This window comes from Bubalus bubalis, chromosome 2 (genome assembly GCF_019923935.1).
Source record: "Bubalus bubalis isolate 160015118507 breed Murrah chromosome 2, NDDB_SH_1, whole genome shotgun sequence".
NCBI classification, from domain to species: Eukaryota; Metazoa; Chordata; class Mammalia; order Artiodactyla; family Bovidae; genus Bubalus; species Bubalus bubalis.
In genome coordinates, this window is record NC_059158.1 from 44996676 (window position 1) to 45214446 (window position 217771).

Below are 217771 nucleotides of genomic sequence, written 5' to 3' on the forward strand. Positions count from 1 at the left end.
CGTGCCCTCAGTCGCTCTTTCAGTCCTCAGTCCGACTCTTTGCAATGCCATGGACAGCAGCCCTCTAGGCTCCTCTGTCCGTGGAATTTTCCAGGGAAGAATACTGGAGTGGGTTGCTATTTCCTACTCCAGGGGATCTTCTCGACCTACAGATTGAATCCGCATCTCTGGCATCTCCTGCATTGGCAGGCGGATTTTTTTTTTCCACCACAGTGCCAGCTGGGACTAGCACTTACCAAAATACTATTATTGTGTGTATTGTCATTTCTTTTTTCATCTTCTAGTCCCTGAAGTTCTGATTGTTTTTATAGACACTCAGCCCCTTTCTGGGTTCTCTTTTTTCCTTAGGAAACCTGGGCCTGAGCCCATTTTACAGGAACATCTCCACCACTTTGCATTCTCTGCCTTCTGGACACACGGTGGGTTGCTAAATGGAGTGGGTGCCAGGAGAGCTCAGCTGCGAGTCCAGGTTGTCAGTGGGGCATCAACATTAATACAGGATGTCGAGGCTGCTACTGATTGAGAACAGCAGCTTTGAAGTCAGATGACAGGTTTCAGGCCTGACTGTGATCTCTGACCATCTACAAGGCCTTAAACAACAGAATCCCTAGTCTGTGCCTCAGTCTGCTCACCTGCAGCCAGGCTGTAGCCTGGGCTGCGATGGCGCTCCGCTGGTGCCCCACCAGGTGGCGCTCTTCCCCACCTCTGCTCTGTTTCCCCGGGGGATCCCAAGCCCCCTTGGGAAGCACCCAGAGGTCGGTTGGCACATCCGTCTCCCAGGAGGGCACACGTCAGGTCAGACTTGTGCAAATGCGGCTCTCAGGAAGCTGCTGGGACTCGTGGGGCATGGAGTGAGTGTGTGATTGTTGCCTGTAATTCTTCCTGACCTGGCAAGAATCTCACTTTTATCTCCTCTTCTTCCTGTCGAAATCCCCTCAAGCTGAGCTGATGAGTACAGATTACTCGCACCCTCCACCCCCCACCCACCCATTTGCCAAGCATGTCCACGCAATTTCCTACCTTTGTGCCCCTGCCGATCTCTGCCAGGGCCTGACTGTGCAGGACTCAATCCCTGTTCTGGCTCAAATGCCTTCAAGACACGCTGTGCCTCACCCCCGCCAAACACAGGAACTGGTCTCCTTCAGGAGCGTCCACATTCCTGTGTGTGTATCTTTGGACACTTCCTCACTTCCCACCTGTATTATAACTGCGCGTTCTATTTCCCATGTTGTTTGGGAAGTTCCATGGGGGAAATGTCCAGTGTTGGACTCATCCGATGCCCCCACAATTACCTGCCCACGGAGGCGGTTCAACAAAGACTTCATGAATGAGGCGTGGTGTGTTGATAGACGGTTGATGTCCACGTGCTGGTTGAAAGGATGATACCAGTTTACGGATTTGCTTGTAACCAGCTCTTCTGGAGGTGTTTGGCCATCTGAGTAAGGATTGGGCCTTTTGTAAAGTGCTGCTCAGCTCGGGGGAGGGATGAGGAGTAAATTCACCTCTAATCTTGCTTTTGGACCACTGCTACTTATAGTTATACTTATAGTTCATGACGACACCGTCTAAAAAAGTTCTCGGGGGTAGCCCTGTGTGGATAGTGGGTGCTAGGGTTAGGTGGGGTGTTAAGAAGGGAAAGGGTGGAATTCTCACCCTCTGCCGGCCTGCCAGGAAAAAGAGGAAGCATCTTCCACCCTGGCGTCTTTGATTCCCCTCTCACATTAGGACACACAGGAGGAATTATGTTTATGACTTAGTGATAAACGCAGTGAACCTGCATTGGGTGTCCCGGCACTGCCCCATGCTTTGGGGGACCCCAAGGACTGGAGGCAGGGTCTCTGCCCAGAATATATTGTTCAAATTTCCATGGGAAGCAAGATCAAAGCTATACCATCCACAGCAAGGAGGCACACAGGTTGGTTCATGATCTGACAACTTTCTGCCCCAAAACCATTCATGAGTTGAAAGTAGTTTGATGTAATTTGAGATCACATTACATGAGCCAGATTCCCCGGCCTGAGTTCCTCTCCGGGAAGAAGGAAGGTTCCTTTAAGGCAGCCCAGGGGTAAAAATAGCTTGCTGTGGACTTTGAGTTACCCTCTTAGGAAGCAGACTTGGATGGCTCCCTGCCCTTTTGGACCCCAGGCCTGCCCTGTCCTTGTCTCCCTCATCTCAGAAGCTCGAACAGGACCCTGCTGGTGGTGGCCACTGGAGGGAGGTGTGAGACTCTCCTCGGGTCCCGGGGAGTGGGCTGGGCTGCTGGCGGAGCAGGGAGAGGTTTGGGTGACCCCACGCCCAGCAGGTGGGGCTGGGCCCTCCTTTCCCCTGAGTGTCCATTTAACCCATGCTGTTTCAGATTTGTTTACAAAGCCTGTGACTCAGAAATGAAAGGAAAGGCAATTTCACATTTTTAATGTCCCTTAACCCACTGGTTATGGCTTGATTCTTGCCCTACTTGTCTGTTTTCCCAGCAGCTTGCTGCTTTAGGAGGTTGGGAAGATGAGCTCAAGTCATTTAGAGTACTCAGCACTTCTACTTCTTTGACCCTTTATCCCAGATTCCCAAGGATTAACAGAATCCTTAGGCAAGTTATTAGCACATCAGTGCCTTGGTTTCCTCATCCGTAAAATGAGAGGATTGTGTGAGATAATACCCATACAATACTTAGAGTAGTGCCTGATGCATGGCAAGCACTCAGTGAATGTTGGGCTTCCCTGGTGACTCAGCTGGTAAAGAATCTGCCTGCAATGTGGGAGACCTGAGTTCGATCCCTGGGTTGGGACGATTCCCTGGAGAACGGAAAGGCTACCCACCCCAGTATTCTGGCCTGAAGAATTCCAGGGACTGTATAGTCCATGGGGTCACAGAGAGTCAGACACACAACTGAGCGACTTTCAATAAATGTTAGCTGTTACCAGCTGTCCTTCTTTGGCCTTCTATAACACTCAGATTCTTTCACGGGGCAGGTATTACCTCATGCTGTATCTGTTTGAGTTCTCTCTATATCTTCTGTCGTATTGATAGCATAAACATATCTTGTGACCAATATCAGGCCTTATATGTAATATGCTCTACATAAATACCGATTGAATAAAAATAAAGTACTTGGGTGAAAGTACTTTAATAATAAATAATAATAATAAATTATAAATAAAAATAATAAATAATATAAATTATTTATTTAAATTATAAATTAAAATAAATAAATAATAATAAAGTCCTGCAGGGTGAAAGTGCAGAGCATCATGCAAAAATATTGTGTTTTGTATAAGATTCATCATTTAGTACTGTCTCAGCCTAGTGATGCCTTGAGAGCAGAAACCGCATTCTAATTTTTTCTGATTACAACCCAGCATGTGGCATAAATGCATTCCTCACTTTGATTAAGCCGTTAATACTATGTGATGACTGATCCTAAGAAAGCAAGTTGTGATAGTAAAACTGTTACAAATGAAGCCTCTTCCTGATGTTACACCTGCGTGTTTACTGCGAGTGTCCCTCGATGTCGCGCCGGCTGGTTTGGAAGAGAGGACCCTGCCCAGAGCTGTATTCAGAGCGGCTTGGGGACCGTCTTGGTGTTCTTGAACTTGTATAAGTTTTTTTGGTCACAGATGAACAGACATCAACTCTTGCAGCTGCTCCAGTCGCTCTGTCCAAAGGAAAGCCACTCTCAAAATAGAATCAATGGGAACAAATGGCCTGCCTGATAGACTATTTTGAGGAGGAGGTTGGAGAATCCAAATTTGAAATACTGTTATTAAGGAGGATGAGAAGGATGTAGAATTTGGAGAAGTTTGGGGGTGTGATATTTTTTAAAAAAATGTTCAGTTGGCCAAGTCCATGGATATGTGCCACCCTAAGAGACCAAACATATAGAGTTTCAATATTGGATACAACCCAATGTTTAAAGTTTTACATGTTTCCTACAAAAAGCAAAGTCCTCTGTATCTTAGGGACACAATTTCAAGTTTTCAGAGTAAAACTCTGGCCTTTAAAATGGTGTTGGGGCTGCAGACATCCCCGTTAGAGAATATTTAACTCCTTCACCGCTGGGACTCCTTAGCACAAAAGACAGACCCAGATTCAGCCGGATCGCTGCCCTGGACTCCATCCACGACCTCACAGCCCAAAGCCCGGCTCAGGCTTCCCCCTCCCCATGGGATCCTAATTTTTCCTTCCCTCTCAGTAAGTTAGGGATGATCCAAATGAGGGGTCAGCAAATCAAACAGCAGCACCAGATCCAGTTGTGTGGACTCATGTCCTATGTGGCACCCAGAGGACTGTGCCCAGAACCATTGCTAAGTTTCTTGTGCGTGTTCTTACATGCTTTTAGTAATAATAAATAATTATAGATGTAATCATAATGTTTATACAGTTATACCCTTTGCCCTTTCACGCATAGGTATTTTCACCCATAATACGTTCACTACCTCTTTTTAAGAATAATTTTGTCTATTTATTTGTTTATGGCTGTCTGGGGTCCTCTGCGCTGCACAGGCTTCCCCTAGTTGCGGTGAGCAGGGGCCACTTTTCGTCCTGGTGCCGGCCTCTCACTGCAGAGGCTTCTCTTGTTGCAGAGCACGGGCTCTAGGTGCCTGGGCGTCAGGAGTTCCGGCACACGGGCTCAGTACTCAAAGCTCGAATGTGGGGCTGAGACGCTGATGCTGAGTGACCCAAATGTTTGTACAGCTAAGACCCTGGCAAAATAGATTTGTCCTTCCCCCGCTCCTGCCACCCCGGGGGCAGTCCTGGAAAAACAAGGGACAGGTTGGACAAAGGAGGGTGCCAAGTTGCCAAAGGGCCTGAGAGAGATCAAGAGACTTAGCTGGGGAAGATTTGAGAGAAAGTCCATTAACAATAATATGTAGTTAGTAATAGCTAGTACTCTCACAGGATTGTTATCATGGCCTGGAGTCTAAGAACCCTGCAAATACTAACTTGTTCTGTCCTCACAACAACTCTACGAGGTTGGGGCTATGAGTATCCCAAGTAATAAGAGAGAGAGAGAAAAAAAGAGAGAGAGAGAAGTGTTGGAGAATGGAGAGAGGGAAGAGAGTAAAGCGAAGGGAAGGGAAGGGAAGGGAAGGGAAGGGAAAGTAGAGTGTATCTGTTAACCTCAAACTCTAATTTATCCCTGCCTTGCCCTTTCTGCTTTGGTAACAATAAGTTTTTTTTCCCATGTCTATGAGTCTATTTCTGTTTTGTAAATAATTTCCTTTTAGATTCCACACGTAAGTGATATCATATGATATTTGTCTTTCTCTTTCTGGTTTACTTCATTTAGTGTGATAATCTCTAGATCCATCCACGTTTCTGCAAATGGCATCATTTCATTCTTTCTAGTAGAAAGAATGGCTGAGTAGTCTTCCATTGTATTTATGTACCACATTTTCTTTATCCATTCATCTGTCGATGGACATTTAGGTTGTTTATGCCCTGGGTATTGTGAATAGTGCTGCCATGAACACATCTTTTGAATTATGGTTTTGTTATATACATATATACCCAGAACTGGGATTGAAGGATCATATGTTAGCCCTGTTTTTAGTGTTTTTTTCCTTCCTTTTTATTGCTGAGTTGCATTCCATGGTATGAATATACCAGTTTGTTTAACTATTCACCTGTTGAAAGAAATCTGGGTTTTTTTTTTTCCAATTTTGAGCTATTTCAAAGAAAGCTGCTGTAAACCGTCATTTACAGTTTTTTGTGTGAATGTAAGTTTTCATTTTTTTTTTTTCCTGTAACAGTTGCCCAGGAATTCAAGTGCTGGATCATTTAGTAGTTGATGTTGACTTTAAAAAAAAAAAAAAAGTCAAATATTTTCAGAGTGGCATAGCCATTTTTTCCTTCCCATCAACCATTCACAGTAACTAGTTTATCTCTCTCCTTGCCAGCATTTGGTGTTGTCTTCATTTTTCATTTTAGCCATTTTGATGTGTGTTTAGTGATGTTTTGTGGTTTTGTTTTTTAATTGAAGGATAATTCCTTTACAGAGTTTTGTGGTTTTCTGTCAGACATCACCAAGAATCAGCCATGGGTACACCCATGTCCCCTCCCTCCTGAACCTCCCCCCCATCTCCCTCCCCATCCCACCCTTCTAGATTGTCACAGGGCCCTGTTTGAGTTCCCTGAGTCGTAGAGCAGATTCCCACTGGCCATGTATTTTACATATGCTGTTGTAAGTTTCCATGTTACTTTCTCCATACATCTCACCCTCTCCCTCCTCCCCTGTTTTTAGCTTTTTTAAGGAACCTCCATACTGTTCTCCCTAGTGGCTGCACCAGCTTACATTCGGAGTGGGCTTCGTCTTGATTCCAGTGGCGGTGTTGGAGCCTGGAGGCTTTGCTGAAACCTTCTAGCACTTTCTGCTATTACATCAACTGATCCATGGAAGTGTTTCATTGGATTCTGCTCTTAGCTTCTGCTTGATTCAGTGAAAAATCCAGGATAAAGTGTCTTGTGTGAAGTTTCTTGATTTTGTGGGTAATGTGATGCTGTAATATATGTGTGATATATGAGATTATATTTGAAATGCTTCAAAGGTCTTGCCTTTCTCAGGAAAGGAGTGTTGGCCTTTTATGCCAGGGATTTCTTGCCCATTTTTATCCCCTTGTTTTTCAGTTCTCCTTATCATCTTGGCTTTGGTTCTGTGGTTATTTTAAGACCACTGTTGTGACTGAGCTTCTCAGTGAACTTGACCCAGCACCTTCCAGTCCCAGAGACCTCCCAAGGGACAGGGGAGTGAGAAAAGGGCTGGACGAGCTGGAAAGAGGGAATGAGAAGGCCAAGTGTTGGAAATGCCACCCTCCTAAAACCATCCACTCGGTGGCAAATTCCAGCAAACAACTTTCCAGGTGTTGCTGAATTTCCAAGATATTAATGCAATCCCTAAGGGCAAAAATCTTAAAAAGAAACCAGAAACCAGTATGGGAAAAGGGCAGTCCTGGGAACCCACACAGAGAGGCTCTGCTGTGTGTGCCTCTTAGACACGAGTCATCACAGACCATGGCTATAAACAGAGAAATGTCGGTAATTGGAAATGTGGAAGTCTCTTTGGCTCAGACAAGGCTTCCGCCCCTAGGATGTGAATGATTTGTGCCACAAATAACAGCAGCTTCCTCTGACACAGCGGTGGAGGAATTCCATGGAGAAGGGAAATGCATTCATTGCCACGTCTCACCCGGTTTGGTCATTTGTCCTGTCTTAGAAAGCCTAACTGCAAGTCCGCCATGCGAAACAAAGTACAAAGACCAGAGCATCACCTCTGGCCCCACCTTATTTTGCACACACCCTCCCCTGCATCTGCACGAGCAGCCTGTGAAAATCCGGGGTCCTTGTTCTACACCCCTTCCTCAGCCTCCTCTGTCAGGCTCCTTTCATCCTTTCTATGTAAGATGTAATACTCTGTGTAATACTCTATTGACTGTAGTATTTATTTGTTTGGTATGTCATGTCATTCCAACTGTTGATATTTTTATGAGAAATAGTAATTTGTTCCTAGATTAGAGTTGCATTGATTGAGTTGCCTGCCACTTTTTCTCACTCCATAAACCATGTTGTTTTTAATGTACGATATCACAGAATGTGAGGTGTTTATTTTGGGGGTTACATCATGAATGGATGTAAGAGGTTGGACCAGAAGGAAGGCTGAACACTGAAGAATCAATGCTTTTGAACTGTGATGTGGGGAAAGACTCCTGAGAGTCTCTTGGACAGCAAGGAGGTCAAATCAGTCAAAAAGGAAATCAACCCTGAATATTCATTGGAAAGACTGATGCTGAAGCTGAAGCTCCAACACTTTGGCCACCTGATGCGAAGAGCAGACTGGTTGGAAAAGACCCTGATGCTGGGAAAGATTGAAGGCAGGAGGAGAAGGGGACGACAGAGGATGAGATGGTTGGATGGCATCACCAACTCGATGGACATGAGTTTGAGCAAGCTCCGGGAGCTAGTAAAGGACAGGGAAGCCTGGCGTGCTGCAGTCCATGGGGTCGCAAAGAGTCTCACACGATGTACGGACTGAAGAACAGCAACAAATTGGTGAATACACTGGGCGGACAGCTCGGAAATACCCAGCTCCCTCTGGCGGGCTCTGGCGCCTGGCGCTTCAGCGCTTCTCTGCCCCGCCCTCTAGTCCCGCAGGGGTGTTGGCGCGGGGCTGCCCCGCTCTGCACCAGGCTGCCAGGGACGCATTTTCTACTGTTTCTCAATTTTCCCTTCCAGTCCTGAGAGTTCTTGCTCAAGTTTTTGTTTCTTGCCAGAAGAGAGTCAGCTTTAATGGAAACATTGGTCTTGGGCCCTACTTGGAGTAAAAGTGCTTAAAAAACGTAGAACATCAGGCTGAAAAGAACATGCCCATTTGTAGTAACCAGGATGGGATCCAGGCCCCTCGACGAGAGCCTCCGATTCAGCACCGTGGGGGCCGATGGCGGGCTGTCGGGGAGCCGTAGCCAGGCCGGGGTGCCCCTCTTCACCACCCGGATGTCATTCCCAGCTGTCAGGAGGGAGGTAGCCTTTCTGTTCTATTCAGGTTCTCAACAGGTTGGGAGGCTGGGCCCATCCGCATGCAGAGGATGGTGTGCATTACTCCGCCCACCGACTCCAATACTTCTCTCTCCAGGAAACACCCTCGCAGACACCCGGAGACGCCCTCACAGACACCCGGGAACACCCTCACACACCCAGAAACACACAGACACCCGGGAACGCCCTCACGGACACCCGAAAGTAATGTTTAACCAGCTTATATGAGGAAACAGCAACCCACTCCAGTGTTCTTGCCTGGAGAATCCCAAGGACAGAGGAGCCTGGCGGGCTACCGTCCACGGGGTCGCGACAGTCGGACACGACTGAGTTACTAAGCCATGAACATCTCGGCGTGCAGTCAAGCTGCTAAGTTAATTAACCATCACAGGGAAAATTTTTTTCACTGAAGAAGTAACAGGACAAAATAAGTAGTGTGTTAGCGTGATAAAGAGAGGAAGTGAATGGTGGCTAAAGGAAAACTTGTCAGTCTTGAACATGGTCTACGATGAAGAATTCTCAGTTGCTAACGATTACTACCCGTATTTTGTAAACCTAGTAGGGCGGCCAACCAAAGACCCCAAGAAGCCAAGAAGGCGCTTTGGAGATGCTGTGTCTCCGTCTGTGGCTCAGAGGTGAGCCCCCAGGAAAAGGCAGGGAGGGGCTCGGAATAACCTGAAGGAGGCGCCAAAGAGGGACCAAAGGGAGCAGTTGTCGGATGCCCATCTGAGGGGGATTCTGGAAATTAAAAGGTGACTCGTAAGAACGACAAAGTAAGTATTTTGCCACACTTTCTACCCTCCGTGTATTAGTTTTTATGTTTATACTACTTTCTATGTGAAAACAGATTTTACCTACAAACCATTTCAGGTGTTGAAGGTGCAAGTAAAGGTTACATAGAAGCTTTAGTGCATCCCTGGTGCTTAGAGAAGCAAGGGGGATGGCCCGTGTCCTGAATTGGAATTTTGTGTTTTTCCTACGAAATCTCACCTGCGCATATAACTCGAGGCCACGCTGACTTCACATTAGAATCACCTGGAGACTCTTCAGAAGGTTAAGTTGGAGTGGGGGAGGGGCAGCGGCTTTTTCAGACCCTCCCCAGGTGAGCTGAAGGTTCTGGGGGCCATGATAGGAACACTGTGTGGGCACTTAGCGCTGCTGCACCTGGGGGGGAAGCATGGGGATGAGGTGGATATTTCGCAGAGGTGGAGACATGTTCCCACACGGCTCCTCTGAGGAAACCTCCCCAGGTACCAGCCAGCAGCCCTGTCATCCCCTGGGGACGGCACACAGTCTAGAGATGATATTCAAGCGCCTTATCTCAGGCCAGTGGGATTATACTGTTGTTTTCTTCCTAGATTGTTTGTAAGCCCAAACCTGAAATCTAGAAAAGTTTATGGTCAAAAAAAACACCCAACGGGTTCGGTTTTGTTTTGTTTGTGCTCACTATTGGCTTTTTCTCATTGATATTTTGCACTTTGGTTTTGGTTTTCTGTCATGTATCGTTACACTGAAAGCATGTTGTCAAAGAGCCATCTCTGTTACTGCCTGGGTTTTCTCCTTCACCGGGTGATTTCTGATCTGGTCTCTGAGCCTCAGCACACTGAGCCTTGTGGACACACTGCCTGCTCGCCCCCACCCCTCATCTGACTTACACCCCTCTGGCCCCAGCTCACGTTGCCTTTAGGACGTTGCCTGATGAACTCATCTGTTGGCCTCGCTGCGGAGACCTTAATACACCTGTGGCAGGAAGTGGCCAAGAGATGCTGGTCTGCACAGTCTGCACATGCATGCAAAGGGCTGAAATATTTTAATGAATGAAATTTGTCAAAGGCAAGAACCTTATCTTCGTTATGCAATATTGAATTTCAAAGCGTTCAGCTAGTGCTTGCCCGGGCCGCCGCGCCGCCCCTCGCCTTAAGCGGTGACTCTCATAGAGCGGCGTTATTTAAGGGATGGAGAGTGAGTTCTGTGTCTAAGGTCTGCCGGGCTTCCGAGAGGACACTTAACACGAAGTGGTCTGCGTTGCCCTCTAGTGGTCGCCGCGTCGCAGAACACCTCCCAAGAATACCTTCATGAATTCTTACTCTGTAGTAGTAGAGGACGGAGAAGGCAATGGCACCGCACTCCAGTACTCTTGCCTGGAAAATCCCATTGGTGGAGGAGCCTGGTAGGCTGCAGTCCATGGGGTAGCTAAGAGTCGGACAGGACTTGGCGGCTGAACAACAACAGAAGTCGTAGTAACGGTCATGATAGTAATGAGATGGTTAGATAGCATCTCCATCTCAGTGGACATGAATTTGAGCAAACTCTGGGAGATAGTGGAGAACAGAGGAGCCTGGCCTGCTGCAGTCCATGGAGTTGCAGAGAGTCAGACACAACTTAGCGATGCTGACTGAACAAGCAGGAAGAGTCGTTATCATCGCCACCGTCATCTCTCCATAATGGTAGTGGAATGCCAGCCTGTGCAGCAGCCTGGTATGACATACCCGATGGCTCTCCCTGCCTTCTTTTGCTGTTTTCTGTGAGAGGTGAAGCACCCATGGTCAACAGTCTGTAGGCATACTCCGCAGGAGATTTTGTGTTTAAGAACACTCCTCGCCTCAACACTCTGCAGGTGCAAGCAGCATCCCACAGGCCACTTGAAATGTTTTCTGTCTTTCGAATCCCAGATATTTTCCCATACAGTTTAGGAGTGACTGCAGATTGGGTTTGGCAAGACTCCTTTAGGCTGAATATTCAAATGAAATTCTATCATAAAACTTCAACATAGCCCAGTAGAGCTGAACCACTATGAACAATTTCATCGGGCTTCAGTAAGTTAAAGAAAGTTATTTTGCAGACTTCCCTGGTGGTCCAGTGGTTAAGAATCCACCTGCCAATGCAGAGGACACAGGTTCGATCCTTGGTCCAGGAAGATTCCACGTGCCTCAGGGCAACTAAGCCTGAGCACCGCAATGACTTAAGCCTGTGTGCCCTAGAATCCATCCTCTACAAGTGAAGATACTGTAGAATGAAGTCTGCACCACAGCTAGGGAGTAGCTCCCACTCGTGGCAACTAGAAAAAGCCCACATGCTGCAATGAAGACCCAGTACAGCCAAAAATAAAATAAATAAATACATAAATAAAAGGACCACAATGTTACAATAAGAAAGAAAGCTACTTTTTATTAAATTATAGTTGATTTAGAGTATTGTGTGTGTTAGTTTTGGGTGTACAAGGTGATTTGGTCATACATATGTATATATTGTTTTTCCTGATTCTTTCTCGTTACACTTTACTACAAGAAATTGAATGTAGTTCTCTGTTCTATACAGTAAAACTTTGTTGTTTATCTCAGAAAGTACTTTAGTTTTTTGAGTTTGGGTGGTGGTGGTGTGAGGACTTTTTGTTTGTTAAGTTTTTGTGTTTAATTGTGACAACAGAAAGCGGTTGTGAGGATTTGGGGAAGAAATACAGAATATTCCTGAAGCCAGTTGGTTTATAAAACCGACCACACAAAATCTGTTGATGAAGAAAACAAGACATTCTGATTCCTATCTGACCGTTTTTAGATTGGGGCATGGGGATGATTAGGGACAGTGCAGGAAATAACACAGTGTCCACAGAGAGAGTGTCCCTTGCCTGTGACCAGTGCCGTGCCCTACAGATTGCTGCAAACACTCTCTCCAAGTTGCAGGCACAGTTTTGAGTCCCCACAGTGTGGTTCATGATGCAATTTGTAGTCTCAGTTTCTTTTACAAAATTATGATGTTTAAAGCATCGTGTAATTAGGTCAGAGGAAAACAGTGTTTATTCTATGAGCTGAGCAGAGGCTGCACTTCTGAGTTCTCATTAACCCAGTGGTTGATTTGCTACTGCCAAGAGTTTGCTGACAATGAAGGCATGAGAGCAGGCCGACAGGTAATGATTGCAAAGGAGTTCTTCTTTTTATGTTTCACTCTCTTAATTTTAGTGTTGATTACTTAGAACTTTTACAGACTGTTCGAAGAAACCCAGTATTCCTGCATAGAATGGATAGATCACCTTATTTTTGTTGTTGTTAATATTTAATATTTTATTTTTTGGGGGTTTTAAATTTTTTAGATTTGTTTTTAATTGGAGGAAAATTGCTTTACAATGTTGTGTTGGTTTCTGCCATACAACAATGCAAATCAGCCATAATTATACATATATCACCTCCCTCTTGAACCTCTTCCCCCTCCCCCGATCCCACTCCTCTAGGTCATCCTAGAGCACCAAGCGGGGCTCCCTGTATTATACAGCAACTTCTGACCAGCTATCTGTTTTATGCATAATAGTGTACATATGTTGATGCTGCTTTCTCCCTTCGTCCCACTCTTTCCTTCCCCCACTGTGTCCACAATTCTGTTCTCTAGATGAATGGATAAAGAAGATGTGATACATAAATACAATGGAATATTACTCAGCCATTAAAAAAGAATGAATTTGAGTCAGTTCTAGTGAGGTGGATGAACCTAGAACCTGTTACACAGAGTAAAGTAAGTCAGAGCGAGAAAAACAAATATTGTACATTAACACATATATATGGAATCTAGAAAAACAGTATTGATGAACCTATTTGCAGAGAAGGAATGGAGACCCAGATGTAGAGAAGGGGCTTCCTTATAGCCGCAGCTCAGGGGCAGATGCTGACGGCTTCAGACCCTGATCCTGTCTGAGAACGTGCATAAGAATGAACTGGATTCACACCTCAAACCCCCTTGGAAGAAAATAGAGATGTTCTTCCCCCCAAATATGTACAGTGTGGCACCTGGAAGAATGCAGGTATTCACAGATGAGAGTATTAAACCATGCGTTTTGGACGAGACAACAAGGCTTAAGAGAGACTGCTCTGATTTCAGTGCTGGATGACTACCGACCTCAGCACCCCAGGGGACCAGAGTCACTGGTGTCTTGGGAAGCCTTTGATCACCTTCTGCTTTCTTTTTGTAGAATTGATCAAAATGCTAATTGTGAAGAAAATCTCCTTGGGAAGCTGTAGGGCTCAACTCAGTTCTAGGCCCAGGGAGATTAAAATGTTATGACGGTTATGAAGTTCCTTCCTGGCAAAGCTCCAGAATCCTGTGAAAAGTATCAGAGGAGAGTAATTAATGCAAAAAGAGGGCTTCACCTTGTACCTCAAAGTCAAAGGATGTGTTGTTCAGTCACTCAGTCATGTCCGACTCTTTGTGACCCCATGGACTGCAGCACGCCAGGCCTCCCTGTCCTTTACTAGCTCCCAGAGTTTGCTCAAACTCATGTCCATTGAGTCAGTGATGCCATCCAACCATCTCATCCTCTGTCACCCCCTTCTCCTCCTGCCCTCAATATTTCCCAGCATCAGGGTCTTTTCCAATGAGTCAGGCTCTTCACATCAGGTGGCCAAAGTATTGGAGCTTCAGTTTCACTATCAGTCCTTCCAATAAATATTCAAGGTTGATTTCCTTTAGGACTGACTGGTTTGATCTCCTTGCAGTTCCCCCTTAATATTAGGGGGGGACTAATATTAGTCCCCCAAGGGACTCTCAAGAGTCTTCTCCAGCACTACAGTGGAAGATGGAGTAGAACATTAACTGTAGTCACTCCAGTGTGACAGAAATGCTACATATTCCTGCCACCTCAAGTCCCCACTCTGTTCTTGCTAACACACACACACACCCTAACATCCTTTAGTCTTTCTAGCAGAGTGTTTCCTTGCTGATGGTGCTCTATGTGGGAGGCAGGTTAAAGAGAGGAAGCCTTGTCTAAGTGGAGGCTGTGTTTCAGAACTTGAATCTTTCACCCCAGGCGTACGTACCTGGGTAGAGCATGACCCCCACCTCAATGGTAAATCAGTTTAGCTGTGAACCCAAACAAAAGCTCTCATCCTCAGCACCTCTGCCTCTTTCTGTCTGCAGGTGTCCCTCCTCTCCCTGCAACACCCTGACTCCTTCCTTCCCTTTGAGACAAGCTGGGACCTCAAAGCACCCTTTTCTGCAGTGCTTGTACCTGGACACACCTGTCCTCGAGCAACAAAATACAAAGAAACTGTATGGGACTGAAAATGCTAGCCTGCACATTTGGGGCAAATTCTAGACCCAAAAGATACAAAGAAACCAAAAACACCAACTACCACTTTTTTCCAACTACCACTTTTGAGGGCAGTGGGTACGGAGCAAAAGCAGGGTACTGCGCATGTCCCCTACATACTCCACCACCTAAGGGGTGGGCAAACCACCTAAGCCAGCCCTCTGGCGAGACCTCTGGACACACCCCTACCCTCGGCCCATATAAGGAACAAGCTTGTCCCCCCTCAGGAAGCAAGCACGGGAACATGTTGCTTGTTCTCCACCCCTGCCCCCTGCTGCTGCTCCCCAGTAAAAGCCTTGCCTGACTTTCCTGTGTGGCCTCTAGTCAATTTCTATTGATGAATGAGGCCGAGAAATCTGGTCAGTAACACCTTGACTGCCAGTCCTGACCATCCTCCTGGTGAAGGGCGCTGACTTCGGGGGCATGTTCCTCCTCTGTCTCCTTCCTTATTGCTTGACTGATAAGAAACAGCCTGAGAAAACCCCACGTGGATAACAGAGACATGAATCCGAGAGACTCCTTTTTTTTTTTCTTTACAATATTGTATTGGTTTTGCCATACATCAACATGAATCTGCCATGGGTATACATGTGCTCCCCATCCTGAACCCCCTCCCACCTCCCTCCCCATACCATCCCTCTGGGTCATCCCAGTGCACCAGCCCCAAGCTTCCTGTATCCTGCATCAAACCTGGACTGGCGATTCATTTCTTATATGATATTATACATGTTTCAATGCCATTCCCCCAAATAATCCCCCCCTCTCCCTCTCCCACAGAGTCCTGAAGACTGTTCTATACATCTGTGTCTCTTTTGCCATCTCGCATACAGGGTTATCGTTACCATCTTTCTAAATTCCATATATATGTGTTAGTATACTGTATTGGTGTTTTTCTTTCTGGCTTACTTCACTCTGTATATAGGCTCCAGTTTCATCCACCTCATTAGAACTGATTCAAATGTATTCTTTTTAATGGCTGAGTAATACTCCATCGTGTATATGTACCACAGCTTTCTTATCCATTCGTCTGCTGATGGACATCTAGGTTGCTTCCATGTCCTGGCTATTATAAACAGTCCTTCTAATACAGCTGTCTGCTGCCCTTCAGAGCATCTCAAAAGACCCCTCCCTTTCTGCCCAGACTTTAATCTTGTTGTGAGACTGGAAGGCCAGGTGTGATGTTTCCCAGGTGGAGCTGTGGGTGTTGAGGTTGAAGATCCGCACTGAGGTTTCCCCAGGTAGGACTGTGGAACGAATACTCGGTGTCTTCCATCACCTTTTAGTTTCTTACCTGCTTTCCTCTCTTCCCTCCGTTCCTCTCTTTCCTGGTATATTCGGTGCAGAAACTTCCAGCCCTCCCACCTGCCCTTGCTTCAGCTGATCACCAGTAGGCATGGAGGTGCACTGCATTTAACAAGGGGTCTCCATTTATGGTCCATATAGTCCAAGACCCGTGTAGTCAAAGCTATGGTTTTTCCAGTGGTCATGTATGGATGTGAGAGTTGGATCAGAAAGAAGGCTGAGCACTGAAGAATTGATGCTTTTGAAATGTGGTGTTGGAGAAGACTCGAGAAACCCTTGGACTGCAAGGAGATCAAACCAGTCAATCCTAAATGAAATCAACCCTGAGTATTCATCAGAAGGACTGATGCTGAAACTGAAGCTCCAATACTTTGGCCACCTGATGCGAAGAGCCAGCTCATTGGAAAGGATCCTGATGCTGATGAAAAAGATAGAAGGCAGGAGGGGGAGCAGACGACAGAGGATGAGATGGTTGGATGGCATCATTGACTCAATGGACATGAGTTTGAGTAAACTCCAGGAGATACTGAAGGTCATGGAAGCCTGGTGTGCTGCAGTCCAAGGGCTCACAAAGAGTTGGACATGACTTAGCAACTGAACAATAACTTCATTCCTGGTGGTAACAAGTTGGTGGGCAGGGATGCTCTCTATTCCCTGGGATCATGTGTCTGTGGAGGCTGCCCTGGGTGGATACAGTCAAGTTCTTCTTGGAAGAGTCAAGTTGCTCCGAGAGCCTGTTCTAGAACTCTGCTCCATCGCCAGCATCACCTGAAAAGTTACCGACAGAAGATGGACGATAGTCACCCACTTGAATTTCTCTGGTCAAATTTGATTTTTCATCTCAGAGGGATTTCTTCTTGCTTTAATGCAGCAGCTACTGTTTTCATGGGATACAACATTTTTCAGATGCGACATTTTTTTCAAATCAAGGCTGAGCCTGCAAAGATCTCGGTTTTCATCCTTGGCGGCTATGCGGCCTCAAGTAAGCTGCATCCATTCATTCTACGAACATAGGAGCCTGCAGGCCCTGGGATGCAGTGGTGAGGAGCACACAGAACACGGCCCCCAGTATAGGCCACGGCAATTTGCTCTACAGTCTCAGTACAGGACCAAGGGCAGACAGGAAGCAACTCCTGGGTCTGCTGGAGGAGGAGCCCTTTCACAAGACACGTGGCCATCAGCTCTAGTGCCGTGACACACCTTGTTAGCTGCTCCTTGAGACCACAAGCTTCTCGAGAGCACCTGTTTGAAAACTGTACATTTCTCCTGATGGCGATAGTTACAGTCTGATCACTCATAGGTGACTTTCAAAGTCTGAAGTTAACAAATATCTCTGCCTCCCCTGAGAGATTTTAGAACACTCTCAGCCAGCAGTCTTGTTGGAACTCCATCATATTTTTATAAGTACAAATCAATCATCGTAATTATGTCGGTTTATACAATCAAGACCTATTTAGAATTTTCTAAGTATTTAGTAACTTTGCTTACTACACCTTTATGCATCTTACTCCTTCCTTCTGAGTTCAAATTTTTTCTTCCTGAAGTAGTAGGGCCTGTTAGGAGTACATTATCATCATCATCATCATTATTTTAATGGTAGTTTAGTTGGGCACAGGGTTTCAGGTTGGTGGCTATATTATCTCAGCCCATTGAAGATGGGAGTACGCTGTCTTCTGACCTACAGTGTTGCTGTTGAGAATTCTTACATGAATCTTTCCATTGTGCTCTTGTGTCAGCTGACTTTTCCCTCTGCTTGGTACGGTCTTGGTCTTCACTATTCTGCTGCTCACTACAGGCTGTTTTTGATTTACTTTTATTTGTCCTGATCAAGGCTTCTTTTTTGTTGTTGAAGAGTAGTTTATTTACCATGCTGTGCTAGCTTCAGGTGTACAGCAAAGTGATTCTCAGTTGTGTGTATATATAGCAAGAAAATCGGACAGCTGGAGGGGACCTTGGCGAGAAACGTATTTATTTGTTTGTCCAGCCAGCCAGCCAGTTACCTGATGTATGTTTACTAAAATGACACAGAAACTGCTGAGGATACAGTTGCTCCTCTTATAAAGCTTATCTTCAGATAGGAAGCGGCACACAATGAACAGAAAACATGTGATTAAGTAAAATAGTTGCAGATGGTGATAAAGGCTGCAGAGAAATAGAGCTGGAGAGGCATCTTCTATAAAGAAGCAACAGCGAGGGACTTCCCTGGCCGTCCAATGAGCACGACTCTGCCTTTCTAGTGCAGGGAGCTCAGGTGCGATCCCATCTGGGAACTAAGATCCCAGCAGCTGCGTGCAGCCAAAACGGGGGGGAGGGGAGAAGCAGCAATGTGCTGACCCTAAACCGTGAAAAGCCACCAGTTATAAGAAGAGCCAGGGCAGGAAGACAGTCTGCAGTCCAACCGGCGGAGGGAACCCTAGTGAGAAACCACAGCAGATGGATTCCAGAACCCAGATCCCAGCTGTGCCGGAGCTGATCCTACCGAGGCTCTGATCCTACCGCTTCTATTCTCCAATTCCCAGCCTCTCACATGCGGCTAATCCCCACGCCAGCTGTCCTGCTCAGCCCCGTCTTTAGACAAGCTGTCATCTCCCACATCAAATAACGCTGAGCGCCCACACGAGCCACACCGTCACCTGCAGCACGCGCTCCCCCGGCTGTCTCGGGTGCCGGGGCCCACACGAGCCACACCGTCACCTGCAGCACGCGCTCCCCGGTTGTCTCGGGTGCCGGGGCCCCTGGCTCCAGACCCTCAGAGCTGCTGCCATGAATGCCTCTGTGAGCTCTTGCACCTGTTATTTGTATGTTTCAGTGTGTGTTCACTTGGATAACCACTAATTATGTCCTGGTGTAATAAATATTAAATTTGCTATTGTGGTTTTCGCAACAAAGAAAGTGCTTGATATGTTAATAGAAAAAGCCCTAGCTTTCCTTGTAAAGCTCCCACCCACTTTTGTTACATACAGAGCTCTACAGCTCTGCTTCAAGTTAGCAACAAGAATATATACACATACAGAGGTATATATGCATTTATATGACAGTCCTAAAAGAAAGAAAAGGACTGTTTGGAATTTTACTGTCTTCTCGTTCATATGATATTACTGATTGATAACTACATATTCCTTATACTTTGAAGCTATTGTTTACTTGATTTCACCTTATTTTCATAATAATCACATAAGGTAAATAGTTTATTTCTCTTCTTTTACAATAATTTGAAAACTTTGTCCAAAATGGGAACAGATTTGTCCATGATGGTACAATACAAAATATTACTGAGAATAAAATTAAAATATTTGATCACTCTCTGCACTAAGTGAAGAGCATTCACAGTTACACCTTCATTTGTATTAATTATATATTTTAAATAACTGTAATCTCCAACCATTAGTAGGAAGACTGAGGTGCATAAGAATTCTTTTAAAATAAACATTCATTGACCAAGATTCACTCATTATTGAATACAATATCAAAATTAAAATTTCAGTTTTTATATGTAAGATATGATTTTATGTTCTTTACCTTGTTTTTTTGAAGGCCTTTTGATAGGAAGTCAGGGTCTTCTATGAATTCTGGAATGAGATATATTTCTGAGACATTAATCAAGTTACATGGAGTTACATTCATTAACCCTTTGTAGAGCAACTGAGAAGAGATGATGGAAACATTCAGCTTAGACATAGAAACACCCCATGGGAGGAACATCCCAGCACGGTCCCGGGTCCCCAGTCTTAATTTCATCTTAGCTTCAGTGCTGCAAACGGAATGTTAGGATTTGTACCATCAGCACTTGTCACGTGACTTTTCTCAGCAACGATGTTGCCTCGGTGTCCCACTCCTGCCCATCCAGTCCATCCAGTGATGCCCTTTGGGACGAGTTAGAACACAAACCAGGAATTGAACAGCTTTCTGATGCAGCTGTGTTGCATCTCAGGTTTTGTTTTACTTGGTCCGGTTAAGTGTCTTCACTTGACAGCAAGGCTGTTCCTTCAGGCCTATAAAATGGATCAGGCAGGAAAATAATTGTGCAAATCACATGCATATGATTTCTAACCATGCCTTCAAAAGTTAAGCTTTGGGAGGGAAAAAAAGAGACTTATCTAGGACCTTGTGGATACTAGATAAGTCTGTATAGGACTCTACAAGTTAATCTTCACTAAAGGATACAAATAGAATGAGCAGACAAAAATTAGTAAACGTGAGGATTTAAACAACATGATTAACAAATTTGACATAATTGATGTATACATATTAGAAAGTGAACTGAACAACTGCAGACTGCACATTTTTTTTCAAGTACGTGTAGAACATTATCAAAAATTTGACCATATACTTGGCAATAAAGGAAGTCTTAGCAAACATCAAAAGCAAATAGTGCAGAGATGGTTCTCAGGCCATAATGCAGTGAAGCTGGTAATAAATATACCAATACAAAAATATAGCAATGTGAAAATCCTACAATTTTAGAAATTAATACCATATTGCTAAATAATCCAGTGGATCAAATGAAAAATCACCATATGAATTTTAATATATTTTTAATTGAACATATTGAAAATATGAGGTACAAAAATTTGTAGGCTGCATTCAAAGCAATGCTTCAAGGGAAATTTATAGGCTTAAATGCATTTACTAGAGAAGTAGAAAAACTGAATGACCCAAGTATCCATTTCAAGAAGTAGAAATACCACAGAAAACTCAAGGCAAGTAGAGAAGGTAAATAATAAACCACAAAGTACAAAACAGACAACAAACTTACAATGAGGATCATTTGATCTAAAAATTCTATGTAAAAAAAAAAAGGACAAATTGACAAACACTTGGCCAGTCTGATCCTGGTAACTCAGATGGTAAAGAATCCGTCCGCAATGCAGGAGACCTAGGTTCGATCCCTGCGTTGGGAAGATTCCCTGGAGAAGGAAAAAGCTACCCATTCCAGTATTCTGGCCTGGAGAATTCCATGGAATCGAAAAGAGTCGAACACGACTAGTGACTTTCACTTGGCCAGTCTGATCAAGAAAAGAGGTGGAGGAAATGTGTACATAATGTCAGGGATGAACAGAGTCATTGAAAAGGTCGTAGAATGTCCATGTGAATAATTTTATGCCAATAATTTTGAAAATTTAGATACGGATAAAACCCCAGTGTACCTAAATGGACACAGTAAAAAATAGGATTAAAATCTAGATCTGGGGACTTCCCTGCTGGTCCAGTGGTTAAGAATCCTCCTCGCAGTGCAGGGCACATGGGTTCGATATCTGGCCGGGAAACTAAGATTTCACATGCCAAGGAGAAACTAAGCCTGAGAGCCTCAAATCCTGAGTCCACTCACCACAGAGGCTGCCTGCTTCAATGGAAAGTTCCCACGCCAAAAAGAAAGATCCCTTATGAGGCAACAAAGTTATGTGTGGTGCAACTAAGACTCCGCACGGCCAAACAAATAAGTAAATAAAAATTAAAAATCTGGATCAAAGGAATTGAGCCTCTGTCATCAAACTCTTTCCTACCCTAGATGCTTCTCTAGTGAGTTCTACCAAATATTTTAAAAAGTAATAACATCAGTCTTACACAAACTTTTCCAGAGAATAGCAAAAGAAAGACTTTTTATGAGACCCACATAAGCTTGATACCCAAACCTGACAATCAGATACAAAGAAAGAAGTTACAGGGTGCTCTTGTTACCAAAAGAGTGTCTAGGGTTCGGCTGCTCGCCGCTTAAAAGCCAAAAGGTTGGTGGAAAGTTTGCTTTATATCAAATGCTGGCAACTGGGGGCGGAGGGGGCAGGGGGCCGGTTGACGGACATCTGTCCAAAGGCCAACCGCCCTCCCCCGACAAACAGGGGGTGAGAGCTTTTACAGACAGAGTGTGTTGGGGGCGGGGGGGCTACATGCAGACACAGTACAGTCGTCTCTAACAGTCATCTTCAAATTAGTCATCAGTGGTCTGACCACCATCATCTTGGTTGATTTAGGTAGAGTTAATCTGCAGTTCCAGGGTCCATTTTTTCCCCACTTCTTTGCAGTCAATTCTCGGAATTTTGGCAGCTCAAGCCCTGGGTACGGTCTGGCCGTCATGCAGTTAACTTCTCCACCTGGTGTTTTGGTGTCTATAAGACAGCTCACAGAGATGGCTCAGAGCATTATCCACAGCCCTTGAGAAAGAGCTAAAGGTCCTTGACTATGCTTAGTGGCTGTATTATTATTATTTAGTTTCCTTTGACTGCTTTCCTTTGTTTCAGCATTTCTCACTTCTCTGATTAAACTTATTTTTTTGACTCAAGTTTTTCGCAGACAAAAGGCAGAGGGCATGGTGCAGGGTGGGGGATGGGGGGCAAGGACCTGCTCCGTCTCACTCTCTCTTGTCAAAGTAGTGAAAGTGAAAGTCACTCCATCATGTCTGACTCTTTGTGACCTTATAGACGGTGGCCCGCCAGGCTCCTCTGTGCATGGGATTCTACAGTCAGGAATACTGGAGTGGGTAGCCATTCCCTTCTCCAGGGGATCTTCCTGACCCAAGAATTGAACCTAGGTCTCCTGCATGGCGGGCAGATTCTTTACCACTGAGCCACCAGGGAAGCCCTTTAGGATTAGAAAAAGAGAAATAAATCTGTAATTATTTATATATAATATAATTTCATGTGCAGAAAAAGCAAAGATATCTGCAGATAAACTATTAGAATTAATAGGAGAATTGAACAAGTTCACTGCATAGATGGTCAGTAAACAAAATCATGTAGTTTATTTCTGTGCATAACTAATACTATTGATATTTATCAACATAAACACAAAAAGCGTATGTCTAAGAACCAAACCAAAAATACTCTGCAAGATCTTGATGCAGAAAATTACAAAACATGGTGGGGAGAAATGGAAGAACCTCTGATAAAGGAGCAACTGAGCACGTTCATGAAGTAAATTCATATTATAAAGATGCTTTGTTACCACTCCAAAAAGTAATGGCTGAAATCAGCAACAATCAATCGACTCCATAGATGGCCAGATTCAGTGGACAGCTCTGCTGGTCTCCTTGGGGTCCCCCCTGCGGCTGCAGTTGGATGGGGACTGGGACAGTTTCATTTACTGACGCCTTGATGGACGTGAGTCTGAGTGAACTCCAGGAGTTGGTGATGGACAGGGAGGCCTGGCGTGCTGCGATTCATGGGGTTGCAAAGAGTCGGACATGACTGAGTGACTGAACTGAACTGAACTGAGGGACAGCTGGGCCACTGGGCTTCACGCTTTCTTACTTGTGATCCAGGGCTTTTCCCTCCCCACCTGGCTTTTCCATGTGATCGCCCCAGTGGAGCATCTGAAATTCTTACACAGCAGCTCAGGGATCCCCAAAGTACAGAGAGGAGGCTGCTTGGCCTTGTTAAGGCTTGTGTGCAGAACTGCCGTGATGTTACCTCTCCAGTGTTCTAATAGTGAAAACAAGACACCAGATTAAGTGTAGGAGGACACTGGCCCCTGGGGGCCTGAAATCCAGGCGGTCAGGCTGACCAGGGTGTGTTTAGACACCAGTGCACTCTCAAGGGGAGCCCTCTCACGGGCTTCAAGGACTCACACCCCTCACAAGCAAAATGCACATACACCCACTCCTCTCTTCACTTCCAAAGCCTCATCCCATGACACAGTTCTTAAAAAATCGTGTGGGTCTGATGTATCAAACGACACACTGACTCCCTTGGGTTCCATTTGTATAACCTACAAAGGGGCTTCCCTGGTGGCTCAGACGGTCAAGAATCTGCCTGCAATGCAGGAGACCTGGGTTCGCTCCCTGGGTCGGGAAGTTCCCTTAGAGAAGGGAATGGCTACCCTCTCTTGTGTTCTGGCCTGGAAATCCCATGAACAGAGGAACCTGGTGAAATACAGTCCATGGGGTCGCAAAGAGTCAGACATGCCTGAGCGACTAACACTTTCACTTCACTTCACTATGGGGAGAGAAACTGATGGCATCCTATCTCTTGGCCCGGTGGCCCCCTCCTTCTCCTGTATCTCCACCTCAGATCCTCTGAGTACCACCTGTGTCTTCATCTTATTAGCACCAGAAAAATCACAGGATGATCAGATCGGGATGCCAGATACAGAAGTCAAGTGAGAACGGCTGCACTGAAGTGTGTTAGTGGTGATGACTGAATGGCTGTCCCAAACCCAGAATACCAGGTAAGATGCATGTACAAGAAAGCCTGCCTGAGCCCTGATTTGCTATAAGTAGCACTTGCTGTTTCTCATCAAGTCACAACCAGCTATTCTTAGGCTTTTCCTCATCCAGACCAGTTCTACCTGTTAGAATGCTTTACCTCCTAGAACTTGTTAAGGAAATATTTTTCCCACAATGGCCAACTGAGAAAATCTCCCTTGTTCAAGTCACACAAATGGCAACCTAATAGACAGATTTCAAGTGTTAATTTGAAATTAATGATACCGATATTATTTCACAGTATCAATGCTATTAGGAAAGATTTTAAAGTTTGATAATGCAACTGTGGGCTTCCCCGATGGCTCAGTGGGTAAAGAATCCGCCTGCAATGCAAGAGACAGAGGAGACGTGGGTTCAATCCCTGGGTCAGGAAGATCCCCTGGAGGAGGAAATGGCAACCCACTCCAGTATTCTTGCTTGGGAAATCCCGTGGATGGAGGAGCCTGGCACTGTCCAAAGAATCACAGAGTCAGGCAGGACTGAGTGACGAAGCACACACAGTGCAGCTGTGGGAAAAGGAGACCCTCATACACTGCATGTGAGGCTGACCGTGCTGGAGTGTAAATGCCCAAAGAGCTAAAGAGCACCTATTCATCTCTTCTGGGTGGAATGTGTGTGTGTGTACAACTCTGTGTGACCCCATGGACTGTAGCCCACCAGGCTCCTCTGTTCATGGAATTTGCTAGGCAAGAACACTGGAGTGGGTTGCCTTTCCTCCTCCAGGGGATCTTTCTAACCCAGAGATCGAACCCACGTCTCCTGGATCTCCTGCATTGGCAGGTGGGTTTTTTGTTTTTGTTTTTGTTTTTTTAACCATTGTGCCACCTGGGAAGCCCTCTGGATGGAAACTGCAGACATTCTGAAATGCTATCATGAGAATCCAATGTTTCCCTTTTGAATTTCCATCCTATTGAGGATCAACATATTTATAAGGATAAAGCAAAAAAATTCATAAAATGTAGGAGAAGGCAAGGGTGGGATGCTTTGAGACAATAGCCTTGAAAGTGAAATAGATCGCCAGTCCAGGTTCAATGCATGAGACAGGGTGCTCAGGGCTGGTGTACTGGGATGACCCAGAGGGATGGGAGGGGGAGGGAGGTGGGAGGTGGGGTTCAGGATGGGGAACACATATACACCCGTGGCAGATTCATATCAATGTGTGGCAAAAACCACTACAATATTGTATAGTAATTAGCCTCCAATTAAAACAAATTTTAAAATAAATAAATAAAATTCATAAAACAAATGAAATATAACAATAGACCTACAAAATATAAGCCTGAATAATTTTTTATTATTAGATTCCATAGATGTAAAAGTCTCAGTTGAATAACTTTTGAAGTTTCTAAGTGCTTATTCTGCACTTCTGCAGTTCCTGGCCATGAAATGCTAACAGTCTGCAGTTCTCAGTTTGAGGAACTGTGCCATTAGTAACTGAACCCCACGACCATGAGGAGATGCATTTAAAGAAGAAAATAAACATTAGGGGAAATGTTCATAGGGAAAAATAAACATTATAGTCATACAATGAAATACAATATAGCAGTTAAATGTTTCTATCCACATATTAACATGGATAAATCTTGAAATCAAAACATGGAGATAAAAAAACTGTCAACTGAATCTTTCTTGTATATTATCACTTATAGGCAGACCTCATTTTAATGCGTTTTATTGTGTTTTACAGATACTGCATTTTTTACAGATTGAAGGTTTGTGGTAACCTGCCTCACACAAGTCAGTCGGATCCAGTTTTTCAACATTTGCTCAGTTTATATTTCTGTCACATTTCAGTAATTTTCACAATATTTCAAACTTTTTTTGTTATAATTGTGTGTTAAAGTGATCTGTGATCAGTGGTCTTTTTTTTTTTTTTTGTGGCTTAAACATTTATTTATTTATTTATTTTTAATTTTATTTTATTTTTAAACTTTACATAACTGTATTAGTTTTGCCAAATATCAAAATGAATCTTTTATGTTGTTACTGTGATTGTTTTGGAGTTCTGTGAACCGTGCTCGTGTAAGAAGGCAAACTTAAACAGTGAATGTCGTGTGTGTTCTGCCTGTTCCACCCGACTAGCTGCTCCCCCTGCTTTCTCCTAGGGCCCTCCTGTTCCCTGAGACACAACAGTATTGGAAATACATCAGTTAATAACTCTACAATGGCCTCCAAGTGTTTGAATAAAAGGAAGAGTCGTATGTCTCTCACTGTAAATCAAAAGCTAGGAATAATTAAGCTTAGTGAGGAAGGCATGTTGAAAGCCAAGTTAGGCTAAAAGCGAGGCCTCTTGCGCCAAACTGTTAGCCAAGTCATGAATGCAAAGGAAAAGTTCTTGAAGGAAATTAAAAGTGCTGCTCCAGTGAACACATGAATGATAAGAAAGTGAGATAACCTTATTGCTGATATGGAGAAAATGTTAATCTCTGGGTAGAAAGTCAAACCAGGCACAACATGCCCTTAAGTCCTAACTCCCTTCAATTCTATGAAGGTTAAGAGAGGTGAGGCAGCTGCAGAAGAAAAATCTGAAGCTGGCAGAGTTTGGATCATGACTTTTAGGGAAAGAAACCACCTCCCTAACAGAAGTGCAAGGGGAAGCAGCGAGTGCTAACGTAGAAGCTGCACCAGTTAATCCAGAAGATTTAGCTAAGATAACTCATGAAGGTGGCCACACGAAACAGATTTTCCATATGGACAACACAGCCTTTTACTGGAAGAAGATGCCATGTGGAACTTGCACAGATGGAGAGGAGAAGTCAATGTCTGGCTTCAAAACTTTGAAGGGCAGGCTGATTCTCTTGTTAGGGGCTAAGGCAGCTAATGACTTGAAGTTGAAGCCAGTGCTCGCTCACCATTCCCCAAATCCTAGGACCTTTATGCTAAATCAGGGCTTCCCTGGTGACCCAGAGGTAAAGAATCTGCCTGCCAATCCAGGAGACATGAGTTTGGTCTCTGGTCTTGGAGGATCCCACACGCCTCGAAGCAAGTAAGCCCACTGCTGGGCCTGTGTTCCAGAGCAAGGGGGCAGCAACCACAGACGCCCTCACATCCCAGAGGCCCTGCTCCGCAGCAAGAGAAGACACTGCGATGAGAAGCCTGCGCACCCCGCTAGAGAAAAGCCTGTGCAGCGACGAAGACCCACCACTGCCGAAAATAAAACACATGATTTTGAAAAATTGAAAGAAGAATTATGTGACATCTACCCTGCCTGTGCTCTATAAATGGAACAACAAAACCTGGGTGATATTGCATCTTGTTTACAATGCGGTTTCAGGAAAAAAAAAAAAAAAAGCTTTTTATTCAAAATGTTACCGCTCACTGAGAACGCACCTGGCCATCCGAGAGCTCTGATGGAGCTGTGCGAGGAGGCTCATGTTGTTTTCATGCTTGTTAACAGGACATCCACTCGGCAGCCCACGGATCAAGGGGTAATTTCAACTTTCCAGTCTTATGATTTAAGAAATATACTTCATAAGGCTATAGATGCCATAGAAAGTGCTTCCTCTGATGGATCTGAGCAAGGTCAATTGCCCAGAAAGGATTCACCACCTCGGAGGCCATGAAGAACATTTGTGATTCATGGCATGAGGTCAAAATATCAAGGTTACCAGGAGTTTGGAAGAAGCTGATTCCTCAGAAATGGAGCAGGACGCTGTGGTCATTGCTCCCTCACCATATCCTCTGCATGCCTTTTGTCTGTGGAAAACTATAAAGAATAAGTTTTATCAGAGAAGTGAGAAATGCTGAAACAAAGGAAAACAGCCAAAGGAGACTAAATAACAATAATGTAGTCATTAAGCATAGTCCATTCTGAAGGAGATCAGCCCTGGGATTTCTTTGGAAGGAATGATGCTAAGGCTGAAACTCCAGTACTTTGGCCACCTCATGCGAAGAGTTGACTCATTGGAAAAGACTCTGATGCTGGGAGGGATTGGGGGCAGGAGGAGAAGGGGACGACAGAGGATGAGATGGCTGGATGGCATCACTGACTCGATGGACACGAGTCTGAGTGAACTCTGGGAGTTGGTGATGGACAGGGAGGCCTGGCGTGCTGCGATTCATGGGGTCGCAAAGAGTCGAACACGACTGAGCGACTGAACTGAACTGACTGAAGCGTAGTCAAGGAGCTTTAGTTCTTTCTCAAGGGCTGTGGATAATATTCTGAGCCATATCATGTGAGCTGTCTTGTAGATACTAAAACACTAGGTGGAGAAGTTAACTGCATGATGGCCAGACTGTACTTCAGCTGCCACAGTTCTGAGAATTGGCCGCAAAGAAATGGGAACAAGTGCACCCTGGAACTGAAGATTAACTGAACCTAAAACAACCAAGGTGATGCTGGTCAGACCACTGATGACCAATTTGAAGATGACTGTTAGAGACAACTGTGCTGTTTCTGCACATAACCCCCTCTCCCCAATACTTGGTCTATAAAGGCTCCCGCTGTCAGGGGAGGGGGTGAAGTTGGACTTTGGACAGGTGTCCGCCACCCTCCACCCCCAGTTGCCAGCGTCTGAAATAAAGCAAACTTTCCTTTCCACCAACCTGGCCTCTTTGTTGGCTTTTGAGTGGTGAGCAGCCGGACCCCACACTCACCTTTTGGTAGCGCTCATGGATGACCGAACGGTTCAAGACCTCAGTGGAGGAAGCAACTGCAAATGCGGTGGGGAAAGTAGGGAAGCTAGAATTAGAAGTGGAGCCTGAAGATGGGACTGAATTGCTGCAGTCTCAGGACAAAACTGGAACAGATGAAAAGCTGTTTCTTATGAATCAGCACATAGAGTGAGTTTGTGACATAGGACCTACTGTTGGTAAAGATGCTGTGAAGATTGCTGAAATGACAATGTAGGATTTAGAATATTATACAAATATTCTAAATAATTATATAAATATCACCCAAAGTTTACAGGTCACTCTTGGTTTTGTAATTTGATGGGTTTGGGCAAATATATTCATCACGTACTTTTCAAAGTTATATCTTAAAACTAGAATACTCCAGAAACTTAGTAGGGATGATAGGAAAAAAAAAAAAAAAAGAAACAACTGATGCCTTTTGAAAACAAAATCTGTGTCCCAGCCCTTCCTGTACCCATACGAAGCAAAAAAAAAAAAAAAAAAAGCTCTGAAGTCAGGCAGATCTTGGTGTGAGTTCAAGCCCTGTTCTGTGCTGTTAGCTGTATGACCTTTGTCCCAAGGTGACTCTTCTTTAAGTACAGGTCACATATAGCCTCCCTGACGAATGTACGCAATGAGCGTCTAATGTGTTTTTTGGTCACCCTTCTCTAGCTGCTGCTGCTGCTACTAAGTCACTTCAGTTGTGTCCGACTCTGTGCGATCCCATAGACGGCAGCCCACCAGGCTCCGACGTCCCTGGGATTCTCCAAGCAAGAACACTGGAGTGGGTTGCCATTTCCTTCTCCAATGCATGAAAGTGAAAAGTGAAAGTGAAGTCGCTCAGTCGTGTCCGACCCTCAGCGACCCCAAGGACTGCAGCCTTCCAGGCTCCTCCGTCCATGGGATTTTCCAGGCAGGAGTACTGGAGTGGGGTGCCATTGCCTTCTCCATTCTCCAGCTACTGCACAGTTATTTTTAACTCCATGCCTGCTTAGAGCTGATGAGACAGACAAGTTAACAGATGTTTGCAAGTCAGACAAGGGCCAACTGGACCCATCAGAAGTACTCTGAGGTAGCTGCAGAAGCAGTAAGTAAAGATTATACTAGACTGAGTTGCCATGTAACTATCTGGGTTTCAATGTATTCCCTTATAAAGTAATTCTCTGCTTATTATTCTCCTGATTCAGAAGTGAGAGCGAAAAGGAATGAAAGTCTTGGCCTGTCATACAACAGAACCACCAGTAGGAGGTGCGCTGGGCAGAATAATGGCCTGTCAAAGATGTCCATGTCCCTGTGTTATTAGTAAGGTGGGATGAAGATTGCTAACCAACTGCTCTTATTTATTTTTTTGGAACATAATTATTTATTATTTGACTGTGTCGGGTCTTAGTTGCGGCATGCGGGATCTTTAGGTGTGGCATGTTGGAGCTACTTCCCTGATGAAGGATTGAACCCAAGCCCCCTGCATTAGGAGCTCAGAGTCTTAGTCACTGGATCACCAGGGAAGCCCCCAGCTGCCCTTAAAATATGGATCTTATCTTGGACTCTCTAGTTGGTTCTATATAATCACAAGGGAAAAGGGAAGCAGAAGTTCAGAGTCAGAGAAGGTTTTGAAGGTGCTGCTCTGCTGGCTTTGGAGACAGAGGAAGCACACCCCCAGGAAAACGGATGGCCTCCAGAAGCTGCAAAGGTGAGGCAACAGTCTCTCCTGGAGATTCCAGAAGGAACGCAGCCCTGACAGCAGCTCTGTGTTAGCTCATTAGCCCATTTTAGACTTCTCACCTCCAGTGTAAAATGTATAAATGTGTAAAATGTATACATGTAAAATGATAAATGTGTGCTTTTCTAAGGCTTTTTAAAAGTATTTATGTATGTATTTATTTTGGGCTGCACTGGGTCTTGGTTGCCGAGCGTGGGCTTTCTCCAGTTCGGTGGGCGGGCTCCTCACTGCAGCGGCTTCTCTCGTGGTACACAGGCTCAGTTGCCCTGTGGCATGTGGGCTCTTCCTGGACCAGGGATCAAATCCTTGTGTCCTGCATTGGCAGGCGACTTCTTAACCACTGGACCACCAGGAAAGTCAGATGTGTGCTGACTTAAAGCTGCTTTAAGTTTGTAGTAATTTGGTGACAGCGGTGTTGGGGCCCAAGGCAATCTGGCCCCAAATATGCCATGGTGCCATATTGATTAGTTTGAATGAAAGTTACGTAAGAAACAGCTGATACAAGGACACTCTGACCCTCCCCTCCATCTCCCTGAAAATAGGAAATAGGTCTCCCATGTGAAAGTTGCCAGGAAAGCTCTAGAAACAACCTTGTTTCTTCTTTACTAATTTATCACCCAAGCCCAATTCTGTTTAGATTCTTCACTAATTAATCACCTAAGTCTCAGTTTCTTCATCCTCTCCATTCCTCACAAATGTGTTGTTTCTTTGTCTAAAGAATCTAAAAGCTGACTGCCTTGGTTACTTCTTAGGTCTGTTCTATAAGAATTGTATGGTTTTTTTTCCTCCTATTATTCTGTCTTGGGTCAATTTATTGATTAGATTATACAACAGAATTCAAGAAGGATGGGAGGAAATTGTCCCTCTCGAAACATGAAAGAATCCCCCTCTCTTTCAGCAAAGACAGGCACAATAAAGGACAGAAATGGTATGGACCTGACAGAAGCAGAAGATAAGAAGAGGTGGCAAGAATACACAGGAGAACTATACAAAAACGATCATAATGACCCAGATAACCACGATGGTGTGATCACTCACCTAGAGCCAGACATCCTGGAGTGTGAAGTCAAGTGGGCCTTAGGAAGTGTCACTATGAACAAAGCTAGTGGAGGTGATGGAATTGCAGTTGAGCTATTTCAAATCCTAAAAGACGATGCTGCGAAAGTGCTGCACTCAATATGCCAGCAAATTTGGAAAACTCAGCAGTGGCCACAGGACTGGAAAAGGTCAGTCTTCATTCCAATCCCAAAGAAAGGTAATGCCAAAGAATGTTCAAACTACCACACAATTGCATTCATTTCACATGCTGCTGCTGCTGCTAAGTCGCTTCGGTCGTGTTTGACTCTGTGCGACCCCAGAGACTGTAGCCCACCATGCTCCCCCGTCCCTGAGATTCACATGCTAGCAAAGTAATACTCAAAATTCTCCAAGCTAGGCTTCAACAGTACATGAACTGAGAACTTCCGGATGTTCAAGCTAGATTTAGAAATGACAGAGGAACCAGAGATCAAATTGCCAACATTCGTTGGATCATAGAAAAAACAAGAGAGTTCCAGAAAAACATCTACTTCTACTTCATTGACTATGCTAACTATGTAGATCATAACAAACTGGAAACTTCTTCAAGAGATGGGAATACCAGACTACCTTACCTGCCTCCTGAGAAATCTGTATGCAGGTCACAGAGCAACAGTTAGAACCGGATATGGGAAAACAGACTGGTTCCAAATTGGGAAATGAATACATCAAGGCTGTATATTGTCACCCTGCTTATTTAACTATATACAGAGTATATCATGAGAAATGCTGGGCTGGATGAAGCACAAGCTGGAATCAAGATTGCCTGGAGAAATATCAATAACCTCAGATATGCAGATGATGCTACCCTTATGGCAGAAAGTGAAGAACTAAAGAGCCTCTTGATGAAAATGAAAGAGGAGAATGAAAAAGTTAGCTTAAAACTCAACATTCAAAAAACTAATGGCATCTGGTCCCATCACTTTGTGGCAACAATGGCAGACTTCATTTTCTTGGGCTCCAAAATCACAGCAGATGGTGACTACAGCCATGAAATTAAATGACACTTGCTCCTTGGAAGAAAAGTTATGACAAACCTAGACAGCATATTAGAAAGCAGAGACATTAATTTGCCAACAAAGGTCCTTATAGTCAAAGCTATGGTTTTTCCAGTGGTCATGTATGGATGTGAGAGTTGGATCATAAAGAAGGCTGAGCACCGAAGAATTGATACTTTTGAACTGTGGTGTTGGAGAAGACTCTTGAGAGTCCCTTAGACTGCAAGGAGATCAAACCAGTCAATCATAAAGGACCTCTGTCCTGAATATTCAATGGAAGGACTGATGCTTAAGCTGAAGGTCCAATACTTTGGCCACCTGATGCGAAGAATTGACTCATTAGAAAAGACCCTGATGCTGGGAAAGACTGAGGGCAGGAGAAGGGGATGACAGAGGATGAGATGGTTGGATGGCATCACTGACTCAATGGACATGAGTCTGAGTAAGCTCCAGGAGGACAGGGAAGCCTGGCGTGCTGCAGTCCATGGGGCCGCAAAGAGCTGGACACGACTGAGTGACTGAACAACAACAGCAACAGTGGAAATAGGAAACTAATCCAATCCCTGAAGCATGAAGGATGGATTCCTTTGGAAAGCAGCATAGAACGTGAGTCTTACTTTTCCTCTTTTAAGAGTCACTGTCCATCAAACCGGAGACACTGGGTTCAAATGGCCCCTCGTGGTTGATCTGGGCTGAGATGCAGCCATAGGAGGCCTTTCATTAAACCTCTTCTAGCTCGATGTAGCTCTGGCAGCCACAGGGCTGTGCTCATCACTATGCGCTAGTGGCCCTGGTCTATTCCATGACAAATGCTGATCACGGGTCCCTCAGAACGTGCCTGACTTCTCCCCTCAGGACTCTTCTTGGAGACCAGATACTGTGCATGAATGTTGCTTGATCTTTCTTGATCTTTGTTTTAGATGTTTAGGTTTACCTGGTAAACTTGACTCATCTCTCAGGATGTAGAGCCAAGGTCTTCTCTTATGGTAAATTGAGTTTGGAGCCCCAGTTTCTTTACTCCCCTGTAGAGCATCCACACCGACACCATGGAAAAGTGGAGTGTACTGCCCAGTCCCTTGACTTTGGACGTGGCAACCTTGCTCGCTTTGGCCACCGGAATTTTAGTGACCGCAGTGAGAGGCGAGACTTACTGTTTTTGCACTGTTGAGCTCTTTTGCTCTTTAGAGACCCACTCTGAGAACAAATTCAGATCTAAGGAAGACAAGAGCCATGTGGAGTGCATGCAAACCCAATCAGCAGCGTAGAGCTGAACCCAGAGCTTGCAGTCAAGTTCAGCCCAGCGGGTTGGCCATTGTTCGGTAGACCATGAGCCTGAGGACTATTGTTTTAACTCACTGTGTCTTTGAGCCATGAGCTGCAACATTACTGTGGCCATAGCTGGTTGCTACTCCTCCCACAGGAAAGCTTTGCCAACTCCTCTCCCTTGATGGATGGAACTGACCACTCTGCTTGGTGCCCACCATACAGTCTTACTGGGGCAGATGTTCACATCTGTCTCCCCAGCTGGACTTAAATTTCCCTGATGGCAGGTCCCAGGTATCGACTTTGCATCTGTGACCTCTGAGCTGCTCAGAATATAGTCAGCCCCGATACATTTTTTTTTTTTAACAAAAAGAAACGATTAACCAAATGAATGGATACAAGGAACACAATGGATTCCAAGTCTGTGACCTTCAAGTAGCGACAGCGAGGAGAGGAAGAAGTCATAGGTTTCTGGGCCACTGCAAATATCATCTAGTTCCTCAGGGGCCCAGCGTTGTTGGTCAACCGAAGAATTCATATTCTTTAATGAAATCTTCCAATAGCATAAATGCTAATGTAATCCATGAAGCAAAGATATTTATTTCGAAGTCATGGCAAAGGTACAGCTGCTAGCAATCATGTAGGCCTTTCTTCAAATGATGTACTCAAAAAGAACAATGCAACTCATATAAGGAATGAAAAGTTTTGACAGGAAAAAGAGGCCCTCCTACTCCAAAATATTGGGAACTGTTGTTCTAAATGATTCCTTTTTAAGACGCCATCAAGAATTCAGCTCTTGCTTGTTGACTTGTGGTTCATGGAGCAGGGACTTTGTGTGACTGTCTGACTTATTCTCTTCTGAATCTCTGGGTCACTGCCTGTTTACATGACCAGGGCAGGGCTACTGTGAGACTTCAAGATGCCTCAAAGGAAATTATAAGCTTTCATTCTCTCTCCACCCTTCCTGTCACAAAAGCTGTCACATCGCGGCATCTTCTAGCTCAGTCTTGGGTTTGCAATTACAGTTGTTGCCATAAGAATGCTTCCAAGAGAGGCTTATTCAATAGGAAGAAACTCACATACACAAAAGAAAGACTGCCAGTACGGGAGTAATGATCGAACACCATCGTTTAAAACAATGATCGAATACGATCGTTTAAAACAAGAGAACTATATACGCTGAATGTGGCTGGGAGTGCCTTAAGCCATCTTGCCTTCTTGTCTGAAAGATACTTAGCAGCAGAGAGGTTTCTGTGCAACATTTCCCTTCTGTGTTAAAGCCCTTTCTTTCTCTTGAAATTTGTTTATTTTCTTTCATTCTAATTCTTTTAAAGGTTGACATGTCTAATCTATGGGTGAAACATAAGACAGAAATACTGAGGGACTTCCCTTGTGGTCCAATGGTTAAGACTGTGCTTCCGTTGCAGGAGGCATGTACTCCATCCCCGGACACGGAACTAAGATCACGCAGGCCTCATGGTGCAGCCAAGAAAAGTACTGAAGGATCCAAAGGCATGTTCTGGGGCCTGAGAATGGAGGTTGGGGAGGGGGAAGCAATAAACCAACAGTGACTTCGCTTAGAATCTTTATCTGCTCACTGGTGACTTTCAATGTCTTAACTTAAGCCATGACACAACCATAGCTCTCTGGAGCTGGTGGAACTAATAAGAGACATGTGAAAGAATGTTAGATAAATATTTGTTGATGAACATATGAATGACAGCCTCCGCCTAACCCCTCACTCTGGTGTTTCCTAATCATCCTCCTTGTAATCCTGCAGCAATGACCCGCTTGCTATTCCAAAAAACATCACATGCTTCCTCTTGCTGTAATTTCTGGCTTCCTTATCATCCTAGGCAGCCCACCATTGCCCAGGCAGTCCCTCCTCAACTTCCAAGTTATAACTCAGGCTCTGTGCTGGGGCAGTACTTCCTGTGTGTATCATGACACAGGACTCAGCTTGTTGCAGTTTTCCCAGCTCAAGTGCAGGAATCATGTATTTTAGATACTAATTTATTTGGCTGTGCCGGGTCTTAGTTGCAGCACACAGGGTCTTTAGTTGTGGCATGTGGGACCCAGTTCCCTGACCAGGGGTCGAACCTGGGCCCCCTGCGCTGGGAGTGTGGAGTCTTAGCCACTGGACCAGCAGAGAAGTCCTAGGAACCATGTATTGTAATCACTGTCACTAAGCAACTGACTTGGTGCCAGACACATCACAGGTATTCAGTAAGTGATCTCGAAACAACCTTTATGTTATTTGAGTCTTCCAGTGCCTTCCAAGCCAAACTATAAATTACCTCCAGGTAGGATGATCGCCTCTATGACGCTCTTCTTATGTGTCTTCTATTCCTGGCTTGTGGCAGTCCCTCACTCTGTCCCAACAGTGATCAAGCCGGGAGAGGAGGAACACCCGGTTCTGGGCGCTGGGTTAGGAGTAAGAAGGTAAGACCATTGGGAAGCTTTTAGTTGGAGATGACGTCATCAGATTACCTGTGGGAAAGAAACCTTAGAGTTTAGAGAGAGCACCATTTAGAAGTAGACAAAGAGTCATGGGGACAGTCCAGAAAAAGTGACTGCAGATTATTTCAATTTTTAACTAGGATCACAGCTCTGGGAATAGAGTTGGGGATCTATATTTTGTATTTCAGAGATGGCATTTGGATTTGGCAGATGATTAATAAATGGTGCAAAAGATGGAGGGAATCTAGGATGACTCCAGGGTCATTTGCTTGGGCAGATTGTGTATCCTTCTACACAGTGGGGAGTATAGTGGAAGAGGTCCACCAGCAGAAGGGAGAAGGGCCCTGAATTCACTATTGCTTTGATTGCAAATGTGGGTCCTGTGGATCGACTGGAAGATAGGTACCCACTAGCAGACGGGGGTTTTGGAGCTCAGCAGGGTGATCTGGATTGAAGATGCAGATTTCAGAGTCATTAGCAAGCTTTGACCAAGAATATTGTATAGAGCAGAGGTTCTGGGGGTCTGAGTTTACACAGGAATTTCCCCACCTGAAAATGTTTAGTTTTAGGTAACCTACAGAATGTGCCTTCAGGTACTTCCCTGGAGGTACAGTGGCTAAGAATCCACCTGCCAATGCAGGGGACATGGGTTCGATCCCTGGTCCAGGAAGATCCCACATGCCATGGGGCAACTTAGCCTTTGGGCCACAACTGCTGAGCCTGAGCACCTAGAGCGCGTGGTCCACAACAAGAGAAGCCACTGCAAAGAGAAGCCCTAAAACCGCAACTAGAGAGTAGCCCCCGCTCGCCGCAACTAGAGAAAGCTCACACACAGCAGCTAAGACCCAGTCAAACGCCCCACAACACAAACAAACAAAAACCCCCAAGACCCCACACCTTTCATTGCTAGGTACAGGCAGGAGCAGTTTTGAGGAAGTAAGACTTACTGAGAGCATAGAATCCCAGCCCCCCTGGAGGTGGCTGTGTGTGATCTGAAAAGCTCCCCATGTGTGTCTGATATCACCTCCCATCTCGTGAGCCTCTGTGGAATCTGCTTCCAGAACCCTGGTTACATCCATTTACAGATTTGACTTTCCTGTAGATTCTGGAGAGCCGGAACTTTGTTTTGTTCAAAGTATATCCCTAGGACTCGGCACAGGGTCTGACACATAGGTGTTCAAGTGTTTTATGAGTCAAATGATCTCATTTACTGTTGACTTCATGGGATGTTGTTTGTCACTGACATTTTAGATGTGAGAAAAGGAAGTCCCACAAGATGAAGTATCTTGGTCATGTCACACAGTTATTAATAATAAGTGACTCCACAAATACTCTGCCGCAACGTCAGTCCAGGCTCTTCCCCTGTAGACACGGCCTCTGCTCATTCCTGACCAGCCTCCAGCATCAAAAGGAAGGATGGGAGATTGGCGGCAACATGGATGGACCTAGAGATGATCCTACTAAGTGAAGTCAGAAACAGAAAGACAAATACACGATATATATGTGGAATCTAAAATATGACACAAATGAACTTGTCTATGAAACAGACTCACAGAAAAAGACCAGACTTGTGGTTGCCAAGGGAGGGGAGATGGGGGAGGGACAGAGTAGGAGTTTGGGATAAGCAGATACAAGCTACTACCCACAGGATGGATAAACAACAAGGGCCTACTGTACAGCACAGGGAACCATATTCAACAGCCTGTGATAAATCAGAGTGAAAAGAAATGGAAAAGAATATATATATATATATATATATATATATATATATATGGGGCTTCCTGGATGGCTCAGTGGTAAAGAATGTGCCTGCCGATGCAGGAGATGCAGGTTTGATCCCTGGGTCAGGAAGCTCCCCTGGAGAAGGAAATGGCCACACACTCCAGTAATCTTGCCTGGAAAATCCCATGGATAGAGGAGCCTGGTGGACTACAGTACATGGTGTTGCAAAAGAGTTCAACATGACTTAGTGACTAAGCAACAACAGTGTGTGTGTGTGTGTGTGTGTGTGTGCGTGCTCCATTCTGTCCGACTCTTTGCGGCCCCATGGACTGCAGCCTGCCAGGCTCCTCTACCCGTGGGATTGTTCCAGCAAGAACACTGGAGTGTGTTGCCATTTCCTCCTCCAGGGGATCTTCCTGACCCGGGACCAAATCCATGTCTCTTGCATCTCCTGCTTTGGCAAGTGGACTCTTTCCCACTGCGCCACCTGGGAAGCCAAATATATAAAATGGAGTCACTTTGGTGTACAGCAGAAATGGATACAACATGGTAAATCAGCTATACTTTAAAAAAGTATTTATTTACTTACTGGCTGTGCTGGGTCTTCTTTGTCGCGCGAGGGCTGTCTCTAATCGCGGTGCTTGGGCTTCTCCCTGTGGTGGCTTCTCTCGTCGAGGAGCACAGGCTCTCGGGGGTGCGGGCTTCAGCAGCTGCGGGCCTCGGGCTCTAGAACACAGGCTCAGTAGCTGTGGCTCATGAGTCCAGCTGCTCCTCAGCAGGTGGAACCTTCCCAGATCAGAGATTGAACCCAAGTCCCAGGTACTGGCAGGGGATTCTTAACCACTGGACCACCAGAGAAGTCCAACTATACTTTAATAAAACAATTTTTTTAAGAAGGTGGGATAGGCACTTCTCTGGCAGTCCAGTGGTTAGCACTCTGTGCTTTCACTGCAGAGGGCGTAGGTTTGATCCCTGGTCAGGGAACTAAGATCCTGCAAACCATGCCTAAAACAAACAAAAACAAAAATTAAAAAAAATTAAAAAGTCTAAATAGGAGGCTAGTTTAGCAACTGACTGCAGCTCTCCTGGAAGATTTTGCTAAGGGAAATACAAGGTGCGCTCTAAGATTCATGCAATTTAGCTGGTCTCTATTAATAGATTTCTTAAAATATCAATGAAAAAATAGGAAGATGGGGTTATTTCATTTTGGACTCAGGGTTGGATGCAAAAATAGGAGAAATGAGTAACTGAAGAAGTGCGTGTCATCATTCTTGATAAGCCTCACCCTTTTCATCTGATCAAACAGGGAGTTTGTTTTCACATGTTTCTTGTATGAATAATACGATTTTTCAAACAGGAAAGTAAAACTTGTGCTGTTCTTTAAGACTCTATTCAATATCTTGTAATAACCTATATTGGAAAAGACTCTGAAAAAGAACTCACACACACACACACACACACACACATACCTGAATCATTGTATAAATAAATATATATATTATATATAGGTGTACATCAAAGTGATGTACACCTGAATCATGGTAAATCAACTCTTCTTTCAGTTTAAAAAAAAAACAACTAAACTCTATTGAACAAAAAAAGAAAAAAAGAAAGTTGACAGATATACGGTTGTTTAAAAAAGAACTCTCTAACTGAAACACTGATAGGTGAATGCTGGATCTGGGCAACCCGCTTCAGTGTTCTTGCCTGGAGAATCCCAGGGACGGGGGAGTCGGGTGGGCTGCCGTCTATGGGGTCGCACAGAGTCGGACACGACTGAAGTGACTTAGCAGCAGCAGCAGTAACTCCGCATGTAAAGAATCTGCTTGCAACGCAGGAGACAAAGCAGACTTGGGTTTGATCCCTGGGTTGCGAAGATCCCCTGGAGGAGAAAATGGCAACGCACTGCAGTATTCTTGCCTGAAACATCCCATGGGCTGAAAAGCATGGCAGGTAGTCCAAAATATTGCAGAGAGCTGGACAGTCCTGAGCATGAACCTGATGGAATGTTGGGTTTAGGACAGAAAATAGAGACGAAGGAAAAAGAGAAAAGCATTGAGAAGGGTGGTGGGGGCTAGAGAGGAATTTTGTGATTGAAAAATAGAGGGGGCCGTAAGGGCACTTGGCTCCTCTGAGTGGAAACTCCTAGTACCTGCCAGAGAGCAGGGGGCAAAGTTGTTCTGAGGCTCAGACCTTCACTGAGCTATGCGTTTGAGATTCTTGGTGGTCTTTCATGAGTGAATAAGCATAAAATTTTACCCTGTCAGAGCTTTCTCTTTTTTATACTCAGTTGCTGTTAATTTGAATTCCTTCCTCCCTGAACAACTTGTTGTTTGGAGTTTTCCAAGGACACATTTTATTAATTTTTTTTCCTCATTATAAAAGCAACACTTGTTCACTGTAGAAAACTCAGTAAATACAGAAAAGGAGAAAGAAGAAAATAAATTAATCGTCCTTCTACTCATGGGGGCTACTTACGCACCTTCCTTGAGCCCTATGACACCTTCTGAAGCTCGCTGGCTGGACTGACGACCTCGGGCCTGGCCTCCACCTCCATCCTCTGTCCTTCCTGCCTCCTCCCCTCCCCATCTCCTTTACTCCTGCCACTCACCCCTAAATCACAAACAGCTCCCCAAAATTAAAAGTGTAAATGTCATTATGAATATTGTACTAACTCAGAAAATTTAGGATGGGGCAGATGCACAGGTAAGGGCATAAACTTGCCCATTAGCTTTGATAGGACAGGAGGCTATGAGCACAAGTCATCTGAAGAAGGAGCTGGGTAAGAACCAGGAAAGAGTTTGTTCTGGGGTTACGAAAAAGCTCACTTTTTCCACCTTTACAGAGTTGGCAGTCCAGACCTTTCTAGAGCAAAGGCTACCTTATTTACTGTGTTCTGTGTCTCAGACAGAACCACAAGGAAATGGCACCCCACTCCACTGTTGTTGCCTGGAGAATCCCAGGGATGGGGAGCCTGGTGGGCTGCCGTCTATGGGGTCGCACAGAGTCGGACACGACTGAAGCGACTTGGCAGCAGTGGCCCAGATGGTAAAGCGTCTGTCTACAATGTGGGAGACCTGGGTTCGATCCCTGGGTCGGGACGTTGCCTGCAGAAGGAAAAGGCAACCCACTCCAGTACTCTTGCCTAGAAAATCCCATGGACGGAGGAGCTTGGTGTCCATGGGGTCGCAAAGAGTCGGACACGACTGAGCGACTTCATTCAGTCACAGCACACAGCACTTGAAAGAACTGACAGTGAAAGTTGCTTTACAGTCCGTGGAATCCTCCAGGCCACAACACTAGAGTGGGTAGTTGTTCCCTTCTCCAGGGGATCTTCTCAACCCAGGGATTGGACTCAGGTCTCCTGCATTGCAGGCAGATTCTTTACCAGCTGAGCCACCAGAGAAGCCCAGGAATACCGGAGTGGGTAGCCTATCCCTTCTCCAGCAGATCTTCCTGACCCAGGACTTACTATGCACCAAACCCTATTAGAAGTGCTGTATGTATACTGGGACTTCCATGGTGGTCCAGTGGTTAGAACTCAGCACTTTCACTACCAGGGCTGTGGTTCAGTCCCTGGTAGAGGAACTAAGATCCTGCAAGCCAAATGGTGTGGCTGGGGAAAAAAAAGCATCTTGTATACATTAAATTCATGGTGCTGTCACTCCATTTTACAGATGAGCATGCTGAGGCACAGAAAGATTAAGTGACCTGCTCAATGTTGAGAAGCTAACGAGAGTCACGTCTGGGGTCTGGACCCTGGCAGTCTGTTCCTAGAACCCCCAGTTTCAAACCGCTATGCCACGCTGCCTCTAAAGTGCTTTCATAGGCTTTAAGTTGTGATTTCCACAGTGTGGGGGGTGAGACAGTTTTAGGTGGTTTTTGGAGAAAGTTTTAAAAATACTATGTCTTTCATGTGTGTTAGGAAAAAAAAAATCTCTTACAAGTGTAATGTTCCAAATATTCTCATGTAAGATGACAAGATTTAAAAGTCAGCTCCAAGTCAGCTACTGTTAATAACAGTACAAATAGTATGAAAAGTTGCAGAAATAATAAAAGTGACATGCTTGTGAAACACTGTTGATGAAAAAATCAAAATAAAAAATCCCACTTCCAACTCGATGAGGCACCTGGGAGAGATTTCCTACCAGTAGAGATTGATTCAAAGGTGGTGGACTGAGGCCTACTGTAAAGCACAGGGAACTGTACTCAACATTGTGGAGTAATCTACATGGGAAAGGATCTGAAAGAGAATGTGTGTGTGCGTGTGTATGTGTGTGTGCATGCTCAGTCACATCCAACTCTTTGCGACTCCATGAACTATAGGACTCCAGGCTCCTCTGTCCGTAGAATTTTCCAGGCAAGAATACTGGACTGGGTTGCCATTTCCTCCTCCTATATATATATATGACTGAATCACTTTGCTGTATGCCTAAAATTAATCAGATCAGATCAGCTCAGTCGCTCAGTCGCATCCGACTCTTTGCGACCCCATGAATCGCAGCACGCCAGGCCTCCCTGTCCATCACCAACTCCTGGAGTTCACTCAGACTCACGTCCATCGAGTCCGTGATGCCATCCAGCCATCTCATCCTCTGTCGTCCCCTTCTCCTCCTGCCCCCAATCCCTCCCAGCATCAGAGTCTTTTCCAATGAGTCAACTCTTCGCATGAGGAGGCCAAAGTACTGGACTTTCACCTTTAGCATCATTCCTTCCAAAGAAATCCCAGGGCTGATCTCCTTCACAGTGGACTGGTTGGATCTCCTTGCAGTCCAAGGGACTCTCAAGAGTCTTCTCCAACACCACAGTTCAAAAGCATCAATTCTTCGGCGCTCAGCCTTCTTCACAGTCTACTTCTCACATCCATACATGACCACAGGAAAAACCAGAGCCTTGACTAGACGAACCTTTGTTGGCAAAGTAATGTCTCTGCTTTTGAATATGCTATCTAGGTTGGTCATAACTTTCCTTCCAAGGAGTAAGCGTCTTTTAATTTCATGGCTGCAGTCACCATCTGTAGTGATTTTGGAGCCCAGAAAAATAAAGTCTGACACTGTTTCCACTGTTTCCCCATCTATTTCCCATGAAGTGGTGGGACCAGATGCCATGATCTTTGTTTTCTGAATGTTGAGCTTTAAGCCAACTTTTTCACTCTCCACTTTCACTTATTAATACAACATTCTAAATCAACTATACTTCACTAGAAAAAGCAAGAAATTAATGATAGTGAGTGAGTGAGTGAGTGAAGTCGCTCAGTCATGTCCAACTCTTTGCGACCCCACGAACTGTAGCCTACCAGGCTTCTCTGTCCATGGGATTTTCCAGGCAAGAATACTGGAGTGGGTTGCCAATTCCTTCTCCAGGAGATCTTCCCGACCCAGGGATTGAACCCAGGTCTCCCGCATTGTAGGTAGACGCCTTACCGTCTGAGCCACCAGGGAAGTCCAAATTAATGATAAAACCCCCCCAAAGGTGGCAGGCTCAAATTCTTGCCCAGAATGGATTCTGTTGGTGCTGTGAGTGAGGCCTCTCTGGGTGAAATTAAAAAAAAAAAAATTATAATCCTAGAAAAAGTTGGCCTAAAACTCAACATTCAGAAACTAAGATCATGGCATCTGGTCCCATCACTTCATGGGAAATAGATGGGGAAACAGTGGAAACGGTGACAGACTTTATTTTCTTGGGCTCCAAAATCACTGCAGATGGTGACTGCAGCCATGAAATTAAAAGACGCTTGCTCCTTGGAAGAAATGTTATGACCAACCTAGACAGCATATTCAAAAGTAGAGACATTACTTTGCCAACAAAGGTCCCTATAGTCAAAGCTATGGTTTTTCCAGTAGTCATGTATGGATGTGAGAGCTGGACTATAAAGAAAGCTGAGTGCCAAAGAATTGATGCTTTTGAACTGTGGTGTTGGAGAAGACTCTTGAGAGTCCTTGGACTGCAAGGAGATCAAACCAGTCAATCTTAAAGGAAATCGGTCCTGAATATTCACTGGAAGGACTGATGCTGAAGCTGAAGGTCCAATACTTTGGCCACCTGATGAAAAGAACTGACTCACTGGAAAAGACCTGATGCTGGGAAAGATTGAAGGTGGGAGGAGAAGGGGATGACAGAGGATGAGATGGTTGGATGGCATCACCGACTCAATGGACATGAGTTTGAGTAAACTCCAGGAGTTGGTGATGGATAGGGAAGCCTAGCGTGCTGCAGTCCATGGCGTCGCAAAGAGTTGGACACAACTGAGCGACTGATCTGAACTGATACTCCTAATAATTTTTAAGATATTATCTGCCTTGAAAAGTTGTCAGCCTGGGTATCACAGGCTGAAGTTCTACCTAAGGAGCGGGTAGGGAACGGATAGTTATTCCATTTCTAATCTTCACTATATTTTTATTGACTCACTGAGAAATATGTTAGAAATATTACAAGATTGTGTACAGTTTTTATAACCAGTGCCTTGGCTGAGGGCTGGTTATGTGAGAGGCATAGACCCTTGGTCACTGAGCTGTACCAGAATCTGGCCACAGAGGGGTCAAGGTCGGGACAGAGTCTTGGCAGCTCCAGTAATCATTTGCAGTGAATAAAATACACATGTATTTTTTAACAATGTGTTTTGTCTGCCCATCCTTGAAACTTGTGCTTCAATGACTTGAATGATGCTGTAATTCTACAAAACTCTTGATTGTACAGACGTTGAAAGAATTTTTTCAAGTTTTTACAAGGTCTTCTTCTTGACAACGCTGGAGGCATTTTCCCCTCTGGTCTCAGTTCCAGACATTTTCATTTAAGCAGACTGTGAATATACCACTTGTTTTCATACAATAAAAGGTAGAGCTGAGTGAGTAGCCACTGTCTCAGCAGCTCTCAAGTCTCAGATACCATGAACGTACAGCTTTTGACTTCTATCTCATCGTTTTCCCACCTATTTTTCATTTGGCTTATGGTCTTCATTCTTTTATTCAAAATTGTGTTTTCTTCCATGGCCTGTATATCTGTATAATCCATTTTACATTTTGTATGGAATAAAACAGAATGTAAATAAGGAAAATTATTATGCCCCAAATACTAAGCGTAAAATAGATTATGACTCAAATCGCCAAAGGCAGGGAAACCATAGAAAGTGTTTTTGTAACTGCCAGTCACCATTAATTTGGCTTTGTGAGCCAGAGCTAATGCGTGAATCTTTTCCAGTTCCACACCCAGGCATGCGTATTCATGGTGTCTTTGACATCCTGCTTCTCCCCCGGTGCTTTATTGCTCAATAACAGAACTAGTTGTCTGGGTGTGGAGCCCATGAAAGCAAGATTTTTTTTTTTTTAATTTCTTTTTTCCTAAAAAGATTGCCTGATCTATTTTAGACAGGGCCTGGGTATTTGTGGTAATAGGCATGATTCTCTTGTTCTGTTATAGTTCAAGGTCATTCTGATCATAGATCTATTTAAAGCTTTTTTTAAAAAGTTTAAGAAATTCACAACACCAGGAAAGAAGTAGGGAAAGCAAAGTGCTAGTCAAAACACTTCTCCGAGACTCATGTGTAAATGCCTAAATAGACATCTTTGCTGTGTCCTTGTCAAACTATTTTTGGTTTAGCCTTTTAATTAAACTGCCACCAGGACCCTTTTAGAATCCCACTCTACTCTCCGATCCATTCTGAAAACGAGGTGAAGTTGCATACGCACTTTAAGATCCCAGTGACTGCTTTAGACTCAAGTTTTATCTACCAGGGACACAGGGAGTTCAAGTGTGTGGGATTCTGGAGGTCTATAAACTGTTGTAAGCAGAGTTTTAAAAAAAAAATTATTTTATTGAAGTACAGTTGATTTACAATGTTGTGCTACTTTCTTCTGTAACAGCAAAGGGACTCAGATATATATTATATATAAATATATGCATTCTTTTCCATTAAGGCTTATCACAGGATACTGAATATAGTTCCCTGTGCGATCCAGTAGGAAAGTGAAGGTTCCTCAGTTAGTTGTGTCTGACTCTTTGCGACCCCAAGGACTATACAGTCCATGGAATTCTCCAGGCCAGAATACTGGAGTGGGTAGCCTTTCCCTTCTCCAGGAGATCTTCCCAACCCAGGGATCAAACCCAGGTCTGCCGCATTGTGGGCGGATTCTTTACCAGCTGAGCCACCAGGGAAGCCCAAGAATACTGGAGTGGGTAGCCGATCCTTTCTCCAGCAGATCTTCCTGACCCAGGAGTCAAACCGGGATCTGCATTGCAGGTGGATTCTTTGCCAACTGAGCTACCAGGGAAGCCCTTGTTATTCACTCCAAGCTCCCAGTCCATCCCTGCCCCTCACCTTGGCAACCACAGCAAGTCTGTTCTCTATGTTTGTGACTCTGTTTCTGTTTTATACGTGTTTACTTGTTTCATACATTGGATTCCACACATAAGTGATGTCATATTATGTTGATATGTCTTTCTCTTTCTGACTGACTTCACTTATCACAGTCATCTTTAGGTCCATCCATGTTGCTGCAAATGGCAAAATTTCATTCTTTTTTATGGCTGAATAATATTCCATTGTGTATAAGTACCATATCTTATTTATTCATTTATCTGTTGATCAGCCATCAGTTTTTTTTGGCTGTGCTGGGTCTTCATCCGCAGTGTGCACACTTTCTCTAGTTGCATGGATTTACTAAGCAGGTAACCAGGAGCCTGTCATTTGCTGTCCTTGGAATGCACCACTCAGTACAACAGGGCCCCTGCTTTGCTCACTCTTTCAATCACCTGGAAACCTTTAAGGTCTGCTCCTGCTTGGCCCCGCCCCCAGACAAACTGATTTAATTGGTCAGGGACAATGGGGATCGACAAGCTCCCCAGGAATTTCTGGGGAGCAAAGCTTAGGAAAGCTTAGGAAATTCAGCAAAGCTTAGGAACCACTGATCTGATAGCTACCACCATTGCCTCTGCATCTTGTAACTTCTGAAAGTGATTAGCAAAGTCAGAATAAAACCTTGGTCTGCCTGAGCCCTGAGCCTACCAGAAGGGAACTGCTGATCTTTCAACTCAAGCACTTTATACCTATTTTCTGTGAGTTTCTTAGAAATGTTTACTACGACCTTACTGTTATATTTTCATACAATAATAAAGGCCCATCTTGATAGTCAGACAAAGCCAGAAGAAATTAGTCATGTAGGGTGACATCAAGTCTATTTTGGTAAGCATTTCATATAATCCTAAATGGTGCAAAGAACAGTTCAAAGTAGTATTAACAACTGCTTTGTAAACAGATAATGAAAGTTCCCTGTTAAGGTATGTAAGATCATAAAAGGGTTCTGGACCAAGTTTTTCAGCATGTGGCAAAAGTTACCCCTGCCCACCACTAACAGGTAATTCTCTGGACACCAGCTGAGTGTCCTACAATTCAACACAATTCTGACACTAGTTACCTGGAGATGGTGTCCCTCCCCACTTCAGACGCCAATCAAACATCCAGCCTTTTGCCTGGCCCACTGGAGATCAAAGGTTCCGATGACCTCAGCTTGTGGGTTCTGTTAATTTGCTCACAGAACTCAGAGAAACGCTTTACGGCCACCCGTTTATTACAAAAGACTGTAACTCAGGAACAGACAGAGGAAGGCAATGCAGAGGGTAAGGTATGTGGGAAAGGGTGTGGGACGCGCATGCTCCCTGAGAAGTTTACCCTCTCCACATTGCCACATGTTCACCAACCAGAAGCTCCCTGGACCCGGTCCTTTGGGGTTTTCATGGAGGCTTCTTAGCACTGGCACAACTGATCAAATCATTGGTCACTGGCGACTGACTCAAGCTTCAGCCCCTCTCCTCTTCCTGGAACTGAAAGGTCCAGCCCTCTAACCGTGTGATTTGTTTTCTTGGCAACCGTATGTGTTTCTGGATAAATTGGCTCGAAATAGAACATCACAGTGATCTAGCCAGACCAGACTGGCAGACTCCTGTTGGGGTTCCAGCTTTTCCTTTATAACCTTGTGACTTGGGAGCAGGATTCAGGGTACACGGAAGGTGGGCACCATCAGCCTCAGCAGGATGAAGGCTGCTCGGGACTCATCGCAGCTGCGGCCTCGGGTCACCCGGGGCAGAACTGCTCACATTCTAGCACGTGAATCACCGGGGGATGTTTTCCGAATGCAGATTCCAACTCAGCAGGTTTGTTTGGGATTTGGCCTGGGATTCTGCATTTCCAACAAATTCCTGGTGATGTCGCAGCCGGTGTACAGACCACACTCAGGATTGAGATAACTTAGCATGAGAGATACTCGGTCCCCTGTTTCGGTGCTCGACAAACATCCTGGTTCTTTCTCTGTCTCTGTGTTTCTCCATGTACCTTTAGCTTTTGTCCCTCCTTCAGTTATTTGTATCTTAAGTACAACTAATTACAAATTTCCACAAGAGAAAAGATTGAATTGATTCATCTCAGAATAGTGGAGATACGGGTTTCCCGGAGGCTTAGATGGTAAAGAATCTGCCTGCAGTGTGGGAGACCTGGGTTCGATCTCTGGGTTGGGAAGATCCCTTGGAGGAGGGCATGGCAACCCACTTTAGTATTCTTGCCTGGAGAATCCCCATGGACAGAGGACCCTGGCGGACTACAGTCCATGGTGTTCCAGACAGTCAGACATGACTGAGCGACTAAGTACAGCACAGTGGAGATACAGGCACTTTAAAAACTATGCTTTCATCCTTTCTCAAAGTTCTTTCATCTTTCATACCTTCTAAATATTCTTTCACACACTAGCATAACTTGTTTTACCAGAAAAAAATTTATCTTCTGCTATTGGAACGAACCACATTATCACTCTGCTGTCTTGTATGCCATGCTGACCAGATTTAAACCCTTCAGAATCCCACAGAGCTGGAGAGGAAAGTACAAACTCAAGAGGCAGGAAGTAGAACCCGTGGCACTAAAGAACACATCCTAAGGACACAGCCAGCATCTTTGGAAGGAATCGCAGAATTCCAGAGGGTCTGGCAAATGGCATCCAAACTTTACGAGCCCTGCTTTCCTGAAAATTTCTAATGTTCTATGTGTCAGGGAGTCTGGTATTGCAGCTCCGCAGGCTCATTCTGGAAGAGGGCAGGAGAGCTTTGTCAGTGTGTGATGGTTTCCGTCCTTAGACAAGCTTGCAGCAATTCCATGTCAGCCATGCACGGTCCCTTGGCACATGAATACAGTTAAAATGCAAGAGAGTCTTTTCTGAGCATGTCCACAGAAGCTCAAGTTGGCCTGTGGATAATTGAAATGCTTAAGCAGATTTTTCGGCAGATTTGTGCTAATTGTTGGCTCAGGACTTCACTGGCTCAAGATGGTATGTTTTACCAGCTTTTTGTATTTTGCACTCAGTAACCCTGGCTCAGACGGTAAAGAACTTGCCAGCAATGCAGAAGACCTGGGTTTGATACCTGGGTCCGGAAGATCCCCTGGAGAAGGGCATGGCAACCCATTGCATTATTCTTTTGTGCAGAGTCCCATGGACAGAGGAGCCTGGTGGGTTACAGAAGAGTCAGACATGACTGAGCAAATAACACACACACACACAGTCAGAGAAACAAGTACCTAACATAACACAGGGGTGGGAGTGGCAGGGCGGGAATCAAAGTTCTTCCCTTCTGGGAAAGCTCTAGGATTTGACTGAAAACTGCTTCATAAAATGGTTTAAAGACTCTGACGCCTCTCAGCAGTTTTGAGCTGAAGGGTAGGCCTGCTCTGGTTGGCTTCTGCCCCTGTTTCTGTTAAAGAAAGGGCTTTCCTGAGCCTGCACTTGCCCTCCCCACTGGTCACTAGCCTTTAACCACAGCTGCATGAGAGCATTATTTTCTGGACTCAGGGGGTCAGGAAATCAGCTGATCCTGCCTCCTGCAGACTCCCATCACCCACCCACCAGATGGCGTCATGGAAAATTGTACATTGACCCTCAAGTTTTCTGCTCGTGGAAAGGACCACCCTGCAGGCTGCCCTTTGAAAGGTTCTGCCAGCCCCGCCGCAGTTTTCTTGCTGGGGGTGCTCAGAGCACACGGAGCTGCTGGTTGCATCTTATGAGCTGCTGAAGGCCTGCGATGGGCAATGACGAGCACCATACCATATTCCCCAGTTAAGTGCAGGAACCATATACATGGCACAGACGTTATCTCATGGCTTAATTTGAGCCCGCTGACGTGTATAGATATTTCTAACTGAACCAAAGACATCGTTTTCCATGTTGGTTTGTTTTGCTGGCATTCCTGCTTCAATCCCCCATCTCTTTAAACACTGGTTGTTCCTCCTGGAAGTCATAAAGACTTTCTGGGGTGGCCTGGGCTGTTTGCTTCCTTTTTCTGTGCTTTATCACAGTGGTTTGTGGAGCAAATTAAGACAGGGAGGAAAGTCAGAGTGCTTCTAGAAAGACAGAGAAGACAATGCCCACACTAGTGGCTGAGCTGGAGAGTGCCTTCAGGAGGATAGAAAGGTCTAATGGGTAACTCTTGGAAAGTTTGCTGATGGTGTGGGACACAAACCCCCTCTGCTGTTTCTTGCACAGAATCTTCATAAAGGATGTGGTTCTGACCGATGGCTTTGTGTGAACAGAAGACACAAGAGTGTGTGAAGATTTGCTGTGTGTGATTTCCAGATTCTGGTGGGTGTGAAGAGAACACAGGTCCCAGGTGCAGGGGCTGGAAGATGGGGGCCCTGGGTGTGTTTGCCCAGGTCACGCACTGCCTGGGAAAGCACTCCTCATGTTAGAGGTGAATGTCACCCCCTAAAACTGTCTCAACCTGCACAGCCATCTGTGGGGCCCCAAATCAAAGGTCAGCTCCTCAATGGGTTTGCTTTTTCAACATCAGCACATTTACAGAGCATCTCCTGTGTATATGGGCTTCCCTAGTGGCTCAGCTCGTAAAGAATCCACCTGGAAAGTGGGAAACCTGGGTTTGATCCCTGGGTTAGGGAGATCCCCTGGAGAAGGGAAAGGCTAGGCACTCCAGTATTCTGGCCTGGAGAATTCCACGGACTGTATAGTCCATGGGGTCGCAAACAGAAAGTTATGACCAACCTAGATAGCATATTCAAAAGCAGAGACATTACTTTGCCAACAAAGGTTCGTCTAGTCAAGGCTATGGTTTTTCCAGTGGTCATGTATGGATGTGAGAGTTGGACTGTGAAGAAGGCTGAGCGCCGAAGAATTGATGCTTTTGAACTGTGGTGTTGGAGAAGACTCTCACGAGTCCCTTGGACTGCAAGGAGATCCAACCAGTCCATTCTGAAGGAGATCAGCCCTGGGATTTCTTTGGAAGGAATGATGCTAAAGCTGAAACTCCAGTACTTTGGCCACCTCATGCAAAGAGTTGACTCATTGGAAAAGACTCTGATGTTGGGAGGGATTGGGGGCAGGAGGAGAAGGGGACGACAGAGGATGAGATGGCTGAATGGCATCACTGACTCAATGGATGTGAGTCTGAGTGAACTCCGGGAGTTGGTGATGGACAGGGAGGCCTGGTGTGCTGCGATTCATGGGGTCGCAAAGAGTCGGACACTACTGAGTGACTGATCTGATCTGATCTGATCTGAGTGACTTTCACTTTCCTGTGTATATGGCTAGAATTTTATTCTTGCCTTGGAATTTCCCATATGTTGTAGGGAAGGTGAAGTGAAACGCAGAGATAAAAATATAACATAGCATATGCTGAGTGTCACATGAGCTGTATAGAAACTCTTCTCAGAAATTCCAGTTCCGTCAGATGTTCTGTGAAGTGTCGCAGAGTGGATTCAGTTGGGAAAACACTCGTGGAGCCCCTGCGTGAGTGTTTCCTTGGAGACTCCCCATGCAGATGAAGACTCTCCTTAGCATATGAAGGCTGGGGGTCTTGCAGCAGTGTAATCTGCAGACCTTTTGTTAACACTGAATTCCCTATTTGTTTGAACCTGGAACCCATTTTTGTATAACACCCATGAAACATTCCAAGAAAATGGTGAGATGCTGTTGTAGGGGACACGCACTGAGGATTTAAGGGTGGAAGAAGTCACCGTGGGCTGGAATCACTGTACTAGGGAAACATTTCAGGGAAGCAAAAGAAAGCAGCTCAGACTCCCAAGATCCACAACAGTCAGGTGAGCAGAGCCAGGCAGAGAAGAGAATGCTCACGAAGCAGGAGAGTAAGGAACACACACACACACACACACACACACAATTCATGTAGACATAGTCACACATGCATGCACATACATATACATAAATGCAGGCACACACATACATATACAGACACACAGGCACACAACATACACACACACACAGACACATGCATACACACACACACATGCACACACCGCTGTACCACAAGAGGTTTCAGTGTCCTGCCTGCAGTAAAGGGAAGTGTTGAGGTTGCTCAGAAGATCCCGTCAGTCTCTGCCATTGTGTCATCTTAGGTCCTGGAATAATCACCTTAGAGGGAACCTTTGAAATAACTAGTCTTAAGGGTGGTAGAACTGCTGTAAACTTAGGCTTCTAAAATGTATTACTCTTAAACACAAATCAACAGGCGAATCATATGACATAATGGCACGAGTTCTTTATTTTTTACACATTTCTTTGGGTAATTTTAAAGTTACCCACGGTGATGAACTGGCAGTGCTTAGTCTATTACACAGAATAAAAGCATTCCCCTCCCTATTCCCCCTTTAATTGGTTTAACTCATTAGGAACCACTTTTGATAACTCTTTAGAAGAATAAGCAAGATTAAGAACTTTATTTCTATCATACCTTTAGGCAAGGCAGAGATTTGTGAGGCTTTTAAAGGTAAGACTAAAACAATGAAATGTTCGTTACCAGAGGGTGTGGAGCAAAGGAAGCCTTTCTACACTGGTGGTGGGAATGTAAATTAGCGCAGCCACAGAGGAAAACAGTATGGAAGTTGCTAGGATTCATTTTGATATTTGGCAAAACTAATACAATTATGTAAAGTTTAAAAAATAAAATTAAATTAAAAAAAAAGAATTTGAAAAATTAAAAAAAAAAAGACAAAAAAAAAAAAAAAGATAAAAATAGAGTTGCCATATGATCCAGCAATCCCATTCCTGACATATATCAAGACAAAACTGTAAGTCGAAAAGATACATGCATCCTGATGTTCATAGCTGCACCATTCATAATAACCAAGCATGGAAACAACCTAAATGTCCATGGACAGATGCACGGATACACAAGATGCGGTATCTTTTTGAGAAATATATATACGATGGAATACTACTCAACCATAGGACAGAATGAAATAATGCCATCTGCAGCAACACGGATGGACCTAGAGATGATCACACTAAGCGAAGTAAGTCAGAAAGAGAAAGACAAGTACCATATGATATCACTTAGATGTGGAATCTAAAATATGACATGAGTGAATGTGAAACAGAAAACAGAAACAGACTCACAGACAGAGAGAACAGACTTGTGGCTGCCAAGGGGCATGTGAGTCGGGGAGGGACGGAGGGGGACTTTGGGATTAGCAGATGCAAACTATTCTATAGAGAACGGATAAACAGCAAGGTCCTAGTGTAGAGTACAGGGAACTCATCAATATCCTGTAATAAGCTATACTGGAAAAGAAAGAAATAAAATGTCAGACACAGATGGCCAACGAACACAGACAAGGGTGCTCAACGCTGCTCATTGTTAGAGAAATGCAAGTCAAAACTACAACGAGTACACAAGTCAGAATGGCCATCATCAAAGCATCTACAAACAACAAATGCTGAAGAGGGTGTGGAGAAAAGGGAATTCTCTTGTATTGTTGGTGGGAGTGTAAATTGATCCAGCCACTATGGAGAACAGTATGGAGATGCCTTTTGAAAAAAAAAAAAAAAAAAAGGAATAAAACTATTATATGACCCAACAATCCCACTACTGGGCATATACCCTGAGAAAACCATAATTCAAAAAGACGCATGTACCCTAAAGCTCACTGCAGCACTGTTTACAATAGCCAGGACACGGGAACAACCTAGATGTCCATCGAGGGATGAATGGATTAAGAGGTTGTGGTACATATACACAAAGGAATATTACTCAGTCATACAAAGGAATGAATCTGAGTCAGTCCTAGTGGGGTGGATGAACCAAGAAGCCTGTTATACACAGTGAAGTAAGTCAGAAAGAGAAAAACAAATGCTGTTTATTAATGCATATATATGGTATCTAGAAAAATGGTCCTGATAAACCTACTCGCGGGTCAGGAATAGAGATGCAGACACAGCAGGGGAAGGAGAGGGTGGGACGAATCGAGAGTGGCATTGACACGTGTACATTACCGTATGTGAAATAGACGGCCAGTGGAAAGTTGTGTATGACACAGGGAGCTCAGCCCAGCGCTCTCTGACAACCTAGAGGGGTGGGTGGCGGGGTGAGGGGGGGTTCAAGAGGCAGGGGACGTATGTATACTTACGGCTGACTCATGCTGTTGTATGGCAGAAACCAACACGACATTGTAAAGCAATTATCCTCCAATTAAAAATAAATTAGAAAATAAAGTGTCAAAAAAGAAACATATTCTATCAAACTGAACACAGCCATATTAATACTTGATCATTTAGAGCAATGATTCTCAACTGGAGACAGTTTTGTCCCCCAGGGGACATCTGGACATAACTGGAGACATTTTTGAACGTCACTACTTGGGAGCTGGGTGTCTTGGCGTCTAGCGGGTGGAGTTAAGGATGCTGGTGAACAGCTTATAATGCACAGGACACCCTCTACTACAAAGAGTTGTCCAACTTAAAGTGGTAATGGTGCTAAGTTGGAAAAACTTGGATTTCAAGATACAGACAGGGTGGTTCAAACCTGTCTTCTAGTTTCTAAAGTGAAATGTTTCACGAGTGTATGAACTGAGTTCTTGTTAAAAGAGGGCAAAAAAATGAAAGTCACTGCACAAAGTTTCTCTGCATTCCGTAGGGACAGAGTTGGTGGCATTCAGCGAATGGTAATGTAGTCACCGCTTCTGACTTTATTTTGGAGCACACAGCTTAATTATACACGACAGCTCCCATGGTGAGAAAAGAAATTGTCGTGATGGAACAAGAAGAAATAACCGCCCCCAAAAGTCCTGGGAAAGTTTTAACAACAAAAGTGGTAGCCAGTGGAAATCGAAGCAATTGACTGTCACCTTGTTCCTAAAACAGCTGAACCCTCCTGGCGGCGACTGCCAACAGCATGCTGTGTCAAAAGGACCTTGTCAAGGAAAGGCTTGTAATTGCCAACAGCTTCCCTGGGCAAGAGAGGGAGAGAAAGAGCTGAAAATTTCCATCGCTCTGTGAATAGCTGAAACACAGAGCACAAAGAGGTAGACATAACAGCTTTTAAGCAAATAGCTGCTGTAGACCCCGCAGATGTTTAATGAGCCTGTGAGAAGACACTTTGCTCCATCCCAGTAGACATAGCTGATTTTCACTAAACCTCACTGACTCAGTGGGCAAAGGTTTCTGAGTGAGACGTCCTATCATTTTTCTTGGTTACCAATAAATACATTGCGGGAGGTACAGCTTTGGAGAATTCTAGTCAGTTAGAAGGGCTTCCCTGGAGAAGGCAATGGCACCCCACTCCAGCACTCTTGCCTGGAGAATCCCATGGACGGAGGAGCCTGGTGGGCTGCAGTCCATGGGGTCGCTAAGGGTCGGACACGACTGAGCGACTTCACTTTCACTTTTCACTTTCCTGCATTGGAGAAGGAAATGGCAACCCACTCCAGTGTTCTTGCCTGGAGAATCCCAGGGACGGGGGAGCCTGGTGGGCTGCCGTCTATGGGGTCGCAGAGAGTCGGACACGACTGAAGCGACTTAGCAGCAGCAGCAGCAGCAGAAGGGCTTCCCAGGTAGCTCAGTGGTAAAGAAATTGCCTGTCAGGGCAGGAGATGCAGGAGACTCAGGTTCGATCCTTGGGTCAGGACGACCCCCCTGGAGGAGGAAATGGCAACCCACTCCAGTATTCTTACCTGGAAAATCTCATGGACAGAGGAGCCTTGTGGGCTACAGTTCCTGGGGTCGCAAAGAGTTGGACACGACTGGGCCATTGAGCACACACTGTCTGTTAGAAATAGAAGGAGGCACAGATGTGAACTGCGGGTACTGTTTACTCTTGCACAGGACAGAAGCAAGAAGATTCAGAACTGTGGAGACGGCATCTGGGATCTCTGGGTCACTGAATGGCAGGTACCTTCCCTTTCTTCCGCCACTGTGAAAACACCCTCAATTCAGTGTGGCTCCAGTGCGCTTCCGGTAGATGATGACAGGTGTTAGGGAAGCTGAGAAACGAAGAACCGTGTCTGCTGGGACAGAGTTTTGGGGAGAAGCACACAGCTGGGGGACACCCTGGAATGGTTTCCAGAAGCTGATTTCCAAGTTTTGAAGGTGAGTGGCCAGGGATCGGGGTACCTAAGTCCCAGCCACCAGCCCAAGTGCAGCTTGGTCTAAATTATAAAAGAAGACCCTTCTGCAAGATGATTTTCTGCTGTCCTCCAGAAAACTGTCATAACAATTATACAATCTACAGTGACTACTTCATCAGACCTCACCCCTCAAGTTGTGCGAAGCACAATCTACAAAATCATAACAAAGCAGCTCTGGTAAAAATAATAGTGGTCACTGAAGGCTGACATTTTAAAATTTCAGTGGTCTTAGTTCATCCCCAGTTATCAAGAGAAAGCTCTTTCTTCTTAGAACCAAGCCAGCTAACAGATCTAGCAGAAAGGGTAGAACCAGAAAAAGCATCATTTTTGCAGCTCCCGTTTAAATAACTGATGCAGGCAAAGATCATCAATGAATGCTAAAACTACTCGGGGAAAGGCCCCTGCGGAAGAGCACTTCCATGGTGCCAAAGTATCACCCTACGGATTATTTGTTTTTATTTTTTTATTTTTTTATTTTTTAAATTTTATTTTATTTTTAAACTTTACATAACTGTATTAGTTTTGCCAAATATCAAAATGAATCAAGAACCAAACACATCTTTTTCTTTTTTCCATTTAACTCTTGCATTATAACTTTACTTATTTATACACTGTATTCAGTTGCTTCCGTACGAATGTATTTCTAAAACACACACACACACACACACACACACACACACACACACACACACAATGCATCTAAAAGAGTGAGTTATAAATAGAAAAAAGTATGAGGCAGGATCAGGGTGGCAGAGTGAAGCCCTGAACTCCCCTCCTCCTGTGGACACAGAGACTACACTCCACAGACAGCAACTCTCTGAGAACGCACGACCCGAAGCCAAACAGCTCTTCCGTAACTAAGGTTATAAGGGGAAAAAAAGCACATAAAGATGGGTGGCAGGGCAGACATGCAGTCTAGTCAGGACCCACACCCCCAGCGAGGGAACTCACAAGCAGGAAGGGAAATCCCAGAGGCAAGGTTTTCCCTCAGGAGCTAGGGGTTCAAGCCCCACATTGAGCCCCCCTACCCTGGGGACCTGAGCCTGCATGATGCCTGGCTTTGAAAGTTGGGGTGTGTACATCTGGGAGAGCAGGGGAGCTGGGAATCTGAGACTCCTCTGTTTTCTTTAGAAATCTTTTTTAAAAATAATTGAAGTATAGTTGATTTATAATGTGTTAATTTCTGCTCTACAGCAAAGGGACTCAGTTATACATTTATTCTTTTTTATATCCTTTCCATTATGATTTATCCCAAGACACTGAATCCTGTGCTATGCACTACGATTTCATTGTTTTTCGATTCTATATATAATAGTTTGCACCTACTAACCCCACACTCCCCCCACCCCTCCACATCCCCCTCCCCCTGGCAGCCACAAGTCTGTGCCCTGTGTTTGTGGAGACTTCCGCTCCGCAGGGCTCACACGCATGCTCTTCGGCTCCAGGTCCCAGTGCAGAGGCAGCGGTGTGAAAAGTACCTGTCCATGTGTGGGAAAGATCCATTGGCCGCTTCTGTTTTTATTAATTTTTATTGGAGTATAGTTGCTTTACAATGTTGTGTTCGTTTCTGCGGCACAGGAAAGTGAATCAGCTATGTGTATGCATACATCCCCTCTTTTTAGATTTCCTTCCCATTTAAATGACCACAGAGCACTGAGGAGAGTTCCTTGTGCTCTACAGTAGATTCGCATTAGTTTTCTATTTTATACATATCAGTAAATATGTCAGTCCCGATCTTCCAACTCACAGCATGCCCCCTTCCCCTCTTGGTATCCATAAATTTGTTCCCTACATTTGTGTCTCTATTTCTGCTTCACAAATAAATTCATCTGTATCACTTTTTCTAGATTCTAGGTATAATCACTGACTGCTTTCAGGGTGAGTGCCAAAGGGGCAAGAATCTTGTGGAACTGTCTCTAGGGAATGGATCACTGATGGGCTCCCCTCTACCTGGCTACCTTGCCGTTTCTGACTCTGGCCAGCTGTCTTGCCAGGACTGGCTGCTCCAGCATTCCCTGTGGACTCCCCCTGGCTGCACCCCTCCACAGAGGTTCCCCCGCACCCCGCACACTCAGAAGGCAGCCTTGGAAGGGACCAATGTCCTGACCACCCTTGTTCAGGCAGCAGGACCCCTTCCTTGGGGTCTTTCCAGCCCCTTTCCCTCCTTTAAAGTCTCCTGTTATCATTTTCAAAATATAGTCATACTTTACGTATGTAGATTTCTTTGCATATTACACGTTGATTGCCTCTCTTGCCTTATTGGAATGTAGGCGCAGCCTTCCTACCCTCATTGAAGCATGATGGTGCTCAATAGGTTTGCGTAGCATTTACTGAATGAAAGAGCCCATTGTGCATTCATGGAAGGGCCCTGGGCCTGATGCTGCTAGGACAATAGAAAAATGGATAAAAGGCAGCCTCTGCTCCTTGCAGACAGAGTCCACCTGCCTCCCTGCCTCTGCTCCCAGCACTGTTCACATCATTATTATCTTGCAAACATAGACCTTTTGTTTTTATTCCCCTTTCCCATTTCTCATATTCTTTTTTTTTTTTCCTTCTTGTCTTTAACTCTCACCCAATTATTCTAGGGAAGTATCTTGTCCTCCCTTAAAAGAAATCACTGTGACTAATGAGCAGAGAAGGTGGTACTGGTAATTACATATTTATTAAGAGAAAGTCAAATTTGAAGAGAAAACAATAATAATAGTATTATCAGTTGGGAACATCTAGTAAATGTTTGCCATATGCCTGATTCACTGCCAGGCAATTTCTCTGCATGGCCTCGTTGAATCAGCACAGATAAGGACACCATGTCAGCAAGAAGTAACCTGTCCTGATCTCAGAGCCAGTGACTGGTCTGAACCAGTGTCGGTCTGATTCCAGAGCCTGAGCCGTCCCGGGGGCAACAGAGGCTGCGCTGTTCCTGCGGGCTGTAACCCTCACAGGGGCTTCCCGCATCCCCGCCCTGCCGCCGCCGTTCACGTTCCTGCAGCGATCAACGCACCCTGACTTCAGCTCTTATCACCTGAAAGGTGAGGCGTGCCTCTGGAAGATTTGCACTCACTCCCCATGTCATTCATTGCAATTAGCGTTGTGGTGGAAGCAGGACCTCCATGTCTGTGTATCTACTCACAGATCAGACTTCAAAACCAGAGTTCCAAGCCAGTGTCTGCTACCTGCTGGTGCGATCGAGGTGGGCAAGTTATTTAACCCTTCTTTTTCAAAGTATTAAAAGAAAACTTCATTGGAGTATAGTTGCTTTACAAAGTTGTGTTAGTTTCCACTGTATAGTAAGGCGAATCAGCTATATATACATATATAGCTTATATATATATATCTTCCCTCATTTTTCGATTTTCTTTCCATATAGGTCACCACAGAGCATTAAGTAGAGTTCCCTGTGCTATATTTTGTATGAAGTCGCTCAGTTGTGTCCGACTCTTTGCAACCCCATGGACAGTAGCCTGTACCAGGCTCCTCCATCCATGGGATTTTCTAGGCAAGAGTGCTGGAGTGGGTTGCCATTTCCTTCTCCAGGGAATCTTCCTGACCCAGGGATCAAACCCAGGTCTCCTGCACCGTAGACAGATGCTTTACCATCTGAGCCACCAGGGAAGTCTATATAGTAGGTTTTTATTAGTCAGCGAAGAGTTGACTCATTGGAAAAGACTCTGATGCTGGGAGGGATTGGGGGCAAGAGGAGAAGGAGACGACAGAGGATGAGATGGCTGGATGGCATCACTGACTTGATGGATGTGAGTCTCAGTAAACTCTGGGAGTTGGTGATGGACAGGGAGGCCTGGCGTGCTGCAATTCATGGGGTCGCAAAGAGTCGGACACCACTGAGCGACTGATCTGATTGTATACATGGTATCAATAGTGTATATACGTCAATCCCAATCTCCTGATTCATCCCCTCCCCATTTTTTAAAATATTTCAGGAATTTTCAGTTTTTTTTTCTTTTCAATCCTCGTCCAGTGATTTTCAAACTTTTTTAGCTTGATCTTGATTTTTTCAAATCTAATATTACTTAATATATTTTATTGTTTAGTTGCTAAGTCACGTTCCACTCTTTTGCAACCCCATGGACTGTAGCTTGCCACTCTCCTCTGTTCATAGGATTTTCCAGGCAAGAATACTGGAGTGGGTTGCCATTTCGTTCTCCACTCCTCCATATTTTTCAAAGTATTTATTGGAGAAGTTTTATTTTTTCATTTAAAATAGATTATATCAATTGTCAAAGGAAGTAAACTTGCTGGATAATTTCTTAGCCTCCTATTTCAATCCTCCTCTGCATACAAAGCCATATGCTAAAAAACTTCCCCAAACATGTGAAGTTGCCACCAATCTTTGATTAACAGAAGTAATGGAACTTGGAAAAGACTCTTTACTGAATGAGCCTAGAATAATTTGTAATCCGTATGAAAATATACTTCAACGCTATTTCACCTCACACACAGAAGCCAATTCTAAGTTCATTGAGAGCTTAAGTAAAGAAGGAAAGGAAAGTGAAGTCACTCTGTCGTGTCCGACTCTTTGCGACCCCTGGTGGACTGTAGCCCACCAGGCTCCTGTGTCCATGGGATTTCCCAGACAAGAGTACTGGAGTGGGTTGCCATTTCCTCCTCCAGGGGATCTTCTTGCAGGGATCGAACCCAGGTCTCCCACATTGCAGGCAGACACTTTATCCTCTAAGCCACCAGGGAGGCCCAAGTAAAGAAGGCAAAATTCAAATTATTCAATCCTTCTGAACCTTAGGTTATGCATGTGTGATATGGGCAGAATGACACCAGGGCTCCAGAGTGTCGTGAGTAACCTCAGGTGTGTCTGTAGGGACAACACGGCTGGGTCACCGTTCACGTCTCTCCTGCCTCGACTCTGACTCTTCCACTCCACCTTGTATAGGATTTCAACTATGCCACGTGTTACCTATTATGCTTTGAATTAGTCATCTGTTACTGTACAACAAATGACTCCAGATTTTGCAGCCTAAGGCAATACACATCTATTGTCTCAAAGTTTCTGCGGGTCAGGGATCTGGGCACAGCTTCCCGGGGGCATTCTGGCTCAGCCCCACCGCAAGGTTACAGTGAAGATGTCAGCCGACCTGCAATCAACTCAAGGGAAGACTCTGCCCCCGAGCTCACTGACGTGGCTGCTGCTGCGCTTCAACAGACCGGCTTCCAGGCTTATTTAAGTGGGTGTCTCTGCAGGGCCGTCTCAGGCCGTAGCGGCTGGCTCCCCCCCAGAGCAAGTCACCCTAAGACAGAAGGAGGCAGGACACCCAAGATGGGAGTCGTGGCTTTTTACAACTGAATCACGTCTCATGAATTTTGCTGCCTTTTGATTCATTAGAAGCAACTCAATCAATCCAGCCAACACTTGAGAGGAGGGAATAACGCCAGAACCTCTGCTGTGTACTGAGATGGGGAGATGGCTGGGGCCCTGTGAGAGTCTGCCTACCACGTGGTTTAGTCCTACAGACCTAGCCCAGGGATTGTGACGTGTCCAGTTGTATTTCATCGCTTTCATAAGAAAGTTAGTCCTGTCTTTCTGTAAGAGACTTGCAAACTATGAAGACAAAAACAAGGCTAAGCAGTGTGACCGGCTGTACCAGAAGAGCTTCGACACACCCCACGAAGAAAACAATAATTATGACTTCTTTTGTGTAATCTTGGAACTTATCACACCATCTGTACCTTTCAATTCCCACTCATCTAATTGTACTTTTCCTTTGAGCTGGTTTGTTTCTTAAAAACCATTTCCCCTTTGGCTGTCTCCTTGGTACATTTTCCACTTCCTCTTCTTTGGTTTACACACACACACACACACACTCCAGCTTCCTTCCTCAGGGAGCCCGGAAGATCAGGTAGGTAGTCATGGTGACATGGAAACATCACTCCCAGCCCACACAGGGAAGGCAGCTTGTTTATTATTCCCAACTAAGGCACCGTGAGCTGCAGCCACCTCCCCAGGGTGGAGTGTTCTGCCCCTGGGTGATCTTGGCTCTTCTCCCCTTGTTGTCCTGCTGGCTTCCCCTTGGCTATGGCATCGCCTAGTTGCATGAGCCTCCCAAGAGGTATGACATAGATCAAATCTGATAGTTGCATCCTTTCAGGTCTTAAAGATAGATTATACTGTATAAATACTAAACTATGTATGATGTAACTAGATAAACATATCATAAATACTAAATCAGAATTATAAATATTAACAATTTACTGTATAAGTAGGAAAACGTACCTTTTATAAAAACACAACCTGCTTGGAGATTAAGAAGGTCAATACAACAGTTTGGCATTTTGTGTTCTTCCATCTCTACGAATTACAGAGAGTCTATTGTATTAGGGACAGCATTTAATTCCTGGGTTGTTGGTGACAGTCACTCACTCTATTAAACTTAACAATTTCTGTTTTTGAAGTATTCTTTCTCAGTAAGGTAGAGAAAAATGAGGAGTCAGATGAACATAGAAGGGACTGTAAGGGGCTATGAACAGGTGATTATTCTGAGGCAAACAGATTTGATGATGACGGTTACCCTGGGAAGAAGAAAAGTAATCATGGAAACAGGAGATGCCCTGACTGTGACTCATGAAAGAGAAACGCTTGCAAACATGAAAACCTGCTAGCATGTTTCTTTATGATGGAGTTTGTGCCGTTTACTTTTGCTAAAAGGTATACTGAGTACAGGACTAGAAAAGGTCAGTTTTCATTCCAATCCTAAAGAAAGGCAATGCCAAAGAATGTTCAAACTACCGCACAATTGCACTCATCTCACACACTAGCAAAGTAATGCTCAAAATTCTCCAAGCCAGGCTTCAACAGTATGTGAATCAAGAACTTCCAGATGTTCAAGCTGGACTTAGAAAAGGCAGAGGAACCAGAGATCAAATTGCCAACATCTGTTGGGTCATTGAAAAAGCAAGAGGGTTACAAAAAAACGTCTACTTTTGCTTTATTGACTATGTCAAAACCTTTGTGTGGATGACAACAAACTGTGGAAAATTCTTCAAGAGATGGGAATGCCAGACTACCTGACCTGCCTCCTGAGAAATCTGTATGCAGGTCAGGAAGCAACAGTTAGAACTGGACATGGAACAACAGACTGGTTCCAAAAAGGAAAAGGAGATGTCAAGGCTGTATATTGTCACCCTGCCTATTTAACTTATATGCGGAGTACATCATGAGAAACGCTGGGCTGGATGAAGCACAAGCTGGAATCAAGATTGCTGGGAGAAATATTAATAACCTCAGATATGCAGATGACACCACCCTTATGGCAGAAAGCAAAGAGGAACTAAAGAGCCTCTTGATGAAAGTGAAAGTGGAGAGTGAAAAAGCTGGCTTAAAACTCAGCATTCAAAAAACAAAGATCATGACATCCAGTCCCACCACTTCATGGCAAATAGATGGGGAGACAATAGAAACAGTGACAGACTATTTTCTTAGGCTCCAAAATCGCTGCAGATGGTGACTGCCACCATGAAATTAAAAGAAACTTTATCCTTGGAAGAAAAGCTATGAACAACCTAGACAGCATGTTAAATAGCAGAGACATTACTTTGCTGACAAAGATCCGTCTAGTCAAAACTATGGCTTTTCCATTAGTCTTGTATCGATGTGAGAGTTGGACCATAAAGAAAGCTGAGCACTGAAGAACTGATGCTTTTGAACTGTGGTTTTCGAAAAGACTTTTGAGAGTCTCTTGGACTCTCAAGGAGATCAAACCAGTTAATCCTAAAGGAATTCAATCCTTAATATTCATTGGAAAGACTGATGCTGAAGCTGAAACTCCAGTACTCTGGCCACCTGATGTGAAGAACTGACTCACTGGAAAAGACCCTGATGCTGGGAAAGATTGAAGGCAGGAAGAGAAGGGGACGACAGAGGATGAGATGGTTAGACGGCATCACCGACTCGATGGACATGAGTTTGAGCAAGGTCTGGGAGTTGGTGATGGACAGGGAGGCCTGGTGTGCTGCAGTCCATTTGTTCGCAAACAGTTGGACATGATGAGTGACTGAACTGAACTGATATCGAGCAGAACATTTTACAGAATAAAAAGAATCATTGTCCTTTTAATAGAAGTTGTCAGAGACCTTACACGCTTTGTCATCCCATCTGCTCTGGGTAGAGATGAGAGACTGAGACCCAGGAGAGGAGGATTTTCTACTGTCTAATGCTATTTTGTTGAAAAGCCGGGACTGACAGTCACTGAATTCCTGATTGAGTGGCTTTTGTTAATAATTTTATTTTATAGTCTAGAAGAGAATTGGTTTAAGTTTTTCTTATAAATGTAAGTTAGTTATTTTCTATATCACTTAAGATGTTAAAAATATGAAATAAGCCCATTATATAGCACAGGGAACCATAGTCAATACCCTTGATAAACCATAATGGAAAAGAATATGAAAAAGAATGTATATATAACAGAATCACCCTGTTGTATAGCAGAAATTAATACAACATTGTAAGTCAATTAGACTTCAATAAAATAAATTTTAAAAATATGAAACAAACTTATCAAGTGAACTTTCCTTATATGTGTATGTGGATTTTAGCAAGTTGTGCTTTCAATGTGAATTTTCCTCAATTCTTGTTATACAGCAGGCCTAAGAGAGATTCAAACTCTCTGGTGCGAGGTGTGTTCTGATGGGCTCAGGACTTGCACAGAGTAATGGCTTCACTGTTAAGCACAGGTGATGAATAATATCATATTCAAGACTAATGCATTAGATGTGTAGCTACAAAACTGTATGAAACAATTTTTGGGTAAGTAAAGTTCAATTTCAGTACATTAAAATAATGATCCATTTAAACCTTGCAGTAAATTGTTTTGGCAAAGCAATAGATTGAGAGAAGGCATCTCCTCAAATTTGCTATAAGATTAGATATTCTCATGCTTGATTTTCTTAGAGATAGTGTTGTCTTCCACAAATTGATTCAGGTTATACCAAGTGATAGATTTATAATAATATCAGTTACTGATATTTCTATCCAAATACTTAAATTTTTATCCCTTTTAAGGTGCTAGTAGAATTAATAAAAATAAACATACTTGCATACAAATTGTTCAATATATTAAGAAAATAAAATTCTTACAAGATAATGCTCTTTAAAAATATTTCCCCCTCATGTTTTGTGGGGGAAAATGGAAAAGAAAAGAATTTTTAGTTGATCCAGTAATGTAAAATACTAAGAATAAATTCCAGTCCATTCTGAAGGAGATCAGCCCTGGGATTTCTTTGGAAGGAATGATGCTAAAGCTGAAACTCCAGTACTTTGGCCACCTCATGCGAAGAGTTGACTCATTGGAAAAGACTCTGATGCTGGGAGGGATTGGGGGCAGGAGGAGAAGGGGACGACAGAGGATGAGATGGCTAGATGGCATCACTGACTCGATGGATGTGAGTCTAAGTGAACTCCGGGAGCTGGTGATGGACAGGGAGGCCTGGCGTGCTGCGATTCAGGAGGTTGCAAAGAGTCGGACACGACTGAGCGACTGAAATGAACTGAACTGAAGAACAAATTAGAATTGAGGAGACCTCTGAATGGTTTATTAAGTAAAGAAATATGATTGAATAAAATCTAAGTGTTATACTTTTAAATATATAAATATTTATAACTTTATACATATATATGACTTATCTTTATTATTTGGTTAGTAATGTAACTGGAAGATGAAAAATAAGCTATCTGTTACTCTTAAACAGTTAATTTGTTTTTGTAGATAGCCTGGAAGTCCACAGTTATCTTTCTTTTCTTTAAGGAAGCTTCATTAGAGATGTCCACTCTCATCACTTTTATTCAACGTAGCTTTAGAAGTCCTACCTACAGCAATCAGAGAAGAAAAAGAAGTAAAGGGAATCCAAATTGGAAAAGAAGAAGTTAAACTGTCACTGTCTGCAGATGATGATACTGTACATGAGTGAGTGAGTGAATTCGCTCAGTCGTGTCTGACTCTTTGCGACCCCATGGAAAGCTCCTCCGTCCATGGGATTTTCCAGGCAAGAATACTGGAGTGGGTTGCCATTTCCTTCTCCAGGAGATCTTCCCGACCCAGGGATCAAACCCAGGTCTCTAGCATTGTAGGCAGACGCTTTGCCGTCTGAGCCACCAGGGAAGCCCTGTATATAGAAGATCCTAAAGATGCTACCAGAAAACTACCAGCACTCATCAGTGGATCTGATGAGTGGATCAGCTGATCAGTGGATCAGCACTCATCAGTGGATCTGGTAAGGGTGCAGGCTACAAAACCAATGCACAGAAGTCTATTGCGCTTCTACACACTAACAATGAAAGATTAGAAAGAGACATTCAAGAAACAATTTCATTTACCATCATATCAAAAAGAATAAAGTACCTAGGAGCTAACCTACCTAAGGAGACAAAAGACCTTATTCTGAAAACTCCAAGATGCTAATGAAAGAAATCGAATAAGACATAAACAGATGAAAAGATATATCATGTTTGTGGATTAGAAGAATCAATATTGTCAAAATGACTGTACTACCCAAGGCAATCTACAGATTCAATGCAATTCCTATCAAATTACCAGTGGCATTTTTCACAGAACTAAAACAAACAAAAATCTCAAAATTTATATGGAGACAAAAAAGAGCTCAAATAACAAAAGGAATCTTGAGACAGAAAAACTGAGCTGGAGGAATCAGGCTCCCTGACTTCAGATTATACTACGAAGCTACAGTCATCAAAACAATATGATACTGGTACAAAAATAGAAATATAGATCAATGGAAAAGGATAGGAAACCCAGAAATAAGCCCATGCACCTATGGACAATTAATCTATGACAAAGGAGGCAAGTCTAATGTTGGAAAGACAGTCTCTTCAACAAATGGTGCTGGGAAAACTGGACAGCCATGTGTAAAAAAATGAAATTAGATCGTTCTCCAACTCCATACACAAAAATAAGCTCAAAATGGATTAAAGACCTAAATGTGAGACCAGACACTATAAAACTCCTACAGGAAAACATAGGCAGAACACTCTCTGACATAAATCACAGCAATATCTTTTTTGATACATCTCCCAGAATAATGGAAATAAAAAAATTCAACAAATATGACCTTCTTAAACTCAAAGGTTTTTTGCATAGCAGAGGAAACAATAAACCAAAAGGCAACTCACAGATTGGGAGAAAATATTTGCAAATGATGTGACTGATGGATTAGTCTCTAAAATGTACAAACAGTTCATGATGCTTAACAGCATCAAAACAAACAAGCCATTCAAAAAATGACCAGGAGACCTAAATGAACATTTCTCCAATGAAGATATACAGGTGGCCAACAGTCACATGAAAAGATGTTCAACATCACTAATTATTAGAGAAATGCAAATTAAAACTACAATGAGATACCATCTCACACAAGTCAGAATGGCTGTCACCAAAAAATCCGCAAACAGTAAATTCTGAAGAGAAGGAAACACTCCTCCACTGTTTGTGGGGATGTAAATTGGCATAGCCACTATGGAGAACAATATGTGTGTGTGCTCACTTGCTAAACTGTGTCCAACTCTTTGAGACCTCTTGGACTGTAGCCCACCAGGTTCCTCTGTTCATGGAATTTTCTAGGCAAGAATACTTGCATGGGTTTCCATTTCTTTCTCCAGGGGATCTTCCCGACCCAGGGATCAAACCCACATCTCTAGTGTCTCCTGCATTGGCAGGCGAATTCTTTACCAATGTGCCACCTCCATAAAAAACTAAAAATAGAGTTACCGTATGAGCCTGGGTGTGCCAGGGTATATATGCCCACTCCTATATATCCAGAGAAAAAGATGATCCAAAAAGATGCAGGCACCGCGATGTTCATTGCAGCGCTATTTACAACAGCCAAGACATGGAAGCAACTTTAATGTCCATCGACAGAGGAATGGATGAAGAAGATGTGGTACACATACACAATGGAATATGACTCAGCCAATTAAAAAGAAAGAAATAATGCCATTTGCAGCAACATAGATGGACCTAGAGCATGTCATACTGAGTGAAGTAAGTCAGACAGAGAAGGAGAAATATTTTATGACATCCCTTATACGTGGAATATAAAAAGAAATGATACAAAGAAACTTACAAGGCTCATAGACTTCGAAAACAAGCTTATAGTTGCCAGGGGAAAGGATGGGAGAAGGGGTGGTTAAGGGAGTTTGGATGGGCATGTATACACTGCAATATTTAAAAAGGTAAACAGAAAGGACCTATTGTATAGCACAAGGAACTATGCTCAATGTTTCGTGGCAGCCTGGATGGGAGGGGAGAATAGATACACGTATATATATATATATGGCTGAATCCCTTCACTGTTCACCTGAAACTATCACAACATTGTTATTTGGCTATACTCCAATACAAAATAAAAAGTTAAAAAAGGTTCATTAGCGTCCCAGTCTTAGATGGCAGCATAGGAATCACCTGAACTTACCTCTTTCCCTGGATGCACTAAATCTATTCCTCTACAAGAAATCCAGAAACCAGTGCGTAATGTCTCTACATTGGGCAGATGAGAAAATACCCATATTGAAATGGGCCTTGGCACACCCTCAATTCCTGGGAGCCACTAAGAACAAAGAAGGCAGTTTGAATGAGCACAAAGACTTGAGAGGAACACACAGCTCAGGCCAGGCTGAGTGATAAGGATAATCTCTCACACAAGGCCACTCTGTCCGGACTGAAAAGTGACTATTTTACCTAAGGCACAGAATTCAGCACAGACAGTCAAAGAAAATGAAGAAAAAGAAGAATATATTTCAAAAGAAGATAGGATAAAACTCCAGCAACAGACCTTAATGAAATATAGATAAGTAATATACCTAATAAGGAATTCAAAATAGCAGTTAGAAATATGCTTACTGAAGTCAAGAAAGCAATGTATGAACAAAGTGAAAATTTCAACAAAGAATATAATGAAGCACACAAAAGAAAGAATGGAGCTGAAGAGAACAACAATTGAACTGAAACATTCAATAGAAGTGTTTAACAGCAGACAAGATAGAGAAAGAAAAAAATCAGAGAAATCAAAGAACTGGCAGTAAAACTCATCTAATCAGAAGAGCAAAAAGAGAAGAAAAGAGTGAAAAGAAAAGATAGCTTAAGGGATTTATGGGGAAACACCAAGTGGACCAATATTCACATGATAGGGGTGCAGGAGGAGAAGAGAGAGAGAAACGAGCAGAAAGCTTACTTGAAAAATCAATGGCTGAAAGCTTCCCTAACGTGGGGATGGAAATAAACATCCATATTAACAAAATGAGGTATAAAAAATCATGAGATCATTTTGACAGATACAGAAAAAGAATGTGACAAAATTCAACATTCATTTATAATAAAATAAACTCAATGAACTGGGTGTAGAGGGCACACAGTTCAGCATAATAAACTCTATATATGAGTTGCTCAGTTGTGTTCAACTCTTTGTGACCCCATGAACTGTAGCCCACCAGGCTCCTCTGTCCGTGGAATTCTCCAGCTAAGAGTACTGGAGTGGGCTGCCATTCCCTCCTCCAGGGGGTCTTCCCTACTCAGGATCAAACCTGAATCTCCTGCACTGCAGGCAGATTCTTTACCATCTGAGCACCAGGGAAGCCCCCTATATGTGATAAGCCCACAGTTAACATAGTATTCAATGGTGAAAAGCTGAAAGATTTCCTCTAAGATCTGGAACAAGACCAAATGCCCACTGTTACCACTTTTATTCAATACAGCATTAGGAGATCTGGCCAGAGCAATTAGGTAAGAATAAAAAGGCCTCCAAATCAGAAAGAAAGATGTAAACCTATCTCTATTTGCAGATGACATGATATTATATAGGTATAAAAACTCCACCCAAAACTGTTAGAACTAATAAAAAATTCAGTAAATTTTCAGGATACAAAGTTAATAGACTACAATCAGTTGTATTTCTATTGATTAACAATAGACTATCAGAAAGAGGGCTTCCCTTGTGGTTCAGCTGGTGGAGAATCCACCTGCAATGTGGGAGACCTGGGTTCAATCCCTGGGTTGGGAAGATACCCTGGAGAAGGGAAAGGCTACCCATTCCAGTATTTGGCCTGAAAAATTCCATGGACTGTATAGTCGATGGGGTCGCAGAGTCAGACACGACTGAGTGACTTTCACTTTCACATCAGAAAGAGGAATTAAGAAAACAATTCCATTTACAATTGCGACGGAAAGAATGAAATACCTAGGAATAAATTTAACCAAGGTAGTGAAAGCTGTACACCAAAAGACATTGATTAAAAAAACTGAATGAGACACAAGTAAATGGAAAGATATTTCATGTTCATGGATTGGAAAAATTATATTGTTAAAATGTCCATACTACCCAAAGCAATCTACAAAGTCAATGCAATTCATATCAAAATTCCAACGAAATTTTTCACAGAAATAGAACAAGCAATCCTAAAATTTGTATGCAACCACCAAAAACTCTGAAAAGTCAAAGCAACTTTGAGAAAGAAGAATGATGCTGAAGGCATGGAGTGTCCTTGTTTCCAACTATATCACAAAGCTATAGTTATCAAAACAGTATAGTACTGGTATAAAAACAGACACATCGATCAATGTAAAAGAATAGAGATCCCAGAAATAAATCCATAAATATCTGGTCAATTGCTTTACAATGGAGCCTAGAATGTACAAGGCGGAGAGGATAGTCTTTTCAGTAAATGGTGCTGGGAAAACCGAACAGCTATATCCCTTTCTTATACCTTACACAAAAATCAAACAGAGAAAGGCGAATACTGCATGGTATCATTTATATGCTGAATCTTTTTTAAAAAATTCAAGCTCATAGAAACAGAATAGAAAGGTGTGGTTTGCCAGGAAGAATAGAGTGAGGTTGATAAAAGGGCACAAAATTTCAGTTATAAGATGAATAATGTTTTAGTATCTAATGTAAAATATGATGTCTATAGTTAATAACACTGTATTGTATAAACAGAATTTGCTAAGAAATTATAACAGAAATCTTCTCATTAAAAATAAGAAAAAGAAGAAAAAGACAAGTATGCTAATTAACTAGATGAAGGAATACTTGTGCATGTGTAATCAAATCACCATTACATACACATTATATATTTTATAATTTTATATGTCCATTATATCTCAATTAAACTAAATTTTTAATAAAAAGCTTTATCAGTAACCTCACAAAGTTTTACTCTGACAGGGCATAAAAGATACTATTTCTCCAATTAAGCTTACATCAATTTTATGGATGGTGCAAACTTCACTGGAGAAACATGACCTTTTCTAGATTTATTTTAGTGAACTGATCAACATACTTTTATTAGCAGCGGTATTTGAATTGCTTGAATCATTAGAAGGGGCACAGTTCTGCTCGTTGATATCTTTTTCTCTTATTTTTTATGCAGTGAGTCTTGGCTTTCAGTGAAGACTTAGTATCCCTGCTACTTTAATTTATACAGTAGGCATTATAGCTATAGGAGTGATATAAGAAAAGAAGGACTTGTAGGACCTTCTTAAGTCCTTTCTGGATCAAGTTGGAAAATAAATGAAGCAAGAAATGAAGCCTCTGTGTTTATCTAAATGACTAAAAATTACATTTCAATCCAGTGAGATGATGTATGTTATGGTTATTTAAACTAAAATGCATTGAGACTTCCCTGGCAGTCCAGTGGTTAAGACTCTGCTTCCATTGCAGGGAGCACAGGTTTAAAGTAAACCAAAAAGCCTTATACAAATGGACATCATTGCCCCAACCTGAGGAAGGGTGCTTGGGAGCCTCCTCTAGGCTTTGCCTGACACATTCTGCTTTTTTTGGAAGAAGGATGTTCTGACACAGAGACAGAAAAAATAAAATGGACTCAGTGGTGGGTGCTATAGTTTTTACTGGGCTCCTCTGGTATATTCTCTTTCATGTTGAAAAACGTTGCAGTCTAACTTCTCCCAATCCAATGATTTACATACTGTTTACCCAAACAGAGTACACACTCTGCAGGCTTTATTTTGGCTGGTGACTGAGAAAAGGATACGGACAGTGACTAATGCCTAATGTGTCATTTTCTGTGGCACAGAAAGCTCTTTCCACTACATTAATCCACAGTTTTCTTGACAGCTTTTTGAGGGTGGCATTTTTCATCTCTTTTGAAGATATAAAGAAAATGAATGCTGGAGTTAGTATGATTCACCCAAGATCTCATCCCTAGTTAGCAGCAGATGCAAAAATTCAAGGCAAAATTATGAGTTCTTTACACCAGCCTACATGACAGACAGTGCTTGGCTCATCTCCACCAAGGCAAAATGTTGTTCAATATTTGTCTCATCGTGAGCACATTTACAACACTGAGAAAAACAGAAGAGCAGAGAAGCTGAACTGCTCATTTGTAACTTCTCTGAATGGAGGAGCAGATTAAAGTCTTCATCATGTGAAATTTTGGACTGCTTACATATACTACAACCTATAAAGCTGGATAAACAGATGATTATGATTAATAACAGAAAATAGTGACTGAGTGGTTACCATTGGACCCACCTTCCCACAAACAATGATAATGTTGGACAAAACATTAAGAAAAAGCTATCTGGGGTTTCACTAGTGGTCCAGTGGTGACCACTTTGAGCTCGCACTGCAAGGGGGCATGGGTTCAATCCCTATTCAGAGAACTAAGATCCCACATGAATAAATAAATAAACATAAACTATAGGGGAAAAAAGCACAAGAAAAGACTATCTGCAGGTACTGGAGGGTGACCAAAACCAAGCGGAAACTGAAGGGGAGTCTACACCAGGAAGGGGAAATAACACTCGGTGAGGTTCTGTTTCATGGTTTTGATAAGTGTAGTCATTATTCTGTACTGCACAGAACAGATAATATTTCTTCTCTATATTAAAACAGCCAAAGTTTAGAGCAGTTTGGTCAGGCTTGGGGTGACCAAAGCAGTTGGGAAGTGAGAGGAGGAGTCTCAGAAGGGATTGAGTGAAGGTCCATCCATCCATCCATTCATCCATCTATCACCTGCTCAGTTGCGTCTGACTCTTTGGAACCCTATGGACTGTAGCCCTATAGGCTCCTCTGTCCATGGGATTGTCCAGGCAAGAACACTGGAGTGGGTTGCCATTTCCTCCTTCAGGGGAACTTCCTGACCCAGGGATTGAAACTGCATCACCTGTGTCTCCTGTATTTCAGGTGGATTCTTCACTGCTTGAGCGGTAAAGGCAGCCCCTGAGTGACAGTGTGTGCTCTCAATTCTGCATCAACTCCTTCCCTATCTCTGGCTGACCTTTCATTATGCATGTGCAGTTCAGTTTCCAAGAATCACAGTTAAGAATAAAATAACTCAACACAAAATTTCAGCTACATCCAGCAGAGAAGATAAGATGCTATAGATTGAGTAGGTATTCCCCTAAATTTATATCTTGAAATGTAATTCCCAATATGATGGTATATGGGAAGTAGAGCAATTGGATGGTCATTAGATCATGAGGGTGGCACTCTCATGAATAGGATTAGGGCCCTTATAAAAGAGACCCCAGAGAGCTCCCCAGGTCTCCTTATACTGTGTGAGAACACAGTGAAAAGATGATCATTTGTGAGCCAGGAAGCAGGTCCTTACCTGACGTCGTATCTACTGGTGCCTTGATCTTGGACTTCCCCACCTCAAGAACTGTGAGAAATACACTTTTTTTGTTTATGAATCACTAAGTATATGGTAGTTTTTTTTTATCCTGAATGGACTAAAACACAAGAGTTTGGAGTTTGATTTCATCCAAGCCGACTGTGTGCTAAAACAGAACAAAATTAGTTCTCTTTGGAGGAATATAACAGAATCCAGAGACACTATCATTCATAAGGTCTAGGATAAAGTTAAAAATTACTAGGCATAAGAAGAGACAGGAAAACGAGACCCACATTTAATAAAAGACTACATTTGTTAAATATTCCCAATAAAATATGAGATGGGGATAGAATATTAATGTACAGGAAATCAACTTTTCTGCTGGCTCAGATGGTAAAGAATCCATATGCAATGCGGGAGACTGGATTCCATCCCTGGGTTGGGAAGAGCCCTTGGAGAAAGGCATGGTAACCCATTCTAGTATTCTTGCCTGGAGAATCCCCATGGACAAAGGAGCCTGATGTGCTACAGTCCATGGGGTCACAAAGAGTCAGACATGACTGAGCTACTAAGCACACACACACAACAGGAAGTCAAAGGGATCTTAGGGTGGTGACTTTAGCGCTGAGACACCACCCTTATGGCAGAAAGTGAAGAGGAACTAAAAAGCCTCTTGATGAAGGTGAAAGAGGAGAGTGAAAAAGTTGGCTTAAAACTCAATATTCAGAAAACGAAGATCATGACATCTGGTCCCATCACTTCATGGGAAATAGATGGGGAAACAGTGGAAACACTGTCAGACTTTATTTTTCTGGGCTCCAAAATCACTGCAGATGGTGGCTACAGCCAATGAAATTAAAAGATGCTTACTCCTTGGAAGGAAAGTTATGTCCAACCTAGATAGCATATTGAAAAGCAGAGACATTACTTTGCCAACAAAGGTCCATCTAGTCAAGGCTATGGTTTTTCCAGTGGTCATGTATGGATGTGAAAGTTGGACTGTGAAGAAGGCTGAGCACCGAAGAATTGATGCTTTTGAACTGTGGTGTTGGAGAAGACTCTCACGAGTCCCTTGGACTGCAAGGAGATCCAACCAGTCCATTCTGAAGGAGATCAGCCCTGGGATTTCTTTGGAAGGAATGATGCTAAAGCTGAAAGTCCAGTACTTGGGCCACCTCATGTGAAGAGTTGACTCATTAGAAAAGACTCTGATGCAGGGAGGGATTGGGGGCAGGAGGAGAAGGGGACGACAGAGGATGAGATGGCTGGGTTGCATCACTGACTCAGTGGACGTGAGTCTGAGTGAACTCCGGGAGTTGGTGATGGACAGGGAGGCCTGGCGTGCTGCGATTCATGGGGTCGCAAAGAGTCGGATACGACTGAACGACTGAACTGAACTGAACTGATAAAGGTGGCTGAATTCTAAACAAATTTATCCCTTAGATTATTCAGGTTCTCAGGCTTCTTGAGGAGAAGGCAATGGCACCCCACTCCAGTACTCTTGCCTGAAAAATCCCATGGACGGAGGAGCCTGGTAGGCTGCAGTCCATGGGGTCGCTAAGAGTCAGACATGACTGAGCGACTTCACTTTCACTTTTCACTTTCATGTATTGGAGAAGGAAATGGCAACCTACTCCAGTGTTCTTGCCTGGAGAATCCCAGGGACACGGGAGCCTGGTGGGCTGACGTTTATGGGGTCACACAGAGTCGGACATGACTGAAGTGACTTAGCAGCAGGCTTCTTGAATGATTTGGATGTCTTTCCCTTACAGTGAAGATGTATAATCTCTAGAAAAGATCCTTAAATTCAAGCTTGGGGGAGCTGAGGTAGGTCTCCCAGAGGGCTCTGTGATTCTTATGCAAATTTCTTCCAGCATTGCATTGCCTGTAAGATTTAATTTCCCTGTTTGATATGCCTTTGCCACCAGTCTTTCTGTCCATATCTCTACTCCAATCTCTGACTGCAGGTAACCAGTGACCTAGGTTGTACTGCAGTATATTAGTTTGCATTGTCTAGAATTTATATGTATATAAAAGGAATCAAACCGTATATAGGCTTTTGTGTATGGTTTTGCTTTTGCTAAACATGCTGTTTCTGAAATTCATCCACATTGTTTCAAGTATTAGTAACATTAGGAAAGTAGTAGAAAAGGAACAAAATTCCTTTTTATTGTTGTTTTTCTATTGTTTCAATGTAGTACACTTTGTGCATTCATTTATCTATTGATGACTATTTGGATGGTTTCTAGTTTGGGCTATTTTTAACAAAATTGGTACCAACACTTGTAAACAAGTCTTTGTATGGAAATAAGTTTCATTTTTTTCATTTCATTTTACCTGGGGGTAGAATGGCTGGATCATCAAGACAGGTATATGCTGATAAAAAACTTAAACAATGTTTTCCAAAAGTGGTTTTTATTATTTTATACCCCTACCAGCAAAGCCTGAGTTCCAGTTGCTCCTTACCTTCAGTAACACTTGAGACTGTCCATCTTTTACTTTTTAGTCATTCTAGTGAAGGGGTGGTGTCTCCCTTTAAAATTCACATGCTCAAAACTCTGAATTCTCATTTGGCCCCATCTTATCAGCTATTGTTTTGGACTTTCACTGTCAATGACAACCATCATCGCCAAAGAAATAATGACAGGGCAACAACACCAGCATTAATGGAGCATTTATTGTTCTTAACAAGATCTGTCTGGAGTACCATCTGGGGAGCATGATAAGTACATTTATAAGTTACCTGTCGCTGTGTAACAAATTACCCCAAATATTAGCAGCTGAAAATAAGAAACATTTGTTTTATACAGTTTCTGAGAGTTAGGAGTCCAGGAGCCGCTTAAAGTGGTCCTGGGTCCAGGTCTATCATGCTGTTGCAGTTAGAGGATTGGCTGATTCTTTAATCATTTGTAGGCGTGACTGAGACAGGAGGGTTGGCTTCCAAGTCTACTGACTCACTTAGCTATGGGCAAGATAGTCGTGTGGGTCTCTATGGGGCTGCACAACATAGCTGCTGGTTTCTCCAAAGTGAGTGATCCAAAATAGATGTTGATTACACAGACCAACTAGTACATAGTGAATATTTATTGACTGAATAGACGTGTACCTGACACTCTGCTAAGCATTTTACTTACATCATCTTATTTAATCCTGATAACAATTTGTGGACCATTGTCCTCATTTGCACTGATAAAACTGAGGCTTATAAAAGTGAAACCTATCTAACTCAACAAAGCTGAAAGTTGGACTTCTCTAGCCCCAAAGGATGTGAAAAGTGGTCACATTGAAAATTAATTGCATTATTCCAAACAAAATTAGATTTCTATGGTTATTTACATTTTAACTCGAGTCAAAACATTTACACAGAAGGAAAGAAATTAGAATTTTTGTCAGTAGGGAAACCCTCAAACTCTTCAGGAAGATAAAGAATTGATTTTCTAATTCTCCGCTTCACAAAGTGTTTTAATATTTTCTCTATTACCACACTAACGTTTCAGATTCTTGGCAGATCTTTGAAAATGAGGAAATTCAAGAATTCTGCCACTGGCTTTCCAAAGATTCAAGGCAATTTGATCATTCAGTCTACCTATAGGGCTATGGTAGTTGTTGGGGTCTACAGAGCAAGTGAAATAGTACCTGTGGTCTAAGAAGTCACAATCTTTTGGAGATTAAGTAAAAATAATCTAATATATGGAAGTGTAAGTGCCATGGAGAGGCACATGGAGAATACTTCTTGAGGTTTGGAGTCTTAAAAAGATCAGCCTCATTTTAAAAACATTTGGTGTTTATGATAATAACCTAGTGTGATAATTCTGGAAATCAACAGAAGATGAAGATGAGGGGGCCAGATCGCCTTTATTTTTATTATTATTTTTAAGCAGTTGGAAAACTTACAAGGCCAGTGACTTGCTTACTTTTTTAGACCTAGGCTCTCAGGCAGGAACCAGTCTCCCCACCAAAGGTGTCACAAAGTGGGTTTCTGGAATTTGAGAATGAAGGAAGGGTGACTAAGGTTCAAAGTCCAGGTAACCTCCCTTGAGAATGCAGAAATCAAGCCAGGGCAAACAAAAGACAAGGTGGACTGGGTAGGGCAGTGGAGTTAAGGGACGGATTGGAATTAGAGTTAAGGTGACAATGCCGGGGTAGAAACAGACAAGGCCATGGAACTTGGACCAGTCCTCACTGACTGGGAAGTGAAAAGCTCTCCTAGCAGAGTTGAAATGATGAAGTTACCCCACTCACCCCACAAAGACTGTGCCATGCACAGCTGGAACCGAGACCACTTACACCTTGCAAAAACTAGTTTCAGATCCAAATTTGCTTTGACCACAGAGCACGCTCAGCGCTCAGACTTCTGCAGACATGTGGATTCCTTGACTTCAGACTCCTTGACTAGCTTCCGCAGTTTGGGGGCGGGAGAGCTTGAGTACTAGAGGTCATAGGTCAAGTTCACTTGAAGGGGGAAGGCGTGAGGACGAAGGGGCGCCCAGATGGGGAGTCAGAGTCGACCCCGAGAAAACAACCCATCAATGTGATTGGTTTTGACCTGGTCAGCAACCTTTTGCCAAGGAGCTGGTGTGGTTATTCGGAGACAGGAAGAGGGGAAGTTCAGGGTGCTGGCCCTAGTCCTCTGATACGAATCAGGGGCAAGGTCATGGTCACCCAGTAGTGAGCCTCCTGGGTCCTCCCAGCTACTCCTTCTGGGGCTGCAATCTACCCTTTGCAAGAGACTAGGTGTTGGTGGAGAAACGCAGGAGCCAGACGGAGGGTGCTACCCGGCGGCCCCCTGCCCTCCTCCCCCGCTATTCCCTCCAGTCCAGGCTGGTCCCCAGGGGCCAACGTCCGGCCGGGCTGCAATGGGCTCAGAAACCCGTCTTTGCCTGCTCGTTTGTGTCTGTGGGCTACCCAAGGGGTGCCATCCCCTCTATGAGGGTCTCGCAGACTCCCTGACGCCTATGTCCTTGGCGGTGTGGTAAAAGGGGTCTCCTTTCACTGCGTGGAGAGACGGTTACCGAGGACGCTACGGCGGCCTGCAGGCGGTGCCCGCGGGCCGGAGGGCAGCCCGCTCACCCGTGGGGCCGCCGGAGCATCGCGGGCGGGGAGGGGGGACGGCAGAAAAGTCGCGCGGCGGCGACACCTCAAACGCGCCCGGAACCTGGAGCTCAGGGGCGCCCAGGGCGCGCAAGGTACGCTCCAGGGCGGCGCCTCCCGACCCCGGAAGGGAAAGCGATTTCGGGGCGAGAGGAGCCGGAGAGCGAGGTACGCGCAGCTACTTCAGAAGTTGTCCCGCCGCCCGCCGCGCCCCCTCCCCGCCTCATCCCCTCAAAGGGGCTTCCCGGACACTCCCCGGGGCCCAGCCCGAGCCGGGGTGCGCACTGCCAGCGTCCGGCTGCCGCGGCGCCGACCCTCGGGTTCCGGGCCACCTGGAAAGCCCCGAGAGGAGTGGCCCCCAGACCCGAGCAGCCCCGCGCGCGGCCCCCACCCCAGCGCGCAGGCGCAGTGGCGAGGCGGCGGCGTGTCGGAAGCGGGGCCCGCGGTGGGCGGGGCCCGTGTGGGCGGGGCGCGTCGGAAGCTGCGGTGGCGCTGGGTGGGAGGGGCTCCCGCCGAGGTGCCTGCGCGCGGCTGCGAGTCCGGAGCCCGGCGCGAGGCGCCAGCGAGCGAGCCCTGGGGCCGACGGGCGCGCGGGTGCGCGGCGGGCGGAGCTCGGCCGCCGGGCGGGCGCGGAGCCCGGGTCTCGGCGGCGCGGGCCCCGGCGGCGGGCGGCGATGTTCCACTGCATCCCGCTGTGGCGGTGCAACCGTCATGTGGAGACCATCGACAGGCGCCACTGCTCGCTGCTCTACGTGCCCGAGGAGGTCTACCGCTACGCCCGCAGCCTGGAGGAGCTGCTGCTGGACGCCAACCAGCTCCGCGAGCTGCCGGAGGTGAGTGCGGCCTCACCTGCGCGCCCTGCCGCCCCGTTCCCTCCTTTCCGCTTCCCCTTCCGTCCCCTTGGCCATCTGGGGGCCTGGCCGCCAGGTCCCGCGGGCACGAAGTCTACCTGCGCTCACCTGCTGCTTCCTCCTCAAAGTTCCTGTTCTTTCTCTACGGAGCGACCTGCTGTGGTCGCCGGAGCGTGTGCGCTTTGTGGAGACGTCCTATGCAGACACGCCGTCTGGATACACATCTAGGGACCAAAGCCCGGCACCTGTGAGCGGGCGAGTGCGGGGCCAGGCGGCCCAGGACGGTGCCCGGCTGGGAGAGCCCGGCCCGGCGTCCGGCTCCCGGGGCCGGTCCCCTCGGCCCCGCCATGCCGCGATCGCCGGCCGGGGCGCGGTTCCCCTCCGGCCCCGGCAGGGCCGGGAGGAGGAGGCGGGCAGCGCGCGGGCTGGCCGTGCTATCTCGGCATCTCCCGAGGAATGTGCTCCCGGCCTCGTCGGGGGGAAGAGCCGTGGCTGGCCGGCCCGCCCGCCCGGGCTCCAGGACCGGCAGCCCGGGGCGGGGCGGGGTTGGCGGGGGCTGCCCCGGCGGAGCTGTGGGCAGGTGCCCGGCTCTGCGTGGACCTGTTGCGTGAAAGGAACCGCGGCGAATGCCAGCAGAGCCTCCGCCGGGCGGGCCAGCCTTGCCGCCGGGCTCCCGGAGCGGCGGCGTTCAGCCTGCTGATTGCTGCCTTTGCAGGGGTTGCATTTACCTCTTCTGAGTTGTTTGCCGTACATTAATCTCCCTACCCGGCCAGACCTGTCGAAGCGACACATGCTGATTGTGCTTTAATGGAGGGTCGCTCGGGGACTGCGAAACTTTTACGCTTCGAGCCTGCCTGGGGAAATTAGCTTGAGAGAGCCCGACGGAGGAAGGTAGCCCAGCATCCAGGGCTCTGCAGGAAGTCGGGGCGCTTGATCTGAAGGTGTGCAGGAAGTGCGGAGGCTGCTGGCAGCGGGGCCAGACCTGAAGGCCCGAGCGTTCTCCTGCTGGACCCTTTGTTAACACAAAGCCGAGACGTGGTCACAAAAACACTCAGCAGTCAAATGTTCTGGCCTGTTAGAATGACCCGATTCGTCCTCCGGCCCGGCAGAGGGTTTTAAACAGAACTGTGTTTTTCCTCAATATTTCAAGTGTTGTTATTATTCCTGGATTAACTTTCCTTGTTCCCCGGTTACAAGTGATTGGATGGTTTGCTCTGTGCAGTTGAGGGGGGATTATCCTCACTAGGATCTTTGCAAAGCTCCCCCCACCCCCCAAGCTTTATTTAGCTTAGAAGCAGAAAAGCCATCCAGTTCCCTCCGGCATTTATTATTTTGCAGGCATTTTCAAACACATGGTTTTATCTGGCCTTTAGCTGCCTTAAATTTGACTTAAAAGTCATGAGCTCACTTACTGCCTTAAGTTGTAATAAATTTTAGGCATTTCTACTGTCAGGAATATCAAATATGTAATTTAATACTTTTCAAGGGCTTCAGAATGAACTTATTAAAGCTTGAGTGAAAAGCTGTTCGACTAGAAATGTTTCAGGGCTCTTTGTGGTGTTTTTGTTTGTTTGTTTTCCTTTGTAGCGCTGGAAGATTTCCTGTGACTGGATTGGCTTTTTACTGCCTTCCACAACGTTTGTGGGTTTTCTGTAATGTTTGGGGATCCAGCTTGGTATGGGAAATTATGGGGTTTGGATGTGCCAGGTATTCCTACTGATTCTAAATGGAAACTTCTCAGAAGCTCAAAATACAGTTGGATCGCCCTCAGTAAATATGGTAAAAAAAGGCTTTTCAAAGGTTATAAGAGGTCTTGCTTATGGATAATTGCTCTTACAGTTCTTAAAATAGTTTTAAAGTTTTCAAGTTGTGTAAAATGTTTCTCCCTGCCTTCTTGTGTGCCTGGGTGTGCGCAAGCCAGACTCCAGCAACAGCCTTGAAAACACCAGTGTTTCATTCACAGTCTTTGAGACCCGAGTGGCTCATTGGTGCTGCTCACCGCTGGCCTGACCTCCCCCAGCCCGTCCCCTTACCCGCCACATCACCAGGGGGCCCCTTTTGCTGACACACCTCCAGGGCCCTCGGGGTGGTGGCCATACCTGTGGTACTTTCTCCCCTCTGCAGTTTGTCTGCAGCCTTGGTCCCCCAGCCCCAACAGCAAAGGTGCACACACAGCTTAGCCTTCGGCATCATGAAAAGCATCTCCTCTCCCTGAAGGTCTGCAACCTCTGGTTTGCTCCAGTCCGCTCGTTTTCCAAAGCGAGACTCAGGATTGAAGTGACCTTCAGGGCTATTCAGCCAGTGAGATCTGATCGCTGTGGCCACCCCCGCCTGCCTCCCCCACCATGCGTCTGCCAACTGAACAGGAAGCTGGCCTCGCCCGCTTCTCACCCCCATCAGACCCTCAGTTATTCAGCCCCTCTGGTTTATTCTTGTCATGAAAGGTTGGTCTCAGTCGAGCCTTTATTGACCCTCCAGGATTTTGCTAGTTGTGGGAGATACAGAGATTAAAGAAAATGTGAGTCCTATGAGCAGTTTGCAGCTTTGTGGGGAGACAGTGACTTTAGTACAAGTGTGGTGGGTGTGGGTGGAGTGGGCACCCCCGTCATCAGAGTCAGCGGTGGTTACTGACCTAATTGCTGACCTCTTCCTGAACCTGCATCGGGGCCTCAGCAGGGGCCACACCCACAGATAGCCTCTCATGGCTGCAGGGGACTCAGTCCTCACCTTCACCCTCCTCACCCTGTCCCCTCCTTTCGCTGGTCCCCTCGCCCAGCCCCATCCCTTCGGGATGTATGTTAACGAGACACCTTGAGGTGCGCCCTTGGGAGCATGAGTTGTGTGTCCAGTGGGTCCTGCTCAGTAAACTCCTGTTCTTCTGTTGAATGAAGGTTGCTGAGTCTGATGCAGATCCTCCTCTGCTTCTTGTCCCTTGTAGCTCATCACTGCTGTGGTCTCTGGCCTTCTCTGATGTAGTCAGAGAACAGTCAGGTCTTCAGAACCGAAGGTCGACCACGTGGTGCAGTGGTTGTGTCTGCCTCTCCTGCTTTCCTCTCAGCGTTCCTGACACCATCAGTTTTCCCCTCGGTGTGCACAGTTCTCGGATGCCTTCAAACGTGTGTTTGCTGTGGTCTCTTTTGACCATCGCAGGGCCTGGCCTACCAGGCAGCAGACACTTGCAGCGAGTGCTATCAAGCCTTTCTGGGTTAAAGAGTTGAGTTTCATCTTGTCCCTTCCTCTTAGAGCTCAGTTGATGGTTCCACGGTTGCCAGATGCCATCTGTCCCCACCCTTCCTTCTCTCTGGCATCCTGCTTTATTCTTTTCCTAGCCCTTAGAGCACTTATCACCCCCTGACTCCAGACTGGGTCCTCACTTACTCATTCTTTGTCTCCTCAACCAGAGCTTAAGCTCCACGTGGGCAGGGGAGTTTCAGTTTGTGGCTGAACTGAGGACAGTGTCTGGGACACCGTGGGCACGCCTGTTGCCTGGATGTGTCCTTACACGCCGTTGCAGGGACACCGTGCTGTTTCTTCACCATCGTGATCGCCCTTCCCATGCCTAGCTTCTCCCGTGCACTGGTCTGTTGGGATTGGAAAAGATGTTCAGAGTCCAGTGTCCTATACTGCCTGCTTTTGTTCTCTGTCTCTTCGAGTGCCGGACAGTTTATTTTTTTTTTTTCCGGGAGGCTTGCAAGATCTTCTCCCTCCCCCTCCGCCCCACCCAAGGCCTTGAACCTGAGCCCCCAACAGTGAAAACGCTGAGTCCTAACCACTGGACCGCCAGGGAGTTCCCCCGTGCTGGACACTTTGTCTTGTCTTTCTGAAGTCATCTTCATGCATCGTAATTTCTGTGAATGTGACTGCAGGCTCTTCAGCTGTGATCTGTTGAGAATAAGTCCGCCTTGTCTTCAGCCTACTGTGTTTGAATGTGCAGTGGCTCCTCTCGCCAGCAGTTCCTTTGCTGGAGGCCGGGCCCATGGTTTGTTCGGGCTCACAGGTTCAGGGACTCAGCCTGCCTCCATCCCTCCTGTCGCTGGGTCCCACCGTTGCCCGGGCGGGTCTGGAAGCAGCAGGGGTGGGGCTGCTGGCGTCAGTTCGGGGCTGTTCTTGCATCACCTGCATTCTCTCCTCAAGCCTTGGCTTCCTCCTGTGTCATGGTGACGTCTGCCTTATAGGGTGGTTTCTGGAATGAAAGAGAGGATGCATGCAGAGCACTTGTAGGTCTGTGATGTTTAAGATTTCTGGATATTATGGTAAGGCACTTTTATTAGGAAACAGTATTTTTTTTCATATAACAAATTTGTAATATCTATACAGTTGTTTTCTTCTTTCACCAAAATATAATATTCTCTTAATTTTTGAGGAAACGATGTCTTTTAAACTGGAGTTTAAAGGCAATTTCCTGGGAATTTGAAACAAATTAAAATTTTAATATCCTTTTAAGTAATAATTAAAGGAATCATAGATTCTGTAAAATGTAGGTGACCTCACAAGTGCGTTGTGCCATGAGGATTTCCTGCTGATGTTCCCGTGTGCACTCTTTCAGTTGTAGCCAAGGGGGAAAGGACAGATGTGGACTTAGTGCAGAAGTTATTTCTTGGGATCAAATGAGGGCTGGGAGTTGATGGATGGGGTTTCAGGGCAGTCCACTAGAGGAGAGCGACAGATGGATGGCTGAGGGGTCCCAGCCTCGTGGTGGGCGGCCATGCAGGGCCCCAGGGAGCCTGCTCCGAGGCGGTGGTGTAGTTCATACATGTGCAGTTGTGCGTGGTACACAGTCGCATCATACATGTGGAGTTCTCTTTTTGTTGCTTTTTTAAAAATCTGATTTTTACATTGTCTCACCTTATAGTTTTATAAGGGCTAAAGCATATAAAGCGTTATATTTGGACAGACTTTAAGTAACATTATCCTGGAGGAGGGCATGGCAACCTATTCCAGTATTCTTGCCTGGAGAATCCCCATGAACAGAGGAACCTGGTGGGCTGCAGTCCACGGGGTCGCAAAGAGTCGGACATGACTGAGCGACTAAGCACAGCACAGCAAGTAACATTACAATGAAAATAATTTAAGGCAAGCCCAGGAGGAAGGGCGTCCAAGAGAGCGCTTGCCCCTTAAAGCTTGACGCGTTTCTCCTTAGGGAGCTGGTTCTCCTGCAGAGAGCCTGTCCTGGTACCCGGCTGAGTACTTAGCTGTCTCCTGACTCTGTTCTGTGTTAGCCCAGCCCCCCCACCTTTCCTCCCTACACCACACCCCCTGCTTTACAGGTGAGGAAACTGAGGCCTGGTGGGGGGATTGTAATTTGCCCTAGGTTGGTGGACACTGGAGGGTCTTTGATTAGAAACATTCAATATCTGCTACTTATTAATAATAATTACTGATATTTGAGTGAGCGCCAAACACTGCATTAAGAGCTCTCTAGAAATTATTCCCTTAGATGGACTCACCACTCACTTTAGCCCTTATAATTCCAGTTTTGCCCGTGCGCAACGAGACGTATTTAAGGAGTCGTCCCTGAGGCTCGTGCAGGGAACCTGGCCACGGTCAGCCGTGGAGCCAGGCCCCGCCTCCAGGCCCCTGTCACTTGCACCGGGGGCGGGGCCTGGCCCTGTTAGAGTTAGGAGGCGGCTCCCTCCGGAGGGGAGGCTTCAGGGGGTGATGCTCACCTTAGAAGGAAGGAGAAGACCCATCACGGTCCCCAGAGCCTGTCCTTCCCCGGTAGCCAGAGCGAGGGGTGCCTGGCTGGTTGAGCAGGACTGGAGCGGGGCCGGGCCGGGTCTGAGCAGGTGGACCTCGGTTCTGGAGAGGTGGTTCCGGAGCGGAGCAGAGGAGGCAGTGAGGCTCGGCGTGGAGGTCTGGCGCCCCGGGGTGGGCTGTGCCCTCAGGGACATTCGGGCGTCTGATCCAGCGCGCTTCCTCCCGCTCCCCTTGCTGTGTCGTGCTGACCGCCCAAGCCCCTCGTCGGTGCTGGGGGTCACAGCCCACAGAACATCCTCCTGCTTGTCGTGGATGTGTTTTCCTCCGTCGTGGGGCATGTTGGCATTGAATTTATCAATTGCTCCCTAAACAGCATACTGGACATTAACTCAGGAGAAAGATGGAAGGCCCAAGATGCTGACTTTCTTTTGGGTTTCAGTGAATGTGGTTATCAAGTTGATAATATTGTAGCCACAGTAACGCTGGAGACCCCGTGGGTTCTTTTTTCCCCAGTGACATGAGCTTTGCTATGCCTGTACCTCACCAGGGAATTCAGTTTCATCCTCCTCTGCTGATGCATTGCAGCACCGAGTCACTGTTCCTGCATTACCATAGGTGTAGAAATACTGATGAACTGTCAGTAGGCAGAAGGTGATTGCTGAGATATTCATCTCTAAATTATAGAAATATTAATACATTTGACTTTTATCACAAACTAATTATTTGCTCATCTTCAATATATCCCATCAAACGCAACACCATTCTTCCCAGGCATCTTCATGAAACATGCACAAGATGAAAAGAATTGGTGCCTTTGCGGACATGCTGTGTATCGACCACACTATCCACACAGAGTCAGTGGATATTCACAGCCACTGGACACAGCAGCAGCATCTCCATTTTTCAAAGCATAGAACAGAAACTTTAAGCAACTCCCCGAATTTATACAGCTGGAAATTGTGGGGCTGGAATTTTCAGTCAACATTGTGAACTTCACAGCTCAGGGACAGGAGAGCAGCAGAACTGGAGGACTGAGTCACAGGAACACTTCGTCACTTCTGCCACTCAGCCCCATCCCCCACCCCAGGTCAAATATCCCCTGGCAGTATCTTCCGACTCTGGTCCAGGGCTTTGTACCTTATTGAGAATGGGCCAGTTTTTGCCCAGGGTAAGTAAAGTCACACACTTGGAGCCAGAGATTAAGATAAAAAATATTTACAGTTATCAGTCAACAAAAATGCCAGAAGAAACAGTTTTATAATTGCAGAAAGCCACTGATGCTTGCAGCATTTCGACTTCCAGAGTCACTTGAACTCTTGCTGAAATCTCTTTTTTTAAAAGCAGCTCAGTTCTTTGAGAAAAAGTAAAGCTGTTCCCTGAACAAACCTGTCCCAGCACTGACCGAGTTGAGTCATGCTGGTAACATGGCAAAATAAGCCCATTTCCACAGCCCCCCTTCCTTCTTCCCAGGGGCTTTTGGGGAGAAGGGGGCACCCCGGTCCCTCCTCATATCTTCCAGGGCGTTATCACCTCTGCCAGAAATTGCGGCTGCTGTAACCATGGTACTTGGGTTCTTGGTGGTATTCAGTCGCTCACTCATGTCTGACTCTTTGCAACCCTATGGACTGTAGCCCACCAGGCTTCTCTGTCCGTGGAACTCTCCAAGCAAGAATATTGGAGTGTGTTGCCATTTTTTTTCTCCAGGGGATCTTCCCAACCCAAGGTACTTGGGATTTCCTCAAAAAGGACCCTTTACACAGGCTTGAATTTTGGGGAGGTGTAAAGGGTAGCTTTTTTTGATGATCCAGCAGATGTTGGCAATTTGATCTCTGGTTCCTCTGCCTTTTCTAAAACCAGCTTGAACATCTGGAAGTTCACGGTTCACGTATTGTTGAAGCCTGGCTTGGAGAATTTTGAGCATTACTTTATTAGCGTGTGAGATGAGTGCAATTGTGTGGTAGTTTGAGCATTCTTTGGCATTGCCTTTCTTTGGGATTGGAATGAAAACTGACCTTTTCCAGTCCTGTGGCCACTGCTGAGTTTTCCAAATTTGCTGGCATATTGAGTGCAGCACTTTCATAGCATCATCTTCCAGGATTTGAAATAGCTCAACTGGAATTCCATCACCTCCACTAGCTTTGTTTGTAGTGATGCTTTCTAAGGCCCACTTGACTTCACATTCCAGGATGTCTGGCTCTAGGTGAGTGATCACACCATCGTGATTATCTGGGTCGTGAAGATCTTTTTTGTACAGTTCTTCTGTGTATTTTTGCCACCTCCTCTTAATATCTTCTGCTTCTGTTAGGTCCATACCATTTCTGTCCCTTATCGAGCCCATCTTTGCATGAAATGTTCCTTTGGTGTCTCTGATTTTCTTGAAGAGATCTCTAGTCTTTCCCATTCTGTTGTTTTCCTCTATTTCTTTGCATTGCTCGCTGAAGAAGGCTTTCTTATCTCTTCTTGCTATTCTTTGGAACTCTGCATTCAGATGCTTATATCTTTCCTTTTCTCCTTTGCTTTTCACTTCTCTTCTTTTCACAGCTATTTGTAAGGCCTCCCCAGACAGCTGTTTTGCTTTTTAGCATTTCTTTTCCATGGGGATGGTCTTGATCCCTGTCTCCTGTACAATGTCATGAACCTCCGTCCATAGTTCATCAGGCACTCTGTCTATCAGATCTAGTCCCTTAAATCTATTTCTCACTTCCACTGTATAATCATAAGGGATTTGATATAGGTCATACCTGAATGGTCTAGTGGTTTTCCCTACTTTCTTCAATTTCAGTCTGAATTTGGCAATAAGGAGTTCATGATCTGAGCCACAGTCAGCTCCTGGTCTTGTTTTTGCTGACTGTGTAGGGCTTATCCATCTTAGGCTTCATGGGAAATAGATGGGGAAACAGTGGAAACAGTGTCAGACTTTATTTTTTGGGCTCCAAAATCACTGCGGATGGTGACTGCAGCCATGAAATTAAAAGACCCTTACTCCTTGGAAGGAAAGTTATGATCAACCTAGATAGCATATTCAAAAGCAGAGACATTACTTTGACAACAAAGGTCCGTCTAGTCAAGGCTATGGTTTTTCCTGTGGTCATGTATAGATGTGAGAGTTGGACTGTGAAGAAGGCTGAGCGCCGAAGAATTGATGCTTTTGAACTGTGATGTTGGAGAAGACTCTTGAGAGTCGCTTGGACTGCAAGGAGATCCAACCAGTCCATTCTGAAGGAGATCAGCCCTGGGATTTCTTTGGAAGGACTGATGCTAAAGCTGAAACTCCAGTACTTTGGCCACCTGATGCGAAGAGTTGACTCATTGGAAAAGACTCTGATGCAGGGAGGGATTGGGGGCAGGAGGAGAAGGGGACGACAGAGGATGAGATGGCTGGATGGCATCACGGACTCGATGGATGTGAGTTTGAGTGAACTCTGGGAGTTGGTGATGGACAGAGAGGCCTGGTGTGCCGCAATTCATGGGGTCGCAAAGAGTCAGACACGACTGAGCGACTGAACTGAACTGAAAGGGTAGCTGATATTTACACAAGAGGGTCAGAAATAACAGTTTCAACAGTTCTCAGCAGTAATGACAAAAATCCCAACCACGGCCCCGCCGAGCCATGGCCAGAGACATTGGGCTTATGAGGGTGTGGATCCAGTGAGGCTGAGGGCTTCTGTGCTCACAGACGTCTGAAGGAATTTTGCCCGTTTCACGGTTTCCCTGGGAACACGGGGCTAGACTTTTGTCTTCCACTTCGTGTGATAGTTATGGGGGCAGTGAGCTCATGGGCCAGATCTCAGTTAACACAAGGAGACACTGCTGGACGTCCATTTACTTTCTCGGGTGTGATTTAGACGACAAGGGTGGTAATTTACCATTGCATGTGGTGTTTCAGCAGATCTGATCATGTGTGTGTATTTGTGTGTGTGTGTGTTTATATGTGTCTTAGTGTAAAATATTCTGAATTTCTAGAAGTCAGATGGGATATGAATTTTTTTCTTGCTTATCACAGTTTAGAAGAATTTCCTTATCTAGGCTGTAACTTCTGGATCCCAAAGAATTTGACTCAGTTGGGAGAGATTTGGTATTTCTGTTTCCAAGAACCACAGGGCATGAATTTGTCATGTAGCAGGCGGAAGGTGTTACGCCTAGTTGCAGTACATTCCAGACTGATTCCTGCAAGTGTGGCTTCTACAGCCTGATGGCTCTCATCACCTGTCTTTCCACAATCCATACCCATTTCTGGGAGACAGATAGTTGGAGGGCCTGTCAGCCGACTTGGGGTGGACATGGGGAGCTTGAGTCAGACGAGCAACAGTGAAGGCTGGAGAGGAGCTGCTGAAACTCTGAGGATGTGACCTGGGCTCTTGACTGCCTGACCTGAAATGGAAGATAGGGAGGCCCCTGAGGCTCGTGCCCTTAGTGCAACCTGCCTGACTTTGACCACGACACGGCCTTGTTTTGTCTGTCTGTTATGTGTTGAATATGTAGAAGAACTCAAAGAATAAAAAATGTGACTTTTCCTTAATTCCTTCCAGGTAATACCAGACATGAACAATTTTATTTATTTTTTTAGTGTATTTATTTATTTAGCCACATCCATGCAACCAGTGAGATCTTAGTTCCCACACCAGGGGTTGAACCTGTGCCCCCTGCAGTGCAAGCTCAGAGTCCTAACCGCTGGACCCCCGGGGAAGCCCCCACATGAACAATTTTAGGTTGTTCTTACTGACTTTTTCTCTTCCCATACCAGCATCCATTTATCATTCTTGAAAAGAGGGCTCCTACATAAATTACTTCTATGTAAATTACTGTATAAATTGCTTCACCCATTGCTTTTTCTGCACTTAACACCCTGCCCTGGACGTCTGCTGTGTCAATATGTGTAGATGTATTTTAGCATCAGTACTGGTGCCCTGGGTTCCCTTGTACTCGATACACCATGATTTATTTATTTCACCATTCTCCTTTTGCTGGACATTTCAGTTGTTCCAGTTTTTTGAAGCACTGATTCATGTTAGATTGAATATCCTTGTCCATATTACTTTGTACACCTGTGCAGACATTTCTTTAAGATAAAGTTCAAGGTGCATAATTGTTAGATGAAAGGATGTATACGTTACGGAGTTCAATAGGTGTTGCTAGGTTGTCAGAGATTATTACTTTAAATTTTTATTTATTTTTAGTTGTGTTGGGTCTTCATTGCTGCTCGGCCTTCTTCTCTAGTTGTCATGAGTGGGCTCTAGGCGTGGGCTTTAGTACGGGTGGCACACAGGCTTAGTTGCCTCTCAGCACCTGGAATCTTCCCCAACCAGGGATTGATCGCTTGTCCCCTGCACTGGCAGGTGGATTCTTATCCTCTGCACCACCAGGGAAGTCCAAGGATTGTTATTTTTGAATACAGGTTGGATTGGAGAAATCTACCCACTTTACAGCTAAAGAAATGCAAGACGAGAGAGGCGAATTGATGGGTCATAGCAGAGTTAACGTGGGCTGTCTTCTCCCACTCCCGACTCCAGGTCCAGTGGTCCTTCTGGGCTGGAAAAATACACAGGGAGATGGATTCTGTCATCTCTGCCCCCTCTCTTCTTGGCTGGGCTCTTTCCCAGAGACTTGGGAGGACCCTTGGTTTTCCATCAGTCAGATGTTTGCTCTGGGTCTTCGAAAGACTGAGGTCTGATGCTTGTTTTCAAGAGCCTACCTACATCTATAGCTGGGCAGAGAGGTTGGCGTCATGGAATTCCAAATGTGAGCTGACTTGGTTTCTGGAGCAGGAGGGCAGGTGGTGAGCAGGGTGTGGGGCCCGGGAAGCCCACATGGGTCCGCACCTCCCTCCGACCCTCCTGTTGGTGTGTTGGTGCTGGCTAGGATGGAAAAGTGTGTAGAGTGGTTAGGAGATACACCTCTTAGCTGTGACGCCTGGGACAAGTTCTTCAGCCTTACCGGACCTCAGTTTGCTCATCTGTACAAAGGGACTAACAGTCCCCACCTCATGTGTGTGAAGATGTAATGGGTTACTATGTATAAAGTGCTGGGAACAGTGTCTGTTCCACAGATAGCACCCAGTCAAACCTGCTGGGTGTTGTCATCATTCGTGGCTATTTTATGGGAGAGGCCCAAACACCTCTGCCCCGTCTTTCTTCGAATCCTGTCTCAGTTCCTGGTGGGAGAGATCTGGTGTGATGGGTGGCTCGGTTCCTGGTGGGAGTGAGCTGATGTAAGGGGTGGCTCCCCGCTGCAGTGGCTGTTCTCTAGCAGAGCGCAGCCTGGCTCTGTCTTCCACCTCATCTCCCGTCTCTTCCCAGCCTGAACTGTGCATTTCGGCAGCCCTTCGCTGCCCTGGGTTACCCGTCATTTCATGGCTTCATTTTTGTGCTCTGTCTCCTGGGAGTTCCTCTTTCTCAGCTTCTTTGTCTGCCTCCCGATTTTCCTCCCATGGGATGCAGTTCAGGAGCTCCTGTTCCCCTGGGCAGCCTTCCCTTCTCTCCTGCCTGGTTTCCAGGGACAGCTGTGTCATTACTTTGACCCCCTTGTAATGACCTCTGTCCTCCACCAAAGCTACACACCTTGTCTTCTTTGCATTCCTGCTGCCCCACAAAGCAGGCTTTTAAGACATATCCGAGCAGGATTCTTGCGGATGTTTTCAGCCCTTTTGGGGAGTGGCTTTGGAAATGGGTTCGTAGATTGAACTTACCGATGGTTACTTCATGAAGAGCTGGGCGTTCTCACAGCCTTGCCTGTATGGGTGGTGTCTGGGTGGTGGCCCTGATCTCACAGTTATACAGCCCTGGACTGGGTGATCGCTCTCACGGGCCCTAGCACTGGCCTCGGGCAGTGTGCATAAGCTCAGTTTCCCGTCTGAGTCATGAAGGGGTGCTGTCCGTCATGTCCAAGGTCTCTCTGCGCTCTGACTCCCCGGATGCTAGTTTTACGGCCTTTTATGACTCCATGCCACAGGCTTAACCTGAGGGGAGTGGGCCCCAGTTGTGCACGTGACCTGTGAGGTTGCTCAGTGAGACTTAGTAGAACCACAAGTCGAGGCTTAATCATTATAATCAAGGATTCGATAATAAGGAGAAGCTGTTCCAAATGCTTACCCTCCTGTGGTCAGTTGTTGATTCCCAGAACCAATTAAGGGAAAAAGATCAGCAGATTTTCTTTGGTTAAAACACATACACACACACCCCCTCCAGCACCCTTTGAACGCCAAATTTTTTCCCCCGTGTCAGTTGCATTCTCCCAGCTTTCAGAAGTGACGTAAGATAGGCCCATTAGCTGAGGCAGTTTGTCTCCTTTTGAAATGAACTCGAGCGGTTCAGAGGAGGTGGCTTGAAACTTCACTCCGGGTTGGTTTGAGCATCCACCCAAGAGAGTGTACTTTGGGAAACTCACGTTGGGGACCTGTTAAGGAATGTCTGTGGGTTAATATCAGACTGAGGTGGCTTTTCGAGGAGTATTTTAGGATCAGAAGCTGCAGCCTTCTGCTTTTCCGCTGTTGTTTGGTCTCCTGACTAGATGCTGGTGTCAGGCTTCCCAGGCAGTGTGGTTCAGGAGTGGGCTTTGGGGGCAGCTTATCTGCTGGGCCCCGGCAGACCCTTCCTCCCACCCCGCTACGCACTCCGCATCTTTATTGAGTGCTGCCTGCGTTCCAGGCTTCGTTCTGCCCAGCAAGGTGGTTGCCTTGCCTTGTCCTAACGGAGCTTCCATTCCAGGTAAGGGAGTCCGCCAGTAAATGGAAGAGCAGATAAGAATTTCAGATAGTGATCAGAGCTATAAAGCAAACAGGGAAATGCCATCAAGTGTGGTGGAGAGGTTTCTGTTTATTCTGAGAAGGCCTCGCCCAGGAGCTGACCTTTGCCCTGGAGTGGGGAGGCAGCCGTGTGCGCGGTGAGGAGATCCTTGCAAAGCTTCTGGATGAGTTTGGGGGGTGTTTGTGGGTGGAAGGAAGGCCAGAGTAGCTCGCGTGTGGGTGGGAGAAATAAAGGTGAAGTTGCTGGTGGAGTTAATGTGTGTTGGGTCTCAGACACCCTGGTGATTTCAGATTCCCCGTCCCCACCCCCCCCCACCCCCCCACCCCCGCCCCCATCCCCAACGCACTGAAAGTATGGCAGATGTAAGCCCATAGAGATCTGGTTTGTGTTTTACAAAGTTTACTCTGCCGGCTGGTGAGAGTTTAATCTCGAGGGAGGAAGGTTCACAGTAGCAGAGACCTGGAGAACCAGTGGGGGCTTGGAGCAGGGTGGTAGCAGTGAGTGACGAGATCTATATTGGGGGTAAAGTCAACAGGACCGCTGATGTGTGAATGCAGGTTTTTGGTTTTATCAGCTGGGGGGCTGGCAGGGCCTTCCCTGGTTTGGGAGGACCGGAAAGGGCGTATAGTGGCATAGGAACTGGTAAATCCTTGAGTTAGGGTGTGGCAAAGTGTTTACGAGACCCTGGACTTAGGCGCAGAAGCCTGGACACCAATAATTATAATAAAGACAGCAGACATTTTTTGAGCAATAGGCCCTGGACTGCACTTAGCCTAAACAGTTCCCATGAGGAACTTGTTCAGTCCTCACAGAGACCTAACTTCCTTTTACATAAATGCACGCATGCTCAGTCATGTCCGACTCTTTGGGACCCCATGAACTGCAGCCCACCAGGCTCCTCTGTCCATGGGATTATCAAGGCAAGAATACTGGAGTGGGTTGCCATTTCCCCTTACAGGGGATCTTCCCAACCCAGGATTGAACACGTGTGTCCCGCATCTCCTACATTGGCAGGGGGATTCTTTGCCACTGGCCCCATCTGGGAAGCTCTTTTATGTAAATAGCTTTATTATACTCCTGCTGACGCCCGGGGCACAGACAGATGACTTACCTGCTCAAGTCACGCAGCTGGTGGACAGCAGAGCTCGGGGGTCAGACCGAGACGGTCTAGCTGGTATCCCTAACCCCCGGACCAACCTTCCTCAGGGTCACACACGCAGAGACTACTTCATGGGCGCCAAAAGCCCCCTGATGGGCCTTGAGTTATGTCTGCTCTGGGTTCTTTTTGCAGTTGTTTAGAAAAAGAGCGCTGAGCTGAAATACCGTTTTAAGAATTAGGTCACCAAATATTAATGTGCTTATTCACGCATAATCTTTCAGAGAAGATTAGTGGTGCCCATTTTGCGGGGCTGCGTTTTTTACCTTCAGGAGAGAAAGTGAGCGCTGGTTTTATGCTAGGAGTGCGCCTGTTATAATTCTGCTCCCAATTACTCAGTTATTATACTATTGATTTCTGTTCTGAAAGCATGATGTCAAGTGATTAGCTTATGAGGCAGTTACTAGCCTTGACTGAAAGGTCAGAATCACAGAGAGGTTCTGATGAACTATACACATTCCAGTACTGCTGCCCATGGATGCCAGTACGATCAGGTCGATAGAAACTGTGCGTCTGATGGGAGATGCGCCTTACCCAGTACCTGTACCCGTGACTCACCTACCTTGATTTTTGACATCTTCATTCTAAAATGGCAAGAGATAGGAGAGGAAAGTGTCACATCATCTCTGTTAACAGTGATTCATGCAAGTTACATGGAGGGCCAGAGAAAGCGCCCCACCCCCCAGTCTTCAGCCCCACCCCTGCCCGCCCCTCTTTACAGCTGACCTTCAAGATGCCTTTGTCAGGCAGATGGAGCAGAGGGTAATTGCTCGTGAGGCTTAGTTCACGTGGTCCTTACAAAATTTCTGTATTCTAGAATGTCTGATTTTGATTTTTGGGCTTAGGTCTAATGCGAGTCTGGCCCAGGAGGTGTGTCTGGCCACATCTGTGGTTTCAGCTCGCTGGTCGTTGCCTCGCATAGGGGCTTTCAGCCCCCCAGAAACAGGAGCGCCTTTGGAATATCCTCAACTGCAAGGAACAAGCGTCTCAGCCTAAGATGCCTTGAATGACAGGGGCCCTTGGGCCTCGTGTGTCTGGAGGCCGGGAGGAAGGTGGTGGCAGGGTTGGTCCAGCAGGTCGGCTCCTCGGTGGGTGGGGCCCGGGGACGGGGTGTGCTCACAGTCACGGGCGGGCCCTGGGCTCTAAGGGCAGCAGGGCAGGCGAGGAGCCGAGCGCTGGGCGCGGTGGGCGTGGGTGCTGTGCTCCGCCAGGTGGAGGGCAGAGATGGCGCCCGCCTATTGGCGCTGGCAGGTGTGATCCTTTGGTGACCTCTCTCTGGTCTAACCCTCTCTCTTTTTTTTTTTTTTTTTAATATTTATTTATTTGCTGCTGTGGGTCTTAGTTGAGGCATGTAGGATCTTGTTCCCCGACCAGGGGTCGAACCCTGCGTTGGGAGCTCGGAGTCTTAGCCAGTGGGGCACTGGGGAGGCCGCTAATCAATGCCTTCTGCCGGAAGCACAGAGACCGTCTGCTCAGAAAACGTCTCTGGCGGGAATGATTTCTGTTTTAAAAAAAAGGAAAGCTTGGACATGTCAGTGTCTTCCCTAGGTTTTCTTCACACTGTGTGTGAGAGATTTGGGAGAGAGGAAAAATACAAGTCAGTAGGATATTATAAAGATTTAATTGCCAAGTAGACCTATTTTCTAAGTTGTTAAATTCAAATGTGCTGGATACTTTCTAGTAGTTTCTGACTGTGGTCTTTCATTGCTAACTTTCTCTGACTTAGTGGTCTCACGTCTTCCGGACCTCCATGCCTCTGTAGGTGCTGTGCACTTTGCTTAGAAACCTCTTCTCCAGGACAGATGCTGCCTCCTCCGAGAAGCCCTCCCAGCTCTGCAGCGACACCCATATCTCCATGCCGCCCCTGCCCCCCAGCCTCCCCCACCCCAGCACTGCTCCACCCACCTCACTCCTGCTGTTCCTCAGGGTTAGACTTGGCCCTGCATCTGTTTGTTTCCCTTGGTTTGCCGTCAGGGACTTGTTTTATGTATCTCTGTCTCAGGCGCTGGGGAACTCAGTGTCTTATTCACAGGAAATGTTCAGAAAACATCTGTTGTGTTGAAAAAAAAATTATTTTATTGGGGTAGCTGAGATATATAAATCCTTGGACGTTTCCTTTGATGCCCCAGTGTGTGAGTGGCTCCAGGGGACCAGCGGTGCTCCGTCCCGCCTCCGCCAAGTTCAGCCTGTGCCCGCTGCCCCTGAAGGGAGTGCAGGCCGCCGGCAGGCCAGGCGTGCTGGCCCTGGACAGGAGGCTGGGGCTGAGTCAGCGCACCACAGTGGTCCGGAGAGGACCCAGCGTGGGCCTGCTCAGGCCTGTCTCTTTGCAGGGGTGTGGATGAGGAGAGAGGTGACCAGGATTGGGGGAGGAGGTCTGCCCACACACTGGACCGCCTGCCCTCACCTTGGAAGGAGGGAAGGAAGCCTCAGCGGCAGTTTTGAAAGTGCCGAGAGCAGCCCTGTGCTGATCGCCTTTGCTGATGCACAGCTAGGCACGTACCTGGGTTGTGCTTGGTCCTCAGGTCAGCCTTAGGTGGGAGGGCTTTTAAAAGCCCCATTTTACAGATGGGAACAGGAGGCTGAGCCCTTGGCTGAGGCCGCCTGCAGGGCAAACAACCTGGTGGGAAGTGCAGGCACTTCAGAGGCCCTGCTTTTCTGCCTGCGCTCGTGTGTCAGAGCAGGCTGGGGGCCTGGAGATCAACACGAGGCTCTGGGGCGTTGAAAACCCACCACGTTGATGAATCAGGCACCGGGCAAGCAGAAGTGAGCGGCCGCATCCGACACCCGAGCCGATGCTGCCTTGGAGGCCGCGGAACTGGTGGCACAGGCTTCCTGAGGGTGGAGCGTGGAGGGCACAGCCCAGCCACGGGTTGCAGGAGAGGGGTCAGGACGCAGGAGCCCCACTGTGGGCGGCAGAGGGAGCCAGCTTCAGGAGGTTGGGCTTTATCTTGTCAGTGGAGGCTTGTCATCGGTGGAGTTGAAATAAACCTGGGCGGAGGGGGGCGTGGGACGGGGGGCTGATCAGACTCATGTGGAGACAGCTCATCCTGGGGGCAGCTTGTGCATGGACTTTCCGAGGAGCGGGACAGGTGACGGGCGGCATATATCAGAGGCAGATAGAGTCAGACTTTGGTGACTGACTGGCCTGGAGGGTCTCGGGGGACAGGGGTCAAGGATCACCGCTGAGTTTTCAGTTTGAGTCACTGGGTCTGGCCTTCAGAATTTGAAGAATGAGGGGGAGGGTGCATGAGGTTAATAAGAGATCAGGCCTGGGGGCTTCAGTTCTGTCAGTAGAGGATGGGGTGGGGCAGGCGGAGAGGAGGTTGTGGGGGGCTCCAGGCATTCTGTGGGGGGGGGGTGCGGGTTCCTGGGGTGGTGCTGGCCTTTCTGCTTCATTTTGTTGGAAGGCTCAGCTCTGTGGACTTGGGATAAGGCAGGGTGCCTAGTCCACCTGCGGGGGAGGCCGCAGGATGAGAAGGGGCGAGGGGCCTGATGGATTCAATCCCTGGGTGGGGAAGATCCCCTGGAGGAGGGCACGGCAACCCGCTGCAGTATTCTTGCCGGAGAAATCCCATGGACAGAGAACTGTAGCATTCACACCACTCAAAATTTTGGGCTTGCCAGGTGGTGCTAGTGGTAAGGACCCAGTCTGCCAGTGCAAGTAGATGTATTAGACAGGGTTCGATCCCTGGGTGGGGAAGATCCTCTAGAGGAGGGCATGGCAGCCCACTGCAGCGTTTTGCCTGGAGAATCCCACGGACAGAGGAGCCTGGTGGGCTGCCGTCCACGGGGTCTCAAGAGTCGGACACAACTGAAGTGACTTGGTACGCATCAGCTTGAGGCCCCTGAGGTTTCCTACGCCCGAGGTTTGCGTTTCCGCAGACGGAGGAGAGGGTTTCCGCCGGGGGTGGGGGAGAAAGTCCTGGAGAAGTGGTGGGTGGAGACCATGGGAGAGGTTGTGGCAGGTCTGGAACAGTGGAGAGTCAGGGGAGTGACAGGAAGTAGCTCTGAGCAGGGTCAGCGTCCCAGGGTGTGACCAGGAGGTGACAGGGACGCCCAGGGCGTGCCGATCACCGGCCTTCTGTCCCCGCAGGATGGAGGGGGTTCAGCCAGAGACAGGCGTGTGGGCAGGAGGGGTGTGCCCCTGCGCCCCCGGGGAGGGAGCCTCCTGCTACTGCCTTACTGAGTGCTGTGTTTTTTTTTTCTTTTTTTTTTTAAATTATTCTTTAGCTGGAAAACAAGAGTTCCCATGTGAAGTTTCCGATTTTTGAGTGCTGACATCTAAGTCAACCATTCTGAAGCCACACTGTGGGTCAGGGGCGCAGGGTGGGTTTGGCTGGGCTCCTGTGGGCTCTGACGTTCCTAGGACTCTGCAGAGGGACTGACCGGAAGCTGGATCCCACTGTCTGGGTGGCATCTCGCCTTCCTGGGCATCTCCTTTGGTTTGGAGGATGGAGGCTCTAAAGATAAAGACCTAACTAGCTAATTAGTTTCTCAGGAGGAGCTAACAGGGGCGATAGTAATCTGAAGCCTTGGCCAGGGTGAACCGGGATCCTGATAACAGCGTGCAGCAGCTCCGCTCCTTTGCTCTGGGCAGAGCGGCCCTCTTCGCCAGCCCTCTTTCTTTTTTCTTGTTCCCAGGTCCTTTCTTGACTTGCTTTCCTCTTTGCTTCTTCACAGCCTTTTCTTTCCTGACTGCGTTTCCCCCATCTCTTTTTTTTTTTTTTTCTGTATTTCCCTTCTTCCCAGTTCATTTTTCTCAGAGTTTGCCTCAGGGTAATTCATTCAGGCTGAGTGTAGACCAATGTTTTTGCGTGTTGCTTCAGTAAACTTTTATATTCCCTTCTCCGAGTTTTCAGATTCTGGGAATGAGCTGTAACGTAGGCACATGTACAACCACAGGCAGCGTTTCCCCTTCAGATTGGTGGGGAGCCTGAACCCTGGGGGGTTTGCTCAAATTTCAGAAACGCTGTCTGCCCTCAGCCACCCTCTCATAGCTTTGACCACCCTTGAGCTGACAGGTCCTTGTCCCTTTGGAGGGACAGTTGACATTTGGGGCAGGCTGGGGAGCAAGTCTGCAGTGTAAGGCGTGGGTCTGTGTGGGAAAGCCCTGCAGCGCTGACCCAGGTCCTCTGCATCGCTGACGTGGGGTGTTCCCGAGGCGGCCCCCCAGGCAGCCCCCGGGGGAGGCACCTAGACATCGGACCCTCGCTGCCTGCTTGGAGTCTGTGCCACTGCCGGCCTCCGTTTTCAGTCTGGCTGTGAAGACTTGGAGTCCAGATACACTGTATTTGTGAAGTAACTAACCGTTAAGTTTTCTCACTTCAAGAGACGTTTTACTTAGACCTTGAGTTCGTCTTTTGGAGAGAAAGGTCCGATTTCTCTTGGCCTTTATGGTACTGCGGTGGGTGGACTCTGAGCCTGTCTTCACGGGCCTTTCGGGCTCTGGAGGCGCTAGGTTGGGAGCCCCCGGGACCTGGGCTCCCTGGGGGGCTGTAAGGAATGCCGTGCACGTGGCCGGCACAGTGGGTTGCTGACCAGCACACGCATGCAAAGCAGGCCCTCGGCTGCACCCCTCCGGGACCTGCTGGGGGCTGGGCTGCCTCCTCTGGCCCGTCCTGGGCAGACTCCTCCTGGTACGGACCTGCTTCTTTACCAGAAGCACCCACAGTTCTCTGAACACCGTGGATTCTGAAGCTGTGTTTCTCGGGATACTGACGTGTGGCGTGGAGCAGGGGGCTTTGGGCGCCCAGGTGAGCGGTGCTGGGGTCCAGTGGCCCTGCCCTGAGGACCGCGGGTGCTGTGGGCTCCGGGGCAGGAGGGACGGGTTCCTGCCCCTTCTCCTCTCCCGGTCCCATGGTCTTACCGAGTGACCTCATGTCTCCCAGCCTCGCCTCTCTGGTCCTTTAAAGGGAGGCTGGCGCCGCCGTCGGGAGGGTGTGGTGAGGAGCACAGTCCCGTCCGCAGGGCGCCTGGCTCAGTCTGGCATGTGCTTCGGTGCTTATTACCTGGGGTTGCAAACCCAGGGTCTCCATCCGTACTCTGAACTTCTTGTCAGAGAGAGCGGATGGCTGACCCCTGGGGCTCTCCTCTGTCCTGGAGCCCCTTCCTCTGTGGGGACCCTGGATGTGGGACCCTCATCCTGTCAACCCTGGCGTTTGGGGCTCAGCCTGTAGGTCTACGTCTGCCCTTGGCTGTTGCCTTTCTCTCACTTCCTGTTTTGCTCTCCTGTAGGGCCTTTCTTCCTGCATCCTTACACGTATGCACACACGTGTATGCACACGTACATGCACGTACACACATGTGCGCACTGCTGAGCTGGTACCGAGGAGCTGTATCTGAGGCCTGGCTTAAGCCCAGCCGGCTTCTCCCAGGTCACTGGAACGAGGTGACAGTTTTCCGAGGCCCTGGCCTGCCGGGGGGCTCTGCAGCCTGCGAGGGCTGACCTCTGCCCACTGGGCCTGCAGGAGCTCAGGGACAAACCCAGGCTCTGTTCTTCCTCCGCACCCATGGACACACGAAGCAGGCTTCACGTACCGGTCTCCACGAAACTTCATCTCAGCCACTGTGAGCTTGAATCTTCCTGGAGGACAGGCAAGCTGGCTTTTACAAAATGTTTTGTTTTTATTGGTTTTTAATGCTAGCCCTGAAAAAGAATGCCTTGGTTTTGGCCCAGGGTGCTGTCAAAACAAAAGCCTTCCCGTATCCAGGATAGAAGCAGGTTTCCGGAGGGCCCAAGTGTGTTGCCACGGTTGAGTCCCCATCTACCCTTTGTGACTTTTCAATAACTCTGTATCCTTCTCGCGCTGATCATTTAAAATTCTAATTGAAAGTGTGGCTTTCATAACGTGAGCTCTTTTGGCAAATGTGTGAAGGTGTGTCTGATGTAATTCCAGTCTCAGAAGCAGTTTTTAAGTAAAAGAGGCTTTAATCTTCAATGCCTTTGATGCTGGGTTGTTCATTAGATATTTTGAGAATGTAAATTATGGGGAACACAGTACCAAAGGGCACTTTTTTTTTTTTCTTCATTTGGTGTATTTCCTCATTCTTGGGTTGGTAATTATATTTGGGATAATTTAGGCTTGGACTAGAAGGCAATGGCAACCCACTCCAGTACTCTTGCCTGGAAAATCCCATGGACGGAGAAGCCTGGCGGGCTGCAGTCCATGGGGTCGCAAAGAGTCGGACACGACTGAGTGACTTCCCTTTCACTTTTCCCTTTCATGCATTGGAGAAGGCAATGGCAACCCACTCCTCTATTCTTGCCTGGAGAATCCCAGGGAAGGGGGAGCTTGGTGGGCTGCCGTCTATGGGGTCGCACAGAGTTGGACACGACTGAAGTGACTTAGGAGTAGCAGGAGCAGGAGGCTTGGACTGCAAAATAGATTTTGGGTCTGCGTTCTCTATTTGTTATGTAGTAATGCTTCTTTGTTCACTACCCGACACAGCATCTAGATGTGTTTTAGGACTGGAACCGCTACTTGTCTCTCTCAACAGGCTCTTGAATCTTAAGCAAAAGAAACACGTGGGGAGAGAGAACTCCCAGAGATGGAAATTCTAAGTGCCCAGTGCCTATAGAAATCAATCAAACACCTTTTTGTGTTCATTTTGAGTCACCAAAAATGAGTTCAGTTCAGTTCAGTCGCTCAGTCGTGTCCGACTATTTGTGACCCTGTGAATCACAGTATGCCAGGTCTCCCTGTCCATCACCAACTCCCAGAGTTCACTCAAACTCATGTGCATCGAGTCGGTGATGCCATCCAGCCAATCTCATCCTCTGTCATCTCCTTCTCCTCGTGCTCCCAATCCTTCCCAGCATCAGTGTCTTTTCCAATGAGTCAACTCTTCGCATGAGGTGGCCAAAGTATTGGAGTTTCAGCCTCAGCATCAGTCCTTCCAATGAACACCCAGGACTGATCTCCCTTAGGAATGACTGGTTGGATCTCCTTGTAGTCCAAGGGACTCGTGAGAGTCTTTTCCAGCACCACAGTTCAAAAGCATCAATTCTTCGGCGCTCAGCCTTCTTCACAGTCCAACTCTCACATCCATACATGACCACAGGAAAAACCATAGCCTTGACTAGATGACCTTTGTTGGCAAAGTAATATCTCTGCTTTTCAATATGCTATCTAGGTTGGTCATAACTTTCCTTCCAAGGAGTAAGCGTCTTTTAATTTCATGGCTGCAGTCACCATCTGCAGTGATTTTGGAGCCCAAGAAAATAAAGTCTGTCACCGTTTCCACTGTTTCCCCATCTATTTCCCATGAAGTGATGGGACCAGATGCCATGATCTTAGTTTCTGAATGTTGAGTTTTAAGCCAACGTTTTCACTCTCCTCTTTTTCTTTCATCAGGAGGCTTTTTAGTTCCTCTTCACTTTCTGCCATAATGTTGGTATCATCTGCCTATTTGGGGTTATTGATATTTCTCCCGGTAGTCTTGATTCCAGCTTGTGCTTAAATCAAAGTAGAGCTAAATTTACAGTTAGTGCTTTTTGAATATGGCTTTATTTCAATAGAATATTTAAATAATAAGTTAAAGTTCCTTATTCAAGTTTTTAATAATTTTCTGGGATTCTTTGTAAACCATTTCTTTGAAAGTCAGGGAAGGCTGATGGACATGTACCTGCCCTTCCTTCCTGTTCTTTCTGATCCATACATCTTGGGAATGCTTTCCTAGGTGTCAAACCATCTGAAACAGTGTGTGAGCTCCCTAAAAACCCAGCTCTCTTCCCCTCTACAAACATTTTATCACATTAGTTTCATGGTAATAGATTAAGACAGAGAAGATAGCTAGAATTTTAATTAGTGCTTGCAATTTTAAGCCAAAAAAATCCAGTTAGGATGATATTTTTGATTCTGGACATTGATTTTGGGGGGGAGTATTTTTTTTTTTTCTGCCTCTGATTACAAATATCACACTGATGCCCTTTTCGGGAACCTTGATAAATTCAAAAATGCTTAACAAGGCAGAAGAAAGTCCCTTGTAATCACATGTAAGGTTCAAAAGATTCGAGTCCCTGACTCCAATGAGAGGTAGTGATTGTGCAGAATTCCACCTCAGGAACTCTGGGGTCATTATTACCCTCCAGCATCTGGTTTTGTGTGCCCCCTGCCCTGCATTGTGAATACCTGCCTTTCTCTTGGACTCAGAGCTCCTGGAAGGGAGGGGCTGCCCTCAGTTTTTGTATCGCAAGGATCTAGAGTAATGGGGGTGCTCCAAAATGGTTAAGTTGAGGGACTTCCCTTGTGGCCCAGTGGTTAAGCATCTGCCTTGCAATGCAGAGGACGTGGGTTCGATCCCTGGTCAGAGAACTAAGAGCTCACATGCCGTGAGACAGCTAAGCCTGCAAGCCGCAACTCCTGAGCCCACGTGCTCCGGAGCCCACGCTCTGCAACAGGAGTGGCTTTCTCTGCTGAACCCCAGTGCAACCAAGAAAAGATTAAGTTGAAATGAAATTCCGTGCGTTTTAAGTTCACACCACTGAATTGGATGCAGCCAGTGCTCTGTGGTCAGGACTGGATGTGTTTTGTTTTTTTTTTGAAATGTCTAGAAATATTTTAGAGAGCATTTTATATTTTGAATAAGTAATGCATGGATGTGATAAAGCACTGAGGCACACCAGAAGCGTGTGTACAGAGAAGAACAGCTGCATCCCTTTCCCAGGTTCTAGGCCTGCACTTCCCTTCCGCAGAGAAAGGACTCTTTTATCACTTTGTGTCTTTCCAGCGGTGGTCTGTGCACATGCAGACACGAATGCTGGTTACCTTTTAAGCAACCTTCCTTTGGGCGGCAGGGCAGGGGTGGACGTGTGAGTGATAGGGCCTTTCTGGAAGCTGCTCTGTACTCTCTGTGAAAACTGGAAGCCCAGCCCAGCAATTCCAGCTCTGGCATTCAGTTTTAAAAATAGAAATACCAGTCTGTCAAGATAGAGATTGAAGAATTTTGTTAATGCATTTTTGCAGTGGCCAAAAGGAGGGAGACAAAAAGGAACAGAAAAAAGAAAAAAAAAGGGAAAAGGAAATACAGTGAAGGCTTGTCAGGGAAGTGATTGAATAGATTGTGATACACTTACAGAGAGGAGGCGGTGCTTTATTAAGTAGTCTGGAGGAACTTTGTTGATGTATTTTTATCTAAGAAAAGAAAGATGCAAAGAAGATTGTCCAGTATCTCCTTTTTACAAAATAATGAGAAACTCCGTGTGTGGCTGTGCGTTTGTCTGTTTATGTATGATGTTATGAGTGTGAAGAAAGACCGGGAAGGGGAGAGTCAAGTCAAAAATGCTTTCTAAATTGAGTTTACTTTTCTTGATTTTTAATAATATGCCTGGAATCTTCCCTGGAATAGGTGTCACGGTCATTGAAGTCATTTGTCAAATCTCCTTCCTTTCACTTCTAGGAAATGGGTACTCAAATCCTCACTTAATCTCATTGCGCAAGTGCGCTTATGTTTCAGGGTCTGAGTCACCCAGGGCAGGAGCTCACTGCTCAGCACGCACGTGGTGGGTCCCACTGTGGCCTGAGTGTCTGGAGGTGCTCAGTGCCCGTGTAATTGCTCTGTAGGACCAGAAGAAATGATGGCTGAGGCCGTGCAAGAGCCAGGGTAGTACAGGGTCTGATGGTCACCGGAGGGTCTTAGCAGCAAGGTGAGTTAGGTGACAGAGTAACTGAGCAGTGACGGTGGCAATTGGAAGGGCGTGTGGAGAAACAGGCAGTTTGGGGGGGTGTCCGCTGGCTTTGCCTCAGCATACCTCTTGGTTGCCCTTCGCATTTATCTGGTTAGCCTTGCTGGGATTAGGAAAGTACGCCAAGACATCGTGTCCCCCCAGGTTCACAGAAGTGCCTACACGCTCCTGAGTGAATGTGCAGTAAGTCCCAGGGAAAGGTCTAAATTGCTGTTATCGGGACCCTAAATAATTAGTCTTGGCTTGAGGAGGTTCCGTATCTGCTCAGACATCTGTAGAGGAGTCTAGAAGCTCCACTCTTGACCAGAGCAGTATAACTGCCAGATGAAAGGGATGCCGGTGGCGGGGCCTCAGCCCCAGAGGGTAGGGCAGCCCACCAGCATCTCTCTGGCTTGCGTGTCCCCTCCCACTTCTGTAGAATCTGGGCTCCAACGAAAACTTTCTCGTTCCTAGATTTTCCCTGTTGTGCTTCTGTAGGAAATGTTACATTTCACCAGGGCTCTTTTAAAAAATGCTGTGTCTGAAGTGAGATTTATCAGCCAGGGCAGAGAAGGGCTCCTCCCGTCGTTTTGGGCAGAACACGCTCATAGATGCAGTCTGAGAGCATAGAATGCATGCATGATTATCGGATTCGTATTGTGCTTAGGGCTTAGTTAACGTGTATAGTTCAGGGCATAAAACGCTTGGTTAACTCCATCTGCAGGTCTTGCTCACGCACCTTACTTCGTTCAGACCATGTCTCCATTATTTTGTGCAGAATTTTAGTTTTTTTTAGAATCAAATGCAAGACTTCACATTTCTTGGGGCTAAATTTACTCTCATTAGATTAGCACATTAGCTCTACTGTGGCTGCCTTTCGGAAGATCTTTTTTCCACTGCTGCTGCTGCTGCTAAGTCGCTTCAGTTGTGTCTGACTCTGTGCGACCCCGTAGACGGAAGCCTACCAGGCTTCCCCGTTCCTGGGATTCTCCAGGCAAGAACACTGGAGTGGGTTGCCATTTCCTTCTCCAATGCATGAAAGTGAAAAGTGAAAGGGAAGTCGCTCAGTCGTGTCTGACTCTTAGCGATCCCATGGACTGCAGCCCACCAGGCTCCTCCATCCATGGGATTTTCCAGGCAGGAGTACTAGAGTGGGGTGCCATTGCCTTCTCCGCTTTTTTCCACTAGATTTTCTTAAAAACTTACTGGCTAGTTTCTGGGGCCCTGAAAATGAAAGAAAAATGTGTCATCAAATGGAAAGGAAGTGGGAGCCAGGAGCTGAATTTAAGAGTTCTGACCTTCAGCAGGTTACTCAGCCCTTGTGAACTTCCGTCTCATATACCATCATTGGTGTGAAATGGAAACCTCTTGCTCCTAGTCCTGTTATAAATAAGGGCACTCTACGCAGGCATCTGGAGTGGAGCTGTGCACACTGTCGGCTCCCTGGGATTAGCATCAGTGTCTGAAACGCACCCGCGGCAGTGCCTCACGGCCGGACACCTGCCTTGTGCCCCCGTTCACTCCTGCAGGTGGGTGACACACCCACGGCCAGCCTTCTCTGAGTTGACCTTGATCGTTCCACCAGTTTCCACTCCCTGTGTTTTCTCTTCATCCCGTCCCTCCTTTCGTTCAGGGCAGCATAAGAAGTATTCCCACATGTCTTGGTGAGCTCCAGATGCTCTGTTTAGGGACTCGGAAAATGATTCAGGATGTAATATTACAGGAAAAAGGCAAGATATTGCAGTGTACAAATTCAGTGAAACTAAACGTTGCAAGGCGAAGTAGCTGTGACCTGAGGTGGCACGCCCAGCCTCAGCACTGACCTCGCGGGCACACGTGGGTGCACTTCTGTATGCCGCTGCGGCGGCCACATGGAGCGGCTCCTTCAGGGCAGGTTGCCTTCTTTGCTTTTTTCCTAGGTGCCAGAGCTTGTTTCCTCTCTGCTGTTCAGAGAGCACTTAAACCTCTGTCACTGGCACCAAGCGCTCTTTGAACAATTGAAAGCAAAAATGATCTTTTCCTTTTCCCCGTGCCTGTTGTAATCTGCAGAGTTGAGCCGTCAGGGCAGAAGGTCATTTGTGTCCTTGCTTTGCACCATTTGAGTCCTGCACCACGCCCCACGCTCCCTGGACCCCGGCCCCGGGTCCCCAGGGGTCTCCCGGGGCCCTGGGTAAACAGCGTCTCCCACATGCTTTCCTCTGTGCACGGGGCCGGGCGTGACTGTCCTGGGCCCTGTAGGCACTTTTCCTTCCTGGGCCCCTTCCTTTATGACTGTGATGGACAAATATAATCCAGGCTTATGTTATTCTTGTATCCATTTTTTTTCCTTTTGATCTTAAATGAAAGTATTTTTGAGGTCCTCAGAGTATCCTGGGGCCTCAGCATTGGTCCTCCTGGGTTGAAAAGCTCAGGGGAGCCCCTGGCACCCTGACCTTGTGCTGACCTTGATTGTTCCAGCAGTTTCCATTCCCCCTGTTTTCCCTTCATTGGTCCAGGGCACCTTAAGAGGTGTTCCCACATCCCTTGGTGAGTTCCAAATGCTCTGTTTAGGGACACAGCTGCTTAGGGACACAACCCCCTGAGGACCACGTGATTTCTGTGGTTGTGCCTGTCCATTTTGTATCCTCAGTTACTCTGAGTCTATTGGATGGTCCCGAAGACCATCTGAGAAATCACCGCCTGCTTTTTCCATCTTCATGCCGCTCTCTGGTCTTTTCCAAGTTGTTGGGCCCTGGTGGCCTTTCTCAGATTCTGTGCAGACCCCTACTCTGTTTTTAAAAACAGTTAACTTATTTTTGGCTGTGCTGGGCCTGCATTGCTGCACAAGGGCTTTCTCTCATTGCAGCACGCGGGCCCCTCATTGCAGTGGCGTCTCGTTGTGGAGTGCGGCCTCTGGGCACGAGGGCATCCGTAGTAGCTGCCTGCAAGCATAACAGCTGCACAGCACGTGGGCTCTTCCTGGAGCAGGGATCAAGCCCCTGTCCCTGGAGTTGACAGGCGGATTCTGGACTGCCAGGGAAGTCCAGCCCCTGCACTTAAATATAGTGATGGAGGGGAACTTTGTCAGTAACTGCTGTGGCCCATTTCAAGCTGACTTTGGAAAGACTCCAAGGTTAATGCTTTGTTTTCTAATACTAGGCTTTTAAAACATTAAGAAAAAAAAACTTTTCTTTTTTTCATGTTGTGAGAGCATTCTGTTCTTTTCCTTTTTGAAGGGAGCCCATCAAACATATTTAGGTTTTTGTCAGTAATTATTTTGAACTAAAACTTGTGAAAGAAATTATAATCACCACACTTGTCATGAGTTGAGAGACTGTTTACTCTTTGTTCTTCCCCTGGCTGTATATTTCTGGGTCCTGTTAGGAACAGCACATCCACTGTGCCAGTGTCAGGTGGCTGGTAAGGAATACGGCTCCTTGACAAGAAGAACATAGCAATTGAGAGAGGAAAATTGCAGAGGAGCCAGGAGGACGCAGGAGCCACAAAGGCTCAGATGCCAGTGAGAGACCAGGGAAAACGGTTTAAACTTGCTTCTTGAGTGTTTAAACCAATGGGTGACCCAAAAATAAAGCCCCACCCCCACCCCACAAAGCCAGTACAAGGACCATTGAGTGAATCCCACCCTTGGAGTGGAGGAGGTCAGGGAGATATAGGACGAAGCTTAGTCTGGCAGTCCTGCTGTGGCCTCATCAGGAAGGTGGCTTTGGCATTCTGGAGCCAGAAACACTGCTGGCATCTCCAGTGTGCTGACAGGTGAGTGGCCTGGAGCAGTGACAGCATGTCTTCCTAGAGGTGGCTGGGAGCGAGCAGCCAGCACGTGGGGGTTGCTGAGCTGCAGCCAGGTCCTGGAGGGTTGGCTCAGGTTTCCGAGGTTCACCTGGGATTAGCCGACGAACGGCCACTCGTCTGTCCCTGGCCACGTACTGAAATCTCACTGGTACTAAATGCCCGCTGACTTCACTTGTCCATCCTAAGGCCTCTCCGAATGTGCTTTTTCGTAATGGGCAGGAAGAATGGCCACACAAAGGATTCATCCTTTTCTCTTCTTGTTCTTGACCTTGCAGACGTGAAATCCACACATGTATTCTTGGGAGATGTGAGTGTGTTCCCTGCAGTGGGGAAGATTGAGCCCCGTTTAGGTGGGAGCCTCCCAAGCACTAGAAAGGGCTTGAGCAGATGCAGTGGTGAGAGGTACGCCAAAGCTCCTTCCAGCTTAGCCGTCCCCACATACAAAGAGATCGGATGCCCGGATGCATCGCCTAAGGTCAGACTCCTAACTCTCCGTGTCCTTGGTCCTTGGGGAGGTCATGGCAGCCTGAAGGCCGTGGCCAGCTTGCTCCTGGTCTGAGGCCTCACAGTGCTTCACCCAGACCTGCATTCTGAAGATAGGGAAGAACAGTTGTATTCTGTTACAAGTGTCCCACTAAAGGGATGTTGCCTGTAAGCTTAAATTCGTAATGGCCCGCCTCTGGCAAACCTGACTCCTGGTGAGTATGAAGCTAAAATATCTTCGTTCAGGTCACAGGCAGGAAGATCTTGACCAGCTCATCTGTGAATGACTGCAGGAAGGAAGAAAGTAACATATGCCCTCTGGAGGCTGATGGGAATCAGGAAATGCTTGACTTGACTCCCTCCCCTTTTGGTAGAAAGGAAGCCTAACTTCTGACTCAGGCGAGATGGTCTTTGGGACATGAGGCCACCATCTTCTCAGTCTGCTGGCTTTCCTAATGCAGTCACGGTTCTTTGTCCCAACAACTCATCTCTTAATCATTGGCCTGTCGTGTGGTCAGTAGTATGAGTTTGGACTCGGTAGCAATTCCCACTCATAGTGCCGTTCTCATCTGTGTGTGTGTGTGTGTGTGTGTGTGTGTGTGTGTGTGCACGCATGCCCACATGCTCAGTCACGTCCGACTCTTTGCGACCCCATGGACTATAGCCCACCGGGCTCCTCTGTCCATGGGATTTCCCAGGCAAGAATACTGGAGTGGGTTGGCATTTCCTTCTCCCGGAGATCTTCCCAACCCAGGGACTGAACCCTTGTTTCCTGTGTCGGCACGCGGTTCTTTACCACCGAGCCACTTGGGAAGCCCCCACTGTTTTCATTTATGAGGTCTGATTTCTGGATTTAAAAACAGAACAGGAGCCTTCGATTAGCATGGAAAGTACTGATAGGAATCAATTAAGATTCCGTATCTTTTTAAAGTTCTTTGTGGCTCCTGAGGGAGGACATGGTCCTTTCGTGGAGAGCTTACCGTTGCTGCCCGCATCCTTGCGCAGAAGCCAGTGCGGATGCTGTCTGGCCAGACTCTTCCTTTATCTCCTTCCTTCCAACTCCCGTGAAGAGTCATGCTATGTTTTTGACATCCGTGTTGATCAGGCTTATTTTCCTCCTCAGTCGCCAGGGGATGTGACATCACGTTCGTTCTTTTTGGCGGCACTGGGTCTTTGGTGCAGCACGTGGGCTTCTGTGCATGGAGTGCAGATGCTAAAGCACGTGGGCTCAGGAGTTGCAGCACGAGGGCTTAGCTACCCCGAGGCTCGTGGGATCTCAGTTTGCCAACCAGGAACTGAGCCCGTGTCTCCTGCATTGGAAGCCGGTTTCTTAGTACTAGACCGCCAGGGAAGTTCCATGACATCATGGTAGACTTGATTTTGGGGTGCTGAATTCTGACCCCAGATAACCTGCTGATGGCTTTGCTGCTTCTTGCAGATGCTGTACTTTTCGCTCAGACGTGTCTGACTTTTTGCGACCCCATGGACTATACAGTCCATGGAATTCTCCAGGTCAGAATACTGGAGTGGGTAGCCTTTCCCTTCTCCAGGGGATCTTCCCAACCCAAGGACTGAACCCAGGTCTCCCTCATTGCAGGTGGATTCTTTACCAACTGAGTCACAAGGGACGCCCCAGGGCTAGTTAATTATAGGCCAAAGAGCAGATCACAAGTTGTTATCTAAGAACCTTGGTATGTTTTGACTGGAAGGAAGAACAAGCCCAAGGGAAGTTGAACTTGCAGAATCTCAGGGTCAGAAAGGTACTTTGTAGATCAACTTCCCATCTAGTCCATCTGATTCCATCCTGAAGCCACACGGAGCAGTCATCTAGCCTGTTTGAGCAGGGAATTCACTGGGTCCCCAGAGGACTCTGCCATGCTTCAGTTCAATTATAGAGGGATGTTTTTCTTTCTTTGCTTAGGCCTTACTGAGCAAGTCTGATTCTTTCACCATGTGACAGGTGATACTCATAAGCCATTTGACAATCCCTGCAAATCTTAACTCCCTTTTGGCTCATCACCATTCTTGCTGTGCTGGTTGCTCTGTCCTGAGCTTTTTGCAGCATCCTGTGAGGTTCCCATTGTTGCCTGGTAACCACACATGGGGAAAGAGCGTGACATTGTCCTTAGACCTTTGATCTGTATGGTTCTGATGTATACTTCATAATGGCAGTAAGTTTCAAATCTTGCATATGTAGTGGGAGAAGATGCACTTAATTTTTTTAAACATTTTAGTATTGTCGATTTACAATGTATTAATTTCTGGTGTACAGCAAAGTGGTTCAGTTATACACACGCATGCATGCATGCTGAGTCGCTCACTCATGTATGAGTCTTTGCAACCCCATGGACTGTAGCACACAAGGCTCCTCTGTCCATGGGATTCTCCAGGCAAGAATACTAGAGTGGGTAGTCATTTCCTTCTCCAGGGGATCTTCTTGACCCAGGGATTGAACCTGGGTCTTCTGCATTGAAGGTAGATTCTTCACCATCTGATCCACCAGGGAAGCCCTCAGTTATACGTGTATATGCATGTTGTTTTTCGTATTCCTTTCCATTCAGGTAAATCACAGGATAGTGATTGGGCATAAAGACTTCTGAGAGGTTGTGGCATTTGGGATGAGCGGCATGTTCCTAGCTGGAGAAAGGTGTTGGAGACAGTGAGGGGGGACCTGGTGCATAGCAGATGGTTCCCTGGGGCTGCAGATGTGGGGACCGAGGTCAGAAAGGCCACTGGGCAGTTGTGGGCAGAGGGTAACTGGATGTCAGACTTGCAGCCCAGGGAGCCTGGGTGTGAGGGGTGGTTTGGATGCCTTACGTACCATGTAGTCCTCCTCGAGTTCAGTGGCACCCCACTCCAGTCCTCTTGCCTGGAGAATCCCATGGACAGAGGAGCCTGGTAGGCTGCAGTCCATGGGGTTGCGAAGCGTTGGACACGACTGAGCGACTTCACTTTTCACTTTCATGCATTGGAGAAGGAAATGGCAACCCACTCCAGTGTTCTTGCCTGGAGAATCCCAGGGATGGGGGAGCCTGGCGGGCTGCCGTCTATGGGGTCGCACAGAGTCGGACACGACTGAAGCGACTTAGCAGCAGCAGCAGCAGTACTGGAGTGGGGTGCCATTGCCTTCTCCCCACCAGGTCCCCAGGCTTCCCCAAAATACTTCCAGCCCTTTCATGTTGGTTTTCATTCACTCTTTTGCTTTATTGTGTTTTGGATTATTTGATGAGTTGGAAATAACTGCTTTTGAATTTACTTGCCTTATTTGGATAGTAGCTCAAGTACTAAGTATACGGGGGGTGACTGGACTTGTTAACAAGCATCTCAAGTCCCTTCTCCAGGTCCTGTAAGCATTTGGTCTCAGCAGTCTATTGATTTATGTGTAATAATGTCTTTTTGTTTGTGGTCTTTCTCTGCTTTTGAAAATAACAGAAGTCTTGGAATGTATGGATGTGGTCCTCATTTAGCACCTAGCTGCATCCTAACAGGATAATCCAAGGGCAGTAATGCTATAGTTGGATCTGTATATCTTACATTTGAGAAGTTTTAGTAGCTTAGGTATATAGGATTTTTTTTTTTTAGTGTATGATTCAATTTATATGAAATGTCCAGAAAAGGCAAATCCATAGAAACAGGAAGCAGATCAGTGGTTTCCAAGGGCTGGAGAAAGGGAGGTTTGGGGAGTTACTGTTTACTGGGTGCAGAGTCTGGTTGGGATAATGAGAAAGTTCTGGAAATAGAAGTGGTGGTTGCACAGCACTGTGAGTACAACCAACACCGCATAACTGTATACTTTAAAACAGTTAAATGGATACATTTATGTTTATCTATCACTACAGTTTTTTTAAAAAAGACCAGAAGGTCACAAAACAAAGTTTAGTTATTGACTTTTGAGTGGTAGATTTACAAAGGTCATGCCTTCTTTCCTCTTTAAAACATGCTGCTGCTTCACGGGGGACATTGCTTATGACCGGCTGCAGTTTATAAAGTACTGCAGCAGTATGTAGTCCTTCTGAGTTTATTGCACTGCAAAGCCTTCTGATGCGAGAGCCCCTCGACCTCTGGGTGGGGGCCCTGCTCGGACGACACCCCGTCCCTGTCAGCGTGCGGCTACCATGCTGGCCGGAGGAAACGATCTGCCTCTAAGCTTCACCCCGGTCAGGAGGGGGTGTTTTGTGGAGGGACAGCAGTGATAATTACAGCTAACATTTGTCACACGTTTCTCCGAGGCCAGCACTGTTCTATATACTTGACCTGCACTTGCTCATACGATTGTCCCTGCAGCTCAGTGAGGGATGGGTGCTGCTATGACCCCTTTTACAGATGGAGATACCGGGGCACAGGGAGGCTAAGCAGCTTGCCTGAGGTCACACAGCCAGCCAGGAGCTTGGGGAGCCGGCTCTGCAGACTTGGGGCCCCACAGTGCTCCTTGACCCTCTGTTTATCATCGAAGACAGGTGGGGACTTTGGACCTGCGTTTGGGCCCTGCCGCTGACGCCTGTGTAAAGGGGCCCAGGTGTGTTGCCGCCCTGTGCTGCACTTGCATGATTTGTGAACTCTTGGTAGCTGCTGGGCTTAGGGTGGTTTTTAAGATCCAGTGAGGCAGTGTTTATAGAGCCCCCAGCCTGCTACCTGGCAACTTAGGGGCATTTCTTATTTAGTTTAGAGTTACTTTTGTGAAAAGTAAAGTTTTGAAGTTCTTGAAATTAGACTTTCAAAATCCACTCTGATCACGTAGCATTTTAATTTTAAATTGCTTGGACCTATGCATACGAGAGGATTGACCTTAAAAGAAATGATCAATGAGTAGCCAGCCAGTAGTCAGCAGTGCTGCGGAAGGTGCTTTCCAGAGAGAAGGTGATGCTGGGTCGGGCTCAGATTCCATTGGTGCAGATAGAATGGATGGATGGTGCTGATGGGACCCCACGGCAGGTGTGAAGGGATGACCTGGTGTCCTTTTATTAGACGCACCTGGGTAAAAAGCTGGACTCCGGGCTGGGAGTTGGAGTCTGGGGAAGTGATAGCACAGAACCTACTGGAACCCCGAAGCTACCACAGAAAATTGCCCCAGGAGCTTACAGGGGGTAGTCCTCACCGTTATACCAGGCCACCTGGGAGCTCTTGCTTGTTTCCAGGGGTCCAGGAGCTGAAGGAAGGCAGCTGCCTCTCCTGCTTCACTCTGGGATACATTCATGAGTTCCCTTTTTCTTGAATGTTCTTTTTGGTCACAGGCTGCAATGGAAGGTTTTCGACTCTGCCAACCCGTGAGGTGATGGCACTGAGTAAACTCTTATCCTGCAGAGATGACTGGTTGGCAGCACGAGCAGGTTGCTAGGACCTCTCTGCAGAGCTTGGTGGCAACAGAAGAACCAAGTCCTTAACTGTTGGGCCGAGTGAATGGAGTGGGTGGTGGTGGTGGGGGGCCTGCGTACCCCCAGCCCCGCTGCATGTCCCGAGGTTGGGCCAGTGCCAGGCACATCGCGTGGCCTCTGACCGAGGTTGCTGGCAAACAGTAGAAATGAAATCTAAAGCATGTTGAAAAGCAGAGCCTGAAGAAGTGGCTGGGAGAGAGCTCTGCCTGCCCTCTCCCCACGCAAAGCGTTTACTTAGATGGAGATCGTGGGGCCGAGTGTTTTCTGGGGTAGGGTGATTCAGAAAGTTTTCAAAATTAGGTCTTGTGTTTGTGGTTCTTCATCTGGATTAACACTGGAATTTAATATCTGTTCAGTTTGTGGCGCTGAAACGCGGGGACGGGCAGGAGCTCCATCGTGTTTTTTCATAACTGTTTGGGAGTTGCTAGGGAATCTGCTCTTGGTTTTTTCCATCTTGCTTCTCACTTAGCTGTCGGGGCAGCCAGTAGGAAGCAGAGTGCATTTAATGTGTGTGAGAAGTTTGAACACGAGAGAGGATCTCCTTTGAACACGCTAGGCCACTCTCACAGGAGCTAGACGCACTTGGGAACCCGAGCCTATCTAGGCGGAGCGAGACGCTTATACTGAAGTTCCTGAATTATGAAATTTTAGTCTTGAATTGTGATTACAGACATGCCAAAGTACATGTTAATAGCTCCTGTGTATTTAGAATATATTAGAAAATGTTTGCAGGGGGTGAGCCCTGCAGCAGCTTGTAAAACGTGGATTCTGGGCGTCTGTCAAATTCACTGGTTCCCCCCACCGCCCCAGAAATCTCTCGATAGTGGCTTACAACAGTGTGATCATCTCCAGTGTTTTTGAGGATAAGAGACAAAGTCCTTTTCTGACCTCTTTACTTATAATTAGTGTACTCTTGCCTGGAAAATCCCATGGATGGAGGAGCCTGGTGGGCTGTAGTCCATGGGGTCACTAAGAGTCGGGCACTACTGAGCGACTTCACTTTGATTTTTCACTTTCATGCATTGGAGAAGGAAATGGCAACCCACTCCAGTGTTGTTGCCTGGAGAATCCCGGGGACAGGGAAGCCTGGTGGGCTGCTGTCTCTGGGGTCGCACAGAGTCAGACACGACTGAAGCGACTTAGCAGCAGCAGCAGCAGCAGCAGCGTGCACTGAAAGTGCCGTTACGTGTCACCTTAGGGGGTTAGGGACCATTCTTCTGTTTTGATTTATTTCCAGTCACATTGACGGACATTTAAAAATTCCTCCGGTGTAATCAAATTTGCTATGCACTTTTTCAGCTCATCTCCTCCTTTGGGCATCCCAACAGCTTCTCTGCCCCAGCCCCCTCAACCCCTTGTCAACATCAGATCAAACACAGGCTCTTCTGCTAACCAGAGACCAAACCAAGGGCTCCCTTTCTCAGCTGAAGGTCAGCATGGCATGAAGGGCACTCAGCAAGTAGTTCCCAGTAGCCCAGGATGTGCTGTGCTGACCTTCACACGTCTTCAGGCTTCAAATCCAAGACATGGTTTTATACTGACATTCATGTGAACAATTATATTTTGCGTCTGTTGTAACAAAAAGTCACACAATGACTGTTTTCACAGTGAAGTATCTCCAAGTAAAAGTTCCCACGTGGAAGGGCTTGGAGTCTTTGTGAGGTTTCTCTAATGGACACTTCCTCCGCCTCGGGACCCAGGCTGGTTTGGGACACCGTGGAGTTGGTGGTGTGATTTCACTGGGACCACTGCTGGATATTCAGGGGAAATGATGCAATACAGTCTGATTCATTCAGATTATATAGAAAAAGACTCACAAATTAGGCCTGTCGTTATTCTAAAGATATCAAGCCACAGAGGTATTGATGAGCTTTGTGGTTAGCAAAAGAGACTCTTCCCCAGAGTTTTGAGTGACTGTGAACTGGTAACTCAGAGTTAATAGTGTGTTATTAATTCTTCAGTGACCGGATTCCTCCAGTTCTTGCTTGCTATCCGGAAAGATCAACCCTTGGCTGGGGTGCTCTCAGTTTATTACTTCAGGAGGTGGAAAACATCAGCGAGTTGGCAGTTGGAAGAATTCTGTTCATCCAGGATGGATGTTCATTAGCGTTGCCTGTATCTTTTCTTAATTGAGCCTGGAAGAACGCAGAGCATTGATCCAATGTTGATATATTTCTTGAGAAAATTTAGCAAGTTTTCCTAATCGTTTTTCTGAATAACCCATTCTTAAGTGGTGTCTCATTGGAAACTGATCTTACTGCTATGGCGTGATTGACCATGAAATAGCCTGATTCTTTTTTTAACCTAAAGAACTGTATCAGGTTGTAGCTAAAGATAAGATATTTATTATCCTTTCACAGTATTTTGAGCCTCACTTATTCCACTTTCCCCCTTGTGTTTTAACTGCTGTTTATGTCAACTCCTGGGCGTGTCCTGAGAGTAAGGACTGTGTCTGTTGACGTATTTTCCTCCACTTCAGAACCCTGTGCGTGGGTTCCGTGTAGTGCCTGCTCCTGTTGTTAGCTTGGAAGAGTTGTATTGAATCCAAGACAAAACATCCCCCAAACAGGATTTTATTCCGCTTGAGTCACGTAATGCCTTCCTGAGTACAATGTGTGAAAAATTCAACCTTATTCAAAATCCTGTGTCAAAATACAAGACCACTTTAATAATCTGAATTGATTATCTGTTTGACTTCTTGTTGGAAGAGCCTTTTTGGTGCGTAAGCTGGTCTTAGTGCCTTCCCTTCAAGTTTTGCTTGAAGTCAGTTCAAGTTTAAAGGAAAATCAACTCTTCCTTCAGATAAATAGGCTTTGGATTTTTATGGTACAAAACATCGGTACCCCACAGCCAAGTGATCCTTATTCATTGAATTAAAATTATTTTTTCTCAGATTTAACTTTTTAAAGTAGTTTTTTCCCCTAAAATTAGTAGTGCATTAAAAAATGGATGGTTTATTTTTGGCTGTGTTGGGTCCTTGTGGCTTCGCGTGCGCTGTCTCTAATTGGGGCGAGCAGAGGCTGCTCCTCATTGTGGAGCTTTTCACGGAGGTGACTTCTCTTGCTGTGGAGCACGCTCCAGGTGCGCCAGCTTCGGTGGTCACAGCACTTGAGCTCAGTAGCTGCGGCTTGCCGGCCCCAGCTCGCAGGCTCAGTAGTTGTGGTCCACAGGCTTCGTTGCTCCTTGGTGCGTGGAGTCTTCCCCGACCAGGGATCGAACCCATGTCCCCTGCGTTGGCAGGCAGATTCTCATCCCGCTGTGCCACCAAGTAAGTCCCAGCATTACTTTTTTAGCATAACAGGCATTATACTGTTTATATACTTTTGCATTTTTTTCATAATCCTAGAACACACGGATTTATCATATTATTAATTACTCTCTAGAAACATTTTTAATGGTCATGCAGTAACTCAGTACTTGACCAGCCTGTGTTTAATCCTTCCCCTTTGCTAGGTTTCAGGTTGACATCTCTTTCTTGCTGTGGTATCTGATCCTCCCATGCTGGGCCTCTCCTGTCCAGTCCACATCTGTCCCTCTTCTCTCTGTGCCACCAGCCTGCCCACCAGTGCCCACGGCTTTCCCTTCACTCAGGTTCTCGGCACAGGAGAACCTCATACTTTCAATGAATGTTTCTCGTCTCCAAACCGTTGCCAATACCTCTCTCATCCTCATCCACAGACTTCTGATCATAGCACCATAAATGAAGCATTCCCAGTTTTATGATTCTCACAGTGAGTCACACCTGAGCTATTTTAATTACTGAGGGTGCACCCTTGAGTGGAGAAGGCAATGGCACCCCACTCCAGTACTCTTGCCTGGAAAATCCCATGGACGGAGGAGCCTGGTGGGCTGCAGTCAATGGGGTCGCTAAGAGTCGGACATGACTGAGCGACTTCACTTTCACTTTTCACTTTCATGCATTGGAGAACGAAATGGCAACCCACTCCAGTGTTCTTGCCTGGAGAATCCCAGGGGTGGGGGAGCCTGGTGGGCTGCCGTCTATGGGGTCGCACCCGTCTATGGGGTCGCACAGAGTCGGACACGACTGAAGCGACTTAGCAGCAGCAGCACCCTTGAGGCATTCGTATCCTCCTTATTGTTCATTCATGACGCCAGCTTGATAATGTAATGAAAGCACCATGAAAATGTGAAAACTTGTTAGCAAATAAGAGAGGGTAAAAATGGTTAGTAGAGACCAGAAACAGAAAAATTGGAAAGAGAAATAGTCCAAGCAGAGCAAACACCTTTGTTGTAAGCGCTCACGTATACATGCCAGCTCTTAGTGGGAAGCTCGTTTGCTTTTCTGAACTTTGATTTGCCTGTGACCCTCTGGGGCCACTCAAGGAGAAGACCATGCATTCTTTTCTTTGTTGCCTGAAGAACGTGGACCTGTGCTGCTCAGTCAGGAACTGATTAAAACATTGTGTTTTAGAACAGGAGACTTTTTTCCCTGTGGTCTGTTCCACTTATTTGTCTTATGGACGAATCAGTGAGCAGGGAAATAGATTTCTCCCGCCTCCCATTATAGAGAGGGCAGCTAGTGTTATTGGAGGGACTGAACCTGTTATGTCATTTCATGTTTATCATCTGTGCAGTGGTCCAGACAGTGGGACGTGGACATCAGCTTCCCATTTTGTGAATCAGCGTTCTAAATTCTTGATTCTCTTTTGAATTTCATCATATGCCTATCTGAAAATCATTTAGAGAGTTCGAATTGCCAGTTGAACAGACAGTGTGGGAAGTCTTTTTTGAAATCTGCCAGGGCTGCCCTGCCACGGGGGATGTTTCCTCCTTTGCCTCCAAAAGTAGACTGAGCTTTTTCTTTATGGACATGTCCCTTTTGCTCTGACGTATTGTAGACTTGTACGAAGGCCGGAGGAGAAGGGGACGACAGGGGACGAGATGGTTGGATGGCATCACCGGCTCGATGGACATGAGTTTGAGCAAGCACTGGGAGTTGGTGATGGACAGGAAGGCCTGGCGTGCTGCAGTCCATGGGGTCGCAAAGAGTCAGACAGGACTGAGCGGCTGAACTGAACTGGTCCCAGTTCTGTGTGCTGGTTTCCTGTCTTTCAGCCTTTCCCCTGGCCTTAGGGTTTATCTGGAGTTAGCCTTCCAGGCCCAGGTGCCTCCAGAAGATACTGTCTTATGTGTCTGGACTTCTTCCCCTTCACACCTGGTCTCTGCGCCTGGACTGCCGTGCGGGCCCCTCAGCGTGTTGTTTTCTTTCCCCACAGCACAGGCAGCACTGGAGTGCGACCTAGCCCTGGTTCCCACTTCCCGGGACTTTGTTTCACTTTGCTCATTAAAATATAGCTTCACAGATGTTTTTTGCCGGTTACCTGAGAATTTATTATCCTGTGATCCTCCAACTTGGGTGTGCCTTGGAATTTTCCTGAAAGAATGTTATTAAGTGGTGGTGGCATCTGGGAGCTGTGCAGTGTTGCCAAAATCTGTTTCCTCATCAGTGAACTGGAGATGAAACCCTTCCCTCACTGGCACGTGTAGCAATGCAATTAAACAAAGTGCTCAGCTGCTCAGCCCTCTGCGACCCCATGGACTGTAGGCCTCCAGGCTCCTCTGTCCATGGGATTCTCTTGGCAGGATACTGGAGTAGGTTACCCTTTCCTCCTCCATGGGATCTTCCTGACCCAGGGATTGAGCCTGCATCTGCTGTGGTTCCTGCATAGGCAGGCAAAGTCTTTACCACTGAGCCACCTGGGAAGCCCAGTGAAATAAAAATGTCCAGGAAAACTCTAATTTGAAAAGATACACGCACCCCCATGGTCACAGCAGCACTTCTTACAATAGCCAAGACACGGAACAACCTAAGTGCCCATCTACAGATGACTGGATAAAGGAGGTGTGGTGCATGTATACAGTGGCATACTACTCAGCCATAAAAACGGAAATAATGCCACTCGATAACAGCATGGACTGACCTAGAGATTACAGAAGTGAAGTCAGACAGAGAAAGAGAGATGGTGTCTCTTATATGTGAAATCTAAGAGAACGAGACAGTTGAACTTGATTTATATAACAAAAACAGACTCACATACACAGAACACAAATTTACAGGTACTAACAGAAAGTAGGGTGGTGAGGAGGCATAGATTAGGAGTTTGGGATTAGCAGATACAAACTACAGAAACTAGATAAACAACAGAGACCTACTGTTTAGCACTGGGAACTATATTCAGAATCTTTTAATAAATAACTATAATGGAAACTAATCCGAAAAAGAACATGAATGTGTGTGTGTAACTGAGTCATTTTGCCGTACATGAGGGATTGACACAACACTGTAAATCAACTGCACTTCCATTAAATAAAAAAGTGTGTATACCTAGCCTCGGTTCAGTTCAGTTCAGTTCAGTCGCTCAGTCGTGTCTGACTCTTTGTGACCCCATGAACCGCAGCACGCCGGGCCTCCTTGTCCATCACCAACTCCTGGAGTCCACCCAAACTCATGTCCATTGAGTCGGTGATGCCATCCAGCCATCCCATCCTCTGTCGTCCCCTTTTCCTCCTGCCCCCTATCCCTCCCAGCATCAGAGTCTTTTCTAATGAGTCACCTCTTCGCATGAGGTGGCCAAAGTACTGGAGTTTCAGCTTTAGCATCATTCCTTCCAAAGAACACCCAGGGCTGATCTCCTTCAGAATGGACTGGTTGGATCTCCTGTTTCCTAGGCAACCGCTAATCTACTTTCTGTAATTTTATTCATTTTTAAGTGCATGCTTGTTATATTGTGGACTAATAGGATTGTTATGTTTTTATGGTACATTGAAGGTATTTTGAAATGCAGTTCTAACGTATTTAGAACTAAAAAGAGCCCTTCGATCATTTAATGCTTTTTTTTTTTTTTTTACAGAAACAGAGAACCAGGGAAGTCAAGTGATTCCCCTGGGGACATTCCCATTCCACACTTCTTTACCAAAACACAGTAGAAAAAGTATCTTGTTAACACTTGTTTCATCAGCAGTTCTTATTTTTGAGTGTTTGCTGAAACCCTTTCAAATTCAAATTCTGGATGTGAGATATGATCCTTTGAATTCTCTGCTTTAGCTAATGGATCTTTTTATTCTTCTGTGAATATTTCTCGAGTCTTTTCCCTTTAACTTTCTCGTGTGTTAAAAGTCATGTCTTAACCAAGGTTTATCCAGTATATTATTACATTTTCTGTTTAGGTTTCCTTTGGAAAAATCGTTACTCTGTGGTGAATCATCGAGTTTTATAGAATAGTCTGTCTGGTTTTTATACGTGGTCTTCTGTGGTACCTCTGAGGCCCCTACCTCATTTTATAGTAGGCCATTTAATCTACCAGATTTCACCCCTTCCAAGCCTCTTTTCAGTGTGATTTTTGCTGCTCTTTCCATCTACCAGTGGAGACTTATTTCCCCATTGCCCTCACTATGGCAGAAGTGACATGGTGCAGATTTCAAGGTTTTGGCTCTGAGAGTCCTCCCGGACTCTCTGCCCCTTTTGAATGCTGGTCCGAGAGCCGCTGGATCATATGGCAAAGGAAAGAGGCCTGTGGAGAGCAGAGGAGCTCCCGCTGGGCGTTGGCACAAGTAGCAAACCATGAGCTGAGGCTGGGGTGGTGGTCTTCTGCCCCTCTGACCCGCTCGCTGAGTGAAGCTGCGTGAGTGAGCTCAAGTGAAAACAGCAGGCCCACAGAAATGTGAGAAATTTCAAGAAATCGTGTTGCTTTTGAGTCACTGAGTTTGAGATGGTTTGTTGTGCAGCAGCGAGCATTCTATATAGATGTTAGCTCTGTAGCAATGTTGAGATGACTACAGAGTACGACCCAAGTGGAGTCCTTAGCTCACTGCTGAGCACAGAGAATCCCACAGTAAATAAAGGGTGACGGTTAATGGCTGCAGCGTGATCATTCTAACGTTATTGTTTTGGTTACTGTTGGCCTTTTTATTTCTCCTCCTCCAGACATAATGTCATTGCTTTTCATTATCATTACCTCTGTCAAGGTGAAGAATTTGATGTCATTGGTCCTAATTGGCATTTTTTCTTTCTGATTAGTCAGTAGTTTAAAACTTTTAAAACTTCTCTTATTGTGAAATAAAACACATATATTAATAGTGCACAAAAGCATAAATATACAGCTCACAACAAATTGTAAAATGAAAACCTGTGACTAGCAGTCAGGTTAGAAGGTTTAGAATTGGCAGGACTCCTGAAGCCCATCTCATGCCCTTCCTGATCATGTTTCCCTCACAACTAGAAGAAGCCGCTAACTTGATTTAATACTGATCACCTCTTTGCCTTTTTTAAAAATAGTTTTTACCACCTCTGTATGCATCTCTAAACAAAGAAGTTTAGTTTTGGTGATTTTTCTACATTATATAAATGGAGTAATATAGTGTGCCTTCTTTTGTGTTTGATTTTATTTGCTGAATATTATTTCTAGATTTCTCTGTACTCCAAGAGCAAGCATTCATTTTCATTGCCATGAAAAATTTCATTGTAAGAATATATTTCTGTCAGATGTACTATTGATGGGTATTTGGGTTATTTACAGTTTTGGGCAATTATGAATAATTCTGTCAAGCACATTCAAATATATAAAATATACTAGAATAATATGTGAATTTTTTTTAAACAAGTATGCAAAGTACATACCTAGAAGAATTTATCTGGGTAATAAAGTCATGATCATTTTTTATAAGTCTCATAGTGAAGAACATGGCCAGGTGATAAAAATGATAGCTACGTAACATGATTATTCTCACCTGGAGATTAGAACCACTGGTTTACAATGTCTTTGCCAAGCTGGTTGACCACAAAGGCAGTTCAGGTCTTTGGGGACAGGGATGTGATGAGACTTAGGTAGGGTGGAAAGGGGTCAGCGTTTAGTTGAGGGGTTGAAAAGTGAAAGTAGTCACTCAGTCGTGTTCAACTCTTTGTGACCCCATGGACTGTAGACTGACAGGCTCCTCTGTCCATGGGATTCTCCAGGCAAGAATACTGGAGTGGGTTGCCATTTCCTTCTCCAGGGGATCTTCCCGATCCAGGGATCGAACCCAGGTCTCCCACATTGCAGGCAGATTGTTTACCACCTGAGCCACCAGGGAAGCACAGCTGAAGGGCTAGAAGATGCCCGGAAGGAAGTCTGTGAGTTCAACTGGTGTCCTGACAGCTCAGAGTCAGACAGCTTTTCAGGAGGTTAATCCCATTCTTTATACTGTCCTCCCCGAGGTGAGTCTGCAACAATGGTTCCTCTTTTCCCCACCTTATGGGGAAGTTTGGGGAGATTGTTGATCCTTGGCCATATAGTGATAGCAAAGGACACAGCTCTTTTAAGACTCAGATTTCCTAAGAAGGGAGAGGAACTAACACTTTATCAAGAGAAGGGAAAAGAATCTCACTAGAAATGGAGAATGGGAAAAAGAAACATTCTGTTCAACCAAATTAAAGACTCTGTATCTACGAAAAACAATGGTGGCTATAAGAAGACTGTGGTGTGGCAAGGCAGGCCAAGGCAATTTGGGTTTCTTTGCATGTAACTGTACAGAATGTGCTCGGTGTGGGCCAGGGCGCTGTAATCAACACGGTGCGGTTGCAGAATGGTGTCTGTGTGCCCTGTCACGCGATCGCCCTGCCCAGGCGCCCTGCCAAGACTGCCGTGCGAATTGTTCCTGTGGGCCCTGGCTCATCCCGGAGAGGGCAGAAGGGTTTATACACTTCTGGAGTTTTCCTCCGTGACTGCCTGCAAGTGCGACACTTGAAGATTTAAGCAGTCTTAGTGATATTGTGTCTCTCTTACAGAATGTAGTTGATTTAAAGCATTTGATTGCCAAATCAGGGTCCCATCAGGATAATGAGGGAAGGGTTGAGGAATCGCTGTCTTCATTGTGGGATGCTGTTGGATAGGGCTGTTTCTCTATCTGGTCTGTCCCCAGTTGAATAAAGTAGTATTTGTGACAGGTCCTTTTTGAGGATGTTTTAACATGCAAAACAACTTAAATTTGCTTGCTTGAAATTAGGATTTAAAGTTAGGATTAGGAATTTCTGTTGAACATTGGGATTTGAAGCTTGTCATTTCCACAGGCATAAAACTAGCTTATTATCCACTGATGATCTAAGTCCCTGGTTGACTTGGTTTCTTGTATTATTTCTGAACGGTCCTCGAATGTATGGATTTGGTGATGGCTTTTGTGCTGTAGCTTTCCTGAAAAACAAAGTGAGCTTTTCATGCCTGAGTAAACACATCGATGCATTATGAAACTGTCAGACTCTTTTGAACAACTGGCATAAGCTCTGTTATTCAAATGTGACTCTTTTGAATGGCTTTTGTGTCAGCTAATGCTTTAGTATAACCCACATAAAGAAATTTCCGAATCTTTCCTTAAGAAATTAAATTTCAGCCCTATGATTGAAGAACTCGAAAGGATTAGTCCTTTTGTTGAGCATGCCCATTATTATATATAGCTAATTGGTAGCATTCATTTGATGAGATTCATAGTTCATATTAAAGTATCTTTTTTGTTAAAAAATAAAATTGTTCATGCATTTTCCTTGTCTCTTGGCGTAACTTTCCCCCCGTGTTCTCTTCTCAACAGGTACATGTGCTTTTCCTTAGTGTACCTGCTATTTTGTCTTCTTTTAAAATTATATTTGCGTCATCAATCTCTTTGAAGTTCTCTGGTGTTTACAGTAATCTTTGGTTGCTTAATATTGAGTTCTTAATACCATGGTAATCATCTCCCTTATTTGATATGCTTTTCATGTCTAGTGATAAGAATGCAGAAACATATTGTGCACCGTAGCTGCTTTTTCTTATTTTCAATTATGTTACGAGAACAGATGCCCAAAAGTATTGTTATGATGTCAGTGGACTTGAAAACTTTTTATGTTTTGTATTGCCCCATTGGTTTCCAAAAGATGATGCCTTCTTTTTGATTATGTAAGTTAAAATCCCTTTTACCAAAGGAAAAAACCGACGAAGCTTATTGAATGTTGGCAGCCTTCACAACTATCATTTGGAGTACCCTGTTGTCTTGGTGGAGATGTTTTCTTTTGTAAATTCAATTTCTATTTTTAGCAAGGTAATATATGCAAATTATTTTTTAAAAATCCCATAAATCTCTTGTCCTCCCCTCCGCCACTCCAGTGTCTTGCTTTTGAGAACCCCCAGCTCTGGGATTTCTGTTAACATTTGCTTCCACATTGCTAAATGGCTTGCTTTTACAGTTTGATTTTTACCCAATACTATTTAGTTGTTTACTGATTTCCTTCTGTGTAAGATGAGTCTTTAGCACTTATGGTTTCTTTCCTATCCTCTCAATATTGACATAATGTAAAATTTGTTTTTAACAATTTATAAATATTAAAATATTATGACTGCATAAATATTGTTCATAATCAAATCTTGTATTTTGACTATATATCTTCTTTTACTCTGTATTTTTTTTTCTGGAATTAATAACTCCTTCCTTTTTTTGCTTGCTTTGTTTTCTCTATTTCATTTTCTAATTTGTCACCAAGTAAATTTCCTGATACTTCCAGACATGTCAGAAAATCCCTCACATGTGTCTTTTTTTTTTTCCAAGCTCTCCTCTGAGAGCCCTGGTATTTTCTTCAGTGTAAACTGGCTGCTCTCGGGACCTGCTGCTTGGCTGCCGTCTTGGAATGCCTTCACTGTTTTAGCCTCTGTCTCCTTCTATTTGGCTGTTTCTCTGGTTTCTGAATCTCAGATCTTCCTCCTTTTAGATTTGCTTCCACATTTTGATGGATTCTTGGGAAAGGTGCAAGGAAGATAACTTTTTTGAGACCATGTGTGTCTGAGAATGTCTTTTATTCATTCATCATACCTGATTGATAGTTTGGCTGGGTATGTGAGTGGGTTGGAAATGTTTTCTTGGAATTTTGAAGGTACTGCTCTGTTGCCTTCTTACTTTCAAGGTTGCTGTTGAGTCCAGTGCCATTTCTGAGTCCCAGTCCTTTGTTATTACCCTCTTCCCCTTCTTTCCACCCTTCGGCATCTGGAAGCTTTTAGAATCATTTTATTTCTGGAGTTATGAACTTTTATAATATTCTTTTGTATTCCTATATGTTTTGTTTCATTTGTGTAATTGGCCACATGGTGGGCCTTTTTAACCTGGAAACTTATACTCTGCAGTCTGTAAGTTTCTGTCTTTGGAATATCTGTTCGTTGGATCTAGTACCTTGCAACCTTATCCTCTAATTTTCCTTTTTTTTTTTTTTTTTTTCTATTCTGTCTTTCCATCTCTTTGTCTTTCTGTTGTCCCTTCTGGGAGATTTCTAGCTTTATTTTTCATCTCTTTTGTTGGATTCTTACCTTGATGCTGCACTAGTTTTTAATTTCTTAGGGTTTATTTCTTCTTCTTTTATGGCTGCTTCACCTTGTCTTATTTATCCATGTCTGAAGAACCTTGGCTTTGTTTAATGAGATTCAGGCACCTGAATTAAAAAAGAGAACTGAAGCTCTGAGTGCCTGAATGGGGCTTATAACCTGGGGCTTCCCTCTTGTATAATTTGTGTCTGTAAGTCTGTTTTCTTGCCGAGAAGCCTGGCTGCAGGGAGAAGGGGGTAGATCTCATGGAGCAGGCTCTGACCCCCTTCCCTGTTTCTGGTTGCGTGCCTCATCCCTGATTTTAGCTGGTTTTACAGTCAGCTCTTCTGGAGGAAATTTCCAGTCCCCTGCTTAGTTGTGCAAGCCAGAGGAGGGGCTATGGGGACTTAATGGTCTTTATATCCAAAGTGAAAGTCGCTCAGTCGTGTCTGACTCTTTATGACCCTGTGGACTATACAGTCCATGGAATTCTCCAGGCCAGAATACTGGGGTGGGTAGCTGTTCCCGTCTCCAGGGGATCTTCCCAACACAGGGATTTAACCCAGGTTTCCCACGTTGCAGGCGGATTCTTTACCAGCTGAGCCACAAAGGAAGCCTGAAAATACTGGAGTGGGTAGCCTGTCCCTTCTCCGGTGGATCTTCCCAACCCAGAAATCGAACCCAGGGTCTCCTACATTGCAGGCAGATTCTTTACCAACTGAGCTCTCGGGGAAGCCCCTTCCTTCAGAGATACCTGTACCTAATCTCCACAGGCTACTCATTCCACAGGCTTAAAGTTCAGCTTTGTTTTGACTCTTTTATTCACTGCCATTTATTCATCTGTTTCCTTGCTTCAAGGATTTTGTCACATGTCTAGTTTGCTTTTCATCCCCTCTCATCTTGAATTGTCTTCATCCCTTTATTTTGTATTTTTATGTCTATGTCCATCTCCCTATAAATTCCTTTAATGCTATTTTAGTACAGTTTTTAAAGGGTGTAGGGCAGAAGGCATTTGCCCTATGTGCCATGTTTAAGGCAAGGATCCAGTGCAGGCTCTTTTTTAGATTGACCAAAAATATTTCCTTTTCTCCTACACACACTTGTGGGATATTTATATATTTTCTGATGCACAGGAATTTCTTTTGAAATGTTTAAGAAATATTTTATTCTAATTTTCAAATATCTTTACTTAACATAGAAGGTTTCATACCAGTTTCTGTAAGTAGAAAATGTGACCACCTACTGGATACTTTAAAGGAGGCATTACTATTCTCACTGAGTTACTTGTTCATTGTGAAAATTTTTTAATTTTGAAATAATTGTTGCTTGTGCACAGAAGCATCTTGAGTACCTCGTTTACCCCAGCAGTTACATTGTCACATGACTATGGTACAATATTAAGATCAGGAAAGTGACATTGGTACAGTCCTTGATAATTTTTAAAAGACATTTAAAAACATTTTATTATTTTATTTTTGGTTGTGCTCGGTCTTTATTTGCTGCGCGGGCTTTTCTCTAGTTGTGGCAAGTGGGGGCTGTTTTCTGGCCGTGGTGCGTGGGCTTCTCATTGTGGCAGCTTCTCTTGTTGCAGAGCGCGGGCTCTAGGGCGCACAGGCTTCAGTAGCTGAAGCACGTGGGCTCAGTACTTGTGGCTCCCGGGCTCTCAAGCACAGGCTCAGTAGTTGTGGAGCATGGGCTCTGTTGCTCCACGGCACGTGGGATCTTCCTGGATCAGGGCTCAAACCCGTGTCTCCTGCAATGGCAGGCAGATTCTTTACCACTGAGCCCCCAGGGAAGACCCTAGAAGACAAACTGTTTTACATTTCATATTGGGCAAAAAGTTTGCATTGCAAATATCTGTGAGACCTACATGAACCTGTTTTGTCTTTCAGCAATTTTTCCAGCTAGTCAAGTTACGAAAGCTTGGACTGAGTGATAACGAGATCCAGCGACTCCCTCCAGAAATAGCCAACTTCATGCAGCTGGTGGAGCTCGACGTGTCCCGGAATGGTAAGAAGAAAATGGTTCCACGTGAACTGTCCATCTGTCTCTTCCGATGCTGATGTTTGCAATTTTGAGTAAATGTGGCTGGATGAATGTTCAGGAAGAAAACTATGTATATGTTTGGGATGACATTACTTCGATTATTGAATAGTTTGCCACAAAACAAATTTTAGGTGCTGATTTTCTCCCAGTCAGTTCACCCTGATTCACAGCGGTGGAGAGGGGCCTGAGAACTCGGCAGCTGTCCCCTCATTTGATGGGAGGAGACACTGAGGGCTGGGAGCGTGGTCACTTGTCCAGACCTCAGGGGGCTGCTGTGGGGGGAGCCCTGCTTGGGGAAGGGCTGGTCTCTCCTGGCGGTGGCCCGGCCCCTCAGCTGCTCCCCTGAGAACCTGCCTTTCTGCTGCAATGAACAGACCTGCCTGCCGTTTCAGGCATTTCTGTCAGTCTCATTTATTTCTGACTGCGCCCTAGGTAGGCCTGCCCACTTGAATTTGTGTGGTGTGTTTGTGAGTTTATTTTGATTTTCAGATTCCACTGTGATGTTGCCTCCTTTTAATGGAACGGCCCAACAGGGTGTTTACATCGTGTTTAACCTTTCACTTTTAAATGGGTACCTGGTTTCACCTTGCGTCTTGTAGCCTTGGAGCATTCCCGGGGTAGACTGGTCCCGTGGCTTGCTGGAACATGTTTGATTAATTACCTCAAGGTAAAGTGGCAGCTCCCAGGGACCCTGTCTTTAGCGGTGGCATTCTGTTCTTGCGAGGACTCTGGTCTAACGTCCTGAGGATAAGCCCACATGTGCTCTGTTTATAACAGCGATAGTCTGCTTCTGCCTCACCTATTGCACACCTGCTTTGTGGTTTGTTTTGCTTTCATACAAAACTCTGTAGGTTCCTTCTCAACGACCCTCAGGTCTGGCTCTTTCAGTGTGGTGTCGTCTGCAGAAGCCCCCAGCTCTGGATATAGTATTTTCCTGTGGGTCCTTGTTATAAGGCAGCAGTGATAATCAGTACTTCATTGAAAATGTGGAGAAGAAAACAAAGCTTTACCCCCCCCCAACTTTTAAATTGCCGCTCCCTCTCAGATCCCGTAATTGGAAACTGTCTTTAGGCCAAGTCATATGCTCTTGTCATAGTGTCTGCTTTTGTTTGTCATGAGAATTATTTCTTCCCTTGAAAGTACTACAGAAAGTGAAAAAATTACTTGGGGGGCTTGTTTGTCTTCTTTGGTTGCAGGGGAGTCGGCTCTCCTCAGGTAAAAGGAATTTGGTGGTGAGAATGGGGTGGAGCTGGTGTTCTGAGCATTGCGCTGGGGCCCACACCCGACACTACGCTAGGGCTTTCGCGGCCTCTCTTCTGTCTGTGGATGGTCTGTTCTTCCCTCCACGCTGACCTGCTATCTCACCACCAGCCTCTTCAGTCTCTATCTGTTGTGGTCTTCTGCCCTTGTGGCGGCATCTGACGGCCATTACTGAGTAAGGCCTGGTTGACCCAGCGCATCTTTCTAAGGCAGCCGTTAGCCCCAGCTCCAGGTCACTGGCTGCCCTAGACACTGGCTGTCCTGCAGCAGGGGTGGGTGGCAGTGCAGAGCACAGTCAGCCTTCCCTTACACTGCTGTGCAGCGGGGGGGACCTCTGGCATCCCCCCTTTCTGAGGTCCGGCATCCTCCCCCCAGCCCCCGGGGTCCGGCATCCCCCCGGTCTGAGGTCCGGCATCGCCCCCGTCTGAGGTCTGGCATCCCTCCGTCTGAGGTCTGGCATCGCCCCCGTCTGAAGTCCGGCATCCCCCTCAAGTCTGAGGTCCGGCATCTCCCCTGTCTGAGGTCCGGCATCTCCCCCGTCTGAGGTCCGGCATCGCCCCCGTCTGAGGTCCGGCATCCCCCCAGTCTGAGGTCCGGCATCTCCCCCATCTGAGGTCCGGCATCTCCCCCGTCTGAGGTCCGGCATCTCCCCCGTCTGAGGTCCGGCATCTCTCCTGTCTGAGGTCCGGCATCGCCCCGTCTGAGGTCCGGCATCGCCCCGTCTGAGGCCTGGCATCCCCCAACGTCTGAGGTCTGGCATCGCCTTGTCTGAGGTCTGGCATCCTGCCCCCGTCTGAGGTCCGGCATCCCCCCCTGTCTGAGGTCCGGCATCCCCCCCTGTCTGAAGTCCGGCATCCCCCCCGTCTGAGGTCCGGCATCCCCCACGTCTGAGGTCCGGCATCCCCCCAGTCTGAGGTCCGGCATCCCCCATGTCTGAGGTCCGGCATCCCCCCCGTCTGAGGTCCGGCATCCCCCACGTCTGAGGTCCGGCATCCCCCCCGTCTGAGGTCCGGCATCCCCCCCGTCTGAAGTCCGGCATCCCCCCCGTCTGAGGTCCAGTTCTCCCCTGCCTGAGGTGCATGTATAGAAACTGCTCTCTCTCGTCTCAGCTGTGCTCTCAACGGTAAAGACTGGATGGCTGTGAACTCTGCAGTGACTTTGAAAAATGACCGCTGAAATCACACAACCCAAAGAAATCAGATAGCCTTTTTGAAATGGGCATTAAGAAGGATAAGAAGCAGGGGTCCAGAAATCCTCGAGAAAGAGGAGACCTATTGGCTTCAATTACTTGGGAGCCGAGGAAAAAACCGAGCTGGAAGGTTGCAGTCCCGTTACTGACTCTCGTGGGAAGACGTGCTCCGTATGAATTCAGCGTTGTCAGGGGCCAGTTGTACTGGTTCCCACGTCAGCTGTGTCTTTTGAAACATTCAGAGGAAGAAAGAAGGGCTACGTGCCTCTCCTCATGTACCCACTTATACCTTCCAGCGTGGATAGGAGGACGTGAGCTGTCACTGAAGCCCAGTCAGGTCCCAGTGTTTGCTTTCCCGGGGAGAACCTTCCCTCCTGCAGGTCTGGACTTTGGTGATGGATCCTGCAGGTCTGCCCCCTTTTTATCAGGCTCTTGTGGAAATGCTGGGGGACTTAACCGCCTGCTTCTCCTATCGGCAGAGGCTTGCTCTGGTGTGTGCACATGTTCGTGTGTACGCACGCACGCACAGTGGGAGGTGGTGGAGGAGGCTTTTTTGTGGTGGTGAAAAAGCTGCACAGATGACAGAGTGGAGAAGGGTCACGGTTTTACCATCACCAACGGGATCTTGGGTCTTGAGCTGTTTCCAGACCAGGCAAATCTGCCCGTGTCTCCTCTCATTTTTTCTGGCTGATCAAATCCCATGAGTGTGAATTTCCTAGGCAGGTCAATCAAAGTGGTAGAGTCTGCAGCCTGAGAGGCCACATGGGGACCCCCACTTTTCGCACATGCGGGCTTTTGTAAGGGTTTGGGGCTTGTGTCTGGGGGCCCGTGTGAAACTCTAGGCTCCTGTAGCCCCCTCAGGGGTGGCCCACCCAGTGATCAGGGTCCTCTGTGTTCCTGAGCTGTCGCATGGCCGTGGCCGGCGCTGACCACTGTCAGGGTAGAACCTTTCCTGGCGTCCTCAGTCCCTGACTGTCCAGAGAGCATCACTGGCCGTGGACGGAGGCACGAGAGAGGGTGGTGTCAGACCCCTGAGGCCCTTTGGATCAGTGCTTGTCAGGCTTGAATGTGCCATGGATTAACCGCAGGGTTTTGTTAAAATGTGGATTCTGATGCAGGCGGTCTGGGGTGGGTCTGGGGGTGCTGCATTGTTCAGAAGCCCCGAAGGGATGCCAGACATACTGAGGGTGGGGTCTTGGCTGTCCCCACTCCCCCCAGCTTTCTCCTAACATCCCCTCAGCAGCTTCCTGTGGCTTTCAGCACAAATTCACTTAGCTTCTGTTGACCCCACACCTTCCCCGTGTGGAAGGTGGGAAACCTTCGGGGTTTAACCTCCTGGCTAAAGGGTGAGATGCTAGAGCTGACTGAACAAGTTGGCTTTGATTCCAGGAGCAAAATGAGCCCTTTCCTGATGTTCCCTTGCTCAAGGGAGGGGACCAGCGCTATAGGTTTCAAGTTAAGGTCTGATGCGGTTTCCTGTGGTGAAGAGCACACTACACTTTCATGCCTGGACTTTATATGTGTTTTCTCTGTTCACCAATTCTTAGTGGTTGGAGGCGAATGCTTTCCGGATATGTGAGAAAAGGCACTATTCCATCTCACTGTCCACGAATCGAGGACAGACTTTCTTAATGCATCATGAATCTTGCCCAGAGGGTTAGCAACTCACATTTTATAGTCCATGCTGTAATTTGACTTACATCACAGTACTGTATCATTATCTATTTAATTCAGTTTTTTCCCCACAAATGTGAGGCCTGTGCCGCCAGCACTGCTCGAGATTATTTTAAGTGGCACTGCAAAACAGCAGTTTTTAATATTGAATCAAAGTGAGGAGTTAAACTATTTCCTTTTCATTAAACATTTTTTTTTTTTTTTACTCCCTTTAGGTTGCTTCCTGTAAAACTTAATAGCTATATTGTATTGATTGTTATATTTATCTTTTATATCTGATGATGATAATAGCTCTCTTCCCTGGTGGCTCAGCTGATAAAGAATCTGCCTGCAATGTGGGATACCTGGGTTTGATCCCTGGGTTGGAAAGATCCCCTGGAGAAGGGAACGGCTACCCACTTCTGTATTCTGACCGGGAGAATTCCAGGGTCTGTATAGTCCATGGGGTCACAAAGAGTTGGACACGACTGAGTGACTTTCACTTTCATTCATGTTAGTGATTTTTAAAAATAAGTCTTACTCAAAAAAGTTAACTTAAAAAAATGAAGTAAATAATAAAGAACACAGGTGCTCCACCAGGATGGCACAAATCATAAAGGTAGAACAGGGGTGGATGAAGTTGAGGAAATGCTGTTATTATTCGCACAGCCAGTGAGGGTTTGAGTTTCTTTCTTTTATGGGGCAAATAATGCTGTGTGTGGAACAAACATGGCCAGAGACCCCACATCCTGGAGAATTACTTTGCAAACTTGAGTGAACAGGAAACTAAAAGGTAGGTTTAATACAAACCCTCACTGGCACCAGGACAGCACTTCACACTTAGCAGAGGGACAGCTGATCCAACGGAGAAGGCAGTGGCAGCCCACTCCTGTGCTCTTGTCTGGAGAATCCCATGGACGGAGGAGCCTGGTGGGCTGCAGTCCATAGGGTCGCACAGAGTCGGACACGACTGACGTGACTTAGCAGCAGCAGCTGATCCAATCCACCAGCAGGATCCTCGTCCTTCAAAGTCAAGAGCTGGACGTGTGCTAAGTGCTGGGGTTAATTGCCCTCTGTCCGGCTGCAAGACGGGGGTCGCAGCCTGTGGTTGGCGGCTGCAGGCTTGTTTAATGACATCTGAGGCCAATTTTGAAGCCTGCTGGAGTGACCTGGTGACGTCAAGTCTTGGTGCTTCTCAGTGAGCCCTGCGAAAAGCTCTTTCTGGCAAGCAAGGCATCCCGTGTGCCTAGAAGTCCCTTCTCAGTGATGAACAGTTGGCCCTTTGGGGGTAATGACTACATATGTCCACAGCCCAAGTGTGGCAGAGGCCACTGCCCATGCAGACTTTAGACTTGCCACAGCCAGGCCATCGTTCCCCTGTCTGCCTCTGCCTGGTTCGGGACCGGGCTTGGAGCCCTGCTCCACTGCTAGACTTTAGCCACGCTGTCGGTCAGAGCGGTTCTTCGTCCCAGTCACTGTGAAAATGGACCAGGAGACTCCCCTGGGGGAGACGCCCGTGGAGCCCCTCTGCCGCAGGTGCAGAGCGACAGGCCTGCCGTTGCCGTCTCTGCGGGTGCTGCCACGTTCTGCCACAAGCCCTTCCTCTGTCTTTTTACCTTTTGTTAGGAAGAGGGGTTCACGTTAAAAAAATATATATTATTGTCTTCTACTCACATTTTAAATCCCGATAATAGTACTTATTTTCAAAGTGAATATGGAAAGAAAATTTGGCATCTATTTTCTAATCACCCTTCCATGCCACAAAGACTTTTTTTGGGGAACCTTGTATATTTTTTAGATTAAAACGGACAGTTTACCTATTGATTTGGCTGTGTCGGGTCTCAGTTACCGCATGTGGGGTGTTTGTTGCAGAGTCTTCGTTGTGTCATACGAATCTTTCTTTGTTGCATGTGGCTCAGTAATTGTGGAATCGGGCTTAGTTGTTCTGCGTGTTGTGGAATCTTAATTCCCCAACGACGGATTGAACCCCTGTCCCCTGTGTTGGAAGGTGGATTCTTAACCCCTGGACTATCAAGGAAGCCCTGGGAAGCCTTGTTTAGATGTGAGGGTGTATGGGAATCATTGTAAACATAGAAAGTTGGAATAAACCTTGCAAACGTTGCAAAAGATCCTTCGTCCCTTTTCTTTTGTGCCATAGAGAAACATCAGTGGTATTTTATCAAATTGTTAAATTTGAAGGGAAGTTTTGAAGCAGTGCTTCTGCTCAAAATGATTTTGCAGCTCTTTAAGAATTTGTTGGTTTGCGATCAACAGACCAGTGGTTTCATGTCCTCAAGTGGATTGGTTTTCAAAAAGAGCCACCTTAGGTAAATAAACCAGGACAGTTTTATAGGAATCAAAATCTGCCTCAGGTTGCAATTTCAAAAAAACATAGAAGAGTTGTTAAGTAAGTAAGTGAAAGGCACTCAGTTGTGTCTGACTCTTTGCAACCCCATGGGCTATACAGTCTGTGGAATTCTCTAGGTCAGAATACTGGAGTGGGTTGCCTTTTCCTTCTCCAAGGGATCTTCCCAACCCAGGGATTGAACTGGGGTCTACCGCAGGCAGGTGGATTCTTTACCAGCTGAGCTACAAGGGAAGCCCAAAAGAGTTGTTACTCTTTATTAACTCATATGGTCATTTTCTTATTTTCAGAAAAATTGTGACTGTTCTCAGTAAGTTGTAGGTTTATATAACTTCCTCTCTCTCTCTCTCTCTGTCTTTAATTATCAGGTTCGTAATAGAGAAGGTGCCCCCTGAGTTTGAGGTCAACACCTTTGAATGTATTTTTTAGGTTAATATGCTCTTCAGTCTATCCTGGGTTCTCGAAATGCTTAGAGACTCTCATCCTCATCCCCTCTCCACATCTTCCCCCATTCAGTTTATTCACTCAGTCCTGTGCTGCTCTGTGCTGGGGGATGAATTTTCCAGAACAGTGTTAGATTTACACAGAGTGGGCTAAATTGAAGATACACAATTGTAGTGGTTTCTCCTGAAATAAAATGAAACCCTGGGCATATATCCGAAGAAAACTCCAATTGGAAAAGATACATGCACCCCAGTGTTCATAGCAGCACTATTCACAATGGCAAGAAGCAACCTAAACTGCCCATTGATAAATGAATGGATAAAGATGTGTGTATGTAAAATGGTGTATTACTCAGCCATTAAAAAAATGAAATAATGCCATTTGTAGCAACATGGATGGACCTAGAGATGATGATACTAAAAGAAGTAAGCCAGAAAAGACAAATAGCATATGGTATCACTTAAATGTGGAATCTAAAATATGACACAAAGGAACTTATCTATGAAATGGAAGCAGACTCGCGGACGTAGGGAACAGATGGGTGGTTGCTAAGGGGAGGAGCAGAGAGGAGGGGATGGGCTGGGAGTGTGGGATGCGGAGATGCAACTGTTGCACGCAGAATGGATGAACAAGGCCCTGCTTGCCGCACGGGGAGCTCTGTTCAGCATTCACTGTCCTGTGATAGTGAATCTGTTGGTCACCTCCACTGTATAAGGGGTTTGATTTAGGTCTTACCTGAATGGCTTGGTGGTTTTCCCTACTTCCTTCAATATAAGTGTGAGTTTTGCAGTAAGGAGCTCATGATCTGAGCCACTGTCAGCTCCAGGTCTTGTTTTTGCTGACTATATAGAGCTTCTCCATCTTTGGCTGCAAAGAATATAATCAATTTGATTTCGGTATTGGCCATCTGGTGATGTCCATGTGTAGAGTCTTCTCTTGTGTTGTTGGAAGAGGGTGTTTGCCATGACCAGTGCCTTCTCTTGATAAAGCTCTGTTAGCCTTCACCCTGCTTCATTTTGTACTCCAAGGCCAAACTTGCGGGTTATCCAGGTCTCTCTTGACTTCCTACTTTTGCATTCCAATCCCCATGATAAAAAGGGCACCTTTTTTTTTTTTTGGTGTTAGTTCTAGAAGGTATTGTAGGTCTTCATAGAACCGTTCAACTTCAGCTTCTTAGGCATTGGTGGTTGGGGCATAGACTTGGATTACTGTGATATTGAATGGTTTGCCTTGGAAACAAATCATGATCATTCCATCGTTTTTTGAGATTGCAACCAAGTACTGCATTTAGACTCTTTTGTTGATTATGAGGGCTATTATGAAGAATTCTTGCCCTCACAGTAGTAGATACAATGGTCTGAATTAAATTTGCTCGTTCCTGTCCATTTTAGTTCACTGATTACTAAGATGTTGATGTTCACTCTTGCCATCTCCTTCTTGACTACATCCAATTTGCCTTGATTCATGGACATAACATTCCAGGTTCCTATGCAATATTGTTCTTTAAAGATCAGGCTTTACTTTTACCACCAGACACATCCACAGCTGGGCATTGTTTCTGCTTTGGCCCAGCCTGTTCATTCTTTCTGGAGCTATTTCTCTACTCTTCCTCAGTAGCATATGGGACACCTAATGACCTGGGCAGTTCATCTTCTGGTGTCATATCTTTTTGCCTTTACATACTGTTCATGGGGTTCTCGTGGCAAGAATACTGGAGTGGTTTACTATTCCCTCCTCTACTGGACCATGTTTTTTCAGAACTCTTCACTATGACCTGTCCGTCTTGGGTGGCCCTGCATGGGATGGCTCGTAGCTTCACTGGGTTATGCAAGCCCCTTCACCATGACAAGGGCTGTGTTCATGAAGAAGAGGCTATTACATGTAGAACCAATAAATAACAAGGTCCTGCTGTATGCAGAGGGAACTCTATTCAATATCCTGTGATAAACCATAATGGAAAAGAATATGACAAAGAATGTGTAGGTATGTATAACTGAGTCACTTTGCTGTGCAACAGAAATGATCACATTGCAAATCAGCTATCAGATCAGATCAGATCAGATCAGTCGCTCAGTCATGTCTGACTCTTTGCGACCCCATGAATCGCAGCACGCCAGGCCTCCCTGTCCATCACCAACTCCCGGAGTTCACTCAGACTCACGTCCATCGAGTCAGTGATGCCATCCAGCCATCTCATCCTCTGTCGTCCTCTTCTCCTCCTGCCCCCAATCCCTCCCAGCATCAGAGTCTTTTCCAATGAGTCAACTCTTTGCATGAGGTGGCCAAAGTAGTGGAGTTTCAGCTTTAGCATCATTCCTTCCAAAGAAATCCCAGGGATGATGTCCTTCAGAATGGACTGGTTGGATCTCCTTGCAGTCCAAGGGACTCTCAAGAGTCTTCTCCAACACCACAGTTCAAAAGCATCTATTCTTCGGTGCTCAACTATACTTAAAAAAAAAAAAAAAAAAAAAGTGGGATGCTAGCCTCTGCTCCGTTTCTTATCAGACAGTTTATGTCAGTGTTGGGTTGACAGTTTCCAGGTCTAAAAGTGGTTGAGGGTGCGTGGCCACAGGGCCTCATTTTTTATTTTGAGGTCACCTATTTTGTCATGTGAATGAGGCTTGAGCCAGGAGATGCTGAGCCTTCAGGCAGCTGAGGGCTGGATGGCCTCTCTCCATCAGGATGATGACAACCATGTGTTGCCATGACCACAAACAGTGCTCTGAGCTTATTAAGCTAGAAAAGATGCATCTTAGAAAGGGACGAGGAGTCCTAGGAGGAAAGAGGGAATGAGGAGCAGGACTGAGAACTGAAACTAGATTACATATAGAAATGGTGTGGATTTTAAATTGGCTTTGTATGCATTGAATATGTACCTGCTCAAAGCTAATAATAAATTGTGATTCTTAAATCTTTTTAGTTTGGAAAAACCATGGATCCAGGCCTTTTTTTTTTTTTTTAATGCTTATGATTATCAACTATAGCCCATAATTATTATTATTATTTTTTATTCAAGCAACATTTATTGAGTACTTACTGTGTTTGTGTAAGGCTCTTTGCTGAATTCTTCTGTCCCTTAAGGAGGTAATTCTACAGGCACAACAGACATATGTAAGGAATTCAACATTAATGACTTAGATTGTTATATAAATACAGTGCTCACTGCATGCAGAGAGGTGTCAGTTGCTGCTGCTGCTGCTGCTGCTAAGTTGCTTCAGTTGTGTCCAACTCCGTGCGACCCCATAGACGGCAGCCCACCAGGCTCCCCCATCCCTGGGATTCTCCAGGCAAGACACTGGAGTGGGTTGCCATTTCCTTCTCTGATGCATGAAAGTGAAAAGTGAAAGTGAAGTCGCTCAGTCATGTTTGACTCTTAGCAACCTGATGGACTGCAGCCTACCAGGCTCCTCCATCCATGGGATTTTCCAGGCAAGTACTGGAGTGGGGTGCCATTGCCTTCTCTGAGGTGTCAGTTACAGTATAACTGATTTGAAAGAGACTTGAGAGAACAATGGAGATTTTTGGTTTGAAGTTGAAATCATGCAGTCTTTAACAGTTCTAATACTTTAGTTGCAAATTTGGAGGGAGTTAATAAGTGGATAACCTCAGCTGAGTTGTTTGTTGGAAAAAAATTTTCAAATGTTTGTTATATATTCACAGAGTCAATGGTATCATTAAAATTGCAAATATCTCAGTGCTTGCCTAGTGGATATTCACTGAAAATTTTTAAATTCATCAAAGATCAGAGAAGAGGGAATTCCCTGGTTGTCCAGTGGTTAGGACTTGGAGCTTTCACTGCTGTGGGCCTGGGTTCAGTCCCTGGTCAGGGAACTAAAAGCCACAAACTGTGCGGCCAAATAAATCAGAGACATTCTCAAGATCAGAGACATGCCTAGTGCATAGAGTAAGAACTACAGCTACCTGAATTGTCCCGAGATTCAGTGTATGGCTGACCACTGCTGTGTTGTAAAGGGTTTGCTCTGACTATGCTCAGCTCTGTGCATTAGTCAAGAGAGACTGAGTATTGCTACAAAATGCAGAAATCTCAAGGGCTCAACAGAATGAGAGACTTGCTGATCAGTCTGTCAGCCTACAGTCCTGTGTGTGTGTGTGTGTGTGTGTGTGCGCGCGCGCGCGCGCGCACGTGTATGCTGGGAGGTCATGGAATGGGGAGGTGAGAGGCTCTGCTCTATGTATTCAGGGATCCAGCTTTTCCTTCTTGGATGCATATTTTCCTTCAACTAGTGGCCCCCAATGGGAGGGGGAGATGGGGTTTGTGCCTGGGTTAATTTTGTGGGCTGTGTTGAGAAGTGGCCTACTTCATCCCCATCCATGTTCTATTGGCCAGTTTTATGTCCACAACTGAACTGAGCAGAGCTTGGAAGTGCAGTTAGCTGTTTACACAAGAAGAAGGGAAACCCAGCTGTTGGTAAGGCAGGAGCAGTAGCTGCCGCAACTTGCATTTAATTGAATCCTGGAATTGTATGGTTTTATATGGTGGCTCAGTGGTCAACAGTCTGCCTGCCAGTGCAGGAGATGTGGGTTCAGTCTCTGGGTTGGGAAGAGCCCCTGGAGAAGGAAATGGCTACCCACTGCGGTACCCTTGTCTGGGAGATCCCATGGACAGAGGAGCCTGGGGGGCTATAGTCCATGGGGTTACAAAAGAGTCAGACACGATTTAATGACTAAACAGCAACATGCACTGATCACATGGAAGCCTAGTAAACACGCACACTCGATTGTGCTGCGCTCTCACAGTCTTCCAGTGAGTGGCCCATTTGTAGGAAATTCAGGTGTATGCCCCCAAAGAGGAAGGGTAGACTCCTCCCCACACCTGCACAAAAATGCGTAAACTCAGAGACAGATCAACCCGGTGGGTGCCCACCCTACACACGTACATGATTATTTTAAAATTTGAATTTTTAGAAACTAGTTTAAAGTGTATTTTGAAAATACACTTTACATTTGAGGGATGTTTGAAGTACTTGCTTTAGGCAACATGGAATCCTGAAAGGTTTTCAGGACAGGAATCACCATCTTGTACGAGTTGCTTCAGCTCTGTCTTTCTCGGTTTCTTCGTCTGTGAGATGGTATGACGACTCTTAAAAGAGGCTATACAAGCAGAGGACTTAAAACAGTGCCTTGTATGCAGTGAACGCGGTCGGCTGCTGGAATTAACCCTATCGTCGTCCTTCACTTCACACCATGAGGGTCTGCACCGGCATCGTGAGACTAAGAATGCAGGGCAAGAGCGAGGACTCCGGCAGGTCTGAAGGCTGCCGTGACGCAGGTGGGGGATGCTTCTTCCTGAAGTGACGTCTAGATACTGTGTGCTTTATGCTAGGCAAGTGCTGTCTCATCACACCTGCGATTTATCTAATCAACACACCAGTCTTCCGAGCTGGATCAGCAGCATCTCAGGATGACTGATGAGGACACTGGGGTCTGAATAAGCTGTGATGTGCCTCCAAGTCACATTTCTAGTAAGGGATGGAGCTTCAGTAAGAAACCCAGAGGGGTGGCACTTTTAATTATTTTGGGGAACACTGAGCATGATAAAGGTAAGGCTGATAGTTTTAGTCTGTTTTGAGAGAAAGAATATAGACGATATTAGGACTAAGTACTCTTCGCATTTGGAGATGAAAAGAGGAAGAAGTTATCCTAAGAGATTTAAACTCATGAAATTCTACCTGATGAATGAATTCAGCCACCAGCAAATGTGGTCCACTGTGAGAGGTGGCTTGTATGTCTTTTGTATCCAGAAAGGGAACATGAGCTAATGAGGGGGAGCAGTGCTTTCTCGGGAAGCTCTGAAGTGATTCTTCTAAGGTCATTGTTGTGCTGTTTTGGCAAAAGATCGGTGTGTTGCCTGAAGTGTAGAACAAGGAAAGCCCAAAACAAAGACCTTATGGGGTTTTGCTTTTGAAAACCAAGTAAAAAGATTAGACAATGTGAATGTCCCAGGTCCTTTGGAAGTAGGTATGGATGGCGCTCTCCTATAGAGAGGACTGTATCTCTGATTGGCCAGTGGCCAAGGTCATCCCATGTTCTTTTCTCAGACAGTGAATATTCCGCAAGCACTGTAATGGGGTGTTTAATTCTTGATATGGATCGTGAAGGTGTAGAGAATACCTTCAGCTGATATGCTGACATGTTGGTATCAGCATCTGGCTCCATCAGATTGATCGCTGGTCCCACCTGAATTTTCTTAGTATGGCACCCATTTTCATAGCCTTCTCTCCTGTGTGCAAACTGTCACTGACCTGGCACCTGGGTGACTCACCTGGTTAACCCACTGATGTTCGGCTCACTCCTGGTGTACACGGGAGGCTTCTGGTCTCTGGGAAATTCTTCTTTGAGTACCCCCAACTTAGCTGCTGTCTTTTTGTTTTTGTCTTGCTCTCAGTTCAGTTCAGTTCAGTCGCTCAGTCGTGTCCGACTCTTTGCGACCCCATGAATCACAGAACGCCAAGGCCTCCCTGTCCATCACCAACTCCCGGAGTTCACTCAGACTCACGTCCATCGAGTCAGTGATGAGATCCAGCCATCTCATCCTCTGTTGTCCCCTTCTCCTCCTGCCCCCAATCCCTCCCAGCATCAGAGTCTTTTCCAATGAGTCAACTCTTCGCATGAGGTGGCCAAAGTACTGGAGTTTCAGCTTTAGCATCATTCCTTCCAAAGAAATCCCAGGGCTGATCTCCTTCACAGTGGACTGGTTGGATCTCCTTGCAGTCCACCACAGTTCAAATGCATCAATTCTTCGGCACTCAGCTTTCTTCACAGTCCAACTCTCACATCCATACATGACCACTGGAAAAACCATAGCCTTGACTAGACGGACCTTTGTTGGCAAAGTAATGTCTCTGCTTTTGAATATGCTATCTAGGTTGGTCATAACTTTCCTCCCAAGGAGTAAGCGTCTTTTAATTTCATGGCTGCAGTCACCATCTGTAGTGATTTTGGAGCCCAGAAAAACAGTCTGACACTGTTTCCACTGTTTGCCCATCTATTTCCCATGAAGTGATGTCTTGCTCTAGATAATGTGAATAACACTTGACCTGTCCCTGAGATGACTGGGGAGGGTAGAACCAGGAAATACAAGGATCGTTTCTTTAGCACCTTATGTTTTTCAAAACACAGGTTGCTTGTAAGCCATAATAATAAGGCAGCGTAAAGAAACACGGTTGATTAACCAAGAGAGCCCGGTAGATCTTTATCCTCAGAATACTTCCTGAAGGCTTACTGGGTATAAGCTGTGACGCCAGGCACGCACGGCCTGTGTGTTTTCACCTTTAATCCTCAAACCAGCTCCAAGAAGGAAGCTTGTACTCCTTTTTTGACAGTTGAGAAAATCATCTCTCAGGTTTAAAAACTTGGTTGCTCATCACAGGGCAATTGAGTAGTGGATCCAGGTTTTGTTAGATTCCAAATCACAATTCTGTCTCCCTAGTATGCAAATTTTGTGTCTTCCCAGAAACAGTCATCATTAATGTTTTTATGTATTCTGTTTATCATTATTCTTTTCATTACCTGCTTCACAAAATTGGGGTTATACAGCATGTAGATATTTCTGTCTTGCTTTCACTCACTTCATTTAAGTTTGCGAACATTTCCTGAACCATTATTGGTAAATATTTAACTGTTTTACCAAGGTAGATTAATCAATAACGCTTGCCTTTTTGACTTTCTGGAGAAAACATGAACACCAAGAGGAAGCTATAGGCTTGAAAGGTAGAAGTGGATAGGTAACCATCAAGATGGGGATTTCCAGAGAATGTAATAAGGTACAGGCAACTGGACAGAGTGTGGAAGGAGGCGAGGAAGCAGTTTGGAAGTCTCTGCCTGCCTTAGAGTCTCGTGTTGAGAGCAGTGAGGGAGGCCCCGCCACCCCCGGGCCCGCGGCTCAGGGTGGGCCCGCGGTAGTGGATGTGGACCGAAGCAGGCGGAGCGCAGGCGCCCAGCCCTCTTCCAGCTCTGTGAAGCATCAGCCCCGTGTGTACCCGACGTGTGTCGTTGGTGAAGGTGCTCGGGGAAAGTGCCACTGCGCGTTAAGAGGTGTTGTTCTGAAGTGTTTAACTCCGCTGTTCACCTTTGTCTGGCGGTGCTGCAGGCTGTGGAGGAACAGGCCTTCCTGTGTTCAGCCGGGTGGGTGAGTGCTGGGTGGAGAGGAACACGGGGTCTGAGCCAGGCAGACGCACGTGGTGGGGGTGCTGCTGAGCTAGGCAGATGCACGTGGTGGGGCCTGAGCGAGGCAGACGCACGTGGGGGGCGGGGGTGTTGCTGAGCGAGGCAGACGCACATGGGAGGGCCACGTGCCGGTAACTCACACGCATCCCCCGCCACAGGCGGCCTGGGGCCGGGGGCCGTGGGGTCCCCAGGGAAACCGGAAAGGCCAGCGGAGGCCGGGTCTCTCATCAGCGGCCCCCGATCAGTGCAGGGGGCAGCCGGCACCCTGGGAACTGAGTGGGTCACAGGGGTTCCTCCCTCCCCATGTTTATCTCAGACCTTCCTAACTTTTTTAATTCTATTTTTTAAATGTTGTATTGGCCTATAGTTGATTTACAGTGTTGTGCTTGGAGGAGGGCATGGGAACCCACTCCAGTGTTCTTGCCCGGAGAATCCCAGGACAGAGGTGCCTGGCAGGCTACAGTCCAGGGGGTTGCAGAGTCAGACACGACTGAAGCGACTTAGCACGCAAGCGCACAGTTGATTTATAATTTGTTAGTTTCAGGTGTACAGCTAAGTGAATCAGTTACACATATACATGAATCCATTCTTTTTCAGATTCTTTTTCCTTGTAGGTTATTACAGAGTATAAAGCAGAGTTCCCTGTGCTATACAGGAGTCCTTGTTGCTTATCTATTTTGTATATAGTAGTGTGTGTATGTTAATTCCAAACTCCTAATTTATCTCTTCCTACCACATTTCCCCTTTGGTACCCATATGTTTGTTTTTGGAGTCTGTGAATCTGTTTCTTGTAAATGAGTTCATTTGTATCATTTTTTTTTAATTTCACATAGAAGTGATATCATATGGTATTTGTCTTTCTCTGTCTGACTGACTTAGTACGATAATCTCTTAAGTCCATCCATGTTGCTGCAAATGGCTTTCTTTCATTCTTTTTTTATGGCTAATATTTCATTGTGTATATGTACCACCTGTTATTTATCCATAACTCAGACCTTGTCATCAAGGTCCCTGCCTTGAGCTCTTATCTTGGACTAGTCAGCTTTTAGGTGTGGCCCGTTGAACCATGGTGAAGAGGTCTCCCTCTAGGTCACTGGCATTTCCTGAGCAGATGCTCTGGCTTCTGGAGCCCTACTGTGCTGCCAGCCAAAGTTATTCTTATTTCTAAGATGCCACTTGGCCGTGTTGGCAACTGTTAATGACCTTCCTCAGTGGTCCAGATGGGAAGAATAAAACTCAAGTCAGTGCTCAAAATTAAGGCAGCATGTTTCCTTGTGAAAGGCCCATCAGAGCCCGGGTGAAGTTTCTTGGCCAGAATGCACACTTCACTGAGACAAGGGACAGTGGGGCAGGAACAGTTTTGAAATGAGTTGTACTGACTTCTTGAATTTTTAACCAAAACCACGTATTTGAGTTCTGTGCTGGGGGCCAGCAGTAACAGGTCAGAAGGGTGATGGCTCTCAGGGGATTTAGGGACAGGGGTGAAAGAACAGGTCCATCTGTGATGACTGGACGAGGTTAGAGGTGTGCCTGAAGGAGCACAGGGTGGGGTGGGGCCTCCGTCCTTCCCGGGGATGGAGGAATATTAAGAAGACTTCCTGGGAAAGGTGACATTTACTCAGGCTCTGAGGAACAAGTCACAGGTAGAGACAAAGCAACGCAGGAAGGATGTTCCTAGGCAGATGACATAGCACGTGTGCTGGTCTGAAGGTGTGAAACTTGGGAAATGCAGTCTGTTACCGCAGCACATGGCGAGAGATGAGACTGCAGAGAGGTGGACGGCAGGGGCATTGGGAGGGCCCGGGGACCTGGTGAGGAGCGTTTTCTGGAAACCCGGGGCGGTGGGGGTGTTGGGTCTGTGAAAGGGTGATGCTGAGGTCACCCAGAGGGAGCTTGGGCTTGGTGGGGGCAGCCTGGGGGCAGGAGGCAGGCGTCCATGTGGGGGATGGAGAGACTGGGTGGGGAGCAGGGGAAGGGGAGATGCTGGACCAGGCCCAAGGGTGACAGGTGGCGAGGTGACTGGATGTGGGGGGAAGGGCGAGTGAAAGGTCTGGGTCTGGGATGAACCCCTGCTTCCCGCCACGGGGAGACAGGAGATCCTGAAGGCAGGAGCAGGACTGAGTGCAGAGATGCGGGGAGGCGCCTTTGGAAGATCCCAGTGAGGGTGTTTGGCGGGCAGCAGAACATTAGGACTGAGGCTCCGGGGAGCTGAAGGTTTGGGAGGCATCCCTGAGAAAAATGCGAGGAGGAGCCGCCGCTTGGCGGGGGCCGGTTGGCAGAGTGCTGGCTGGCATCAAGGACAAGCTGCTGCCTGACTGCGTCAGACACCCCAGAAGATGGACCTTACAGGTGGAGTTAGAGCTCTCACCACAGATGACGTGGCCCAGGGGCTGTGGGAGGGCAGGACCCTGGGGAGCTGCACTGTGACAGAACTGATAGAAAGGAACCTGAGACCAGGGGCTGGGAAGGAGCAGGGAGGGCGATGGGGGTCTCCTGAAAGCTTGCCCGGGAGCTGGATGCAGGATGTGCATCCGGGAAGGCTGCCTGCAAGAGGAGGCGGGATGGTCAGTAAACGTGGGCTGATTTGGCATCGGGAGGTCCTCTGTGACCTGAGAAGCGGCACCAGGAGGTTATAACCCTCATTGCTTTGTTCTGTGTGTGTGCCCAGACTCTCTTTACGAGATCAGAGGAGTGCTGCAAAGGCACCCCGGCCCCACTTCCTAAAGGAAACAGCCGATTCCTGGCTTCCTGCGAGGTCTGCCAGTTCTAAGGGATGGGAACAGTCCTGATGCAAAGTGTGCCTTGGATGGCTGACTGGGATTTCGTTAACGGAGGACTTCAGTCACTCGGGTCATATGTGTATGGTTTGACGGCTGCCTGGCATGGGGATGAGCCATCCAGGCAGACCCTTCAGAAGGCAGAAGGGTGGTGGGGGGAACCAGTCATCAGTATTCTTTTTCTGAAGTCTGGTTGTCAGTGATGATGGGACCAAAGTGGATTCTGGGCATGTTAAGCCTGGTTATTCCATGTTAAGTCTTGAGGACCACACACAGTGTTCCTTCTTTCTAAGACCCTTGAATGATTCCATTTACTCATTGTGTTTCCAAGTTTATTTCATTTTGGGATTTTTTTTTTTAAATTATAAAAGCAGCATATGGTTCATTATAAAAATCAGTGGAGGTAAATAAGGTTTAAGTCATCAACCTGCCCTTCCCACTTAAAGACTCTCCCCACGCTGGTAAGGTCTCTGGTGTGGGGCGTCACACTATACTGCTCTCTTGCCCCCTGGATTTTGAAGTCTTTGTGGGCCAAGGCTGTACCTCTTACTCACCTTTGCCTCCTTACCTTCTGCCACACAGCTTGACCTAAGTCTCCAGGGTCCACTAAATATTAGTGGCATAAATAATCTGATATGTGAACGGGTGAATGAATAGGGTGATCTCTTAGGCTTTTCCCTTGGGGCTGTTGCTTCCATTTTCACTTCAGAGAGAAACTGGACGCGAGAGGAGAGTCCCCATGTTGGTCACTTTTTGATTTGCAGGAGCGCTTATTCTGTGGAAGGCGCTTTGTAACAAGGTGCAGGGTCTGCAGCCCCTCTGTCCAGCCTTAGGTGTAGATTTCTTGAATTATGTGAATTAATCTGTTTAGAAAGCAGTAGATGGCTGGCAGAGAATCAATGAGATGAGAGGTTTAGCACATTCATGGCATTATAAGATGTGATCTTTATAATGCATTTTAAATTCTTCCAAAGCATGCCAAAACTTCTGAGAGTAAGTTCAAATAGTCAGGAGACATTTACTCTGCTTTCTCTGAACCTCAGGCACTGGGATGTTATCACAGATAAAGCAGAAGGAAGAATCCTGTCCAAGAGGTGGCAAGTCACAGTCTGTCCCCAGAGGCCTGCAGACTATGTGGGCAAAACCATATTTGTAGGTATGAAAGGGAGGATGGAGAAAAAGATGAAAAAGTCCAGCAAATCAGAATGTCCTGCTGACCACAGACCACAGAGAAAGGGGATTTCAGGTATGATGGAAGCAAGACTTCTTTCTGCCTGGAAATTTAGACTTTGGGTTTTGTTCTTCCTTCGTTCACTTGGAGCAGTGTTTCTCCAGGTGGGCTCTGGGACCACCTATGTCAGAATCCTTGTAAAAACTGCTTATTGCCTACCTTCTCCAAGGACTATACAATCAAAATTCCCAGGGCAGGATCCCAGAGTCTGCATTTTAATCTCTAGGGCAACTAGTGTAAGTTAAACTGGAGCCAGAAGACACATGTACCATGCTGTTCATAGCAGCTCTGATCACAGTCAGGACACGGGGGCAGCCTGATGTCTACTGACAGATGAGATTACAGACAGTCAGGACATGGGGGTAGATTGATGTCTACTGACGGATGACTGGAGATTACAGACAGTCAGGACACGGGGCAGCCTGATGTCTACTGACAGATAACTGGAGATTACAGACAGTCAGGACACGGGGGTAGCCTGATGTGGATGACTGGAGATTACAGACAGTCAGGACATGGGGACAACCTGATGTCTACTGACGGATGACTGGATAAGGAAGATGTGACACACACACACACACACACACACACACACACACAGGAATACTACTTAGCCATAAAAAGAATGAAATAACGCCATTTGCAGTGACATGGAGTTAGAGATTATCATACTAAGTGAAGTAAGTCGTACAGAGAAACACGAATACATGATACTGCTTGTAGGTGGAATCTTAAAAAAAAAGATACAAGTGAACTTATATACGAAAGATACAAGTGAACTTATATACAAAATGGAAATAGACCCATGGACATAGAAAACAAACTTACAGTTACCAAAGGGAAAGGGGTGGGGGATAAATTAGGTGTTTGGGATTAATAGGTACATACTACTTCATGCAGAATAGATAACCAACAAGGACCTACTGTATAGCACAGGTAACAATACTTAATAAATAATCTATAAGGAAAAAGAATCTGAAAAAGAATACATATACATATATGTATAACTGAATCACTTTGCTGTACAGCTAAAACAGAACATTGTAAACTAATTATACTTTAATTTAAAAGAGGCATCACCATTTAAAACAAGAAAAAAAAAAAACCTAACAGAACCTAGACAGTTCCTGATGGTTTCAAGATCCTAGACGGCATTTAGGCCAAAAGTTTTCTTGCCATGGACTAAATCCATGGACTAACGGCTTAAGTACAGAAAATGATTTTTTGCACAGTCCAGAATTCAAGAGTGTGCTGTACTAACCCAGATGACCCCTCAGCAGAAGCAAACATTCCATCTTCTCTCTGCCTTAAACTTGGGTGGAGGGCCCGGGAGGATTGGTTTAGGACATGGACATAGATGCAAACTTAACATATCATCTTCAGAGTGAGATTCAGCGGAAACACAGAGTATATTTTATACTAGCTCCCGGTGTTGAATTTTCTGTAATTGATAGAGACTGCATTGGTTCTGCAAGATTTTCTCAAAACCGTGGGTTACGAGAAATGCTCACTGCAGTTCTGAGAAGGAACGCTAAGACATCTGGCGACAACACCAGAATATGTATGCGCGCCTCCTGTGCTGCCTGCTTCAGGGGCACTACCAGCTTCAGTGTGTAAGCTCTGAAATGTTTCTTTTTAAGAAGTTAAACGTGTTCCTAATAGCATACCTTTTCTTCTGTCAGTGGGCAGCTTATATATTTAAGCCCTTAAGCTCTTGTCTACAGTATTGTTTGAAATTGTGTAAATGTGTGTTTGAGCCCTTTATAAAATACTTTTGCACTCTGTTTTCTGGTTTAACTTTTTTTTTTAAGGTTACCTTTGAAAAAGTATATTTGTATCACAGGCAGAGAAATTTCTTAAAAATTGATTTTATTTAAAAATGGGAAGTAGTCTGTTGAATTAGATTCAAACAGACCCCTTTTACATCTTTTCCCACCTCTTTTTCCCCACTCTTTCCCCCGTCTTCCAAACATCAGAGCAGCCCTATTTTCCCTCCCGTCACTGTTCTACCTCCCTTTGAAGCACTCTGATCCAGGCCTCAGTGTGTGCAGCCGTCCGTGTAGGCTGGGCTTCCCTCTAACAACAGAAAGAGCTTTCCCTGGAGATGGATGGTGGGCAGGAGCCACGAGTAATTGTCGGGTGGGTCGGGTACCGTACCAGCATGGCTAGAGCCACCTCATCAGTGGCCCCTGACCCGACTGTATCTTAGATTCTGCTGAAGTAGGGCTTTTTTTTTAATGACATATAGTTGATTTGCAAAATTGTGTTAGTTTCTGGTGTACAGCAAAGTGGTTCAGTTATATAAATATATATTCAGTTATAAAATGCATATTTAAATACATACATGTAAGTGTATATATTCTTTTTCAGATTCTTTTCCATTATAGGTTATTACAAGGTGTTGAATATAGTCCCCTGTGCTATGCAGTAGGTCGTTGTTAATTTGTTTTGTATATAGTAGTCTATATCTGTTCATCCCAAGCTCCTGGTTTATCCCAGCTGCCTCCCCCTCCCTTTTGGTAACAGTAAGTTTGCTTCCTGTGTCTGTGAATCTGTTTCTATTTTGTAATAAGTTCACTTGTATCTTTTTTTTTAATTCCACATAGAAGGGATATCCTATGATGTTTGTCTTGCTGCCCAGACTCCACCCAGGAGTGACGTCACTGGACTCTCAGGCCCCAGGCGATTCTGAAGTGCATTCAGGGCTAGGAACCAATGAGGTCAGATGCCTCAGTGTTTCTCCAGGGCTTCAAGGCACTTTCTGTCTGCATCTCCAGGAGAGCTGGGTTGAAACACAGAGTCCTTCTCCAGACCCCAGACCCTGCGAATCTGTTGCTCGGAGTGGGCCTGGCCTCATCAGCGCGTAAATGCGTCTGTGTTGGGAGCCCCCAGCCTTGGGATCCTCAGTGGTGTTTTTGGACCCGGGTTAGCAAGGTGCCCGGGGAAGGCTGGTGGGAACTGCGGAGCGTCAGGGCTCTGGCCGGTTTGTCTGGGGTGGGAGGCTTCTCCCCGCTTTGGGGAGGACGGTGTGCTGTCCGCCTCTGTTGTCCGTGCTCCCCAGAGCGTGGCTCCAGGCTCTGAATGACTCACCCCAGCCTGTGGCCTGTCAGCTGGCAAACACCGTGCCCAGTGTGGGGGTGTGAGGATGTTTATCCCAGCTGACAGGCACAGATGCTAATTGGAAGGATGAAGGGAATGTATTTACAAGGGTGCCACACACAGCTCGGGGCCAGGCCTGGAATCCACGAGAAGGGGCCCTGACCCCCGGGACTCATCTGCAGTTCAGGGGAGGGAGGAAAGGGCTTGTGGTCTCAGAAGATGGAGCGGACTTGGGGTGAGGGGAGCTGAAGCCTTCATTTCTGGGCCAGGGCATCCCGGATCCATTGGGAGACCTCATTTCCCTGAGAAGTTTAATGCCTAAATACCCGAGTTGTGATTTTGTCCGTATTAAATGGAGGTAATTAAAATGAGTGGTAATTTTGAATGACAAAGTAACTGATGAATACGAATATTGTTTTTTAATTTTGGGCATTTAGTTGCTGTTATCTTGAGGTTTAAGTAGACATTATTTCAGAATCTATATATTTTATTTCGGGAAGAGGATGAGCAGAAAGAAGCCCAAACTGTGTGGGTCTCCCTGCCCCGCCCTCCTCTCCCTCCCCTGGCCAGTATGTCTGAAACCCTACATTTAATATTCTGTAATGCTTTACCTTCTGCTGATTTTTCCCCGCCCCCCCAACAAGAGGTCGTGTATCTTAGGACATATTTGTGTTTATTGAGCCAACGCTGCTGGGGAGGAAAAGCTGAGGCCTAAAGGTTATTTTTGTAATTGTGACTGGAATTAGGTGAAAATCCTCTTGTCTGGGAAAAGCTTTTTCTTTTTCTTTTTTTTTTGAGTGCTAAGTTACCAAGACAAAATAAAACTTTGACAAAGGGGCCTGTGTCCCCTCTGACCCCCTCACCACGTAGAGACCGCACCAACTTTTCTGCCCCGCACTGTCTTTTCCCATCGGCCCTTCCAGAGGATGGACACGCTTCCCCGGGCAGGAGTCCTGTCTCTGTCTCTCCAAGGCCCACTGCCTCCTGGGCAAGTCCCTGGGGTTTTGGAAAATGTAATAAGTGGGGGGATGGTGCCTTTGAAAAAAAGCTCTCTGCTTCTCATTGTTATTTTCCCTGCACGCCGAGAGGAACAGCTATGGCAGCAAGTGCGGGCCAGGATTATACGTTCATCCCGAGTCTTATTTGACAATCCCAGATATGTTTAAGCAGGATGGAGCCAGGAGCCCAGCAGTCAGCCAGCCGGATTGGCATACAAGGCCCTGTGTTACCCGAGGGGTGAACAGCCCTCAGTGAAGCAGTATGATGTACGGAGCGAGCCCAAAGTCAGCCCTCAGGGTTCCACCACGGCCCGAAGCGTCTCTTTTTACGTACTCATCCTGTCCACGGCTGGTGTTTAGTCCTTGTGTTCCAGTCCGGTCTTTGGCGAGGCCTCGTCTCATGGTGTTGATACGTGACATGACCCCCAGAGTGAGCTTCCTGCCTCCCCTGGGCCTCCGTGCAGCCTTGCAGCCAGATGCAGGGTTCGTTGTTTGCGGAGGATGTTTCATGTTTGGGGTCTTGTCACTTGCTTCTGCTGTGGGGAGGGCTGTCTCCTGGTCTGTGGGCCCCTCCCTCGTCTGCACAGGGCCCCCCCACCTTCCCCGTGGGCGTGGACGGTGTCCTCAGGCCTCCCCTTGGCCCCTGTGCCCCTGTGCGCTGCCTTCTGAGTGAAGGTGGGCATGAGTGTCCACGCCCCTTCACCCCACTTCTGTCTGCCTCTCTGCCTGCCCCGTAGACGCTGCAACAAAAAGGTCAACCCAAACATGCTCCTCAAGCCACAGACCCTTCCTCTCTCCCCTGAATTGCCAGGCTTTCTGAAGGCTTTCCCCCATCCCTAGGCTCGCAGATGTCCAGATTTAATGGAGCAGCAGGATTTATTTTAGATGGGATCGTGACACGGGATTGCCAAGTCTTTTTGATAAGAAAAACTCATTGTCATTTAGTGAAAAGCCAGGAGATTCAGCCCCCCAGCAAGGCTGTAATCTCTGATTAAACAGAGTCCAGGGCACAGCAGCCCTTGTGAACACATCTGTCCGGCTTCACGATGGCAGAGTCACGTCACTGTCCCCCTATTTCCTGGTTTTGCCGGCCAGAAGCCCCACATCCGAGACCAGAAGCAGCAGCTTCTGTGTGCCCACCCCTCCTCTCTGTACACAGGAGCTGGTGGGGGACCTGGCTTCCCCACCTTTGCGGTCTGATCCTTCACACCATCTCCGTGTTGGTGGCCCCTGGACGATGCCCGCGGATCCCTGTGGGCAGCACGTGCTCCCCTGACCTGCTGGCCACCCCGCCGACCCGCCCTCTTGGGGACCCTTTGCTCTTTGACCTTTCAATCTTGCCCCCACAGCTGCCTGTTGGGGCCCCCGGCCGCCTCAGCATGACTTCACCCCTCTGATTGTGGGTGAAATGACTGCCTGGGGGCTCTCGGAACCCTGCTGGGGTGAGGCCAGGACCCGGGTTTCCAGGCTCTGCTCGTGGGTGCAGGACCTCAGCTGTTTACCCTGGGCCTCCAGGGCCTCTCCTGCATCTGCTCGTGCTGACAGCCGTCCATCTTGGTGTTTGTTCTGGGTTCAGACCACGCGTGGAGGCCCTCGGAAGTGGCAGCTCTTCTTGCCTGGGGCCACATGGGCGAGTGGTGCGGGAGGACCCGGAGGAGCTCCTCTTTCGACCCGGACCTGTCGCTTCCTGCGCCCAGCCCGCCTGTCCCCTGCTGCTCTCTCGGCACCTGAGCCTGCCGCTCATGTCCCGGGGGGTGGTGACAGCCGCCTGCCCGGTGACCGATCTTAAAGGGGCTGCTCTGAGCACTGGAGAGTGGAGAGCAGCTTCACACCTTCCTCTAAGAAGTATAGGGGTGTGTGTGTGTGTTGGGGGTCACATTGGCCAGTGGGCCCTGGTGCACCTTTCCTCCCAGGACAAGTCTCGGGGTGTTGTGTTGAGTGTCGCTGCAGGTTCAGGGGCGGTTAGAGTCTGGTACCCGTGTGCCTCTGAAGTGGCTGGGCTGCTGCTGGGTCATCCCTGCCCCCGGATCTCTGAGGGCGGTTCAGGGGTGCCTCCTGTTTCCTTGGCGCCGTTTGCTTGTGCCGTCTTCTTTTTTGTTTGCCTCTGACGTGGTTAAGCATCAGGTTCTGCCCTCGGCTCCTGACGGTTCACTCAGCGGCACGCTTCTCTCCGGTGGGATACTGATGACGACGCTCAGGTATACCCCGTGCAGACGGAGGTGCTGAGGAGGGCTTCCCCTCTGACCTGAGTGCGTCAGGGTGAGAGGAGGTGCGGCACGTGCCCGCTGATAGAAAAGGTGATGAAACCTGTGTGCCTCGGGGGCGCCCCTCCCCAGTCCTTGACGTTCGTCTGCTTGACCGCGTTGCCCCGTCCGCCAGCCCATCGAAGCCCTCAGTCGCCGCACTGCTGGATGAGGCAGGGGATGCCCCTGGGAGGAGCCGAGGTCCCGGGCAGTGCAGGTGTCCCCCGACCCCAGGCCCAGTGCAGGGGGCAGTCAGTAGCGTTGCACACCGGCTTTGGGCCCGCGTGGTCATGCTGCGGAGATGCTGGTGACAAGATAGGCCTGGTCCTGGGGACTCCCCTGGCGGTCCAGCGGTCAGGGCCTGGTACTGTCACTGCCGGGAGCCCAGGTTCAATCCCTGGTCAGGGACCTGAGACCCCTGAAGTCACATGGCGTGGCCAGAAGGAACACAGGTGGTCCCTCAGCCAGCAGAGCACCCCGGCGGGGAAGGCAGGGGCTGGGAACATTGCGGTGTTAACAGATACTCACTGTAGAGCACAGGGCGTGGTGGGAGGCCTCATCTATTTGACGGGGTTTGGGGACAATATACCCGGAATTTGATGACGCTCTGGCGCCTTTTTGTCAATAGTCCTAATAACTATATTCCCTATCTTCCCTCATAGGAGCTTCCTTAAGCAAGAAACAAGGACGAAATAGCTTAATATTCTGTACTTAGGCAAATACCATGCTTAATTTCAAAGCTCCATCAGAGTCAAAAGTTGGTAAAGATTAGCCAAAGCAGAGAATTGAGTTTTGAACTTTTTCCTTTGCTACTTTGATATTTTTGTGATGTTCTCTTGAAAATGAATTAGCTTGGTTTCATTTAATCAGAGGAATTGGGTGGAAAAAAAAGAACGTTTAAAGCTGCCCTCAGAGATCCGTGGGCTGGAGTCCTTCCCCCAGGCTCCCTCGCGTGCATCTGCTGGAGACAGGGGTCGGGGGTCCCCCTGCAGTGGTGGCCTCGCCTCCCTGAGGGGCACGCGCTGGGGGCTGGCGGGTCGGGCCTTCGGGTGGAGGTGGATGGTTTCTCTTGACCTCACAGGTTTCTTTCAGAGTCGGGATGACTTTATGGTCCAGAGCGCAGGCTCGGGGGAAAGTGGGGTGAGAAGGCCCGGGTTCTTCTCCCTGCTGTCCGGCTGATGAGCTTCCTTCCGCAGGGAGCGGGGGTGGGGGTCACTTCCCTGGAGCTGTTGTGAGGATTTAAACTGGTTCATTTATGCAGAGTGCTTGGAATCGTGCCTGACCCTCAGTAAGCCTGCCTCCCTTGTGGCTCAGCGGGAAGGAGGCTGGGCTGCCCTAGCTTTCAGGTGAGGGGTCCCGGGCCTCGGGGCTGGAGCCGGGAGAGGAACCGTCTGCACTGGACGCGGCCTGCCTGCAGGACAGCGGAGCCATTGCCCTCCATGCAGACAGCGACTGACACAGCTCTTGCTCCATGTCCAGTAATAAATCTTCAACTTACCAGCCTTCCATGCAGTGTGTCCTGAGTTTTAAAATGTTACTCCTTTCAGTTTTACCAAATTATGTGATGTTGATCATAATTTGCTTTCTTTAAGCCTTGCAGTTCTCCTTTAAATGCTCTCCTTCCAATTTTTAATCAATTAACACGGATTAGATACTCTTAGAAAGAAAAGTGTGAAAGTGTTAGTCACTCAGTTGTGTCCAGCTCTTTGTGACCCCATGGACTGTAGCCTGCCAGGCTCCTCTGTCCATGGAATTCTCCAGGCAAGAATGCTGGAGTAGGTAATCATTCCCTTCTCCAGCGGATCTCACTGACTCAGGGATCTAACCTGGGTCTCCGGCATTGAAGGCAGATTCTTTACCAGCTGAGCCACCAGGGAACAGCTACCACATATGTAAGGCTTTCTTTTTGCTTCAAATGTCACAGTCTTCTCAGTGGAGAGAGCCTACTACTGTAACTGCAAACATCATACAGGTCTTGAACCCAGGAGAAGAGATGCTCTTTATATAGAACCAGTGAGAAATGCCATTTATTTAAAAAGAACTTGGGCTTCTGTGCACAGGGACTATGGTCACAGACTGGGCAGGCTGTCTGCACGCAGTTCTCCATGAAAGGAAAAGCCCTGGAAGGTTCTGTACTCACACAGACGTTGAAGGAACCACGAGGTCACACAGTCCAGCCTGAGTCCATCACACGGCGGGCCCTGCGATGGTGATAGCTTTTCAGGAGAGGTGCTGGTCCGCCTTCAGGCTTCTGGGCGTCTGATCCCTTGTCGAGGGATGTAGACTAAGCCTCTGTATTCCTCTTGTAGGTTAGGGGGCTGTGGAAGGTGGAACCGCATCCTGATGTGTTAAAAGTGGTTGCTGAGAAAAGGAGTACCAGGAAGGGCAGCCCTGTCCTTCTGGATCACTTTCTAAATGACAGACTCTGCGGGAGAAGCGTGTTCTCTCTCAGAAGCCCTTGGGCTCTTGGTGCCAGGGTGGTTGTCCGCTTGGTGGTGGTGAAGATGAAGATTTTTGGCACTGCGGAGTTTAGGGCTGATTATAAGTCTCCTGGATACAGGTGATAGTAATGGTTATATTGGTAAACAGCAGATTAGGTATTTTTACTCTTTAAGTAAACTCAAAGCAGTTCTGATTCAGAAATGAGGAAAGCTTAGAGTGTGTCCAGATTGAAAAGTTTAAGAAAGTTGTAGGGAAGAGATTACTTAATTTTACTATCATTCTCAGACATTTTATAAATATCAAATTTTATGCTTTTATTCTTGGACATACATGAGATAAAGCCTGTTTGAACTCATGAAAAATGTGATTAAATTTGCTTTTTTTTTTAACCTTTTTTAAAAAATCTGTATAGAAGCTTGAAGTAAGCTGAATGTTGGCAGTTAGGAGTTTGGGGGCACCTTTAATGAGATGAAAACCTCATGAGTTATTTCTCATATTTGTATGTTAATAAATATTCATTCAGGGTTTAATCACTATTGCTTCTCAGTTAAAACAGCAGCAGAAGCTCTCAATCCTCTCATCTCTGTTAATCACACTGCTCTTCTTCAAATTATCCAACTGTCATTCACAACAACATGAATGGACTTAGAGATGATCATACTAAGTCAGAAAGGGAAAGACAGATACCACAGGCTGTCACTTACATGCGGAATCCAAAGTACGACACAAGTGAACCTGTCTACGAAACAGACACAGGCTCGTGGACGTGAAGAGCAGACGTGTGGTTGCTGCGGGCGCTGAGGGGGGTGGAGCTGGGCGTTGGGGTTAGCAGGTGTAAAGGTTTATGTGTAAAATAAGCAACGGGTCCTACTGTAGGGCACAGGGAAGTCTATTCAACATCCTGTGAGAAAACATCATGGGAAGGAAGACTTAAAAAAAAAGAATGTATAGGGGACTTCCCTGGCTGTCCAGTGGTTAAGAGTCCAGGCCTTCACTTCAGGGACTGAGGGTTCACTCCCTGGTCGGGGAACTAGGATCTGTATCCCAGGCAGCTTGACCGAAAAAGGAAAAAGGGTGTGTGTGTGTGTGTGTGTGTGTGTGTGTGTGTGTACATATCTATATCAGATATATATGTATATATCTGAATCTCTTTGCTATATAGCAGAAATTAACACAACACTATAAATCTAACTATGTTTAAATTAAAAAAAATGCTCAGCCTTGAATGGCAAACAGTGGTCCTCTCCACTGACCGCCATTCAGTATCAAACAAGAGGTCAGGAGATGCGCCCTGTTGTTCATGTGCCTCTCCTTTATCCTTTGACAGCCCTACGCTGGAGCTGTGATTATCCCTTTTTTAGAGAAGAGTAAACTCTGTGTCTGGCAACTTAAGGGCACACACTCAGCCTAGTCTCGGGAGTCTTCTGTCAAGAGGTCTCTCTGGCCTTCTCCGCAGACACTCCTGCACTGATGCCCCGAGTTCAGGCAGCTGTGCCCCGGGCCGACCCTGTCCCCGCTTAGCATTCAGGATCACGTTTCTGCCTGTGCTCCTCTCCTCCTCTTATTTATTTATTTCAAAGCATGTGTCCTTTGTCTCATTGTATCCTTTCTCTGAACTTCTGCAACACTTAAGGTATGATATGCTGGTATTCTTTGAAAATATCTGTTGCTGAGCCATTTTACAGATGAGGAAATCAAGGCCCAGGCAGGTTAAGTAGTTTGTCAGGCACCACAGACCTGGTAAGTGTGGGAAAACGTGCAAATCGGTCTTGTGACTGTTTGGGTTTGATGGATGACTAATGGGATTCAGAGAGAGACCGTTTAGCAGGATAGTATATTATATAGAATAGGTAATCCCTGTGTAGCACAGGGAACTCTGCTCAATATTCTGTGATAATCTATATGCAAGAAAGAATGGATACACATATATGTAAAACCGAACTGCTTTACTGGACACCTGGAATGAACACAGCATTGTTAACTGTACTCCAGTGCAAAATAAAAACTAAAAGAGAATAGTGTAGTCTTCTAGAGCATTGAAGCCTGAACTGGACTGATAATAATGTGAGTGGATAGGAAAGATGGGTGGGGAAAATAATAGAGAATGACAGAAGATTTGGAGACTGAGTGTGCGTGGCAGGGAGAGAGGGTGTGGAGGAAGAGATTGAAATTACAGTTTTTTAATGAGATTTGTGCTGAGCCTCGACCTCACTGAGAAGTGGTTTTTTATCTGTAGTTTTTTCATATGTTTAGTCTTAAAACTAACATTTATCCAGAGCAAAACACTGGGAAGACAGTTAAAGGGGATTTCAGCTGGGAATAACCTGCAAGCTTTATACTATCTCTTATGAGGGGCCTAGGACCAAACAGTTTTCTTACTGGTAAAAACAGACTGGGGGATATTTCCTGACTCAGGTGAGAGAGCAACTGTCCTTGCAAGAGGCTTAGCAATATGAGTTTCTCATTTACTCCTTCATTCATTCAGCACTGTGGGCTGCTTGAACTTAATGCAGGCATCCCTCAGCATCTGGAATGCTGTAACCCCTTATATAAGACGGCACACTGTTTGCATGAAATCTTGTGTATCCTCCCGTACACTTTAATCTCCAGATCACTTCTAATACCTAGTACAATGTAAACAGTTGTTGCTGCTGCTGCTAAGTCACTTCAGTCGTGTCCGACTCTGTGTGACCCCATAGACGGCAGCCCACCAGGCTCCGCCATCCCTGGGATTCTCCAGGCAAGAACAATGGAGTGGGTTGCCATTGCCTTCTCCAATGCATGAAAGTGAAAAGTGAAAGTGAAGTCGCTCGGTCGTGTCTGACTATTTGTGACCCCATGGACTGCAGCCCACCAGGCTCCTCCATCCATGGGACCTTCCAGGCAAGAGTACTGGAGTAGGGTACCATTGCCTTCTCCAAAACAGTTGTTAATACTATGTAAATAGTTGTCACATGAGTAAATAGTTTTGCTTTTGGACCATTCTGGAATTTTGTTTTTTTAATACTTTGATCCACAGTTGGTTGAGTCTCTAGGTATGGAACCTGGGAGCCAACTGTAGTATGTCAGCTTTGGGGATGCAGAGAAGGCCCACAGGGTCTTTCTTGCCAGTGAGCTTAGAGTTAGTAAGGGAGACTGAGCATCACCAAACAATTATTTAATTACCACTGTAACAGATTTCAGGAAGCTGAAGCCCAAGGAAGCTGAGAGCAGGGAAATGCAACCTAATCTTGGGGCCAAAGGAGGTGTCCTGGAGGGCGTGGCATTTTAGCTGGGTATTTAAGGAGGAGTGGCTGTTCCCCATCTTCAGCTTTCTGTTCTGATATTTTTAGTAACTTAAAGCAAACCAGTAATCAGGACTCTTCAAACCACTCTCTTGCTTGCCTTGTCTAAAGCTCTTATTTTTACAGGCAGATGCCTTCTTTCCTTTCAAGTTAGGAACACACATAAGGTAGGAAGAAACAGTCTTTGGAGTTGAGACCTGTGTTCCATTTGCTGGTTTTGTGTGTGAGCAGGTTTGCCCAGGGAGGGAGGTGCCTTCTTGCGAGGCGGACCTCGCCCACCTCCGTCTGGACTGGGTCCATCTGTTTTCTCTGGCAGTTGCTGTTTCTACCTTCAGAGTCCCTGACTCCAGACCAGCCCTGACCAGAGTTTCTGGCAGCCACTGCTCATGTGTTCCTTGGTAAACCCATCATCCTGAGCTTCAGGGATGCTTCTGATGCTCTTTGAAGTGTTAAAGATTTCCACCCAATTAAAAAGCCTTCACTTTTTCTCTGTTTCCTTGATCTTTTCCTCGGAAAGCTGCCACATGACGTACATGTGGGTGTCAGCTTGACCTCCTTCCTGAGTGCTTGTGAGGTGGCAGGTGCAGCCCTTGCACCTCTTTTCTCAGCCTTAGAAAAACCTGCTCAGCAGGACCCGGTGTGGTGGCTGAGGAGGGGCAGTCAGGAGTGCAGACCAGCCAGCACTGTTCTCCTGGGTGGCCTCGCCTGCCTGAATAGCCTTGCTGCTCCTGTAATGGAGGGAGTTTCCTGCCATCGTTCTGTCTTTTGTTTCTGTTTTTTGGTCTTTTCCTTTTTTAAAAAATTGAAGTATAGTTGATGTACCGTGTTATGTAAGTTATAGGTACGCACTATAGTGATTCACAGTTTTTAAGGCTTATACCCCATTTATCAGATCATATCATATCAGATCAGTTGCTCAGTCGTGTCTGACTCTTTGCAACCCCATGAATTGCAGCACGCCAGGCCACCCTGTCCATCACCAACTCCCAGAGTTCACTCAGACTCATGTCCATCAAGTCAGTGATGCCATCCAGCCATCTCATCCTCTGTCGTCCCCTTCTCCTCCTGCCCCCAATCCCTCCCAGCATCAGAGTCTTTTCCAATGAGTCAACTCTTCACATGAGGTGGCCAAAGTACTGGACTTTCAGCTTTAGCATCATTCCTTCCAAAGAAATCCCAGGGCTGATCTCCTTCAGAATGGACCGGTTGGATCTACTTGCAGTCCAAGGGACTCTCAAGAGTCTTCTCCAGCACCACAGTTCAAAAGCATCAATTCTTCGGCACTCAGCCTTCTTCACAGTCCAACTCTCACATCCATACATGACCACTGGAAAAACCATAGCCTTGAGTAGACGAACCTTTGTTGGCAAAGTAATGTCTCTGCTTTTGAATATGCTCTCTAGGTTGGTTATAACTTGTGCTCCCCATATTGTCCAACAGATCCTTGTAGCTTTTTATACCCAGTAGTTTGCACCTCTTGCTCCCCTCCCCCATCACCCCTCCCTAGTAGTGACCTCTGTTGACCTCTATATCCCTAAGTCCGCCTCTTTTCTGATACATTCACTGGTTTGTTCATTCTTATGCCCAACAGTGCCATGACCTCAGCCCTCCGTAAAGTGACCGCTAACATTGGGTGGGGGGGCGGTTCTTCATCTCTGAGCCTTAGTGTTCACTTTGGGCAACGGAAGTTACAGTAATTTATGTTGCAGTTATATAAGGTAATGGGCTTCCCTGGTGGCTCAGATGGTGAAGAATCTACCTGCAGTGCAGGAGAACCAGGTGTGATCCCTGGGTCTGGAAGAATCCCTGGAGAAGGAAATGGCAACCCACTCCGGTAATTTTGCCTGGAGAATCCCATGGACAGAGGAGCCTGGCGGGCTACAGTCCATGGCGTTGCAAAGAGTCGGACACGACTGAGCAACTTCCACTTTAGTTTACATAAAGTAATATGTATAAAGGGTCTTGCCACTGTATATATGCCTCAGGGCCTACAAATGTTGGTGTGTTTTAAAAATTCATTCCAGACTCAACTGTGGACAAACCATATATATATACATATATACGTCTTGTATATGTGTGTATGTACGTGCTCATATGTGTATTAATATATATCTGTATATGTTTGTGTGTGTGTGTATATGTATGTGCATGTCTGTGTGTGTATACTGGTATCGTATTTATGAACTAGGACCATAAATAATGTGTGTTCTTTACTACCTTATACAACCAACTTTTTAAATTGAAATGTGTGTTCTTTACTAACTTATATGACACGGCAGAGACTTGTGTGAGGCAAATGTTACCACAGATTTAAATATTTGCAGCTTTAAAATTTGTACTGAGAGCTTGTATGTCGCTTCTGATGACTGTGGAGCTTTGGTGCAGGGCGTCCATCTTCCCCTGACTTCTTCTGTCTCTCTTTACCCCCAGTTTAGAAAAATCAGGTATGTTTAGGCTCTGCTTGCCTTTGTCGAGCTGCTGGAAGAAACAGCATGGGACCAGGAGAAGCTCTTCTATTTCAGCCCTTCTAATGTTGCGGGCTCAGTCGTGTCTGCCTTTGTGACCCCACAGGCTGTAGCTCGCTGGGCTTCTCTGCTCATGGAATTTTCCTGGCAGGAATATTGGAGTGGGTTGCCATTTCCTCCTCGGGATCTTTCTGACCCAGGGATTGAACCTGCGTCTCCTGTGTCTCCTGCATTGGCAGGTAGATTCTTTACCACTGAGCCACCTGGGAATCACTTCTTAATGTTAGTATGTCCAAAATAATGTATTCTTGAAATTAAATACTATGAACTAACCATTTTTCTAGCCCTGAAAGCTGTTATCTCAGGGTTTAAACAAGAGGAAGTTAAAATGGCAATTTTGGTCATTTCAAGAATGACAGCACTTAGTGGCAGGTAAACATGGGGGAAAATATTCAGCCTCATTCGTAATCAAAGGAATAGAAAACAAAATGTTACCAGACTATTTTACCAGTAACACAGGCAGTTTTTAAAATGTAAGAGACAGGAAAGAGGGGAAGACGGTGAACGGGTAGGAAGCATAAGGGTGTGCCTCGCCCCCGCGTGCGCGGCTTCGCGGTGTTAGTGCCTTTGGTACAGTGATCACCCTGAGGGAGCTTAGCCTAAGGAAGTAACCCGGAGCGAGCATAAACATAATTATCACCTCAGGACCTTGGAAACAACCTAAATGTCCAGCCGTTGGGGAGTGGTTACATGGAGTATGAAGAGATAGGCAGTGGACTTTTCTGCCACTAAGAATGGAGGACTATTTGGAAAAATAATGATGGGGGAAAGTTTGTAAAATAACGTCAAGTGAAGCATGAACCTAGTCACTGTGTCTGTATGACAAATAAAAACTACATTGGAACAAAACGTCATCACTGTGTGATGGGAATGCTGGTGGTTCCTCCCCCCCCCCCCTTTGGACTTTTCTGTATTTTCCAGATTATGTTCATAATCAGAAGAAAATCTGTAATTTAAAAATGCATACTTTATGGCTGAGTAATGTTCCATTGTGTATATATGTACCAGAGCTTCTTTATCCATTCATCTGTCGATTCACATGTAGGTTGCTTCCACATCGTAGCAGTTGTAAATAGAGCTGCAATGAACATTGAGATACATGTGTCTTTTTCAATCATGTTTCTCAGGGTGTATGCCCAGTAGTGGGATTGTTGGGCATTTGAATCGGTTCTAATGAAGTGAATGAACCTAGAACCTAGAAAAAACAAATGTCACATGTTAATTCATATATATGGAATCTAGACAGATGGTACTGATGAACCCATTTGCAGGTTAGTAACGGAGACACAGACATAGCTAGCAGAATTGCGAATATAGACATAGAGAGCAGAATTGTGAACACAGTGGGAGCAAGAGCGGGTGGGGTGAATGGAGAGGGTAGCATGGGAACATTACATTATTATATGTAAAATAGACAGCTAGTGGAAATTTGCAGTATGGCTCAGGGAGCTCAGAGTGGTGCTCTGTGACAACCTAGATGGGTGGGAGGTGGGGGGAGGTTCAGGAGGGAGGAGGGGACGTGTGTATACTATGGCTGATTCATGTTGATGTATGGCAGAAACCAACACAATATTGTAAAACAGTTGTCCTTCAATTAAAAATAAACAAATGTAAAAAATGCGTACTTTAGAATACTTTGTACTGATGAAACCATATGAACACGTAGGGGGATTTGAAAAGCCTCGTGGGAATGACAACAGTGACTTTTGATGAGGTGATGGGACTTGGTGGAGGGGATTGTTCTTAATGTTTTGCTTGAACATGCTTCTGTTCAGACTATATCTTGTATCGGGAAAGCAAATATAAACGTAGAAAAAGTATTTTGGAAATCCACGCCACATTTGAGCAGAGGTAGTAGTGTGCAGATACCTCCTGGTCCATGTTGAGGATGATGGAAACGGCTAACAACGGTGGTCAATGATAGACGTTTTCTTTCCTTCTGCAGATATTCCTGAAATTCCAGAGAGCATCTCATTCTGTAAAGCACTACAGATCGCTGACTTCAGCGGAAACCCATTGACTAGGTAACCTTTCTGCTTGCTTTTCTGACCATAGTACTAAAGGCACCTTTTCCCTCCTGGCTCAGTTGTGAGCCCACTGACCGGTGGATTCCAGGCACCTGTGATGCCAGGGTGACTGAATTGCTGCCCACACAGCAATGCAGGGACAGCTTTCTGGAGTCTGTCCCAGGGGTGTCTCTGGGCCACGTGGGCCCATTTCTAAGATTTCTCGAGACTCTAAGCAACCTCGGAAGAAAGAAAGGTACTTTTCCTTTCCATTCCTTTTGTTTGTTTTTAAAGTGTCTAGAAAAATTGGGATTAAAACTTGGGAGTCATCTATCTCAAAATTGCTTGGGTCTTCTTGGGTATGGGGAATGCCCTATTCCACTTTGTTTTTCCTGCACCTGCTTATTTTTAAGAAGTAAGTATGTCTTTAATTCTGTTTTTTCTCCTCTGAATTTCAGTTTTATGTTACGAATAATGCTTATTTTTATGGAAAATAGTGCTCTAGTAAGCGCCAGCCCGACTGCTTTCTGACTCACCGCAGTCGTCACGCCTCATCCTCACTCCTGACCATCCTTGTCTGTGTGGTTGTCGCTCTTCCTCAAGCATTTCCGTAGCTCCCACCCCTATGAGGTCAGGTGGGAGCCCCTACCTGACCCCTACCGTGCTGTGAGTCTCCTCCACCCTCTGTCTGACCTCGGCCTGCCTTGCGGCCTTCACTTCCCTCAGTTGCCTTCTCTGGCCTGGTCCTCGATTTTCCTTCCCCTCTGTTTTGGCTGTGCCAGTCCCTTCACTCACCTTTCAGATGCAGCCCACGCATCACATTTTTGCAGGACCCTTTTCTGGTGACTCCCACGGCCCCTCGTCTGGGCTCTGTAATGCTCTCTGGGTACTTTTCTCATAACGCTGGAAATCTGCATGTGAGTAATCACTCCGACCCAGGCCCCTGGACTGGATTGTGTTCCTCTGTCACTTAGCTTGTATCTGCTGCCCTGCTGTCCTTTCTGGAAACGAGAGAACCCTCAACTAGTGTTTGTGGAACCAAACTGAGCTGCTTGTGAAAGGCAGCTTCTGGGTTAGGCAGCTGAGAAACACTCACTATACTGGCTGGAAGCATTTTTGTTAACTCTTCAGTTGCTTAATCCCCTTTTCTGTTTCTTATGTTTTTTTTTTTCCCCTCATGTCTGCCGACATGTGACTTTACCATCATCTCAAAACTCTGGATCAGAACACATTGCATCATAAGAGGCCTTACTCAGTTTTCACCCTGGCCTCCTGTTTGGCATGTTTCTTGAAGGAGAGCCATTTTAATGTGGCGGGTGTGTTCTTTTAAGAATTATGAGTTAAGAATCTGTGAGTTGAAGGGACTTCACTTTCACTTTTCACTTTCATGCATTGGAGAAGGAAATGGCAACCCACTCCAGTGTTCTTGCCTGGAGAATCCCAGGGATGGGGGAGCCTGGTGGGCTGCCGTCTATGGGGTCGCACAGAGTCGGACACGACTGAAGCGACTTAGCAGCAGCAGCAGCAGCAACAATTATTCAGCATGGCCTACGGATTTTATTACTGAAGCAGCTGAGGCTCCAAGAGATGGAACGACTATTTAGGAATGGCCTACAGATTTAATTACTGAAGCAGCTGAGGCTCCAAGAGATGGAACGACCATTTAGGATCACGTAGCCACCAAGCAACAGCTCAGACTAGCTTTCCTCCCTCCCCACCGTAAGTCTGGCCTTCCTCAGCCTAGCCCGTCACATCACTAGCTTGACTCTTAATGTTAACAGCCAGTAAAAAAGCAAACCAGCCACTTAAAAATATATTTTCCTTACATTTAAGATCATTTTAGCTAATTTTAAAATTATATATATATATATATAGTTTCTGGAAAAAATTCAGAACAGATAAGTTGCATCTTTTGAACTATAGATAATTACCTTGATTACACTATGGAAGAGGTTATTGTTGTTGTTCAGTCACTCAGTCACATCTGACTCTTTGCGACCCCATGGACTACAGTATGCCAGGCTTCCCTGTCCATCACCAGCTCCCAGAGCTTGCTCAAAACTCATGTCCATTGAGTCGGTGATACCATCCAACCATGTCTTCCTCTGTCATCCCCTTCTCCTGCCTTTAATCTTTCCCAGCATGAAGGTCTTTTCTAATGAGTCAGTTCTTCGCATCAGGTGGCCAAAGTATTGAAGTTTCAGCTTCAGCATCCATCCTTCCAATGAATATTCAGGACTGATTTCCTTTAGGATGGACTGGTTTGATCTCCTTGCAGTCCAAGGGACTCAGCTCTCAGCTTTCCTTATGGTCCAACTCTCACATCCACACATGACTACTGGAAAAACTATAGCTTTGACTAAATGAACCTTTGTGGGCAAAGTAATGTTTCTGCTTTTTCATATACCATCTAGGTTTGTCATAGCGTTTCTTCCAAGGAGCAAGCATCTTTTAATTTCATGGCTGCAGCCCCCATCTGCAGTGATTTTGGAGCCCAAGAAAATAAAGTCTGTCGCTGTTTACATTGTTTCCTCATTTATTTGCCATGAAGTGATGGGACCAGATGCCATGATCTTCGTTATTTGAATGTTGAGTTTTAAACCAGCTTTTTCAGTCTTCTCTTTCACCTTCCTCAAGAGGCTCGTTAGTTCTTCTTCACTTTCTGACATAAGGGTGGTGTCATCTGCATATCTGAGGTTATTGATATTTCTCCCGGCAATCTTGATTCCAGCTTATGCTTCATCCAGCCCAGTGTTTCTCATGATGTACTCTGCATGTAAGTTAAATAAGCAGGGTGACAATATACAGCCTTGACCTACTCCTTTTCCTATTTGGAACCAGTCTGTTTTTCCATGTCTGGTTCTGACTGTTGCTTCTTGACCTGCACACAGATTTCTCAGGAGGCAGGTCAGGTGGTCTGGTATTCCCATCTCTTTAAGAATTTTCCACAGTGAAATAGTTTGCAACTTTGTAAAAACCATTCCTGAGAATGTATTTAATCGATTATGAAAGCCCTCATTAATACTCTCATATTATTCTCTATATTAAACGTCATACAGCATAGGATTTGTTTTTTAAAAAAGGAATCTAGAAAGAGGAAAGAAATGAAAGACTAATCTAGAGGCTATCACTAAGGCAAGAAGCCCTCACTACCCCCTGCAAAAAAATGAGTTGTGTGTTCTTTTCTCCATCTTAGCAGATTTATGTATAAGGACCTTCAGCATTTTAGATGCAATGAGATCTTTTTGCCTTCAGTTGGTGTTTTTTAAGCCTCAAATACTGGTAACCATAGAAATATTGAAAGTAAATTTTCTTTATAAGTATTTAAATAATTTTATTTTGAATCTTCTCTGTTCAGTAGAGTCTAAGAGAAGTATACAGAATTTCTTTTTTGTGTAGAATGTTGTGAAACATATAATCATCTCACATGATTGGCATCTTAGATCAAATCAAAAGAAAAATATTAAGAAAGTAGCAATTGGCTGTCAGCTGATTAATTGTAAGTAATCTGTAGCTTTGCTCTGGGTATTATAAGCTACAGGAAAAAAAACTGAAGCAGCTGTCTTATGTTTTATGATAATCTTGTGGGCTAAAATTTCTCTCTGTTTTCTGTTAATCGATAAAGTGCTTTCACTCTTAGGCACTTCCAACTGCAGGAAGTATGTACCATTTTCTTTCATAGAGTGCTCAGTAGGCTCATGACACTTTTTCTCCTTTATTCTTACAATTTGTATGTCTTCCTTCTTTATTTCTGGATCACTTTATCAACAAGTATTTATCATGTCCCTGTACTGCCAGGTAAACCAAGTCCTTACTTTTTTTCCCTTATAGTTAGAAAGACAAGACAAACATGCCACATATAATGTAATTTTAGGAGGTTATTTCAATCACCAAATAGAAGAAGAAATCATTATAATTATGTTCACTATACACCGTATATGCAATTCTCTTTATCAATTATAACATTTTTTGTTGTTTTTTTTAGATTGCCAGAAAGCTTTCCTGAATTACAGAATTTGACATGTCTTTCTGTAAATGACATCTCACTGCAGTCTCTGCCTGAAAATATTGGCAAGTAAGTTAAGTTTTTATGTGAAGTTTGCTTGTATCAGGGTGAATGGGGCATTTATATCAACTCCACCTCCTTCCCTTTTTTGGCTCTTGTTTTACGTCTATTCAGAAAGCTGTTTATCCAGTCTTCAGTTTCCCCTCAGGAAAGATCACAACCAGCTTCTGTGTGTTTTGCATCCAGTTGCCCCTGAATTTTAATAATTAAAAAGGATGCTGCTATTTGTTACTGGTGGAGAACCTAATTTGTTTGGAGTGTTTCTCTATAAACAGATGGATTCTAGAGTAGTTAATTGAAGCGAAGTAGCATGTGTTATATAGGTGGTTATTAAATCCTGTTAGGAATGACTGCTTCTAGTAATTTCATTGAAAACATACGGCCTGTGCCTTATATAGCAGCTGTGTCTGACAGGCTGTGCACCGTGGATCTGGGGACAGGGAGCGAGGGTGGTGGTCTGGAGAGCAGGCTTGGAATGGGGAGGGGCGAGGCGTGGCGAGGCTGTGTCAGGAGGGTATGGAGCAGGGCGGGCAGGGGACTGGCCCGGCTCGGTCCCCATGCTGGTTCCCGAGGTCGGGGAGCATGGCCAAGGCAAGAAGTGTAGGATCCTTTGAAGGAACTGTATGCTGGTGAATCTGTTCTCTTGCACATTCCCACAGAAGAACTGATGGAGGGAATTATCTTAGCAGGTCTTCTCCATCCCTTCAGGATGGATGGTGGCTTGAAGCAGGCCGGTGGCTCATGCTTGACCACTTTAAAGCCCACCCTGGCTGGCCAGCGCTGGTGGACCAGCATGTGGCTGTCATAAACGATTTCTCTCATGCTTACCTGTCCTGCTTAAGTTCTGAGATAAAACAGAAGCTCGCTTTTTGGGAACTGCAGTGTATCTGGGTCTCTTCTGCAGAGGTTTTTCTTCCCAGGCGTCTGCAGTCCACCGTGTCCCCTCCTTGCGAGAGGGAGACGGCTGGCTGCCCCGTTTCTACCTGCAGGCCCGTGTTTCTCTGCGGTTCATGCAGATGTTTGGACTCTGAGCCAGCATATGTGATGGTTAAGAACTCCACCCTTTTAGCTCCGGGACAGGATAGACACAGGAAGGTCCCAGCACCCCGAGTTCATGGCACCCTTTGTGGAGGAAATCGCAGTGTTTTGTGCTGGAGAAGCAGTCATTATGATGTTTTTGTGGAAACTTTTTGTTGTTGTATTTTTGTTAATATGCATATTTGAAAAGTGTTCCAGCAATCACTGGATTTAATACATGCTAAGATGGGCTTCCCTGATAGCTCAGTTTATAAAGAATCTGCCTGCAATGCAGGAGACCCTGGTTCGATCCCTGAGTCGGGAAGATCCCCTGGAGAAGGGAACGGCTGCTCACTCCAGTATTGTGGCCTGGAGAATTCCGTGGACTGTATAGTCCATGGGGTTGCAAAGAGTCAGACACGACTGAGCGACTTTCAGTCAATAATCATGCCCTGCACTCCTGCTGTGTCAGGTTTCATGGATTTCTAATTAATATACTGGCCACGTAAATATTGACCTTGCCTGCCTCCTGCCCTCAGGGTCTCTGGAATCTAATTCTCTGAGCCCCTCCTCCCTTCTTCTCCTGCTGGCCAGCTGGCTGCTCCGTCCACCCCCTCGTTTGTGTCTTTTTAAACAGGTTTCATGGACCCGACTGAGCGACTTCACTTTCACTTTTCACTTTCCTGCATTGGAGAAGGAAATGGCAACCCACTCCAGTGTTCTTGCCTGGAGAATCCCATGGACAGAGGAGCCTGGCGGGCTGCAGTCCATAGGGTCGCAAAGAGTCAGACACGACTGAAGCCACTTAGCGCTTCCTCATTGAGAGGGACTCTGCAGTTTCCCACAGGATTCCCACATGGTTGCTTTGGAGCATTTAACTAAATATTTAGTAACCAGAAAACTTCTTAGTGACAGGATGCTATTGTAAACAGGGCACAAATAGCAGGTGCTGCAGAAAGCACAAAAAGGATGTTGAATGGCCACTTGGCTGATGGATACTGTTCGCTGTCCCTGTGGATGCTGGAGTGGAGGGCCGGGCGTGAGTTACCCTGCCGGTTTGGTCAGATGAGGCAGACACCTCAGTGTCAGTCCTTTCAGCCTCTGTTGACGATGGGAACCCTGTTTCTCCTTTCGGCGCCTGGCTTGGACAGGTGGCCTTAACTGAGAAAGCGGTGGAATTCTCCAGAGCTGGGTGGGCGTGTCCTGCCTGGGGGGGAGAGCCCAGCCTTTAGGACAAGCACCCTTGCAGGACCTTGGAACTGAGGGCACCGTGTTCCCTCCTGTGTGATTTGCCAAGAGGCAGTTTGGAGGGTGTTTGGGCATTGAGGGCAGAGCTGGAGCTGGAGTCTGGCTCTTCTGGTCCCAGGCCTGCTTTTCCCCAACTCTCCCCCCGCATCACCGTGGGACAGCCGCCCCCCATGGCCCTCAGAGCCTCAGTGACTGTGTCCTGGTTCCCCTTGTGGCACCTAACAGTCCACTCGTTAAGGAGGCAGGTCCAAACAGCATGGTAAAAAATTTTCTGCTAACAAGCTAGTTGCTGTTTGAAAAAGTAGTCATACACTTTGAAAGACTGAATATTTGTATTGCATTCTGAAACATCCCCAGATCTGTGCCGTGGGAGGGGGGTACCTGATGGGAACCAGGCCAGCTTCTCAGATCACCGTGGCCTCTCCTCTTCCCCGTCCTCACCGTTGGTCACTGCTTTGCAAAGGTGCGCTGTCGTTCACACACACTCAGAGCTGTCCAGTGTGGAAGCTGAGCTGCTGGTTTACCTGGTAGCGTTTCGCTGCACGTCTTTCTCATATAGAACTTTCTGCGGGGCTCCCGCGAGTTCCCCCCGTGCACAGGAGCTTCAGCTGCTGCCATGGGAATTGCTGAGTGCGCTGTTTGGGTTCTTGCGAGTCTGCAGCATCAGCTGTTGGTGATGAGCAGCAGCCAGCATGGCGCAGGTGGTTCATGTCCTGCAGGGCGTGGCTCTGAGCCAGGTAACCATTGTGTGCTTACTGTGATGAAGCAAGTCTCTCAAGCAGTAGAATTTTTGCAATACTTTGTAACAAGATGAGGAATGATCATGAAAATCTTATAAGCCACCAAGAGGTATACCAGCTACTTCACACAAAAGTATACATTTTTCTGTCACTAGAATAAAGTGTCCCAGATTTGCTGACCCTTTTCTGGGATGGCCCGTCCATAATTACTTGGCCCTTCAAAGGAAAGGGTATTTAACAAGGAGCAGGAAACTAACTGACTTTCAATGGGTAAACACCACTTTCTGATTAGTCTTCATGAACACAAGTGTTTGATGTCAGGGATGATGGGACTTTATCAGCTGAATTTCAGCAAAGACCTTTCCATAATCAGAAGAAATTTTTTTAAATTACTAATGGATGATTTAATAAGTGCAGTTGATGACACAGTTCTTGGATCAGTGTAACTTAAAAAGAAAATATCTTGGCCGGGCTGAAGCATGTAGAATCTTTGTTCCCTGACCAAGGATCAAACCTCAGCCCCCTGCAGTGGAAGTGCCGAGTCCTGGACTGCCAGCAAAGTCCCTGGATCAGTGTGACTTTGCGAGGTGTCTTTTTCCCTTGTTACACCATTAAACAAGTATCAAAGTGAATCATTTAGGGTCAGTTTTGTTCCTAAAGGTAAACAGAGTATTTACTACATAATATAGTATTTTCAGTCTCATTGCTTTCACTAATGAGAGCCCAAAAGATTTTTGTATCTCTAATAAAATAAAGAATATTTTTCTTTTGTTTTTATTGTCTACTTAATTTTTTTTCTTTTTATATTTTATATATGGGTACATAGTATATCTATATATCTATCTTACAATAAATATAAGTGTGAGGATTTACTCTTAAATGTGTGGGGACCACCCTCTAGAACAGAATAGTTGGGAGTCACTTAAGCCAGAGGCCAGTGATTCTCAAACTCTGCCGTGTTGGGTCCCCAGGGGTTTCTAGAAGTCTTTCCCGGCTCTTGTGGAGCGTATGGACCAGGCTCTGGTGGGTGGTCCCTGCTAGCCCCTCCCTGCTTGTACCAGCGCAGTTCTGCTATTAGCTTCTGAATTTTTTGTATCTGTGTTGCATACAATGTTTGCATTTAAAAACCTGCTGCATGTGTGTTTCACGTGGTTCGGTGACCTGTTTCAGATGCTTGGCAGTGCTTGCTCACTGCAGCATCAGGAGTTTTCACTGGGCTGTAGATCACTTCAAACCCTCTCACGAAAGTGAATTTAAAAATTTGTACCTGTCTGCTCACTGTCCAGACTGGCTGAGGTTTTCCCCCACTTAGTGGTTGAAGTTCTAGCTCTTTTGTGAAACCTTCTCTAGTGACTAGGAGAGATGAAAGAGATCCCAGACTCACAGATACCTGATCCCTGGATCGCCCGCATGCTCAGCACTGGAGTCCTTTGTCTACACACAGAAGGCTAGTGCAGTGTGTGTGTGTGTGTGTGTGTGTGTGGTTGGCATGTACACTGGGTCCACCTTGTCTCCTGGAGCCGTGGATCCCTGGGTCTGGGTCCCTCTTTGTGTCTGGACCGACCCTGCCGTGGCTCTAACGCGCTGGCGAATTCATGGATGAGACGCACGGTGTTCCCTCCTCCATGCTGCTGGTCTCCAAACGGACATCACAGATGGTCCAGGTGGGCTCTAGAAGCTTTGTGCTGGGACCATGTTAGCCTATCCCTGCAGAGTCACCTTCTGGGCTGAACGCTGTACCGTTCCTATAAAAAGATGACTGAAGAAGCAACTGTGAAAAGAACCTGCTTCGGTTGCTCTGAAACCTTCTCCTGAAGAATGTGTGTGTGTGTGAGTCGCTCAGTCGTGTCCTACTCTTTGCGACCCCATGGACTGTAGCCCGCCAGGCTCGTCTGTCCATGGGATTCTCCAAGCAGGAACACTGGAGTGGGTTCTCATGCCCTCTTCCTACTGAAGAATACTTGTTACCAAATAATGTTGCTTACTTTCCCCCAGGTAAGGAGTTATTACAGAGAGATTTAAAAAAATACGTATTTTTAGGGGAAAAAATGCCTCACTGGGAGAACCGTAAGCTTCTTCCTTTTAATAACAGTTCTGACGTTTATCACATTTCCCTTTCTGCTTTTGTTGCCAGAAAGCTCAGAGCTGGTTCCCACGATCCGCAGGAGCAGCTGTGTTGGTTTCCATGTGGTGGAGGGACCCGGGGACCCGGGGACCCGGGGGCAGGGGTGCTGCCGGCGTGCAGGGGGGCGGAGCAGGGTGGGGCCCCGGCACACCTGTCCCGTTACAGCTCCCACTTGCTGAGCACCGGGCGCCGTCCCACGCTGTGTTAGCTTTGTCTGTAAAGTGGGGTAAGTCATCTGCCGTGTGTGTCTCACTGGTGGGGTTTGAACTTGGTCTCCTCCTGTAGGAAGCTGCATTTCCTCTGCTGTCGGATGCCCCGCTGAGCACATGAATCTCCTCCTCCCTTCCTCAGCCCTCGTTCTCTAATTCATGAAACTTTTGGCCTGGTTGTGCTTTATGAAGACCCCTTTAAGTCCCTCCTAGAAAGAGTTGGGGTAAAGTTAAGTAAAGGGCTTTGTCACTGAAGGTGCCAGTGAGGCAGGAAGGGCAGCAGGGGAGGAAGGAGGCCTTTGTAGACCTTAGAGAGGAGAATTCTAGGTCTCAGATGGGCTCTATGAAAACTCTCTCAGTAAAACTGAGTTTTCAGATATGCCCTTGAAAACAGTGCTAAGTGATGGTGACTTTTTACTATCACTAAAAACACCTGGAAGATTCCACTGCTCAAGCCAGGAAAGATGAATTACTTTAAGAAGTTTTGAAACATTGGTACAAAGTGTAAATGAACTTTCCTCTCAAAAGAGGTTTTTGAGCTTGTGAAAATATTTTTCTTGAGATTAGTGGTAGCAACATGGATGGACCTAGAGATTATCATACTAAGTAAAGTAGGTCAGACAGAGAAAGACAAATATATCAGTTTTATGTGGAATCTGAAAAATAGTACAAATGGAGTTATTTATAAAACAAAAACAATCTTTTAGACAGAGAAGACAAGCTTTTGGTTACCAAAGGGGAACGGCAGCGAGGGATCAATCGGGGGATTGGGCTGAATGGATACTCACTACTGGGACTTCTGTGCTGGTCCAGGGGTTAAGAACTTGCCTTCCAAAGCAGGGGACGTGGGTTCGATCCCTGGTCGGGGAACCAAGATCAAACATGCCATGGGGCAGCTGAGCCCGCACGCTGCAACTACCGAAGCCCACACACTTTAGGCCTGTGCTCTGCAACAGCAGAGGCCCCCTGCACAGCAACGAAGAGCCTGTGCAGCCATAATGATAACAAATTCTTTTTAAAAATCAGACACACACTACTTCCCAGGTGGTGCTAGTGGTAAAGAACCCACCTGCCAGTGCAAGATACAAAAGAGACATGGGTTCCATCCCTGGAGGAGGGCATGGCAACCCACTCAAGTACTCTTGCCTGGAGAATCCCATGGCACCTGGCGGGCTATAGTCCATGGGGTCGCAAAGAGTAGGACATGACTGAGGTGACTTGCGCATGTGTGCGTATATATATATATATATATATATATGTAAAACTGAATCACTTGCTGTATACTTGAACTTAGCACAGTATTATAAATCAAATATACTTCAATAAAAAGGATGCAGCCCTCATTTAAGGGAGTGGGTCCTTCCTCAGAAAGTTGAACATGGTTACTATATGACCCAGTAGTTCCACTGCTAGTCATGTTTACCCGAGAAAACTGAAAACATATGTCTATAGAAAATGGGTGTACAAATGTTCATAGAAGCATCATAATAGCCAATTTGAAATAATTCAGATTTTCATCAGTGGAGGAACCAGTAGACAAAATCTGCTATTCCCATATGATGGAGTATTACTCAGCCATAAAAAGGTAATGAGGTAGTTATACATGCTCCAGTGTGGATGGACCTAGGAAACGTGTTCAGTAGGGAAGCCAGACAGCAAGGTCACATACCGTACCATTTCATTCATATGAGATGTTCAGCAGAAGCAAGCTCATAGAGACAGAAATTAGTGGGTTGCCTGTGACTGGGGTAAGAATAGGGTGGGATGGTGGGAGCAGGGTGTGTGTGTGTCTCACTGGTGGGATTTGAACTTGGTCTCGTCCTGTAGGAAGCTGCATTTCCTCTGCTGTCGGATGCCCCGCTGAGCACATGAATTTCTTCCTCCCTTCCCCAGCCCTCATTTTCTAATTCATGAAACCTTTGGCATATTTGTGCTTTATGAAGAGCTCTTTAAACCCCTCCTAGAAAGAATTGACTTGTGATGGGTGTGAAGTTTCTTTTTGGATGAAAGAAATTTTCTAGAATTAGGTCATGGTGATATTTGTACAACCTTGTGAATATACTGAAAACCACTGAATAGTACCCATTATAAAAGTGGACATTATAGTATGTGAAATGTATCAAAATAATAAAAAAGAAGAGACGTTAGGCAAACTTGAAGAAGCGTGGTTTTGCTGAGGGATGATGCCATACCTAGGAAATGGATCTATGCTATTCTTACAGGAAATCCTCTGTAATGTAGCCTCACCAGCAATGTGCTAAGATCATTTCGTCTCAGTTACTGGCACCTGGTGATAAGCAGGTACACAGAGCCAGAGCCTCCAAAACGTCCAGGTGTTGTGGAGTCGGGGTGGTGGGGAGCTCAGGGAGAACTGTGAGAATCTGGGAAGCCTCTGCCTTCATCGTGAGCAAGCTGCTCTGTTTGACTTTGTGTATCTAGCTTCATGAGATTCCATATCCTTGGCTGTTAAAGAAACTGGTACCATCAGAAAAAAGGTGAGTTAGGCTAAATATATCTGACATCTCTATTTAATTAAATTTTCTCCTCAAAGAATAGCATTCTTTAAGAAGGAGAAATATGTGTAATAGATTGGAATGGTGCCCAAAACCCAGTGGTCAGCCACTAAATGGTTATCATCAATAAAGAGTTGGTTGTGACCATTTGCTAATAGAAGTAGAACAAACAGATAAGCCCTGGGTTCTCTGGCAGATTGAAGTCGAGCGTGTGGGTGTGATTTTGTGTCTGCTGCCCTTGGGAATGGTGACCTGTTAGTACATGCTGCCTGAAAAGAATCAGTCTTTTTGAAAACTGTTACTGTATTTAATACTTTTTTTTTTTTGAGGCCGGGAATTTCTGTAAGTATTAATTGCTCCAAAAATAAAATGAAAGATTTTTAGAAAATTTTCTAGAGCAACACCACCATAAGGAAGTTTGTAACCAGAGTTTTCTTATTAAATACTAATCTGGTACTAAAAAAGCGGAAATCCTGTGGATATGTAAGCACTTCCCTCATCCTAGTTGAAAAGTATTGCCATAAATGTTTACAGATTTTATATTTTAATGGTTTAATAGTGTACTGTCATTTGTTTGGGGGCACCTAAATTTATTTTATTCTTTACTTTCTTAATGATATTGGCCACCAAAATAGGAAAAAAAAAATCCCAGTGGTTTAGAAAGGAATTTTTAAAATACAGTGGAGGACAGATGTAAATTTTTTTTTTTTAAGTAACCCCTCATCCAGTCCCTGAAATAGAATCCTAAAAATACAGTTGGCCTGCGTGTTGGCTCACAGCAGGGTAAACTCTTGCGCGTGCTCTCAGGGACCGTCAGCTGCTGGCACCAAAGACTTCTGCACACTCTTCCTGCAGAAGCTTGTTAGGATTTTGTCTTTCTTTTTTTAAACCCCGTTTGGGGGACTTCCGTGGTAGTTCAGTGGTTAAGGGTTCGCCTTCCAGTGCAGAGGACACAGGTTTAGTCCCCTGGGTGGGGAGCTAAGACCTCACGTGCTGCAGGACAGAAGCCTGTGCGCTGAGCTACTGAGCCTGGGGTGCTCCAGGGCCAGACGCCAGCCCGAGAAAGCCCAAGTGGGCAGTGAGGACCTGGTGTGGCCAAATAAATGGTATTTAAAAAAAAAGAAAAGAAAAAGTTAAACCCCATTTGATGGTAAAAACAGTGGGAGTGAAGGAAAGATAGAAAATAGTGGTTTGTGTAGGAGGTCATCCTGATGATATTACACAGAAATTTAATTTGCCAGGAATTAAACTTGAAGGGTGAAATATTTGTTACTAGGGGAGTGGTTTTGGAGAAGGCAATGGCACCCCACTCCAGTACTCTTGCCTGGGAAATCCCATGGACGGAGGAGCCTGGTAGGCTGCAGTCCATGGGATCGAGAAGAGTCGGACACAACTGAGTGACCTCATGTTCACTTTTCACTTTCATGCAGTGGAGAAGGAAATGGTAACCCACTCCAGTATTCTTGCCTAGAGAATCCCAGGGACAGGAGCCTGGTAGGTTGCTGTCTATGGGGTCACACAGAGTCGGACACGCCTGACGTGACTTAGCAGCAGCAGCAGGGGAGTGGTTTAAAAAAAGTAAGGTTTGTATGGATTCCGAATTACCATGCAATTAAAAAAACAATACCTGTGTGTATTATCTGTTGATGAGAAAGTCAAAAATCTCCTTTGTATAGGATGCTGCCTTTTGTATGAAAAAAGGAAGCTAAGGCTATATATTCATACCCCTTTTTCTTTGCATAAAAGGCAACTCTGAGTAAATGCACAAATAACTAACAGAAAGGGTTATTTCCCGTGAGAAGGGTCTAGGTGGTAGGAGACTGGATAGAAGCAGGACAGAGGTGGGAGCCAACTCATTCCTGAATATTTGTTCTGCATGTTTATTCATGTATTATATTGCTGCTGCTGTTTAGTCATTCAGTCGTGTCTGACTCTTTGTGACCCCATGGACTTAGCCCGCCAGGCTCCTGTGTCCATGGAGTTCTCCAGGCAAGAATCCCGGAGTGGGGTGCCTTCCTTCAGGGGATCTTCATGACTCAGGGATTGAACCGGCGTCTCCTGCATTGACAGACAGATTCCTTACCACTGAGCCACCTGGGAAGCCCCAGTGTATTAGTATTACACATAGTCACAAATATTGTATTCCCTGTTCACAAAGTGAACCTCACAAACTCGAGGGTGAGAGCAGAAAATGGTGACTGAAAATGCAGATTCCATGGTGAGTCCTGGCTCTGCCCCTTCCCAATCGTGGGAGACCTCGTTCAGGTGCCCTCTTGTGCCTTCATTTTCTCATCCATAAAGTTTATTCTTGGCAAGAACTGGCGGCAGTCTCGGTCATACAGTTCCTGCTGATGTCATTACTAGTAGTCATCAATGGCCGGTCGTTCTCATGTTGCCTGTCGAGCGTCTAAGCTTTTGGTCACATATCACATGTTGACTGCAGCAGCTGATAAATGCATGTGGAGTTTCTCTTGGCCTGTGGCTAACAGCCTGGCCTCTGAAGCAGACAGAGTTCAAGTCCCTGGACTTAGCAGTGTGTCCTTTACTCACAAATATGCTGGAGTGGCATTGACTAGGTTGCCTACATAGGGAAGGCACCATCCTGAAGTCTTAATGGAAGATGCTGTATTCAGAAAAGCCAGGAGAGGAGGTCATTCATCCTTGCATTTTATTCTTACTGTCTCTGGTCCAAATCTGCATTCAGGCCGGCCCTGTTTATGTCAGCTCTTCCTAGAACGGCCTGGAGAACACTCTTCTGGAGGGACTGGTAGGATTGCGCGTTGTCCTGGGGCTGTCCAGGGCAGGGTACTGATGAGAACCAAACCCGTGGTTTCATTTGAGAATCAGTTAATAATCAAAATGAGAACAGCCAGGCCAGGTTACACTCTGAGGTTTGGGCTTAGATGGGAGGTGGGCATCTGTAGTCAAAGCAGTGTCCTTGCTTTTTATTCGTCATTGTCCCTCAAGTCACCAGTTATGGATGATGTATCCTTAAAAGTTGTCCCGTACCAGCCGCTCCCCATCTGCAGGCCTGTTGTTGGAGGCGGTTTTGGGCAGAGGGGATGGCTCCCGTGGTTTATAGAATTGTGGAGCAGTCTTTCTGGGGACCCCGCCTTGGGGCTCACACATTTGTGTGGCCCCCAACTATACTTCCCTGGAGTAGGAAATGTCAACCCACTCCAGTATTCTTGCCTGGAAAATTCCAGGGACAGAGGAGCCTAGCGGGCTACAGTCCATGGAGTCAGAAAGAGCTGGGCACGACTGAGTGACCGAGCATGCAGGCAGGCATGACTGCTTGGGCACAGGGCCGTCTCAAGGAAATAACACATCAGACTGGCTCTGTCAACTTGAAGGAACATGTATCCTGCCCTAACTGCTGCAGCAGGTATGACTGTCTTCATTTTAGGGGAATCGAGGTGCCTTGCCGAAGCACTTTAGCCAAGCAGATCCAGGTAGTTGTGAGGATGTAAATTATAGAGAGAGAGTTCCAAAGAATGGCAGTCCCCTGAGTGAGGGCGGAGAAGGACGTGGCAACCCGCTCCAGTATTCCTGCCTGGAGAATTCCATGGACACGGGAGCCTGGTGGGCTACAGTCCACAGGGTCGCAAAGAGTCGGACACGACCGAGTGCCTAACACATGCAGGGTGAGGGCAGGGTCTTGGCTCTCACCGGGTTTGAGCTGTGGCTTTGCCACTGTCTGATGGACCTCACACCAGCGGACCTCGCTTTGTTGATGGGGTCATCCTGGTGATACCAGCGACATGCTGGGTGGTTCCCGGTCAGGAGGTGACAGTAAGGACCCAGGGGGTGCCCCGGGTGGCGGGCCCAGCTCTGTTCTGCTTCAGGCAGGAGGTGTAGGGCCAGGAGGGGTCAGTAGCTGGGCCTGGTGACACTGGTTTGCAAGGTGCGCTTGATGGCGCCAAGGAGGGAGCGTCGGGAGCAAAGAGGAGCGTTTCCCCTCCTTCCATTAGTGGATGTCGGGAGCAAAGAGGAGCGTTTCCCCTCCTTCCATTAGTGGATGTCGGGAGCAAAGAGGAGCGTTTCCCCTCCTTTCATTAGTGGATGTCGGGAGCAAAGAGGAGCGTTTCCCCTCCTTTCATTAGTGGATGTCGGGAGCAAAGAGGAGCGATTCCCCTCCTTCCATTAGTGGATGTCTCCAGTGGGTCAAAAGAGATGTGAAAGTGATGAGCGTTAGATCCGGCAGGTCTGTCAGTGGTTTCTAAAATAGAGATGTGAAAACAGCCAAATGCTTATCATCTTTCCCATAAGACTGGTTCTGGGAACAGCTAAAACTGAAAACCAGGCCCTTGATTTTACTTTTACAGTGGCCTGTAATGTCCGGTCTCCACCTTATCTATGGGTTGCGTTTAGGGGCACATAATGGGTGGTCCCCCCTCCCTCCCACATTATTTCTTCTACGTGAGGGTTTGGCCCAGAGGCAATGGGACTGGGAAGTTGCGATTCCACCTGGCTGCATTTTAGGGGAAGAGTCTTGGTATTAAATTCATAATTACTTATTAGCAGGGTTACTGACTTTTAAAAATATGTATATTCTGAAGGGTTTTGTTTTTTCCCTCTGGTTTAATTGTGAGACTGTTAACTGTTTCTAAATTTCTAAAATTATTTTTGGAAAATTGAAGGGGATATCAATTTTGTGCATTTCAAATGTATAGTTCAAATACATTTTTCAAGCCACTGGGTTTTATGTGTGTATATGCATTGTTCCTGCAAATCAAATTTACATTTTCTAATGTTATGAAAAGCGCTTTCAGTGCCTGCAATTCTGGCTTTGATGTTGGAAGGAGAACAGAGGATTAAGGCAGATTAGGGTGTTGGTCTGACTCCCTGTGTTCTGTGGGATCACAAGTAAAAGTCCTCCAAATCTGGGCGTTACTCTGGTAACATTAGCAGAAGCTGGAGTTCTCGCTTTTCAGAGCTTAGCACACGCCTGCTGGAGTAACCAGCCGATTCTCTCCTGAATCAGCGTGTCGTGCCAGCGCTGACATACTGGGAGGTGTGTGGCGTCTGCTGATTCAGAATCGCCACCGTGACCCAGATCACCGGCGTCTGGGGAGAACCTCTGTATGCTTGCACGGTGTTTCTGCTAGATGTGGATTACAGCTGAGAGGCAGGAGAATCTGCTGAAAAGAGTGCCACTCGGGGTTTATTAAGAATAAAAGCAACATTATCACAGCCAGTGCTTACCGAATCAGGCTGGTGTCCCGGGTACCGCGTGGAGTGTGTCGTTACTTGACCTCCTGCATCTCAGGGGTCCCTTGCTCTGTGAGTGTCGGAACTTAAGTGGAGCACGTGGACTCTCTGAACTGAGATGCCCACTGCGATCAGACAGACAGACTTCTCAGTGATGTTCAAACAGACTTTTCAGTGATGTTTGCAAGAAGAGCAGCTTGAGATTAAAGGCGTTCGGGTGGTCCTGTTTTTAAGGCAGTGGTGCATTTTTGACATTCTCAAGCCTGGAAGTGCATATTCGGCCCCTGTCTTGGTCCTGGGAGTGGCCGTCTCTCAGGGACTGGAGAGCTCTTCCTGTGTATCAGCTGCACAGAGTTCATGTGCGCGAGGCCCTGCGGTGATGGTGCCACTCTCTTTACTTTAATGTTAAAATTTGCAAAGTAGAGACGGTACTATTTTTACTGGGGATGGGGTGGTCATAGATATTTTTCCTCGGGGAAGTGACTTACATGTCTTATTACTAAGAGTTGCTCCTTCTGGAGTGCATATGCTGGGGAGTGGCGATTGCTGGGGAGGGGAGGGAATAGGAAGAATCTTAGGTATTTTACTCAAACCCTTTTTTTCTTCTGTTCATTTCTAGTCTTTATAACCTGGCTTCACTGGAACTGAGAGAGAATCTACTTACTTATCTCCCTGAGTGAGTCTCTGGGGAAAAGGAGGGGGGGTTTCATTCTGAATGAATTTCCTGAAGCATTAAAAAAAAAAAAACTACAGTAGCTTGTCAAAAAGAAGTTCTGTGTCTTTTGGAAAATTTGAGAGATGCCAGCCTTAATAGACTTCCTATGCAGTATTTATGGCCATAAAATCCAGATGAATCTTATTTTGGGAAACTAGTCCAAGGAGGAATCTCATGTTGCTCAGCATTTCTAAATCCCAAGAGCTCCTTCCCTTTGTTTTTTTTTTTTTTTTTTAATAGCTCCCTTACCCAGCTACGGAGACTAGAAGAACTTGATTTAGGAAACAATGAAATATATAATTTGGTAAGTCTGTACTGAAGAGAGATTTGAATTTCACTTGTTCTTAGTTATGATCACAAAATATTTGGGGGGCATCTCTAGGGATGCTCTTAAGCCAGTGTTTCCACAGAGACAGCTTGGCAACATTAGAGCATGCGCTTCGGTTCACATGGGTTACGGATAATGATTGGGGGGTGGAGGGTCGGGGGTGGAGGTGATGGCCTGAGTGGAAGCAGCTTGGGGAAGAGTCTTGGGGATGCTTTTAGGAGAGGGGTGCTGATTTTAGAGAAGTACCCACAAACCTCTGCTGTGGTACTCCATTCCTAACTGTTGAGTGAAGGTCCTTTCCTCCTTAATGGGGGGCTACATACTGGAGCTTTGTTTCCATAACATTGCTTTTTGTTTTAGCCAGAATCAATAGGAGCTCTCTTACATCTAAAGGATCTCTGGTTGGATGGAAATCAGCTGTCAGAATTACCTCAGGTGAGTGGTAATTTCACACTGTTTCCCTCCAAAATGCAAAGAGACCACCGTCACCCTCATGCATCCCCTGCTCCTCCATGAGACTTCCTAGAAAAGGGAGCTTGAAAACTAAAACATTGGTTGCCAAAGCAGATTTGGAAAAATTCGTTGAGCATTCATCGCGCCACATTGCCACAAAAAATTGAAAGCCTCAACCCATCGTTTCTAAAGATAGTAAATATATCTTTTGGTGTGTGAAGTCTGCATTTTATTTCATCCTGGCTTGAGGCCTGGGTTGCCTGCTTGAAGCCCAGCTCATTTGGAAATTACCAGGATGGATGCCGGATTTTGATGGTAGAAGTTTCTGCCACTGTTGGTGATATGCCAAGTGTTTTGAGATGATTTGAGCACATTTTGCTGTGTAATAGTTGATGTAAAATCAGTGCAAAAAGTTTCTACTTCATATTTTCTCCCAAATGTTGCTTATGGTGTAGCTGGGCCGTCACAAGCTGTTTACGTTTCTCCTGCTGTTACCAAGCATGAGGAACCGTGTTCCAAATGAAACGGGCTCTCGTGTGGGCTTCTGTGTCAGCCTGTGGCTTCTAGCATGCAGACCCACCTTCCCATCAGTTGAGAGAGAGACTTAAACAACAACACCACACAGGCATTTCCCCCAACTTTGTTTTTCTCCAGCTGTTACCGAATTCTACTCTTCGGGGTCTCTTAGAGCCAGGGTTTAAAGTCCATATATTTCCTGATGGTTGAGGTATGTGTATTGTATAGTAATTCAGGGGCTGTCTCTGCTAGGCTCTCTGGACCAGCTATGATGGACCGTGCCCTTCGGGTGTAGAAGGTGTATCTGTGCAAGGAAGCCTGGTGCTATAAAAAAGTACTTGAGTAAAATTCTAGTTGTAGTTATGTGCTGGAATTGCCAGGACATCACCGACGACTCATGCGACTACGGAGCTAATGCGAGTCTGTTCCTGAGGTCTTGCTGCATTTGGGAAAAGGAGAGGGCAGATCAGCCGCTGATATGAGTGAGGGTTTGATTAACAGATTTCTCTAGGAAATTATGAAACGTCGTGATTAAGAGAAGTCTAGTTACTTAAACAGAGAAGGCAATGGCACCCCACTCCAGTACTCTTGCTTGGAAAATTCCATGGACGGAAGAGCCTGGTAGGCTGAAGTCCATGGGGTCGCGAAGAGTCAGACACGACTGAGCAACTTCACTTTCACTTTTCACTTTCATGCATTGGAGAAGGAAATGGCAACCCACTCCAGTGTTCTTGCCTGGAGAATCCCAGGGACAGGGGAGCCTGGTGGGCTGCCGTCTCTGGGGTCGCATAGAGTCGGACACGACTGAAGTGACTTAGCAGCAGCAGTAGCAGTTGCTTAAGAGTCAAAGGATGGGGTAGAAATGCCAGGAAGATATTAAAAAAGTATAAAATACCAGCTATAAAGTCTGGATAAACAACAAGGCCTTACTGTGGAGTACAGGGAACTATATTCAATATCCTATAATAAAACAGAATGGAAAAAGAATATGAAGAAGTATGTATGTATAACTGAGTCACTTTGCAGTATAGGAGAAGTTAACACAGCATACTTGAATAAAGTCCAAATCAGCTCTTAGACATGCAGAGGAGAGTATATGTGTGGACAGATGTATGTAAACAACTGTGTGCAGAATGTCACGTCCTAAACACAAAGAAATTAACATGCCACTGATCATGTTATTAATTTTTTTTTTATGCATCTTATTGGCCCACTTGTATAACCTTTTGTTAAGTCAGGACTAAACTCATCAGACAGTCTCAGATAATCAGTTATTTTCCTGTTTTCACTGATGACAGAAAGAAAAGGAGACAAAGACATTGTTTAAAGGAATACATTTAAAAAGTAGACTATCCTCAGGGAACCTGGCCTGAAATTAGTAGAAAGGTGGTCTGCTTTCCTCCAGGCAGGAAATGCAGGGGTGGAGTCCCAGGGTGAGTACTGGATTGGGTGGGGGATAAGCTGGGTAGTTGTTCAGGCCACATTCAGTGCTGATTTAGGAGTCTGTGCCTATGTAGACTTCCGGGGACCACTGGAGTTCGAGGTGGGGTTTCATTCTGGGCCTGGAGTGATGTTTCCTGGCGGGAAGGATGGAGGCACAGTAGTGAACAGACTTGGGCAGAGGGTGTCCAGGCCTGTCCAGGCGGGAGGGTGCTGAGTGCTAGGGGTGGGGGACAGGCTGGCAGCGGGTCGGGGCAGTGGGGGCACCGGTAAGAGGGAGCATGTGTTGGGAGAGTGGAGGGTCAGATGCCTCTGGATTGGAGCTCGGGCCCCAAGGAGGTGCCTCCCCTCCCGAGTCGGCTCTTCCCTTTCAGAGCAGTCTGGCTCTCTTGCTGCTGCTGCTGCTGCTAAGTCGCTTCAGTCGTGTCCGACTCTGTGTGACCCCATAGACAGCAGCCCACTAGGCTCCCCTGTCCCTGGGATTCTCCAGGCAAGAGCACTGGAGTGGGTTGCCATTTCCTTCTCCAATGCATGAAAGTAAAAAGTGAAATTGAAGTCACTCAGTCCAGGCTCCTCCCTCTATGGGATTTTCCAGGCAAGAGTACTGGAGTAGGGTGCCATTGCCTTCTCCATTGTCTCGGGTATTAACAGAGAAAGTGTGTGTGTATTAATAGTGTGTGTGGTATGTGTGTGCGTCTGTGTCTGTCTGTATCTGTGTGCGTGTGTGTGTGCGTGCATGTGCCCGTGTGTGTGTATTAATAGTGTGTGTGTGTCTGTGTCTGTGTGTGTTTGTGTGTATGAGTGTGCACATGTGTGTGTGCACGCTCTAGTTTCCCCAGGGAGCAGCTGAGCCCCTGTTGTGTGTGTGTCTGTGTGTCTGTGTGTGTATTTGCACGCTCCAGTTTCCCCGGGGAGCAGCTGAGCCCCTGTTGTGTGTGTTTGTGTGTCTGTGTGTGTGTGTGCACACGCTCCAGTTTCCCCAGGGAGTAGCTGAGCCCCTGTTGTGTGTGTGTGTGTCCATGTGTATCTGTGTGTGTGTGTCTGTGTCCATGTGTTTGTGTGTGTGAGTGCGCACATGTGTCTGTGTCTGCTCCAGTTTCCCCGGGGAGCAGCTGAGCCCCTGGTGTGTGTGTGTGTGTGTGTGTGTGTGTGTGTGTGTGTGTGTGCTCCAGTTTCCCCCAGGGAGCAGCTGAGCCCCTGTTGTCCCACGAGCTGCCTGTCATGAATATTGAAAGGAGTCGGCTTCTCACAGGACTTCACAGGCTGTTCTGAGTATTGAGTCCAAACGTGGAGAACTGGCATCTGGCCTCTTGTTTTCTTCTTTATCCCGAACAGTGGGACCTTCGAGCGGCTGGTTTTCCCCCGGTGCCCATGTCCTCATCTTACTGAGGGAATGACTCCTTGCCTGCCTGCAGGCGGAGGGCCTGGCCTCCCTTCCCAGCACCCATGTGTGCTTCACACAGCTTCCCGTTTTCATCGGAAGGGGGTCTGGAAACTCACCCCCTCTGTCACCTTCGACCAGCAATTATAGAAGCATCCTTAGGGCCACTCTGCAGTGGTCTTGAAAAATCAATATAAGAAATTCCTCCAAACGGTAACTGGTTCTGGCGTGACTTTCTTTTCCTGTGTGATTGGTGCAGGAAATAGGAAATCTGAAGAACCTGCTCTGCTTAGACGTCTCTGAAAACAGGTTGGAAAGGCTCCCGGAGGAAATCAGCGGCCTGACTTCACTGACGGATTTGGTCATTTCGCAGAACTTGTTAGAAATGCTCCCGGACGGCATCGGTGAGTGTGGACGCTAGCTGCCCCAGTGCTGGCTGTCAGGTGCTGGGGTGCGGTTCCTTCAGTCGTTACAGGTTGAATCTCTCTATGTGCAGGCATGTCTGTTTTCCTGGTCTGGGAGCAGGCCTGTTGAATATATGTTACTACTTTTAAGTGTTGGCCCGTCTACTTCCTCTGCAGCTTGTGTGCATGATTTTGGTGGGGATGAGCCCAAATTGTAGAATGTGTTTTGGGCATATGAACAGTTATCAAGACTTTTTGAATTGAGCATCGCAGATAGTTTATGTGGAATGACCTTTGACCTCATGGTGTGACCCCCAGGAAGGGCTGTTATTGGGGGGGAAACACATTGAGCCTTTTCTGATTCCATCGGGAATCATCTTTTCCTTGAACCATTCTGTGCCGTTTCCTTTAAAAAACAGTCCAGACGTTTCCTTTACCGAAAAGGATCTCAGCCCAGGGTGAGAAAATAAACACAGAGAAGATAAACAGACGTGGGCTGTCAGCTCTGCCATAGCCAGGCCTTCCTAGAAACTGTAGGAAGCTATATTAAACCGTGTGGCTGTCATAGGGCAGCTTCTTTGACCTTCACTTAACCTGCATTCAGAACATCAAAGGGAGTTTGGGAGAGGTTTTCAGTAGTCGGAGAAGCCGTGTGACAGGGGCCCGGCTTCCTTTCTGGCATCTGGTCCAGATGAAAGGGTTGTTGATAAGAGCAGCTTGGCAGAAGGACTGACAGACGCTGCCTTTCAGGTGAGTCTGGTTGGGGACCTGACGGGGACTGTGACTCTAGGTGGGAATGTCCGGTAGGAATCACGTATAGCATCAGAACAGCTGTGGGGACTCAGGATGTTTGGCTGCTGGGAAAAGGGAGAAGTAGGCACGAGATGGCTGACATCAGACCTTTGAAGGGCTGTCGGGTAGAAGGAGGCGTCGCCTCCTTCTGTCTTCTAGTTCAAGAGGGTGAAAGGAAAAGGTTGTGGATCTCAGTTTGATTTAAGAAAGAGCTTAACGTGCATCTCTTAGGAATCAGTTTGGGCTGCTTAGTGAAGAAATGAGCCTCCTGGCACTAGAAGTATTCAAGGAGAGTCTACAGGCCTGCTTGTGAGTGGTGTTGAGGAGTCTCTTGGGGTGAGCTCTGCCAGCTGTACGTTCCATGCCCCAAAGATGGTGCTGACGTGTCTCCTGGCCTGAGGACTGGGGGCCCCTCTGGGGACAGTGTTAGCAGGTACTGACTGTGCTGAATAAGCAGCCTCCCTGCCCTGCCCCGTGACCGCACTCAGCACAAGTTCACCCTTTCGGCATCTCCCCGTCTCCAGCTTTATCACTTCTGTGATAGAGGCTGTCCTCTGACTGCCCTGAGGACAGTGACGTCATGCTGGCCACCCTCTGTGGATACCAAGGACACCTGCTTGGGAGGCGCGCCCTCGAGGCAGGAGCAGGTGACAGCGAGACTGACGGCTCAGGGTCTCCTCCAGCCCTTGGCGGCTGCAGAGGCTGCAGTAAACTAGCTCTTCCTCTGTGGCCTGAGGGCACCTCTCATGAGTCTTTTCTGTGCTCTGAGTGAGACAGACCTGTCTTAATGTGGCCTTCCAGAGATTACCATCTGACCCCGCAGGCTCAGAGATTTCCCTAGTAGGGCTCCTCACTGACTCATCGTCACCCCCAGGTGATGGAATGGACTGCCGTGTGCTGTCTTTTGTTTTTAGCGAGGGTGATTCTCGTGTGTGTTAGCTGCTCAGTTGTGTCTGACTCTTTGTGACCCATGGACCGTAGACCATCAGGATCCCCTGATCCCGAAATTCTCCAGGCAAGAGTCCTGGAGAGGGTTGTCATTTCCTTCCCCAGGGGATCTTCCTGACCCAGGGATTGAACCGAGGTCTCCTGCATTGCAGGCAGGTTCTTTGCCATCTGAGCCAGGATGATTCTTAGGGTAACGTAAAAGTCTCTCCTCTGTATACAAGACGTTTCCTGTTCTTGAAGCTCCATCAAGAGCCAGCTCTTTGTTTTTTTTTGTGAAAATCTATGGGCTTTGACATGATTTTTTTAGGTAGCAACTTTTTAAATGATTTGCCATTAATTGCCAACTGTTTCTGACAAACAGAACACACGGTTTTACCTCAGCGTTTTGTACTCTAAATGCAAATAGCACCGTTTCCTGAAGCTGGGTGAGGAAACCAAACGAGAATGGAAATTCCAAACACCAAGCAGAGGGGAGGTGCCAAGTGCTGACCAGAAAAACAGTGATAACTAATGAGCCTAAATAACCCTTTTACAGGAAAACTAAAGAAACTGTCCATCTTGAAGGTGGATCAGAACCGACTCACCCAGTTGCCCGAGGCGGTCGGAGACTGTGAGAGCCTCACGGAATTGGTTCTTACAGAAAATCGGCTACTGGTGAGTGTGGCCCCAGGGTCAGGTGGAGATTGATGGTGTGGGTTCCGCATCAGCAATGCTTTGCAGGGTTGCTTCTACGTATTTGTAATTTGGGTGGACCAGATGGAGGTCCCCTTACGTTGTAACTAACCAAGGGGCCTGAGAAGCAGGCTCGGGACATGCAGATGATCCCGGTCCCCCCGTCAGAGACTGCGCCCCATCGTGACACTCAGGGTACGGGCACTGGCCTAGACACCTGGGGAAGGGAGGCGGGGGGACCGGCCCTGCTGGTGGAAGTGCTTCTGCTTGTGTCTGAGGGTGGGCCAGTGGGAACGGTGTTCTGTCTGGTTCTTGGAGCAAATGTGAGCGCGGGGGAGGGGGAGGGGATGGGGGGGCTGGACCCGGAAAGCCTTGGAGGCACTGAGGGTGGGGGGATGCTCTTTTGGGGAGCCAGAGTACAGCTCTGACCTTGATCTCACCCCGTCCAAGAAGCTGGGTGAGGCAGAGCAGGTGCCCAGGCTTGGACCGGCCCTCCCCGTCCTCCCGGTGACGCCTGCAGAGCGGGTTTCTGAGGCGGCTGCTCTCCGCCCGCTGCTGCTCCCGCCACCCGCCCCATCTGCTCACCCTGCTCCCCCTGTCCTGGCCTTGTAGCCTCTTTGTCTTTGGTTTACTTTCCTGCCTTTCCCTCCACTTCTCTGTCTTCATTTTGTCACTTTAGTTTTTACCCGACTTTTCCTTTTACCTCTTTCTCCCCTTTTCTCCTCTCTTTATAAAAGGAGTAAGTAATGCTCTTCTGGGGAGCAGAGCAGAAGAAGACAGCAAGAGTGGGTGAAGGAGGCGGAGCTGGTGTGGGCCTGGGAACATCCCCCTGTAGCCAGGACACTGGCCTCCTTCCTTGTTTCTGGAAGGAATCCGTTAGAATTACAGATGGTAGTCGTGACAGTTAGAAAAGTGACGTTCACCCCTGGATTGCATCAGGGTTGAAGATCCTCCTCTCCCCTTGGACCCAGGGCCGGTTCCTGCGGGGCCGGAGCGCTCACACCAGCCAGGGCGGTCCCCTCCCCTCCCCAGGCCTTATGACCGCCCCCACAACACACCACCACCAACACACCCACCCAGCTCAGGCTCTCATACAAGCCTGGGCGGTTCCTTCCCTCCCCAGGCCTTATGAAGCCCCCGCCCCCACACACCTGCCCAGCTCTGGCTCCCACCGCTTCTGCAAACTAGCGTCTCTGCAGTTCTCAGAGGTGCGGGCAGGGGAGGGGTGAATCTCAGGGGTGCAGATTTCACTTCCTTGACTTGAAGGGCCTTCGCTACCTCTTTTACTGTGTGTTTCTCTGTTCCCAGGCCTGTGTCTTTAACCTCATTTCATTGAAACATACTCTCATTTCTACAAAAATGCAAAATATTAGATGCCACATCCCCAAGTGAGCATTACAAACACCTGCTGTTGAGGAAGGACTTGTCTTGCTGGATGAGATTAGACCCTCTCAGTTCTTGAAAAGATCCATTTTATCTGTTTTACTCTGAGCCATGTCCAAAGTATGTGTTATTAACAAAAATGTTTTATTTTAACAGACTTTACCTAAGAGCATTGGAAAACTTAAGAAGTTGAGCAACTTGAATGCAGACAGAAATAAATTAGTGTCTTTACCAAAAGAGGTATGTGCTTTTAAGAAAATAATATAATAGTTCATAAAGAAATAATGATACACAAGGGATCACAGATGTCAAATACTTATGTGCTGCTTTTTAAAAGTGTGAACTCTCATCGGTGGGTCCAGAGATGGTCAGAGGAATTGTATCAAAGAATGACCATCAGTAACGTTGGGGAGAGTAGGTGGGTCCAGATGGCTGTGAGCAGAGCTGGGAAAGGTGAATTCGGAGTGGGCAGAGAGAGTGGCGTTTGGGGGCTGGCCTAGGAGAAGAGCAAGACCATTGACAGGAAGGGGTGATTGTGGACTTGGGCTTTGGGGGTGATTGGGTCTAGTGAGCAGGCAAGCCCTCCCATGAGCCATTGGAGTTGTGAAGATGGGTCTTGGTGGACAGTCTTCCTGGGCAGAAGCTCATGTCTGGGAGAACGAGAGGGAGCCCTCCACGTAGAGGTGGACGCCCAGGAAGGTAGAGCCCGGTTCTTAAGATTTTTTGGTCGATGCTCCCAGAGGGAGAAGAGAGCCTCCACCCCTTGTGGGCGTGGCTGTGTGATTTAGAGGCATTTAACCAAGGAGGTGCCGGAACTGAGAATGGGAGGAAGCCCTAAGGGGTCGCACGAGGTGGCCTCTGGGGTGCTGTTTAAAAGGAAGGCTGTCTTTCTCTTTGGAACCAGGAGAACCTGCCTGAAGATGGGTCCCACCGAGCTTGGTCTCTGTTAAAGTGTAAGACGCTGGTTTTCTGCCGCACAGCAAGTTGCTGAGCCGCTCCGCCTGGCCGCACAGGAGGAGGTGTGGCCTCCTGCGCGGTGGTCCCTGGGGCCGGGAGCAGCTTCCCGCTTCCTTCTCTGCTCCACCCTTGTCAACGCCCATCTTGCAGTCATTTCAGAGCTGTTCTCCAGGCAGCGAGCGCCTGAGGGGCTCTGACGCTCCCCGGCCGCTCCTGCAGGCATCTCACCTGGTCTGGTCTTTTCTCCCCTGTCCCTGTCTGGGGGTTCAGCGGCCCCGCTTCTCCCTGGGTGCGTTAGCCGGTGCTCCTGAGCGGAAGGATAGGGATGTTTGTTACAGATGTGACCGCATTCTCACACAGCCACGATGGGAACCCTAACATTTAAGTAAAGCTGTTTCCAGCGCAGACTTAAGTCTCCATCTTCGCTAAACTGGGACTCAAGGAAGAGATTCTGCTCATTAAATCCTCATTTTGGTTCCAGTCTAAAAGCAATAAACTGAAGGACAGAGCTGGTGTTGATTGTACTCTGGTGGGAGAGCGCGTGTGGGTGGGTGTAGGTCAGACGCACAGGCAGAGGGAAGGACAAAAGATCCAGGCCCTCCCTCCGCAGTGGCTGCCCCGGACCAGGCGCTGTCCTGCCTGTTCAGTGAATGTCACGGCCCTGGACCAGGCACTGTCCTGCTTGTTCAGTGAATGTCATGGCCCTGGACCAGGCGCTGTCCTGCCTGTTCAGTGAATGTCATGGCCCTGGACCAGGCGCTATCCTGCCTGTTCAGTGAATGTCACGGCCCTGGACCAGGCGCTGTCCTGCTTGTTCAGTGAATGTCACGGCCCTGGACCAGGCGCTGTCCTGCCTGTTCAGTGAATGTCACGGCCGCTTTTGAGGCCATGAGGATCTGGATCTCCCTGCTTTACAGATGAGGAAGCTGAGGCTGGGAGAGCTTTCCCGCCGGGGCTCCCGCAGCTGGAGTCTGGAGAAGAGACTGCAGATGTGTCCCCCACGGCCAAGCCCGTAAAAGCCTGGCCGCTCAGCTGGTAGAGATGGAACCCCACCTCACCTCTTGACTTTGACATGAGGCAGCCCCCTTGGTTGCGTAAAGGAAGCGTAGTTTGGACACTTTAGAAGATTAATGCATTTGAGGAAAGTTTTCAGTAGACCCTGAAGAGAGCACTTTTGAGTGTGACGTTAATCCCCAGCAAGGTCCCCACATCCCTGCCCCTCTCTGCATCTGGTCTTTCAAAGGGGCACGTTGTAGACAAGAATGTGAAGAATTGCTTCCTGTAAACTGTCCCCGTCATATTAGCATCAGCCCTTTTTTCACTCTGAGAGGATGGAATTATGATGCTTCCCTGGCATCTGGAATTTCATCAGGGAATGGAGTCTGCGCCTTTTCCTTCTGCTGCCCAAAAAGGCAGTTGTTTAGGGCCCCGGGGACTGGCTCCTTTCTTGCCCATTTCACCCCGCTCACACTCAGCTCCCAGACTGGGATGTGTCCCAGTTCTGCTTGTGAATCCCAGCTCGGTGACCCTGCAGAAATCGGCAGTGCTGGCCTCCGACCCGTGGACTGGGCCAACAGACCACGGAGGGGCCCTCACCTTGCGCTGGGTCTCCTTTGTTGGTCTGGGCTGTGCGTGCGTGCGTGCGTGTGTGCGTGTGTGTGTGTGCATGTTCTCTGCCTCCAAGCTTGATACCATCCCATCAAATCCTGCACTCTCCTGATTGGATTCTCCTCTCTTCTCTTTCCAGATGTGATTGCTTCCTCTTGAACAGTTGTCTCACGCATGACACATTTAAACTGCCGGTGCCCACCAATCCCGTGTACATGCCCCCAACCCATAGCTGTATTAGTGGCCGTTGGTCTGGGGCGCTGTGAGCTCTTCCTCTGTTTTTGTCTTTTCTTTCCCATTTGGTAACGTAACATACTGTCAGTTTTACAGCACAGTTCCTTCGTCTATAGCAGCATTTATTTGCATTTTTTCCCCACATGGTTGAGGGGAAGATGTTTGTACTGTGTGGGTCACAATGATAGATTCTGTTTGTGTTCTGTGGTGTCACATGTAGTAAACATTTGCAAATCAATGAATGTCTTTTGTTTTCTTAATTGTTAGCTGCTTGGATATTTAGAAAAGTCGGGTAAACTTGCCATCTTGTAAGTATTGTTCAGACCACAGTTGCATCTCCAGCTTCCATTCTGCTTCTCACATGCATGAAGATTCAGATTGGCTGAGCACTTTATGCGCTTTTCATTGTAAAACATTGGACATTTTCCTCCAAACTCAGTTTTTGTTTTCGTGAATGACTGCATGGCCTGGAACCTAATTTTGTTATGTGTTTGTCAGATTTGTTCCAATTATTCTCTCTCAAAAGAATGCTTTTCTGTGAATTACATCTTAAGTTATTCAGAAATTTTGAAAGGCATAACTTGGCAGCTCACCTGCCTTCACCCGATTCTAGTTTATTGGCATGATTCTGTCTCCGATGGGAAGGCTAGATTCGCTTTATTTGCTACATGTGGCATGCTTCTAATTTTTCAGGTCACTCATTTGCATCTTTTACCCCTCATCGTATTGCTCAAGTATGTATGTTTCTGCAATAAGGAAGTTCCCTTAAAAAAATCCTGGTTTTGGTGGACGGAAGACTTAAGGGGAAGAGGCTGTTGTAGCGTGATTTGTGGACAGACAGGACGTTGGTGAATGTGTGATCACGCATATGAAGATACGTTTCTGGCCACCTCTTACCTTTAAGTAACCTTGACCACAAAGGTTTCTGCCTGGAAGATGTTGTGCATATACCTAAGTTTAGGACTTGGTCTTTTTTCTCTATTAAGTCAAAATGGAAGTGACTCTCATGCCATCATACCTGTCCAGTGAAATAAGACAAGGGAGGATTTACAGATCAGTCATCACAACTTTTCCTTTAACAGGCAATCTGTAAACATCATTTACCCACAGATTTTGTTGTGATATTCAGAAAGGTTCATGGTGATAGAGTATTCATTTTGTGGATAACTTCCTTCCTAATTCTTCAGTTCAGTCACTCAGTCGTGTCTGACTCTTTGCAACCCCATGGACTACAGCATGGACTCCCTGTCCATCACCAACTCTGGAGCTTGCTCAAACCATCGGGTCAGTGATGCCATCCAACCATCTCATCCTCTCTCGTCCCCTTCTCCTCCTGCCTTCAGTCTTGCCCAGCATCAGGGTCTTTTCCAATGAGTCAGTTCTTTGCATCAGGTGGCTAAAGTATTATTCTTAGTACAATTTAAAATTCTTCTAGGTTAAGTTCCCATGATATAAAGTGAACTATTGATAAATAAAAGAGATAAGACAAAACCTAAAAATTAAAAAAAGAAGAAAGCTGACCATTGGATTTCAAGATGGAGAAGGCATTGTATAGTTGGAAGATGAAGTAAGTCATAAAGAAACAGTTGATGGATTTATCTACATGAAGATGAGATTTCTGATCTTTGTGAAAATAAAGACAGCTAGCTGGAAGTCAGGGAGACTTTTACAACATTGCATGTGAAGGCTGCCTTTCCTTACTCTGTTAGAAGTTATTTCACATCCGAGAAGAGTTGTGCCTACTCTAGAACAGTGGACAGAAAGAAAAGCAGAGAAACCCCACAGAAGCCAGTAAGTGATTCACAGGAGAGAAAAATTGAAATGGGCTTTTAACGTGAAATCATTATTCACTGCTGGAATTGAGATTGCCGGGAGAAATATCAATAACCTCAGATATGCAGATGACACCACCCTTATGGCAGGAAGTATAGAGGAACTAAAGAGCCTCTAGATAAAGTAAAAGAGGAGAGTGAAAAAGTTGGCTTAAAACTCAACATTCAGAAAACTAAGATCATGGCATCTGGTCCCATCACTTCATGGCAAATAGATGGGGAAACAGTGGAAACAGTGACAGACTTTATTTTCTTGGGCTCCAAAATCACTGCAGATGGTGACTGCAGCCATGAAATTAAAAGACATTTGCTCCTTGGATGAAAAGCTAGTGACAAACCTAGACAGCGTATTAAAAAGCAGAGACATTATTTTGCCAACAAAGGTCCGTCTAGTCAAAGCTATGGTTTTTCCAGTAGCCATGTATGGATGTGAGAGTTGGACCATAAAGAAGAATTGATGCTTTTGAACTGTGGTGTTGGAGAAGACTCTTGAGAGTCCCTTGGACTGCAAGGAGATCCAATCAGTCAATCCTAAAGGAAATCAATTCTGAATATTCATTGGCAGGACTAATGCAAAGCTAAAGCTCCAATGTTTTGGCCACCTGTTACGAAGAACTGACTCATTAGAAAAGATCAGTTCAGTTCAGTCGCTCAGTCTTGTCCGACTCTTTGCGACCCCATGAATCACAGCACGCCAGGCCTCCCTGTCCATCACCAACTCCCAGAGTTCACTCAGACTCATGTCCATCGAGTCAGTGATGCCATCCAGCCATCTCATCCTCTGTCATCCCCTTCTCCTCCTGCCCCCAGTCCCTCCCAACATGCTGGAAAAGACTGAAGGCAGGAGGAGAACGGAATGACAGAGGATGAGATGGTGGGATGGCATCACTGACTCAATGGACATGAGTTTGAGCAGGCTCCAGGAGTTGGTGATGGACAGGGAAGCCTGGCGTACTACAGTCGATGGGGTCACAAAGAGTCAGATAGGACTGAGCGACAGAACAACAGCAATCAGTGTGCATGTTAAGTCGCTTCAGTCCTTTCTGACTCTTTGTGACCCTATTCACTGGAGTCCGCCAGGCTCCTCTGTCAATTGGATTCTCCAGGCAAGAGTACGGGAGTGGGTTGCAATGCGCTCCTCTAGGGGATCTTCCCAACCCATGGGTTGAGCCTGTGACTGAGTGACTGAACAATAACAGTTATTTACAACAATATGTTAATCAAAGCATTTATACCTATCAGATGTTTAAGATTTTAAAAATAGAATAATATACCAAATATTGATGAGAGTACAGGAAGTGCCTGTTATCATGGAAGTAAATTATTATGGCGTCTCTGGAAGGGAATTTGGTAGCGTTATTAAAAACGTAAAGAATGTATGTACACTTTGATTCTGTTGTTAGACTTGTAAGAATTTATCCTAAGACAGCAATCAGGAGTGTACACTAAGAGGCATGCACAAGATTTTTTTCTCCCAATGTACACAGAGGTGTCTAACATGTTCCAAGCACCGTGCCAAGCATGTATAGGGGCAGCTGGCATGTGCCAGGTGGCTTCAGGCTAATTCTTGTCTGATTTCCGCAACGGTTCTATTAGGTAGAGGTAAATAATCATCTGCATCCAACAGAGTTCTAAGCTGAGATTCAGAGAGGTTAAGTAACTTGCCCAGGGTCACACAGCAAAGAAATGGCAGAACTAATAAGCAGTGTCTGAAAGGGTGATATGCTAAGTAATCTGTGATCCTTCTGTAGAAGGAAATAACTGAGTGGTCAGTAAAAATCCTGTTAGAATCCTAATGACGTGGGAAAGCATTCTTGGTGCCGTTTTGGGTGGGAAAGCATTCCGGCATGCGGACAAAGGTGCTGAAGATCATAGCTGGTCCTAATTCTGTTGCAGTGCATGTTTATAACCACAGATGCCTGGCACTGGCACCTCCGAATGTTAAGGTTGATTATCCCTCTGTGGCAGGATTTGGTTTGAGTTGTTTTCTCATCACGCCGTCGTGTGTGTGTATGTGGTTTTTATTTTTCCAGTCACCTAAGTTGCTTTTTTATAATTAGGAGAATACTGTCGCTGTCAGTGGATATTTTGATGTCAGTGGCCCAACAATTCAGGGAGTCCCAAAACCACACAGTCTCCAAAATATTTCTGGAGTGGGGAGCATTTCAATAATATGCTACAGATGATGGTGGGAAAGGCAAAAATAGCCTTTGGTTTCTAAAATTACACATCATGTTATTTCTTTTCCAATGGGATTTTGATCCGTTTTTGCTTATTGTACATTTTCCCTCTTGGCCGGTGAAGTATGGGTTCAGTTCTGCTACAACAGTATATTGAAAGGAAGATACTGAAGGAAAATGAAAGTTCCTTTCCACTCGGGGCAGGATATGGGCAAAGGTGACTCATACAGCCTTTCTCTTTGAGTCCTGCAATCTGTCTGATGGTCTCCCCTGAGCTGTCACCTGCAGGCAGTTGATACTCAGGGAAAGCTGATCTGAGCGAAGGCTTGCTCCGTGATCTGCAGGTGCCATTTCCTTGAGATGGATCAGACCAGCTCCAGAGCGGAGAAGGCAATGGCACCCCACTCCAGTACTCTTGCCTGGAAAATCCCATGGACGGAGGAGCCTGGTAGGCTGCAGTCCATGGGGTCGCTAAGAGTCGGACACGACTGAGCGACTTCACTTTCACTTTTCACTTTCATGCATTGGAGAAGGAAATGGCAACCCACTCCAGTGTTCTTGCCTGGAGAATCCCAGGGACGGGGCAGCCTAGCGGGCTGCCGCCGTCTATGGGGTCGCAAAGAGTCGGACACGACTGAAGCGACTTAGCAGCAGCAGCTCCAGAGGGTCAAGGGTAGTATTGTTTTGAATAGGAGAGCACAGTGAGTGTCCTCAGCTGCGTTCTCTAATTCTCAGGGAGTCCAAGTCCAGACCCTCGTATTCTTTTCTGTGGTGCTGTTATCCTTGTGTTCTATTATGAGGTTAAAGGGGTTTTAAAATGTCAGCCTCCTATGTCACTGGTGATAAGTTACTTAAACAGCAACTCTGCTTCCCAGAAATCCTAAGTGATGAGACATTTTGTCCTGTTGACCCCTAAGGAGCATGTAAACTCTACCTCCTGAACCCGAAAGAGAAAGGAAAACTGCATGTGAGGGTTGCAAAGCACAGTCCTGAACTCAGGGCAGTTCTTCACTCCTGTGAACACAAGAAATGTCACCCTAAGGCACTGTCATGGGGCCTGAAATCTGAGCAGGCTCTATGGCATCCAGGGCCAAGGAGGGGCGGCCTCCGTAAAGTTCCAGCGATGTGGCAGGGGCTCAGGTGTGGACTGCCTCCCGACTCGGACCTGGGACTTGACCTTCTTGGAAAAACACCAGCTCTGTTTACTTGGCAGAGGCAACAGGCCAGGTCCTAGGATAGGGGCTGTGGCAGGTGGTTCCTTTCAACCTAATGCTTATTACTTTCGCTAAAGGAACACGTGAGAACCCACAGGACCCAGGACAGAGCCTGAATCCCACTGCGGGTCTGTGTGACCCCAAAGACCAACCCCCGCCCCGGTGCCCACATCCCGCCTTAATGTCTGTGCAGAACCCCATCTTATGAGTCAAGGTTTTAACTTTGTCCAGTTACCTTTTCTAAAAGCCAAAGTTTCGCATCCTCCCTTCCCAGGGGCTTGGACAGAGGCCCTGTGGGGTGCTCACATCTTTTCCCCGATCAGGCAGCCCTTGCACTTTGGCCCAGATGGGCTTTTTGTTGTCATCCTTCTGCTAGTACTCGCTGGTGGGGCTCAGAGGCCACTGTCCTGCCTTGGGGACCCAGGGCGCCTGAGGCTCTGGAATACACCTCCTTCCTTCCCTCGACCTCTCCAGTGGTGTGACATTAGAGTGGGGAAATAAAAAATAAATAAACCACAAACCATGAACACGTAGGTAGCACACACCCTCCGAGTTTCCCATCTTTTACCCCAAAGTCCTTAAGGGTGTGAACTTGGGCAGAGCTTTTATTGCATGGACAGCGTTCACAGCCCTCTCTGACTCACGTTCATTAGTTAATGATTGTTGAGGAGTAGATGGTATATGCATGTGGTACAAATCGGACGTGTGGTGGTGGTGTATCCAACCATGGACACCCCCCACCGATACAGAGACCCTGCTGGTGCAGGCAGCGGGTGGCTTCAGCACCAGCGAAGCACCAGATCCCTATGCAGTCTCAGCTCTGTGCACCCCCAGGACCTGATCCCTCAGCAGGCAGGTCCTGCCTGTGAATCACCGTCCCCAGCGTGCGGGGGAGCTCTGCCTCAGAGCCGGGCGGGACGCAGTGTGTCTGCCCCACCTTGCAGACCCAGGGTGGGTCCCCGGGGACTGTGGGCGTTCCTCCCTGTGGGTCAGTCTTTGTTGGGGTCTCCTAGATTCATCAGGGGGGCTCTGGTCCTGTCGCTCCTCACCTGCTCCAGGGCATCCCTGGTTTTGATCCGCCTCCTTTCCCAAGGTGCCTGGGCACCTGAGGAAAACTGATCCCTTCCTCAAGAGAGCGAAGAACGCCTACCCCCCGGGAGATGCTGACGCCTCTCTTAGGACACAAAATCTGCACAACATCAGACATAGAGATTCTTGCCAGAGAAAAGAGCTCTGTGGTCTCCAGTTGCTGTACATGGAAGCAGATGACAGCTTCACGCCACAGCCTTTCAGCAGTAGGTGAACAAATAAATGCGAGCGTGTAAGCGTACCTTCCTGAGGAACGTTGGCTGGTAGCTGGGCTTCCGCTGAGGGCAGATGGGAGGCCAGGCGCCCTGATTACATGTAAACATGCAAATTAAACAGCCTGTCAAACGCTCTTTCAGAGGATTGTGTGGACTAGGAAGGCAATGGATTGATGTGGACCAGGGGTTCTGGGACGGCGGTGTGGGGTTAGAGAATGTTTTTGCTAATTAGGGGTGATCGGTAAGATTCGAAAACGACAGAAGGGTGTTTCTGTAAGAAACAGTGTGATGAGAAATAATCAGTCCACGCTATCTTGTAGAGGACAGTGGGCAAACCAGTTTTTCTGGGATGGGAAATGCAGATACTGAGAATCAAGCATACCTGGGTGTTTCCAGGTAATCAGAGAGGAATGTTAGTCCTGTTTCCTCTGTGTTTTCTTATACATTCATTACGGTTACATGCTGTGGTTAAATATAGTATTTCAAAATCATTATATTAACTCCTGAGGGAAGATATAATAAGTTGTCCATGAAAGGAATTATGCAGCAGTTTCATAAATGTGCCTTCTGTTAAGGTCCAAACGTACATTTAACACAGAGATAAATATAGAAAAGGGCAGAAGGTATATTCAGACACTGATGAAGACCCAGGTGTCTTGCTCCTCTTGTGGCAGGAGGCCCTGGAGTACTTTTCCATGGGCCGGAATCAATAGGTCCCTTCAGGAGCCCTTCTGCAGCAGCCGCTCTGAGTCAGGACAGTGCCTGCATGGAGAGTGGAGTGTGGCCCCAGGCCTGCGGGCTGTTGTGTCTAGGACGAGCTGGTTTTGCACCCCCTTGGCTCAGCTTTCCTGTCTGTAGAAGCCACAGCCAGCTTATTCAAGAGAGGCAGTGAATTCTTTTGTGAAGACCAGACTCATACTAAGCTCAATTACCTTAGAATTGGTTACTTTAAATAATAGGGAATTGGATTTGGTGGGTGCAGATATTGACATATGCTTTTAGCAGTAGGTTATGTTGCTGTTGTTTAGTCGCTAGGTCGTGTCTGACTCCTTGTGACCCCATGGCCTGCAGCACGCCAGTCTTCCCTGTCCTTCCCTGTCTTCCAGAGTTTGCTCATTAGGTCATAGCCGACCGAATTTACTTTTTGCTAAAAAATGGTTGATTTTGCATTTGTCAAAGGCAAATGAATTTATCAAATTAAATTGTGAATGACCAAAAGCTATTCAAAAATTTGTGGTAGAAATCAGTGAATCATCTCTCAAATGTCTCTCTTTTTTTTCTTTTTAAAATAAACTGGAACACTGAAGTTAATATAGTGGGCAGGTCTTGAAAACTCTGTGTGTGTGTGTGTGTGTGTGTGTGTGTGTATCATCTTTCGCCTAACTTTTAAAACCTAGTATTCTTTTTCTTTTAAGCTTTTTATTGAAGTATAGTTGATTTACAATGTGTTAGTTTCTGGTGTACAACAAAGTGATTTGGTTATACATACAGATGTATATATAATTATGCTTTTTCATATTCTTTTCCAACCTAGAATTCTTAAACTCCCATATTACCAAATTATATATGTGTCTGCACTGTGTCATCTGGTTAACATATTGGAAAGATAAAATGACTTTCTGTTCAGAATGCAGTTTTTGAACTGTATTGTTTATTTTCTTGGCTTCATTGAGAACATGAATGTTTAATGTTTTGCAGAGATTTTTGTCAGGTTACTCAATGTTTCGTATGATTTAAGTTGATCATAGATTGTCATCAGCGAGACTTAATCGTCACGGGATAGAATTCTGTGCATCCTTTTCATGCCATTTGATGAACAAGACCCTCCAGCCCCACCCCCATGTCCCAGAACAGCCTGGAAAACTGTTGTGTTTTTTTCCTGTCATAGATTGGCGGCTGCTGCAGCCTCACTGTGTTCTGTGTGCGTGACAACAGGCTGACTCGGATCCCCGCGGAGGTGTCTCGGGCGGCCGAGCTGCACGTCCTGGACGTGGCAGGGAACAGGTAAGCCTGAGACAAGCAAACGGTCCTCCAGCCCAGCCTTGGCTGTCTCACTTTTGCTCCCCCTGGTAGAGCGTGTCCTGATGGGTTGCCTGAGCCAGGCCCGGAAGCTCTCAGTCTGGGAACCAGAGTGATGGAGCCCGTGGGAGGGGACAAGGTCAGGGCCATCGGCGCCTGGAGTCCTTTCAGTGTACTATGGGTGCAGCTGGAGACGTGGGTCTTGGTTGGCGGTGCCCTAATGGAAGGTGGGGGGAGACCTAGGTCTTGGCTTTTATAACTGGCTTCCATGAGTCACCATGGGCCTCAGTTTCCTCATCTGAAAAATGAGCTCCAGTGAGTCTGAGCTAGAGTTTAGCTGGGAGTCTTGGTCTGCTCTACCTGTGACTCTGAATCCCCTGACTTTGTGGACAATGTTGTACTCAGAGACACTTTGCTGGCAAGAAGATCCATAGCTGATGTCAGAATTACCAAGTGCTTCATAGTCTAAGAAACCTAAAGAGCTGCCAGTCTGTGTCGGGTTCTGGGTCAGAGGCCTGCCAGCCTGCTCACCAGCCTGTAATGTGCAGTAGTTTCAAGCATTCTGAGCTGATTTCATCACTGCAGACATCACTGCACTTTCCTACCCAGGCTTTGCTTTCCACCTCCGACCCTTTCTCTGGCTCTGTACCTTTATCTTTTCTCCCTCATGCCCCTCTCTGGGAAGATGTCTCCTCTCTGGGTCTGCGTTTCTGGATTATCCCAAGTGATCATTGCCTGTTTACCTGCCTGCGGTCCTCAGAAAGCTCAAGTTACCTAAAGTGCATGCAATGGTTTGTGTGTCATTGTGATTTGTGCCTTTAGGAGATGCCTGGTGAATATTTGTTAACTGAATGAAAACATGAGAAACCTTAGTTTTGCAGAATAGCTGGCAGGCCACTGCAAAGCGCCCGATGTCACAGGCTTCATTGCCAAGAGGAATTTAAACAATGCTTTCGAGTGTCAGATGGGAGAGGGTGGGGGACGGGGTGTTAGAGTGTTAGATGGGCCAGGGCCAGGGGGAGGATGATCAGTGGTCCTAAGTGGTAAATGCCGGTGACTTGAAGAGTGTCTGGGGAACTGTGTCCTCAGTGATTCGCTGCTCGCAGGTCGGGCGCGGGCCGCAATTTTTCACTCCTGCTGATGGATCGTGGGCAGCAGAGCTAAACAAATAGCAGGACGCGGGGGAATCTGGTGATGAGTTATGGCCTCAAGAAACGCTCGCCGTATTAAAGTTGATGCTTTCAGGACATCACGATAGGTTCTTAAGGCCACTCAGTGGTGACTGGAATCTCGGGATTAGTTAGAGCTGGGTGTTGACTTTCCGCTTGGACTGAGCCCCCAGGAGATGCGCAGCATGAGAAAGTCCCCCTTCCCTCCCTCCTGTGCTCTTCCTGCAGCAGGAGAAGCCCAGGGACTCCAGACCTGTCCTGGTTCTCACTGCTCTGGAGAGCATGCATTTGCATGACTAATTCTTAAGCAGAAAGATGACTCTGGCGTCTAAAGACTGCTTTTTACCCAGTGAAGTCCCCATTCTCCAGTTCTCAGAAGAAGGGAAAGTTCTATTTTTATGACGCCTGGGCCAGGGTGGAGAAAACCCAGTTAAAAAGCTGTGCCACAGCTGTGATCTGAGCGGGTTAAATGTGCCATTTAGGCCATGGTATATGCAGATTCATAACCAGATTTCAAGCTTATTAAAAGTATTTAATGACTACTTATTTAAAGTATCGGTATAGAAGCTCATAAAAAAGAGGCTGCCGTGTCAGCTTTTCAGCTTGCAGAGATGTCACACCATGGGAAGTCCTACCAAACACCACAGAAGTTTCTGTCTGTCCTCCCAAGCGTATAAAAATAGCAAATGGCACAGGGGCCCTGCACGTTCGTTCCTAAAAACCTTCTTTGACACGTTTGATAGGAAAAATTGCAGCAAGGATAATGCTAAAGTGCCACTTGGAAACGAAAGCACGAAGCCTCCGGGTCCAGTAACAGAGGAGGTGCCTTGTATCAGCCATGTGGGCCCAGGACACAGAGGCCCCTGACTCTCAGCTTCTTCCCCAGGGGACTGTCCACCAAGTACACAAAATCGGATATCGGAGCATCTTCCTCGAAGTACTACTAACGCCAGATACTGCAGGCCAGGGCTGTCAGTGGAAAGATAGTTTGTACCTTTGACTTTCATGATCCAAAAAATTAAGTTAAAAAGACTAAATAAGGTATCACCACATACCTATTAGGATGGCTTTTATTAAAAAGACAAGAAGTAAGACGTGTTGGCAGAGAAAAGAGCACCCCTGTGCAGTATTGGGGAAATGTAAGTTGGTGCGTCCACCATGGAAAACAGCATGGAGTTTTTCCTCAGTAAATTTTTATAAACAGAACTACTGTATGACCCAGCAGTTCCACTTCTGGACAAGAAAGCAGGATGTCAAAGAGGCGTCTCCTGTCCCGTGTTCACCGCAGCTTTATTCACAGAAGCCAAGATGTGCCAACAGCGTCAGCGGCGCCGGATGGATGGGTGAAGGCGAGGCGGCGTGCGCCTGTGTGTTCACATTCATACATACGAAGTGGAATGCTGCTCAGCTGTGAGAAGGTCGGAAATCCTGCCATTTACAGCTTGTGCCCAGTCGTGTCCGACTCTTTGTGATCTCATGGACTGGAGCCCACCTGGCTCCTCTGTCCATGGAATTTTCCAGGCAAGAATCCTGGAGTGGGTTGCCATTTCCTTCTCCAGTTTACAACATGGACAGGCCTTGAAAGCATTTTGCTAAGTGAGATAAGTTAGAGAAAGGCAGATACTGTGAGACCTCACTGATTTGTGGAATCTAAACAAGCTGAGACAGAATGTGGTGGTTGCTAGGGGCCAGTGGGTGGGGAAATGAGAAGCGGGAGGGCGCACATTTCCAGTTACCAGGTGAAGCGGCTTTGGGAGTCTAACATGCAGCAGATGACTGCAGTTAGCAACACTGTACGATATCCTTCAGAGGTACCAAGAAAGTCCATCTTAAATGTCTCTAGCATACACACTCACTGGTGACTATATGAGGAGATGGAGACCCTAAGCCTACTAGGCAATCATTTCCCAATGTCGTTGTCCTCTGTATCCTTGGGGAGGTTGGTTTCAGGACCCGACCAGGGTACCAACGGGGGCAGACACCTGCAAGGGCAGCCCCTTAGGGTACCAACAGGGGCAGACGCCTGCAAGGGCAGCCCCTTAGGTTAGATGCCGCAGTACAGTGGACCCCCGTATCTGTGAGTCCTGCATCCTCAGACACGGAGAACTGACTGTATATGTAAGTGCATCAAATCATCACACTGTCCACCACAGGTTTACAAAGTGTTACCAGTCGATAGAGCTGGAAAAAATATTAAAAGAGAAAATGAAACACAACAGTGTAGCCAGAACCCTGAGCCTCTAGAGAATGAACTGCGTCTCCGCCCTGCGACCTGCAATGCCCGGGGCTGAGATCCTGTGTGGCCGGCGCCCGGTGATCCCGCTCTTGTTTTTAGAACGTCTTGCCTGCGGAGAACTCCAGAAAGTGAAGTGGTGCCCCTGAAGGATGACTGGAAACCCGAGGTTACGGAGGCTTTCTTTCACTTTAGATATTTAGGCACTGTTGACATTTTTTTCACTGATTATGTTCGCTCTATATGTATCTTTAAACATTTTGAAAACTTTACTTAAAACTAACAATTCTAGTAGGAAGAAACAGATGAAACACTCAGTTGTAAGTACCATTCAGCTGTCAGTTAAGTTAGTATTAATCAGTCAGCCACGTTTGGTTGCTAAATAAATTGGATAAAGCAACTGCTGTCCTAATCGGCTCATAGCTTCCTCATAGCTACGAGGGGCTTCCCTCACAGCTCAGTTGGTAAAGAATCTGCCTGCAATGCAGGAGACCCTGGTTCGATTCCTGGGTCAGGAAGATCCACTGGAGAAGGGGTAGGCTATCCAGTCTCGTATTCTTGGGCTTCCCTGTGGCTCAGCTGGTAAAGAATCCACCTGCCGTGAGGGAGACCTGGGTTCAATCCCTAGGTTGGGAAGATCCCCTGAAGAAGGGAAAGGCTACCCACTCCAGTATTCTGGCCTGGAGAATTCCATGGACTGTATAGGCCATGGGGTCGCAAAGAGCTGGACATGACTGAATGACTTTAAAAAAAAAAAAGTCCTAATCAGAGGTAGGGAAGGTTACTTCAGGCTGGACTGGTCACCGAGGCACCTAAAAAGGAGAAGCTCACGATGCGGTTGTTCATTTCTTCAGTCCTTGTACTCTTGCTGTAAATAGAAGCTGTAGGCTTTTTATTTATTTATTTAGGGGATGTGGTCCTAAACGGAACATGGTGATGTGTACAAATGGGGCTGTGGCTTCTCATGTTGATCTTGTAGTGAGTGGAAAGTACCAGAATAAACCAAAAATATATTATTAACTCTGCTGGAAAGTGGGAATATATACATATATATACTTTTAAAAAATAGAAAAGATATGATGTATATAATATTATATATATTTACTACAGCTTTTGTATATTTAAACTCTGCTTCTGGCCTGTGTCTGACTTGGTTCACCCCGAGAAGCAGGGCAGCGTGCGTCTTCCCCCTCAGGCTGCACTGTGCCAGTGCAGGGCTGCCCAGCCCGCAGAGTCTGTTTGCAGACTGGGCAGGGAGTGGAGGCTTTTTTTTCCCCCTTTTGCACTGGGAACACCTCTGTCCGCAAGACACATGTGAACGAGCTCATGTGTGTGGCGTGTGCTTGGCCGGTAGCAGCCGTATCCAAGCTGGTACACTGATGCTTTGCAGGAAAACCTGTGTTCTAGACCCCGTGTCCGTCTTCCCTGGCTTGGTGGCATGTGACTTTCAGACCTGTTGCTGTGGAGTCTAGTAATTTACTGTAGCTCTTATGACATGATTTGCCATCATTAGCAGCTGTTACTGATGCTTTGCCTTTCATTTATACCTTTGCTTTAGCATTTTGCTGGGAAGCAGGTTATTAGCCTGAGAAGGCACGATGACCGTGTTTTCAGTATCTGCGTGTCATGCCAGCTTTGGAGCCTTGATTTATTCTTTTCTTTCCGCTCTTAAAAGTAGAGATGCTGACTATAGATTTCTTGCCCAAGGCCTTGAAATATTCCAGAGGATATTAGCTTAACTCCTTTTTAAAAGAGAAATAGGGACAAACTTTGAAAAGAAATTATCCTTGGGTTCCGTGACATGAAAGAGGGTTTGATGTCCTTTAAGTGCCTGCAGTGAAATAGGATATTCTTTTTAAAAAGCCCCTTCATAGCGTCCGGCAGATACTTGCTTTGTGTCTTCAGCTTCCTTGCGTTTAGCATGTGTGTGACGGCATTTAGGCAGATGAGAGATCGTTTGAAGCTTATACAAATAAGCACAGAGATTTCACTTCCAAGCCACCTCAGGAACCCAACCACTGCCTCAGAAAAAGGGGAGCTGGGGCTGTAAGCGGCTGTGCCCCCGAGTTCCCCACCCCTGCCCCAGGCATCCTTATGGTATATGCACGTCACTGCACTGGGTGGATTCTGGGGTTTAAAAACACATATCTCCCACCCAGTTTGACTGTCATTAGTAAAATACTGGCAGGTACACCACGTGGAGTCTTTTCGGGGTCCTTTAACATAGGTAGGTTTCATGGCATTGACTCGAGAACCTCACTCCCCTGTGGGCACGGTTCCCTACATTTATCCAGCGCCACACCCCTTGCATGTGTGGGGGTGGTCAGCCTTTCCTGGACGATTAGGAAAAGAAAATGTTTTCTCACCTCCATAAATAGGACAAGGGAAGGTGTTTGCGAAAATGTATTCATTCTTCTTACAGGAAGTTTGTTAATACTCTCACTGCTTTCTTTGATCATTTTTAACTTCATCCGCTAAAATAACTTAGCTGGTCTGTGCTTACGTTTTACTTGGATTCGTCTTATACTACTGGAGTCCAACTGCTCTTCCTAGAGTTCTAGTTTATTTCCCATAAGTCTGTCAATTCAGAATGCATCTGATAAGGCAGTATCAATCTGTTGGTGAGACGTTAGGCGGCTCTTCTATGTATGTTAAGTGGAGATAGAGGTACTTTTTCATGGAAGAAAGAACCCCAGCATACACACTGTCATGTAATGTCTTTCAGAACTAATGGGCCAGAAACTTCTCTGAAGAAAATATGTGTCATATTGTAGATAACAGACTGTGATCAGCTTATTTTTTATCTAACTTAAGAAATCACTTCTCAGGTGGAACCACCATTTAATCCAAGGAGCCATCCTTAGAGTAAAAATACTTGATCAGGTATAACCTTCGGTTCTTTAAACCTTAAAGTCGTGGCATTTGCAGAGGTTTGGGTGTTTTCAGAGTGAAATAGTGACGTGTATAAAGCGTTGACGTCTACCGCAGCCCCACACTCGGCGCCCTTCCGTTGGGGCCGGAAGGTTCCTTGTTGCAGGGCTGCCCCGTGCACTGAGGGTGTTTGGCGGCCTCCGAGCGTGGCCCTAGACGACAGCAGCGTCCCCAGCGTTAGGGCTCCGCTTCCAGGTTCAGGCCCTGGTTAGGGAACTAAGCTCCCGCAAGCCACATGGCGAGGCCACAAAAATTAAAAAAAAAAGAAGCCTCCCCCAAAGTGTCTCTAGCAGTTGCCAGGTGTCCTCTGGGGGCAAAATCACCCCTGGTTGAGGTGTTCTCTACAAGTTGCCTTTGCCAGGTACCAAGTACATTTGATTTCTGGTAATAGTCTCCACTACATAGATTTCACTGGTCAAGTATTTGTACAGACATAAATATAAAACTAATCTTGAGGAATCGCTTTACAGTTTTTAAAGTGCTTTAATAGATACCTTCCCGTTTGAAACCGAAGCAATCTGAGGTGGAAATTAATGATCATGTAGGTGTCTGAGAAGTGGGAGCTTTCAGAAACTTTAAAGTCTAAAATGGAATACCTAAAATAATCTCCCCGGAGAGAGCAAGCGGAGTCCATGAAAAAAACGCTTGTAATCTTTAACTGTGATTTAAACTCTTCAGCATCCCAGCCTCCCTCACATCCCGGTTTACAGGTGTGCCTGGGACCAGGCAATCCCACGGCTTCATTGCAGCCCCGCTGACTGTGACTCAGGAAGGACTCAGCTTCTGGGTCCTTCCACAAGTACACTGGCTTCCCCACCTCCCCACCCCCGCCTTTACATGGAAACTGGCTTCCCTGATAGTTCAGCTGGTATAGAATCCGCCTGCAATGCAGAAGACCCCGATTCGATTCCTGGGTCAGGAAGATCCCCTGGAGAAGGGAAAGGCTACCCACTGCAGTATTCTGGCCTGGAGAATTCCATGGACTGTATAGTCCATGGGGTCGCAAAGAGTCGGACACGACTGAGTGACTTTCACTTTCCTAGCCTAAGAATGGAGAAGGCAATGGCACCCCACTCCAGTACTCTTGCCTGGAAAATCCCATGGATGGAGGAGCCTGGTGGGCTGCAGTCCATGGGGTCGCTAGGAGTCGGACACGACTGAGCGACTTCACTTTCACTTTTCCCTTTCATGCACTGGAGAAGGAAATGGCAACCCACTCCAGTGTTCTTGCCTAGAGAATCCCAGGGACGGGGGAGCCTGGTGGGCTGTCATCTCTGGGGTCGCACAGAGTCGGACGTGACTGAAGCGACTTAGCAGCAGCAGCAGCAGCCTAAGAATAAACTGTGTGCTGTAACTTCCTAATCTTTTTGCCCTGTGGCCTGAAGGTGCCAGCGAGGTGATGGCAGGAAAGGGTGACATAGTCACCCCCCGAAGCATCTCCTGGCAAAGGGGGCATAGCACATCTCAGTATAAACAGAACACCATTTCACATACCGCACCCAGTCTCAGGAAGCAGTTGAATTTTTATCTGTTGTGGACAAGGTTTGATTTAATCACAGACTGTAAGTGCCTGGCCTCTCCCTGTGTTTTCACCAAGGCTGTCGCACCTGCCTTTATCGCTGACCGCTTTGAACTTGAAGGCTCTCTGGTTATCTGACAACCAGGCCCAGCCCCTGCTCACGTTCCAGACGGACACCGACCACACCACCGGGGAGAAGATCCTCACCTGTGTCTTACTTCCTCAGCTGCCTTCTGAACCCGCCTGCCAAGGTGAATCGAAGGGCCGGGTTCACTTGGCCCCGAGAGTTAGCAGCGGGTCCTGTCCATCCGTAAGGCCTCTGCCCGACCACGGGGCTGCCCGCCAGCCCAGCTGTGAGGTCCCTGTGGGTCTCCCCTGGGGATCTTCTGCCGTATCTTTGCAGAACACATGCTCATACCTGTGTATCACGCCTGGCATTCCTTAAATAGCCTTCTGGTTTCGAATTCCAGCTAAGGCTGAAAATGCGCATATGTCTTCCTAAAAGAGATTAGAGTCCCTAAGGAAATGGCAGCCCACTCCAGTACTATTGCCTGGAAAATCCCATGGACAGAGGAGCCTGGTAGGCTACAATCCATGGGGTCACAAAGAGTCGGACACGACTGAGCGACTCCAGTTTAAAATTCATGCAGACAGTTTGGAGGATTAGTATTGATGGTCTCCAGCAAAGCGTTTTTAAGCCAGGGAGTTGTTTTGAGTAACTATACCTTTGTTTTGTAAATCATACGTGCTTTAAAAAAAGCATTCATAGTCACATGGCATGGCTGTCAGAAACCCTTTGCTGAGAGCTGGTTTTGATAGAAGTCTAGAAGGCTCTGGGCAAATGGAGTCACCTCGCTGACCCCAGCTTGGTTAGAGGAATGTTAAGACCCCAAGAGGACAGTGTAGGTTGAGCGGCCAAGAAAATGACCAGATCCCACATGTGTGGCCACCTCGCTGTCCAGAGGAAGTTTTTGAAGTGAGTGTGTAAGAAAGAATCTTGAAAAAGAGGTCTGGGAATCATGATGACGTTCTGGAAAGAAATAGTAAACACCGATTTAGCAGATGTGATCTCAGATAGAATTAGGTATCCTTGGAAAGACAGGGTCGCCTTGCCACGGCAGCCCTGCTCACGTGGTCTTTGTCCGGCAGAGAACCTGCCCCGCTGCGGCGCCCTCGAGAGCCTGGTGCACGACGTGTCAGAAGAGGCCTGGAGCGAGCGGGCGGTGAACCGGGTCAGCGCCATCCGGTTTCTGGACGATGAGAAGGATGACGACGACAATGAAACGGTACGGGATTCGGGCTGCTTGGTGTTCACGGACGCTCACAGTGGAAGCGCCTTCTGAGACTGAGTGGCGCCTGATAAAGAGCCCTCTTATTTTCAAATAGTCTTTACTCCTTTCCGCCTTCAGCATTTAAGAATTTTTTTTAGAAGGCAAAAGCTAGATATTTCTAAGCCCTGGTTCACCAAATGCGTGTAAAGCAAGTGGGACTTACAGATTTGTTTGTTTGAACAGGGTGTGGGTGCTTCTTTTTCTTTCTTTGTGATGGTTTCCCCTCAGGCCCCCACTGCTTTCTTAAAATCAGCTGGGAAGTGTTTCTTTTCCGTTGTTCTCAGTAAACTAAGTTGCTCCCCTCCCTCCACCGCCATGTACAGCTCTGCCATGTGGACTCATCCACGTTTCACTGAGTGGCTTAGCTTGCCTGCTGTCCTCTTGGACTTGGTGTTCCCCTTCATGTGACCCAGGAGCCTTCACCTTCTTGAAGACAGTGTGTGACCTCCGTAGGATTCCCTTACATGCTTTCATTGAGAATCAGGCATAGGTTTGAAAGGACCACTCAGCCCGACTTGCCTCCATCCTCAACACGTGTCTCTGCCATTCGGCTGAGTCAAGGACAACTTGTGAGCCTTCCTGCAAGTTGACTTTGGCCTCTGAACTTTCTGACGCTAATTGAGATTTTCATAAGCAGAGCTCACAGGGAATACTTGCTGCCCCCAAGACAAAGGGAGGTTTTAAAATTACTGCCAGGCAGCAGTCTGTTATTCCAGCTGTCTGCAGGGGGACTTTTATTTACTTACAGTAGTAGAGGGCAGAGTAGGAGTTAAGCATGACAGAATGACTCCAGTCAAAAGGGCTCTTTAATTTTATCTCATGGCTTCTTAGAGCAGGACTCTTTCACCAGCTGCTCGCTGTCTGAGTTCTGCCCTGCCTTTGTTAGCCTATGATGCCCTTCCTCAGACTCACTGGCAAGAGGTAGATGCTGTTTTAGGAGCAGAAGAGCACATAGCATATTTAATAATATAATTTTTAAAACATTGTCCATACCCCGTTACTTCACTTCCAGCCCTGTGGTCTTTTAGGGAAAATAATGTGAATTTTCTTCAGTAGGTCATAAAAGTATTAATAAAACGGACGAATTAGAAAAGAAGCCCTTTCTCACCTCCCTTTTCCTTCACGTCCTGTGCCTCATGGGTTGAAGAAGGCCTTCAGATAATAGTAGAACATTCTAGTGGTTCTAATTTTAGAATTTTTGACTCCTCTTTCTTTTGCCTTCCTCCACCCCCCTCATTATATCTTGTAAGTCTTTTATTATTTTTCTTTCTGTTCGTGGAACCTTGTCTTTATCTTAACACATCTCATATTTTCCTAAGTATTCTTTTATCCTGAAAGGAACTCTTCCATCTTGACAAGATAAGTTGTAGACAGCATTTTCATCCTTCCTTCCACTTGGGAGCAGTTGATAAATGCTTGTAGCTCCAAGGCAAGCTTTCCACCCGCTCTGCCCGTGACCTCTGGGCAGGGGGGCCTGGGTGGGAAGCTTTTGCGGGAGTGATGGACTGAAGCCCAAACACTCGCCATGATGCTTGCTTTTCAGAGAACACTCCTGAGACGAGCCACGCCCCACCCAGGGGAGCTCAAGAGCATGAAAAAGACAGTGGAGAATTTACGGAATGACAGGAATGCTGCTAAAGGACTGGATTCCAACAAAAATGAGGTCAACCACGCCGTCGACCGTGTGACCACGTCGGTGTAGGTGGCGCGCCCGTCTTACCTCCCGAGTCGTCCTGCTGCGGAGCCGGCCTGCCCCCTGGAGCCCCCCACGGGGATGCTGCGCCCGGGAAGTGCCTTACTCTCACCCGACAGCCAGTCACTGCACCCGCCCGGTCTCCAGCTTGATTGTTTTTTCCTCCTAAATTTCAGTTGTTTGTAATAAGTGGAATACACTACTGACAACACCTGACCTTTGTTTCTGTCTTGTGTTGGGGTCAGGGAGAGCAGGAGGGGGTTCTGGTCCCCCTCCCTCCCGTCAAGTGCGGGGACATTGCGAACCCACGTTCTCTTGGACCTACTGATGAGACAGAGAGTTTTATGTATGGAAAAAAACAATTGGTAATTTTTTAAACCTTTTTTGGCAGCTCAGATGGTGTACATTTAAACATTTTGTATAGGTATTTCGTAACAAAAAATATGTATTTCCTTTTGTTATTTTATCTTGGAAACGGTACACATTTTAGTATTTGTGCAGGAAAAAAAATACAGTCCTAAAGTATTTGTTTTTATCTGTACTATCCACTTGTGCCTTATTGTCGCCTGAGTCCTGTCAAACCAGTTGTCACAGTGACATCTTTGAGCAGAGATGAGGCTGGAAAGGTGATACTTTGAAAGCAGTGTTGGATTTTAATCAGTAATCAGGAGGATTTATTTTTAACCAAAAAGAAGAGTTACCACCAATTTGCAAATTTTATCAGTTGATTATTTTTTTTAAGATGAACCAAAGGATTAGACTGCTAATATTTCATATCTTTTCCACTTTGACATTTTCATGAATGGGTCTCTTAGGATGAGTGTCCTGTCTGATTGTACCTACTCAGAAGGTACCTGCCATTTGTAAAATAAAATAGAGCAGAAAAGCACAAAAAGAGCAAACCGGTTCAGAAATTCAGTGGGGAAATAAATTATGTACTGCAAAGAGAAAGTATGATTTTTTTATTAAAGAAAGCTTTAAAAGTTTTATACTGAGATATAAAAACCACAATAAAGCAGAATAACCTACGACCCTGTTAGAAATGTTGCTATCTTTATAAGTGCAATTTAATTTGTAAATAGAGTTTGGATCAAAGTGTAACAAAATATTGCTTCAAGTTTTAATTTTAAGTCTGCTTATTTAAGAGGTGCAGGGTATGTTTTGGTGTGTTTCTGTTGATTTCTTTTTAATTTTATTTTGTATGATGTGATAAAAGAGGAATGAAAAACGCCCATCCCTGTCTGGTGTTTAGGAAAATCATGCTGTTGGTGTTGCCTTTTTATTCTTTCCATGAAATAAAGTCAGCCTGGACATTAGCGATACAGCTTTTTAAAGTTGATTATCTCCTCATATGTTCAGATGATAACAGGCAGCCAAGTTCTTTAAGAACGAGCGCCCTCTCCTCGGATTCCTGAAGCGCTGCTCAGCTTTGTGTGAGCCTCCTGTGGGACCGAACTCCGAGTCTGCCCCACCAGGGGGAGCGGAACCCAGCACCCTTCTCAGTCTGCCTCCCCACCTTGGGTTGGGGCCAACTGGCCAGTCGAACTCCTTAGAAACCTGCTTTCAACCAGCCAGATACGATGCCTTCTTTTACGACCGGGCATTTACTTACTGAGTTCGTTCTGCCTTTATGGTGGTGTGTACGTGTGTATCGAGTCATAAGGCTGCCGAGTTGAGAGCACGTGGCACGCAGTGGGTTTCACCTGGTCAGTCTCTGTCTCATTCCCGCAGCAGTGGGCACCCTTCTCCTTCTTTCCATTTTAAGATTCTGGCATACTCTGTCTTGTAAAGATGATGCCACAGAGTCTTGGGCTGACAGAGCCGCAGACTGGCTTTATTTAAGGAGAGTTACCTTGACCCTGAAGAGCAGAAAAGACTTCCTGGTATTCTGTTGGTTTATCTCCATATGAAGCCCAAACTCAGCTCACCATGGCTTGGGTGGAATAGAGACGGACAGGAAGAGTATGTGTGTTTGAATTTTTCTAGAAAATTCTGCATACCTAATTGTTTCCTTTGGTCTGTCTCCTCTACTTCACATACTCCTGGGCTTTTTTTTTCCCCTGGTTTGTTTGATAATGTTTTTTGTTTTCATAAGGAAAAGTCACTTTCACCTTGGTCATTTATTCTGGGTGACATGATGCTGCTCTTACCTTCCAGATGCTGGACAGAGGTAGCCTTCACAGCGGAAATGGCACCAAGCAGTCAGACCCAACCCAAGAACATGCCAGCCTCTTCCAAGGAAAAGAAAACAAATAATTAGGTATGTAGAATCTCCTAGAGAAATTTAAATGCGCTCACTGCTCTGTCCACCTCTATTCCCCCAAAGCCGTGGTGAACTGAACAGTGAAGGATGAGCTTTATATGAAAACAGAATCCACCGTGGACGTTCTCTCTGTTCTTCAGGGTCAAGATTTGACCTTAGATAAAGTCGGTCTGCTTCTCATTCAGCCCAGGAGTCAAAGTGTCATCTTTATAAAAACAAAACCGAGAATGCCCGAATCTTAAAATGGGAAAGGAAGCAAGCTTTCTTATCCTTATGATTCCCTGGGGGCTCAGTGTTAAAGACTCTGCATGCAGTGCAGGAGACTCGGGTTCCATCTTAGCATTTTAAGGGAAACTTGACTACGTGAAAGGAGGCCTTGTGAGGCCAGAGGCAGAAGTTCCTGACCTCTCTCTGAGGAGTCCTGCTCCCCAGCCCTGTCAGCCCTGCCCCTGTCTGTCTTTTCCTCTAGGAAAGGGAGGAGTACCCTGTCTGGCCTGACTGTTTGTCTTGGGGGAGTGGCAGGTAAAAGCAGGAAAGACTTGTATGACCTGTTCATCCACTTGTTTGTAGCCCCCAGTTCCTCTTCTGTAGCAAGGAAATTGTGCCTAAGTGTGTAAAATTCTCAAAATGGAGAGGGAATGAAATCATGAAATCACTGATGATGAGGGAAAAAGGAAAAGTGTTAGTTGCTCAGTCGTGTCCAACTGTTTGCAACCCCATGGACTGTAGCCCCTGTCCGTGGAGTTCTGCAGGCAAGGATACTGGAGTGGGTAGACCTTCTTTTCTCCAGGATGATGAAGAGGGGCATTTAAGAAATCTAGAGTAGGTTGCCTGTGTCTTCTGTTTTTTTCTGGAAAGTTTGGAGGAATGGGCCTGACCAACCCAATCTTTCTACCTAGAAACTTCCCAGTGAGGTTTCACAGGGTAAGGAAACCCAGGTGAGTCAGGCGCAATTCCTTGTCTGTTGGAAAGTTACTCTGAGCAGCCCGTTCTAATCTTGTAAGGTGGCCGACGCCCCTGCTCTGGGCACGCTGGCTGGCAGGCGGCAGGGCTGCACAAACACACACTGTCTAATCGGGGCGGCTCTGGAGCTGCTTTTAACGGGAGCCCAGTGAGAGCTGAAATCTCAAATCAGCCTTCAGAGTTGACGTCGCTCAAGTTTCCAAAGAACTAATTAAAAGAACTTTAAAATCAAAATCAAAAGTAGAGGTATAGTGGACCCTCATATACTTGTCTGCCGGAGTCAACAATTCCCAGTATGAGAACAGTGCTGAGCCATTTGACAAGACAGTGAGTGGCGTTCCCTGTGCTACACGGTAGGTCCTTGTTATCATCTGTTTTATATGTAGTGTATCTTTTAATCCCAAACTCCTAATTTATCCCTTCCCTTCCTTTCCCCTTGGTAACCATAAGTTTGTTTTCTATGTCTGTGAGTCTGTTTCTGCTTTGTAAATACGTTCATTTCTATCATTTTTGTTTAGATTCCACATATAAGTGATATCATATGGTATTTGACTTTCTGACTTCACTTAGTGTGATAATCACAAGGTCCATCCATGTTGCTGCAAATGTTAGGCCATTGTGTAGAAACCAAATGATGTTTTATTTTGAAAGGTTTTTTTTTTTTGGATGTGGATCATTTGTACAGTCTTTATTGAATTTGTTACAATATTGCTTCTGTTTTTTGGCCACCCCGACCAGGGATCAAAACACACCCCCTGCTTTGGAAGACAAAGTTTTAACCACTGGACAACCAGCGTGCCAGACCTTCTAGAACTAAGACCAAAAAAGGTGTCCTTTTTATCATAGCGGACTGGAATACAAAAGTAGGAAGTCAAGAGGTACCTGGAGTAATAGGCAAGTTTGGCCTTGGAGTACAAAATGAAGCAGGGCAAAGGCTAACAGAGTTCTGCCAAGAGAACACACTGGTCATAGCAAACACCCTCTTCCAACAACACAAGAGAAGACTGTACACATGGACATCACCAGATGGTTAACACCGAAATCAGATTGATTATATTGTTTGCAGCCGAAGACGGAGAAGCTGTATATAGTCCAAAAGAAAAAAAAAAAAAGACCAGGAGCTGACTGTGACTCAAATCATGAACTTATTACAAAAAAGTGAAAAGGGAAAGTCATTCAGTTGTGTCCAACTCTTTACAACCCCATGAACTATACAGTCCATGGAATTCTCCAGGCCAGAATACTGGAGTGGGTAGCCTTTCCCTTCTCCAGGGGATCTCCCCAACCCAGGGATCGAAC

General features: G+C 46.4%; 1 protein-coding gene and 1 long non-coding RNA gene across 2 annotated transcripts; one reads left to right on the forward strand and one right to left on the reverse strand.

Moving 5' to 3' along the window:
- Window positions 1–54363: 54363 nt before the first annotated feature.
- On the reverse strand, window positions 54364–80137 carry LOC112581120. Its single transcript, XR_003105537.3, has 3 exons — window positions 80008–80137; window positions 55900–55991; window positions 54364–55176 (listed from the first exon to the last, which is right to left on the reverse strand). It is a non-coding gene; the product is annotated as an uncharacterized LOC112581120 (long non-coding RNA).
- LRRC1 (leucine rich repeat containing 1) lies at window positions 79642–214562 on the forward strand. Its single transcript, XM_006042683.4, has 14 exons — window positions 79642–79881; window positions 129005–129122; window positions 164801–164879; window positions 168847–168936; window positions 182610–182666; window positions 182946–183009; window positions 183394–183468; window positions 187083–187227; window positions 189503–189621; window positions 191179–191262; window positions 202240–202355; window positions 210301–210473; window positions 211372–211508; window positions 213097–214562. The coding sequence occupies exons 1-14, from the start codon at window positions 79723–79725 to the stop codon at window positions 213253–213255; spliced, it is 1575 nt and encodes a 524-aa protein (XP_006042745.1). The 5' UTR covers window positions 79642–79722; the 3' UTR covers window positions 213256–214562.
- The last annotated feature ends 3209 nt before the right edge of the window (window positions 214563–217771 follow it).

Coding starts and splice junctions, on each gene's coding strand:
- LRRC1 (XM_006042683.4), top strand. CDS start 79,723: ATGTTCCACTGCATCCCGCTGTGGCGGTGCAACCGTCATGTGGAGACC. Junction 79,882..129,004: donor AGCTCCGCGAGCTGCCGGAG/GTGAGTGCGGCC, acceptor TTTGTCTTTCAG/CAATTTTTCCAGCTAGTCAA. Junction 211,509..213,096: donor ATGACGACGACAATGAAACG/GTACGGGATTCG, acceptor CTTGCTTTTCAG/AGAACACTCCTGAGACGAGC.